At 38.1% G+C, this 261,355-nt stretch overlaps 11 protein-coding genes and 1 pseudogene across 20 annotated transcripts; 8 read left to right on the plus strand and 4 right to left on the minus strand.

Moving 5' to 3' along the window:
• The first annotated feature begins 2,795 nt into the window (after nt 1–2,795).
• On the plus strand, nt 2,796–6,467 carry LOC127639829 (uncharacterized). The gene is made up of 4 exons (XM_052122087.1): nt 2,796–2,985; nt 3,205–3,268; nt 3,349–3,525; nt 5,738–6,467. Exons 1-4 carry the CDS (start codon nt 2,933–2,935, stop codon nt 5,882–5,884), a joined length of 441 nt encoding a protein of 146 aa, XP_051978047.1. The 5' UTR covers nt 2,796–2,932; the 3' UTR covers nt 5,885–6,467.
• Nucleotides 6,468–7,545: 1,078 nt separating this feature from the next.
• On the plus strand, nt 7,546–15,090 carry LOC127639779 (ubiquitin carboxyl-terminal hydrolase isozyme L5). Its single transcript, XM_052121991.1, has 11 exons — nt 7,546–7,729; nt 10,749–10,812; nt 10,905–11,010; nt 11,111–11,236; nt 11,346–11,407; nt 11,514–11,644; nt 11,879–11,942; nt 12,042–12,144; nt 12,229–12,342; nt 13,869–13,967; nt 14,327–15,090. The coding sequence occupies exons 1-11, from the start codon at nt 7,654–7,656 to the stop codon at nt 14,369–14,371; spliced, it is 990 nt and encodes a 329-aa protein (XP_051977951.1). The 5' UTR covers nt 7,546–7,653; the 3' UTR covers nt 14,372–15,090.
• A 6,865-nt stretch (nt 15,091–21,955) lies between these two features.
• LOC127639681 (regulator of G-protein signaling 2-like) lies at nt 21,956–38,310 on the minus strand. 3 transcript variants are annotated; one of them, XM_052121829.1, is made up of 5 exons: nt 23,223–23,347; nt 23,054–23,134; nt 22,889–22,950; nt 22,601–22,767; nt 21,956–22,491 (listed from the first exon to the last, which is right to left on the minus strand). In XM_052121829.1, exons 1-5 carry the CDS (start codon nt 23,306–23,308, stop codon nt 22,312–22,314), a joined length of 576 nt encoding a protein of 191 aa, XP_051977789.1. In that variant the 5' UTR covers nt 23,309–23,347; the 3' UTR covers nt 21,956–22,311. The 3 variants fall into 3 exon arrangements, with proteins under 3 accessions (XP_051977789.1, XP_051977788.1, XP_051977787.1); XM_052121828.1 differs by lacking the exons at nt 22,601–22,767; nt 22,889–22,950; nt 23,054–23,134; nt 23,223–23,347 and adding exons at nt 37,505–37,671; nt 37,794–37,855; nt 37,959–38,039; nt 38,128–38,310 and having other exon boundaries at nt 21,957–22,491; XM_052121827.1 differs by lacking the exons at nt 21,956–22,491; nt 22,601–22,767; nt 22,889–22,950; nt 23,054–23,134; nt 23,223–23,347 and adding exons at nt 36,847–37,395; nt 37,505–37,671; nt 37,794–37,855; nt 37,959–38,039; nt 38,128–38,306.
• On the minus strand, nt 28,996–30,796 carry LOC127639680 (regulator of G-protein signaling 2-like; annotated as a pseudogene).
• An 8,727-nt stretch (nt 38,311–47,037) lies between the features above and the next one.
• Nucleotides 47,038–49,175, minus strand: LOC127639754 (regulator of G-protein signaling 21-like). Of its 4 annotated transcripts, none has more exons than XM_052121961.1 (5): nt 48,994–49,175; nt 48,777–48,836; nt 48,573–48,637; nt 48,245–48,411; nt 47,038–48,161 (listed from the first exon to the last, which is right to left on the minus strand). In XM_052121961.1, exons 1-5 carry the CDS (start codon nt 49,065–49,067, stop codon nt 47,973–47,975), a joined length of 555 nt encoding a protein of 184 aa, XP_051977921.1. In that variant the 5' UTR covers nt 49,068–49,175; the 3' UTR covers nt 47,038–47,972. The 4 variants fall into 4 exon arrangements, with proteins under 4 accessions (XP_051977921.1, XP_051977922.1, XP_051977925.1 ...); XM_052121962.1 differs by having other exon boundaries at nt 48,573–48,634; nt 48,994–49,163; XM_052121965.1 differs by having other exon boundaries at nt 48,573–48,634; nt 48,928–49,135.
• Nucleotides 49,176–65,784: 16,609 nt separating this feature from the next.
• On the minus strand, nt 65,785–67,004 carry uts2d (urotensin 2 domain containing). The gene is made up of 5 exons (XM_052121447.1): nt 66,905–67,004; nt 66,624–66,725; nt 66,443–66,480; nt 66,056–66,149; nt 65,785–65,810 (listed from the first exon to the last, which is right to left on the minus strand). Exons 1-5 carry the CDS (start codon nt 67,002–67,004, stop codon nt 65,785–65,787), a joined length of 360 nt encoding a protein of 119 aa, XP_051977407.1.
• A 6,185-nt stretch (nt 67,005–73,189) lies between these two features.
• On the plus strand, nt 73,190–102,024 carry LOC127639708 (coiled-coil domain-containing protein 50-like). Its single transcript, XM_052121878.1, has 12 exons — nt 73,190–73,407; nt 79,557–79,619; nt 83,638–83,767; nt 87,706–87,796; nt 88,076–88,175; nt 92,490–93,290; nt 94,026–94,150; nt 94,233–94,277; nt 94,383–94,487; nt 94,938–95,032; nt 95,136–95,242; nt 98,338–102,024. Exons 1-12 carry the CDS (start codon nt 73,359–73,361, stop codon nt 98,355–98,357), a joined length of 1,731 nt encoding a protein of 576 aa, XP_051977838.1. The 5' UTR covers nt 73,190–73,358; the 3' UTR covers nt 98,358–102,024.
• Nucleotides 102,025–114,141: 12,117 nt separating this feature from the next.
• Nucleotides 114,142–182,196, plus strand: LOC127639316 (prolyl 3-hydroxylase 2-like). Its single transcript, XM_052121243.1, has 15 exons — nt 114,142–114,905; nt 157,773–157,925; nt 158,396–158,585; nt 163,997–164,128; nt 165,052–165,179; nt 167,127–167,216; nt 167,898–167,938; nt 168,033–168,124; nt 169,364–169,491; nt 171,514–171,609; nt 174,092–174,242; nt 175,080–175,197; nt 178,168–178,243; nt 178,315–178,455; nt 180,708–182,196. Exons 1-15 carry the CDS (start codon nt 114,495–114,497, stop codon nt 180,798–180,800), a joined length of 2,040 nt encoding a protein of 679 aa, XP_051977203.1. The 5' UTR covers nt 114,142–114,494; the 3' UTR covers nt 180,801–182,196.
• Nucleotides 182,197–184,177: 1,981 nt separating this feature from the next.
• Nucleotides 184,178–189,362, plus strand: LOC127639958 (uncharacterized). 3 transcript variants are annotated; one of them, XM_052122312.1, is made up of 5 exons: nt 184,178–184,323; nt 184,402–184,507; nt 185,470–185,808; nt 186,851–186,952; nt 187,789–189,362. In XM_052122312.1, exons 2-5 carry the CDS (start codon nt 184,465–184,467, stop codon nt 188,076–188,078), a joined length of 774 nt encoding a protein of 257 aa, XP_051978272.1. In that variant the 5' UTR covers nt 184,178–184,323; nt 184,402–184,464; the 3' UTR covers nt 188,079–189,362. The 3 variants fall into 3 exon arrangements, with proteins under 3 accessions (XP_051978272.1, XP_051978273.1, XP_051978271.1); XM_052122313.1 differs by having other exon boundaries at nt 184,286–184,507; nt 187,789–187,914; nt 189,003–189,362; XM_052122311.1 differs by having other exon boundaries at nt 184,286–184,507.
• A 2,173-nt stretch (nt 189,363–191,535) lies between these two features.
• LOC127639819 (WD repeat-containing protein 47-like) lies at nt 191,536–208,638 on the plus strand. The gene is made up of 14 exons (XM_052122070.1): nt 191,536–191,843; nt 192,611–192,783; nt 193,093–193,176; nt 193,303–193,387; nt 195,858–196,645; nt 198,093–198,201; nt 198,795–198,964; nt 199,326–199,559; nt 199,677–199,844; nt 201,980–202,149; nt 202,277–202,447; nt 202,577–202,708; nt 207,335–207,553; nt 207,709–208,638. The coding sequence occupies exons 2-14, from the start codon at nt 192,626–192,628 to the stop codon at nt 207,849–207,851; spliced, it is 2,631 nt and encodes an 876-aa protein (XP_051978030.1). The 5' UTR covers nt 191,536–191,843; nt 192,611–192,625; the 3' UTR covers nt 207,852–208,638.
• Nucleotides 208,639–212,432: 3,794 nt separating this feature from the next.
• On the plus strand, nt 212,433–223,778 carry LOC127639317 (chloride channel CLIC-like protein 1). Of its 3 annotated transcripts, XM_052121246.1 has the most exons (9): nt 212,533–212,667; nt 217,298–218,171; nt 220,492–220,599; nt 220,981–221,203; nt 221,504–221,634; nt 221,739–221,838; nt 222,500–222,597; nt 222,684–222,830; nt 222,917–223,778. In XM_052121246.1, exons 2-9 carry the CDS (start codon nt 218,166–218,168, stop codon nt 222,998–223,000), a joined length of 897 nt encoding a protein of 298 aa, XP_051977206.1. In that variant the 5' UTR covers nt 212,533–212,667; nt 217,298–218,165; the 3' UTR covers nt 223,001–223,778. The 3 variants fall into 3 exon arrangements, with proteins under 3 accessions (XP_051977204.1, XP_051977205.1, XP_051977206.1); XM_052121244.1 differs by lacking the exon at nt 217,298–218,171 and having other exon boundaries at nt 212,433–212,667; XM_052121245.1 differs by lacking the exons at nt 217,298–218,171; nt 220,492–220,599 and having other exon boundaries at nt 212,433–212,667; nt 222,917–223,776.
• A 24,273-nt stretch (nt 223,779–248,051) lies between these two features.
• LOC127639790 (lysophosphatidic acid receptor 3-like) lies at nt 248,052–257,530 on the plus strand. Its single transcript, XM_052122017.1, has 3 exons — nt 248,052–248,405; nt 249,492–250,248; nt 255,342–257,530. Exons 2-3 carry the CDS (start codon nt 249,507–249,509, stop codon nt 255,671–255,673), a joined length of 1,074 nt encoding a protein of 357 aa, XP_051977977.1. The 5' UTR covers nt 248,052–248,405; nt 249,492–249,506; the 3' UTR covers nt 255,674–257,530.
• The last annotated feature ends 3,825 nt before the right edge of the window (nt 257,531–261,355 follow it).

Raw genomic sequence — 261,355 nt, forward strand, 5'->3', positions numbered from 1 at the left:
TTTGTGAGAATCACATCCTCTCAGTAATATATTGCTATTATGCTAACCCTTCTCTAGGGTAAAACACAAGTTAAAGCTCACCTGAATGTGCAGGTTGCAATGACGACTTTCAAGACAGGCTTAATGTGATAAAATGCAGAAACCATCTCTAACAAATGCCACAGCTCATTGCCAAGACAAGCCAATTGCACTTTCTTTCAAAGGAGACGTTAGATGGCTTTGACAAGAGGGAGGGATCATGGGCAGTTCAGTGGGATGACACTCAAGCACCAAGTTCTCCAAACATTTAAGATCACACGGCAGATTTCGGACAAGTGTGCGCACTAAGGCGATAAATAAAAAGACATGAGCCTTTACTTCGGCAGGACCGGTTTTAATAAGGCAGTGAGTGTAATCAGTGGCTTCACTAGTGCCTGCCTCCATATAGCCAGGCATGATTGTCTGCCAGGGACGTGATTTATGAGGGCAGCCTCAGTAGTGGCTTCTTGCTTGATTATATGGCTGCCTGCAAATGCATGCAGCAAACAGATATTAAATCAGCAGGGCATATTCCGATGACACTGCACTGAAGAGAGCGTAGGCGAGGGGCGTCTGCTGCTCGGTGTGAAATACTGCATGGGGGTGGGAAATTACTTTTCAGTGGTTTAAAGGAGTTCCCCAACATATGACTGTCATTACTTGTCATAAGAAGGGCTTTACCATTATTATGATATGAGGGTAACGCAGGAACCCTTGATGAATACTAGAAAGGAAACTGGACCTCTGTGTGGCCCAGAAGAGTGTAATTAGTGGGGGGCAGTGTCGTGCTGATTTCTGACTCATTAACATGGTTATGTTTAGGGGTAGGTGTAGGGGTGGCTATTAGCAATAGGGGTGGGAATAGGTAGGGCCACATTAATGCACGGGCTTACCTGGGCTTAAGCCCCAGGGCCCGCAGCAGTAGGAAGGCCCCAAATTTGGGAGGGCATGTATATAAATGCATTCTGCTGGAGACACTGATGAAACATCAACACAGAGAGGGCATGTAATGGCTAAACCCATCCATGTAGCGCATGATCATCGAGTGAAATAGTTCCACTGAATCCCCCCCCCCTCCACTGACAAGGGCCCAGTGAAACAATAAGGCCTGGGGCCAGTACCACCATAATGGGACCCTGGGATTAGGTGTGTGCTTTAGGGACCAATTAGCAGAGAGTAAAAATCTGTCTGGGAGTCAGATTTCTGTGTCTGGGTGGGGGGCCATGATAGTCCCCCCTTAGTTTTGTGATTCTACATTTTAGAGTTTATTGAGGATAAAAATAGCTAGTAAAGAATGATCATGCTCTAACAGCAAAACCCTACCACTGTGAATAACTATGAAGAAAAATGAATGAGAATAAAAGTAAAGTTTAAAAAATTGATGGCCACAAACAAAACTTTTTTTCAGCGCTCCTTTCAGTACAGTGCTCAGTAACAGAGAGTGAAAGGTTGAAGACCCGCTGCTCGTTTCTCTTTAACAATATTAATGAGGATGGGGTTCAGATCATTAAACTTTAAAATATTTAACCAATAAATAATTCAAAGTTTCTTTTGTTCGCACCCTGCTGAAAGAGAAAGAAAGCCACAGTGTAGAGCTACAAAACAATTTTTCAGTTTTTTCTTAAAAAATGTATTGTTAAGAAATTAACATTTGGCCAAATTACTGATGTTGTATTGACAAATGTGACATGAACAGCCTTAATTATTTTGGTTAATTCATAGGCTTAGCCTTGTTCTCGTAAATAGTAAGATGGCACATTTAGTGAAAAACAGAGCTTAGATGGAAGCATTAAATCACTTGCCATAAAAAGAAGGGGAAACAATATCAGGGTTAACTTAGTTTCACAAGAGAACATTTTGTGTTTTGGTTGTTTAATGCATTTTACAGAATTACACAGTGCCACCCTATGGATGAAATTCGACAATGGCCTGTAATTACCTTATTCACAGTAGCGCCATCTTTGATTTTTAACAGGTGTTGTTTTTGATGTTGTTGTTGTTATTTATCATTATAGTTTTTGTAAAAACGTTATTATTTATTAGTTATTTTTTTTAATTTAATTATCGTTTTAAAAATAGAATCTCATTGTAGGCCTAAATTAAAGAAAGTGCAGTAGTACTGTCAGCACAATTAAATTTATGCCAGTTTGCTCAGGTAAATTTAATTTTTACTTATAATATTTTTGTTCTTTATTTATAGTACTTTTAATAGTATTTATCTATTTGATATGATTGTTATTTTTATTGTTCTGTAAATACAATTTTAATTAGAATGCGGGCGGGGCTCGTGTTTCCGATAAAGTGTCTAATTGGCAAGTTATGAGGTGTTTACATACTTTATACCTTATCTTAAATCTTCTTCGTTCATTTTCAGTACATTTGCTGAGCAGTTCAAAGTCGTTATGTGTATATTACGGTCTGGACTGCTATGGAACTAACGCGTAACCAGCTTTATCACGTAGTGTCTGTTACTTTTTTCAGCGCTGTTCAGAATGGACCAATCACAATGGTTTGAGAGAGAGAGAGAGAGAGAGAGAGAGAGAGAGAGAGAGAGAGGTTGCTGAGGTGATTTTTTGCCAATAAGGCAAAAAAACGTCTTGAGATTTGGAAAGGACTTTCTGAGCAGACAATGTATTTTAAAGAAAACATTTATTGTTTAGATTAGCACATTGGTCACGTAATATACAAGAAAAGGTGGGAGCAAATGAAGGCGATCCGAGACGGGTGGAGCCTGTGGACTGACGTCACATCAATGCGGTTCCGGTTGAGAGGTAAGCGTGTGTTTTGGACTTAGGAACAAATAGAGGACATAAATCTTTTGTGTAGAGTCGTCATGTATTCTACATATGTGTTTAACTGTCTTTTCGCCATGTTTTTTTTTTTATATTTTATTTATTAAACAGTGCACTCCACAATGTTTGCGAGGGGCATTCTGTCCAAATCCAAACAAGCTTATCAAATACTAAGGTCAACATGAGTATGATTTAATTTATATTATTTTATTTAGAATAACTGTGCTTAAGTATTGGCATGTTGTACTTAAAGTAAACCAGGGCGAAATAAGGACATTCAGTACTGTTCTGAGCTATCTGTTATGTAATTAGTTCATGGAACTGCTGCTAAAATACTTGTTTTGTTTTGTGGTTCTCTTAGTTTGACTAAATTCATGTCATGTATTTTATCTAGGATGGGGAACTTCACATCCTCTGCTCCTGGGTTGTCAAGCCCAGCATGCACTCAGTTTGTCCAGGTAAACTTTACCATGTATTGCTTCATTTAATGTCATACATCAGATTATTACATGTTTACATTTTTATGTCTTCAATATAGGATATTGTGTCCAAGAATTGCGTTGTGATATTTTCCAAACCCACGTGTCCTTACTGTAAGATGGCTAAGAATGTATTTAATGAGATAGGAGCATCATATAAAGTAATTGAACTGGATGAGCACAATGATGGGCGACGACTCCAGGAGACCTTAGCGCAATTGACAGGTGCCAGAACAGTAAGTAATATAATTTGCTTATGTTTATTAAATGGATAGTTCTGGTCTTGAATGCTAATTAGTCATTACACCATTCCAGCTGTGGTAAAATGCACACCATAGAGTGCAACTGTGCTTGTCTTGGTTCTGGATGTATTATTTCCTTTAGTTTCTTCCATGAATATTTTGTAAACATTTTTATAAATGAGTTGCAAGCCATGAACCAAAAAAAAAAAAAAACGGCTCCAAGGTGAATCGTGCTATTACACACTTTGATTTGAAGCAAAAAAAGTATTTGAAAATTGGACAAAGGTATAAGACTGCGTACTAAACATATTTAATGAGGGAATGACCTACAATGCCATGAATCATTGTGAATCAGGTAATCAATAAAAAAATTATGGATTTAAAGTTGTTGATTATAATTACAAAATATTTCAATTCTATTGCAAACTATGCATATATACACAAATCTGTAAGTAGTTTGAGACTGTAGGGAGAACGAATTGATTGTGCCAATGAATTGATTGCGCCATTCGCCGTGTGTCATGGATGTGGGCAGTTGCTGAAGAGCTCTTCTGGCGCACACTGATTGATGCAATTCTCTGATTGGTGGAGCATTTATTTTCAGGTTCATGGGTAGTGTTCTTCACCAGGATTTATGCTGTTGAACACAATTTATTTTAAAAAACATGGACGGATGGCTTCAACAGATGCATAAGCCATTGATTACAACCTCTGAGCACACAGATGGTCTGTCTTTAAAGGGTAACTAAACCCTAAACCAACTTTTTTTAGTTAATGATCTGTAAGCATGGGGCTTTATTAGTACTGGTCATTGATTCAAGTAATTTTTTTGACATTTTTGTATAAAGTGTTTTAATTCTACAATATATGGTGTAAAAAAGTCTGAGTGCTGCCCTCTTCAGGTTGAACGGTGGCTACTGCAGTTGAATTTTCCTATTGGCTGTTGCGGTACTTCGTGACGTAAGCGGTGACAGCTGACGTAAGCAGGTTCCAGCTCACCACGCCAGATTCATGTACATGTCGTCTTGCGACCGTGTGAGGAATAATAATAACATAGCGTCTGACAGCAGCTGTCAATTAATCCGTCACTACGAGTCTCAGGTGCCCCCGGCTCAGCCCCGCACTCGGTTCGTTCCCTCTATCCCCGCCGGGGTCTGCCCACTTTTCCTGCATTTTCAAATATTTCTAGTGGGTGGAGTCAGACTCTGAGCAGGTGTTTAGTTACCCTTTAAAGGTTTATAGGTTATGGGTAAAAATGTATTCGACTATGGGAAAAATAAAGAAGATTTTTATTTCCTCAACCTGATTTTTGCACTTGATGTTGAAAGCTATGATGCAACTGGCTGTGCTTTAGTGTGAACTCATTATGTTGGTTTGACAGCAAACATACTGTTATTCTAAAAACATTTAAAAGGTTTTTCCAAAATCCCTAAACCGAAACCAAAATTTCTCACACTAACTCCTTTCAAGCAACATCCACCAAATTTGGTACAGACATTCAGACTGTTCTGACTTTTCTAACTGATCTAATTTACGGTTTACGCACAGCAGCCAATCAAAAATCTGAAATTTCCTACAGACTTTAACGGAATGTTTAATAAGGCCAACAGAATGCGCGTTAATTCACAAAAAGGCCTTTAGCGTGCTTTCACACTTTGTTCAAGTGCTTGTGAAGAATGTTAGCATTTGTCAGCAGTGAGTCAGCAGATGCGTTGCAAGAGATGTTGTGAATTATGAGAGAAAGACATTAATTATTTGTCATAAATAGTACCGCAATTTGTTATGATTGTGTTCATATTAGCGGCGAACCATACAGGAGTTCCCTTGAACGTACCCCAGACCACCTTTTCAAACGGACTCGGGCGCAGATCACAGGTGCGCACCAGAGTTCGGAAACAGCATTCATATCATCCAAACAAACTGAATTTTGAATTAATTCAAACCCTTGTTCGCACCAACAGTTCTACTGTGAAAGCACCCTAAATCTGTTGCTCTCTCTGATTTATGAGACTATCTATGTGACCATCTGTACGAATATCTATTTAGCTAGCTAGCTACAGTAGCTATTTGTTTGTCTTACTGTAATGTATAAAAACATCACACTTAAAACGTATAAAACTAGTTTAAACTTCCAGACAAGTCTTTCAGGCCAACATCAAAGTTCGTTTGACAAACTTTACCCATGTTGTTCTTTTTACTCTTTCAGGTGCCAAGAGTCTTTATCAATGGGCAGTGCATTGGAGGGGGTTCAGACACAAAAAATCTTCACCAGCAAGGGAAACTTCTGCCTCTCATTGAACAGTGTAGTCCATGCTGTTTGAGTAATAGCCCTGAGAGCTCAGGGAATGCTTAATTTCAATCTAATCAGTGATAATGTATTTGTTTGTACTCTTTGGCCACCCTGAAACAGTGCAAATCCATGTAAAGGACTGTAGAAAATAGCCCACCTGATCTGCCTAAAGGCTTGTGTATAGTTTGTTTTTCTGCATTTTGTATCAGATCATTGCTGTTCAAAGTACTCTTGACCATGAGCAAATACAAAGTTCGACACATGCACACTATGTCTGCTTTGTGATGATATTTTAGAATGGTCAGAGGTAGGCGCATAAGCCGATGATGTACACGGATGAGGACAGTCTGTGCTGTGGACAGAATTTGTGTCATACATACTATACGTGTTTTGATCAGCAACGTGGACAACCGAAGTATGCTTTGGCCTTAAATCACTGAAATTAGTTCATGGTTGTTGTTTTTATTGTTGTTATAATTTCACCAAACTCGTGTTAGCTAAAATACACATGACATATGCTGTACATTTTCTTTTTGTAAAATATGAGTCCATAAGATACTACATTATGTGTTTTAGTTCAATTATGATTGAGTTACATTGCACTACATCTTTGTTTCTTTATGTACAGAAACATTTTAAAGTATTAAAGTCTTTAAAAAAATGTGTTGCAATTCTTGTTTTTCATAAGACACGCAACCACTGGACTAAAATCATTATTTTTATGTCTTTCCAATCAACACCTTTAAGATGCACTCTGTAAATCTTTTTTTTATCTTGGACTTACAGTGACACCTAGAGGTGTGGATGCAGCATCATTACAAATCAATAGTTTTCAGTTACAGATGCCATTGAAGAAATTCACTCTTCACAGTAAGTCATGAGTACAGTAATTTAATCCATGAGAGAGAGTGTCCAACAACAGGGCAGCAACTGATTAAGTGAGTAGTATTCGACTGGTCATGTGATCCATACATGGCAGCCCTGTGAGGTGACCCTCACCATGTAGAATAAAATAGCTTTTATAAGGTCACTGGTTTGACTGAAGTCTTCATCTCTAGTGGGTGTTCATGATTTTATACGTAGGTTTCAAAATTATAATTCATTTCCTTGGGATAACAACTTTTTTTAACGAGGAAACAAATACTGACTGCACCTTTAAATGTATTTATTCAGTAACTTTTGTCTTTGTGTTATCTTGGATTTACACTGAAACAAAGTGTGCCATTGTAAAAATGTTCACAGTCAGCCATGAATACTCTAATCAATGAGTGTCAAATAACAGGATGGTTACTGTAATTAAGCGAGTAATATTCAGCTGGTCTTGTGATTCTAACATGGCAGCCCCCATGTCCAGACTCTCTCCATGTAGAATAAAACAGATTTTATAAGGTTTACAAGGTGAGTGTTAATGATTTTATACATAATTGCAAAATTACAATTCATGTCTTTAGGAGTTAAATGAGGCAAAAATTACTGAGTGCACCTTTAAATATCATGGTCTCGTGCACAGATCCCAGCCTTTATTAGTTAAGCTCAAGATGACACAATATAATTTATTAAAACGTACTTACATTGTTTGTCTGATAGAATGTTTACATTAAATCACCTTTTTATAATGGAAAAGACATCGAACGACCCAAAAACAACAACACTCCATGGCACATGGAGGCAGAAGCGCGCTTCGCGTTTTGAACGCGTCACATGAAGCAGAATGACGCGTGTAGAAAGGAATGATGGGAAAAGTACTGTATGTGTGAATCTATCAGTCTCATCAGCCTCGCTTTATCACTACACAAGCACAATTACAGTTTACAATTAAATATAAATTAGAAATGGCGGGAAGCGCTGGAGAATGGTGTCTTATGGAAAGTGACCCGGGAGTTTTTACAGAGCTGATCAAAGGATTTGGTAAGCAGTCTGTGATTCATTACATTAGTAACGGAGCTAGTAGTGCTCCAGTTCAGTTATATGGTCGCCAAGATGATGACTTATTTGTTAGTGGTTATATATGATGTGTTGTAGTTTACAGGTCGCAGGTACCTAATATCAGATCCATTGAATGAGCTCAATGCAAGAGTCAGCTTTGAAAAACGCTTGCTAATTCATGCAGAGTGTCATCTGCCTCTCATATCTGCAATTCTTAGCATGTGTCTTGTATCTCAGTAACAGTGTCTGAAAATCGAGTCTGCAGCCCCTACGTAGACAGCATTGCCCATCACGTACGTTTGATTCTGCATGTTTGGGCATGTTCGAACATTCGATTACAAACGTTTAGCGTGCGTTCAGACCAGAGGAGGCGACAACGTCAAAATTAGCTCTGGCTGCCCTGCCAACAACGCTATCGAAGATTCGCAGACGCTCTGACGTAGTTGAAATAGGCGGCAACGTTTGTTCGGAATGCTTGATTATTTCCTATTTCAACTACGTCAGAGCATCCATGGCAGGCCAGCCAGAGCAAATTTTGACGCTCTTGCCTCCTCTGGTCTGAACGCACGGCCTGACACCCACAACCAGGGGCGAAAATTTCATCAAAATGTTGGGGGGGCAATTTTTTTTGTTGTTGCCCCGTTTGCATTTCTTAAACAATTATTTTAAGAATATATCATTATATTATTTACAATACACATATTTTAATGATATTTTGGGGGACGGGGACAACCCTCTGACAACCCTCTGACAACCCTTTTTTTTCTTCTGTTTCAAAAGTGGCTTTTTCTTTGCAATTCTTCCCATAAGGTCTTCTCTTTTCTGTTGAACATGAAACTGGTGTTGAGCGGGTAGAATTCAATGAAGCTGTCAGCTGAGGACATGTGAGGTGTCTATTTCTCAAACTAGAGACTCTGATGTGCTTATCCTCTTGTTTAGTTGTACATCTGGCCTTCCACATCTCTCTCTGTCCTTGTTAGAGCCTGTAGTGTACACCTTTGTATGAAATCTTAAATTTGTTCTGGCAATATCAAGCATTGTATAGCCTTCATTCCTCAAAACAATGATTGACTGATGAGTTTCTAGAGAAAGCGGTTTCTTTTTTGCCATTTTTATTTTTTACCTAAAGACATGACAGTCTATTGCATATTGTGGCAACTCCAAAACAAACACAAAGACAATGTTAAGCTTCATCTAACAAACCAAATAGCTTTCAACTGTGTTTGATATAATGGCAAGTAATTTTCTAGAACCAAATTAGCAATTTAGCATTTTTTTGCTTCAATAAAATATATATATATATATATATATATATATATATATATATATATATATTATTGAAGCAAAAAGTAATCTAACACCTATATCACCCATGTGAAAAATGAACTACCACCTTAAACTTAATAGCTGGTTGTGCCACCTTTAACAACAACAACTGCAAGCAAACGCTTCCGATAACTGGAGATCAGTTTTTTACAATGCTGTGGTGGAATTTGATCCACTCTTCTTTGCAGAACTGCTTTAGTTCAGCCACATTTGAGTGTTTTCAAGCAAGAACAGCTTTTTAAGGTCCTGCCACAGCATCTCAATCAGGTTCAAGTAAGGACTTTGACTAGGCCAAAACTTACATTTTGCTTCTTTTTAGCCATTCAGAGGTGGATTTACGATGCTTTGGATCATTGTCTTGCTGCACAATTCAGTTGCTCTTGAGCTTCAACTCACAGACTGATGACCGAACATTGTCCTTTAGGATTTTTTGGTAGAAAGCAGAATTAATGTTTCCCTCAATTATTGTATGTCACCCTGAAGCAGCAAAGCATCCCCACACCATCACACTACCACCAACATGCTTGACTTTATGTATGATGTTCTTTTTGTGGAATTTGTGTTTGCATAGTGAGGATGTCTTCAAAAATAATGCCAATGGCAATTTACGTCATACAAAACTCATGGTTTTTACTGGTTGCCAGTTTGTCACAATGACCTCTTGATATTGGCAATAGAGCTATTAATAACTGTTTTCAATAAAAATAAATGTTAGCAATTTACAATTAATGTAATTTTAATGTAACTTTGGTAGCACTTAATAAAAATGTTTAATTTCTTTAACATTAGTTAATACATTAGGTATAATGAACAAACAATGAACTATATATTTTTACAGCATTATTTATCATAATTGTGCATTAATGTGCATTAACTAATACAACTTTTGATTTTAAAAATGTATTGGTATATGTTGTAACTAACGTTAAGTTAATTACAGTAATGTTGTTAAATAATGTTAACAAATGGAACCTTTTTGTAAAGTGTTACTGTAATTTTACTGTATTAAACATATAACTGCCACATATAACTTGCAAAAGTGTGGCAAAGGGCACTTTAAGAAAAACATTTTTATTGGCATTGGCTGATCTTAGTGTTGAAAAATCGATCGGTATCGGCCTCAAATTTCCTGATTTCCCAAATTTTCCCAGCACCACTAGATTCAACATGTTTGGGCATCAAGCATGTGTTCTGAACATTTAAGTCAGGATTTTGGGCATATAGGCAGGTTAAACATGCAAATCAGGTTTTTCAATACAAGACTCTTAGGCACGTTCTGGGCATTTGATTCTGGATTTTAAGAATCATAGGCAGACTAGACATGTTCCGGCATTTGATTCTGGATTTTGGACATGTTGGCGTGTTCTGAACATTTGATTAAGCGTAGTCTAAGCATCCAAGACCCATTCCAAATGTCCGATTCAACATGTTTGGGCATCAAAGATGCATTTTGAACATTTCGATTCATCTTTTTTGGGCACCATAGACACTTTCTGAAAATTCGATTCAGCATGTTTTGGCATCATAGGTTTCTTTCGAATGTTTGACTCCACATGTTTAGGCACGTTCAAAATATTTGCTAAGCTTTTAGACACTGACCGTATTTTCTTCCTGTAGAGACTAGACTATGTGTTTCTGATACACCTTATGACACAGATTTCTTTGTTGTCAATAGGGTGTAAAGGCGCACAGGTTGAGGAGATATGGAGCATGGAACCAGAGAACTTTGAAAATCTCAAGTAAGGAACATCCAAGTATCTTGTATTATATACAGAGTTTCCAGTGTGTTGCATCTTGAACTGCAAATGAATATGCATGCAATTCATTTCAGGCCTGTTCATGGTCTGATTTTCCTCTTCAAGTGGCAACCTGGCGAGGAGCCAGCAGGGTCAATAGTTCAAGACTCAAGGCTGGATCAGATTTTCTTTGCCAAGCAGGTGCAGCATATTTTATTTATGTATTTTTGTGTCAACACATTACTTGTTACCAACTAAAAAAGGTACTACGCCATTCATTTTTGTATTCTTAATGTTTCAGGTTATCAATAATGCCTGTGCGACCCAAGCAATCGTCAGCGTGTTGTTAAACTGCACACATTCTGATATGCATCTTGGGGAAACGCTGACAGAATTTAAAGAGTTTTCACACAGTTTCGATGCTGCAGTAAGTTGGCATGTATTTTGATCAAGTTTTGATTACTTCACTGACTTTTGTGGCAATGGAAAGCCTGGCCATCATATCTCTATTTCAATATTTTTTTACTTCCCCCAAGATGAAGGGTCTTGCTCTCAGTAACTCTGAAGTGATTCGACAAGTTCACAACAGCTTTGCCAGGTTGTACATTTGAATTTGAATTTTTTATTATTACTTTATCCTTTGCCAAATGTTGCATCATATGTCTATTACAAATAATGTATTTTTCCCCCCATTTTCTCTATAGACAGCAGATGTTTGAGTTTGACGCCAAGTCATCGTCTAAAGAAGAAGATGCTTTTCACTTTGTGAGCTATGTTCCTGTTGATGGCAGACTGTATGAGTTGGATGGGCTTCGTGAAGGACCTATTGATCTAGGTTAATAGAAAAAATCTTGAATTATGTTCAGATTCGAAATTCATACAACTTCCAAAATTCTTTGTTGGTCATTATAATTCAATATAGGTTTTAATTAGCATTATAATTTTCAAAATGAAAACATTAATCTCAGGTAATCAGTTTGAACATGCACAGATGTTTAATTTGTTTAATCAAATTCTTTGGTGTTGGTGTCTTTTTTTTTCATGATTTAGTATTTTGCCACTTTCTTAGGTGCATGTAACCAAGATGATTGGATCAGTGTTGTACAGCCAGTCATTGAGAAAAGGATACAGAAGTAAGTGTCAATAACCTATACAATAAACTTGAAACTGTCTTGATAGTGATTGGTTGTTTTTCTAATTGCATTTTTTTTATCCATGTATACTTCTATCAGATACAGTGAGGGAGAGATTCGTTTCAACTTGATGGCTATTGTATCGGACCGCAAGATCATTTATGAAAATAAGATTGTTGAACTTCAGGCCCAGCTCACAGAAGTAATCAGTTCTGAATGTGAAATGGTAGTAATCTTGACAAATGCATTGAGAAAGACTGAGAAAAACAGTTCTGTTGTTTCACAGGAAGAGCCAATGGACACAGACCAGAGTGGAAATCATCTTAGCTCCATCCAATCAGAAATCGCCAAGTATCAGCTCCTTATTGAAGAAGAGAACCAAAAGCTTAAAAGATACAAAGTACGTCAAAGTGTCTTCCAACCTTTATTCTAAAAGACCATTTATACAACATGTCGCTGTGCTTATTTTAGTATATTTAGTATATGTGTATTTCTGTATAGCCTAAAAGCAGAAGAAACTCAAATTTAGAGGCTTTCTGTTAATATGGTATTTAAAATAAATAAGATGTCCGAATGGTGCAATGCCCCTTTAAGAACTTACAAGAATGTGGATATAAAATCAAGAGATCGACCGATATGATACTGATTATTTTTTGTGTTTATGTGTCTAACCAATTTAATTGAACCATTATTTCTTGTTTTATTTCTGCTTTTAGGCACATTAACAAATTAATTAAAATTGCGTACTGTTTACAAATAATTAATTTGACTGGGTTTAGTTGCAACATACACTTGTTCAAAGCCCCTCACTTAATATTTAAAATGTTACGTTTTTTAAATCCAACTTTATCGGTTAACCCAAAATTAAAGAACCGATAACCAATTACCAGTAAGTAGAAAAGTGGAAATATCGGTCTTACCGATTATCGGTCTATCGCTTATAAAATGGAAGAATGTTTATTTTTTTTTTTTATTGAAAACATCAAAAGATCAGATAGAAGTCTACTAAAAGTTTATTGGACTAGTGTGACAAAGAGGAGGGCATGGTCGGACCCTGATGGAGCATGGACGGCGCTGAATCAGCTGATTAGCGGGAGAGTGAGATAAGGGGCAGCCAGAAATATGGTTAGAGAGAGACGCACGCGGCCGCGTTGCATTTGTGTCTGCGTCCTTATTTTTTTGTTGTTTTAAGTTCATTTATATTATTAAAGTTTATATTTACTGTTCAACCGGTTGCTTGTCCTTCCCTGTTACATCTAGTTTTCGTTGCAATATACACTTGTTCGAAGCCCCTCACTTAATTCATATTTAAAACGTAAAGTCTTTGTGTCCAACTTTATCGGTAAACTCGATATTAACTCTTTCCCCGCCAGCGTTTTTAAAAAAAAGTTGCCAGCCACCGCCAGGGTTTTTGACGATTTTCGCTAAAATTTAATGGCTCGCAGAATATTTTCTTCAATGAATATATGAAGATGCTATATATCAAAATAAAGATCTGGGCCTCTGCTTTTAGGCAAAAAAAGGATTTTATTTTATCTTCATTTGTTCTTTTTTTATTGCGACTTGAACAGAGGTAGGTTTTGTCAAAAAACAACATTTCAGACAAAAAGCTGAGAAAAAGGCATGTTTATGTCTGATATTTTGAGCTTCTCAATACTCCACTTCTTCATGTTTGAGACGATCGCAGTCTGTTTCTTTGATCAAAGAGTTGCGTACTCTTTCAAAACATGCGCAGGGGTCTTCCTTACCGTATAACACCTAAAACACGGAAAAGTCCGTGTTTGGCGGGGAAAGGGTTAAAGAACCGGTACCTGTTTAAGTGGAATAGTGTAAATATCGGTGAAAATATCGGTCCAACCGATTATTGATTCCATATCTCTTATGATATGAAATAAAGTGGGTTTTGTTTTTTGCTGCAATTTTTAGATTGAAAACATCAGAAGGAAGCACAACTACTTGCCCTTTATTATGGAGTTACTGAAGACATTGGCTGAATATCAGCAGCTGATACCTTTGGTTGAAAAGGTAAGCTAGATTATTGCTAAAAGTTAAAAAATAAAAACACTTGCTTTGGAACATAGATGTGATTTGTGAGTGCCGGTATGTGTCAGCTTTAAAAGAAGAATTATTGTAATAGTGTGTTGTGATATAGTGAATCTCTACATACCAATAGAGGGCAGTGTTGGTTTAATTAACAGTGGAATTTAACTTATATTGTTTGCCACCTAAATTTGTTTGTTAAACCTTGCAGAATTCATTGGTATGAAAGTACATGGCTGCCGCTTTCAAACACCATACAAATAATACAACACGAGTTGTTTAAAGTGCAAAAATTGGCCTTAAGAGGGTGAATATTAAATTATTTTATTTTTCTGTCTCCTTAGGCAAAGGAAAAACAAAGTGCTAAAAAAGTACAAGAAGCGAAGTAACAACATTGTTTTGACCCTGTTTAATTTTTGCCACGGAATCACTTGATGTGCACTTGTCATCCTGTATCTCATAGAAGGAGCATCTGGAAGTGAAGCCAAGCTCTATGCTTGCTGTCATTTCATTCACGTCTGTGTATGCATGCAAAGAGATGTTTAAATAATGTCTTATTTTCATATAAATTTCATTTGTATACAGTACTAGTGTGGTTTCATGTTTTTCTTATGAGCACACAGTAGCAGGACAAATGATTAGTAAATGCAAATATAAATTAAAAGCACTGGTCTGTTATTATTTATTTTTAATTTAAGGCTCTAATCTTTTATCAAGGTTCATATGGTCATGGAAAACCTGTTAAGGTCTAGGCCTGAAAAAGTCATGGAAATTAATAAAAACTAATTTGTTTTGGTCATTTTTGAGCAGGAACACCACACGTGTGACTTTGTGCCATTGTTTTTACAAAATAAAAAAATTTAAAAACAAACTTCTTAGTTAAACATTAAATCACACAAGTGCAATAAATAGTACAGAATGTTTTCATATTTTATTTAATATTGCCCAAATTGTCCACAAATAATACTTTTTTCACTCAAAACAGAAGTACATAAGCTCAGGTCAGTGAGGCCTACAATCAGTAAGTTACAAAAAGAAATGCAAAACCTGTGCAAATTGAAAGAAAGCAAGTTGGCAAAAAGATCTAATCCAATATCCGGTGATAATATAGCATGAGCGATTTATAAGCAATTTTTATAGGTCGGCCATTTTTGACCGGGAACACCTCAATTGTGAATTTGTGCAATATTGTACAAAATAAATTATTTCAAAACAAACTTCCTTGTTAAACATTTAACAATTGTACAGAATGATTTAATATTTTATTCAGTATTGCCATAATTATACACAAATATATATATATATATATATATATATTATTATTATTTTCTTTACTCAAAAATGGAGGTGCAACACAGCACATGGGTTAAATCAGGAGGATGACGCAGGCCCACATGAGTAGACAAGCTGCGGTCAGGCTTGTTGTGAGGACCTTTGCATCCAGTGTCAAAAATGAATCTTTTATTTACATGTGAAGTTGCACACAAAAAAACTAATCTGTATTCGATGGGGAGGCATATGTGTTTATATATATATATATATATAGCCGTGGCTTAAAAGTATTGACAGTGACATACATTTTGTGTTTCACAAAGTTTTCTGCTTCGGTTGTGTTGCTGATTCACATGGTTCCTAGATTATTGTGCAGAGTGATCAGATGCATTTTAAATAATTTCAAAAAGCTTCATTGGCTTTTTTAACACAAAATTTCAAATGTCACTTTTTTTGCCCTGGCACAAAATGACCAGCTAACATAATTTCACTAATCATATAAGCAGCACCTGGGAAGTGGAAATGAGTACTAGTCAGGTGAAATCGCTCTATCATTCTGATTGGATTATAAGAGCAGACTGTTTGCTATAAAAGGAGGGAAGAAGTGCTTCCAATCATTGTGTTCTTGTTAGCAATGGTTACCTCTAAAGAAAGACGTGCAGCCATCATCGATTTGCATCAAAATTGCCTCACATGCAAGGAAATTGCTGCAAAGAATATTGTACCTGAAAGAACCATTTACCGGATCATCAAGAACTTCAAGGAGAAAAGTTCAACTGCACTGAAGAAGGCTTCAGGACGTCCCAGAGTGTCCAGCAAGCGCCAGGACTGCCTCCTCCTGAGGAGTCGGCTACGGAATCGTGTCACCCCCAGTGCAGCGCTTGCTCAATATTGGCAGCAAGTCGGTGTGAGTGTATCTGCAATCACAGTGAGGCGAAGAATTTTGGACAATGGCCTGATGTCAAGAAGGGCAGCAAAGAAGCCACTTCTCTCCATGAAAAACATCAAGGACAGACTGAAATTCTGCAGGAAGTACAAGGATTGGACCGCATAAGACTGGTAGTTATTTTCTCTGATGAAGCCCCCTTCCGACTGTTTGGGACATCTGGAAAATCAATAGTCTGGAGAAGAAAAGGTGAACGCTACCATGAGTTCTGTGTCGTGTCAACAGTGAAGCATCCTGAGGCCATCCATGTGTGGGGATGCTTTTCATCCAAGGGAGTGGGCTCTCTTACAATTCTGCCCAAAAACACTGCCAAGAATAAAGAAAGGTATCAAAACGTCCTGCAAGAACAACTTCTCCCAATGATCCAGGAGCGTTTTGGTGATGATCCATGAATTTTCCAGCATGATGGAGCACCATGTCACAAGGCAAGAGTGATAATGAAGTGGCTCGGTGATCATTACAGTGAAATTTTGGATCTGTGGCCAGGCAAATCCCCAGATCTTAATTACATAGAGAACATGTGGTCAATCCTCAAAAGGCAAGTGGACAAGCAGAAGCCCACAAATTGTGATCAACAATGAGCACTAATAAGGCAAGAATCGATTGCCATCAGTCAGGATTTGGCCCAGAATCTGATATCCAGCATGCCAGAGCAAATGTCAACACTGTAAATATTGACTCTGCATAAATTGAAAGGTTCTGCCAATAAATGCCTTTGAAACTTGTGAAAGACTTATAATTGTTGTCCAGTATACCATAGAAACCTGTGAAAAAATAATTTACAAATACTGAAGCAGCAAACTTTGGAAAACACAAAATTTATGTCACACACACACACACACACACTGGCAGACACAAGTTTGGAATAATGTACAGGTTTTGCTGTTTAAGAAGGAAATTGGTACTTTAATTTACCAAAGTGGCATTCAACTGATCACAAAGTATAGTCAGGACATTACTGATGTAAAAGACAGCAACATCACTATTTGAAAAATCTTTTTTGATCCAATCTAGACAGACCCCATTTCCAGCAGCCATCAGTCCAACACCTTATCCTTGAGTAATCATGCTAAATTGCTAATTTGGTACTTGAAAATCACTTGCCATTATATCAAACACAGCTGAAAGCTATTTGGTTCATTAAATGAAGCTTAACATTGTCTTTGTATTTGTTTGCGAGTTGTCACATTATGCAATAGACTGGCATGTCTTAAGGTCAATATTAGGTCAAAAATGGCAAAAAAGAAACAGCTTTCTCTAGAAACTCATCAGTCAATCATTGTTTTGAGGAATGAAGGCTATACAATGCTTGAAATTGCTGAAGAATTCTTACAAAGGTGTACACTAAAGTCTTCAAAGACAAAGGACAACTGGCTCTAACAAGGACAGAAAGAGATGTGGAAGGCCAGATGTACAACTAAACAAGTGGATAAGTACATCAGAGTCTCTAGTTTGAGAAATAGACGTCTCACATGTCCTCAGCTGACAGCTTCATTGAATTCTACCCGCTCAACACCAGTTTCATGTACAACAGTAAAGAGAAGACTCAGGGGTGCAGGCCTTATAGGAAGAACTGCAAAGAAAAGCCACTTTTGAAACAGAAAAACAAAAATAAAATGTTAAAGTGGGCAAAGAAACACAGACATTGGACAACAGTCATTGGAAAAGAGTGTTATGGATCTTAACACCATTGCGCTTTTGTGGGATCAGCTAGACTGTAAGGCGTGTGAGAAGTGCCCAACATCTATGGCAAGTGCTACAGGAAGTGTGGGGTGAAATGTCACCTGAGCATCTGGACAAACTGACAGCTGGAATGCTAAGGATCAGCAAAGCTGTCATTGCTGCACGTGGAGGATGTTTTTGATGAAAACTCTGAAGTGGTTCAAATTGTAACAGTAATTTTTCACATTATTAATTTCCTGACTATATTTTGTGATCAGTTGAATGCCACTTTGGTAAATTAAAGTATCAATTTCCTTCCAAAACAGCAAAATCTGTACATTATTCCAAACTTTTGTCTTCCAGTGTGTGTGTATGTATGTATGTATGTGTAATATAGTATATATTATACTGTATAATTAGATGTATGTAAATACATTTATAGAAATATGCATATAGAAATATATACAGTATATACATATATAAAATAATTATATATATATTTACACCAATCAGCCAAACATTACAACTGCCTACCTAATATCGTGTAGGCCCCCCTCCTGCCGCCAAAACAGCTCTGACCCATCCTATTGAGGCATGGACTCCACAAGACCTCTGAAGGTGTCCTGTGATATCTGGCACCAAAATGGTAGCAGCAGATCCTTTAAGACCTATAAGTTGTGAGGTGGGGCCTCCATGGATTTGACTTCTTGGTACATCACATCCCATAGATGCTCAATCGGATTGAAATCACCTTGAACTCTTTGTCGTGTTCCTCAAATCATTCCTGACATTTTTTTGCAGTGTGGCAAGGCACTATTCTGCTGAAAGAGGCCACTGCCATCAGAGAATACCGTTGTCATGAAGGGGTGTACATGGTCTGCAACAGTCTTGAGGTAAGTGGTATGAGTCAGCGTAACATCCACATGAATGCTGTGACCCAAGGTTTCCCAGTAGAACATTGCTCAGAGCATCACACTGCCTTTGTCGACCTGCCATCTTCCCATAGTGCATCCTGCTGCCATCTCTCCCCATGTAAACGATGCACACGCACCCAGAAACATAATTCATCAGACCAGGCCACCATCTTCCATTGCTCCAAGGTCCAGTTCTGACACTCACTTACTCATTGTAGGCGCTTCTGGCGGTGGACAGGGGTCAGCATGGGCACTCTGAGTAGTCTACGGCTAAGCAACCCCATACGCAGCAAGCTGCGATGCACTGTGTTTTCTGACACCTTTCTAAAATGGTCAGCATTATGTTTTCAGCAATTTGTTTACAGTAGCTGTTCTTTGGGATTGGACCAGACAGGCTAGCTTTCGCTCCCCACGTGTCACCGGTTCACCGGTTGTTCTTCCTTGGACCACTTTTGGTAGGTACTAACCACTGCATACCAGGAACACACCACAAGACCTGCCATTTTGGATATCCTCTGATCCAGTCGTCCTGCCATCACAATTTGTCTCTTGTCAAAGTCCCTCAGATTCTTAAGCTTGCCCCCAATGACCCCAAAAATAATTCCACTCACTATATTATTTCCTTGCAGGCACTCGCACCATTCGATACTAGAGATGGTCAGACAGACCCGCCCCTCAGACCAACACACACATGGTGCAGGAACCACACAAGCTGAATGGGCTGCATATCATTGAACACTGTCATGCAACTCCAGCTCAACTCACTACAAAGGAAAAAAACTATGAAATTCCAGGCTGCACAACACCAATAGCCCCCACTGGGGAATGCCAGGAGTAACTGAGGGGTACCAGCCACCAGCAACACACCCATGTGACTACTTTGGGTGTGGTTATGTTGCCTTTGCATCAACCTAATTAGCAGAGGCACAGGAGATGGCAATGAGTGGAGTTGCACACCTCTTAATAAAGAGCTGTAGCGTCCTGCTACATATATACAGTACATATAAAGTCAGTAAAAACTACATTGTACATATCTCACAATTGAAAGAAAAAAGGTCACAATTGTGAGATAAAAATTACTTCTTTATTATTACGTGGCAGGATCCAGCTTCCATATCTAACAAAGTGTCCACTGACACGAAACACCATCCAAACAAATATTTAAGCACAAACATTTATTTTGTATGTGCAGACTTTCTCATCCTTAGTATTAAGTCTTCATCATCCAAGCCTTTCCATGGTATAATGGAAACTGTTATAGAGAGAGCTGAAATGGTGTGTTAATGGTGCACTGCCTGCATTAAATCAGACACATAAATCAAGCAGCCATTTGGCAACGGTGTTCTATTATTCATCTGTACATGTAGTGTTGTGACAGTCGTTTACACTGTGACGTATGACTTGCGTTACTATTTTTACCAGGGTGTTTATTCACTTTAATGCAGTTTTTTCCTTTAGAAATACATTATCAGAATAATGCTTTTAGTGAAAATTTACATTGTTACATTGAATTTCATAGTATTTGGCATGCTGTTGAGCTGTTGTGCAAATGATGTACCTGATGTTATCCAGCATGATTTGATAATGTTCCATTGTGTGCTTTAATGGAAGCAAGCAAACCTTTCGAACAAAGGTCAATATCGTATATTTGTGTATTTTGGTGAACAAGAAGTAGTGCTGAGTCATTTCGTATTTATTTTACGGCATAATGTTTCTTTACTTGTATGTTGTCTAAATCCTAAAACTTGGGTATTGAATCCCATATTTTCAAACTTTTAACCGCACCACAGATGAATGGGAATCAAAAATGAATCATGGGAACTGCCTTGAGGAAAGCCAGCATGGTTGTGAAAAGCTGCTCTGGCTCACTGTGCAGTCTGCTTGATTAGATCGGAGTGTTTGGTGTCTGTTCAGTGTTGGACTGCAGTGAGATCATCTCCAGGAACAGAAGGACGCACAGCAAAACATTCTAAGCTACGTCAACTGTGTGCTCATGTGTGCTTGGAACAAACCTCAAAAACAGGCTCAAAATCAAACACATTAAGTTCAGATTGTTCAACCTTCTACATAACATTTGCATTAAAGGTTTGTCGTTTTTAATGCAGAAGTACATCTCTGGTATCTTTCAGGTCATACCAATTTATGCATTTTTTATGTATTTTATAAATAAATATTTGAAGTAAAAAATAATCTCTAATATTCTGGGTCGGACTGGGTCAAATTTGCATAAAAACAACAAACCTTTAATGCAAATGTTATGTATGGCTACTCCACTGTTTCAGATTATGCCAAGGCAAATGTTGCTTTGCACTTTACCAAACTGTGTTTTGAATATTGTTTACTTAGTATTTAAAGTTCACGCTCCTCATTAAAGAAATGTTTCAAATTCAGTACAAGTTAAGGTCAAGTTACAGCATTTGTCTCATAAAACTTTACACATAAAAGGTTAGTAGCTGATTTTATCAAACTTAAATCATGTTAACAAATAAAACGTTTACGCCTTGTGGCTATACTTTTGAAACAGTGTGTTTTTAAATGTATATGGTCCCATTCACTTCCATTGTACTTAAGTGCTTTACTGTTACTGCCATTTTTGTAACAAACAAGGGGCGAGTCGAAATGCTTTTTGTTTGTTAATCAGCATTATGCCACAAATGCTGTTGATTAAGAGTTTACTGAACCCGGAATATTCATTACATTTCAATTGAATACTTCACATTAACTCTGAATTCATAATGTGTACAGTATTTAACAATTACTGAATTTAGTTTGATGGAAATTTGTCACAATTGAAATACGTAAATCCAAAGAGAAGACTGAGATCTTTTCATGAGCGTAACTTATAAACTTGTTATTGGACAAACATTTTCTGTGAAGTGGTTAGGCTAAAATTATCTAATCACTTACTGTTGTTCTTAAGTTTACATAACCTTTTTCAGAATATCTAGGAATATGAAAAATACAGTGTATCCAAGTGTATAAACATTTAAACAGGATAATTGGAGTAATTTTATTATTTTGTTTAATGGAATGTGTCAGGTATCTGTGCAGTACTAAAAATTAAATGAAATTTCTTTATGACACGAGAGCAAGGATTCTATTCAGAAAGTTATCTTCAATTATGTATTGCTTGCGTCATTTGATTGTCAGTCCCAAAAAATAACAAAAAAGTAATGGAATACATTTTTTTATTAAAAAGTTCTTTTAGAAATGCTTTTTCATAGAAAAGCAAAATGCAAAATGTTGTGTACTTGTTGAGCCAGTCAAAAGTTGATAGTATACAACTACCATATGCAACTTCAGAACCATCATACTGTTTTGAAAATTCATGTGACCATTCAATGATATAAATAAAAAGTTTGTTGACACCTTAATAACAACTTAAAAATCAGTGCAAAATATGCAATATATTATAAATACATTGAAATGACCACTCTGTAAAACTGCAACCACCTCTCCTGAATATTTACATGCATACTATTCTAAACCGAATTGACCGATTCATAAGTTCCATGAATACTATATAAAGATAATATCATCTCTCTCCTTCAACAAATTTACATAGTTCATGGTAGAGGTCAGACTCCAGGAACCGACGGTACGAGTTGTGCTCCATCAGGTAGTAAACTCTATTTTGGGCTGCTTTTAAACTGGACCGTGATGGGAAAAGAAGGCATTGGAGGACAGACTCCTTTGTGTGAAAGTCCAAGTTAATCTAAATGGAAATATTGAAAGAAATTAGAATAAGTGACACGCCTTAATGAAAACCCATGCAGTGAAGGAATGATGTAACATATTCCAAAGCATGTTGTAGACAAGCTCACCTCCTTCGGAGAATCTTCCCTGACAAATTCTTCGTATAGTTGTTTCGCCCGGGATCTGCGTTTCGCTCTTGACTTGATCTTTCGAAACTCTTCGCAGGCCACCCAAAACTCGACATTCTCCTCACAGTATTCAGACTTCATAAAGACTCGAAAAACAGTAATTCCACCTGAAACAAGAGGGAATATGAAAACGTGGATTAGGTCAGTTGGCCTGAATTTATGGAGGCATGAAATAATGTATTCGTAAATGTTCTCACATTCATAAGTGGTAAAAACCACAGTGCTTACATTTACTGCTCAGCAAATTGTCCAGAGACTCCGCCCATTTACTCAACTCTTCAGAAGCTGGCCTGTGTGAATATACAGATTAAGTTATATAACAGATTACACACATAAACCTGTATATGGATGTAAAGTGTATATATTATATACAGTATATAATCAATTACTGACCTGTCAGATTTTCTCTGCATCATGGAATATTCTCTCAAATGAAAGGTCTTGAAAAGCGGTCTTGATCTCCAATTTGTCTTTCTGTCAAACATAATCAGCAAACATTAGCAACCACATGCACATTACTTAACATAAAACCAAATGCAAGGTAGCAAAATAAACATCTCACTTTATTTTATCGTTCCTCACGATCACATCAGGATTCCTCGAATTGATCAAAGGCTCCTCGCTTGAATCTGAAGTGGCACCTCTCATTTTAGCTAATCTGTGCAGCACTATCAAGTCAAAATGTTCTGTCTTTCAGTGTGCTGATTTTATACCTCAGATTCCAAAGGCAGGGCCTGTCAGCGAGTAAAGCATCTGATTGGCTGCTTGGATGTTTGAACTCCAATGCACTTGATCAAGTCTTGTTGGCAGTAACACTGGATATCTTGTTGTAATTTTGTTGAACTCATGATTTGGAGTGTGTTATAGTTAGGGGTTATGGTCATGAAACTAGATTACATCTGGGTCTTTTCCTCAGTATATACACTACCAGTCTGATGGGATGTCACATGATCTAATGGTTTATGCTTAAAAGCTTAATTAGTTTTGTAGAAAAATATAAATTCTGTCTGTGTATGAATTTCCTTACTAACTTATGCTTTATTAGCAACACTTTTTGTTATTTTATAGTTTGGATGAATTGATTATTATTCAAAAATTTGCAACTTAGCATTAACAAAGACTGTGTTGGTGAGTACAAACATTTTTGACTGGTATTTAAAGTAATTGCATTTTGTTTCTATAGTTTATTGGTTACAGAAGCTTAAATCTTTCAGAGATTAACAAAACTGTGTCATCTCTGTTGCATAGGAGGATATAAGCGCAATATCCGTTTCAGACAAAAGTACTAAACAAACTGGAATGTTCCCAACCGACATTCCAGTTGCTTCTATTTGTAGAAGGCAGGGGAATATTTTATTTATAGAAACATGTTTCTAAAGATAGTCTGGTTTGTCTTATCCCTCTGTTGTAATTACCTTGGATCCAAGCCACAGAAAAGGCTTGTGAAAGTGACCTTTACTTTTGAACAACAATTATTGGGCTAAATTCACAAGCACTGGTTCTATGGGTTGTCAATTGCTGCATTCATTTTAGATTTAAAAGATGATACACAAGAATGTCAATGCAATGAACATGCAGTCTGAGACAGTGCATTTATTGTCAATAACTTTTTTAAGTAATTTCCTGAAGAAAAGCAGCAATGACCCATCTTTTATATCAAGGAACTGCCCAATCTAACACTCAAGTGTTAGAATCAAGCACCTCATCAATAAACATAGTGTTGTGATTGAAGAATAGCCACGTGTGACAACTGTGTGAAAGATAAGTAGTGTAGAATCCATATCTTTTAACTACTTAATTACAGTATAACAACATTAATACTTTTTAACAATTGTTTGCGTTCTCCTTTGAGAGCAGTTCTGACACATTAGCACGATGTTTGTACCTAACTACAGTCGTCCCCTGACCTCCATTAGCACAGAGGTGGTCAGTTGGAGAAGATTGTTGGTCAGTGGAGAAGTACATCAATCAGTTCTTCTATTTAGCATCTCACTGGGTGGTATAGAGGTAACTAATTTGCCTCTCGTGCTAGAGATTCTGGGTTCTAATACACCCATATGGAACTTTATATTTGAATAAAACAAAGATTGCATCCGCACATTAGTGGACGTATATCTTGAGTGGGGGACACATTTCTTTGCATTTTTCTTTCGCTTCCCCAATCACATCACTGTGGCACATATGTTGCTATCCTCTTATTACTTTGATTAACGCATATGATGTTTTTAAAATTAAAAGCAGTTGATATGCATGCCGTGATTTTACCTGGATTGTTTTGAGGAATGAAGGTTATATATACAATGCTTGAAATTGCTGAAGAATTCTTACAAAGGTTTAGACAACAGTCTTCAAAAGACAAAGGACAACTGGCTCTAACAAGGACAGAAAGAGATGTGGAAGGCCAGATGTACAACTAAACAAGAGGATAAGTACATCAGACTCTAGTTTGAGAAATAGACGCCTCACATGTCCTCAGCTGACAGCTTCATTGAATTCTACCCGCTCAACACCAGTTTCATGTACAACAGTAAAGAGAAGACTCAGGGGTGCAGGTCTTATGGGAAGAACTGCAAAGAAAAGCCACTTTTGTAACAGAAAAACAAAAATTAAATGTTAAAGTGGGCAAAGAAACACAGACATTGGACAACAGTCATTGGAAAAGAGTGTTATGGATCTTAACACCATTGCGCTTTTGTGGGATCAGCTAGACTGTAAGGCGTGTGAGAAGTGCCCAACATCTATGGCAAGTGCTACAGGAAGTGTGGGGTGAAATGTCACCTGAGCATCTGGACAAACTGACAGCTGGAATGCTAAGGATCAGCAAAGCTGTCATTGCTGCACGTGGAGGATGTTTTTGATGAAAACTCTGAAGTGGTTCAAATTGTAACAGTAATTTTTCACATTATTAATTTCCTGACTATATTTTGTGATCAGTTGAATGCCACTTTGGTAAATTAAAGTATCAATTTCCTTCCAAAACAGCAAAATCTGTACATTATTCCAAACTTTTGTCTTCCAGTGTGTGTGTATGTATGTATGTGTAATATAGTATATATTATACTGTATAATTAGATGTATGTAAATACATTTATAGAAATATGCATATAGAAATATATACAGTATATACATATATAAAATAATTATATATATATTTACACCAATCAGCCAAACATTACAACTGCCTACCTAATATCGTGTAGGCCCCCTCCTGCCGCCAAAACAGCTCTGACCCATCCTATTGAGGCATGGACTCCACAAGACCTCTGAAGGTGTCCTGTGATATCTGGCACCAAAATGGTAGCAGCAGATCCTTTAAGACCTATAAGTTGTGAGGTGGGGCCTCCATGGATTTGACTTCTTGGTACATCACATCCCATAGATGCTCAATCGGATTGAAATCACCTTGAACTCTTTGTCGTGTTCCTCAAATCATTCCTGACATTTTTTTGCAGTGTGGCAAGGCGCACTATTCTGCTGAAAGAGGCCACTGCCATCAGAGAATACCGTTGCCATGAAGGGGTGTACATGGTCTGCAACAGTCTTGAGGTAAGTGGTATGAGTCAGCGTAACATCCACATGAATGCTGTGACCCAAGGTTTCCCAGTAGAACATTGCTCAGAGCATCACACTGCCTTTGTCGACCTGCCATCTTCCCATAGTGCATCCTGCTGCCATCTCTCCCCATGTAAACGATGCACACGCACCCAGAAACATAATTCATCAGACCAGGCCACCATCTTCCATTGCTCCAAGGTCCAGTTCTGACACTCACTTACTCATTGTAGGCGCTTCTGGCGGTGGACAGGGGTCAGCATGGGCACTCTGAGTAGTCTACGGCTAAGCAACCCCATACGCAGCAAGCTGCGATGCACTGTGTTTTCTGACACCTTTCTAAAATGGTCAGCATTATGTTTTCAGCAATTTGTTTACAGTAGCTGTTCTTTGGGATTGGACCAGACAGGCTAGCTTTCGCTCCCCACGTGTCACCGGTTCACCGGTTGTTCTTCCTTGGACCACTTTTGGTAGGTACTAACCACTGCATACCAGGAACACACCACAAGACCTGCCATTTTGGATATCCTCTGATCCAGTCGTCCTGCCATCACAATTTGTCTCTTGTCAAAGTCGCTCAGATTCTTAAGCTTGCCCCCAATGACCCCAAAAATAATTCCACTCACTATATTATTTCCTTGCAGGCACTCGCACCATTCGATACTAGAGATGGTCAGACAGACCCGCCCTCAGACCAACACACACATGGTGCAGGAACCACACAAGCTGAATGGGCTGCATATCATTGAACACTGTCATGCAACTCCAGCTCAACTCACTACAAAGGAAAAAAACTATGAAATTCCAGGCTGCACAACACCAATAGCCCCCACTGGGGAATGCCAGGAGTAACTGAGGGGTACCAGCCACCAGCAACACACCCATGTGACTACTTTGGGTGTGGTTATGTTGCCTTTGCATCAACCTAATTAGCAGAGGCACAGGAGATGGCAATGAGTGGAGTTGCACACCTCTTAATAAAGAGCTGTGCGTCCTGCTACATATATACAGTACATATAAAGTCAGTAAAAACTACATTGTACATATCTCACAATTGAAAGAAAAAAGGTCACAATTGTGAGATAAAAATTACTTCTTTATTATTACGTGGCAGGATCCAGCTTCCATATCTAACAAAGTGTCCACTGACACGAAACACCATCCAAACAAATATTTAAGCACAAACATTTATTTTGTATGTGCAGACTTTCTCATCCTTAGTATTAAGTCTTCATCATCCAAGCCTTTCCATGGTATAATGGAAACTGTTATAGAGAGAGCTGAAATGGTGTGTTAATGGTGCACTGCCTGCATTAAATCAGACACATAAATCAAGCAGCCATTTGGCAACGGTGTTCTATTATTCATCTGTACATGTAGTGTTGTGACAGTCGTTTACACTGTGACGTATGACTTGCGTTACTATTTTTACCAGGGTGTTTATTCACTTTAATGCAGTTTTTCCTTTAGAAATACATTATCAGAATAATGCTTTTAGTGAAAATTTACATTGTTACATTGAATTTCATAGTATTTGGCATGCTGTTGAGCTGTTGTGCAAATGATGTACCTGATGTTATCCAGCATGATTTGATAATGTTCCATTGTGTGCTTTAATGGAAGCAAGCAAACCTTTCGAACAAAGGTCAATATCGTATATTTGTGTATTTTGGTGAACAAGAAGTAGTGCTGAGTCATTTCGTATTTATTTTACGGCATAATGTTTCTTTACTTATATGTTGTCTAAATCCTAAAACTTGGGTATTGAATCCCATATTTTCAAACTTTTAACCGCACCACAGATGAATGGGAATCAAAAATGAATCATGGGAACTGCCTTGAGGAAAGCCAGCATGGTTGTGAAAAGCTGCTCTGGCTCACTGTGCAGTCTGCTTGATTAGATCGGAGTGTTTGGTGTCTGTTCAGTGTTGGACTGCAGTGAGATCATCTCCAGGAACAGAAGGACGCACAGCAAAACATTCTAAGCTACGTCAACTGTGTGCTCATGTGTGCTTGGAACAAACCTCAAAAACAGGCTCAAAATCAAACACATTAAGTTCAGATTGTTCAACCTTCTACATAACATTTGCATTAAAGGTTTGTCGTTTTTAATGCAGAAGTACATCTCTGGTATCTTTCAGGTCATACCAATTTATGCATTTTTTATGTATTTTATAAATAAATATTTGAAGTAAAAAATAATCTCTAATATTCTGGGTCGGACTGGGTCAAATTTGCATAAAAACAACAAACCTTTAATGCAAATGTTATGTATGGCTACTCCACTGTTTCAGATTATGCCAAGGCAAATGTTGCTTTGCACTTTACCAAACTGTGTTTTGAATATTGTTTACTTCGTATTTAAAGTTCACGCTCCTCATTAAAGAAATGTTTCAAATTCAGTACAAGTTAAGGTCAAGTTACAGCATTTGTCTCATAAAACTTTACACATAAAAGGTTAGTAAGCGATTTTATCAAACTTAAATCATGTTAACAAATAAAACGTTTACGCCTTGTGGCTATACTTTTGAAACAGTGTGTTTTTAAATGTATATGGTCCCATTCACTTCCATTGTACTTAAGTGCTTTACTGTTACTGCCATTTTTGTAACAAACAAGGGCTGAGTCGAAATGCTTTTGTTTGTTAATCAGCATTATGCCACAAATGCTGTTGATTAAGAGTTTATTGAACCCGAATATTCATTACATTTCAATTGAATACTTCACATTAACTCTGAATTCATAATGTGTACAGTATTTAACAATTACTGAATTTAGTTTGATGGAAATTTGTCACAATTGAAATACGTAAATCCAAAGAGAAGACTGAGATCTTTTCATGAGCGTAACTTATAAACTTGTTATTGGACAAACATTTTCTGTGAAGTGGTTAGGCTAAAATTATCTAATCACTTACTGTTGTTCTTAAGTTTATATAACCTTTTTCAGAATATCTAGGAATATGAAAAATACAGTGTATCCAAGTGTATAAACATTTAAACAGGATAATTGGAGTAATTTTATTATTTTGTTTAATGGAATGTGTCAGGTATCTGTGCAGTACTAAAAATTAAATGAAATTTCTTTATGACACGAGAGCAAGGATTCTATTCAGAAAGTTATCTTCAATTATGTATTGCTTGCGTCATTTGATTGTCAGTCCCAAAAAATAACAAAAAAAGTAATGGAATACATTTTTTTATTAAAAAGTTCTTTTAGAAATGCTTTTTCATAGAAAAGCAAAATGCAAAATGTTGTGTACTTGTTGAGCCAGTCGAAAGTTGATAGTATACAACTACCATATGCAACTTCAGAACCATCATACTGTTTTGAAAATTCATGTGACCATTCAATGATATAAATAAAAAGTTTGTTGACACCTTAATAACAACTTAAAAATCAGTGCAAAATATGCAATATATTATAAATACATTGAAATGACCACTCTGTAAAACTGCAACCACCTCTCCTGAATATTTACATGCATACTATTCTAAACCGAATTGACCGATTCATAAGTTCCATGAATACTATATAAAGATAATATCATCTCTCTCCTTCAACAAATTTACATAGTTCATGGTAGAGGTCAGACTCCAGGAACCGACGGTACGAGTTGTGCTCCATCAGGTAGTAAACTCTATTTTGGGCTGCTTTTAAACTGGACCGTGATGGGAAAAGAAGGCATTGGAGGACAGACTCCTTTGTGTGAAAGTCCAAGTTAATCTAAATGGAAATATTGAAAGAAATTAGAATAAGTGACACGCCTTAATGAAAACCCATGCAGTGAAGGAATGATGTAACATATTCCAGAGCATGTTGTAGACAAGCTCACCTCCTTCGGAGAATCTTCCCTGACAAATTCTTCAGTATAGTTGTTTCGCCGGGATCTGCGTTTCAGCTCTTGACTTGATCTTTCGAAACTCTTCGCAGGCCACCCAAAACTCGACATACTCCTCACAGTATTCAGACTTCATAAAGACTCGAAAAACAGTAATTCCACCTGAAACAAGAGGGAATATGAAAACGTGGATTAGGTCAGTTGGCCTGAATTTATGGAGGCATGAAATAATGTATTCGTAAATGTTCTCACATTCATAAGTGGTAAAAACCACAGTGCTTACATTTACTGCTCAGCAAATTGTCCAGAGACTCCGCCCATTTACTCAACTCTTCAGAAGCTGGCCTGTGTGAATATACAGATTAAGTTATATAACAGATTACACACATAAACCTGTATATGGATGTAAAGTGTATATATTATATACAGTATATAATCAATTACTGACCTGTCAGATTTTCTCTGCATCATGGAATATTCTCTCAAATGAAAGGTCTTGAAAAGCGGTCTTGATCTCCAATTTGTCTTTCTGTCAAACATAATCAGCAAACATTAGCAACCACATGCACATTACTTAACATAAAACCAAATGCAAGGTAGCAAAATAAACATCTCACTTTATTTTATCGTTCCTCACGATCACATCAGGATTCCTCGAATTGATCAAAGGCTCCTCGCTTGAATCTGAAGTGGCACCTCTCATTTTAGCTAATCTGTGCAGCACTATCAAGTCAAAATGTTCTGTCTTTCAGTGTGCTGATTTTATACCTCAGATTCCAAAGGCAGGGCCTGTCAGCGAGTAAAGCATCTGATTGGCTGCTTGGATGTTTGAACTCCAATGCACTTGATCAAGTCTTGTTGGCAGTAACACTGGATATCTTGTTGTAATTTTGTTGAACTCATGATTTGGAGTGTGTTATAGTTAGGGGTTATGGTCATGAAACTAGATTACATCTGGGTCTTTTCCTCAGTATATACACTACCAGTCTGATGGGATGTCACATGATCTAATGGTTTATGCTTAAAAGCTTAATTAGTTTTGTAGAAAAATATAAATTCTGTCTGTGTATGAATTTCCTTACTAACTTATGCTTTATTAGCAACACTTTTTTGTTATTTTATAGTTTGGATGAATTGATTATTATTCAAAAATTTGCAACTTAGCATTAACAAAGACTGTGTTGGTGAGTACAAACATTTTTGACTGGTATTTAAAGTAATTGCATTTTGTTTCTATAGTTTATTGGTTACAGAAGCTTAAATCTTTCAGAGATTAACAAAACTGTGTCATCTCTGTTGCATAGGAGGATATAAGCGCAATATCCGTTTCAGACAAAAAGTACTAAACAAACTGGAATGTTCCCAACCGACATTCCAGTTGCTTCTATTTGTAGAAGGCAGGGGAATATTTTATTTATAGAAACATGTTTCTAAAGATAGTCTGGTTTGTCTTATCCCTCTGTTGTAATTACCTTGGATCCAAGCCACAGAAAAGGCTTGTGAAAGTGACCTTTACTTTTGAACAACAATTATTGGGCTAAATTCACAAGCACTGGTTCTATGGGTTGTCAATTGCTGCATTCATTTTAGATTTAAAAGATGATACACAAGAATGTCAATGCAATGAACATGCAGTCTGAGACAGTGCATTTATTGTCAATAACTTTTTAAGTAATTTCCTGAAGAAAAGCAGCAATGACCCATCTTTTATATCAAGGAACTGCCCAATCTAACACTCAAGTGTTAGAATCAAGCACCTCATCAATAAACATAGTGTTGTGATTGAAGAATAGCCACGTGTGACAACTGTGTGAAAGATAAGTAGTGTAGAATCCATATCTTTTAACTACTTAATTACAGTATAACAACATTAATACTTTTTAACAATTGTTTGCGTTCTCCTTTGAGAGCAGTTCTGACACATTAGCACGATGTTTGTACCTAACTACAGTCGTCCCCTGACCTCCATTAGCACAGAGGTGGTCAGTTGGAGAAGATTGTTGGTCAGTGGAGAAGTACATCAATCAGTTCTTCTATTTAGCATCTCACTGGGTGGTATAGAGGTAACTAATTTGCCTCTCGTGCTAGAGATTCTGGGTTCTAATACACCCATATGGAACTTTATATTTGAATAAAACAAAGATTGCATCCGCACATTAGTGGACGTATATCTTGAGTGGGGGACACATTTCTTTGCATTTTTCTTTCGCTTCCCCAATCACATCACTGTGGCACATATGTTGCCATCCTCTTATTACTTTGATTAACGCATATGATGTTTTTAAAATTAAAAGCAGTTGATATGCATGCCGTGATTTTACCTGGATTGTTTTGAGGAATGAAGGTTATATATACAATGCTTGAAATTGCTGAAGAATTCTTACAAAGGTTTAGACAACAGTCTTCAAAAGACAAAGGACAACTGGCTCTAACAAGGACAGAAAGAGATGTGGAAGGCCAGATGTACAACTAAACAAGAGGATAAGTACATCAGACTCTAGTTTGAGAAATAGACGCCTCACATGTCCTCAGCTGACAGCTTCATTGAATTCTACCCGCTCAACACCAGTTTCATGTACAACAGTAAAGAGAAGACTCAGGGGTGCAGGTCTTATGGGAAGAACTGCAAAGAAAAGCCACTTTTGTAACAGAAAAACAAAAATTAAATGTTAAAGTGGGCAAAGAAACACAGACATTGGACAACAGTCATTGGAAAAGAGTGTTATGGATCTTAACACCATTGAGCTTTTGTGGGATCAGCTAGACTGTAAGGTGTGTGAGAAGTGCCCAACATCTATGGCAAGTGCTACAGGAAGTGTGGGGTGAAATGTCACCTGAGCATCTGGACAAACTGACAGCTGGAATGCTAAGGATCAGCAAAGCTGTCATTGCTGCACGTGGAGGATGTTTTTGATGAAAACTCTGAAGTGGTTCAAATTGTAACAGTAATTTTTCACATTATTAATTTCCTGACTATATTTTGTGATCAGTTGAATGCCACTTTGGTAAATTAAAGTATCAATTTCCTTCCAAAACAGCAAAATCTGTACATTATTCCAAACTTTTGTCTTCCAGTGTGTGTGTATGTATGTATGTGTAATATAGTATATATTATACTGTATAATTAGATGTATGTAAATACATTTATAGAAATATGCATATAGAAATATATACAGTATATACATATATAAAATAATTATATATATATTTACACCAATCAGCCAAACATTACAACTGCCTACCTAATATCGTGTAGGCCCCCTCCTGCCGCCAAAACAGCTCTGACCCATCCTATTGAGGCATGGACTCCACAAGACCTCTGAAGGTGTCCTGTGATATCTGGCACCAAAATGGTAGCAGCAGATCCTTTAAGACCTATAAGTTGTGAGGTGGGGCCTCCATGGATTTGACTTCTTGGTACATCACATCCCATAGATGCTCAATCGGATTGAAATCACCTTGAACTCTTTGTCGTGTTCCTCAAATCATTCCTGACATTTTTTTGCAGTGTGGCAAGGCGCACTATTCTGCTGAAAGAGGCCACTGCCATCAGAGAATACCGTTGCCATGAAGGGGTGTACATGGTCTGCAACAGTCTTGAGGTAAGTGGTATGAGTCAGCGTAACATCCACATGAATGCTGTGACCCAAGGTTTCCCAGTAGAACATTGCTCAGAGCATCACACTGCCTTTGTCGACCTGCCATCTTCCCATAGTGCATCCTGCTGCCATCTCTCCCCCATGTAAACGATGCACACGCACCCAGAAACATAATTCATCAGACCAGGCCACCATCTTCCATTGCTCCAAGGTCCAGTTCTGACACTCACTTACTCATTGTAGGCGCTTCTGGCGGTGGACAGGGGTCAGCATGGGCACTCTGAGTAGTCTACGGCTAAGCAACCCCATACGCAGCAAGCTGCGATGCACTGTGTTTTCTGACACCTTTCTAAAATGGTCAGCATTATGTTTTCAGCAATTTGTTTACAGTAGCTGTTCTTTGGGATTGGACCAGACAGGCTAGCTTTCGCTCCCCACGTGTCACCGGTTCACCGGTTGTTCTTCCTTGGACCACTTTTGGTAGGTACTAACCACTGCATACCAGGAACACACCACAAGACCTGCCATTTTGGATATCCTCTGATCCAGTCGTCCTGCCATCACAATTTGTCTCTTGTCAAAGTCGCTCAGATTCTTAAGCTTGCCCCCAATGACCCCAAAAATAATTCCACTCACTATATTATTTCCTTGCAGGCACTCGCACCATTCGATACTAGAGATGGTCAGACAGACCCGCCCCTCAGACCAACACACACATGGTGCAGGAACCACACAAGCGAATGGGCTGCATATCATTGAACACTGTCATGCAACTCCAGCTCAACTCACTACAAAGGAAAAAAACTATGAAATTCCAGGCTGCACAACACCAATAGCCCCCACTGGGGGAATGCCAGGAGTAACTGAGGGGTACCAGCCACCAGCAACACACCCATGTGACTACTTTGGGTGTGGTTATGTTGCCTTTGCATCAACCTAATTAGCAGAGGCACAGGAGATGGCAATGAGTGGAGTTGCACACCTCTTAATAAAGAGCTGTGCGTCCTGCTACATATATACAGTACATATAAAGTCAGTAAAAACTACATTGTACATATCTCACAATTGAAAGAAAAAAGGTCACAATTGTGAGATAAAAAATTACTTCTTTATTATTACGTGGCAGGATCCAGCTTCCATATCTAACAAAGTGTCCACTGACACGAAACACCATCCAAACAAATATTTAAGCACAAACATTTATTTTGTATGTGCAGACTTTCTCATCCTTAGTATTAAGTCTTCATCATCCAAGCCTTTCCATGGTATAATGGAAACTGTTATAGAGAGAGCTGAAATGGTGTGTTAATGGTGCACTGCCTGCATTAAATCAGACACATAAATCAAGCAGCCATTTGGCAACGGTGTTCTATTATTCATCTGTACATGTAGTGTTGTGACAGTCGTTTACACTGTGACGTATGACTTGCGTTACTATTTTTACCAGGGTGTTTATTCACTTTAATGCAGTTTTTCCTTTAGAAATACATTATCAGAATAATGCTTTTAGTGAAAATTTACATTGTTACATTGAATTTCATAGTATTTGGCATGCTGTTGAGCTGTTGTGCAAATGATGTACCTGATGTTATCCAGCATGATTTGATAATGTTCCATTGTGTGCTTTAATGGAAGCAAGCAAACCTTTCGAACAAAGGTCAATATCAGTATATTTGTGTATTTTGGTGAACAAGAAGTAGTGCTGAGTCATTTCAGTATTTATTTTACGGCATAATGTTTCTTTACTTATATGTTGTCTAAATCCTAAAACTTGGGTATTGAATCCCATATTTTCAAACTTTTAACCGCACCACAGATGAATGGGAATCAAAAATGAATCATGGGAACTGCCTTGAGGAAAGCCAGCATGGTTGTGAAAAGCTGCTCTGGCTCACTGTGCAGTCTGCTTGATTAGATCGGAGTGTTTGGTGTCTGTTCAGTGTTGGACTGCAGTGAGATCATCTCCAGGAACAGAAGGACGCACAGCAAAACATTCTAAGCTACGTCAACTGTGTGCTCATGTGTGCTTGGAACAAACCTCAAAAACAGGCTCAAAATCAAACACATTAAGTTCAGATTGTTCAACCTTCTACATAACATTTGCATTAAAGGTTTGTCGTTTTTAATGCAGAAGTACATCTCTGGTATCTTTCAGGTCATACCAATTTATGCATTTTTTATGTATTTTATAAATAAATATTTGAAGTAAAAAATAATCTCTAATATTCTGGGTCGGACTGGGTCAAATTTGCATAAAAACGACAAACCTTTAATGCAAATGTTATGTATGGCTACTCCACTGTTTCAGATTATGCCAAGGCAAATGTTGCTTTGCACTTTACCAAACTGTGTTTTGAATATTGTTTACTTCGTATTTAAAGTTCACGCTCCTCATTAAAGAAATGTTTCAAATTCAGTACAAGTTAAGGTCAAGTTACAGCATTTGTCTCATAAAACTTTACACATAAAAGGTTAGTAAGCGATTTTATCAAACTTAAATCATGTTAACAAATAAAACGTTTACGCCTTGTGGCTATACTTTTGAAACAGTGTGTTTTTAAATGTATATGGTCCCATTCACTTCCATTGTACTTAAGTGCTTTACTGTTACTGCCATTTTTGTAACAAACAAGGGGCGAGTCGAAATGCTTTTTTTTTGTTAATCAGCATTATGCCACAAATGCTGTTGATTAAGAGTTTATTGAACCCGGAATATTCATTACATTTCAATTGAATACTTCACATTAACTCTGAATTCATAATGTGTACAGTATTTAACAATTACTGAATTTAGTTTGATGGAAATTTGTCACAATTGAAATACGTAAATCCAAAGAGAAGACTGAGATCTTTTCATGAGCGTAACTTATAAACTTGTTATTGGACAAACATTTTCTGTGAAGTGGTTAGGCTAAAATTATCTAATCACTTACTGTTGTTCTTAAGTTTATATAACCTTTTTCAGAATATCTAGGAATATGAAAAATACAGTGTATCCAAGTGTATAAACATTTAAACAGGATAATTGGAGTAATTTTATTATTTTGTTTAATGGAATGTGTCAGGTATCTGTGCAGTACTAAAAATTAAATGAAATTTCTTTATGACACGAGAGCAAGGATTCTATTCAGAAAGTTATCTTCAATTATGTATTGCTTAGCGCCATTTGATTGTCAGTCCCAAAAAATAACAAAAAAAGTAATGGAATACATTTTTTTATTAAAAAGTTCTTTTAGAAATGCTTTTTCATAGAAAAGCAAAATGCAAAATGTTGTGTACTTGTTGAGCCAGTCGAAAGTTGATAGTATACAACTACCATATGCAACTTCAGAACCATCATACTGTTTTGAAAATTCATGTGACCATTCAATGATATAAATAAAAAGTTTGTTGACACCTTAATAACAACTTAAAAATCAGTGCAAAATATGCAATATATTATAAATACATTGAAATGACCACTCTGTAAAACTGCAACCACCTCTCCTGAATATTTACATGCATACTATTCTAAACCGAATTGACCGATTCATAAGTTCCATGAATACTATATAAAGATAATATCATCTCTCTCCTTCAACAAATTTACATAGTTCATGGTAGAGGTCAGACTCCAGGAACCGACGGTACGAGTTGTGCTCCATCAGGTAGTAAACTCTATTTTGGGCTGCTTTTAAACTGGACCGTGATGGGAAAAGAAGGCATTGGAGGACAGACTCCTTTGTGTGAAAGTCCAAGTTAATCTAAATGGAAATATTGAAAGAAATTAGAATAAGTGACACGCCTTAATGAAAACCCATGCAGTGAAGGAATGATGTAACATATTCCAGAGCATGTTGTAGACAAGCTCACCTCCTTCGGAGAATCTTCCCTGACAAATTCTTCGTATAGTTGTTTCGCCCGGGATCTGCGTTTCGCTCTTGACTTGATCTTTCGAAACTCTTCGCAGGCCACCCAAAACTCGACATACTCCTCACAGTATTCAGACTTCATAAAGACTCGAAAAACAGTAATTCCACCTGAAACAAGAGGGAATATGAAAACGTGGATTAGGTCAGTTGGCCTGAATTTATGGAGGCATGAAATAATGTATTCAGTAAATGTTCTCACATTCATAAGTGGTAAAAACCACAGTGCTTACATTTACTGCTCAGCAAATTGTCCAGAGACTCCGCCCATTTACTCAACTCTTCAGAAGCTGGCCTGTGTGAATATACAGATTAAGTTATATAACAGATTACACACATAAACCTGTATATGGATGTAAAGTGTATATATTATATACAGTATATAATCAATTACTGACCTGTCAGATTTTCTCTGCATCATGGAATATTCTCTCAAATGAAAGGTCTTGAAAAGCGGTCTTGATCTCCAATTTGTCTTTCTGTCAAACATAATCAGCAAACATTAGCAACCACATGCACATTACTTAACATAAAACCAAATGCAAGGTGGCAAAATAAACATCTCACTTTATTTTATCGTTCCTCACGATCACATCAGGATTCCTCGAATTGATCAAAGGCTCCTCGCTTGAATCTGAAGTGGCACCTCTCATTTTAGCCAATCTGTGCAGCACTATCAAGTCAAAATGTTCTGTCTTTCAGTGTGCTGATTTTATACCTCAGATTCCAAAGGCAGGGCCTGTCAGCGAGTAAAGCATCTGATTGGCTGCTTGGATGTTTGAACTCCAATGCACTTGATCAAGTCTTGTTGGCAGTAACACTGGATATCTTGTTGTAATTTTGTTGAACTCATGATTTGGAGTGTGTTATAGTTAGGGGTTATGGTCATGAAACTAGATTACATCTGGGTCTTTTCCTCAGTATATACACTACCAGTCTGATGGGATGTCACATGATCTAATGGTTTATGCTTAAAAGCTTAATTAGTTTTGTAGAAAAATATAAATTCCGTTTGTGTATGAATTTCCTTACTAACTTATGCTTTATTAGCAACACTTTTTTGTTATTTTATAGTTTGGATGAATTGATTATTATTCTAAAATTTGCAACTTAGCATTAACAAAGACTGTGTTGGTGAGTACAAACATTTTTGACTGGTATTTAAAGTAATTGCATTGTTTCTATAGTTTATTGGTTACAGAAGCTTAAATCTTTCAGAGATTAACAAAACTGTGTCATCTCTGTTGCATAGGAGGATATAAGCGCAATATCCGTTTCAGACAAAAAGTACTAAACAAACTGGAATGTTCCCAACCGACATTCCAGTTGCTTCTATTTGTAGAAGGCAGGGGAATATTTTATTTATAGAAACATGTTTCTAAAGATAGTCTGGTTTGTCTTATCCCTCTGTTGTAATTACCTTGGATCCAAGCCACAGAAAAGGCTTGTGAAAGTGACCTTTACTTTTGAACAACAATTATTGGGCTAAATTCACAAGCACTGGTTCTATGGGTTGTCAATTGCTGCATTCATTTTAGATTTAAAAGATGATACACAAGAATGCATTCTAGTTTTATGTCAATGCAATGAACATGCAGTCTGAGACAGTGCATTTATTGTCAATAACTTTTTTAAGTAATTTCCTGAAGAAAAGCAGCAATGACCCATCTTTTATATCAAGGAACTGCCCAATCTAACACTCAAGTGTTAGAATCAAGCACCTCATCAATAAACATAGTGTTGTGATTGAAGAATAGCCACGTGTGACAACTGTGTGAAAGATAAGTAGTGTAGAATCCATATCTTTTAACTACTTAATTACAGTATAACAACATTAATACTTTTTAACAATTGTTTGCGTTCTCCTTTGAGAGCAGTTCTGACACATTAGCACGATGTTTGTACCTAACTACAGTCGTCCCCTGACCTCCATTAGCACAGAGGTGGTCAGTTGGAGAAGATTGTTGGTCAGTGGAGAAGTACATCAATCAGTTCTTCTATTTAGCATCTCACTGGGTGGTATAGAGGTAACTAATTTGCCTCTCGTGCTAGAGATTCTGGGTTCTAATACACCCATATGGAACTTTATATTTGAATAAAACAAAGATTGCATCCGCACATTAGTGGACGTATATCTTGAGTGGGGGACACATTTCTTTGCATTTTTCTTTCGCTTCCCCAATCACATCACTGTGGCACATATGTTGCCATCCTCTTATTACTTTGATTAACGCATATGATGTTTTTAAAATTAAAAGCAGTTGATGTGCATGCCGTGATTTTACCTGGATCAAACCTTTCACTCAACTCTCTGATATTCATCGAGATCAAATCACTGTGAGGAAATCAATTTTGTTATTATATAGTTTTAAAGAAAAATATTAAGAGTGGAGACAGGTAACAGGTTGGGGAAAACTGGGTCAAAAGGCGGATTTGAAGCCTGGTCGTCCATATGGAAAAAGCACATCTTTTCCATTCTTACAGACTGATCCATTGCAGCATCTCATTAAGATGCAGTTTGTCTTTAATGTCTTTGTATACACCAGACGAGTACAAGTCACTGCACTGCGTAGCAGGTAGGAGGGCAGGCAGGAGAATTTATGTCAAAAAATTACTTCACTATTAATCTGTTTCTCACCCAAACCTATCATATCACTTCTGAACACATGGATTTAACCACTAGAGTCATATGGATTACTTTTATGCTCCCTTTATGTCACAATTCACTTGCATTGTATGGACCTACAGAGCTGAAATATTCTTCAAAATATCTTAATGTGGGTTCTGCAGAAGAAAGAAAGTCATACACATCTGGGATGGCATGAGGGTGAGTAAATGATGAGAGAATTTTCATCATCACTTTAAAGAGACTTTTTTATATGAAATGTTTCATAACTTGCTGCTGTTTATTACTATATTTCAAAATAGTTTGGCAGATATCTCGGCCTGGATGAAGGAACACCATCTGCAACTTAAACCAGTAAAGACTGAGCTTCTCATCTTTCCAGCCAACCTTGCTGTTGAACACAACATCACTGTTCAGCTGGGTTCAACAACAGTAACGCCTTCCAAAATGGTCAGAAATCTAGGGGTAACCATCAACAACCAACTCAATTTCACAGACCACATCTCATAGACAGCACGATCATGTAGATTTACACTAGATAAGACCCTTCCTCTCTGAACATGCCACACAACTTCCTGTTCATTCACTTATCATAACTAGACTGTACTAATGTAACACTCTAATTGCAGGCCTCCCTGCATGCCCAATTAGACCCCTGCAAATGATCCAGAATGCAGCAGCACATCTGGTCTTTAATGAACTAAAGAGAGTGCATGTTACACCACTCCTTGTCTCTCTCCACTGGCTGCCGGTTGATGCATGTGTCAAATTCAAGGCTCTGATGCTGGCATACAGAACAGTCACTGGGTCTGCTCCAGCATACCTAAAATCATTTCTGCAGAGCTATGCTCCCACTAGAAGCCTGCAGTTAGTCTAAGGTATGGTGCCTTATTGTATCAACACAAAGAATCGCCAAAACACTTTCCAAGACGTTCGGTTTCATCATACCACTTTGGTGGAATGACCTTCCCAACTCCATCCGTGAAGCTGACTCAATCTCTATCTTTAAAAATGGCTAAAAACACATCTTTTCCATGAGCACTTAACCAGTCACTAAAAGAAAAAAAACATTCTTGTTGCACTTTAATCAGTCTTGATTACTACTACTCTGATGCTCATTTACAATGTATTCCTCTTTTTTAAATCGCTTTGAATAAAAGCATCTGCCAAATGAATAAATGTAAATTTAAATAGTGTGTTCTAGTTTTATTATTGTGGTTTATTACTTCAAAACACTGCCCCAGTGGCCAAAGTTGTAAGTGTTATTAAGAGTAAGGCCTATTTTCTGAGTGAAACTTCCACTGAGGGGCGTCAAAAGCGAGTTCTGAAGTGATTTATTTTCAGCTGTACAGGCTGTAATACAGTGAAGAGGAATGCTTATTTTAAACTGGTCTCCCCAACCCAAACCCTAAACCTAACCATCAGTGGAGTAAAAATGTAATGTTAGAGGGGAAAATACAACCTCAAAATCTCACTTATCACTGATTATGCGAGCACAATTACATCATGAACCGAGGGCTTCTATGCTGCTGACGCAACATGCTTCCGGTCGCACCACAGAGGACTGTAAACACTCTGGAGCAGATACAAAAAATGTCTGATAGAAGATGGTGCTTGTCAGTGGATCGGCATAATGTGGCCGATTCTAGGATACTGGAAATTTCTGAAAGAACATTCCGAGTTCCCGTGTGATTCCACATTTTGAAACACAACCGATTTTTCTAAATCACCAAACTTAATTCACTGGTTTAATGCATTACTTTTCTGTAAACACTCAGTATTATGCTGCATTTTGCATTACCCTTAAGATCCTATTGACTTGGACATGAAATACAGGTTTTCACGTATTGGTGCTGAGAGCAACATCTCTGAATAGTACAAATAGTGCAGTCATTCCTGTCACCGGTGTGGCATGGGAAATATGCATGTTTCCATTCATTTAGCCAATGATATGCAAAAATGTATTTGTGTATGTGATTAAGATGTCAAGGCAATGTTTTTAGAACAGTAGCACTAAAGAAGATATGGAAATCACCTTGATTTGAATAGACACAGTACCATTGAAAAATTGACTTCTTAAGTTTGAGAAAGATTCCATGTATCTACGATGCAAATAGGTTAAACATGTATAACCAGGGTCAGAAATTAACCAGGGCTCAAGGCAAACTGCCATTGCTATTTAAAATATGGAAGTGGAAAAAAAAACATGGTGAATTCTATCTTTCTTATCTGTTAGCTAACATTTGACCTTTTGTGACAACATGTTCCATAAGCAATGCATGTTGTCACTATATGTGTCCATTTTCCCAATGGGAACCCATTATGGCCTCTTCAGCAAAATCTAAACTGTAAAACAATAATCAAATGCAAAACAATTCATAAATCAATTAAGTGATTCAATGCAAGTTTTAGACAAATGTAAGAGAGATTACCAATTTCCACAGAAATTACATTCATACATACATTCACATGACACTTCCTGTCTGTTTTTACATGAATAATCCATCTTTTGCAACACATTGAGCTTTTTGACCACTTCCTATGAGTTATGTCATCATATGTTTTTCCATTTTGATGAATATCAACTGCTTAGGCAGATATTTTCCCTCAACTAATCAGTAGATGAGTATTTTTGTGAAATACGAGACCTACTAAAAGGACTTTCTGCAAGTCTGCTCCATATAAAGACAATTTTTACGAGCATATACACATCATCCACTTTTGCAGATGTTAGTGGGAATAGTAATAATGACCCTGTGTTTATTAAAAGACTTATCGTGTGTTATGATGTTCAGACTGTAAATAACAGTGAGCATCTTGAGTGTTTCTCTGTGCAATCGTTGCCAAGTTTCCATTTAAACAGACGATGCACCAAAAGCATTACGCGCTTGGTATTTCCCAGCAATGAAACATGTGCTGTACTCATTGGGGACTCCAAAAGTACCTTATATAAACAAGAACAATGTCTTTACCTCCTCTGGGTGAGGGTGCACCATATTTTTTTTTAACATAAACTGGCCCATTTTTGGTGAAAAGATGTGCATGTTTTGGTGAACTTAAAATAACCTTTATGTATTTTTTGCTTCTTATGAGTTAAAAGGAGTAAAAGTCAATTTGAATATTCAAGCCTCTGATGCATGATGTAACGCTGAGTAGATGAAGGAGACGAGGGGCAAGGCTCTAAATGCAGTACGTATTTATATAAAGTAAAACAGACTGAACAGGAACAAACCAAACATCCACGATGGGAAAAATAAACATAAAAGCACAAAGACGTCAAGAGACCACGAACGGGGAGAACAGGTGGAAAGGTGAAGAACAAACATCCATAAACATCAACAACGATTGACAATGACTGAACAAAGAACCAGGGTTTAAATACAGCAAGGAACAAACAAGAAAATGAGGGACACCTGGAAGAAACAATCAAGGGAACACCAATCATAATAACAAACTACAAAGGACTACAAAAACCAAACAGGAAACAGGAACCAGGAAACAGGGGCTAAACTAAACTTCAACATAAGAGCACAACAACAAAAGACACCAATGAACATGACAGAAACCAAACAGGAAACAGGAACCAGGAACCAGGGACTAAACTGAACTTCAACATAAAAACACAAAGACAAAAGACACCAATGAACATGACACATGAACTATTTATAAATGTAATTCTGAGCAAGACTATAATAATTTCTTATAGTTTATTTTTTGTAGGGCGGCCAACATTTTGGAATAATATACAGATTTAGCTGTTTCTGAAGGAAAATTATACTTATTATTTACCAAAGTGGATCATAAGGTATAGTCAGGACATTACTGATGTAAAAAACAGCATCATCACTATTTGAAAAAACTAATTTTTTATCAAATCTAGACAGACCCCATTTCCAGCAGCCATCACTCCAACACGTTTTCCTTGAGTAATCATGCTAAATTGCTAATTTAGTACTAGAAAATAACTTGCCATTATATTAAACACAGCTGAAAGCTATTTGGTTTGTTAAATTAAGCTTAACATTGGTTTTGCGTTTGGGTTGCCGCAATATGCAATAAATGTCTTAAGATCAATATTAGGTCAAAATGGGCAAATACATCAACAAAAGAGGATAAGTACATCAGAGTCTCTAGTTTGAGAAATAGACGCCTCACGTGTCCTCAGCTGACAGCTTCATTGAATTCTACCCGCTCAACACCAGTTTCATGTTCAACAGTAAAGAGAAGACTCAGGGGTGCAGGCCTTATGGGAAGAACTGCAAAGAAAACTTTTGAAACACAAAAACAAAAAGAAAAGGTTAGAGTGGGCAAAGAAACACAGACATCGGACAACAGGAATTTGGAAAAGAGTGTGTGGCAGGGCGGAGGGCGGGCCGGGTCGAGATCCTACACACCCGGTCCCGTATTAGGCTAATTATGCCTCCGTGAGGTTTAAAGGTTGACTGCAGAGGGCCGTGCGGGAGAGAGAGATTGTTAGCGGACATGTCCGTCATGTGTGTGTTTATGTCTTCTTTTAAGTTTATCATTAAAACTATTATTGATATCGTCAAGCCGGTTCTCGCCTCCTCCTTTCCGTTGAATACCTTTACACTGGTGCCGAAACCCGAGAAGGAGGAGGGATACGCCGTAGTAGAGTTCTCGCCACTACCGTCCACCCCAACGGAGCAGCCGCGGCCATCTGCCAGGGGCGCAGGAGTCGCCAACCGGCTGCTGAAACGCGGTGGGGTTTAAGACCGCCGACCGCGAGCAGGGAGGGGCTCACTGGCGACCGCCTGGAGCGAGAACTGCTGCCAGGGTCGGGGGAGACCCCTTCTGTTCCCCGAGAACACGGCGGGGTGTTCCGTCCACCAGGGGCTGGAAGACTACCTCTGATCCGCCCGGAGAGGCGCGGCTGTCGTCCGATATAGGGTGGAGGAGTGGCCGAGGAACGAGCTGCGGCGTATCGGAGAACTGGCAAGTAAGAGTTTTTTTTTCATCTCTCTCTCCTCTCTCTCTCTCACTGTTGCTCTGCGTTGGCCTTTTCCCTTTTTTAAACTTTACAGTTGTTTGGGGGGGTACTACACTGTTACAGGAAGTACCCCCCATTTTAATTATTTCTGTTTCCCTCCCCTTGTCCCCTCCCTCGTCCAGGTAGATGGGGATGACCTGCCGGCAGACAGCGCAGAAGGCGCGCCCTCTCCCAGGGAAACAGGGGGGGTGTACGTCAGGCCGGGGTCCCCAGCCTGAGAGAACGAGAGAGGAATGTGGCAGGGCAGAGGGCGGGGCCGGGTCGTGATCCTACACACCCGGTCCCTTATTAGGCTAATTATGCCTACGTGAGGTTTAAAGGCTGACTGCAGAGGGCCGTGCGGGGAGAGAGATCGTTAGCGGACATGTCCGTCATGTGTGTGTTTATGTCTTCTTTTAAGTTTATCATTAAAACTATTATTTATATCGGCAAGCCGGTTCTCGCCTCCTTTCCGTTGAATACCTTTACAGAGTGTTACGGATCTTAACACCATTGAGCTTTTGTGGGATCAGCTAGACTGTAAGGTGCGTGAGAAGTGCCCATCATGACCGTCACATCGATGGCAAGTGCTACAGGAAGTGTGGGGTGAAATGTCAACGGAGTATCTGGACAAACTGACAGCTGGAATAACAAGGATCTGCAAAGCTGTCATTGCTGCACATGGAGGATTTTTTGATGGGAACTCTTTGAAGTAGTTTAATAAAGTTTCAAATTGTAATAGCAATTTTTCATGTTATTAATGCCCCAACTATACTTTGTGATCAGTTGAATTCCACTTTGGTGATTCCACTTTTCCATAAGAGCAAAATCTGTACATTATTTCAAACATTTGGCTGCCAGTGTGTATGTATTTTGAGAGCTTTTTACGTCTATAGCAATAGAAGATTAGTGTAAATATTACAGATTTACATTCAAATTCAGCTCAATTAAATTAATCATTAGGCTTCTTTTTGAAACTGTGAAACGAAAGGTTAAGGACCTGGAAATCTAACTCAAATGTTCCAACTTCAGTCCCTAATAAGTTGTTGGTTATCAGATCATAGTTCTGCTTTGTTACACATGTGCCCTTGACCAAGTTTCTCCAGTAAGAAAGTCTCTGTCTACTAAATGGATTTCAGACGAAGGAAGGGTTGCATCATAAACCCGGTAAGCAACATTAGATGTGCAATAGCAGAAATGTGCAAATTGCAAGATCTCATGACTTTTTATTAGCCGCTGCAATACACACTTCTCTGTCTTTTATGAAGTCTTTTTAGTCTTAATTCCATGTTTGGTGGGAACTGAAACTCAGCTGTTCCTGTTTCAAAGGTAATTGTTTCACAGAACAGTCATGAGACTTGTTGGCAAAAGTGTATGAAAAGTACTACTTTACTGTAGTAGTTATGATAATTATTTGATAATTAGTGAAAATTCACAGTAGAAGTAATAACATTTTCATTTCCTGTATTGCACATACAGGAAAGTTCAACAGGACTGGTTGACACTGTCCGAATGATTTTTAATTACATTTTTTATTTTTATTAATTTAATATTTTCAGTGTAATTTTTACCTTTTATAAGGGAATTTTTTTATCTAACCCCCCATCCTGTTTAACCCTTAGTGTGTTGTTCATATATGCTTCAATTGATTCAATTAATTAAAATGATGACTGCAGTGTATCAAATATTAGTTAACAGATAATAACTGAAATGTACAACAAGGCCATATTTTGGCCCCCGCGCTTTAAATATCTAGGCCATTTTGACCCTTAGTAATTATTTGACCCTGGTGGGAGATTAATATCAAGCACACATAACAAAATAAACCAAAGTGAAATATGAAATAGCAGGCAAAAAGTTCCAGTGTCCAATCTTTATTTTAAAGTCTTAATTTATTATAGTAAATGGACCAAAGTCAACATCCAACCAGTGGCTGTGGTTAATAAATAGTATTAGCTTTTAAATTAAACATTATGTCATTACAAGTAATGTAATGCCTACAGTTTTTATGTGTTTGTGGCACACATGCTACAATTATTTTTTCACCTTTACTTTTCAAGTAGGTCATTAGATCACACATTCATTTAATGTTATACATCTGTGAGGCAATAGGCAACAATGCTGAAATAGGGTATGTCCAAATCTTCTCGCTAGAATGTCCTAACCACCTCAACCAACAGGCTGTGGAGGTATTTGTTAACAAAGCCGAGGGCATGGGTAGCTCAGCAATAAAAGATGGTCTCAGATGCGGAGGCAACTGAGATTCGTCCTCCGCCACCCAGATTGAGGCAAGTCTACAACTTGAGGCAACTACACCACCATGAGGACTTAGAGCGCATTGGGAATTGAGCATTCCAAATTGGGAAGAAAAGGGGAGGGGGGAAAAGTAATTGGCTAAACAGTTTTTTAAAGATCTTCTGGAAGTGCCATGAAGAGACAATAGTGTTGTGCCCATGCTGTAGCTTCAGAAACCACCGGAAAGGCTTGAAGGAGCTGCATCCTTATCTAGACAGGAAGCACCCCCAGCTTGCACACTAATAATGTTTTTAGGGCTAACTGTAGAGTTAGTGCCGTGAGACTTCTATTTGTAATCCATTTTGATTTGGTATGCTCCAAAACTTGTTGTAGAATGAGAGTACAAAAGAGGAGGCTCTACCTTCTTGACTCCTTCTTGTTTCAGAGGTTCTTTGGAGGTTGATCCACCTTGGTGGGGGCACCAGCTTTGGGATTCTTGTCATCTCTCTTGCATAGAAGACCAGACCATTCCAGTTTTAGCATTGGTGTTATATATCCATACAGTCATCCTTGGGCAGTATCCGTTGCAAGGGATTCCAGGAGGGTCCTGTACATCTCAGATCGTAGAAATCTGGGGTAAGAATCACGTTCCATCAGTCCGTATACAATATTTTGAGCCTCATCAAAACACTGCACCGTCGGAGTCCGTACATTCCTCTTAATTTCCTCCCGCGTGTGATAGTCGATATTTATCTGCAATGCAAATGAGAGGCGTTTATACATCAACAGTACTCTGTCATGTTTTATCAATGGACTATTTTGATGTTGTCTTCTACCTCTTTTGGAGATTCAGCTTCAACAAATTGCTTGAAGATTTTCTTTGCCTTTGAGGACATCTTATGAGATGATGTTATCTTCTTGTAGTCCTCGCACGTCAGCCAGAATTCAATGTTCTCATCACTGAATTCTGATTTTAGAAAGGTGCGGAACGTGGCCAAGCCATCTGGGAATACAAGTGGACATTTAAATGTGCTTGGTGTCAAAATACATGGAGCAAATAGAAACCAGCACCTCTTTCATTTACTAATGTTTTAGTCTACTCTCTTCTTAGCAAACACTGTCAAAAAATAGCTCTTGGTGTGGTGTAAAAATAGACTTTCTTACATTTTGAGCCCAGGAGTCGCTCCAGAGACTGAGACCATTGGTGTGTCTCTTCTAAACATAGCCTGCTAAGACCAGACATGTTTGATTACTTGCAAAGATGCAAAGCTGTTTGAGATTCCAAGGAATTGTCCTTGTATGTTTGTCTTGAGGTGTAGTTAAGTCAATATTGAAACTTGAATGTATGCCAGACTTCTGCCTCCTTACCTTTCAGGAGCAGATGAGCTGGAGAACATGCACTTTAGTCGACACATGAGGTTCTTTCCTCTATGGAGAGAAAGTCAGCTTTGTTGTCTGCATTTCACACTTCACACATGCAAACGTATGCTAAAGCATGCTGGAATGTAATTGAACTCACAATCCAACCCTTGTTCTCACAAGCATCCCAGCCAGATCTGTAAAAATTCTCCAATATTGCACTTACAGCTCCGCATTTCTTCTGCAGTCATCTCTATCCATGTTGAAATGTGTTGTGATTGATGGGATAAGGCCAGGCATTGTAGAGTGAGGGATTATTGTCTTGGAATCCACAGCAGCTCTGTCCTGCTTGTGATCATTCTGCACTTGGTGCTCTACAGGTTTCCTCTCTGTGTATCCGGCTCTGCTTTTTATGCCCTGCGACGGTTGCTAAGGGTTTGTGTCACCAACAGGGACTCGGCGAACCACAGCAAAGAGGAAGCCCTGTCAAGCCTTCCCACACCCTCCTCCCCATCCATTCGCTGTAAGATAGGTACTGACATTGCTCATGTGTGCAAAGTGTGTCATGTTCATCCATGTTTTTAGACATGTAAATGTATGTGCACCCTCGGAAAGAACAGATAAGCAAATGATAACTTTGCATGTTTTGTTTTTTTGGTAATCTATGGACAACAATAGGGCCAAATTGTAATGGCCTGGTTCAGTACTCAAAATTAAAATAAGAGTCAAATGAGATGGTAATTGGCAGTTGTCATTCTTCAAAGTAAGGCAGTAGTTGACATATCCTACAATTTGACATGCAATACTCTATTGAAAATCATGCTGAAACAGTATATTGTTTTTGCATGCACTTTTTTGACTTTTAAAATTTCATTTGCCACACTGCAGAACCAGATAAATGTAAGCATTGAAGGCAAAAGGGTGATTTGAAAAACGTGGTGACCAGTCAAAGCACCTAAATATTAATTCCCTAATACATTTATGAACATTTTAATCTAAGATCTTCAAAGAGTATTTTACCAAACACACAAGAACAAAACAGGAGAAATATATAAGAACACACACTTTTTTCATCTTTTCTAAGCAATTACACAGACTCAGACCTGGAGCTTTCAAATTTCAAAAGGACGCAAAAGCACCATAAAGTAGTCTATACAACTTGTGCACTATATTATATATATAAGTCTTTTGAATTCATACAAGGGTTTCATGTGAGGAACAGACCGAATTATTCTCTATAAACCTTCCCTACCATTGAGCTGTTACCTCGAGAACTGCTCATTGAGTCAGTGAGTTGAAATAAAGAAGCAAATCGATTTGTGAACAAGAAGCTAATCAGTCAGACATTACTCAATCTTTTATGAACTCTCATGAATGTGCCATGGAAAGCTAAGGCATATGTTGAGATACCAGGGAATAACAACTTAAATTTCAGTCTGTCTACACAAAAGCTGCCTTATGGATTTAGAAAAATTTGAATTTAAGTCATATGGACAAATTTTGAAGATGCTTTTGTATACTTTTTAAAGGAATTTTCAAGTGAAGCTGACTCGACAGCATTTGTGGCATATCGTTGACCAGTCACTTGTTTATTTAAAAAAGAAACACGTCACAGCAAGACACTTACAATGGAAGTGAATGGGGCCAGTTCATAAACATTCAAATACTTACAGTTTCAAAAGTAAAGCCACATACATGTTAATGTGATTCCAGTGTGATATAATTGATTACTAGCCTTGTCTGTGTATAGTTCTTTAAAACATTAAAAGACTGTTTTCATGACAACGTAATGTCCTGTATGCCCATGTGAAGAGATTTTACCACACACAACATTTTATCACATGTTTACATATAATGTTCGTGTATTGTGGCTATATGTTTGAGTATTTTAATGTTTATGGACTGTCCTCATTCACTTCCATTGTAAGTGCCTTACTGTTACTGTGATTCTTGCTTCTTCTTATTATTTGTATTATTATTGAGGGTGAGAAAATAATTACAACATGTAAACTTTTAGGTGAACTATTCACTTTGCTGGTTCTGGTGACTCCTCAAGTTCATCCAAAAATGGAGAGGCAGTCAAGCGTTAATTCCTTGTGTTAGGGATAGCTAATGGACTTCACCATGCGTAGACATCTTCAAAGTCACCTGATCCGTTTCCTCTGTCTCACCGCTCTGCACATAAGTACTATAACACTGTCAGTTTCTTCATTGTGAGCAATTGTGCAATTTTGTGCCTTTGGCAATGTCAGCGGCTCAGAACATGACTCATTTCCTAATAGTTGTCATGACAACAGTGTTTTGAGAAAGGAAGACAGTATCAGATTGTATGAGCGATTGGTCAGTGTGTCATCTGCGAGGTTGAAACTTAGTACCTTACAGATCTGTGAAACTAGTCAATTATTGGTCCTTTTGTGCAAGTCCATGTCCTTATGTCAGTATGTTAAAGCACATGATTTTAATTCATCCACGACTCTGAGCAATGGCATGTTTGGTGAGAAAACTTTATGATGTGAGTTGCATTGACATAAGTGGAGAAAAAAAAAAAGTATGATTGAATTAATACAGAGTGTTCTATTGACTCCACTTAAATGCCATTTATTCCTCAGCAGTTTGTGTTCGAAGCATTAAATTAGTTGTATTAATTATATATAATGTATATATGCATAAATACTCTATGTACCTCTTGGAAAGAAAAATCACATATGCAAATTCCATTAAGACTCCAAACGGACCGAATGTATGTATTCTTTCCCATTCATAAAATCAAGCATAAATAACATTTTGTTTAAATGAAGAAAATGCTGAACATTTTAATCCTATGATTTTTTTTTTTATATTTCCAGTGGTCGTGCATTGCATTTAAAGCAACAATTGTACAATTACCTTCCCCAAGAAGGACATGCGCTGTGGGTGATTAACCATGCTTCAGGCTACTGCTAACACCCACTGTGTTGATGGAATTTTAGGTCAATCATTCAAGTTATTCTTAGCGGGTCTGAATTGCCTTTTTAAGCCTTGAATCTCAGGAAATATGTAATTGTCACAGTAGGGTCAAGAGGTGGAATGGATTATTATGGTGCTATATGGCAGCGTTGGTTGCTTAAGGCCCATCTCGGAATCAGTTAGCTCAGGTCAGACATGTGACCAAAACACAGTTCTTCACAGACTAAGGAAAACGTCTTCTCAGAGTTGGTTCTCTGCACATAATTAGTCACAGTCCATAGACTTACCCAGGGCCGGTTCTACACATTTGGAAACCCTAGGCAAAATGTATGTTGGAGGCCCCCCGCCATGCCCTCCTCCCCTCCACCTTTCAGAATTCACGAGTTCACACTTACATCAAATTAAATAGAGTAAAGATTATGCATATTTGGCATGCAGGGGAGGGCTCCAGGCTCTGAATTTTGGCCAGATTTACACAGTATTACATTGGATTGCATTGTATTTTGGATTGTGTTGTTTACATCCAATAAGAGATTATTAAAAATCAAAGTGAGGAGATGGGGGTGGTGGAGGGATGCTGATAAACTGTCAATGAACAGAGGTAAGTCTGCAGTATATATACCTCTTATCTCGTTGATTATCTGAATGTACTCCTCCCGAACTTTGTTAATAAAAAATAATTTAATAAAAAAGACTTGAAAACAAATATGATTCCTAACCATTTTATTTATACAAAACCTGTTATCAGTATTTTTACTTAAATGTGCATATTAATGTAACTTTTATTAAGGTAAACAAACAAAAAAATCATCTGAAAAGTCATCTTTTTTTTTTTTAAGCAGTCAGGAAGTTTTTTGCAGTAATTTGTTCAGTAATTTATTTATGGTAACACACTAACCCACTATTTGGGATAATGAACAGTTTTGTTTTTGATAGACTAAATATAGTCATATTAGGTATGTATTGTAGAGAAATACCTTATGATACACAAATCAGCTGCTAGTGGAAGTGAAAAGACAAGTTAATTTCGTCAACTGTAATTGTGTGCTTATTCATATGCTTAAGATTGCATACTTATTTTCAATAAATATTACAACAGTATTTATGATTGGGAAACGAAAAAATTGAAGTCTATTATGGTCTATATGCGTCTATTATGATAGACTAGAGCAGTTAATGTAGGCTAAATATCTGCGTTTTAGAAGATATACAGACTGTATTAAAACATAATAAACAATGCTTTAGTATAGTGCGTTTGCTCTTTGACTGACAAACTTTACTTTGTCTGTAGTATTTTGCGAGTCAGCTCCTGACTAGGGCTGGAAATCGATTCTAAAAGAATTGATTCCTTGCGTTAGGAATCAAGATTCTATTCCACAGGTTGTAATCGATTCCATCGAGGAGAATCGACTCCTTTGTAAGATTCAGTTCAACAGTTAATCATGAATTCGCCACTCTATCTCTCCAACTGGAAGTCCGATTCATTTCCGCGAATCAGACTCTTTCGGACAGTTCATTTAGAACGTATTTCTTTTTTCTAACAAAAGTCTGCATTACATACGCTCGGATTCAAAGTGTCAGAAGCGAATTCAGTCCATCAACGGCGCTCGCGCTCTTTTGAACTGGAAATAACCGTCAAATGATCTATCTCAAAATGACGCTGATCGTTAGAATCAGAATTACAATCACTCAAAAATAGATGATACCTGAATCACGAGCTGCGCTTTCTTTGCGTGCCTGCTTAGCCGCCCCTGAAGGATGAGTTCGTTTCGGCGCCATCAGATAAATTTGCCGAAAAGTTGGATTTTATTCATCTACAATCTCTTCATTCATAAATTCAGAGGTTGGGAGTGACTCGCATGTAAACGATGATATTAATTGGTTTAACTACAGGTGAATGACAATTGTTATATCCAATGGACAAACAGCATAGTATTTTGCTGCTCTTGATTGGTGGATAAGCATGTGTATGTTTTGGAGGCCCCGCCTCCAAGGCCGAGGCCCTAGGCAACAGCCTAGTTCGCCTATAGGTAGCGCCGGCCCTGGACTTACCTAAATATATAGCTCATCTGCTATTTATGTTTGTATGGCAAACAGTTCTATTCATTTCCATTTAATGGACATGATCACAGGGAAGTTGGCATGTTGTTTCCGAGATTTACATTACCTTAGGATCGGCCACATTGTACCGTCTCACCAACAAGTGGCATCTCCTATCAGACATTTTTGCATCGGCTCCAGCATGTTTGCATTCCCCTGTGGTGTAACCATTAGTGCATTGCATCAGCAGTGTGGGAGACCCGGGGTTGTTCCTGCAGTGAAGCTAGCAAGTAATCGTTTTTGCATAATCATGGACAAGCTCGATTCGGAGGTTGCATTTTGTCATCTAACATTACATTTTTACACCAATGATGGTTAGTTTTTGGTTTGATGTACTGTACCTAACCCTCCGGAGTTGACATCTTGCCGGTGGTGGCCCGAGCCATCTCATTTCCAATCACCCACCAAACGGCTATGTTTGTGCCTTTCATTTTCAAAAGTATTATAAAAAAAAAAAAATACATTTACTATGTATTAATATAGGACTTGTTTTTTGTTTTGTTTTTTTTGCTTTTTTATGGCTTTATGGCAGTTTTACGGCCAAGGTGTTGATATTATTGAAACAGATTTAAACATTTTTCTTATTGTTATATAAAGGTCACATTAAAACTGACTGACCAGGCCTTCATTTATTTGTTAGTGAACAAATAAAGAAAAAATAGGTGAGAGTGCAAAAAATTTTTTATCAAGACTTGTCCCCAGACCTTAAAGTGCCTAATGTTAAAGAAACATCCATATATGTACATAATATATTATATATTATTATCACAGTATGTAAAAGTAGGTACCTTTATACCTTTATGGCATAATTATATCCCAATATAGTTTAAAATGTATTCATTTAGTTCATTTATCTTGAGATTGCACAATGCAATTTATTAACAGATTATTTGTCTGATAATGTTTAATCTTGAAGAAATCTACTTTAAAAGTCATAAAAAGACTCCAAATCACAAATGGAAACCATGAGACATTTTTATCTCTTTCGTTCATCTTATCACTCAGAAACAATGAAGTTGACACTGCACACCACACACTTTCTGTTCTCCTCAGTCATTTCCTCTAAACCACGTGCATATGTCCACTCTATCCTGTAGGTCCTTGTTAATTTTTTTGTCTGTAAATTATGTGTTGATGGCAGGTCTTGATGGATTAACTGGCTGTGTTCCTCAGGTTCTGGTAGGCCTCAGACTTTGGTCTTCCTCCATCAGTCTTTAAATATGTGAAACAAGTGAGGTCAGGCTTCACCAGGGATCTTTTGGTCTTCTCTCGAGGGTGATAGTCAATGTTGACCTGTGAAAATTGAGCAGTTACATCTGTGGAAAAGCATTTGACATTTCAACTGCAACTGGTGTTTATTTGCTTAAACAAATACTTGGGGGGGGGAGTCTGGTTGCATAAACCCCTATTTGTTTGTATTTTAATAAACAGTAGCATTTCATTACAAAGCAACTAACATGTAAGGATTCTAAGTCACACCACCCCACCTATTAGCAATGGATGGAAGATATTGATGGAATGGTTTTCCCATGTGTTTTGAAAGACCCTATTCTGACTATTGAATGCTTAAATGAACAATTGTCCAGGTATAATTTATATGCTTACCTCTTTTTGAGCCACAGGATGGAGAAATTCTTCTTAGAATTCTGCTGCTTTGTTAGAGAGTTTGCAAAGTGAAGTCATCCACTTATATTCCCAACAGCCTTGCCAAAATTCAACATTCTCCGCACTAAACTCAGACTGGAGAAATGAACGAAAGGCAGCTAGGTAGTCTGTTCAGAGAAGAATGTTTAAAATCGTGAAATTTTTTTAACATGGAACACAGTCACAAAAACCCTACAAAACTGATTATTAATTGGGGGGTTGAACTGCTTTATTGTCCAGCAGTTCGGTGAGCTTTGGCCCAAGTGTCGAATGGTCTTGCAGTCTAAAAAAAATTACATGAGAATGCCTAAATCCTAGATCCGACTTTTCGAGAAAAGTAATTTAGGCATCATGGCAGGGGCATAGACTCCAGGGATGGGGGAGATTACTCTTGAAACTTTATTATTGTGTAAGGTGATAATACAACTTTGTCACATTCCACTGTGCTTTAAGTGAATAAACATGTTTCAAACTTTTAAACTTTGAACCAATCACATCCTGTTAATGTTGTAATAGAGTTTGCTCTTCATTGTTGGATCAACCACACCAGAAGACAAGCTACACCCTCTGAATGGATGAATTTGAGTTTCCAGAGTTACAGCAAATGTCTAGTTTGGGCCTGATGAGCCGTTTGATTACTCATGCGGGAGTTGCACTATTCTGATAATAATGCTTGGCATGTCACAATGTTTGCTTAACTATGCAAGTCATCTGAACAACAGAGTCATTCTTTTAACCATGCCTGTGCATTGGGTTGTTTGGTCTCATACTTAAAGGTGAAGTGTGTAATTCCAGCACCACTAGTGCCAGCAAAAAGTCACACTTTTGCAAAAAACAAAACAAAAAAACAACAACGTGGTATGGTTGACAGTGTGCATATTAGCTATTTTAAACACTTTAAAATGAGCGTTTATCTCTTTTATTATTATCATTTATGTGAGAGTCTGCATTATTTGTGTAAGTGTAAATTCAAAGAAGAATGCATGTTATACTTTAAACATGTCAGCAGTGTTGGGAGGGTTACTTCTGAAATGTATTCCACTACAGATTACAGAATACATGCTATAAAATGTAATTTGTAATGTATTCCATTAGATTACTCAAGGTCAGTAATGTATTCTAAATACTTTGGATTACTTCTTCAGCACTGGTAGATTTCTTTAATTGTTTTGACTATAAAAACTCAGTACAGCAGGACAAAATACACATGTTAAAAATACATTCTCTGAAAAACTAAATATCATATGCGGTGTTGTTTCTAAAACAAGATCAATCAAACTGATCTTGTTTTAAGGATTTTTAGATATTTTTACTGGAAAACAATAATTTTTTTTATCAAGAATATAATTTTTGCCCTTATATCAAAGGTCTTACTAGAAAAAAAGAAATTATGATCTAACGTGAATATTCTTGATAAATAAATATGATCGTGCTGGTAACATGTCCAGGTAAAATGGTTAGCAATAACATTTTAGCTTAGCATAAAGTTGACAATTTACACAAGGTATATTTCTATTTCTTCTGCTCCTATCTCACTTCAAACTCACTTCTCTGTCTGCTCGTATGAATGTAACACATCATAAGAAAGTGTTTCACCGCTGTTCAAATGCACTTTGTATCACATCATTTATATGCAGGTTTGGAGAGTAACAGAATACATGTAACAGGAATATGTATTCCACTACAGTTACGATTTAAATAATTGGTATTTAGAATACAGTTACATTCAAAAAGTATTTTGCTAACTTCAGAGATTACGTTGCATTTTATTGTCATTTGTTTAATTTAATATTTAGTCCTTTCAGATGGAAAACATTAATACATATAAATGATGTGATACAAAGTGCATTTGAACAGCGCTGAAACACTTTCTTATGATGTGTTACATTCATACGAGCAGACAGAGAAGTACATTTGAAGTGAGTTTGGAGCAGAAGAAATAGAAATAAACCTTGTGTAAATTGTCAGCTTTGTTATCCATTACTCCCCAACCCTGCATGTCAGCTTATGCATATTTTGTACCACAACTTCTGCTCTGTAAGCTGTTCATCCACCAGGTGGCATACACGACTGTGAATATTTTTGGTCTTACATTTACTCTTACAACCAAGGGTGTGTCAAGTTTTATGAAGATAAAGCATCGGATATTGCACCTAGGTCAACTCATGTGTTTAACGTGTTTAAAAGTACTTGAATGTGCAAACAAATGACTACATAAAACATTATGCGCATAGCTTACCCACTCAATCGTAACATGTAGCACTGGTACATAATCAGGGGCGAAAATTTCATCAAAATGTTGGGGGGACAATAAACGTAATTCTCAAGAGCAATTTTTGAAGGGGACACCAAGGTTTTTTTTTGTTGTTGCCCCGTTTGCATTTGTATTATTTTATTTCTTAAACAATTATTTTAAGAATATATCATTATATTATTTACAATACACATATTTTAATGATATTTTAGGGGGGGGACAACCCTCAGATAGGGGGGGTCCTGACCCCCGACCCCCGCCCGCAATTTCCGCCTACGTACATAATACATAAATCATGGAGCAAATAAATAAAAAATTCATGACTGTGGAGATACAGACATACAGCGTCCAACGGACGGACGGACGGACGGACGGACGGACGGACGGACGGACAGACAGACAGACAGACAGACAGACAGATAGATAGATAGATAGATAGATAGATAGATAGATAGATAGATAGATAGATAGATAGATAGATAGATAGATAGATCTGGCTTAAACTGGATGAATATAATTGTTTAAATATGTTATTGTTATAAAAATTAGCCTCGTCTGAAGGGTCGAGGAAGAGGTGTTGCTACAATTTACAGTGACGTATTTGGTGTTACTCAGAGGACAGGATATAAGTTTAAGATTTTTTTAAATAATAATGCTTAATGTGACACCATCAGATATAATACAAAATCTCTGTTGTCTTTTGCCCTGGCTACAGTATATAGATCAACATATAATATATTCTATCAGATCTTGTAGTTACTGTGGATAAAGCTTTAATTGTTGTTGACTTCAACATTCACATAGATAATGAAAATGACTCATTGGGATTAGCATTTAACGATATTCTCAACTCGAGTCAAACAAAATGTGACAGGACCAACTCATCGCCATGATCGTACGCTGGATTTAATTCTGCCATATGGAGTTGATGTTGATGATATAGAAATTCTGCAGCAGAGTGATGACATCTCTGATCATTACCTCGTCTCGTATGCTGCGATCAGCTAATGTTACTCAATTTACACCACGCTATCATTCAGGTAGAACTATTCTTTCGACCACTAAAGATAGCTTTACTAATAATCTTCCAGATCTATCTCATACACTCAGTAAACCCCAAAGCCCAGAAGAACTTGAAAATGAAATAACAGAAAATGTAAATACAGTCATCTCTAGCACTCTTGATAGTGTCGCCCCCCTTCTATTAAAGACAATTTAAGAAAAAAGCCTTGCACTTTGGTACAATGATCACACTCATGCTCTCAAGAGAGCAGCTCGGAAAATGGAGCATAAGTGGAAGAATACAAAATGAGAGGTATTTCGCGGTGCATGGAAGGATAGTGTCTGTAGATACAGACAGGCACTAAAAGCTGCCAGGTTAGCATATTTTAGTAAACTCTTAGAAAATAACCACAACAATCCTATGTGTTTATTCAGTACTGTGGCTAAATTGGTTAGGAATAAAGCCTCAACTGAACTAGATATTTCATCACAGCACAATATTAATGAATTCATGAATTTCTATACTGATAAAATGGAAATAATCAGAAATAAAATTGGAATTATGCAATCATCTGTCACAGTACCTCAGAAAATAGTGTCTCATAATTTTCCTCACATGCAACTTCAATCCTTTGCTGTCATAGGTCATGAAGAACTGTCAAAATTTATTGAAACATCAAAAGCCACATTATGTATGTTAGATACCAACCAAGCTCTTAAAAGTGGCATTCCCTGTAATCACAGAACCTCTTCATAATATTATGAACTCCTTGCTATCATTAGGACATGTCCCAAGAAACATTAAAATGGCAGTTATCAAACCGCTTATTAAGAAGCCACAACATGATCCTTCGGTAATTAGACCGATTTCAAATCTACCATTAATGTCGAAAATACTAGAAAATGCTGTGCTCTCCCAATTATGTTCATTTCTACAGAGAAATAGTATATATGTATATACGATTCTCCTATGTTCTCCTCTTTTGTAAGTCGCTTTGGATAAAAGCATCTGCCAAATGAATAAATGTAAATGTGGAGTGGTGTGGTGTAGTGGCTAAAGCACAGGGCTGTTAATCAGAAGGTCATTGGTTCTAACCCCATGGCCACCACCATTGTGCCCTTGAGCAAGGCACTTAACTCCAGATTGTTCCAGGGGGATTGTCCCTGTAATAATTGCACTGTAATTTGCTTTGGATAAAAGCATCTGCCAAATGCATAACTGTAAATATATGAACCATTTCAGTCAGGATTTAGGCCATATGACAGTACAGAGACTTCACTTATCAGAGTTGCATTTCTCTTCTAGTGCTTTTAGATCTTAGTGCTGCCTTCGACATGATTGATCACGGCATTCTCTTGAACAGGCTGGAGAATTATGTTGGCATCTGTGGACTTGCTTTAGCATGGTTTAGGTCCAGTGGCGGCTGCTGGTCTTTCAAAGAGGGGAAGCTCATTTTCGGCCTACATTATAAACTTATTTACCCTATTTTTTGCACTAAATCAATCTTAGGTGTTGATCTGCCCTGCTGTTTAATTCTAATTTTTTCCTCGTAAGGAAGACTTTCAAATGGTTTCGCCAAAATCAGGTCGACAATATTAGCACCGTCTGCCATCGTGCGCAGTTTCACCCGTACGACGTTAGCCTAGCCTACTGTATGAATGAATGAATGAACGAACGAACGAACGAATGCTCTAAAACAAAATATATTAAACTTGGTAAAACTGAAACAAGGAATGTGGTGTATAATTGTGTGAAATTTATTATGCAAATTGACTAGCAATTTCGCCAAACAAATATAAAGAAATAGGTTGCAGCAGTTTGTCTTTCGACTACACTTGAGAAATCCACGATGGGACTGAGTGCGAAATAGCTTCAGTGACTTCTTATAGTACAGATTCGCTGTCAATCAAAAGGAGATGCAGTCTTTCGACAGATCCTCCAATCATCACGCTGAAGCCCGAGTCCGGGCCAGCCCACTCCTCATTCACCCCCAGAGACGCTGAGCATCCGTGGGCAGGACATAATCGCAGCATTTATCCAATGACCGTCTATTTTCGGAGCACTGAAAAAACTGTTCATAGCAGCCCCATTGAAGTCAATGGACGCCGGCTTCAACAGGGAAATGCACTGACGCTAAGGGAATGTATGAGAAGTAAATCGAGTCAGCCGACCTGCTATATGTAATGTAGCTGATTCTGAACGAACTCGTCTTCGAGATGAACGTGTTCTAACGCATTTTTAGTCAATAAATTGTTTACACAATAGTACATATTTTACCATTATTTTTTTGACATTATAGGGGAAGCTGAGCTTCCCTTGCAGTCTTAAAGAAATCCCCACTGTTTAGGTCCTATTTAGCAGACTTCTACCACTTTGTAAATGTAAATGAGTAACTGTCAAACCAAACAAAAGTAAGGTATAGAGTGCCACAGGGATCAGTTTTAGGGCCTCTGCTTTTCTCCTTATATATGCTTCCCCTGTGAGGTATTATCCGGAATCGTGGAATAAGTTTCCACTGTTATATCGACTATACCCAACTTTATATTTCTTCAAAACCTGATGAAATTTCACAATTCTCCAAATTAGCAGAGTGTCAATGAAATTAAAGATTGTATGGCCAGAAATTTCATTCTACTCAATTCTGACAAGACAGAGGTTCTAGTTATTGGACCAAAAACCTTTAAAAATAAGCCACTAAAATATATTTTGACTCTCGATAGATGTACAGGTGTAGTACCACCTGTTTACTCCAGAGGGCAGTAATTGAAATTTCAATATACAATATTCAATATACAGTGAAGAAAACAACACTTCAGCAGACAGAAGAAAACAAACATGCATCACGTTCTTGCATTCAAACACTTGATGGAGTGAAAATTCGAACTAAGGGATCACAATATGTGTTCTAAGTATTAAACTATATTTAACTTGACACAGTGACCTATAAAATTTATGTTTATGACACAACACACCTGAGACGCTACACAAGCATGTCTGGCGCTTGTTGAAATTGACGGTTCTTAAACAAGCCCTCATAATAAATTGATTGAACAAACTGATTGACAAATTCACCTGTGAAATGGATTGCTGTGAACTGTATGTCAATGATTGACTAATATGGTAGTAAACAATACATTGTATTCTAAAGCCGCTTTTGTGTTATTGTCTTATCAATGATTAACTCTTCTGCTACAAGAATGTAATGCATTTTAATTATCTGAATATATATATACAGGTGAAACTCGAAAAATTAGAATATCGTGCAAAAGTTCATTAATTTCAGTAATTCAACTTAAAAGGTGAACATAATATATTATATAGACTCATTACAAGCAAAGTAAGATATTTCAAGCCTTTATTTGATATAATTTTGATGATTATGGCTTACAGCTTATGAAAACCCCAAATTCAGAATCTCAGAAAATTAGAATATTACATGAAATCAATAAAAAAAAGGATTTTAAATACAGAAATTTCGGCCCACTGAAAAGTATAATCATGCATATGTACTCAGTACTTGGTTTGGGCCCTTTTGCATTAATTACTGCCTCAATGCGGTGTGGCATGGATGCTATCAGCCTGTGGCACTGCTGAGGTGTTATGGAAGACCAAGATGCTTCAATAGCGGCCTTCAGCTCTTCTGCATTGTTTGGTCTCATGTCTCTCATCTTTCTCTTGGCAATGCCCCATAGATTCTCTATGGGGTTCAGGTCAGGCGAGTTTGCTGGCCAATCAAGCACAGTAATACCATGGTCATTGAACCAGGTTTTGGTACTTTTGGCAGTGTGGGCAGGTGCCAAGTCCTGCTGGAAAATGAAGTCAGCATCTCCATAAAGCTTGTCTGCTGAAGGAAGCATGAAGTGCTCTAAAATGTCCCGGTAGACGGCTGCGTTGACTCTGGACTTAATAAAGCACAGTGGACCAACACCAGCCGATGACATGGCTCCCCAAACCAACACAGACTGTGGAAACTTCACACTGGACTTCAAGCATCTTGGATTGTGTGCCTCTCCATTCTTCCTCCAGACTCTGGGACCTTGGTTTCCAAATGAGATGCAAAATTTGCTCTCATCAGAAAAGAGGACTTTGGACCACTGAGCAATAGACCAGTTCTTTTTTCTTTAGCCCAGGTAAGACGTTTGACATTTGAAGCCCATGTCCAGGACCCGTCTGTGTGTGGTGGCTCTTGATGCAGTAACTCCAGCCTCAGTCCACTCCTTGTGAAGCTCCCCCACACATTTGAATGGCCTTTTCCTGACAATCCTCTCCAGGCTACGGTCATCCCTGCTGCTTGTGCACCTTTTTCTTCCACACTTTTCCCTTCCACTTAACTTTCTATTAATGTGCTTTGATACAGCACTTTGAGAACATCCAACTTCTTTTGCAATTACCTTTTGAGGCTTTCCCTCCTTGTGGAGGGTGTCAATGATGGTTTTCTGCACAACTGTCAGGTCAGCAGTCTTCCCCATGATTGTGAATTCAACTGAACCAGACTGAGAGACCATTTAAAGGCTCAGGAACCCTTTGCAGGTGTTTAGCTGATTAGAGTGTGACACTTTGAGCCTACAATACTGAACCTTTTCACAATATTCTAATTTTCTGAGATTCTGAATTTGGGGTTTTCATAAGCTGTAAGCCATAATCATCAAAATTATATCAAATCAAGGCTTGAAATATCTTACTTTGCTTGTAATGAGTCTATATAATATATTAGTTTCACCTTTTAAGTTGAATTACTGAAATTAATGAACTTTTGCACGATATTCTAATTTTCCGAGTTTCACCTGTATATATATTCAGATAATTAAAATGCTCCCCCGCCCCTGGAGCGAGAGGACTGCTGCCAGGGGCGGGGGAGACCCCTTCTGTTCCCCGAGAACGCGGCGGGGTGTTCCGTCCATCAGGGGCTGGAGGACCGCCTCGGATCCGCCCGGAGAGGAGCGGCTGTTGTCCGATAGAGGGTGGAGGAGTGGCCGAGGAACAAGCTGCGGCGTATCAGAGAACTGGCAGCAAGATTTAAAAAATGTATCTGTTGGTATTTGATAGAGTTTGTGATGCTATGTATCTGAAAGAGATGTCCAGGACCTCTGGCAGAAAAAACAGCATACCAAAATTAAAGATCAAGCACCACATTTAACTGTGGGTACTTCTTCATCTCTGTGTGTGCCAAACCTATCTCTGGTGTTTGCTGCCAAAAAGCTATTTTTTGTTTCAGCTGACCATAGAAACAGGTTGCATTTGATGTTCCAGTAGTGTCTGTCAACCTGAAGACGCTTGAGTTTGTTGTTGGTTGAGAGCAGAGTTTTTTTTTGTTTCTTTTTTTCTAGGTGATTGTGGAGCAGAGGGGGGCGGGGCCGGGCTGGAATGTCGCACGCCCGGTCCCCAATCGGCCTGATGGTGCGCGCGAGGGATTAAGGCGGCCGGTGACGACGGTTCGAGAGAGAGAATTACGGGCATGTCCCGTCATATGTGTGTGTGTGTGTGTGTGTGTGTGTGTGTGTGTGTGTGTGTGTGTGTGTGTGTGTGTGTGTGCGTGCACACACACACACACACACACACCAAATGGTGAGTTTAATTAAACATTATTTATATAGACTGGATCCTTATACAGTGATATTTCTATATCTGATATTTTATTTTTTTATACTTTCTGACCCCAAGACACAACTTATTTCTGCAATTCTCCAGCTGTGATCCTTGGAGATTCTTTGGCCACTTGAACAATCCTCCTCACCTTGCGTGGAGACAATATAGAAATAGATTTTGGCCTGTGTGTTCCCTCATATTTATACCCCTATGAAACAAAATCTTATTGTTATGACTGAACAATTTAATGTTCCTAGTCACCCAGGTGCATTAAAAATGTAAAATATGAATGAGAATATATTTCAGATATATTTTCATCCTAAGAATTTCTAGGGGTGCCAATAATTTTGGCCAATGTGTTTTGGAGAAAAATCTTTATTTAATAATTAGATATTTCCCCTCTTTCAATTGTTTTACTTCAATTAAAGGTTCGATTTTTTTTAATGGAAGATCAAAAGGATAAACAATGCAGATTTTTTTCACAGCCTTCTTTGCTCATATTTACAATGGATGCCAATATTTTTGGCCACCACTGTAAATCTATAAGGAAAGTATTTTTTGAATGATGTTCAGAAGTTTGGAATGTATAACTACATTTTACCACTAGAGGGAGACAAGAGCGATTGAAAAGCCCATTTTAATTATTCAGGTTGTAGCATATTATACGATGTTTAGGAACTGATTCTATTAATATTATTCACACGTACGTAATTGTGAATTCAAGATATACAATTAATTGTAATCAATATTTTGCACAATGTGATGTAAAAAGTAAAACCAAAAATCTTAATTTGATGTTTTATTGATGTGACATTCAAATAAAATTTCTTTTATTTTTTCAAACAGTACAGAGGCCATGTGTATATTATGACTTATCATAATTATCATGAAACATTATTAATACATATAATTCCATTTGGAATACTTTTCTGCTCTTTTTATGTCTTATCTTAAAGGGACAGTTCACCCAAAAATAAAACGTTCTCTCATCATTTACCCGCCCTCATGCCATCCCAGATGTGTATGACTTTATTTCTTCTGCAGAACAGAAGCGAAAATTCTTCTTCAGAATATTTCAGCTCTGTAGGCTCATACATTGAAATTGAATGGTGGCCAGAAATTTGAAACTCCAAAAAGTACATAAAGGCAGCATAAAATAACCCATCTGATTCCAGTGGTTATATCCATGTCTTCAGAAGAGCTATGGTAAGTGTGGGTGTGAAACAGATCAACATTTAAATCTATGTTTTACAATAAATCTCCACTTTCACTTTCACATTCTTCTTTTGTTTTTGGTTATTTTTATTCATTTGTGCATATTGTTTGTGTTTAGCAGAAGAAAGAAAGTCATACACATCTGGGATGGCATGAGGGTGAGTAAATGATGAGAAAAAAAAAATCATTTTTGGGTGAACCAACCCTTTAAAGCAGGCAGTAGATGAATTTGCAGATTTCCTCGGTTCTGGTCCTTCAAGTTAAGATATTCACACACAGTATTTCCAGAAACAGGCTAAAATGAAACCAGAAAACAATGAGTATGAATACAATGGGTGAAATCCAACCACCAAAGAAAATGTAATTAATTACATACTTTTGATTTGGATTCTGCTATATATGAGCAAATCATTTCACTTCTATAAAAATATTGAATAGAACAGATTTTTTGCTAAAGTTATACAGTTATAAAAAAAAATAACTAAAATTAAATAAAGTATATAAAGTAATTAAATTAAATAAAAATAAAGTTACACTCACCATCATCTCTTTTGTTGGGCATAGATCTCTCTTTTTCTATTGCATTAGACACCAGCTTCTTTTCTAGATTTAACTCCTCTTTTAGGACTGCAAGCTGAAACAGGGATATTTAAGGTAAGACTTGATCTGGGATGAATGACCCACACTTACAAAAATGTATTATGTTTATTCTACTTTATAACATTTGCCTAACCATTCGAAATGTCACTGCATACATGAGGAATTCAAAATATCCTAAAAACTTTAGTGAATGTTTTAGTTGACACTTTTAAAATGGTAAATAATTGCCACTATTACTGTATAACACTAGTTTTCATAATAATTAGGTTTTTATATTTAGTGACAATAAACTTTTTTTCTCCTATGCATAACCAAGAATGCAAATACCTTTTGCAGCTCTGTGATTTTGCTGGCCAACTCGAGTTCTGTGATTTATCAAGAACATGTATTGTAAGGGCAGGTTGTATTTTTATAAGATGCTTGTAATTTGAATTAGCTACACTGAAAAAACTCCTATGTGCAACACAAATAAAATTGATTTTAGTATGCATTTCATGTACAACTTTACCTACTACATCTTCTTGGGCTGGCATGATGTTTTTCCGTAGCAGAAATGCCACAATCTGGTTCTGGATATCTGAATCATCCTTTGAATGGAAAACTTGGTTGACTGTAAAAACGAAATATGCAATGCAACTCACAAGCAGGCCATTGAGGAAAGTTTCAAGACAATGAGATAGATTTAAATGAATTCTATTTTCAATAAATTATTTCAGTCAGTCATTTACAGTATATCAAAATAAGTCTACATCTACATGGTCTTTAGTTGCCGCTGGTAATATTACTCACCTGGACTTGCAAGGCTTCTTATCCGAATGCTGAGAGTACTAATCACTATTAAAAAAGCCAGAAGTTGTGGAAGAAAGCTTGCTGAGGTTAATCTTTCCATGGCACTGAGGAAATGCTTCTGGTACCTGTTCCTACCTGACCAAATGCTCTAATGTTAATGGTCCTTCAGACAAGACACTTTTAATCAGGTCTGTGAAGACGTGAGGAAAAAAAGGGACCATGACAGGTAGGACTGATGATCTAATGCAGCTTCAGGGCCAATGACAAAACATCAATCATGCTGATATAAAAGAGGTTTGAACAAGAGTAAATCACTATGCAACTGAGTATCATTAATCTATGAAGATGGCAAAGTGTAACTGGCATTCATTTAATTTAGCTAAAAGTCTTTGTAAGTCAGTTCCTCTGGTGTGGTGGTATAATAAAAGAAGGCTGTAATAAATAAAAAAATTCTGAATGATACTGATATATATAGATTTATAAAAAATGAAACTCAATTCAATCATTATAGTATCCTACAATAAATTCATATTCTGGTTTGAACGCAGTTAAACTCAGTTGACAGCATTTGAAGCATAATGTTGATTACCACAAAAATTAATTTCGACTCATCCCTCTTTTAAAAAAGCTAAAATCGAGGTTAGTGAGGCACTTACAATGAATTTTGGAGGGTTTAAACACAGAAATGTGATGCTTAAATTTTATAAAAGCACTTACATTAATTATTCTGTTAAAACGTATGTATTATTTGAGCTGTAAATTTGTTTAAATTGTCGTTTTTACAGTCGGATTAGGGTTTGCACCACCATCCGCAGTCGGCATTTATCCCTCTTGGAGGCTTAATTAGCCTGATAAGGGACCGGGTGTGTATAATCACAACCCGGCTCTGCGCTATGACCTGTCACACATGCATACTATTTACGCCTTGTGGCTAAACTTTTGAAATAGTTAGTATTTTTAAATTTACTGATTAGCCCCATTCACTTCCATTGTAAGTGCCTCACTGTAACCCAGATTTATGCTTTTTATTTTTAGAATAGGAGGGACAAGTGTGTGTGTGTGTGTTTAATTTAGATTTTTTTTTAAACAAAGTTATGCCACAAACACTGTCAACTGAGCTTATATTCTTTCTTATTTTTGTCTTATTATTGATTATTGATACAAGATGGCTCAGTGAATGGCAGCTCCAGTGTGGAGCTCTCCAATTCTTTTGTTGTTTTTGTTTGTTTGTCCTGTGTTTCGTATGTTTTTCCAATCAGTCTTACCGGGGACGAACTGCTGAAAATTTGGCAGCATATACCAGACAATCTTTTCCCGGTATTTGACTATTCTGACGTTTTGCTGGACATTTTAGTCGGAGGGCGCAACTGTGTTGTTAAACGCTCTATGAGACACAAGCAAGGGAGACGAGCAGGCACACTGGTCAAGCTGTCTCAGCACGGCTTTCAAACAGCAGTGCTGAGTATTTATCTACCAAATCTCCGCTCTCTTCCTAACAAAATGGACGAACTACATCTTCTCACCCGTACAAACAAGGATTTTTCAAACTCTGCTGCCTTGTGCTTCACAGAAACCTTGCTGAGTGAAGCCATTCCGGACAGGCTGTTACATCGGGCTAAACGTTGTTAACAGTGAAAACAAGTGGCGGTAGGACATGCATTTACATCAATGAAAGTTGGTGTACAGATGTAACAATGTTAAAGAAGATGTGCTGTCCTAATTTGGAAGCACTATGTATCAACTCTAAGCCTTTCTAATCGCCACGGGATTTTTTCTCATTTATTCTGCTGAGTGTTTACATTTATCCACAAGCGTGTGTAAGCAGTACAACAATACCCGGACTCACTTATTATTATTCTCTTCGATTTTAACAGACAACCTTACCCGTGACCTGGCAAAATACAGACAGCACATTGCATGCCCCACCAGAGACAGAAATATACTGGATCACTGCTACACAACATTAAAGGATGCATATCGCTCTGTTCATAGACCAGCTTTGGGACTCTCTGAAAATTGTCTGATTCATCTTCTTCTTACCTACAAGCAAAACTTAAATCAGCTAAATCTGTAGTAAAGACTGTAAAGGGAGGACCAATGAAGCAGAGCTAGAACTACAAGCCTGCTTTGACTGCACTGATTGGAGTGTATTTGACGCTGCAGACACCAATCTGGATGAGCTCACAGATACTGTTACATCATATATCGACCCTGCAACAGTGTGGAGAGGCCTGAAAGACATTACTAACTACAAGACACCATTCCCCAACACTGTAGGGAATCAATAACTGGCTGACAACCTGAATGTGCTTTACTGTTGATTTGAAAAGCCCAGTCTCACACCCCACACCCACTCTGACCTTTACTTCACACAAACACCAATATCTCCTGCAACCATCCTCCTCCCTCTCCTGGAACTCAAACTGCACTTAAGATCCGTGAAGAGGATTTGTGCCTGGTCTTCCACAAACAAAAGACTAGGAAAGAACAGGGCCCAGACAGTGTTTCACCCACTAGTTTGAAATCCTGTGCTGACAAGCTGGCCCCCATCTTCACACAGATCTTCAACATATCACTGGAGCAGTGTGAAGTTCCCAGCTGCTTCAAATGCTCCACCATCATCGCTGTCCCAAAGAAACCCAAAATCACAGGACTTAATTACCACAGACCTGTCACTCTGACACCTGTGGTCATGAAATAATTTGAGAGACTGGTGTTGGCCCACCTGAAGGACATCACTGAACCCTTTCTAGATCCCCTTCAATTTGCTTATCGAACAAACAGGTCTGTGGATGGTGCAGTCAACACAGGATTGCATCATATACTGCAACAACTGGATAGACCAGGATATAAGTTCAGACTTCAGTTCGGCTTTCAACATCATCATCCCAGCTATTCTCCAGACTAAATGTATCCAACTCTCTGTTCCCACCTCTATCTGTCAGTGGATCACCAGCTTTCTGACAGATAGGCAGCAGTTAGTGAGACAGGGGAAATTGACTTCCAGCGCCTGTACAATCAGCACTGGTGTCCCCCAGGGATGTTTGCTCTCCCCACTACTCTTCTCCCTGTATACCAATGACTGCACCATCAAGGACACCTCTGTCGAGCTCCTGAAGTTTGCAGACACCACTACAGTCATTGGCCTTATCCAAGATGATGACGAGTCTGCATACAGAAAGGAGGATGAACAGCTGTCTGTCTGGTGCAGTCAAATCTGACTTGAGTTGAACACGCTCAAACAGTGGAGATGATTGTGGACTTTAGGAGGAACGCCCCAGCATCGAACCCGCTATAAACAACACTGTGGCAGCAGTGGAGTCATTCAGGTTCCTGGGCTCTACCATCTCACAGGACCTGAAGTGGGAGACCCACATTGACTCTACTGTGAAAAGGCCCAGCAGAGGTTGCACTTCCTTTGCCAGTTGAGGAACTTCAACCTGCCACAGGCACTGCTAATACAGTTCTACTCAGCATTCATTGAGTCTGTCCTCTGAACCTCAATAACTGTCTGGTTTGGTTCAGCTACAAAATTGGATGTCAGAAGAATACAAGGACAGTTCGGACTGCTGAGTGGATTATTGGTTGACCCCTGCCCTCCCTTCAAGGACTGTACACTTCCAAAAGGGCTGGAAAAATCACTCTGGGCCCCACTCACCCAGCCCACTACCTTTTTGAACGGTTGTCTTCTGGCTGACGCTACAGAGCACTGAGCACCAGAACCGTCAGACACAGGAACAGTTTTTCCCTCAGGCTATCCATCTCATGAATAGTTAAAACTGACCCATAGAGCTATTATTACATACAGTACACAGCTTAGTCTATTTATATTTATCCAACATATCCTACCTCTTCTGCGTTTACATTCTCTTGCACTGTATATAACAGATTTGTATTTGTACATGGATTTGGACCATGTTATGGTGGTCTTATTGTGCATTTCTATATACTTATATTTTCTATTCACTTTTTGTTTTTAATTCTATTTTTTATTATCTCTTTGTTGTTGTTGTATTGTTTGTGCACTGGAAGCGTCTGTCAACAAGACTAATTCCTTGTATGTGTAAGCATACTTGGCAATAAAGCTCATTCTGATTATTTTATACAGATCACAATTATCTGATTACAGGATTTACCGGCATTACATTGTCATGACAATAAAGTTAATATGGGATACAATGTACACAGAAAGGGTTAGTAAGAGAATTTATAACACTAAAATCGTGTTAAGTGTGTAATGTTTACGTATTGTGTCTATACTTCTGAAACAGTGAATATTTTAACATTTATAGCATGGCCCCATACACTTCCATTGTAAGTGCCTTTTACTGTAAACCTAGGTTTTTTTTTTTGCTAGTTTGTTTGCTTTATAAATGAGGGTAATTAAGTCAAAGTAATTTTTGATTGGTAATCAACATTATGCCTCCAAGGCTACCAATTGAGCCTAACTTGTAATTAAACTGGAATATTCATTGTTAAAGCTCTTGACTTTTACTTGAATCCAGGGTCAAGATAAATACCGATCATAATTCAGTTTTAAAAACTGCTCAAAGTCTGGTTTTTTTAATATTTAGTTAGTTCTCGTCAGGGACGGACTGGGGCTAAAAAACAGCCCTGGACTTTCTCCCAAATAGGCCCATCATCCGGCCATTCGCCACTAGCCGCGCAACAGACACTAGTAAAACATGTAAAATATTCTGACTGACTGTTATTTAGACCGTTATTTACTTTATGGTTTCCATGGTGACGCGTCATTGCTTGTCACGTGGCACACCGCAGCCACAACAGCACTGAATGAATGATGATATGCTTTATGCCGTTTTTCCTTTTTTATTAAAAATATTCACACATTTGTTAGCATGTTAGCATGAAATATCTGATATTCAGATTGTCAAATAAATGCAAGTGGGTGAGTTTTGTTGTCTAAACACCTTTATAACGATCGCGTTAGTTGAGCTGTGAGCGATGGGCGCCGTCATAGTGCCACAGTTCAGAGAATCGGATCTGTTGGATTTAGGCTACAACACGTTAATTCATCCACTTCTCCCAAAATACATGAAAGTAAGTGACCGGTGAACTGGGAGAAGAATAGAGTAAACTTTAAAGTTACTTTCACAATGTGTATCTGATTGATATGAATAAAACGTGTCTAATTATTATGGAAAGGAATATTATTGCCGTTTCCATAGACATCAGTGTGTATTTTACAAACTCTATGTCTCTCTAAATGTATTGTATTGTTTGTTTAGTACCTACGTATGTGAAATGAAATTATATGTCTGAAACCTAAAACCTAAAAGAAACATTATGTGGTTGAAAACACTGAAAACTAAGTTGTGATATGACAGCGCTGAGCGCGTCCGTCTCTGGCTCAGCGCCAGCCAACGCGCGAAAGCACATTTAATATTAGCAGCTAATCACGGTGCACTGACCGTTCTAATCACACTGGTGTGTGTGTGTGTGTGTGTGTGTGTGTGTGTGTGTGATCGTACGTGCGAAGGGGTTAATTTCGTCCTGGCTGCAGCTCATGTACAAAACTGTACATTTTTCTAAACTGACCTGCTTCCATTACAAATCTGACTGCGGCCGGGGACGAATCACAAACTGGCTAGTAGGCCGACTCTTCTTCCTCAGTTTTTTTTTTTTTTTTTACACGTTGCATATAAGTGATCGTATTAGTGTCCTTACTGTTGGCTGTTCATATTGCTTTATTATACTTTTTTTTGTGCCGACGGACGGCCCTCGGTTGGACGGCCGTTCTGGACTTTTCCCGAACGCACAGATTGTCAGTCCGTCCCTGGTTCTCGTGGGCTGTGCCGGTTCAAGTAGGTGTGTCATGAACGTGTGCGTGCGTGCGCGTGCTTATCTGCGTGAAAGGATTTGAGCGCGCGCGTGCATAGCATGTCCCGCCCTGCCATCCGTAGCAACACATACACTTTATTTGTATTTTATTGTGGGGATTCTGCATAGACTTCCATACAGATAATTAATATCCCATAACTCTAACCATCACAGAAACTTTTTTGAAATTTTTAATAAAAAAATATAAAAAACATAATTTAGTATGTCTTTTTTTAAGTCATTTCCCTCTTTGGGACTGCTGGCTGGGCCCCAAAATGTAGGTGATCTCAGGGTTTACTATACTTATGGGGATCAAATCACACACACACACACACACACACACACACACACACACACACACACACACACACACACACACACACACACCGCTCAGCTTGATGACTGTGATCTCATAATATTCTGCTGTGGGTACAGAGGGAGGGACTCTGGCAGTAAACCTCGGCTGGCGACAGAAACCAATCAGAGCGACATCTTACTGAGGACATCGATCGGGATTTATTTATCCGACGGAAACCACCATCAGTCTGTCAAATAACAACCTTCAGAAACCCCCGAGAGAAACGTTAACGCTTTTTGAAATATCGCCGACGACATGGCTGATTTTAGTATCGACCAGAACAACCTGCCTGGCGTTAAAGAGGGTGAGTGAAGATGAGGAAGATGATGATGGTGGTGCTCGTGCTAAAGCATTGTGTGTGTCTGAGTTCAAACAGACGGTAGGATGGCTCGCGCTTGTCGCGCGTAGTGAGAAACGCACGAGACAAGCGCGAGATTGATTCCTGTCAGGTGACGGTTAAATACCATAATGTTATGAAGGTAAACAGGTAAATGTCGTCTGTCTAAAAACTGCTTTTCGTTCATAATGTGTACGGAAATCTTTACCAAAGATAGAAGTCAAACAGAGCAGTGTTGAGCAGCTTTACTGGCTCAACAGCTGTGAGAGACGTTACATATCTGATTAATAACTGACAGAAAAAGCGATCAAATTGTGGCCTGTGTTGTTTTTCTGATATAAAATACTATATATGTGGTATATTGTGTCTAATATGAGTATAACAGTTGCTGTAGTGTGTATGGCGGCTAGCAGCAGTGTGAATGCTGGCACGCGTGTTGTCAGATTGGAGTCGATTCAGCATGAAGAGCTTCTGCATACTGAAGATGACTGTGGTGCAACACAAGCTGTTGATGGCTCATCATATTATTAGGGGAAAAGCTAGTCTTTTTGGGCTAGTTTGATGCCCAAAGTGGATTAGTGCGAGATTTAAAGACTGTAATGACTGCTACAAATACCACGTGTGTGTGGTCATTTCATCTGTGGTTCGGATACAAGAATGTCCACTTAAGTGGTTTTCTTTTTTCGGTTGTTTTGTGTGAGTGGATTCAGCATTTTCTGTTTCGGTGCAGATCTCATCTTGTGGAAGGAATGTCGAGGATGTTGGCCTGAAAATAAGTGCGGGCTTGGAAATATGCTGTTGTTTAGACCTTTTGGGATGCATTCAGCGTTGTTTTTAATGTTTGCTTTGGAGATTTCAGCTTTTTCTTATGTAGTATGCAGGGCTATAGCAAGGAATTCTGGGCCAACTGAATGTGTATTGGTCTGGGCCCCTTTCACGTAAAAAAAAAAAAAATACAGTTTAAAAATTGTCATTGGCTCCCCTGAGCCTGTGGGCACCTTGAATCATCACCAACTTTCATGCCATTTGCTACGGCCCTTGTAGCCATGTGTGTTTGCCAGTCACTGCTCAGGTGGTTGGCTCGAATATAATCATTCTTCCTGATTAACATTTTTTTTATTGATTCACATATTAAACACTAAAAACAAAACATACACACAGAATCAACAATTAACCCCCACTATTACCCCAACAAATCCCGAACACCACGCTGTCCCACAACAACATCCCAGTGGTCATGCATGATTATAGACACACACAACAACAACAAAAACTTCCAGAAACACCAGATATCCGCCCCATTTCCCTACAAACAAGTTCAATTTCCCCAGTCATCTAGAAGCACCACTCCTGAAATGGGGGTGGTGCGCACTAGCCGACCTCCATCCCCTTAAAACTATCTGTCTGGCGATCATGACACTGATTAAAACCCACTCTTTATGTGGCTGTTCTGTACATCGATGACTACCCCATCACCCAAAATACAGAGTCTGGGGCAAAATGAAACCCAAGTGCCCAATACATCACACACAAAACTGAACCTTCAAACAAAACTCTTGGATCTTAACACCCTAAAAGACATGTGTTGTGTCTCCATCCTCTTGATTGTGTCTCCATCCTCTGATTGGCATCGCCAGCAGGTGGGTGTCTCTTTAAGACCAAGCCTATACAATCTAGAGAGGGTCCAGTAGAATCTATGTTAAATCTTGAATTGCATAAGGCACACCTTTGCAATCCTAGCCCATACTCCCTCCTCCAATACCAAGTTTGAGAATATAATCATTCTTAATGGTTAGACATTTTAATTGCTGCAGTTTGTATCGCTTTAGGCCGCATTTGTTGCATCCTAAAGTGCAGAATCAGTTCCTCACACATCTAGCAATCTGCATCCTTTTTAACGCATGGCGAAACACCAGTTTAGGTGGTAGACTCGCATTGTGAAGTGAAAATAGTTTTATTTTTTTTGTAGTAGTGATCAATCAATATCAGTTTTTATTTGTAATGGCTGATAATGATGACCAATCAGATGTACACACGATTCCTGAAATTAAATCAACACAATATTTGGGTGTTTCTTCAACATGGTACTTTTATGTCCAAGGGGTTGCGTTTATTTATTTTTATGAACAGATTTCAACACAATTTTTCATCAGATTTTTTTTTTGTCATATTGAAACTGAACTGGAAACTTCTCACCAGGCCTTCCTGTTTTTTTCTTTTTTTTTTTTTTGTTGTGGTAGTATTATGTATAGATTTACAGTTTTAGCCTCGATCTAGACCAGCGTTTCTCAACGGGGGCGGTACCGCCCCCTAGGGGGCGTTTGGACAGTGTTGGGGGGCGGTGTGAACGAGGCAGCAGAGAGGGGGGCGCTCAGGCACAAATGCTTCCTAAGTTACACATGCTTTTAATAGGCGGAGAATTTTCAGCGCAAAATAGAGGCGCGCTTTCACTGGCTTTTTCTGTACATAACGCGGAATACATAATTAGGCGCAGTTTACGCTTCCCCTCCCATCTATTTATGTGACACTCCCACTTTCCCCTTGTCCATCCCATGAATGCATATGCATGACACGAAAAGCGCATTTTGCCATTTTCAATTGCGACAGGCAATCTGCGCTTTCATCTCGGTGCGTCCCGTTCGTACATACCTCGCCATGGTTTTATGCGCACTTTGCGAAACAAATACGCCTGAAGTGGGCGCAAAAGCGTTAGTACATCTGGCCCTGAGAATTTTAATTGTAATGTGATGATCAGGTGCGGATATCTAATCGGAGAAAATCATTGGTGATGGTGAGTTTGTTTTTAACAGCTGATTCGGGTGACGTTAGAGCTGATCCGCGCGATCTCTACTCTGCAATGTGTAATTGGCCGATGGGAATAATAAAGTCATAATAATATAAATATTGATTTTATATTATTTGTCTTTTGCAGTTATTCACCTAGTATATTAATATTAACTTAAGTTCTCTCCCTCGTGTCCCGCAAAATCAGGTCTGCTGACCTGCAACAGAGCAATAGCCAGGTGGTCACCCTACGTTACTCACTGTTATTCATCACAACGTTTAAGCCTCTGACAGCTCATACAATGTTCATTTGAATGTAAAATAAAATTATGTCTGTGCAAATTAATGAATTCATATTTAAATGTTGCTAATAACCCACTCGGCTAGTTACCGGCAAATGATCTCCATAGCAACACCTAAAAACAAATGCCGCAGCTGTCAGAGTGGTAGAAATGACCGTTTGTAGGCTATTCAAATTTGAAGCCTAGTATATATTGCCTAATCGAGTGCTGTGAACGACCGCTGCTTTTTCATTGGCCATTTAGGTTAGTTACGTTATTGTTCACGTGATTGGTTCATCTTAAAAAAAAATTTGTGTGAGCCTGAATTTGTTTGAATTTCTAAATACATTTGAAATACCTTTCAAACAATCCATGTGTTTTTGCATTTTTTTTCCAAACACAATATTACTCAACTTGAGGCTTTTACATGTAGTTTATACAATAAGAAACTTCTGTTTCGGGGGGGCGTTAAGAGGATCATGAAGAGGTCAGGGGGGCGTTTGTTCAAAAAAGGTTGAGAACCACTGATCTAGACTGTAAATATTAAACTATTTAAGTCCATTCTGAAAACACAAATCATTACATTTTAAACTGATAATCTAAATAAAGAGTAAAAAATAAATAAATTTGCAAGACAAAAGAGTCCACCATTTTATTTAAAACACTAACATTTCCATCAGCGTCATTTCCACCACATAATCTTTTCAAACAGTACAGACATACTGTTCAACTTCATTAGTTGACAAATAAAAAAAAATATTGCGTGTGTGAAGAATGTTTTGGCGAGACTTCCGAAAAGGTCACAGTGTTAAAATTGCCCGAAGTTAAAGAAACCCCCATTTATGCAAAATTCTTTACAAATATTGGAACAAAACTAAATCTCAAATTGACCAAAAATGGTCAGATTAATTATCCTGGGCTGCGTTTCCCAAAAGCATCGTAGAGACTGTTGGCGCCATTGGTTTCTTCTTTGGCTTTTAATACTTTGGGAAATATAGCCCTGGCTGATATATTGGTCAGAAACGATCTTGTTTTATAACAGTGAGCCAGGTAATTTGCAGTCTAAACAAGAGGGTTCAATGGGGTCAGGATCTCCAGGTTCAGCAAACTGGCTACAAGAGTCCTGTAAAACAGATTAAGCCTATAAGCACGATGCTACTTTGTCAGCAGCAGAGACTTATTTTCAGACCTTCTTTGTTTTTCCTGTCTGTTCCCATTTTCAGATGTGATTGGCATATCACTGTCTCTGCAGCAAAATGTTGCTCATCCATTCTCTGAACAATATAGTATACTGTAATATGTTTTATTAAGAGCATTAAAATGTCAATGTTCTACACACATAATATTGACAGATTCTGTGGATGACTAGATTTCATTTGGATTTGTGAAACCCAACATAAATGGGATGAAATTAAGAATGATGCTCTTGTTCACGTTATGACCTTTAAGTAAAAAATCCAGCATTAATTATTTATTAGGCAATGTGCCAGTAATTGGATGCTACATATGTCAAGCATGAACTAAGTACACTGAGAAGGATAGCTTTTTATAAAAATTTTAATTTGGTCATGGTATTCAAGTTTTTGTATAGACCATAGACTTCTTCCCATAGTCACTTAATGGCTATTTTAATATAAAATCAAGATGTTGCTAAACCGCAGCAGATGGGAACAACTTTAATCACTGATCTGCAGTAGTTGCCTAATCTTATCCTCTTCTCATGTTTCACACAAGCTAAGTGTGTATACAGTCTGAGCCATTAAATAATGCTATGGTCTGATGTGGAAAACTGGCCAGGAATTAGGCAAATTATTATTCACTGTTGCACTTTAAAATTTGTTTACAGTTTCCCAGTTTATTCAGTGAGTCCTGATAATGCCATATTTGTGTATTGATTTTGATTATTGATATTCTCACAGACACAGTTGTGTCCCAATTAAACCTGACTAAAATCACACTTAATTAATTTACAATGTTATAATACAGCTGGAGTACAGTTAGCCTGTTTGTGCTGAGTCGAAACAAATTAACCGTGAAACTTGGTTCATGTCATTTGTTGCATTTATCATGCTTAATTCACAGAAACAGTGGTGCACTTTTCCTTTCAGACTCAAATGCAAAATTTGCTCTTATCTGATTCATGTTATCTCAACATATTTCAGGAGGTTATGAGAGTTTCTCGCAAATGAAGCACACCTGGATCTATTTTTCAACACTTCTCACTTAAGTATGGAACCATGCCTCAATGCTTGAGAGAAACTGCGAGGTGCAGAATTTGTCTGTGAAAACATTTAGAGAATGCAGATGATAGCACATATTAACATCGTGGATGTAGAAGGCACAGTTTCAGTTCCTTGAGTTATATTTATTTCTGGGCAGAAGTGAAAATTGCTTGTTGCTTTGCAATTTCTAGCTAACCCAGTCCAATTTAGAGATGACACCTGTTCTTATAAAACTGCAAACTCATTGGTCATTATTAGTATAGGTCGATCAACAGTGGATTTTGCAGATACCAATAACTAAGGCGGTGGGAAATGCTGATAACAGATTAATTGGCCGATATTGTTTTTAAATAGATTTATAAAATGTTTATTGTTCAACCAATATCCCAATAATAACCCCCCAAAAATGTGGTGCACAATGTGTTTTTTTTTGTTGTTGTTTTTTTTTAAGTATAAACAGGCCCAAAATCAAACCAATAATAAAAAAAAACTATCGGCAACTAGCAGCATAGAGATTTGCTGATAACCAATAGTTCCTAAAAGCAACTATCATCGCAGATTAATCGGTAAAAGGGATATGTCGGTCTACCTCTAATTGCTAGTACTAATATTTGAATTTTCTCTATGCAGTGCAATGTCTGTAGCTTAAACAAACATCCTCCTTTGGATGTATTTAGATGATATTTACAGTATACTGTACATGTCATTACAATATGTGAGAAAATGCTTTGTGCTGTGAACTGCAATGGCTTGCATGGGTCTGAAACTATGGCGTAGCTCTGTTTTAAACAGTAAATAATCTGGCTTGTATCTCTCTCACTGTCTGCAGTGTGCCGGGACTTTGCTGTGCTAGAAGACCATTGTCTGGCCCACAACCTTCAGGAACAGGAAAGTAAGTAATTTCATAGCCTGTGGGTTTTTCTTGCAAGTCTAAAAATGCATTTAACATGAATGTTTAAACAAGGGAGGAGGGTCCAAAATGAACTTGAACGAACCTAAACAAACACTTGCCTTTTTTACACCCATCAAATGAATTGAGAAAATGTGTATGTCATGATTTGATGCTTACATAACTTGCATCAACAAGTAGTTGTTGTAGTACATCTTACAATGTGGTTTAAACTAGGGTTTTTGGGTAAAAGGATAGATTTTTCCGAAGGATCGCAATCTTCTTAAATCTTTAAGAATTTAATTCTTCGAATTCTTAAATCCCAATATCGATGCAAGTATATCACCCGGGTCGCACGTGACCAAAATTTGCACTATGCGATTAAAAAGTTTTGTGATAAGCTGGGTCTTAAATTAACTTTAAATTCATCGATAGACTCAAAGCTGCGTGTCCACTGATGTTTGGTGAGCGAAGGTGGTTTCAGTGCTTTAATAACATCATTATGTTTGGGAATCGTTCACCCAAAAATGAATTCCAAAATTTACACCCCAGATGTGTATGACTATCTTTCTTCAGCTGAACACAAACTAAGATTTTTGGAGGAATATTTCAGCTCTGTAGGTCCATAAAATGCAAGTGAATGGCTCCAAAAAGTACATACAGCCATCATAAAAGTAATCCATATGACTACAGTGCTTTAATTAATGTGCAAAACACTAAGGAGTGCCTGTAAGGAGTAGATTGTTTTTACTGACGAGTGTAGAGTTCAAACTGCCTCTTCTCATGATGCAACCGTGAAAGCCATTTGAAAGTTTATTTCGGACACTAGCCACTGTTTGTTAAACAGGCTGTCAGATTTCACTCTCTAGTGATTGAGTTGTATGGTGGCAAAGAAGTTCCTCAGCAAGATTGTTTCACAGCATGTTGAGAGTAAATGTTTGTATTGGCTCGTTCCAGGAAATGTGTCCAAAGATGATATCCACGCAATCCATTTGTCATTGAATGACCAAAATGTCTCTTGTAATACCCTTTATGTTCTATACAGTCATTTGTAGATGAAAAATAGAAACATGAAATTAGAAAAACACATGCGGTAAAGAGACATCATATTCATATCAGTGTAAATAATTGCAAATTATACATGTAAACAATAAATATTTAGCAAAAAAAAAAATATATGCAGTTTCAAGATATCGATGGAATACATTTCGTACATTTTAAAAAAGCTAAGATGTGACCAAAATGATGAAAAACTATGTATAAAAGGTCCTCTGCATAATTAATCAAATTAGTTGATAGAGAATATATTTTATATGTAAGCAAAATGGACATTAGCTGAAATATACCTAAATTAATTCTAATTGAATTGGGAGCTTTGAATTGGGAAATCTGCATCAATACCCAAACCTAATTTAAACATGTAATATTGTGTTTCAAAATAAAGTTACCAGCCAACTGGTAAGTAATTAAGTTTTATTAACTTAAAAGCCAGTATTTACTATTGACTCCTGATGAATGTTGATTTTGGACTCTGCATGAAAGCTTACAACCTCTATAACCTGCTTATGCGGTTTGTTGATGCTTAAACAGTCATTCAAAGGAATTACAGTGTTTTCCATTTCTGTAGAAGAATGTGAATCATAAGTCATTGTTTCACTGGAAAGAACCAGTTTAGAAAGTCCCAAGTTCAGCTACAGTTAGACTGTGTGAGAGCAAATGAGGATATATACTCGCACCACAGGTCACAAATGATCATACTATATGAATTTTATTAGTGCTTGTATGTGGCATTGTGTCTGAAAATTGCACTCAGAGCTCCAGAAGATCTTTTCTTTCTCTTTGATGTCATGAGGAAGCAATGAAAGAACATAGACGTCATGTGGACGGCACTAAAAAAAGTATCTGATTTGACATCCTGCAGCTGCACATCACAGTCCTTGAAGTAGATGTGAGTGGCTGTACTATTGTGTGGAAACATAGCTCCCTTTTAAAGGGTCATGCATAGGCAAACAAATACAAATGTTTGGTCCGCAGGAAGGCCACGGTTTAGGTAGAATATTCTCCGCTTTTGTTTGATTAAACAAAGCATCTTCTTTGACCATTAAATCACCAGGCCTGACCTTTTGTCCAAGTCTTACAGAGTCCAAGAGGAACATCTTGTGTGTCACAAGTGCACATCAACATTCTATATACCCACTCGAAGATGGAGCTTTACCATCCCAGCTGAATTAATTTCAGTGAATGAAAGTCAAAGAGAAAGGCTTGCTCTCATTTTTTAATTTTTAAATTGCTCTTTGTTAATAATGGATTAAGCTAGTTTCAGTGGAATTAATCTTTCATGTAACTAACTACCTCTAAACCGATGAATTCCTGTTAAGATGTGTCCACCTGTCAGCTGGTATCTGAATGCACCTTCTATCTATATCCCATTGCCCAGCTCTCAATACAGGACATAGAGACATTTTAGTGTCCGGCTGTACACCACGGCTGTAATCATCCATAACTATCAGATACATTGTTTAATTTTATAGTTATTTTCATCTGGTCTTCTTTCTTAATACTAGATACCGCTTATGTAATGGTCAATGTCCACCATATCAATAAGAAGGATCCAGGTTTTTGGGAAAAGGATGCACTGCCTGGCCTAGAGTTGCGCAACTGTTTAAGATTTACTGCCCTTCATACACAGCACATTGACTTGGCCTTGAGATGACAGCGAGCTAGACATGACCCCTCAAATTGCCATTTCCGAACATCATCTTTCATTGGTCTTTGTTTTGATATGTCATCATTTGTGAAATCAGTTTATGGGCTATTACATGAACATGATCACAAAGAGTAAGTGACCGCTTTTAAATTGTAGGTTCACACTTTTAGTTCTTTTCTCACCAGTTCTGAATTTTTGGCATGGAAAACATGCACAATACAGCACAAAATACCTTTCATTTTCTCCATACAGGAGTGGATATTTATCAGCGTTCACAGACAGACCTACTGTAAGCTCTTAGGTTATTAGTCTATGGTATATGCTTCTGTTGAAGCACTCAGTATTATTTCAAGTTAATATATATAAATAATGTCTTTATGGTGAAGAACTACACTAACCATGAGTCTGAAGTGAAACGATCCACCAATCAGAACTTCAAAAGAGGTCTGCAGCAACAGCCCACTCCTATGACAGACTGTCAATCAAGTCACTCTCAAACTGCTTTGAGAATAGTTGAATATTTAGCAATAAAATGTAATTACTGCGATGGACTGGCGACCTGTCCAGGGTGTCCCCCGCCTTTCGCCCAATGTTAGCTGGGATAGGCTCCAGCCCCCCGCGACCCTGTACACAGGATCGATTGGATGGGTTGACGATGGATGGATGGAAAATGTAATTATATACTGTTTACTTATAATAATCAGCAGCTCTAAATAAATTGTACATTTTTGCATTATTTTTATTTGGATTATGACATTCGCAGTGCTTGACGGGATTGTAGATTATTCCCACATGAATGATGTTTAGTACACTATTTTTAGTGTCTTTTTGTGCAATTTTCAAATTAATTTAAGCTTTAAATCAAAGTTTGTTGTGTGTTGTGATACAGAGCTGGATGGTTTGGTTCATGGCTTAGAAATATTTATGAAGACTTTTATGATATCCCTATGGAAAAAATATTAATGGGAAAAAAAACACATTTGGAACCTAGACATTTGGAAATAGTGGACAGGTGCACTTGCGCTCTATGCAATTTTAAAACATGCAATTCATCTCAAGGAAGGCCTTAACATAAACTCAATTCTAGGTGGTTTTTTATTGTTTGGTGGACCATTTGAACAAGTAGTCAAACTTTGACTGCTGCGTGGGAGTATTCGTGAAAGCAGTTTAAAAACATTGTTTTTGCAATTCTGTTTGGTGGCAATAGGGGTGCTGAATTTACACACTTCAGCTGTGAGTGTAGTGAGGCTTCTCTAGTGACCTAGTGTACACCTATATCACCGGTCTCTCTACTTTCACTCTTCACTTTTCCAGTTGAGAGCCACCTGGCATCCAATGTCAACAAGAGCCGTCTGGTTCAGCAGGACCTGCAGGTGGCCAAACGCCTGCAAGAGGAGGAAGACCTACGGGCAAAAGCCGTGAGCAAGAGACAACACCGACACTTGTGAGTAATCTGAAAACACGAACACATGCCATTTTTCACAAAACTGCCAATTGAGACCATTAAGACACTGGACATATAGAGGTTAAATGCATCAAGCACTTTAGCCATGTATTTTGGAACCCAAAGTTTAAAACCAGCCAACATGGGACATATCTGCCCCCCTCATAATGTATTTATTGTGTGTGTGTGTGCACGCCAAACTGTACCATCCCAATTTGTGAGAAAACACCAACTGAAATGGAGAGAAAGGTCATTCTTCTCTCAGATCTTTCCAAAAACTCAGTAGTAGAGGTTGCTCCATGTCAGGCGGTCAGATGACTGATAGCATGGGTACCGGATGGAAAATCTTGCTTGTTTATCTCTCTGTTGAGATAAGAACTGTAAGTAGGAGTAGATGATGTCATCTAACATCAGATGAGTGTGTAAATGAGTTGTCAGCTTTTGATAACTGATTTTGTAGCAGTCAGATGTTAACATTCTATAGGGTCTGTACAAATACAGATTGTACATAATAAGGGAGTTTGGCTAGGTTTTTGCAATGCTTTGCAGCTGTGTTTGAACACAAGGCTTTGTGTCGTCTCATAATGTGCTGACTTTGTAAAATGTTTTGACCACTACTCATCTCGCATGCAGATAAAGTGTTCCTTCCTGCTGGGTGATGTCTCAAGGCCTCTGTGCTGGCAGAGCGAGCGAGCGAGTGGGTGATGTGCCTGAGGGGAGAGTTACTCCAAAGGTTAAAAAACTGCACTCTTGACAATTGCGTATATATTCAGTTGTATATGTACTTTAATAGCAATATAGTTGCAGGTTTGCAGACCCAGTGGATTGCTACCAGATACCAGGTTGTTTTTTGGTATGCATATAGGCCAATATAGTATATATTGCTGAATAGTATGACTTTCCAGGCAGAAACATTTAGTTTTTTGTGCTTCTGTAAGGGTTAGGGTTAGGTATGGATGCTGAATTAACCTTAGGCCTCACAGAATTGTCAGTGCTGTCTTCAGTTTTACCTAGGATTGAAAGGTCCATGTTGCTTCCTGAATACAGTCTTTAGTGAATGCAATTGTACATGAGATCAATGTTAGTCTGTTAAAATTGGGACAAGATCCCGTTCGACACTGGGCTGATCTAGCCACAGCCAGCAATAAATACCAGACACATTTACCGTGTTGGGGAAATTAAGATTTGCTTTTCTAGATTCTAATGGGATTCCTTTTCTAATTACTCTGTCTGAACAGTTATCACAGTACTTGAGAATTCATTATTACACGTCTTTACCTGACAGCCAACACAAGGGTAGACCCAAATTGTCCTTTGCCAGAATTCATTTGATCTTAAATAAATAACTCGCAGTTCATAATGTGTAAACGAAAGTCACTTTCTGACATCGTCCATGGCACCTTTGCTAGTGATTGGAATTGTAAGGAACTGAACCAATTCCTCTTAATGATTCCAATACTTCAGTGGTTCCAATAATGATTATTTTAGTACTTTTGAGGAAGACATATTTGGAAATGTAATTATTATTGGATTTACTGCCCTCATCACCCTGTTAGTAAATGATGAGGTCATATCATATTTTAACAACGGATTCTTGTAAAAGGTGTGTTTAGACAGACTTTTTAATTCAGATAACAATAATCCATTCATTTAAATCTCAAAAGCCTTAGGTGCACTTATTTAGAGCCAGGCATGATGAAATGAATGATTTACGGTTCAGCAAGTTTTGTAACATTAAAAAGAATCTGCTGATAAGACTCATTCACTTGATGTAGTGACTGTATGTTTTGAGCAATAGATTCAAAATATCAGTGTCGTAAGAGTAATTTGTTCTGAAATTGGACTGCACTGATTGTGCCGTATGTTTCGCGCTGCCTCTTCAAAAGAACCGGCTCATTACAGGTCATTCATTCAGGAATCAGACCTAGGGACGCACCGATCCGATATCTGGATCGGTATCGGCTCCGATACAGATGTTTTTAAACCGATCTGGTATCGGTCCATCGAGCCCGATCCAAATCCGATACTGTGTGTTAGTCATGTTTGTTACTGTCAAGAACCTTTAAACGAACCATTAAAGCAGTTAATATGACTCGTTTTATTCAACGCCACTTGAAGACTTGTGATAGCTCTGTGAATCACAAAAAGCTGTGTTTTATAAGTACTTATATAAAATACACACGTAGCTCCAGCAAGTTATTGAATGGTGCTACTCTGTTTACACACACGCATGCCTATTTTTAGCCTTCACGTGGTGCGCAATATTTGAGCGATACTCGCGAACAACATCTCCGATGTAGATGCTCAATAGATCTGTTGACTTATATGCATTTATATGCATTTTTACCATACTTTTAATAAGAAGCTAATTAAACCACTGTGAACTTTCCTAAAATCAGACACATACAGGACTTCCTGGAGAGTTCAGAATGTCAAAATAAAAGCGTGAGGGGTTTAAAATGAAAGGTGTCATGGGGGCAGAGATTTGAACTCAGTAGCAGGGTTTACTGAACAGATGATTGAAACAGTGTAAATCCAGTTGAGCAGAGTGGCAAACAGCAGGTGACTAATATCCAGACAGGGTATAGACATGATGAACGGATAACTCACAAAAGTCTTATGATACTTGCAGGCAATAATGAAGACACAAGTATGTTTGGCATAGTATAAAGGTCTGGAGACTCAGAGATACTATTGATGAGACAGATATATGCTGTCCTTGATTAGCCACTACTGACATGCAGGTGCGTGTAATCAGAACTCAGGGGAGAGAGAGAGCACTGTGATGGCAGTGTGGAAGAAAGAGAGGGAGAGACTGGTGGATCCGTGACCAGAGGAGCACGATTGAGATATTTTATCATATATTACGATTATAATATATTATTATTATTATTATTATTATTATTGTTATTATTATTATTATCATTTGTTTACAAATACAAGCTGAACAAATTAAGCGAAAACAAATTTGTATGACTTATACTGGATTTACCGTTAATTTTGCTACTACATTATCCAGTATACTAGTTAACAATAAAGTTTTTCTTTACAAGCTATACATTTATATTGAAATAATGTGTAGTTAGAGGTTTGTGTTTCTTTTACATATTAAAGAGTATTCCCAATTAGTTCCACAAAATAATGTGAAGATATTCTGAACTGATTATGCAAAAAAAAAACAACACTGGTATCTGAACAGGATTAATGTCAGCCGATTCTGAGATATCGGAATCGGATCAGAAGTGAATAAATGGTATCGGTGCATCCCTACGACTACACTGGTATGTATGGCTGTATGTTTCGCACTGTCGATTCAAAATACCGTCTTGTAAGAGTAATTTGTTCGGGAATCAGACTACACTGGTTGCGCTGTATGTTTCGCACTGGTGATTTAGCAGCAGCAGTGTTGTGTTGCCGCAGAATTGTAGTGCAGGAAACACTATCAGAGTATTTTAGTATTCCGCATCGGCGGAATTCTCGCACTTGAGAATCGCTAACAGACCAAAAGTCATAACGATCATTCATTTTCAGTATTTAAAACAAATGAACCAATTCTGAATTGGAAACTGTTCTCATTTCCACCTCTTTATTTTGCTATTAGTTACTGGCTCAAATGCTCTGACTAATTGCTCGCACCATAGAAAGTATTATAAAATGCAAGTGTATTCATCTGCTCCGTTAAAGTCCTTTTTGACTTTGGTGGCTCAACAGATAACGTGAGTTTGGAGAGAGGCTACGTGTTGTTTTGAAGAGTTTAACTGCAATTTCATTACTGGATTAAGTAATCTGACTACAGTAAGTAACACATTACATGTTACACCCAACACTTCAGGTTTGACTTCCAAGAGCGTGTTCATCTCAGGCACTGCAAATGAAACGCATGATGGCTAACGTGAAAACTCAGGTGTGTTATGTTTTCTTGTTCTCTGTCCTGTTAGTGAACGCATCGACAATGAAATTGCTCAGGAAATTCAAGAACAACTGGTCCGGCAGGCTGAACAACTGAGGCAACAGGAGGAGAAAGATGAGGTGATAGCTGGGCTGCTTCCCAAGGACACATATTCACACTCTCCATTTATGTTGATCAGCTGAAAGACACTGATTTAGCAACACCCACTTAAATGTTGCTACATCATTGTTAATGTATTAGCTACACTATCACATTCTTTGTGTGTGTTGGTCATTACTTTGGTATTAACTTAACCACACACACACATTTTTCTTGTTACATCATTGGTATTGTCATTGAAACTCCCTCATGAGTTTCAGGGAGTATGTTTGTGTATAATTATGCATGTGTTCGACTAGGCCATCGCCAGAAAGTTGCAGGAACGAGAGATGAAAGAGGAGAGAAGACGACAAAAGCAGCTGGATGCAAACTTGGAAGAGGAGTATTATGAAGACAAAGGTGTGTAGATCGCCACCTGGTGGAAGGTGGGAAGTGAAGGGTGTTCTGTACTGATCATCAGAGAAGATTGTCATGTTGTTGATAAGATTTGGTACAAGAGAATTATGTGGGTTTGGATTAGCATTTATGATTGACCCCTGAAGCTTGTTATTTGCCACTGCTGTATATTGCTATTTTGACTTGCAGTATGAGTTGAATGTGAAGGAATATATAATGACTGTGTACCATGGAATAATCTAAAGAAAATAAATAGACATCATGCCTTCTGGCCGTTCCCCCAGCCAATGGTCCACCCCGCCTCCTGGGAACCTGGGGAGAGATGAGGGGAGGGAGAGGGAAAGGGCTAATGGGAGGGAGGTAGAGTGATAGAGGAGAGAAAGATAAACTTGCTCCCCGGTCCCCGGACATGCCGTCGCCTGGTCCTCAGCCACTCCTCCGCCCTCTGGTGGATGACAGCCGCTCCTCCCCGGGTGGACGGCAGCGAGTCTTCCAACCCCTAGCAGACGGAAAGGTTCCTCCACTTCCTGGTGGATTGCAGCAGCTCCTCCTCTAGCGGATGGCAGCAGCGAGAACTCCATGACAGCGCATCCCTCCTTCCCGGGTTTCGGTACCAATGTAATGGGTAAAGTTCGGCAAGGAGGAGGCGGAAACCGGTAGAACAGTCAACATAATCTTTAATGACAAAAAAGAACTTAAAGAAACAAACAAACACACACACAGCGGCCACATGTCTATCTCTCTCTCTCTCTATCTCTCGAACTGGTGTGTCCGGCTCCCCTTTATCTCTCTCTCCCACTGATTGGGTGACTTTGTGCCGGCCATGCCCCCTCCCTGCCCGGCCACGCCCACCTCCTCGTCACAACCATATTGTTGCCAGATTTTATTTCTGATTTGAAATATGTAATTAGATTGTAATCATGACCAAATGAATCTTAGGAACCAGTTCTTTCTATGACTCATTCTGAAAGACTCTTAAACTCAGGATACATGTTCAGGAGAGTTTTGTTATAATAAATGATATTTGATAAAAACATTTAACACAATTAAGTTGTTATAAAACAATACTATTGTTTAGATTCACAAACAAAAAGATATATTCATATTTACAAAAGGCTTGTATTGAATTGTATTTAATCAGAACAGCACATTAAAATATTACAAATAATAGTATCTTTTAGATTTACAAATAAAAAGATACATATTCACATAAGTGTTTTGTTGTATTTAATAGTATTTAAAGTAAAGAAACATTAAAATATCTGGCAAACAATATAGTATTGTTTCGATTCGGAAATATGCAAATTCACAGACTATTTAAAAAACATTTAAATATTACAGTAGAATTGTTTAGATTCTGAAACAAAAGAAAAACATTCACATAAGAGGTTTGTTGTATTAAATGTTTTAATTCAATCATTAAAACATTGTATAGATACAGAAACAAAAAGATATGTATTCATATTAGAGTTTTGTTGTATTAAATGGAATTTAATTAAAAAACATTCCATTGTAACGCACATTAGTATTGTTTTGTTTAGTATTTTTTTGAAACCAAAATGGTGGGCTCCACCACTCCAAAAACAAAATTTTGTAGAAAACATTGTGTACTAGACATTTCATTTTTTACATTACTACTACAATTTTGATGTCGTTACACATTAATTTCCTGTTTTTGGAGTTTAAGAGGCAGTTACAGGTTAGGAAGCTATTACAGTAACCCAAATTTTCTGAATGCTCTTCAAGCATCAAGAACTCAAGATACTGTCATCTGTTTGCTGTGAAGTTAAACAAACCACATATTAGTTTAAAACACTTGTGTGTTTAGTAAACACTAAGGGTGCTCTGGAAGTTTCTTTCGCCATTGACAGTTGTCTATATAGCACTAGCAGAATATGTTGCATTCATAATGTGTTAGCATTTAGCGACAAAGGCTACAAAGGTGGACTTGCAAGACATCCATGTTATGCACTGGATTCAAAGTCTGTTATCCCCGCCCTCATTGCATGGCTTCCCTTGTTTGCCAGTATTTGCATTTGAACTGTTTGCACTCACATGTTATGCAATTGTCCCTTCATGCAGTCAGTGTGATTCATTTAGGGATACTTGCTAGTTTGCTGATATCATACTGATAGGGTCTGTTTACCTCATTACAAGTTCAGTCAAAGTTGGCTCTTCACCTTTTGTCGTTGGGTGCTTAATGATGAGTGCTTTCTTTTTGTTCTGGACAGGACATTTTACATTTTTATTCGTACTGTTGAATTGCCATATTACACTGTTTGTTTAAAATCACTTATTGGTGCTAAGGCAAACCTCAGTATTACTGTTGTACTTTTGCAACAACTAAAAAAACAAATGGCTATTACATGGTGCACAACTTGTCTCACAGCATTGGTGGTACAGATATGGATGATGCATTTCAATCTTGTTGATATTCTCTATGGCTCTGTTGTGTCTGCATGAGAGCTGTACTATGATAAGCAAAGATTATCACACGCCAACAGTGCACAACATAAAATATTCACATCTTAGAGAGCGCTTATAGCCTTATCTTTAGCAGGCATGTCTAATCTCTCTCTTTCTCTTCCACAAATTGTTGCAGCATAGCTAAGCACCTTTCACACGCCAGGATGCATATAATTATGCAGCTTTTCCCGCAGTTGTGTGTAATTGTCCTTCCTTTAGGGTATCATTTTGTTGTAGGAAAGCTATAGAAAATGTTGAATATTTTTGCTGTTAACATTAGAGAACAGGGTGGCAGCATGGTGATGTTTTTTGAAATGAAACACTTCCCCAACATGCTTATTTAATAGTCAACATGAAACCAAAATTAACCTGATTTACTTTCTAATCGCAAATTTTTTGGTCTTACTGTGGTCGATTTACATATTGCACATTATTCCAAAATAAAGAAATGTGCCTGTGTAAGTAGTGATGCACCGATGTGGAATTTCTGGGTAGATCTTTTTGCTTTACAGAACATATTGGTGGCATTTCTGCTATTGGTGCGATTTTTAATAATATTTAGATTTTCCCAATTATCAGCCACTAATACATTGGCTGCCCATATATTGTGCACCCCTACTTGTAATCTTTCTACGAAGTGTAACTTGCTTGATCTATGTAATGATTGTTAACTTTACCTTCAGGCAGTAGTTCTCCACAGTCAACTGCAAACTAATGTTCCAGTATGGCTCTATTCTAGTATGGAACACCCACTTTTGATGATCCAATCAGTTCCTGATAGATAAAATCATGTCCTATTCCACAGTTATTTATTTGTTGAACATCACATTTCACCCTGAAGTATGCCACATTATGGAAATAAAATGGGTTACGAATGCCATTTCATTTTGACATTTCCGATAAGGACTTCTGTAGTGGACTCATCTGCAAGTGCCTCCATCCTTAACGGCATCGTTTGAAGGTGGTGGAAAAGGCAGATAACCAATTACTTGGCTAATAGTTTTTACATTTGATTTATATAAGGTTAAAAAAAATTTATTTCCTTACTATGATGGGAACATAGAGGCTACAATAGTCCAAAATGAACAAAATCCCAAATGCATATTTTTGTTCAACCAAAATCCCAGTAATTATACTGTATACATTACAGTTAGAAGGGCTTGTTTCTACATTATAGACTCCTACAGGGATGGCCACAGAGGAACACAGAGAAATAATAAAAATTAATTTAAAAAAGGGGCCTGGGTAGCTCAGCGAGTATTGACGCTGACTACCACCCCAGTTCGAATCCAGGGTGTGCTGAGTGACTCCAGCCAGGTCTCCTAAGATACCAAATTGGCCCGGTTGCTAGGGAGTGTAGACTCACATGAGGTAACCTCCTCGTGGTCGCGATTAGCGGTTCTCACTTTCAATGGGGCACATGGTGAGTTGTGCGTGTATCGCAGAGAGTAGCATGAGCCTCCACATGCTGTGAGTCTCTGCGGTGTCATGCACAGCGAGCCACGAGATAAAATGCACTGATTGACTGTCTCAGAAGTGGAGGCAAGTGAGACTCCGCCACCTGGATTGAGGTGAGTAACCACGCCACCACGAGGACCTACTAAGTAGTGGGAATTAAGCATTTCAAATGGGGAGAAAACGGCATAGATTTTTTCCAAAAAGCAACTATCAGCACTGATTAATTGGTAAACCGATTTATCTGTCTACCTCTACTTGGAACTTCTTCTCAAAATATCCTTGTTTGCCATTTTACTTCCTGCAGTGAACTTACCCCTTGTGTACTAACTCTTTTAGATTCTTTTCCCTCATGTTACACTTCACCAATTCTCCCTCACACTTGCTTTCAAACAGCCTTTCGACCTCCACTGGACTTGCGAGAGCAGCATCCCGGTTTCACTTCTCCAGTTTACAGAAAAGAAAGGTATCCCGACTACAGTCGTGGTCATTTCCCATACAACTCTCCTGACCCAGACAGAAAGAAATACGATACCCGTAGCCGATATCCAGAAAATGACCCAGTTGGGTCTGGACAATCAAGGAATCCAGAGAGATACCCAAAAGATAGAAACAGACCCCTAGATCTCAACTATACGGAACCTTGCAGAAGAAAGAAACAGGATAAATTGGATGAACCACGTTCTGCAAGAGGTGACATGGATCCTGCTGTGCACAGGAAAGAGAAGCCTCTCAGGGATTACTCTGCTGGTTGGGACAGAGTCTGGGACAAGGAGAGGAACAGGGATACAGAACTAGAAAGAGATGGGCAGAGAACCAAAGAGAGGCCAAGGGACAGAGCAAGAAGTCAAGATCGACTATTAAGCGGAGATGTCAACCGTGTCAACGAAAGGGACAGAAACGAAGACAGGGAGGTCGACAGAAATAACTATGAACAAGGTAGCAGAGACAGGCAAAGGGATAGAGGCAGAGATGGAAACCAGGAGAGACACAAAAGCAGGGACAGAAGCAGAGAGTGGGAGCTGGATGATTACGGACTTACCCCCAGTAGGGACCGTTCAGAAGACGGCCTGGAGTTGGAGGATCACAAGAACAGGCAGAGGCTTTTGTCAGGTCCTAAAGAGGTGTTTGAGGAGGCTAGTCTCAGAGGTCACTCTAATGAGGGTCGATCCCCTCGCCATTCCCCCAGAGACGGAGGTATGATCCAGGGTCTGTGTGTTTGAGTAAACCTGCTGGGACTTTTTCAGTGCCATCTGGTGGTGGGAATACTGTCAAGGCATACTCTGATATCTACTACTCCATTTTCCTTATCTACTGGTGATTTTGCTTCTGTTCTCTGTTGGGTTATGACTCCTTGAAATTATTCATGCTATTGATTCCTTTTGCAATTAATCTGTGCTGTGACAACAAACCTGTGTGGCAACTGCAATTGCAATTCCTACTGTATCCAGAATCTGGATTGTGTGATCATTTCTTTGTCTCTGTCAGGGTGAATCTCACAAAACTTGTGAAGTGTCCCAGTCATATGTTGCCCCAAAATCAAAAGAAACTGATTTGCATTAGTTCATTCCCTCAATAAGTACACTCGTGTATTTTGTCTTTTTTGTCCAATTTTCAAACACCTTTTTGCTTTAAATCGAAGTTTGTAATGGTGTGATTAACCTCGGAGCTGGTTGGTTTGGTGCATGATTTAGAAATCTTTCATTAAGAATTGTATTAAATCTCTATGGAAAAAAACAAATGAGAAAACGCATCTGGAACCAAGACTACTGCAAAAGTGCACGGGCACTGTTGTGCTCAAAGCATGTTTTCTACCCCAAATGGCATTACCTTTTTTCGCTTAATATTGGGGTAAAATGTGACCTGAGCTAGTTTATGTTTACCTGAGCTTTGCTTTTAATGTGGATTAATGCCCTGTGATGCCCCCTGCAGACAGGAAGGTTCGAGGAGAGTATGGCGTGAGGGAAGCAATGCATGGATTGGCTCACTTAGACCTACAAGAACTAGAGCTTAAAGACATGGAGGTGGCACGCAGGCTACAGGAAGAGGAAATCAAGGTAACTTGAGTAAAACACAATTATCTGAATTACTATAATTATTTGTGATAGTCATAGATTACTGGCTGCTCTTGTTTTACAGGCAAGCAAAATCGACAAACAAGCCGCCCAACTTGCACAAGATGAGGTATGAAATCTTTTAAGCAATGTCAAGAATGTTTTTACCTCCAGAATTTGATATCTTGTTGTGTGTTGAACATTGCCATGTTTAATGTTTTGTATATGATTTAAGGATTTAGCCAGGCGACTAATGGAGAAAGAGAAAAGAGAGTATAATAGATCAAGAGAGAAGGAGAAACAAGTGATTGAGAGAAGACGAGCCGAGGTGGAATATAAGGTTGTCAACGTTACTCTGTCTTTGAAACCAAATTGTTTCAGAACTGGATTCTGATTGGTCAGCACAGTGTTCCTGCTGTATTAAAATACACAATGTAATAACAGTTATTATATGAAACACCTGTTTATCTGCTACTGTGTGTAACTGCACATACCCTAAAAGAGGCCACTGTCAGTAGGTAGATTTACATATCAGTGACCATACATGGCACTTAAAAATTTGCTAATAATAGAACATTTTAAAGAAAATGTGTGTCCTTAATATTTTTATGATGATAGTAGTTGTATTATAAAAGCAATAAGGCACTCACGGTCCCAGGACCCTTTGCCTGTACCTGTTGTTACACCCTTTAGCCATTACTAGCATGGCAGTATAGCATGGCCTCAACGGAAGACTGCAGTGATTGCTCTTGCCAAATCTACTGTCTGAAATGCTCTGTTTATATCATAGCCAGTGCAAGAAGAAGTTGTACGACCACGAATGCGGGAAGAGGTGCGCAGCAGAGAGGACGAGTACCAGAGAGCACGTAACCACAAACCTGCAAGGTACCATTTTAAACAACAGCTCATTTTAACACTTTCTGTTCTCATTAGTCCCAGTGGACTCTTAATTGTTTCTCTTGGTTTGGTTGTGTCTGCTTTGTTCCAGGCCGCCTCCACCTACACAGCACTATGAGAACATAAACCCGAGCTATGCTTATGAGGACAGCCCTTATTCTCCTCGCCCTCCTTCAAGGCCAGACGCAGCATACAAAGGTTTGTTATGTACTATTGACTTCATTTAAAAGAGTAGTTCAACCAAACTTTTTTTATTTCCAAACCAGTATGACTTTCTTTTTTTATACATAATACAAAAGGAGATGTTTTAAAGAAGATTACCCCTCCGTCTTTTCAATATAATGGCAGTGGAAAGGGCATAATTTAAGTGTCATAAAATTAGAGCTCCTAGAGAAAAGCTTGTGCACAGTGGCTGGTGTATTCACGTGAGACCTTGCGTTCTTTTTAGTGCTAGTTCTTTCGTAAACAAGCTTCTTTAACCCTTCTAAGTCGACTGACGATCCAGAGCGTCAAAGTGCGCACCTCTGACATATCTATTAATAACTTCGGAATGGATCAAGGTATTAACTTACTTTTTTGTTGTTGTTTTTTATGAAAAAGCTGACATTCGTCTGCATAGACTGTGTTGACTTCCGCGAATGATAAGCCTTCCGTATTTTAGTGCAAATCTATAGCATTATTATTATAGATTTTACCGCAAAACAAAGACATTGTACTTTATTTTATCTAATGATATAAAACGCTGTTGGTGTGTGTAAACCAATCAAAGACCTGTGTGTGTGTGTGTGAACCAATCACAGAGCTGTGTGTGTGTGTGTGTGTGTGTGTGTACCAATCACAGACCAAAAGCAAAGAATGACATGGTCAGATGTCATTGGAGTAAAAGGGGGGAGGGGTGTGAAATTCCTTTCAGCCAAGTGTGGCAGAGAATGACTGATGAAAAGCACATCAATCAGTGGTGCAACAGTTCCATCTTGTGGTGTTTTTGGATATTACTCCATTTATACAGCTTCGTATTCCATTCACATGAACGTTTATTTCCCTATTATATTTTCTTATGTTTTTCAACCAAAAAAAAAAACTTATGGTGACTATAGTCACAGAAATGTAAATAGTTGTTTTGTTTCTTTATATTTTTTCACCCAATTTCTTTTGAAGTTGTTCTAAAGCCTTTGAGGAATAAATATTTGTTGTGAAATTCCTTATTCATTTATGTTTAATATTTTTTATATAATAAAAACAACAAAATTGAATATCCGCTTTTTGTATTTTTTGGTGATATATCACATCAGAACATGTAAAATTTCTCAAGAAGTGTATTTACAATGCATCCACATTGTAGATGAGAATCTATAGAATCCAGAAATATGACTCTTCACTCTGCTATGAAAATTGACCATTCCAGAAGCCAAAATATCAAAATAATGCCAGGCGGACTTAAGACCCCTTAGACCTTGGAGGGTTAAAAGTGCTTATTTTAGAATTGATTATCATAACTATATTAATACCCATTGTGATGTCTCATATTACATGAACCTTCTCGCAACAGGACTGTAGCGGATCATGAGAGATTGAACGGAAATAAATCGCACTTTGAATTTATGCTGCAGAGTCAACCCCATAAAATGTGTTCGTTCTAGGGATGGGCACAATGCAGCAATGATCTATCATGAAAATGATGATCGATGGTGATCATGCATGATGTGACTTTAAACTTAATTTGAAATTCAGTGACAATTTCCTGACAACTAAACACAAACTTGTCAAAGAGGAAGCTTATTTTAAAATTTTAGGTTGATTACGTTGTGATTTTGAGGGGTAAATTGAGTGTGTGGCGGTGGACTCAACGCGCTGAAGCAGCGCATATACAGCAGGCGAGAGTTTCAAACAGCTAGACGGAGCGCAGCTGAAGATAACAGAACACAGCGTCTTCAAAACTGAACTTCAACTTAACATGCATATTAAAACAATTATGATTATGACGACATCTGTTAATCCATCTGCGATTTGAAAATAGACGGTTCAGACAGTCACAAAAAAACCTGGTGCGCCATTACTACGGTAACCTGAAGGAAGAACAGACGTGGTGCACATTCTTTCATTGAGTTGGGCAGTGAATCTTCACATAATGATGAAATATGATGCATTCTATTTTGATTATGCAATCTTTTGTACATTTTGTAACAGATTATTTTATAACACAGCCAATAATAATGAATAGACGATGCACTGGAACAACAAGATGCAATGCAGCAGCCAAATATGTTTGTCAGACATATATAGTTATGTTCATGGCATTGCCCCTCGAGTAATCGACGAGTAATTAGTCTGAGTACTTGTAGACAAAATGACCAAAATGCCCATCCTTAGCCCACCCCTAGTAACAGTTAAAACATAAGTAGAACTTGGCTTAAATCAATGTGCTTGGTGGGCAGACATGTAAAACTTATATATTATTTAATTCTTATATTTATTAGGGGTGTGATGATTCGCCCTGACAATAAGTAAATAATATATATATATATATATATATATATATATATATATATATATAATAATATAAGCGTACAATATATAATATATAATAATTCTGATTATTCAAATATATTACTTTATTGTGGCAGATGATTGCAGCATTGATTAGACTATACAGAGTGGCTTTAGAATATGCTAGTTTTATTTACAAATCTTTTCCATACGTTTATTTCCAAAGGCCTATTATTGATTTACTCTGGACAGTTATCTATTTTCAATTGAGTTTGTCAATGTAGTATGTACACATGCATTGGATGCTCTTGAGAGATGCATCTCACTTTGGTTGTGTCATGTTTCAGCATCTCGCACCATAACCTGTATTAAGAAGCTGATTGAAACTTTGAAAAATGCGTCTCAAGATCACGCAGTAGCACATCATCTGTGAAATGCTCCGACTGTATTCATTTCGTGCTGCCTGCTTTCATTGATAAGGCACTGGGGTTTAGTGTAGGCTGCCCCCTGCCGACTGTGGAATGCAAAAACATCAAGGCATATTACAGAATTTATGGGCCATGGCTAATTGTAATTATTTGAACACTTAATTTTTTTAATATAATTAATCATACCCAGGTAACGCATTAAATCGATAGCCCTAATTAAAACATCTCCTTTTGTGTTCGGCATAAAAACAGTAAGTCTTACAGGTTTGGAACGACACATGGATAAGTAAATTATGACTATTTTTCTACTATTCCTTTAAGGGATTACCTTATTCGAGGTCCAAAATTTCATTTTGGTTTTCTCCATTTGTCTTCTAGGTGCCTACTACAGACAGTGACCATGAGCTTCTACTGTTGTCCAATCATGAGTTGCTCTTTTCTTCCTTTTACTTTCGAAGACGTCATTATGTATCGAAGATGATTGGAGTCTGTGCTAAATGTGAAAATGGATTGAAGTTGGATTCGAGTTCTGAGGCTACCTGCAAAAAGCTACTGACACTTTATTTTTTTTAGTTTATCGCTCATGTCGAGTTAGTTGAAGTTGTCACCATGTGTTGTGAAAGAGTGTCTTTTCCCCTGGAGCTATGAACTATTATGTGACAGGACGGTTCCTGTTGGCTTGATCTTATGTTCTTGTCTTATTGTGGATGACTGGACAGGAGGGACTCTACTGCACAGCTCTTTTTGGATTGCCCATTTTCTCTCTATCCCTCTTGGCAATGTATTGCCATACTAAGATGACCAACATTTGTTTCATGCAACTTATATGACATCTATACTTGAGTCTTGATTCCATGTTTTATTGATGACCAGGATGCAGCAGGATGTGCAAATTTCCAAGGATACTTCATGGTTTAATCCAAAATGGTGATGTATAACTAAGGAAAACACATGCTTGAATATATGAAGCACAAATATGTGCTATATATTTATTGATTTTGTTTTGAGATAATATATATATTTTATTTTTATTTTCTTTAAAAATGCATTGATGATTGTTTCAGCCTTTCACAGATTGATCCTAAGGGACTGTTTGTTTACACCAGAAGTGATCAAGTTCTCTGAGGCCTATTTTAAAAGGATAGTTCACCCCCACCCCTCTTTTTTTTTTTTTTTTTTTTTATTCAGTCAACTCAGACTCATGTTGTTCCAAATCACTTTGTTTCTACCTTGGAATAATGATAAAATGTTCATTTTTATTGAACTATCCTTTTAATTCAAAGTTTCCACCCTGCTCGAACAAACCTCATCTTGATTAGCTGGTTCAGGTATATTTAATTTGAATCAGAATTGAAGTCTCCAGACCAATCAAATATCAAGGTGAGGCTGTCAATGGTTTCTTTTTCAACTTTTGCCATCAATTCATCATTTAGCCTCCATATCATTTGTGAGAGACTCCTTATGGTCACTGTGGGAAAACATACAGCTAGGGGTTGAGAGGCTCTGCCTACGGGTGCCTTTGGGTAATTCGTACCCCATACTTACAGTGTCCATAGAGATTCCCTTGTCTTTGTAGGTTCTTCGGGACTTAAAAATATGCTCCTGTGTTCAAGTGCATGCTGGCTGAATATGAACAAAATGGGGTTGACTATTTGAATCTTGTATAAAAATGTCCACAAAACACAGCTCTACATCTCATTTTTTTATTTGAATATATTTTTATTTATAATAGAAAGAAAATACACAAGCTTAAGGCATGTAGTAGCATTGCTATTGGCACAGATGTAAACATTGTTTTCATGCTTGCATTATCATATGTGGTTCATATTAATATCTCAATGTTCTGATTTACAGTGCTTTGTTATTGTTGGTAAACGTCCATTAATCAGGAACAGACCATCTTGCAGCAAAGGCAAATAGATCTATGGAACCCCTAGAGCAGTGGTTCACAACATTTTCATAATGAACGCCCCCCTACTTCATTCCTTTACCTCAGCCGCCCCCAATCAATTGAAAGCGGAGACTTTTACAATTACTTGTGTTATTTGCTTAATTTGCTCGATGCAACTTCGATGCATTGCATAATTTAAAAGTTTTGTTAATAAATTCAGTAGGCTTTCACGATTTGAATGTGAGACCAAACCTTGCGTTTCTTGAATTCAAGTAGACGGAGGGCTATATCTGTGCCCTTTAAAATGAAACTTATAATAAAAGTGATATTTTTAAAATTTTTTACATTTGACTTTTTGAACATTTTAATTGATTAATTAATTAACAGTGGTATGTGTAACAAGACCATAGTAAACACATGGAAGCATGGATATTCTTCACTACCATGGTTATAAAACAAACTATAGCATTTGTGTAATTCTAGACAGTAGACCTAGTCTAAACGCATGTAAAAAACAAAAAAACTATAAATATAAGTTGATACTTCAGATGCGTCACTAGAGTTCAAAATCGGATGAACCGCGATACAAATGCATACCAACTCGTATAATTGAGAACCAACAGATAAACTCAAAGTCTAGATCTTTTAATGCGAAGTGGAACTTGATGATAGATTTGATTATTATGACTGATAAACGCCCCTATTTGAAGCCTAACACCCCCCTCTCTACTATTTTTCACTCAGCGCCCTCTGGCATCCTTTGAAAGACACCTGGGGGAGTGGAACCGCCCCTGTTGAGAACCCTTGCCCTAGAGGACAGAGAAGGGATTTAATTTCTGAAATAATTTTGTGCTCCCTTGCAGTAGTTTGTGTTTCGTAGCAGTAAGTTGTGAGTTTTCCTTGCAAATATGCTTGTTTTTCCCTTGTAATAAGTTGTTCCCACATAATGTTTTTCATTCCCTAGTAAGTTGTGCATTCCCTTGTAATAAATGTTGCGTTCCCTCGTAATAAGTTTTGCGTTCCCTTGCTGTAGTTTGTGTTCCCTTATAAGCAGGGCTGGACTGGAAAGAGAAATCGGCCCTGGATTTTACATAGAAACTGGCCTAAACGTTGCCCCCCAACGGTTGGGGGGCAACTGTTGGGTTGTTCGCTGTCCTTTTCTGCGTATCGTGGCACCATTTTGTGGCCCATTCTGCATAACGCGGCGGCTCATTTGAGTTATCGCGGCCCATTTGGACCCGGTTCTCTCGATGGTCAGTCCTCCCCCGATTGGCCCCAAAGTGCGTTGGCCTGTAGTAAATTCATAGTACTATCAACTATTGCAAGGAAACACAACTATTTCATTAAATACATTTCCCTCCCTGTCTTTTATTAAGGGGCTCCATGCAGATAAAAGCTGCAAACATGTGTAGCTTTCACAAAATGTATCTGCATATATTTCTGTCAGGGCATCTTTTTTTTTTTTTTTTTTTTTTTACAAACCTTTGCAAACATTCCATAACATTCTGCTGGATTATTAGTGCCTCTACAAGACCCGTGTTCGATCGCCAGTGCTGAAAGCTACCGTCTTGTGCTCTCGAGAATATACTAGTTTGTGTTGGTGCATTCCAGTAAAAGGCATGGCCTGAAATGTGTCCACGTAAAACATTTAGGGACAATCTATATCTGTTGCCATGCTGCTATGCTCAAACGAAAGCTGATTTAAGAACATTTTAATGTGGAATTGTATGTGTGTTTTCATGATGAAGTGCATGTATATCTTTTTTAGTGCTGTGTTAATCCAGCACATGTCATGGTGCATATTGCTCTGTAGTAATCGAACAGAATATTGTATGTGGAAATCTTGCTACAAATGGGCTGGATGGTCCTTCTGTGTCAAATGTGCCAACATTCAGGGATTAAAACAAGTATTATGACTGAGGCTTCAACAAACAAATGGGTTACCTTTTAGCACCTGGTATGCCATTCTGTATGTATGTATGCGTGTGTAACCGAGCGAACAAGACTTTGGCGTTTTTCACTCAACGTAAAGATGTGACATCCATGCCAGTTTGTTTTACAATCGACTGCTGCTGGAAACATTTTGTGACCAGCTACACATTTTTGTATCTTGCACATTCTTTCATAGCTTCCACTGGCCAACTGTAAATACCAAATAAATGACTTTTAAAAGATGTTTGTATCAGTAGACGGTATTTGTAATCTGACAAACCTGATTCAAATAAAAAGCAACCCCTGGTTATAACCTTACAGAAAGTCTTGTAAATGTCGGTTTAGTGATTGTGCAATTCATGTTTTAGATCGATTGGTTTTACTATTCCATAAACAACCAGACTTAAGACAACAGCAATTGAATGTCATGAAATTGAAGTCTGTTGTGGCTGTCCAGGACACAGAGAACTCAATTACAAGTGAATGAGGAAGTGTAGATGCAAAACAAACACCTATCCTGGGCAGGTTCACCTACATACCAGAGATTTTCTGGGATAGTTGCATGTTGAAACACTGCAGGTCCTCTTTGAGCCTCTCCAATAGTTATGCTTCTTTACATTTGCTGTTTGCTGCCATTCAGGGGCTGCCAAATGTGTTGCTTGCATAAATCCATATATACAGTAGTTATAGCCTTGTATAGACCACATGCTTCCAGTGCTCCCAGATATGCATGGCAAGATATTGCTGAATATCCGCAGCGCCCACTACCAGAAACAATGACTGAAATTGTTGTGTTTATCTCAGCCACAGCTCCCAGCAATGTGCGCTGCAGGTGGACCGGTTTTGCACCTGAAATCAAACAGTAGAACATTTGTGAAACTTTTGTTCAAACATGAACACTTTAATAGAACATACTAGATTTAACTGCAAATGATCTGTGACAGCATTGTCCCTTTTTCCCTAAGTTTAATAATAAATCATTGTTAATTATGTGATTCAAGAATTGTATGCTCCTCTAAATACAATCTTTAATAAAATACTTTTGTTGAAAGGTATTGCCGAAGTACACTAAGAAATTTGTCATTTAAGTTTTAATAGCATTTATATGAAGTTAGATTATAAATAGTTGAGAGGTTAGGGTCTTGGAAGCTTGCTAAAGTTTGTTAAATATAATAACCGTTTTGTGTTGTGAAGGTTAAACAAATCTAAACAAAACATTTGAACACACATATGTGCCCTTTACATGACAAACAAAAGACATGGCAAATGTTTAATAACTCTATCGTGGTCTTAATGTTATTAACCGATCACACAAGAAGCCTTCTTCAACACATGTGAATTCGTAATGTTGCTACCGTATATTTCAGTAACCTGACATCAACCCCAGAGTTACTGACTGATCTCCCACCAGACATTTGAGTGAATGTTACATTTATATAGCTCTTTTCTGACACTACACTCAAAGCACTTCACAGTGAACAGGGGACTCCTCAACCAATGGGGGAATTGGGCTAGGACACCAAGGTTACACACCTGCTCTTTTCAAGAACTGTCCTGGGATTTTTAATGGCTACAGAGAGTCAGGACTTCGGTTTAACATTTCATCCAAAAGACAGTGCCCTTTTTTTACAGTATAGTGTTCCCATCACTATACTGGGGTATCAGGACTCACACACGCTGCAGAGTGAGCATCCCCTGCTGGCCTCCCTAATACCTCTTCCAGCAGCAAACTTAGTTTTCTCTAAGAGGTCTCCTGTTCAGGTACTGACCAGGCTCAATCCTGCTTAGGCATTTTTGTTTCTGTTTAATTGTGTTCACCTTCTGCTGTGGCATGCCCGAAAGCACATTGCATCAGCAGCATCAGATACACAGGCTCACAACCTGTGCTGAAACAAAGAAGTAATCATGGTTGCGTAATCAGTGACTAGCACGATTCGGAGGCTCCATTTCACCCCGGAAACTGGAGCTCACATGTGCATATATGTTCAAAACTGCTTTCCGCTATGGCCACTAGGGGCAGTAGTTCGAATTTCGGTAATCGCAGACTGAGTTTTGTTCAAGAACTGTCGACCTACTGTTGCCGAATTCATGTTGAGATCAATGGCACAGAACAAATGCATTTGTTGAACTGTTTTGAATTTAACATGCAGTGTTAACGTGACGCTCTTAACACAAAGGGTGGGGGGAAAAATAAAACGCAACGCAATGGCTAGACGTCTGTCTAACGCATTTTAACATTTACCAACGATTAAAAAAATAGTACAGACGGAACGCAATTATACATTCTGTGTGGACGCCCTCTTAATGTGTGATTCTCACGAGACTTGTCAAGAATATATCCTGGATCTATTTTACTTAAAAATCAAAGGATAAATATATATATACATTATTGCGTGCCCGATTATTAGGCAAATTGTATTCCTCAGGATTAATTTTATTGTTGAACAAACACAATGCTCTCAGTCAAACCAAAATGTTACTGAACTTCAAACCTGAATGTTTAACATAGAAAAAGAGCTTTGTCTTTCTCAGGGGAATAGGCCAATATAAGTCTGCACAATTATTAGTCAACTAAATGATAAAAAGAATTTCACCCAACTCAATTGTTTATTCTCAATTTTTAGAGTGGGCGCAACAAATAAGTAACACAAAATGACAATTAAATAACATTTATGGCCTTTCAAAAATATTCAGTGACCAATATAGCCACCCTTCTTTTCAATAACAGCCATGGAGTCCATCAGTTTCTTGATCTGTTCAAAAAGAACTTTCGCTGAAGCAGCAACCACAGCCTCCCAAATGCTGTTCAAAGAGGTGTATTGTCTTCCCTCACTGTAAATCTCACGTTTGAGAAGGGCCCACAAGTTCTCAGTAGGATTTAAGTCAGGTGAGGAAGGGGCCAAGTCATTATTTGGGCATCTTTGAGGCCCTTGCTGGCTAGCCATACAGTGGAGATCTTGGATGCATGTGATGGAGCGTTGCCCTGCATAAAGATCATGGCCTTCTTGAATGCTGAGGAATTCTTCTTCTACCACTGCTTTAAGAAAGTACATTCCAGAAACTGGCTGTAGGTTTGAGAGTTGAGTTTCAGTCCATCTTCAACTCGAAAAGATCTAACTACCTCATCCTTAATGATAGCAACCCATACCAGTACCAGCACCTGACTCAAAGTGGTGCCATGTGTCCATTGGTGATCCAGGCAAGGGCCCATCTATCTGGTCCATCAAGAGTCACTCTCATTTCATCTGTCCATAAAACCATTGAAAAATCTGTTTTCATGTATTTCTTTGCCCATCTTGACACTTCAACTTTTTAATATATTCAGTGGTTGTCGTGTTTCAGCCCTCTTGACCATGTTTCTGAGCACTTGACACCTTGTACCTCTGGATCTCCAGGTAGGTTGCAGTTCTGGAATATGGTGGCATTGGAGGACAATGGGTTCCTGGTAGATTCACGTTTGATTCTTCTCAAGTCTTTTGCAGTTAATTTGTGCCTTTTCTTCTCCATGTGTTTTTTGTGGCCCAGTTGACTATTCGCAACAAAATGTTTGATTGTCCGGTGGTCACGCCTCAATAGTTTAGCTATTTCAAGAGTGTTGCATCTGTCTGAAATGCATTTTACAATATTTGACTTTTCAGTGTCATTTAAATCTCTTTTTTGGCCCATTTTACCTGAGGTAATGAAGCTGCCTAATAATTATGCACACCTTTATGCATATAGGTATGTAGATATAAGGTGTTACTCACGTTCATCACACAATAAGGATTTTTATTAGTATTATTTTTCTGCCCTAAAACTGATCATGCAGACCAAACCATAAGGCCTTGAGACTTGAAACTTCAGGTAAAGGTAGTACTTCTCCAGTCTACAAGGCACGAAGTCTCGCCATGATTGACCTCACGGTAGCACTACAGTGATCAAAACAAAGACAACTAAATTTCTGGAAATAACTCTTGAACTGTAAGTGCTAGAATGTTTTTTTTTTTCCTGTGATTCCTTGCATCCAGCAGAAGAGTTTTATTCCATGTCAAATTTTTGCTCCGCCTCTTTGTTTTCCCGCTCTTTTGGATTGTTTGAAAAGAAATTCAAAACGTCCTCATCCTAGGTTGTTCATCCAATCAGATCGAAACCAGTGCAGAAAGATTCAGCAGAGTCCCAATATGAGAAGTTGTTAAAGGATTTTTAAAATTTGTATTAATCGTTAAACAGTATGCCAAAATGTACGTAGTGGGTGGGGCCACTTTTACTTAAATGGTTATAACTATTGGCTGGAATGAGATATCACCAAATTTGGTACACTTATGTAAGAGGTCATTCTGAGGAGACACCAAAAAATTGTACACCTCTGCCTATTGGGGGCGCTATAATAAAAAAAATTATGGCAATAACTATGGAACCGTTGAGCCGATCGACTTGAAATTGTGCTTGCCGTGTCTGTATACAAGGTGCCATCAAGGTCTGTGATCACAGTCACATATCTTTAAAAACATGGCCGTCATCGACCAATCAGCTTTCAGCAGCTTTTATATAGGTTTAATAAGGCAGATTGGAATTTAACTTGGAAGGCCTATTTGCCTCTTGGCCCAAGATGTCTGTGCAAAATTGGAAAAAAATTGGCCACCGGAATGTGCTATCGTGTTTTACATGCGTTTAAATAATTGTATATACCGCTGTTCACAAAGAAACACATTATTCATACCATATTGTAGATCTCCTCATTCTAAACAACTTTAATTTAAGGACCATTGGTGTGAAACAAAACATTCAATAAATATTTGAGATTATTTTAAAAGAATACTTTTTCGAACTAGTGCTAGTCCGTTCGCCCGATCGGAACCAAACCAGTGCAGAAAGATTCTCTAGAGTCCCAAAATTAAAATTTCTCAAAGGAATTTAGAAATTTTGATGTACGGCAAAATGTAATGGGCGTTGCCATTTTTACAAAAATGTGTATAACTCTTCAATAGAAGCAGATACTGTCACCAAATGTGGTACACATACATATGGGGTCATTTTAAGGACACACAAAAACAATTGTGCATCTCCACCTCTTCGTGGCGCTATAAAAGTAAAAAACTAACTATGGAATGGCTGGGTGATTGACTTGAAATTTTGCATGCAGTGTCTGTGTCTAAGGTGCCATCAAGGTCTATAAGGACAGTCACATACGTAGAAAAACATCAAAAAAATCATCTTATTGCAGCTATTTGATCTGGTCCTTGTCCGTTCACCCCATCGGAACCAAACCAGTTCAGAAAGATTCTCTGGAGTCCCATTAATATAATTATCAAGAAAAGTTTTAACCTTCGATTTAATGTTGCAAAGCTACACCAAATCATAAACTGTGTGCATTGCCACTTTTACTTAAACAGTTATAACTCTTGAATGTAATGAGATATTTTCACAACATTTGAGACACTTATAGATGGGGTCATTCGGAGGACACGTGAAAACAATTGCATACCTATGTCTATTTGTGGTGCTATAACAGTCAGGAATACTATCGTGATACCTTACCTGATGTTTCTCAAAATTAAGGCACTTTAAAAATATTTTAGTTGTTTTCAGGCTTTTCATCTAGTTAATACTTAATATCTTTTGCATGTGAACTTAAAGAACCTTTAAGGCTTGAACTATTTTTATTATTTTTCTGTTGATTTGTAATTCAAATTGACCAGAACATTTTATTGACAGGTTTTGTACTAGCAAGAAAACCAAAACAGTCAGGCGTGAGATTAACAAATTTATAAGGGTTTTTATGTGAATAACAAACCAAAGCTGTATCATTTAAGGCACAACTGTGTTTCTCGATGCAATCTGTCCAGTGTAATATATAAAGTCAGTTACACAACACAAACAGCTCTCTACAGTTACACCTGGGCTGACTATACAGACAGTTACTTACCTGGGAGAAAGGCAGGATGACAACGGCAGAAGACCAAAGCAAAATGCAAACTTCATGTTGAAGCAGATTAATATTTGCAGACCCAGCCCTCAATATTGACCACTGCAGATACCAAATACAATTTGAAACTTTATCTCATCTCAATCTCATCAGTGTTTCCTCACAATTTCTCCACGTCTTTTAAATTGTCTGTAAAGTCGAAGCTTTTAGGTGTGTCGTTGAGCAGGTGTGAATGTGTAGCGCTATGGGGTTTTGCTTTAATTCTCGTCATTTACCCTTTCAGGCCGATGAGCCTGCGGCACATCTTCAGGAAAAACCGGTAGAGGTGGTCACATGAGGGTGTGTCGAGTTAGTGCAAATTAAACTCAAACAGGTTGGATATGCATGTAAAAACTTATTCCAGTGAATGAAACATATGGATTATTTTAAAATGAACCCACAATGAACCTCCTATGCACCCTCAGTTTTTATTTCTAACTCACAGTTTCCTGAAAGTTGCAAATGTACCTTTATTAACATGTAAAAATGTGGTAACAATCTATATTACAGTGTCCTAGTTAAACATATTACATGTTACATGTATTTGTTAATAATTAAACAGAATATTGTGTAATTGCAACAGCTTCCCAAATTAATCAAGTGCATGTAGTTCATTAGTATTTATTTCATTGTAATTATGAAATGACACTCTACTATGAGTACGTTTGTGAAAATCATTGTACACTCTAAAGGCCATTTGTTATAGTCATGCAAAGTGTTCACAGGATTTAATGTCTCGTTTGCTAGGGAGGCTGAATTAACTTTTGTTAACAGACTCCATACAATCCTGTCCTGACCTAGCAATGTTAAAGGCTTAATACCAAACTGAATTTTCTTTCTCATGGGCCATGTGCTTACTCTCCCATCTCCACAGTTGAATGGCATTGTGGGTAACATTCAAAGACACTCAAAACCACACGCATTCCCATAGTGGTGAGTAATAGAAGGTAGTTGGGCCTCGGGCTGACTTCCCCAAACAGGAATGACATCGGACAGGTTTAGAGAGCGGCCGTCCTTGGGCGCACGCAGGGAGTTTTGACATGAACATCTATCTGAGGTCTGGAGGTTCGGCCGGTAAAATTTTATAACAACTTTAGTGTAGCTTTCATTAATAAGAGACATTATTAGACCTACATTAGATGCTACATTAGACACCTATATTAGCATAGTTCAAACAAAAATGAAAATTCTCTCATCATTTACTCACCCTCTTGCCACCCCAGATGTGTATGACTTTATTTTTGCTGCTGAACATAAATTAAGATTTTTTTTAATAATATTTAAGCACTGTAGGTCTATGCAATAATAATAATAATAATAATAATAATAATACATTTTATTTGTAATGCACTTTACACATGAAGGAACATATCTCAAAGTGCTACAAGTGCACAGGTAAAAAACAATAAAATAGATTAAAACACTTAATAACAAAATTAAGAACAATTGGTGACAACTAGAACAGGGTGTGTTTAAGAAAAAGCAGTTAAAAATAAGTGGGTCTTTAATTTATTTTTAAAAACCTCTGTAGACTGTGGCGCCCTCAGGTGATTAGGGAGAGCATTCCACATGCGAGGCGCAACTACCTGGAAGGCCCTGTCTCCCATAGTACGGAGTTTGGATTTAGGAACCTGGAGTTTGTGGCTGTCAGAAGAGCGGAGATGTCGGGGTGGATTATGCAAAGTAATGAGTTCTTTGAGGCAATGCAAGTGAATGGTGATCAGACATTGAATTAAAGTAATCCACGTGACTCCAGTGGTTAAATCCATACCTTCAGAAGCAATATGATAGGTGTGGGTGAGAAAAAAGTCCTTTTTTAACTGCAAATCTATACTTTCACTTTCACATTCAGTCATCTAATGGTTGGGGCTGGTTAAAGGTGGAGATTGATAGTAAAAAGGACTTAAATATTGGTCTGTTTTTCACCCACACCTATCATATTGCTTCTGAAGGTATGGATTTAACCACTGGAGTCACGTGGATTACTACTTTAATGCCTCTATGTCGTTTTTAGAACGTCAAAGCTCTGATCACCATTCACTTGCATTGTGTGGACCAACACAGCAGTGAAATTCCCATAAAAATCTTTGTTTGTGTTCTGTAGAAGGAAGAAAGTCATACACATCTGGGAGTTTCATTTTTTGGTAAATTTTTAAATTGTAATTTTTTAATTATTAATTTCATCAAATCATTTGAAATTGAATGAATCTTTAAATAAAGTATTGTAGTATATACATTTTTGAATTTGCTTGAACTATTAATCTGGTAAGCAATTTACGTAGTGACTGTTCATTATTTATGAATGAAATTAGCAGAAGTATTGCCCAATGCAGATTGTACAGCATCTTGTTTTGATTCTAGGGCACTTTAAGTAGGTTTTTTTTTTCATGTTGTAATTTCAAGGTTTAGACCGAATCTTGACTGTACCCAAAAGTGAGCCAAAGTGTTGCTGTGAACTGGTATCACCTCAGTTTCAAATAAATACACAGATGTGTAGACACTGTTTGGTCCCTTAACTATTTTCTAGGACACAGTAAAGACAAGGAATTCTCCAGTCAGGCAGTATAATGGCACTATTTATCATTATTATGATATAATTATGTTGACTATCATTTGATGGTCCCATGACTTGTAAATGACCTTCTGCATGAAGCACAAATACATTCTCATTAACACCTAATAAACTGCTATGTGTTATACTGATACTACACCTCTGAACTGAAACTACAGCACATGTTATGTAGCACCTGCTTTGACACTGGAATACCTTTTCGAGTTAGAGCCTAAACATATATTGCTCTGGTGTTGTTGGGATGTTTAAGCTCAGCAGTGTTTTCCTCAAACAAAATTTACTTGTCGTGGAGTTTCCAAGTAGCTATGAATGGATGTCCGTCACTCCAATGTGATAAAATGGCCGTTCACCCTCAGTTTGAAAGTCTGAACACACAGACACATCACACACAGTTCAACAAGAAATCTCATTCTAAACGTATGGATGTATGGAAGCCATCTGCAGAATATCATTTTAATGGGGATAAGCCAAACACCAGCTATAAAATTCTGAAAGCATGGACGGTTACATTTAGAAAACGTACTTTCCTTCTTTCTTTCTTTCTTTCTCTATTTCGACATTTCAAACGTATAAACATTCAAACCAGTTCTGATCCAAGCCTACTAAAGCTTTGTTCCTTCACCTGATTTTTTCATCATTACTAATAACATAATAACATGTTAGTGTTTCGCTACCCTCCCATTTGTTTCCTGTAACAATCATAAACCACAAGAGGAGGAAATCTTCACACGATTATGAGTCTGAAGAGTTTGGACACATAACCACATAAAAATAATTGAATATCATCACATAACAAGAAATCAAAATAAGTGACATTAATTTAAAAGAAAGATAGCCTAAACTAAACATTTTTTTTTTAAGTTTTTTAAAGAGTTTAAAAGTATAAATCAATAGATATATTATTCAAAATGTAGACAAAAATAATTAGGACACTTTCTGGTGGTCAAATTTGGACAGTAAAGTGATGAACTGTGTTTGGACACCTGTGTGAACTTGATCTAATACAATGGCATTCAAACATTTTGAAGGGTTGCTTATGTGTCCAAACAATTTTGGGGCCATTGTACTGTATATGTGGCAAACTTATTCATTTGGATTTGTCTGGCCATTGCATGGTAAACAGATAATGTGGCTACAGAGTAAACAAGCATGTCTTTCAAGGCATCAGGTTTACCACCACACTGAGCACTGGGGCCCCCCAGGGCTGTGTGCTCAGTCCACTGCTGTTCACTCTGCTGACTCACGACTGTGCAGCAATGCACAGCTCGAAACACATCTTTAAGTTCGCCGATGACACGACCGTGGTGGGTCTCATCAGCAAGAACGACGAGTCAGCATACAGAGAGGAGGTGCAGCGGCTAACAGACTGGTGTAGAGCCAACAACCTGTCTCTGAATGTGGACAAAACAAAAGAGATGGTTGTTGACTTTCGGAGAGCACAGAGTGACCAATCCACTGAACATCGACGGCTCCTCTGTGGAGTTCGTGAAGAGCACCAAAGTCCTTTGTGTTCATCTGACGGAGAACCTCACCTGGTCTCTCAACATCAGCTCTATTGCCAAGAAAGCCCAGCTCAGCTAATCAGATGTGTTTTTTTTTTGCTGTGCAGACTATCAAAAACTCATCTGGATACAATCTGGATATGCAAAAAAATCTGATTTTTTGTGGCAGTCAGAACAAGGCCAAGTGTTCTGGAAAAGACTATGTTTAGCGACAAAAGTCTGTCAACAATTCATCAAAGTACACTACAGTTCTTTTTGGATGCATAACGATGAGTGGATAGTTATGCAATATTTTAAATTCTGTTATCATTTACTCAACCTCATGTCATTCCAAACCCCTATGCCTTTATTTCGTCTCTTTTTATCCAGTCACCATTCACTTTCATTGAATCCTTTTCAATACAATGAAAGAATTTTCACTTTTGAGTACACTATCCCTTTACAGCAAGACAGAAATTGAAAGCCCAAATGCTTTTTCGTTGCTAGATAGGTAGAATACACGTCTTTTATGTTGGCTCATGAAAGAGCTGTGTAGTGACATTAAAAGAAAGCAACAATTTTTCCCAGAACATAAATTTTTAAGGTTTACATTTTTTGGTTAGCCCAGAAAGTTTTCTTTATGGAAATAGAACATTCTTTTTAGGTTTGCAGAACGTTCCCTTAACGTTCTATTAACGTTACCCTAACGTTCTGTTAACATTCTCCTAACTTCAATTTTCATCATATTTATATATAAATATTCATGCATTCAAACATCATTAATCATAAATAAAATAAAAAATCAGTTTATATAAATAAATAATCAGCCCACAATCAATGTCTTTGTTGATCCATTTTTTAATTCAAACATTTAATTAATAAAACATGAAAATATTTTCATAGATAAAAATGTACAAGAACATTGTAGGCTATCATAAAAAAAAATTGTAAATGTAAAAACGGATACATTTTTGGTAAACTTCTCCACAACTCTCACATAAGGAAATTGAGGAATCATTGTCAGTCAGGGAGTTACTCCACCCTATTCACTCGCTGTTGATCTGAGCACTCTGAAGGGAGCATGCTATTACTGTATGAATGCACTCTTCGCTAGCAGTCTTGTGGAAAGGCCCTTCGTGAAAAAAAAAATATATAAAAATATATAGATATTCTTACTTTGATTGGGGACGACCTTTTGAGTTGCATCTTCCTCTCGCAGTGCCCTTAAAGTAAAAAAAAAAATCAATTTGGAAGACGCCCGAATAAAGCGCGTGCGACCCAAATGCGCGTGCATGTATTAGACGCATACAGTAATGTATCACAATATACTACATTTAAAAAAAATACAGTGCTGAAGAATATTCAGAAATAAATACTATACAAGTTTATTTTATAATCCTGACTCCCTGTTAACAATTTCCTAGCATGCATAGTGCATGCATAGTGCATTCCATATTTGTTCAATTCTCATTTTCCGTGATCTTACTTTTACTTTACGCTGTATTACACTAATGTCAGTCGTTGTTGTCTATCAATCACTCTGAATAATAATAATAATAATAATAATAATAATAATAAATGAAATATAAAACGTAAAACTAACCCTTAGAGAAGGTTCTGTATAATTTATATTTAGGATATCTCATAAACAAAAACACCTTGCAACGTTCTGGGAACGTTAGTTTATGGTTATAAATAAATAACCTAAAGAGAACGTTCTTAAAACGTTATTTTTCAGGGTACTTAAGCACATTTTACTCCACAATTCTCATTACCATATAACACAAGCAGATTTGACTAATTTACAGTTCAAATATGATGTTATAAATTTGTATTAAGATCATCGAAAATAAAAGCACTACCAAGTACCACGAATTCTACTATGATGTATTTATCCTGTCCTATTTAAATAATAATACAATTCCATGTTGAGATAATGAGAATATCACCATAATTTATTTCGAATTGCGGTAAAGACAATTTGGAAGGTAAAATGTGTATATACTTTTATAAAATTAATGGCATTCTTTTCCAATTTCTAACTAGTTTATTTTGATTTTGGAATAAAATGACATTTTCTTGTCAGATTTCAGCTGCAGGACCAGCTCCAAAATGTAGAGGGAGCTCCAAATCGCCAGCAAAGGTATTCAGACCCCTGACACCTCCGTTTGTGGAAGTATCGCCCACTTTTGGAACGGGCCCAGCCCCCTTCTGGAGTAACCCCCCAGCAGTATGAGCTCTTTCCTCTAGAGGGAGACATTGAAGCGGCGACAGGAGGCGCTCTCTCCCGGGCAGCTGTGAAACCGCACTGGAAGTTCTGGAAGTGTCTGCAATAGAGACACAACTCTTTGGATTGCATATTTACAACGCCTTAATAAAATGAAAATTAAATAAGATTAAATAAAAAGTTATTTCAGTTAAATAAATAGTCTGAAAGCTGGGGGTCGTCAACAATTGTAATTTCCTCTTGTGTGGGCTGCAGGGGAGGAGTCATCGCACAACGAAGGGGAGGAGAAGGGGCTTATTACCTAAATGTCCCGGTTATCTGTCATCCATAATGAGTGACAACAAAACTGACCTGAAGTTTAGCACGGTAGTCCAGCTGCCACTTTCATTGGTCTCTTCTTTCTTAAACATCCTACGCGATAATCACTGCGACTGTTTTATCCGTCATTGATCAAAGCGCATTATTTTGCGCACCAGCTGCATCAGAAGATGGATATGAACTCCAGAATCTTCAGCTTTATCACATGTATCCTCCAGACACTTCTGCTGTCATCGGCCACCCTCGTACCGTTTGACCTGCTCTATGATAACGGAGTGCAGGCTTTCTACAATGGAGACTATGACAAAGTGGTGCGGTACATGGAGAGCGCGCTGGGCAGTTTCTCTGAAGTGCGTCAGACCAGGGTCAGATGCAGGCTAAAGTGCCGTGATCAGCATCGCTTTGATGGCTTGCTAATTGAAGAGAAGTTCTTTGAAGTTATTCTGCATAGGGCGCATTGTGCGAATGAATGCATTGAGAGAAAGTTGGGAGCACAGTCCATGCACAAAGTCAGTGATGATGTCATTCAAGATTTCCATAGAAGAATTCCCTACAACTACCTGCAGCTTGCCTACAGAAAGGTGAGTCTAAGTTTTATAGACGCAACAGATCCAGGCTCTATTTAATAGCCTAGTGAGCTGCCAACCTAGACAGCATTTTTTGTGCATCTAACATCTGAATCATGTTTTGGCATCAAATGCACGAATTCGTATAGAATTATTATTATTATTATTTATTGATATATATATATATATTGCATTATATATGCGTTTGAATGTTTAAATATAATTTTTTGGGGCATCATGCGCATTCGAACAATCGTATCGAACATTTTTGGGCATTATGTGCATGTTCGAATATTCAAATCGAAAATTTTTGGACATCAGATGTGCATTCGAATTGAAAATGTTTGAGCACCATTTGAAAATTTAATCGTTCTAATTGAAAATTTTTTAGCATTATATACGTGTTCAAATATTCATATCGAACATTTTTGGCCATCAAAAACACTTGATGTGTTTGGACATCATATGCACATTGCTATGTTTGAGTCAAACAGTTTTGGGCATCTTGTGTGCATTCCAACTTTCCAGTAGAACATTTCTGGGCATTATATACATTCGAACTTTTGAATTCCAAAATTTTGGGGCCTCATATGCGCATTCGAATTGAACATGTTTGAGTAATATACAGTGGGTACGGAAAGTATTCAGACCCCCTTAAATTTTTCACTCTTTGTTATATTGCAGCCATTTGCTAAAATCATTTAAGTTCATTTTTTTTCCTCATTATTGTACACACAGCACCCCATATTGACAGACAAACACAATTGTTGACATTTTTGCACATTTATTAAAAAAGAAAAACTGAAATATCACATGGTCCTAAGTATTCAGACCCTTTGCTGTGACACTCATATATTTAACTCAGGTGCTGTCCATTTCTTCTGATCATCCTTGAGATGGTTCTACACCTTCAATTGAGTCCAGCTGTGTTTGATTATACTGATTGGACTTGATTAGGAAAGCCACACACCTGTCTATATAAGACCTTACAGCTCACAGTGCATGTCAGAGCAAATGAGAATCATGAGGTCAAAGGAACTGCCTGAAGAGCTCAGAGACAGACTTGTGGCAAGGCACAGATCTGGCCAAGGTTACAAAAAATTCTGCTGCCCTTAAGGTTCATAAGAGCACAGTGGCCTCCATAATCCTTAAATGGAAGACGTTTGGGACGACCAGAACCCTTCCTAGAGCTGGCCGTCCGCCAAACTGAGCTATCGGGGGAGAAGAGCCTTGGTGAGAGAGGTAAAGAAGAACCCAAAGATCACTGTGGCTGAGCTCCAGAGATGCAGTCGGGAGATGGGAGAAAGTTGTAGTAAGTCAACCATCACTGCAGCCATCCACCAGTCGGGGCTTTATGGCAGAGTGGCCCGACGGAAGCCTCTCCTCAGCGCAAGACACATGAAAGCCCGCATGGAGTTTGCTAAAAAACACCTCAAGGACTCCAAGATGAGACCAAGATAGAACTTTTTGGCCTTAATTCTAAGCGGTATGTGTGGAGAAAACCAGGCACTGCTCATCACCAGTCCAATACAGTCTCAACAGTGAAGCATGGTGGTGGCAGCATCATGCTGTGGGGGTGTTTTTCAGCTGCAGGGACAGGACGACTGGTTGCAATCGAGGGAAAGATGAATGCGGCCAAGTACAGGGATATCCTGGACGAAAACCTTCTCCAGAGTGCTCTGGACCTCAGACTGGGCCGAAGGTTCACCTTCCAACAAGACAATGACCCTAAGCACACCGCTAAAATAACGAAGGAGTGGCTTCACAACAACTCCGTGACTGTTCTTGAATGGCCCAGCCAGAGCCCTGACTTCAACCCAATTGAGCATCTCTGGAGAGACCTGAAAATGGCTGTCCACCAACGTTTACCATCCAACCCGACAGAACTGGAGAGGATCTGCAAGGAGGAATGGCAGAGGATACCCAAATCCAGATGTGAAAAACTTGTTGCATCTTTCCCAAAAAGACTCATGGCTGTATTAGATCAAAAGGGTGCTTCTACTAAATACTGAACAAAGGGTCTGAATACTTAGGACCATGTGATATTTCAGTTTTTCTTTTTTAATAAAATGTGCAAAAATGTCAACAATTCTGTGTTTTTCTGTCAATATGGGGTGCTGTGTGTACAATAATGAGGAAAAAAAATGAACTTAAATGATTTTAGCAAATGGCTGCAATATAACAAAGAGTGAAACATTTAAGGGGGTCTGAATACTTTCCGTACCCACTGTATGTATGTTTAAACATTCAAATCTAAGATTTTTGAGGTTTATATGTGTGTTCAATCATTCATATAAATTTTTTTTGGTCATCATATCAACGTTAGAACATTTGACAATTTTGAGCATCATATGCACGTTGCAATGTTTGAATCAAACAGTTCTAGTCATTATATTTGCATAAAAAAATTCAAAAAGAAAATTTTAATCTAACATTCTGGGCATCATATGCGCATTCTTTTTGGGCATCTTATATACACTCGAGCATTCGAATCAAAATGTTTGGGCATTATATGCATGTTCAAACACTCAAAATTGAAATTTTTGGGCATCATATGTACATTTAAACATTGAATAAATGTTTTTGGCCATCATATGAGCATTTTAACATTTTAATTCAACCTTTTTGGGCCCATATCAAGACATTTTTATTTGTATAGCGCTTTTTAAAACACACATAGTTTCAAAACAGCTTTACAGAAAATCATGCATTAACCGAAAATGAAATTGTAATATCTATAAAGTCTTAGATTAATTATTGTGTAGTTTGATTAAATATGATTGTAAATTGTGTATAAAAATAAATAAAAAATGTATTTAGATCCCCAGTGAGCAAACCGAAGGAGAGTGTGGCAAGGAACACAAAACTCCATAAGATGTTGGTTAATGGAGAAAAATAACCTTGGGAGAAAACAGACTCACTGTGGGGGCCAGTTCCCCTCTGACTAACATCATGAATATAATGCCAATATTACTTATGTATAGTTAAAGTCATGGTTTAAAATTATTAAACTAAGTAAGTGTTAAGGGTCAGTGTTTAAACAAAGATTTTGTTTGAACTGTAAGATTAATGACTAATGTCTTTGAAGTTCATCCTGGATTAACTGCAGAAGTTCACATAGATGCAATTGTCCTTGTTAGTTGGCAGATGAAGGGTTTGTTGGCAATTCATTGATAGTCTGTGTGTTCCATTTTGAGATTGTTATCCATCATTAGACAAAAGTGATGCAGGCTGAGATCAGTTAGGGGCTTCGCTGTTCAGCTCTATTCTTAGTCCAAGGTTCAGGCAATGGCATATGAAGTATCCCATGTCTTATGGTTGGAGTTGGCATCAGTTCATCCTCTGAAGTCCATCGAAATATACTGAAGTAGTGTCTTGCTGACACTGTCTGTGTTTAGTCATCATCACTCAGAGACACGTAGCAATGGAGTCCGACACCAAGCTGGAACGGAGCTGGATCTGTCCGGTTCTGTTAACCTGAGACATATAAAATAATATTAGCATAGATGCTATAACATTTTTTGCAGAGTTATAGATCATGATAAATGCTTCTGGTTCCATAGCAGACTTAACTGAAGCTGCTTAATTGTGAGTTGAAGAATAAATTAAGTGTATGCCTTGCTAAATAGATGAATCTTTAGTCTAGACTTAAACTCAGTGAGCGTGTCTAAGTTCCGAACACTGTTAGGGAGACTATTCCATAGTTTAGGAGTCAAATAGGAAAAGGATCAACCTCCTTTTGTGGATTTTAATATTCTAGGAATTATTAACTGGCCAGAATTTTGCGATCGTAATGAACGTGATGGAATACAGCATGGTAGAAGGTCTCTTAAGTACTGCGGAGCTTTGTATGTAGTTAATATAATTTTAAAATGAATACTAAATTTAACAGGTAGCCAATGTAATGATGATAAAATGGGGTTAATATGATCATATTTCTTGGTTTTAGTCAGCACTCTGTCTGCTGAATTTTGAACCAATTGAAGTTTGTTTATTGACCTTGCTGGACATCCTCCCATTAATGCAATACACTAATCTAGACATGAGGTCAGGAACACATGAATTAGTTTTTCGGCATCAGCAACTGAGAACATGTGTCATCACTTAGCAATATTTCTGAGGTGGAAGAATGCTGTTCTACTAACATTTGAAATTAAATTTTCAAAGGACAGATTGGTTTAAAATATAACACAAAAGTTCTTCACTTTAGAAGATGATGTAACAGTACATCCATCGAGAGTCAAATTATATTTTAGCTGCTTATTTTTTGAGGTTTTTGGTCCAGTAATCAGTACCTCTGTTTTGTCGGAATTGAGTAAAAGGCCATTTCTGGCCATCTGGCAAACTGGATGATATTGTAATATTATAAAAGTTAAACTTTGATGCTTAAATGCACTGAAAATTATGTTGGCTATATGAAATTCCACTTTTTATTACGTTTTTCACACCTGCATTCCAATCTTGATGTAATCCTTCCTCATGATCACGCAGTGTGTTTTCATCAGCTGAATGGGAGACTAAACACTATTAAAGTGTGACGAGACTTGCGCTGCGTGTCGCAGGCAGAAACTGAAACAGGAAGCACCCACCCTCAGAATGATCCAGTGCTGGTCGGACCAGTCAAACTCTATGCTACAAGACTGTTTTGATCACGCAGACTGGTAGATGTTCCAGTCCGCCTCTGATGATGACATCGAGGTTTACACTGATAGCGTAACTTGTTTCATCAGGAAGTGAGTAGAGGACATTGTTCAGACCAGAACAATATGGATCTACCCCAACCAGAAACCATGGGTTAACAGCAATGTTCACGCGGCACTTAATGCGCGGACCTCTGCTTTTAATTCCAGGAATGCGGAGGAGCATAAACAAGCCAGTTATGCCCTCCGTAAAACTTTCAGAGCAGCCAAACGCCAGTACAGGCACAAGATTGAAGGACAGTTCAACACCGGTATTCTATTTTGCGGTAGAGTCATTCACTATAGAAACCGCAATGTCTTCTGTCATTTTAAACAGTGTTTCCACTCCAATGTGAAAAGTCAGATAAGAGGTAAGTGCCTTCAGTTTGTGTAATTAATCAGTCTGTTGTGTCTCTCAGCTGTGATGAGCCGTAATGCTGAAGTTGTTAGTTTAAAGCCATTTAAAGCTATTTCGTAGCTTTAGTAGTGTAGTAGTAATACAAGCGATCACGGAGTGCTGTATGTAAACACTGGCTGATGCGGATTCACTTCACCTAACTGGCTCATATTACACATAAAAATGATCTTTTGCCACCACCTGCTGAGTAACATTTTACTCTTTAGCTCTTAACACTTATGCACTGCTCTTACACTTTAGTTTAGAACGGCACAAACACAAGTGGAGTGACACAAATAATCAAGCGTCTGAGTGCTGATGGAATGTCTCTCGTCCAATCAGATTCGAGGACCATAACTAACTGTTGTATATAAATAAAATAGCCTGCTCCTCTCTCGCTGTTGCTTGTGTGCTAGTGATTACATGATTACAGTGACATAATATAAGACATATTTAAAATGAAAAATAATGCAAAATAGAAACATTTTCAAAAGTGGACTCAAACTTCACAAACTCACATATTTCGCGTACATTTTTGCATATGTCAGCACTGCCATTGACCAGAAAAATAGAAATGGCACTTCATGTCAAAAAGGTTTCTAACCCCTGCTATAGACCATCAGGGGCGAGAGATCAGAGGCATTCTGATCAGCTCTCCTGGTCAGTGGATGCCAAAAAGACATGTCTATGTGTGTGTATTCATGGGATGATGTTTGTAAAAATATGTAACATTCCAAAACATTTTAACCACACACACCCCTCTTTCCCATCATGTCTCAAGGCATAATGAGGTTTTTAGGCCTCGATGAAGGGGCCACTGGCGCCAACTGTTACTCCATTGACAACTTTGTGTATTTGTGTCCCTAGTTCAATCAGCATTTATCTAAGCAAATATTTTGTTTTCCTCTTGAAGTCTGTTTGCTTTTCTGAAAGGAAAGGCACCAGCTTGTTTGGAGTTATGAATAGATGACTTTTGAGTCAGCAGTAGTGCCCCCTGCTGATGCATCATTGGTTAGTTCCTCTTGGCTCAGAAGGACCAATGAGAGAGTGATCAAAGTTCAGCAAGAGCGCCTGTTCTTACTTGCCCTATGGTCAGATCATGTCTCATGCAAACCGATGGGTAAGGTGGGACACTTTATGACTCAATAATGACTCTTAAGACATTTTAGATATTACAGTTTCATTTTCTGTTAATGCACGATTTTCTCTAAAGCTGCTTTGAAACGATTTGTGTTGTGAAAGGTGCTATACAAATAAAAATTACTCGATGACTTGACTTTTAAGTGTGAACTGGTATAAACTTCAGAATATTAAAAAGACAAAGATGAAATGGCCTTCGAATCCTGAATTACTTTCAGCACAAGTTTTTAGTCAACATGATCTCACAGGAAATGGATTTGCTACTTCCAAATGTTCCAGTACCCTGAAATCGACCCCATAATGTGAAATTGAAAATGGGTTCTGGTCCCATGGAAACCAGGAAGACTAACATTTACATTAACAATGGTGAACGCGATTCAGAGGTTGCAATATGTTTTAACTCCACTGACAGTTAAGTTATTGTTATACAGTATTAACTGTATTATAGTTAAGTTATTGTTACATGTTAACTGTATTATGTAGTTTACATGTAAAAATATAACTCGCTTTTGGCGCAACCAAGTGAACATTTCATCTCAACTGCACTTCCAGCTTCGGCCAATTGCGGGCAGAATTTCAAATTTCGGTAAGCATAGACCGATTTCAGCAGCAGAACTTTCAAACACCTGTCGCCGATTTCAAAGTGGGATGAGTCTATTTTGGTATTGAAAGGGGTATGTTGTTGTTTTTTATAGCAAGTTAATTTAATGTTCTAAAATTCAGAAATTTTTATGAAAAAGCATTTGCGAGTGGATCGCAAATATGCAGCAAAAAGCCCAAAGTTTGAGGATGAGGATAGCAGCTTTTATTTGAGTTGCCAGTGACACATTACAGTAATTTTACCAACATTAAGATGCCAAGAGGAGTAGCCAGGCAGATTGAATCACATGGAAAATCCTTTTAAATTGCACTGTGGCAGCATTGTAGAACAACCATTTCATTATGCCAAGTTACAAATTGTACAATCTGTGCTGTTCAAACAGCTATTGCCATTGTCATCAATCCACCACAGTTAAATATGCAGAAGACAAGGACATTTCTGGTTGTAGTTCCTAATTTTCACAAAACAGGAATTATGTGCAAGGACTGTTTGGAGTTTTCTTAAAATCAAAAGGTCTTCAATTTGTAAGCAACCTAATTTTTACGGATAGTGGGAATTTTATGGATTTTTGCAACGTTTTTATCAGTGGAGAGTCGAGTGAGGCCCAAAACATGCTCTTTGCAAGTTTGTGAAACCAAACACTTATGGCTATGCTTCTAGCAAGCTCAATTTCTTGCGTAGTTTGACATTTAAATATTACTCTGTCGCCCCCATGAGTGCTGAGGTTTGTTACAGCCACAGTGAAGTATTAGCGCACATTTAATATGTATAAAAGGACAGTAAATTAAAAAAATTAGCGATTGTGTTTGCATACTTGCAAAGTATATTTATGGCCTGAAAGGACTAATGGTTTTTAAATGGTTTAGATTTAAGCAATTGGTGCACCAGCATTGGTAGACGTGACTGTCAGGTTAACTGCCACTCAGGCAGTTCATGCCCATGAATATGCTCAGCCAGACTGGATGGCACATCCTCTGCCAAAAATTTTCTGGATGACTGGCTGCAAGCAGATAACAGCATAGCAGGAATATATCACAAGCTGCCTTATTTTGTTGCACAATAACTGTCCCTGTCTGGGATTAAGAAGAAGAAAACACTACCACTGAATTAAGTGTGCTGCCAAGAGCCTGTAAATTCTGTTAGGGAAAGCTGCCTTACAGATGCATATCTCAAGCGGGGATCATAGGGCCAGCAATTGTGCTCTAGACAGAAATTGGAGATAAACAATGAGTTTTTGGTTAGACAGTTATTCCTTGTAGATATATACAAGGACGGATTAAGAACTGAGAGGCCCATGGGCCGGTACACAATGGAGGCCCCCCATGACGTGTCACGTGACTACGTTCACTTTTATGCGCTACAGGGCTCTTGCCAGATTTGGTTGGAAGAAAAGTGTGGAGCAATGTCTTACATGGCCAGTTATATGTACATTTTAATTATGATCCGATCCAGAATCATTATTAATTGGGATGTGCATGGTATTCAAAAACCAAAATCACTATTCGGTTAATCTGCTGTGTTTAGAGGTCTTCAACCCGGTACTCGACAAACCTACAGATTGTGGGCCAGGTTCAGGTCCATTTTTTTCAAGTAAGACGTGCGAGTTACTGGCTGTTCACACGTGCATCGAGGCCATGTAAACAAGCACTGGACAGACATCAAGACACCTGCATTCTGTTTTACAATTCGTTGTACAGGACCATCAAATTTTTTTAGACACTGTTAAATTAAAAATAATTTCAATATTTATTAACTCATCTTGAGACACCTGTGTACTCTTTCACCATTAGTTGCACTGCATCAAGCTTTCTCAGCACTGGTGTCACAAATCAACATTCTGATGAAGTTCGGGCTGCAAAGAAGACTTAATGTGACTGTTACACATGATTCCAGATTGTTTTTCACCTGGCAAAGTTTCAGCGCTTGATAAACGGTGAGCAAATGTTTTTTTTCCCCCTTTTGCTCTGGTGTGCAGACAATAATTACACAAGTTAAATGCTGAATCATTTAAAAATCAAAGCATCCCGAAGAAGTCTTATAAATCGTAGCGTTCTTTGCCTCATGGAAAGTGAACCTGCCTGGGCAGAATTATGTGTTTTCCATTGATTAAGTATAGGCCTACTATGTTGCAGGCACTGACAGAGATTATTTGAAGATCTATGTATTGTGCTATTTAGGCTCATAGCTCACTGTGCAATTTATTCCTTGCTAATCTGAGATTGAGTTTGACGAATCCATGGCAATAAACATTCTTTATTCTTGAGTCCCGACTCCTACCAAATAACACAATTACCATTTGTGAACTCTCACAGTAAAACAAATATTTAAAAGTTTACCATCCACATATTTAGGACATTAAGGTACATATCTCTTTATCATTAAACATCAAATGCATGCAGGACTTAAACATTTTAAAGTCCTCTATGTTGAGCACATTCCTTCGCTTATATTAATTTATACCATCAGCTTTGTACACAGCCATGGTAAACTGCACCTTATCTTTGTGTTTGGAAGCGTTTTGTAAATCAGACACTTTTTCCAGTAGTCCTTCAAATAAATGTGCAGCACATGCGAGATGTAGATTCCCTGAGCGTGCACTCGAGTGTCTGTGCTTGCGCTGCTGTAGTCCAGCCGCATTCGGTCGAACAAATAGTATTTTACATAAGGCTGAAGTTTACGTGGTTCTCTTACGAGAGGTTCTCTCCTGCGGGCTCGACTCGAAGCGTTCAGGACCGAAGCCGCCGCGCCGCCTTCCGTTCAGCCGCACAGAAAAAAGCGCCACTCTCAAAGGCTGCCGGAAACAGCGGTAGAAGCGATTGCCTCGCCGGAGCCCATCCCTCGAGCATCGCCTTCACCCTCCCCGCCCACCCGGGACGCGCAGTTGCCGCCGGGCGGCTGCTCTGCTGCCATCTCGGACGAAGAAGCGGAGGATAAGGGCTGTTCCATCATGGCTTCGGACAGTGAGGGGTGGTCAGGCTCACACGCCTCCTCCTCGGCCCAGGAATCCAGCAGGACCTGTGCCGGAGTCGAAGGAGAACTAACACGCCTCCTCACACAGGCCGTCGACCGCCTCGGGCTCGAGTGGTCACCGCCCCTTGAGCAGGCACCCAACAGACTTGATGGCTGCTTTCTACAGAGCCGCCACCGCGCAGCACCCGCTACCCGGGCCGCTCCCTTCCTGCCGGAACTCCACGCCGAGCTTTCCAAATCATGGAACGCGCCTTTCTCTGCCAGGGTCCGATCCCACGTCTCCACCTCTCTCGCTTCGGTGGACGGCGCCACTGAGAAGGGCTACGCTTCCATCCCTCCGGTCGAGGATGCGGTAGCAGCACACCATTGCCCGCCCTCCGCGAGATGGCGGTCTAAACCAGTGTTCCCGTCTAAGGCCTGCAGAACAACTTCCGCCTGTGTTGGCCGCGCCTATTCCGCCGCCGGCCAATCTGCATCTGCTCTGCACTCTATGTCCGTCCTACAGATCCTCCAAGCGGACCTTCTGCGGGAGTGGGATGAGGAAAGCAGGCATCCAGAGGCGGTTGCAGACATACGGAGTGCTACGGACCTCGCCCTCCGCGCTACCAAAGCTGCAGCCCAAGCTATAGGGAAGTGCATGGCCGCGCTGACTGTGACCGAGAGACATCTGTGGCTAACGCTAGCCGACATGGGAGAAGCAGAGCGCTCTATGTTCCTCAACGCACCGCTCTCTCCATCCGGTCTCTTCAGCTCCGCAGTGAGTGGTATCATTGACCGGTTTTCAGAGGTCCAAAAAGCCACACAAGCCATGAATCTCTTTCTGCCTCGTCGCGCTAGCTCCTCTGCAGGCCGCCCACGTGAGCCTCCTGCACGAGGCTCTTCACAGCGCCCAGCTCAACAAAGCCAGACTTCTCAGCGTCGACAGGGCGGCCACCCTCGATCGCGCTCAGACAGCCGCCGCAGACCGCCGCCCCCCCGCGGGCCTCAGACTAGAATTGCGCTGAAACCTGAACAACCGAAGTCCTCCTAGCTTTGTTGACAAAAGGACGGATCAGTCCCTCTGCGGCCGGACCACCGTCAAAGCTTCGCCCCCTGTCAGTCCCCTTCCTTCAGGCTACTACAGTGATTCAGCAGCCAACAAGCCGGTGTTAACGCCCGCTTGCCTGCGCTCAAACGCCGTTTTCACGGCGACCCAAATAAATCTGGTAAAGAGCAAGCATGCCATATGTGTAGAAAATGTGCCCACAACCCAGTGCTCACCTCTACACACAAGCATTACACATCCCGTGTCCATACCAGAGAGCAAACATGTCTTATGTGTAGAAAATGTGCCCACAATCCAGTGTTCACCCCTACACACAAGCATTACACATCCCGTGGCCCTATCACGGCACACTCACATAAAGCGGTTACGAACCGCTCGAGTGTTAGGGTTAATAAACGCACCCACGAATCCGTGTGCGCGCCCATTCTCTGGCCGCTCTGTCACACGACCAGCCTTATGTGTAGAAAATGTGCCCACAATCCAGTGTTCACCTCTACACACAAGCATTACACGTTCCGTGTCCCCATCAGAGCACACTCAAAAGCGGTTACGAACCACTCGAGTGTTAGAGTCAATAAATGCGCTCACGAATACGTGCGCGCACCCATCCTCTGCCCGCTCTGTCACACGGCCAGCAAACACTTCTCTGTATTTAAGTCCCATGCCCGTGACTATGCTTGCGTATCACTTAACAGACGTGACTCTTTCCCCTGTGGCTTGGGCCACAGGCCGCCAGCCAATCAGAGTGACTCAGACCTGTATTTCAGCTCTGCAGCCCTGGACAGTGGCCGAGTGGTATCAGCGGGAAGTGATGATGGGAGCTGTATCTCGCCGAAAAGTCATCTCGACAGACACGTCCAACACGGGTTGGGGCTCTGCGAGGGCTCTCCGGTTTTTGGCCTATGGTCAGTTCAGGAAAAGCTCCTTCACATAAATTGTCTGGAAATGATAGCTGTCAAGTACGCGCTCATGCGCTTCCTCCCGATCATTCAGGGTCACCACGTCCTGGTCCGCTCGGACAACAGGTCTGTGGTATCCTATCTAAACCGTCAGGGCGGTGTCAGATCCAGGAACCTCTTCCATCTGACGAAACGCATACTGAGTTGGTCCCAGCGCCACCTGCGCTAGCTGAGGGCGACGCACGTGCCAGGCCACCTGAACGACGGCCCAGACAGACTGTCCAGAGACAATATTCCCCCAGGGGAATGGTCTCCGCACGCTCAAACAGTCCAGACGTTATGGCGCATATTCGGCAGAGCAGAGATAGACCTCTTTGCGTCAGAAGAGAACTCTCACTGCCCAATATTTTTCTCGAAAATCGAGGACGCGCTGGCCCAGGACTGGCCCAACCGCCCGCTTTACGCCTTCCCTCCCGTCTCGCTATTGCCACAGGTAATGCAGAGGATCAGGGAAATGTGTCACTCGGTGCTCCTCATAGCCCCGCGCTGGGAGAATCAAACATGGTTCCCGGAGCTTACGCAGCTGTCACTGACAGCGCCGTGGCCCATCCCAGTGAGAGCAGATCTCCTCTCGTAAGCTCGTGGAACGATCTGGCATCCCCACCCAGAGCGCTGGGCGCTACACGCGTCGGTGATCAACGACTACCCGTCGCTTTGCCAGAAGGAGTAATAAACACCATCATACACGCTAGAGCCCCCCTCCACGAGAAGACTCTATGCGTCAAAATGGTCTGTGTTTTCAAAATGGTGCACCGACAGAGACCTGGACCCACGGACATGTGGGGTGTCGCCGTTGCTCGTGTTTTTACAAGAGCTGCTGGATAAGGGCAGATCCCCATCCACGCTCAAAGTGTACGTGGCGGCCATCGCGGCGTTCGCTGAACCCCTGCACAGCCAGTCACAGGGTAAAAACGAGCTGGTCATCCGCTTCCTCAGGGGAGCTAGAAGGATGAACCCTCCGCGCCCCCCATCGGTTCCTATCTGGGACCTTTCTATAGTTCTCGAAGCTATGAAAGCCCCCCCTTTCGAACCGGACATTAAAGTCCAATCAAATGCTAAAAACTTCTCAGAACACCTAAGTAACCGCATAGCAACAAGCTAGAAACCACTTAGCAACGAGCTTGCAACTGCACAGAAACACACAAAAAACTACTTAGAACACCTTAGAAACCACATAGCAAGCAAGCTAAAAACTTCTCAGACTAAATCCTGATTTTTGTCAGTGGATGTGCTTTGATCGTAGTCGCTCATCTACTGTATTTGATATGATGTGACTTCATAAAGACATAGAAAGCCAGTGTTGGTCTGGCTTCAGGAGTCCAGGAGTGGGCCAGCGGGGTCACAGGAAAGACCCAGAGCTGTGGAACGAAGGGAAAAACTCTTGGGGGAATTCTGGCAAAGCCTGAGAAATATCCTGTTTGAGTGGAAAAAAGAATGCAGCAGCCAAGCAAACATCTGCTTGCTCAGACAAATGGCTGTCAGGAGTCTGGAACAGTGTTCCTCTATCAGTCTTGGCATCTGTTGCTCTTATTTTTAATACAATTATGACATCCTTCTATATTGTCAAAAAATGGTTCTGAGAATTGAACATAACTGAGAATTATATCAAAAGTTTTTGACGATATTCATACGGAGGACAAAAAAATCCCATAGTCTTACATTGAGGTAGCAAGCGCTCAAATTTCATACAGAAGACCAAAATATCTATACCAATAAGCCTTATGAGTAGGCATCTAGCTGTTTGCTGTTTCTTCCGTCATTTTCACTGTGGAATTCTTTATGAGTAAGGAATTTGAATGGATGTCAGAGGAAGAATTAAAAGGTCATGTACATATTTGTGGTTGTGCCACGCAGTCATAGCTGCATCTGATTTTTTACACTCATGTGGCAAATAGGGTGATGGGGCATTTGTTCTGCCAGACTATGACACTTCAGTCAAAGTTGTGACTCTCATTGCAGCATATTCTGGCCAAGAACTTCCCACTTACACAGGAATAGACCGTCTGAACATCGTGTAAAATTGACCAGCCACCGTGGGCTGTGGAAACGTGTCTAGTGTTGGGATAAAAGAGCAGTTTTAAAAAGATTTGTTGTTATTTCTTAGCATTGGAATGGAAAGGGACTTCATGGAAAAATAACTCAAAAGGGTCATTTCAGCATCTGTCAAACTTTACTGTGATATTATTTACTCTTATTTACAGCACACTAAATGTTTAAATCCTACTCTAAACATGAGCTTTCCCAGTGCACTTCTGCCTGTGGAGAGAAGTAAAAGAAACCCATCAAAATAATGTGTGTGTGTGTGGATGGTGTATGGGTGCGGGGTAGGAGCATGTTTGAATGATGAGTGGGTGTTAAAGAGCAAATACAGAAAGCGGTCAGTGTTTTGGGAATTTGGAAGCTATTTCCTGTTATTCTGCCTTTAATATATTAATTAATCAATCTTTATTAAAAAGGGGATAACTCATCCAGAAATTAATATTCTGTCATCGTTTACTAACCCCCATGTCAAACTCGTAAGACTTTCTTTTTTATGTGGAACACAAAAGGAGATTTAAAGCAGAATATTAGCCTCAGTCACCATTCACTGGCATTGTATTGAAAAGTAGGCATTTGGGACAGGGCCAAATTGCCTGCTCGACATTACACATTTATGTTAAACCACAGAAAGCCATCCTATAAACTATACTGTTGTTAAGATGTCATGGCACTCATGGCAAATGATGTATGCATTATTTCTACATGTAATTTTATTATGAGCAGTGAATCACCATAACTACAGGAGCCACAAACAATGCCCATGGCAATACATCAGTATTCACATTATACTCAAATTAAAGAACGTCATTTTCCATGTTCGATTATTTTCGCCATCCGATGGTAGTTGGGCCTTCAGATATTTATGGAAGGCACAAAGAACATCTGGGGGGCAGTGACTGGTTACTGTTCATTGAAATGTAAGAAAATCTGTAATGTTCACCATACTATTTATATGAAATTGCAGAAGATTAGAAGGTAAAATATGGTGTGTGTGTGTCCTTTGTGAGCATGTGTATTCTACAGTTAGATGTTATTTTCTTGAGATATCTTTCCATGCTCTCTTATCTCACTTCAACTCATCCCTGGCATAGAGCTACAGTACTTTTTTATTTCCTTGTCACTTTACTTTCACATGTTGTTGTAGAAGTAATTGGTAATTGGTGAGACTAGGTTGATTTTAGTTTACACAACCCTGCACTGACCCACAACAAACTCCACTGCTCGTTTGCATCTGTTTCTAATAGTGCTCCTCCTCAGTAAATCTGCTCATATTGGCATCAACAAGTACCTGAGTGACTGCGTTCCCAGCTCGCTTGTATGTTCTGTCGTACAGGGATGTTGGAGTGCTGGATGAGTGGAAGGAAGATTAGATATCAGGAGCGTTCGTAAATGTGCTGCAAGGAAAATCTATCAGTCATGTTGTTTTCATGGACACTGACATATTCCCATCCAATTCATGGCCTAGATTTATTTGGTTTAGCACACACTTTTATCCAAAGCAACTGTTGACTGTTAAGGTAATTTGCTTTATAAGTCTTAAAGGTACAGTAGCAAAAACAGCATGATTAATTTTAAGGCTTAGATAGATATTGTGGAAAATGGTCATGCAAAACCAAATTACAATTATTTTTGATGTAAAAAAATCTTGACGAATATTATAAGAAGACTTATGCTACTTGTTTTGAAGTTTGTAAGTTTGGGCTGGGCGATATGGCCAAAATTGTTATCACGATAATATTTTTCATATTGTTCGATATTTATCACGATATACATTTACACATTGCACTTTCTTTTTTTTATTTCAAAGTTGATGGAAGAAGAAGAAAATATAAATTCTAAACAATCAAAATAGTCTCTACCAATTTTACCGTCTTTTACCGTTTATCAATTGAAAATGATCTGTTTGTTCTGAATCATAGTGACAGCAGTCCAGTATTTGTTGGAATATTTTACATTCAAATTAAATATTTTTTATATTTCTTTAGATTCAGATACCCATGTATGGGGCATAGAAGCCCTTATGACTGTGGAATGATGCTGAATGTGGGTTCCTGGGTGTCCCGAGAGAAAATTGAGAAAAAACGTTTTTAAAATAATGTAAAAAACATTTGTATATTTTCATTAAAGTGAGAGACTAGTCTACCAACTAGTAATTTTAGTCTTTCCTTATCCATTCCAGGCATCGAATTAATTATCACAAAATTAGAACAGAAATCAATTTGTTTATTCGATTTATTTATTATTAAAGGCTGATTATAAAGATACATTTAGAAGGGAAAAATTGTATGGTCTAAAAGATGCTTTGAAACCACGTTAACTCATGTGGCGCTTCATGTCTACACACATGCAGGGAAAATAGGCAACGCGTGTGGAGCGGGACAAGGCAGACATTATGCATGTTTGGTGCAAGAGAACAATATTCAAGATTACAGCGCAGAAAGATCAGAGCTGTTGTCCACATCACTGTTGTTCTGTCGCGCTCTTCACTAGAGACGATGAGAGGGCGCAACCGTTGTCATAAAGTCTTGCGGTGCGGATGGAATCAATCCAGTGTCTGACATAACCTAATCGTTAGCAAGGCAGCTAGCATAAGCAAGTTCATCCAGTCTGACACTACGTTACCACTGGTGCGTTGTGAGCGATGCTGAGAGCGTTTTCAATTCATTCCTATGAAAGCCGAGTGTCATGCTTGCAAGGTGGATCGCAGAATTGGCAGCGGTGCGGAGCGCCTTTGAGCGGATTTCGTCCGACCCAGTGGAAATGCAGCATGAGAAAGCCGAACTGCTTGTGTTTTAGCAACACACAGTAAATAGCGAAAATTCCTCAAAAGCTTATCGTGGATTTTCTTTATCGTGATATATATTGATAACGTTTTATTGCCCAGCCGTACTGTAAGTACAAAAAAAGTTAGATTTACCTTCCCCATATTAACTTCCCAGAAGCTCTTTTTTGATTGCACTGCAGGGTAGCCTGATTTCAGTCAAACTGTTTTTCATATTATGTAAAATTATGACGTTTACATGCTGTCAATACATCAATATTGTACGTTTTGGTGTCTATGCGTAACGTAAGAGAATGTACGTTTGCTAGAACCACATTTTACATAAGAGTACATACGAGTTCTCATGAAATCAGGTTGGTTGAGTGCCACATCCAAATATATCGACTTGAATGAGACATCAAATCGTTCAGTTTGTTGTGGAGAGGTGTGCTATTAATTAGTTCAGTGACAATTTCCACGGATTACATCATACCCCAGTAGGTGGTGACAAATGAGCGTCTTTTATGGTGAAGTGAGTCCCTGAATTAATGCTTTACATTGATTAAGCTTAATAATCCGACAATGTGTGTGATTATTTATATGCGTTAAACAGTGTTCCTTTATGGTCATAAGCGGCTTAAGAATAAACCAATCGACATGGGTACATTTTTGCCCATTACCCCGATATTGCGTTGCATGTAAACACTTTTACTGCCATTCTTGCTGGCTTATCCAGTGTATGCAAGTGTTGAGCGCATGCGTTTGACATCAAAAAGAGAATATCCCCGTTAATTTAAAATATCATTTAAACACGCTTTCTTGCTTTTTTAAATAAGCTGATTTTTAGGCATTATTAGTGTGCCGGTGTGCAAGCAAACATCTCAACCGATTCATAAAAAACATTTAAGTCATTCACCAATGAAACAATGAAAATGAACAAGAAAGTTTTGTTTACCTTTTAACATTAATTTGTTTATGAGCAAAACACCACTAGTGCAAAACCAGTATGTATATGAGTTTGATGCATTGGCTTCTTTTTAAACTATTTTCACTGGCACAAAGAAATGCATGAAGCAACTGGACAGTTTTTGCCTAAAATGTATGTTATACAATATTATTGACTTTTTTGGTAAACTGATATAAAAAAGCAATATCAAATTCATAATCGTAATGTGGGCCTGTATGTGCAGAACACGTGAAAATCATCAGGGGGTTCGGTATCATTTAACAAATGAAAGTATACAGTCTTAAACTTGTGGTAGACCAATGTTAAACACAGACAGCGTGTAGTCTCATTATGTCTGCTGAGATGATGATGTCTGCTAATAGTTCAGATGATGCGGAGTCTACTGCAGGATGTGACTCATGTATATAATTGCTGGAAGCCACATTCTGGTCTGACGTTCAGTAGGGGAAGGAACAGGGCTTCCATTCATTAAAATCACAGATCCTGTGCCTTCAACCTCGAAGCTGTGGAAACTAAAGTCATTTTAATTAATTTAGTGTGGAAGCTCAAGTTTTGCTCTGTTGGTTCTAGCTCCATATTGCCATTTCTAACTGTGCTTAAAACTTGGATTCTTATGTAATTTGCTCACCAAGCCTTGATACAAGCCTTGAATAATTTCGAAATGTACTTTAATGTCATAATTTAAATCTTTCTGTCTGTTAATTCAAAAAATCTTGGGTACCCTTGTGTGTGGTCTTCAATGCAGCTTGACATAGAGAGACTTTATGAATGTTGAAGTTTGATGAGGGGCTTATTGGCAAGGGAGATCTTTGAGATGCAGGAGAAACCATGTAGCTTGTGTTCCATTCAAGCACATTTGATCTATTCAGTGTGTAAGTTCAAAACTGCAGACAGTTCTTCAGAACATCAACACTATAATCATTAATTTAAACCATTCAGCCATTCACCCCTAACCATTCGTTTTTGAAAGCACATTGCTGTACAGACAACTTTTGCTTGTTTTGACAAACTGAGGGATGAGTCAGAATGATTGTCTGTGGTAATCAACACTATGTCACAGATATTATTGATAGAGCTTAACTTGTTTTGAACCCAGGACATTCCTTTAAGCTAGAGCGATCCCTAACTCTCAGCATTTGTTCTCATTTATGTGTTCAGACAGAATTATAAACTAATCTTTAATTTCAAAGGAAAACACTGATATGTCTAGGGAAGGTAACCGTATTTTTAAATGCTGGAACCGAATGTTCATAACTTTCAGTTCCGTTCACGGTTCTCGAACTTTTATTCTTCCACCAATACCGATGCAACACCGTACTAATTTTAATTTTAATTCATTTAATTTTAATTAACAGGAAAAGATCATTCAAATTTTTTTGTTTACAGCATTTTATTGTAAAAAAAACTACTGTATTGTCTTTTAAAATATATTAAAAAAAAATTTATATATTAATTAATATAATTAATTTTTATATTTTAAATTAATTAATATTAATTTAAAATATATTAAAAAAAATTAATCTTTATTTTACAATTAATAGTCTTTAATCAATTAACATTTTTTTTTTTCTGTAGAATTTTTAGAGTCTTTTACCGTTAAAATTACAGACATTTTTTACAGTGTACCCAGTAAAACATACAGTGGTACCTCCCGAACAAATTACTCTTATCAGCAGCATCTTTTCAGTGTAAGTGAACATATGAATACATGGTCTATCCCTTTCAGATCTTTCCATAGATATACTTACAAATAGTTGTTAGGCCAACAGTGATACAAATAAAGAGGATAATGAGTGGTTGGGATCTCTTCACAAAGAAGGAATTTTTACAGGCAGCATCAAGAAAATTTGCACAGTTCTGCATTTGGAGCAGATATACATGTGTATAAAGTTTGCCCATTGATTGAGTTATTTGGAATTGTTCTATAGGAAAATGTTGAGATTGATTTTGAAAATGTATGTGCTTGTCATGTCTGTCCATGCATCAAGTCTGTTTTTCCATCTTTAGGGGTAGCTGAGCATGCTTCTAGCTAGGCAAGCTTGATTTAGTTTGTTGTTGCGTTAAAAAATGTCAGAGTGCAATACTTAACCCAACACTAGCACGTGTTGCATTCTCAACATTGCCACAAGGGGCACTATAATGGACATTAGTTTTAACTGTCTGCTTCAACGGCGAGGTTTCTTTTTAAAATGACTGTCAGCTGACTGTCAGGGTGGAGCAACAGTTTGAGTAGAATTTTGCCTAACAAGTATGTTAAAGTCAGTAAATTTATAGCAACTTACCTGAACAAAACACATCCAGTTTATTGGCGAAGAATTTTGAAGGTAACTTTATTGCCCCCTTGAGTACTGAGGTTTGTTACCGCCACAGTAGCACAACAAAGCACGTTAGGCATGCTCAACCAGACCGTGCGGTGACAATGCATTGGCCAAGCTGTAATAAGCACCAATAAATAGTCTTCATGATCTCATTGATAAATTTTTTCTTGAGAAGAACTTTTCTACGAATGTCCCTACTTCGTAACAGTGCTATAGAAAGCTTCATATCAAGTTTAGTGGTTATTCTGACACCATCCAAGAGCGAACGAGGTACAGAAACCGTGTATGTTGTTGTGTGTCCTGAGTGTGTTTTGAATTTTTGTTCTGTCTGAAACACACCAGTTCAACCAGGCTCTCATGGCTGTTGATTTCCAGTGTCTCAATGAGATTTGACATGTTTTAGAAGCCTATAATACCCTTCTGCAAAGCCCTGTGGATTGGGGACGGGCTGAAATTTCAGTCTTTGTTGGATCATAAACAGAGAGAAACCTTTTTCATCTTTCTCGAGTCAACATCACAACCACATGTCAGTATTTTCTAAGGCACACCTGTCAAAGATTAAAGTATAGAACGCTGTCTGTCCTTCAGTCATATTTAAAGTTTAAATCAAAGAGTCGTTCTTTTTCATTCAATGCATGTCAAAGAATACGGTAGCTGTCAAGACCCAAACGGCAAAATTCTCTCATTTGGACAGTAAAATGTGTTTTTAATTTGAAGAGCACAATAATCTTGGTGATCTCATATAACCACGGTTAGATCAAAAAAATCAAACAATTATTTAATAATCGCAACAAATTTCGGTTTGTTCTCTGAACAGACAATGAACTATTCTTTTCAGTCTCACCCAAGAACTGTCAGAGCAGAAAATGGAAATTTGCTTTCAAAACAATTACAGGTGCCCCTGCACAGAAGCCTGGTATTATGTCAGCCTGAAACTAAAGCTTACTTTGACTAGACTGTTTGGAGTGCCAGTGAAAGTCAAGCATTTAAAATAACGCATCAGCTGTCAACTGCACTGTAATTAAGTATGCCCTTCTCAAAATGGCCCCATTGTGAACATTGGCCATTACCTCACTAATGCTTTTATTTGCATGTTTCTCAAGCTTTTAACATGTGTTGCATCTCGTTTTCTCTGAGTTCCAATACAACAGGTTTATTATCTCATTCCTAAAGCTACCTGTCACCATTTCCCTATAATCATAGTTTTCCATTCAGCTGATTTTATGGTAATTAGTTTTGAACTTTTGGCAGCATGGAAACTGATGGACTAATGGGAGCAACAATCTGAGTTGCATCATAGGTACAAGAGAAAGGTTCATTTGAAAGTAATGCGATTTTGTGGAAGAAAAGTTATCGTCTAGAATAGAGCTTGCACAACGACTCATTTTTACTAACCTTCTTGACTTGTACATTTCGTAACTGGGATTTGCTCTCAATTTTGTCTCAATTTCCAATTAAATGTGTGCTGTGTGATTGCTTGACAACAGACATGCCATTATCCCAATACTCCCATTTGTGGTCTCCCATCAAGGTCTTCCCACACCTTGGCAGGCCTGCTCTCTGAATGCCTGTGCATCTGTCTTGATGCCCTCCCAAGAGGAGATTCAATGAAAAACTGCAGCAGTGATGTTTCCACTATTACTTACTTTGAGGTAATGGTTTGAATTTGTTTGAAAGGAAGGGGCTTTCCCTGGACAGCATCCCTTGAATGTGTCGTAATACAGTTGAGCAATTTATATGAACTGTATTTTAAAGCCACATCCAAAATCAGTCCCTCAGAACTGTACAAGCTACCTGATGAGGAACTTTGGTGCACTTCTTTTTCAGAATTTTGCAACCAGAAAATTAAGCCAAGATTCTGTTTGAATTTCATGGATTTTAGACGGCATTGCTTGGCTGTCTAGACAAGGGATTGTGACGCTACGACAGGTTTTACGAGGGTGATCTCATCATCCAGGAATAACTGAAATGTATCCCACCTTCAATGCTCTCCTCATATTGAAAAGGGATAGTTGACCCAAACATTCTACTAATCATACCAGTGATGACATTTTTTCATCTCCCTTGGCTTCCTCTAGAAGCTTAATTAACTTCACCGACCAAGCCCTTGGATGAGCTTTGACATGGTGCCAAGCAGTGGAACCAGCTGCATACAGTACTTCCATTCTGTGGATATATAAACAGTCTCTGTTTTATTTTTAATACAGAGGTTCAGTTTTCTATTTCCATACCCATTAATACAGTCCACGTTTAAAGATGTTCTTCATTGTACAGGAATAACTTTGACACACTTTGATGCGTCATCGTGCCTACAGTCATGTCTAAGTCTTTACTGCAGAGCCCATTGATGAAATGGTCCAAAGAGTCTCAGAGCCTTGTGCATTATTGCCATCTCAGACATTAGTATTGGATCATGATGTTACACTGAAACATCTCTCAGGTTTTTCCGCTTTCTATTATTACCTACAGAACAGGAAAAGCTCACGCACTTGGCTCCAGCTCCTTCTTGCGTTACAATTCCTACGGGCAACCTCCTATAAACAGATTTGAAAGAAGCCAAGGGGTCGTTTTCGTTATTACCACTGCATTTGAGTATGGACTATGCTCTTACTCAAAGCAGCACCTGCAGAAAACCTGACTTGTACTTTAGTCATTCCTTTCTGACTGCCCATAGGAAAGATATCTTTACTATGTCAATTTGTTCTCCTAGACAGCAGTGATATTAAAGGGAGAACAAATGCTGACTTGTCATACTGATCTCATGAGAAAAAGACCAGTAATTTCACGTGTGTCTCCTAGGGTTGAATGCCTAAATCCCAGAGGTCTGAGCCATGATATCCATCTTATTTTTACAGCTCTATACTCATATTTTATATTAGCATTTATATATTTTATTCTACTAATTAATTTTAGGAGATACATCTGAGACAAAGTTGGTACTTAAATGAAATATAAATGAGAACTCCATTAAGTCTCCTGAGCTATCCAAGAACAACCTCAGAGAAATACAAGTTTATTCTGGGTGACCAGAAATTAAATAGCCCAGTGCTTCTCAAACTATATCGTAACTTGTTGTTGAATTGGCTGGAAAATGGTGTAAACATGTGCTAGTCTGTTTCTACAACCACAGACACATGTTCTCTCCAATCGTGCAATGTCTGGCTTGCGTATGACCAAAGATCTGATCATAAGTCTCCCAGAGTTGTGTTTCCAGTTAAAGTAAGAGTAGCTGGAAAACATTTGTCTTGAATTGTCTGTCACTCTCACTTCAGTATAGACTCCATTCAGGTCTGGTAGAGTCGTTGCAGTTTCGCTGTTCTGGGAGACCAATCGATTTCTGGTGCTATGGGCACATGGGAGGGATAGCAGTTCTCCCCAGACTTTTTTTTTTTAACAAATGCCTTTGTTAGCAATTGGGACATATTTGCTTGACACACTCATGAATGTTCTAGAACAAAGTTTTTAAAATTCCACAGGATGCTGTTAGCAGTTTCTTGACACATTCTTTATGGGGTTCACCTTTGGTGTTAGAGCCAATACAGTGCTAAAAATGCTGCAAAACCTAGGGAGCTGCCTTTCTGTCTACTGCCTATATAGGCAGCTGCCTTCTTAGACAGCATCCTAACTCAAACTTAACCCCATAAGTGACTGTTTTGAAATGCTCTACTTAGGCTTGCATTTCACCCAAATAGCGTTCTTCACACCAAACGCTCAAGAGACTCACGATTGTTGTTGTTAGCATGTTTGCTAAGTTAACAATGCTATGCTAAGTATAAAAATACATAGCACACACAAATCATGGGCTAATTAGACCATTATTGTCTAGATTTAACTGTTTTAATCAATACAGAACATCTCAGTAGTGAATGAACTATTGATAATTACAATCTAAAACCATTGGATCACAATTCAATTGGTGACTTCTGCTATCTTATAAGATAGCATAATGTTCCTGATTATGTTTGAAACAGCTTTGTGTCAGGAGCACACTTGTGATGCCTTAAAATACTGTCTATGTAGGCAGCTTGCTAGGTTCTGAAACAAAACGTCAATTCCTTTTCTTTTTTCTCAATTATTTTACCGAAAACCTTTAACAATTTTCTTTTTCAAGCTCTAGTATTTCCTTCAGGAAGTGCAAATTTTGTTTTATTTGACCATTTTATTTCAGTAAATGAGGAGATTGTAGCATAAATAGAGAAATAAATAAATATTCTAGGAAGAATGCTTAGTTGTGACTTTTTGGAGGGCTGATTCTGACCATGAAAACAGCTCTTTCATTACCGTTTGCTACTGGTGTGGCAAATTATAAATAGACTTGGGCAACACTTGTTAATGTTTTCAGTAGGGCAAAATATATATTTGAACTTTTATTAGAACTATTTAGCATTTTATAGATTTAGTCAGGTGGAAAATCTTTAACTGAACACTTTAATAAAGACATTAAAACCATCAAGGGTGTAAGCCAATGCCTCAAGGTTGTTTTCTAAATGGGTATTACTCCTGTGGACATGGTTAGTGCCCCATTTTGAAACCAAAGAGCTATTTAGAGTTTGATTTACTCTGCTTTAAACCACTGTTGTAGTGTCCTGCACTCTGTCCATGCTTGAAAGTTAACCAACTTGTAATAAACCCACATCCCAGTTCTGAATTTTTATAATCAAGGCCTTTGTTCTGTGAAATTGTGTTTAGCCACTATATGATTCAATTTTTCCAAAGCCCTGGGACTACAGTCTCATTCAACAAGAAAAACAGGAATGCAGCTTTACATTTAACAGATGCGTAATTAACCCTCTCTTCACTCACAAATGTTATTCAACTTTATAACACCACTGTATAGCTAAGAAATGTGGCTGGTTGTTAATTTGGCTTTGCAAAGTCTTGCTGTAAACAATTTTACTCAGTCTTATTTTAAAAAAGGAGGACATCCCTGAAAACTCCCCTCATTGCTTGTTAAACTCTAAAAATGACAATTAAATATATGCAGAGCCATACAACTTGGTCCTAATAGTCTTTATGTACAAAGTTACAAATGATGTAATACTAAAATGCCCTTTAAAGGTACGTAAATATTTAAACCACAGAAATTCATAGTTATTTCTAATTTCTTACAGGAGGCTTCAATTTTGCTAAACAAATTTACCAATAAAGCAGAAATAACTATACAGGTCCTGTTTTAGATGTAGGCTAATTAAGGACATTATATTTTTAGCCTATTAGGCTCTTTTGGTTTTACTGACTCTGGGGAGATGTACAGAGAGATATATAAGATAAAAATATCAAAATATTTATATAACACCAGTTGGCTTTGTTCGAGGGTCAGTCTTCATGTTATTTATCCTGCCTTCCAGCTTAGAACATCAAATCCTTCAAGCAAACCTGTTGAGTCATTAGCTGTCCCAAATGACATACTATACATTGTGCACTTACACTATGCACTCGACCATCTAGTGTTGGAAACATATCAAATGGGTTTGCCATTTTTTTAGCCGAAGGACTTTTCAAGCGCAACTTCACTTTAGCAAGTTAGCCAACCTAAGTCCAACAATTATAACGGGAACAACAAATTATCAGTTGCTGGAAATTGTGTTCTGCATTGTTAGAACACCGGACACGTGTCTGTCTGAGATCATTTTGAGAAATTTTCATTGCAATTCCTTCCTAAGTATACATTGTTACTAAACATTGTACTCGCAAGGTACGAGAACAGAATGATAACCAAAGTTACAAAGTGCTTTCGAATTGTAGTTGTAGTTGACGCAAACCAGCATTTAGACTATTTTGGAGCTCTTTGAAGTTAATAGTATTATAATTCTCATTGGCAATCAGCCCCATCACAATACAGCTTCAGAAAAGTGCTGCCAGATGCTGGGATTCAGTCCAAATCTGTACTCATAAATACAATGTTTTTCTGTCAGAGAAGGGACATTGCATTCTCTCCATGGCAGACTCTCTTAAACCAGTGAGTAGGTTTGTGAATAGCATCACAAAGCTATTCATCACCACATTTTTATGCTGCAACCTTTAAATCCTAAAAGCATAGCAGAAAACATTTCCTTGCTGGAAAAAACGGCTAAAACCATCTGAAGTTGATGGTTTTTAGCTGACCAGCTGAAATACCAATTTGTAGCAACCTGACTGCACTGGATGATCTTGGACCAGCAAGAAACTAGATGCAATTTCAAAAAAGCTTATATAAGTGGCTGCTTCTCTTACACCGGTGACGATTCTTCTGGCAACCCTCCACGTTTATTATTTTACAATGCCTATAACTGTCAAAACTGTCCATTACTTGCTTTTTGCTGGTAGCCCAAAGGGGGATCTCAGAGCTCAAGCCCAGTCCTGTGCGCAAGCCCCACATCTATGGACAGCACACCAAATAAATGACCTTCATGCGCTCCAGGACTTTACAGTATGTACCAGCACTGTTGTAAAATGACAGTATTCCTTACTGTAATCCAACAGTAGTCCATTTAAATGAGTATTTACTTTTTGTAAATTTGAGCATTCACTATTCTATACATTCTTCTCTTATACAACGCTTTGCTGCAGTCTGTGTGGCCAGAGGTATTGTTGTTCCACTTGTTTTTGTAAGAGAAGTGTGTCAGATCCTGCCAGGCGTGACCTTTGATCCTTTTCAGCCATCAAAAATCACAGAGAATTCCTGACTACAACAGACTCATGGCACCGGCTCGGGCCGCCTGCCAGTAAGGTCATCACCTGGTGGGGTCAGAACCTCTGACCTGCTGACCCACACAGTGTAATGAGAGATGGTATGTCACGTTTCCACTGCACCCTGCCACACCCCATTATCATGTCCTTCCCCTCCCAGAAATATATGCGCGAAAACTTAATTTACGCTCTTTAATCTTACTCATTCCCCCATCTTTTGAGAAACAAACTCAAGTTGCAAATTACATCAGATCCCCTTTGGTGGAGGCTGCTTAATGGATTTTACTCCTGTTGTCATTGAGTCTGTGTACATAAACAATTTTGACACAGATTGAGTTTAATAATATGACATCATGTAACATCATGATGTCATAAAATCCTCAAACAATGTGCTGTTATGGGAAAGGTTCATAACAGTTTAAGCTAAACTTGATTGAACAAATTGAGGCGAATTCACTGAAACCTGCAAAAACTTGCGTCTTATTCATGCTTATCCTAAAAGTCAGAAACTGAAAACATTTTCATCATAAAAGATTTGTATTCAAATAATTGTTTTGTGTGAATACATTTTTTTATGTATATTTGAATAATTTAATAGGTCAATATTTCAATACAATCTGGGTCACTTTAATAATTTTTGCACAATAAATATTGCGATGATTTATGTTTATTTCAGTCTTTATTTAGATTACTAGAGTATTAAACATGTAGCTAATAATTGACATTTTTATATTAGATTTTTATAGTTTAATATTGAAAGTTTGGGTCTGGGACAAGGCTAAAACAATAAAACCTGTACATAAAAGGCATTTGAAGTATTATGAAAGTATTATGAAAGGTTTCTAAGACAGTTTTAAGAAGACTCTCATAAAGCAAAAAGAAAAGAGTTGATAGATAAGAGTAGTATGTGCTTTAAAAAGTATATTTTTATGCAGAATGTTGGTGGGAATTTTGAGCTGTGATATGGCTATGACAGGCCAAATAAAGATACAAAATGACCCTACATTTTTAAGTTTAAAATCTACAAACATGTCTTTATCAAGTCTATAAATTCTATAGTGCATGCATAATACATGGTTTTGCTGATGGTTTGGTTTGGCACAATAGAATATTGTATTTTTTTAAATCGTCAAAATTTCACCACCTTGGTGGAGAGGTCAACTTGGTTCATCCTGGAAGAACAGCAGAAACCCTGCTTCCACTTGGTATTAAGATGCGTTTTTGGTTGTCAGCTCTAAATACAGGTCTAAATGGAGTCTAAAACGTTTGTGATCTGGTCACAAAAATCACATAAGGAAGCAGTCAAAAATGCATGTATTTGAGGCATAAACACTAATCCATCCTCTATGCATACTGGACAGCACTGAAGCACCATACCTCACCTGTCAATCAACATGCTTACCTAAAACAAGTTTTTAAATGTTGCCGGTTATGAGCTGCTTTAGAATTTTGGAATCAGCAATTTGCCTTGTGATATTCAGTGTCTGGCTGCTAGTCGTAGTTGTAATTTATGTACTGTGGATTTGGAAATACTTCCCTTTGCCAAGCGTTATTAAATGAGCCTCTCACCAGTCATAAATCAGAGTGTTTGCACAGTGGGTGTGAAAGCAATCAAGAAATATGTTAGAGCTCTAACTATTGATGTACATGAGAAGGTACATCACAGAAAAACTCATAACATATTAAAAGAGAGAAAACAAGAAGTCCCTGCCAATGATTCTATGGAACATTTCAGGCCATGCAGTGTGTACCGTTTTTCCCCCTTTTTTTAGCTTTTGATGCTAGTTCACGGATGACGATTATGTTTGAGCATTTTTTGATGTATTAGCATCCTAGTACCAGCCTTGAATCTTTGATTAAGCAATTGTTTAGTTTTTTTGGTGGGGGGTGGATGATAGGGGGAACAACGTTGAGAGTATCGCAATCAGTGTTAGTGTCAGTGATTGGATTATGGTCTCTTTCTAGATGCTAGGAAGATGACATATTATGTGTTCAATTATCAACAGATAAGACATGCATTAGAAGTTATGCTATTTGTTCTGCAAGTATATGATCATCAAAGAGAGTATAATTTATCTTGTTTTACACATCTGTCTCTGCAAATATTTTTGAAACATGTTTTATAATCATATAATGTTGGAACTTACTCTATACTATAATGTTGAATTCTACAGTCTGCCATGGGTTAGCCAAACAGATTGTCCAGCCCCAAATGTATGCCATTGGTTGAGCCAATTGTGCTGTATTACTCTGGTCAGATCAGAATACATCAGGATTGGAGACATTATTTTAACATTAACCAAATGACATGCACCACCTTTAAAAGAGTAACTAGAACAAAAAGAAAACCTGTTTCGACATGTACCTCCCTAAAAGTACAGTGATAAAAACTAATGAGCTTAATAATGATCATACTTTTTCACACCCCCAAGAAAGCCATTTAGAAGCAGGGTGCCTGGAATGGGCCTCATAGAGAGATGATCTTGGCGACTGCTGGGCTGAAGGGGGCTTACACTTGGCTCACTTATCGTAATGGTCTGCCAGAAGTGTTGCTAGCCATGCTACTGTCAAAACGCAAACCGTCCTCACTGCCAAAGATTGCAGGCCCCACACCCTTTGGCCCCCTGGGTTAACTAACCTGCCTCATGCTGTGATTTGAAATGAGGACCCAAACGTGGCACACTTAGGATGCATAAACAGTTGACCTGTGTTAGGGCTGCCATAAACCAACAAACTAAGAGATCTTTCCAAAGCTCATATAGCGAAACCTGTTCCAAACTTCATATCTAAGCCTGTTAAAGATACATCTACAAGCCTATTGATTGCTGTTTTCAATTTTTAGGAATAAAGTTGTTTAATTAATTACTTCAATATAATATATAATAAAGTATTTTAATGTAAATAAACAACAGTTTAATACCTCATTGTTTTTAAAGATGTAAAACATTTTCTGGATTTCATTTTTCATTCAAGTCTTGGTTGCGTGAGAAGTTGGATCCAGACTTGACTCTACAAACATCAATCAGACTTTTTAAGCTTTCTGTCTGTCAGGATGTTTATGTTGCTTTGTTACAAATTCTCAAAGCAATCAAAATAAAGCTGACAGTGACGAGTGCCAAAAAAATCTCTGGGCTGCTATTATGTTTGGGAAAGTAACCTTACTAACCATAAGTATTCAAATTTGGCACATAACTTGTCCTGCACTGTTTGAGCCATGGGCATGAATGGTACCTCAATCATGTGGCTTGTTGAGGAAAGGTTTGCTATTACTTTATTAACTTAAACTTGGGCTTTATGATTTCGACTATGCTGAAAATGCAGACGATATCACCGAATTGAGTCATAATAATGAAATGAACAGTACAATGAGGAGTTACATATAATTAAATGAATTGTGATATAGCCAAGGGTGACTATTAAACTGCAAAAGAATGTGATTTAATTACATAAACATAGTCTGCATGCGCTTCTCACTTCTGAATGAAAGAATGACCAGTGACTGGGAAGGCTTGTATATGAAACCAGTTTGAGATGACTTTTGCTTTGAGACATGATGCATTATCATGGTGCAAGTAGCCATTAAAAGATGGGTAAATTGTGGCCATGCAGGGATGCACATTACTTAGACAGTACTCAAATAGGCTGTGGCATTCAAGCGATGATTGATTGGTATTAATGGACCCAAAGTGCACCAAGAAAACATTCCCCACACCATTGCATCACCACCAGCCTTGGAATGTTGACACAAGGCAGGTTGGGTCCATGGATTCATGCTTTTGGTGCCAAATGCGGACCCTACCATCTGTGTGCCTGAGCAGAAATCGTGATTCATCAGACCAGGCTACATTTTTCCAGTCTTCAACTGTCTTTCACTGTCAGTTTTGGTGAACCTTTGCCCACTGCAGGCTCAGCTTTCTGTTCTTGGCTGATAGAAGTGGAACCTGACATGGTCATCTGCTGCTGCAGCCCATCCGCTTCAAGGTTTGACATGTTTTGTATTCTGAGATGGTGTTCTGCTCACTACAATTGTACAGAGCAGTTATCTGGGTTACCGTAACCTATCTGTCAGCTCTAACCAGTTTGGTCATTCTCTGTTGACCTTTCTCATCCACAAGGCGTTTCCGTTTGCAGAATTGCTGCTTTCTGGATGTTTCTTTGTTTTTGGCACCATCAACAGTTACAGAAATCAGTTACAGAAATACTCAAACCAGCCCGTAACCAACCAAATCACTGAGATCAAATTTTTTCCCCATTCTGATGGTTGATGTGAACATTAACTGAAGCTCTTGACGTATCTGCATTATTTTATGCATTACACTGCTGACACATGATTGGCTGATTGGATAATCACATGAATAAGTAGGTATACAGATGTTCTTTAGAAAGTGCTAAGTGAGTATATATTACTGTAAGGAAATGTAAAATTCAGTGTAGCAGAAATAATACCACTACTTGTGAAAATAATTTAACAGTACATTGTTTATTATTATGTTTAAGAAGTAGTAGTTGAAGTATATTCATGCAATATCACACAAGCAAGAGTGTACTGAATCAAAAATAACTGCAATGATTTTAAAATGTTTTTTATACACTTTCATTTTATTAAAGTTTTATGAATTAATTTGATTACATTTTGATACTAATTTAATTCCACATAAATCATGAAATCCAGAAAATTAAGTGGAAAACATGGAATTTGGGAAAATATTTTACAGAATTTTAGACAAAAAATGTTGGACACAAACCATAAAACAGGCAAAAGAAATCCCTTAGACATATGTTGAAGGAAGGACATGAGCTATATCTAGCAGCCAGAATATAATTTGGAGTGGGCACTTTTTGCCAGTAAGGCCACATTCACACTAATATGTTATTTTATTTAAGACTCTATTTTCGGTTGTGAATAAAACCAAAAATAATAATAATTTCACATACGTGTCATACTTGTTATTTTTAACTTAGATTTAAATTTACGAGTAATTGATTTGTAATTTTTTTCAAAAATGACTCCAATACAAAAAGTACTTCAAAATTACACGAAAATGACCATTCCTAATAGCAACCACCCATAGCATTATAACATCGTGGCGACAAGTTTTGCATGGAGAGTACCACTAAAATTTTTCAAAAAGTGTCAAAGTTTTCATTATTTCTGACTTACCATGACTTGTAGGTTGTAATCTTGTTGGATATTTTGTAAGTAGGCATCTAGTTTAAACGTATTTTTAGTTACAAGCATTCAAATCTCTTATATCTTCTAACAGCAGCGACTATAGTTCATTATAAACTTGAGATCTGTTAACTTGGAGTTGACACATAAACAGGGTTGAGGAGTAATGGAATACGTGTAACGGTATTACGTATATAAAATAAAAATATAAGTAACTGTATTCCACTACAGTTACAGTTTAAATAATCGGCGTTTAGAATACAGTTACATTCAAAATAGTTTTGTTACTGAAGAGATTACTTTGCATTTTATTGTCATTTGTTTCATTTAATATTTAGTCCTTTCAGATGGAAAACATTAATACATATAAATGATGTGATCCAAAGTGCATTTGAACAGCGCTGAAACACTTTCTTATGACGTGTTACATTCATACGAGCAGACAGAGAAGTACGTTTGAAGTGAGTTTGGAGCAGAAGAAATAGAAATAAACCTTGTGTAAATTGTCAGCTTTACTTTAGGCTAAAATGTTATTTCTAGCCATTTTACCTGCACATGTTACCAGACATGACCATATTTTTTTATCAAGAAAATTCACGTTAGATCATCATTTCTTTTTTTTTCTAGTAAGACTTTGATATTAGGGCACAAATCATATTCTTGATAATAATGTTTGTATTGTTTTCCTGTAAAAATATCTAAAATTCCTTAAAACAAGTTCAATTTCATTGATCTTGTTTTAGAAACAACACTGCATATGATATTTCGGTTTTTCAGAGAATGTATTTTTAACATGTGTATTTTGTCTGACTGTACTGGAAGAGATTTTACTGTCAAAACAATTAAAGAAATCTACCAGTGCTGAAGAAGTAATCCAAAGTATTTAGAATCCGTTACTGACCTTGAGTAATCTAATGAAATACGATACAAATTACATTCCACTACATCTGTAGTGGAATACATTTCAAAAGTAACCCTCCCAACCAAGCACATAAATTTGATATCCTAGAAAATCAGATCTCCCTTACAGATCTAAACATCTTGTCAACAACACTGTGGACAAATCATTCACCTCTTGGCACTCAGAATCTCTGGGTTCATAGAATTCTTTGGGGTATCAGCTGTTCAGCAAAGTTCACACCTGAAAGAGCAAGCACAGTAGCCTTTACATTTCCTGCTCTCAGCACAGAACTACAAATGCAGATGGGCATCTGCAACATGACAAAATACATTGTAAAGATCTCCAGGGAGGAGTATGAGGGCATTGGTGCTTTGACCGGTTTCATGGGAGAATGAATAGCAGCATTGTGCAAGCACTGTAATGCCATTGCCTCCTGTATGCAAGTTATAAGGCTCTGTTGTGTATGAGAAAAGTCCAGGCCTGCTTTACAATTAACTCGTTAGAACAACACCCCAGCCGACTCTGTTTCCAATTCATGCATTTTACTGGCACAGTAGCAGAGCTGATACGCCTCACTTGAGCAAAGGCCATAATGGGCTCCATGACCTCTATAGAGGAATTCATCCATAAATATCCATCTGATTTCATCATGCTTTGTGATGTACAGTGGGGTCCAAAATACTGACAACATGAAATGACGACTTGACATCATTTCCACCACACCAAACAATTTTGCACCGGATAAACTTTTTTGTTTTCTTTTGTTTTTGTAAGTTAGTGTATTTGTTAACCAAGTCAAGAAAAGTGTCAGTGAAGAGCATGCTTGAGAAGAAACAAGAGTTAAGTGATGTTTAAATAAAACAAATAAAAATCAAGTTAAATATCAGAATATTTTTGTTCTGCATCATTTCTGTTTTTAGGATCCAAAATGTTTTAGCTGTGAAATAAGCATTAACAAGGAATCGACCTTTATTTCTCAAAAACATTACAAATGCCATTTCCATCACTATCATTTCATCACAGAGTTCTAGTTAACACAATACCAAATTTAAGATGTGCTGGTAATGACACTGAAAATTATACAAAGCTCCTGTAATGCAAGTACAATTTGGACAAATGAACTTTACTTAACTTAACTTTCTAGAAATTCACAGGGCTTTAAGTGCCTGAAGCTGAAGAAACACCTATATATTTAATAAAACCTTGCTTCTTGGAACATATTCGGCTTGTGAAAAACACATTTTACTGTAAAAGAGGATAAATTTGCATCAGCCTCTCATTTGAATTTGAATTCAATTTTGTCCAAATGTTCCCAGCTGTCCTGTGGGGGATCTGGTCATTATTGGGCCAGCATGACTCCATGGCTTTAGACGCACTGATCCGAGAGGCCTGCCCTCTCTCAGGCCAAGAGTCCTACAGGAATGTGAAGGATGTGGAGGGAGGGCTGATTCACCCCTCAGCTCCAGGACAAAACCTCCCACTGAGTGAAATGAAAGACAAGGTGCTGGAAAAGAAAGATAGAAACACAAATGAATCAAGATTTTAAACTGCACAGAATTGGCCCTTTATGAGTTTGGAAACTGCCGATTTTTTAAATCAAGGGAAAACTGGAGAGAAAAGGTGATTGTGAGAAAGCAGCATCTTTCTCAAGAGGGGACGTGTCAAGAGCTTTCCAGTCTTAGATGGCGCAATGCCTTTCCTTAACACAAAACCTCAGGCTGCGAATAAAATAATAATAAAATTTGATTCACGAATGTAGCAATACCTGATAGGACAGTTCAGTAACTTTCATCAGGAAACCACTACCTGATTGGTCAGAGAATGTTTAACCCAACCCAAAAGGTCTGATTTAAAAGTCTGCATCGAACCTACACCGTAGCCTGCCATGCACCTTTCCAAAAAGGTAACCACAAGTCATGTCTACACAGACCACAAAAGCTGTGATTGGTCAACTTTGTAACCAGAGACCAATCCCCCACAATGATAAAAGGATGTCTGAGTTTGTGCTTACCTCATATAACAACAAGTCTTCACCTGCAATCCTAAATTTTTGAAATCCGTTTTCAGGGCCCGACATGCCTCTTAGAGGAAAACAGGCCACAGTTATTAGCTGATAGCATCTGTGGTTGAACTATTCTTTTAATAAGGAAAATGAAGTCAATAACATCACCTGGTGGGTTGTGTAAAGGCTCCACACCTTCAGGTGAACTGAGTTCAAATCCAGATTGAGTCATTTCCTTTCTATTGTTTCCACCTCATGCCTATAAAATGGCAAAAAGGCCATAAGTTAAAAAAGAGAGGACATGAAGTGACAGGTGTTGAATCAGAAAGAGCATAATATGAAATTGTCTGAAGGTACTTTTCCAGATGTAACAGAGGTATCATTTGTCGAACAAAGGGTTGAACATTCGGTTGAACATTTCACCTTTAATTATGTACCAACAAATCGACTAAAACACTGAACAACTCATCTAACCAGAAACTGACCAAAGAGCCCATCTGAGAAGCAGACCTCATCGACGCAAGCTTCCATTCAGTGGTAGCTTTGGCCCAATGGTATACAGTAGTGGGATTATTGTAGGCCTGTTTTAACTTATTTTTCTAGCTATCCCATGTCTTCATGTGCTTACTTTAATGAAAGAGCCTACATTTTCCATGTGGCTTTAAAGACATTCCTCAGACATTACCTTATTAAACCAACATGTGTGCGGAGAGGGTGTGGCACAGGCAAAGAGAAAAGGGTTAGTGTGTTTACCCCATCAGCATCAACAGAGGTGTGAGGAAGCCATGCCCTAGATGGATGACATCTCCCACAAGCCCAGGATATTTTTATGAAGCATTTGCCCCATGTGTACTTTGTGCCCCACAGCTTTCTTGTTTGATTAAGGAGGAAATAGACAGGTCAACATGTATTCTCCTGAAGAAAGGGGATTTTTCTTTTCCACAGGCCCAGATACGGTACAACTAAACTCAGCAAAAAAAGAAACCTCCTCTCACTTTCAACTGCTTTTATTTTCAGCAAACTTAACACGTGTAAATATTTGTATGAACATAAAAAGATTCAACAAATAAGATATAAACTGAACAAGTTTCACAGACATGCAATAATGGAATAAGAGAAATGGAACAATGTATCCCTGGACAAAGGGGGGGCGGGGGCGGGGGGGGATCAAAAGTAACAGTCAGTATCTGGTGTGGCCACCAGCTGCATTAAGTACTGCAGTGCATCTCCTCCTCATGGAGTGCACCATATTTACCAGTTCTTGCTGTGATATGTTACCCCATTCTTCCGCCAAGGCACTTGCAAGTTCCCGGACATTTCTGGGGGGAATGGCCCTAACCCTCACCCTCCAATCCAACAGGTCCCTGATTTGCTCAATGGGATTGAGATCCGGGCTCTTCGCTGACCATGGAAGAACAGTAGTACATTTACATTTACATTTATCATTTGGCAGACGCTTTTATACAAAGCGACTTACAGTAATAATTGTACTGCATCCTGGAGTTAAGTGCCTTGCTCAAGGACACAATGGTGGTGGCTGTGGGGATTGAACCAACAACCTTCTGCTTAACAGTTATGTGCTTTAGCCCACTACACCACCACCACTCCATAGTAGCAGTATGGCTGGTGGCATTGTCATGCTTGAGGGTTATGTCAGGATGAGCCTGCAGGATGGCTACCACATGAGGGAGGAGGATGTCTTTCCTGTAACACACAGCCTTGAGATTGCATGCAATGACAACAAGCTCAGTCTGATGATGTTGTGACACACTGCCCCAGACCGTGACGGACCCTCCACCTCCAAATCCCTCCCGCTATAGAGTACAGGCCTCTGTGTAACGCTCATTCCTTTAAAAATAAACGCGATTCCGGTGAGACAAAACCGTGACTCGTCAGTGAAGATCACTTTTTGCCAGTCCTGTCTAGTCCAGCGAAGGTGGGTTTGTGCCGGTGATGTCTGGTAAGGACCTGCCTTACAACAGGCCTACGAGCCTTCATTCCAGCCTTTCTCAGCCTATTGCAGACAGTCTGAGCACTGATGGAGGGATTGTGCGTGCCTGTTGTAACTCGGACAGTTGTTGTTGCCACCCTGTACCTGTCCCGCTGGTGTGATATTCGGATGTTCAGATCATGTGCAGGTGTTGTTACGAGGACATAGAGTGTATTGGGAATTGGGCATTCCAAATTGGGGAGAAAAAGGGGAGAAAAAAATTATAAATACAATGTCCCCCAAAATTGAATCACATTTATAATTTGTAAGATATTATTTATGCCTTATGTAATCCCATATATTCACTTTACAGATATACTTTCATAAATACATCATATTAACCTCAGCCGTCCTGCCATTTACACATGTGCTTTTAAGCCAAGAGTTCTGTGGAGGAGATGATGGTATTTTGGTCACCCATTTAGTCATGCTGTCATGCAACTTTTGCCCATGTGTGGTGTTTTCACAAGAAGGATCAAAGATTATTCACTGATTTAAATATTTGATTATTGTCTGAGAGAACAGACTTGCTACTAAATTGGTTTTGACTGTGTAATATACAGTAGGTAGATTTGAGGCATAATCTGTCAGTTAAAAATGTGTATATAACATGAAATAATTAAATGTATACTTACATTTTGGATATTGTGCAGCTCGTGATTTCCAGACACGTGTATAACTGGGTTTTAACAAAATGTATTACATCCCATTCGGCGTTTCATCTCTAAAGGTGAATTAATGAGAGAAAATGTATTTGTTTTTTTTACAGTAGGAATAAAACTAGCGCTCTGTCCCTTCAGGAGAGCACATGCACGTTAAACAAGTGTGCATGCAACTGTGTCTTGTTGCGTCCAGTATATAATGCATTTGTGCGTCTTTGTGAGATAAATATACTGGCACCTCGGTTAAAAGACTTAGTTTGCTCTGTGTAATTTTTGGGCTCTCTCACTTGTTGTTTGCTGGCACTAATGCTATAAATGCAGCACTGGCCCTGGCACATCGGGCAGTCCTTATTTTGGAGCCCTGCACTCTGTCCAATTTCACTATGAGATCAGTCTGTATGGAGAGTGAAGAGAGGCATTGTAACTATTTCTCTTCATTTGAAAGTATTTTTTCCTAAAACAGAAGCCTCCAGAGTGAACAGAATCTGTATATTATTAACTTAATCACAAGAAACTACTGCAGTTTCCTATACTTTTCTTGATGATTTTTTCATGTCTGAAAAATCACGTTGAATCTTAAATCCTTTAAGACACATTGTTTGTGCATTTTCCACTGTTTCCTTTGCAGTTTACAAGTGGAGAATGTTTTGTTTAAAATAGCTTTACTTATTTCAAACAAATGTTTAGACTGGGATGCCAATTTGTAAAACTGGATTGGCTCGATATAAATCCCACTGTTCCCTGTTCAGATTATGTTTACTAAACTATAAAATGATGGAAATTTTGAATGATGATTCGTTCATGCCTTCGTTCATTTATCTTTAATAAAAAAGCAACACAGTTCTGACTAGTTTCATACTCCATTGACTAAATCGACCCCTCTTGTAAACACACTAGTAATTACATTTGATACATCCCACCAAAGGGAGTTTTAGTGCATTTGAATAAATTCCTGTGGCTTCACTATTGCGTAGTGCTGATTGAAACCAGGAAAAAGTCTGTTTTCAGATTGCTGTCCATATCACTGTTGTGCTCAACACAGAGTTTATCAGTTAAAGATTCAAGAGTGAATATTTAATATTTATTGTTAACTTACCATATGTTTAAATGTAAAAATATTACTCATGATTTTGTTTAAACCTTGCCAGACAAGCTCAGAGCCGTAGCTAGTAGGGTGAAAGATGGTAACGATTCTAGGAGCCCAAAGGTCCAGGGGCCCCCTAAACAAATTCAAAACTGTATTATTTTAATAGGTAAGGGGCCCAGAGCAATATATATTTACGGGGCCCTTAATTCCTTTCTACGGCCCTGGACAAGCTAAAACTTATTTATTGAATACCAAACAAAACTATTTGGTTACCTACATATGTACACAAGCTGTCAGCTTTATTTGTTTGGTCCATAACACATTACTACCAGTATTTATAAAGGATGTCCTATGATTAAATTTACACTTATAAATAAATTCTTCTATTTAGTTTTGTACCCTTGGTTAGAGTTCAGTAAATGTTATATATGTTCTCCCACAAAATCCATTTGAATTTAGTAGACTGCACTGTGCTTAATTGAAGCTATGTGTGCAGTTGCATACTACCATACTACTCTTAATATTTCTGACAAATAAATTGAAAGTAATATCATCTGCCATCTTTTCCTTGACTAAATAAGTGATCAAACTTCCAAACGTTTTGTGCAAAAAAACCTGAGTTGTTTTTGCACAAAACCTGTTTTGTTTGCGAGATGAAAACAATGCATGTAATAAGGTCATGTGGCATCTGTGTAGCATTTTGAAAAGTTTATCAATTCATACAGAAATGCTGTTTTAGGCATTATTGAGTGTATTCTGCACATTATGCAGTAAGTAGTATGCTTGTATTCATTACGAACATAGCAAGCATCTCGTTTTGCCTCACTACCTCTCTTTTCAAGTTCAAATTCAAAAGAGTATTTACTTGATACTGTACCTATCTAACAGCCTGTCAGCATGCCATTTCTCAGAACATAAAGGGATCTACAGTCTCATCGACATGCAGTTGACATTCTTTGCCTACTTCATATGAAATAAACATGTGTAAATGGGATTTGTGGCTTTGGTTCAACTGTAACCCACATCAAGGGATGTTTTCTTTTTTACAGCCAGTGAGTATATGGAGAGTAAAGTGTGTTTTGGCTGGAGAAGCAGGGAGAAAAACTGTGCATATGTGTACATTAAAGAGCAGTTACAAGGGCCACAGGTGCTCTCTCTGGAACATATTTACCCAGAAAGGCAGAAGTATTAGTTGAATCTGGTGTTGTAATTATGAACAAACTGCTGGTTCATTTAACTTGATTTAAATTTGTCATTAGTTTGTGATTTGCAGGGGTTTTTGTGAATCCTTTGATATAAACTGGGAAAACTGTTAATATTAAACATATTAAAATGTTTAATTAACTGGTTGATGAGAATGTCTGGTAAAGCAAACTCTGTTGATTTGTGTGTAAGTGTGTGTGAAATGAATGTGTCAGCTTTTCAAACATCTGTTGAAGTTGCACTGACACCTTGCAAATAAATGAAGCATCACAAAGAAAACAGCCATGTGCTTCATGCTGTTTTCCACCAGCATTTCGGCGCTGTCAAACATTACAAAGATTTTTATCACCACCATTGTGCAAGGAAGCGGTTTTACATTAAAACTTCAAAAGCTTGTAAGTAACAAATATTTGAATGGTTTAGTTTGGATTGTTGTGTTTTTGTAAATAAATTAAGGAACAGCTGTGTTCTGCAAGATGTATGAATGTGAACAGACAATGGGCCAAGCCGTGTTAATTGTGTAGTTTATAGGATTTGTAAGGGATTGATGAGTTTTTGATAAGCTTTGTAGAGCATATGTGCTAAACACGCCAGGTGACTGGACATCTCAGTCAGAAATTGTCCAGAAAGTGCAGAGTCCTAAATTTGGCTAATTCGTATGTGCGACTGCACTCGTTTGAATTCCTACAACTTTCACTACAGCCAACGACATCGCTGGACATCGTTTCAGTCTAATATGCGACAATTACTTTCTTCTGTCACACACAACAGCTTCCTGTCATTTCTACACACACTACTGATTCGATAAGGGGTTTGGATATGGTCGTAATATTAATAAGTATGTCCTTAATGCCTCGTGCGCGGAACTCACGCTTACTTCCACATTTTTGCAGTTGATGAAGTTGTACGAGTTTATGTGAACAACATCGTGCAAGACCATACAAAATAGCCAACTCGTAAATTATGTATGACTTTTCATGACATCGGGTTGGCCTCGGTTCCTGTAATCTTACCTGATTTATAAGAAAAGTGGAGAGGTCAGCTTTTGGATGGGATACACAAATACCCTGTGTACAGGGCTCAGATGTAGAGATTGTTTCTTTCGACAAAACTTCATCTATGTTAGCCAGCTAAGTAATTTTCTTATTTAAAAAAAACAGACAACATAATAAACCTGTGCTTACGTGAGATTTTAAATCATTGAATTATTCATTATTCATATGCTTATCACATCTAAACGTAAACAGGCATGCTTGAAATTGGATTAACCGGAAGGATCACTGGTAAAGGTGTTCACATGCAACGCAAAATAGGTGTAATGGCGAAAAATCTTCGTATGCAGATTGTTTTTTGCTTATGATCTTACCAAATAAAATAACACCATTTAAGAATTTTACATGACCTTACAAGTTGTAATTGGTGTAAGATCATGCATTTAAAACACTTGTGTTCACTACATCACCGGAATTCAGTTTTTTTTAAAGTTTGCAAGGCATAATAACATGTTAAAGATTTGGCAAGGCAACACGACCCAATGGGTTAACGCTCCATCAACTGGCCCGAAACACTCACAAACTGACCCTGGGCCAGCGTGCCATCCTTATAGTTCAGCCCTGCTCTATCCAGTCAGGGTCTTTGCAATCCATTTGCAGTCAGGGCACGAGGCAGTGCGAATGTGATTGGATTAGGGGGAGGAAGAAAGAACACAGGAATGCAGTCGACGCCAGCTTGCTCTTTGGCCTTTCAGAGGTAACCAAGCATATCCTCCTAAGCCTTTAGCCTCCCTGTCTCATTCCCTACCAAATCATCATTAATGTTGTCATCGTTGTGCAATGCATAAGTCATTTAGTTTACAACCCAAAAAAGTTTTCTCAGTACAATATATTGTTCTAAGAAGTATTAAAGACAATTAATTCAAGATCTGCAAAAAAAGATTTTAGGTCTGCAATTCATAAAGGGCGAAAAATAACAGCCGATGGCTTCCGTGAACTTGTTTTGATGTCTTTCTCCGCAGAATATGCTGGATTCATTGTATTTACAATTCAAACAGTCCTCAGTTTATTTGTACAAATTTTAAAAACCCTTCCAGAGGCCAAAAGTTAAATCAAGAAACACTTGTAATCATTTTGATATGTTAAAATGTTTTAATGGGAAGCACATTTATCTTTGTTAATTAGTTGAGAATATCGACTTTGTGAGATGCATCTTGCTACTTCCAATGACTCATCACTTAGAACTTCTGTTCATCTTGAAGTTATTCCCAATTAGCTTGTGATGTCATACTTCAAGCCAGTTTTCAGATACGCTCCCTGAGCTGCCAAGTGCTGTCCATCAAATGAAAATTAGAGAGACAAAGGACATACTGAACCTCTAATACTGCACCATTGTCAAACGCATAATTTGTTTTCTTTTTTTAATCTTTTGCTGGTGTATTTTGTCATGACCTACACACTGAAATATTATGGTGTCACACCAGTTTTAATCTAGTCAATGAAATGACATTAATTATTATATCATAAACGTAATATTATGAATTGCATCAGCACAGAATCTAATACACAGGTGAATGTTACATGCTGTAGACAGAATCTGCAGTTGATTTGACATTAATTCACTAGTAACTAATTGTAAAAAGTAGCAATTACTTCCATATACTCATTTTATGCTATGATTTCAACAGCTGTAGTTTTCATATGGTATTTAAGGTTGTTGGTTGTCTAGATTAACATAAGTTAACACAATAGTCAACATGAACTTACAAGGAACAATACCATCATTGTTTATTAATCTTAGTTAATGTAAATGTTTACAAATTCTAATAAATTTTGTATATTAAACATTGTAGAAGTTAACATTAGATAATGCAGTCTGAACTAACATGAACTAATAATGACTAGTACAGTAGTATATTTAATAATTAGTCTTCACCAAGATTAATAAATGCTGTAAAAACATATTGTTCATTGCTAGTTCATGATACCTTATGCATTTATTAATGAACATCAATAGAACCTTTTAGAAATATTTTAGAAGTATATGTTTAATTCATGTTAAATGAATAAATGTTTAAAAAAAATGCAAAATTATTTTTACATTTTGTCTACCGTAATTTGACACAGGTTTTCATCACACATCCGTTGAGTGAAATCATATGCTATTTTGGTCAGAGTAAAATGGAATAAAATGAATGAATATGATATAATGACATATTTATTACATTTAAAGTACATTTTCATTAAAAACTGTAAACATTAACACTGCATAATACATAAAGTGTTAAAGTCATCTTTTTTTAATGTTTCTTTTCTGTCTCCAAAACAGCTTGGGCAACTAGACAAAGCTGCGTCTGCTGCTCATACGTATTTTCAAGCCAACCCTGAGCATGTGGAGATGGGCGAGGACTTGGAGGAGAACAAAGCCCTGCAGGGCGTAAAAGAGGAGCACTTTGTTGACCGGGAAGCCCGACCACATCAGGTAAGTAACTGTCGACCACAGCACTGCTTGAAATTCACTAAGAATGAATTGTGCCCACTGAGTTGTTTACAGTATTTATTCAAATAAATGCTGAACGCCTTTTGTACGATGTAACTCTCCATCTTGCAGGCCGGTTCTGATTATTAGATTATGAAGTAAGCAGCATACTAACATGATCTCTCATACTATACTGTTACTCTACAGCTTGTTCCACCGCTCTGATCCAGGCACCTGAACCAGTTTTTATAATGGCTAAAGTGTGCTTGACTACACTGTGCATCTGTATATGTCCAGTTAATGCTTTTCTTCATAATTTTATGATTTACTGCTGCCATGATAGCTAGAAAATTTACACAAAACTCCCTTCTGTTTTCCGCTGTTGTTTTAGGAATATAAACATAACAGCTCTGTTCGCCATTGAGCGTTCATTTCAACATTATCTTTAAATGGATTCATCTTTGTGTTTACAGAGAGCCTTCTTTGCTGGAGTGAAGCTCTATGACAAAAGCAACTATGGAGAGGCCGTGACTTTCTTTGAGGAGGCTCTCACTGAGTACTACCAGGCTGATGTGGAGTGCCGGGCCCTGTGTGAAGGGCCACAGCACTTTGAGAAGCAGGATCATGTCTTGTACAAATACAGCCTCTATGAGCTGATCTCAGGTACAGATGCATTTGTACATGCACTTCCACTTAATACGGTAGAGCTATTATGTACATTCCTAAGAAGGGTCCGTGAATTTTAAGGTACCGATTGGCTCCTGGGGACATTCTATTGTGATTTATAGTGGTTCTCTTGTTTTTAGAGCTATTTGTTTTTCCAGGAATAAAGATCTTCCCCTTCTCTGTACTCAGTATAAGATTTGTGGTCCTTGAAGAATAGTCCTTGAGAAGTTATTTTTCTAAACTCCTAAGTACAATGTTATTGTTGTGTCTAACAGGCAGTATGTGATAGTACAACAACAAATGCAATGCTTTGTACATGAAACGTATAACTTGAAAAGCTATTTTGGTTCAAATCAAAAACCAGGTCCAAGAGACACTATTTAATTATTTATAAATACAGAAGCAGCTCATTTTGTCTCCAGACTGTGACACTACACAGAGAGATTAGGCTTATGTCTGGTTAACATGCAAAACATTTAGCTGTGTTTTGTCTGCTTTACATTCCTGCACAAAACCAGACTATTGTTTAGCAAGTCATCAGGCTGATCTCAGTCTATCTAGCCTTAATTAAAAAAGATAAAAAGTTTTAAACTACTTATTTATTTAAACTACTTATATATTCAACCACAATAACGCCTTCTAAAACAGTCAGAAATCTAGGGGTAACCATCGATAACCAACTCAATTTCACAGACCACATCTCAAAGGCAGCATGATCATGTTGATTTAAACTACAATATCAGGAAAATAAGACCCTTCCTCTCTGAACATGCCACACAACTTCTTGTTCAGTCACTTGTCATAACTAGACTGGACTGCTGTAACGCTCTAATTGCAGGCCTCCCTGCATGTGCTATTAGGCCCCTGAAAATGATCCGGAATGAAGCGGCACATACTTAAAATCAACAACATCAAATCAGTAGTTTCACATTCGCAATGCTTCATGGGATTGTAGTTCATGCCTTCATGAAAGAGGTTAAGAACACAGTCTTGTACCTTGTCAGATGCTCAAATGTTTTGCTTCAAAACAAAGTTTGTAACATTACGAATTACTGAGGGCTTGCTGGTTTGGTTCATGGATTACATCTCTTTAATAAAGGATTTTATGAAATACCCCATGGGAAAAATGAATGAGGAAAAATACTTTTGGAACCAAGTCAGCTGAAAAATAGCCCTTTTCCACTGACATGGTTTTTCCAATGCAGAAAAGGCAGTTCCGGGGTGGGAAAGTTGGTTATGTATTGGCCCCAAAAGCTTGCTGGTCTCCGCACAGGAACCAAATACGTCGAAGTGCAGGATAATGTGTCATCACCAGGTAAAATATTCATGTACAAAAACAGTTTGGATAGCTACCGCCTGCAGCAAGGATTACTTATTTAATCTATGTCAACAATAAAAAAAATATGTCAGACATGAAAAGCGTTCAGAAAACGCTGATGAAACGAGCACTCTACTTGCAACATGGTCTTTTACGTATATCCATAATAAACAAGAGAGATCGCGAAGGAAAAATGTCTATGAGGAGATACGGCAAGAAATTAAGCATGCCAGCTTTAATCGGACAACTGACCAAATCATTAACAAATTGACCAAATAAAATTAAAAAAATAAACTTAAAAGACATACAGTGACCAAAAGAAGGACATAAACAAAAGCAGCAGTGGACGGAGCAACGATGTGCTCAGACACCAACCAGCAAGCCAACTTGCTCAGTCACACTTGAGACAAACACCGAATGTATTCTGTAGCTGATCTCTGTAAATTTAGAAATTTGCCAACGTTGTTAGTTTTCCTCACCCTCTTCTCATCTGATTTTGTGCATTTTGTTCAGTAAGGGGATTTTTGGCCAGCTATTCTGTTAGATCGCTGCTCTCTGTTAAGCAAACCGATGGAGATTTTCTATAAACTTAATATTATATGCTATGGCAAAAATCCAAATATGACCTTCTGCTACACCAATGTTAATCACGATTCCTCTATTACAGTTTATAGTACTTAACAAGATAAGCCACTTTAAAAATTTCATACAAAATAATGCAATTACGTCACCCGTCGTCTTGAGTTTAGATGTTGTCTCTGACAGACTTGTTGAGAAATGTCCTTTAATTTAAATTAACTGAATTAAAAATAAAATTAAATTGGGCCCACATCTCTCACACATTGAGCCATATTTCACCATCACTTATGTCATAATGTCCACCCAACACCTGGCTTGCAGATCATTGAGCTGTGTGGTTTTTAATGATGAATGATTGCTTGGAAGTTGATTAACGAAGGCTGTTAAAACTGTTTGAATGCCATCTATGGCCCAAATGTTTGAAATGTAACATCGACATGGAAGTGTTGATGTTTATGGCCAATCGTGAGAGGACTTGTTTTCTGTGAGACTTGACGGTGTTTTTGAAGTGAGCTTTAGGGGGTATTGTGCTTGATGACATGTCTCAAAAGGAATTCCTAGAAAGTGTTCCAAATGATTTCACTGACATTTTCTGTTTGCTCAGTGAGCTATTGTGTGAATGATGGTGTGCATACACATGCATGGATTTGAGTGTGTGTTTTGTTAGAATATTTGAAACATTGTTTTGCGCTTGTAATATTTTCATTAATGTGAGATTGTTGGTTTTTATTGTTTGTCCTCTTATTCATGTAATTCAGTGTTCTTTCATGCTGGTCACAAACATATGTCTTTGTTTTTCTGTATGTAATTCCTGCGACACTTGCGCCCCTCATCTGTAGTTGTTCAAACAATCAGATGATCCTGCCCCCAACTCATGCCATTGGTTGAGTAACGTTGTTTGGGCGTGTCTAAGCGGGTTGCTCATAACAATTAGTAATTTATATATATATATATATATATATATATATATATATATATATATATATATATATATATATATATATATTTATCTATAGTTCAAAATAGACAGTGTTTACAGTTTTTGAGAAAATTAACCTATGAATGGCTTACTTATAGTTGTCTCTGTGAGATAGAAGAAAGTATTTTAACACTAAAAAAGTTTTAACAGTACTGTGCAAAAGTCTTAAGCACATTAGATGTTTCACAAAAATATTTGTCTTAAATATTTTATATCTTCTGCTTTTAGTGTGTCGATGGGAAATATACATTTATGAGAAATAAATTCCAGACATTCCCTTTGCCTTATAGATTTTAATAGAAGTAGAACAAGATGATGGTATGGCCCCCACAGAGCCCGGTTCTCAACATCATTGAGTCAGCCTGGGATTACATGAAGAGACAGAAGCAATTGATTTAGCCTAAATAGATAGAAGAACTGTGGCAAGTTCTCCAAGAAGCTTGGAACATCCCATCTGCTAACAACCATGCGCAAGTGCACCATTGAGGATTAGAGCTGTTTTAAAGGCACACCAAATATTCATTTTTTTTTTTTTTTTTTTTTATGAAGTTAATTGATAAATAAAAAGTATTCTTGGAATTATTTTTGAAAACATCCTCACCAGATAACATAGCATGTCTAAAACTTTGCACAGTATAAAGGTTAAAATATAAAAATAATAATGTGGCAGGGCCGGGTCATGATGCTACACACTCAGCCCCTGATCAAGCTAATCAAGCCTCCGAGAGGGATAAAGGCCGACCGGAGACGGCAGAGAGCGATTTATGGGCAGCTGCCCGACACCTGTAAATGGTCTGCACTTATACAGTATAGCGCCTTTTTAACCTTAACAGTAATCAAAGCGCTTTACCCTGTGACTCGTTCACCCATTCACGCACACATTCACACACCAATGACAACAGAGCTCCCATGCAAGGTGCTAGCCTGCCATTGGGAGCAACTTGGGGTTCAGTGTCTTGCCCAAGGACACTTCGGCATGTGGAGTCATGTGGGCAGGAAATCGAACCACCAATCCTGCGATTGGTGGCCAACCCGCTCTACTACCTGAGCCACAACCAAGTGTGTGTGTGTGTGTGTCTTTTTGGTTCAGTTTATTATTAAACTATTATTTATATTGTCAAGCCGGTTCTCGCCTCCTCCATTCCATTAATCTCTTATACGAATACTAATATACTAACTAACTTGCACAGCATGATTCTCTTCAACAGGTTGCTTTGCCATGACAGTAGCAGACTTGAAAGAGACAACCGACAGTTGAAGACCAGTTTAGTGTAATGCGCTGAGAATTATGCCTTTATGTCATCTTGAGAATGTGTTTGCTGGAAAGCTTCCTTCTAATAACAGCACGCAAAAGGTTTTGTGTAACACTATGTTTATTTGTAAAGTTTTCATCAATTTAAGCAATTATTTTAGAAAATTGTAAATTTTCCAGTGAAACGCAGGACAGCAATAGGGCCGGGCTTCAATGGTTTCTAGATTATCATTCTTCACAAAAGAAGTCAACATTTATTTAAATACCTTTTTAAATATGTGAATAAACAAACTCAGAAATTCTACTATCATCCTCTCATCTTATAATATGCCATTCACAGCTCTTTTTTATATTTGTTAATCTAGTCTAACTTTCATGTGGGAGGAATCTGCCCGCTACCCATCTACTCCATCATGAAAGGTCAACATGCCCTTTAAAGTGGGTGAGCTCTGCCCTGCCTCTTCTCAGCTCTCTAATTTAGTATTAACCCTTGGGCTTTGCCACATAAAATACACCAGCACCACCTGGTTTGAGAAGACCATCTTTGATTTGAGCCAAATTAGAAGACCTCGCTTTCATACTGGCTGTCTGGGAGAAGAGATTAAACATGTTTTGTCTTTCATCACGAGCAGTTGGTTTGCATTGATGCTCAACTGTAATTACAGTGTGCATGATGTTATTAAACCATCAGATCACAAATAATTAAATATATATATTTTTTATATAAAACAGATTTGCATTATCATTAATTCAATTAATTATTAATTAAATAAAAACATTCCTGCACACTAATCAATTATTTATAACAAATATATATAATTAAATTATAATAATAAGTTAAAAAACGGTATTTCTTAATGTTATATCATTGATAATATTACAAAATATAGAATATTAATAATACATTTAATTGTTTATATTGATACAATAAACATACAATATAACAAGAAATTGTTATAATTACATTCTAATAATTAATTTATAAGTAAAGAGCCTATATTATGTTACATATTTCACAATATTAAAAAGATTAGATTAATTATTACATATATTTGTAATAAATATTAACACAAAATATTATTATTCATATTAATTCAATTTATTATTATTAATTACAATAAACAATCTATTTAGCATATATAATTAAATTATATTCAATTATATTCAGTTGTATGATTTGCTTGAAAGACATTCCGCTTCATGAAACATCTTGTTCTTTGCTTTCAATGCCCTCAAGAATGAGATGTTTTGTCTAATTCATATTGAACTGTGTTTTTCAGATCATTACACACAGGTTCTTCACTGCAAACATGAGTGTGTCAGAGACTTGGCCACCCGCCCCGGACGCCTGTCGCCCATGGAAAACTACTTGCCCTTGCATTACGACTACTTGCAGTTTTCCTATTTCCAAGGTAAACCTCCATACATCTCTTGTGCAAGAAAGTGTTCATGTCAAACCTGACTTGAATATTTCCAAAAATTCTTGAACTTATCACCACAACTATTAGTTCCTCTGGGTCTCTGCATCTGACTCAAAGAATTCTGATCTAGGACTTGACCTTCTTGGCTCGTGCTTTTGGCTACAACACTACAACCTGTTTCCATCTGTCGAATTGTTCAATATGATCAAATAGTTGGTATTAGCAAACTAATGTCAACAGGAATTGTAATTGAATGAAAGTGCTTTGTTTTAACCTTAAAGTGACTTGAGTACAAATGAAATCACTTGCCCTGAAGGATTGGGAGCGGCTCAGAAATCTTTAACCTTTGAACAAATGGTAAAGTATCCATCTCCCTTCTTGGAAATGCCAAAGCTGGACTTCACCTTCACCGAAGGTTATTAGAGTTAAAAATGTTTAATTGAATTTTTATTTATATTTGATTTGCAGTTTGTCCATTCAATTTAATTTAGTTTTCAGTGATCTTTAGTTGTTTTGTAGTTTTAGCTACTGTATATTTGTATTAACTCAGCATCCACCTCACTCAACAGAGTGCTCAGGAAAAGAGCTCTGAAAACAAACATTTTAGTTTTACTGCACATAACTGCGTACTGTTAATCAAACAGGAAGTTATTCTAATATCAAGGTATGAGTGTATGTGTGTGCGTTGTCTCTTTTGGTCTCTGTTAAATATCTTTGAGCTCTGTATTTCCACTAGCTCGCTCCTGTGGTGTTTGTTCCACTGTGGTCACTGGTCTGGAATGTGTGTGTTTCTGAGATTAAAATATGATTCTAAAAAATCAGACAGCCCATTGGATGAATAATCTTTAAGCCAATAAACAGAGACCCAGAGGTTTAACTAACAATTAATAATGGTACTTTTTTTCTTTGTTCAGTGGGCAAGATTGAGGAGGCTTTGCCATGTGCTCTGACATACCTGTTATTCCATGAAGGGGAGGAGTTCATGACTGAGAATGTGGAGTATTACAGGGAGGTACTGGGAAATTACAGCCAGCCTCGTAAGGTAAGACGCAGGACAACTGCTGGACTACTACAGATCTTTATAGTCCAGATCTATTACGAAATCATTCAAGTAGAGTTGGTCACCCTATAAAGAGCTTGGCAGGAGGCCATGTATGCATGGATACATTGGAACAATCATTGTGTTTATTGGGTTTGGTATTCAAGATGTACAGTGGTGGCTGGAAAGACTGGAAACTATTAGCTCTGTAAAGGCACGCGAGTTTGTTGGGTCAGGAGCCAGAGGGCGTGGATATGTCACTCAATGCAAGATCCTTTGTTCTTAGCTCATAACAACCGAGTTGATTTTTTTCGCCCCATTTCAGAGTGTTTCCATCTCTCTGGCTTGCTGCCATGTCTGATTGTCTGATTTCTAGTTCCTCAGGGACCTTGTTACAGTGCTGACAGTGCTGCCTTCCTTTCCTAGAACAGGCAGCCAGGTAGAAAAATGTCATCAAAACACCACGAGCTCCCTGAAATAATTTGTGAGCTGATTGCATTACCGTCGGGAATGAGAACATGAAGCCGCAAATGCTACCGAACAATTCGTTTTAATAACACTCAAATTCATATATTTTCCTCTTTCAACTTTTCCTCCCAAGAGTACCACAATTGCCATTAATGTGGTCTCAACCACACTTAGAAGTAGCAGACTTTGCTCCACTTGTAACAAACTGCTTTGAATTAGTACAAGGGACAGCCAATAAAAAGTGGCGACCAAAGAATGCCAAGATATCGCACAGGTTGCAGAACATTCTTGTTTTGTTTCAGACCATGACTAGCGAATAAAACCATCCCTCATGTCACTTTTTATTCATTGTGCCACAGACAAGACATTTTTAGATTTTGTGCACGTTTTATTCTGAAATATGTCAGAGCACAATTCATAATGTAACTGCAAGTAACTGTTGCATTCTCAGTGTTGCTGAATGATCCTAAGAGAAATTGCGGAATAGGTTGCGGAATAGCATTGATTTATTTTAGACTATGTCTAGCTACTACGCAAACCATCCCTCTGTTCTCTTTTTATTTGTTGGACCACAGACAAGATGTTTATTAGATACACAAAACATGGCCAGAACATACTCTAAGCAAGTACGTGAACATAACACTGAGCTTCGTTGCGTTCAACAATTTATATCGCAAAGCAAGTATGTGTTGCATTCTCAGTGTTGCCACAAGGGGCACTGTTGCATACATTAGCATAATATGTCATCTTATACAGTCAGTTTTCGCTTTCATGACAGAGCAAGAGTTTTAAATGAATCTTGCAAAGCGAGTCAGAGCCTGAATAATAACCCATACAGTTTAGCAGTTCAGGCATTTTGAAGGTAACTTTATTGCCCCCTTAAGTATTGTAGTTTGTTACCTCCATATCATCGCAAGAGCACACATAAGGACTGTGCACTCACAATGCATTGGCCAAGTATTTGTTTCGGTAGTTTGGGTGGTAATATACTGTATGTCAGTAAATTAATGTAAGGTTGATTTTGTGCACCATGCTTTGCAAAATTTGTTGTACCACAATTCTATATGCGTTATAGTTGCATTATCAGTGTTGCCACAAGGGGCACTATTGCTCACATTAGCATAAAATGTCATCTTTCAGGTAAAATTTTCACTTTCAGGTCAAAACTATCATAATGGAGCAAGAGTTTGAAGAAGTCATCCAAAGCGAGTTTGTTAAAGTTGATATTTATACTGTAGCTTATCTATTTGAATAATAAATATTTCAGACATTTGAAGGTAAATCTATCTTTCCCTTAAGCTGTGTATTACCGCCTCAGCAAGGCAAGAGCGTAAAAGTATGTTAATTTGGACTTCGCACTTGCAATGCGTTGGCCAAGCATTCTCATCTGCATTCGCGGACTTGCATAAAGTAGGTTTCTGGCCTTAGGGACCACAATTTCTCTGACTGGCTGAGACTCACTCTGGACTCTTGTGTCTACAGGAAGCTGAACAGTACTTGAGACGGCATAGGCATGAAATAGACCTTCTCCTTGTCGGCAGCAAAAACCTTGGAGTGCCCTACATTGAGGGGGTAAGTTAACCAAATGAGCCAGCTGTTCAGAATTGGGGCTTTAAAGGGAAAGTTCACCCTGAAGAAAATGAAAATCCTGTCATCATTTACACATCCTCATGTTCCAAACCTGTACCACTTTCTTTCTTGTATGGACCAGTTTTTCATCATATAGGACCAATATATCATCATAAAAGCATTCAAAAATATTGTGAAATAGTCCAGATGTAGTATACATAGGGAACTGGCCATAACATTGATCGATGATCAAGGTTTCAGTCTGCACTCAAACCAGAAGACAGAGAGGACAGGTGCTCCTATAAAATGTCAAATTAAAAACAAACAACCTACATCGCCCCCTTGTGGTGGGATCTTCAAAAAAGCCTAAAATATTCAACATTATAAATATGCTATTCTTCTGCTTCCTGTAACCCTGCAGCTCCTATTTTTTTAGTTTACATTTCTTTGCAAGTGGCCATAATAAGAGCTTCCTTCATGTTTGATTCTGAAGAGGACAGTCTGTGACATTTAGATCTCCTTTTGGCCTAACGTCTTTTTGAATGCATATGAAGGAAAGTGAATGGAATGCAGCCCCTCAACAGTTAGCTCAGTGTTGGTCACCAGTTAACATAATGGCACAACTTTTTATAATTAGAGACATTTATCTTTGTATTTAATGTTTGTGGTTGTCTTACTCTTCAGAATTATTGGAGCAGTTCAGGCGGTAGAGAAGATGCTAACAGGTGTGCAGTGTTTCTTGTTCAGTAGTTATCATTTTATGTGGTTCGTGAGTTCTCTGTGTTGTTCAGCACTCGTGTCATGAATTTTTGTCTTTAGCATTCCTTCTGGAACAGATGGCTGGATGGACTATGTGCCGATTTCTGAAAAGAAAAACATCACTTTGGCCGTGGTACAAGAGCTTCGCGAAGGTAATGTCCTGTTTAACTTTTTTAAACACACTGGACCTCCAATGTACAAATAAGGCTGTCCAAGATGATACAGTAAATATTTAAAATCTTAAAGAAAAATAGACTTAAAAATTTAATTTGGTGTAACCATAAAGTAAAAGGGATAAAAACTCTGTCCTTGCACATCTACTTTGAGTGTACACAACTTAAAAATAATAATAATAATTAAGTCTGACCTGAACAAAATATACCTTATCAAAATATCGTCATGGTTACTGTGTAACCTCCATTCCCCGATGGAAGGAACGAGACGTTGTGTCAAATGAAGTGATGAAGGGGTCTTCCTAGGATGCCAAACGTACCTCTGAACCTGAGAAAAGGCCAATGTCAAGTTGGCAGACAGAATTTGCATGCCCCGCCCTGGACATACAGGTATAAAGGGAAGCGGGGCAGCGAGTGCCAGTCAGGATTTTGCTCTGAGAAGCCCAAAATAAGTACAGCTGTACTGAAAAGGACGTTCAACGTTTGCTGTGTATTGCTCTTTTATGAGTAGGAACTCAAACTCTTTTAGAGGAAATAAACTCTTTTTAGGAGGAGAAACACTCTTTCAGGCAATGAAATCCCTGTCGAAGCGCCCATGGACTGCACAGCGTGCAGAGAGAGAAAAAACCAGCTGGAAACGCGCCGTACAGCAGTGCTTATCGCCAGTAGAGGTGAGTGAAACTGTGGTGAACTCAGCTTGCTGTTGCACAACCGTTCGGCTCCGAAGAAAAATTATGACTGGCACTCGCTGCCCTGTTTCCCTTTATACCCGTATGTCCGGGGCGGGGCATGCAAATTCTGTCTGCCAACTTGACATTGGCCTTTTCTCAGATTCAGAGGTACGTGTGGTGTCCCAGGAAGACCCCTTGTGTCACTTCATTAGACACAACGTCGAGTGAGTGACAGAAGGGGAACTCATATTTGTATATCTGATATTAAAAACGTAATGACTACATGGGTCCTCTTTGTTTTTTTTTTGTTTTTTTGTTTTGTTTTTTTTGTCACATGGCAACAAAATGGCACATGTTTGTTACATCACACTGACTTTGATTTGGTGGACTTTTGATTTTGGTTTTATCAAATATTAATAAAGGATTTAAACAAAATAGCCGAACAATGTTCAACGCCACGTCATTGACCCATACACCTTTTTGTTCCTTTCTAAAAATTCACTTGGCAAGTAAATGTATTCAAGTGTGTGTGTTTATGTGTGTGTAGGAGGTCCATTGTTGTATGAGAATGTAAGACTTGTTCAGAACTCTGCGGCTCTTAATGGAACTCAAAGAGTGCTTTTCGATGATGTCATCACCGAGGATGAGTGTGCTGAGCTCAAACATCTGGCACATGTGAGTGTACTTCCACTGTTTGTTTCGCAGCTAACAAATTTATGTTCCTAAAACATTTTCCAAACATTACATTGTGGTTGCGACAATGTGAAAATGTTAATTTGAGTATAACTTTAGCATAGGTAATGTTAGCATAACATTCCTGAAAACATAATACAGTAAAAAAAAAGGATGTACGTGGTGAGTGGTAAGTGAGGTGAGTGGTGGAAAGAGTACTGATTTTTTGACTTAAGTAAAAGTACTAATATTGAATAATTCACTTGAGTACTAGTAGAAGTGCCAAGAAATATTGTGACTCAAGAAAGAGTAAATAAGTAGTTTGCCTTTTGTAATTACATTACAATTTATTTATGAAAATGATGATACTATACTAAAATGATAAATAGTATTTACACTTCCATTTTTAGAACACAAAGGCTTTATTTTTCTTGAAAGAAATGTATGCGTCCTTTCACCAAGGATGCTTTCAATTATCATAAATACTGCCAAAATCATTAATTGGCAATAGTATTACGGTTTGAAATAATTGTTTTAAGTAGTATTTATTCCGTTTTCTTCTTTACCCATAATGGAAAACATATACTGTGTGACTTATTCCTTACAAAAGCATTCTAAAGTGCTAATCTGTTACTCAAGAAAATGAAAATGGTGAAATGGTGTGCTACTATCCAGAAATCACAATACAGGTTTTTATTTTCTCCATTTACTGAGTTTTTGAGTTCTTATAAGTTGCTTTACACTTGCAAGTTAAATTTTGGTTTTAAAAATAGGCTAAAAGAAACACATTTCTCCTGAAATTATATTTTCTTCTAAAATCTATTGTTTTAGAGAGATGAAGGCTATTCCATGCATTACTTTTTTGAACAAAGAATCTGTTACAAGGATAGAGAGAGAGGTGGATGGCCCAGATGCACTACAAAAAGTAAACACAAGTAAACACAGTCTCTAGTTTGAGAAACAGACACCTAACAGGTCCTAAACTAGCAGCTTCTAAATGCCTGCAATGACCTGCATTGCTGCAAGAGGATTCTTGGACAAACAGTATATTTTAAGAATACATTTATTTAAATAAAAATAGCCATTTGTAACTTTCTAGATGAATTTAAATCATCTCTAAACTACATAATGTGACATAAACACATTCCTATTTCAGGTTTATTCTCATTCACGTATGTACAAGTATTTTGGCTATAAAGTTAACATACTGTACAAAACAAATATAATGCAATATCATAAGAGGAGGAAATGTATCCCCAGTGATATTGCAGCAATTATCCAGATATGAAATGAGATTATTAAGCAAACATTTATCAACTTCTACATGCCAACCTATTTTTTGCCCCGATAGTTTGAATTTCGGGGATATTTTTGTAAACTTTGGTTGCGTTTTTGCTCCGAACCCGGTTTATTTCTGACACTATTGGCATTGTATCTATCTAAGGTATATAGATATTTTGTTTTTGACATAAAGTAGCAAGTAAATGTTTGACACAGTAAAACATCACCTACCTTAAAAACAAGTGAAGTTTGATCAGTTTATATGTGTTCAGATGATTCCCTTGTACCTGAATGAATGGCTCCTTTCCAGAATAAAATGAAATCATACTATTACAGTTCTTGTATAGTGACAGGGCAAAAAAGTATTGGAGAAGCTAGAGAAACATTTACTCAAGTACTCTTTTTTTGTTACTTTCAACCTCTGCACGCAATGTTGTACTAAGAATGTTTTTTTCTAACTGTATGAACTTTTATCAAATACTAATAATGTCATCGAATACTAATAATGTCATACGCATTTTTGAAGAATGTTTGCCCCTATATCTTACATAATTGTATCCAAAGTTGTAAAACATTCCAGATAGGTGGGTTGTGTGTGTTACGCCATTGTCAGAGTGCGAATCTAGCATGTACCTTAGCATGTGCTTTTACTGTACCTCTGTATTGTTGTATTTAATGTAATATTTACAACTAAATACTGTAATTGACAGGTTTATGGTATATTAATTGTTTCTTTATTGGCAGAGTGTCGCTGCAGCTGGTGATGGCTACAAGGGAAAAATGTCCCCTCACACACCCAATGAGAAATTTGAAGGGGCAACAGTATTGAAAACACTGAAGGTAAAATAACTTCCTTAGTTTTAACATTGGCTCATACTTATATTTTGTACAGTAAGCTGTTCCGATACCAAGTGAGCTGCCTTGCTGTGTACTCCCAATAAGCAGCTGCCTTGTAAGGCCACGCCGCACTTATTCATTGTCGGTTGAAAACAAAATTTTCCATTTCCTAAGGTCGTTGCTTACCAAAGTACAGTATGTGGTAATAGCAAGCATTACCGAAAAGCTTAGTTTTCGGTGAAGGAGAGAACTATTTTAGTGTAAACGTGGCTTACTACGTTGTCAGTTGACAATTTGTTTTCAGTTTTCTAACTTATTTTTCATAGTATGAAGTACTAGAGAGAGTTTTTTAAAGTCTTCTGTTTTCGGTGGAGGAAATTGCCGTTCCAGTGTGGATGAGAAGTGTAAACATAGCAACATCGGTGTGTTTTCAACCAAAACTCTATTAGTTTGAACATTGCTAAGCATGGGTGGGTCTAAGGGGATTCCCCCTAGATTTTCCTTGTGGGGCACTGAAACATTTGATGCTCCCAGGACCAAGGTTAAAACATGATCAAAGGGGACCAACCCAAGCAAAATTATGATACTAGAGGTGTGCCCCAAACCGTAAACTTCTGCACTATTCTACGGTATTTTGTAGTGTGAGTAGTGCGAGCAGTATGTTAACACCGAAAATGCAACAAAAAGAAGTGTAGGAGTGTGGAATGTTGGACACTTAATGCACTCAGCGCGCACAGCTTGCGGTATTTTGTGGAAAGGGCAGATTTACCTGGCTGTGTTGCTGTTCTGAAAAAGCAATTGTGAATAATGGAGAATATGGTTAATTGGGAAACTCAGTGAAGAGTGCACCTTACAAATGTAAGTTGAAAGTTAGAGTCGGGAGGCCTGGAAGGTGGCCACAGAGTGGGGACTGGGTCAGGAGGCCTGGGAGGCGGCCACAGAGCGGAGACCGGGTTATGAGGCCTGGGAGGTGGCCACAGAGCTAGGACTGGGTCAAGGGGCGGAGCCGCTGGAGGAGAAGTCTCTGGAGGAACGGGTGGAGCTGCTGGAGGAGCGGCCGGAGAGACTCTGATGGCAGAGCCAGGGAAGGCGGAGCTGGGGGAGGCTCAAGGGGCGAAGCCAAGGAAGGCGGAGCCGTGGGAGGCTCGATGAGAGCTGGCAGCGGCTGGGGGACGACCTCCATGGTCGTATGAACTGGCAGCGACTGGGGAACGACCTCCATGGTCGTGAGCACTGGCAGCGACTGGGGAACCACCTCCATGGTCGTGAGCACTGGCAGCGACTGGGAAACCACCTCCATGGTCGTATGAACTGGCAGCGACTGGGGAATGACCTCCGTGGTCTTGAGCACTGGCAGCAACTGGGTAGAAGGTGTCCTTTTCCTTCTTTATTTCCAGACCGCTAGGAGCGTAAGGCTAAAGGCGTTAAGGCTAAAGGCGTGGGTGCTAGCTTGTTGGCCATGGCAGGTGTGGGCGCTGGCCCGTGGGCTGTGGCAGGCTTGGAGCAAGGAGCCGTGGCAGGCTTGGAGTAAGGAGCCGTGGAAGGCTTTCAGCAAGGAGCCGTGGATGCAGGTTTTGGCCCGGGGTTCCCGCCATATCCACTGTGAAAGGGGAACTGCAAAGTTCCAGAGCCTTCTCAACATATTCACAGAGTGTCCAGTGAGGATCAGCTTGAGGCATTAGTTCCTATAGTGCACTATTCAGAGCGGTTCGGAAGAAACCACCAGAGAGCGGTCTGGATAGTGTACTAAATTAGCTAGTTCTAAGAACTCACGGACGTGATCCTCAACTGGACGGTCCCCTTGCTTGAGAAGCAGAATTCTGACAGCCGCTAGATCCATGTTGGTCAGGTCTTCTTTTCACAAGTATATATATATATATATATATATATATATATATATATATATATATATATATATATTATATATATTATATATATACATACATACAAGTGCTAATGAGGGAATGGAAAACAGGTGAGAATGATGGGGAACAGATGGCAGTTCATTATGGGAAATTTAGTCCGGGAAAACACTTCCAAATGGAGTCCTAGGAAACATTAGGGAGACAGACAGTGTGAATATGCTTGTTGTTTGAAATGTTGAACTGCGGTTGGCTAATGTGCTAAAGCTAGCAGCAACTTGTTGCATGCGTTCAAAACATCATTTTATCAGATGTAAAACAGTGAATGCTTCCGTGTAGTGGTGTGTTCCATTTGAGACAATACTACACTATAAACACTCATACACTACATGGCTGGATACAAATTCAAATCTGATTCCAATAGAGTTTGACATTAGCATGTTGCTAAGCAAACAACGTGATCTTACCTTTTGGAACAGCTTTCCTTCTGTCATGCTTTTTACGTAGGCATGTTACGGAACAGAGTTAAAATCATCTTACAAATGTTGTTTTTATTAATCTCCTCTTTTGATTTTACAAAAAAAGTCACAATTAATTTATTTTTCTCTATTTTCCCATTGCAGTATGGATATGAGGGACGTGTACCTTTAAGAAGTGCCCGCCTCTTTTATGATTTAAGCGAGAAGGCCAGGCGGATAACTGAGTCATACTTCATGTTGAATTCCACTCTGCATTTCTCATACACACACCTTGTGTGTAGGACAGCCATATCTGGTATGGCACCTCAGCTCTCTCAGTTTCTACATCAGGATAAACCACATTTTGAGCACTTTGGTTAGAGTATCCCACGCATTCCACTATCGTCAATTATTCTGGTACTAGAACACGAAAGTTTGACATGTGACAAGATTTATTGTGACAGTCTTAAAGTATTACTAATGCTGGTAAATATGGTCTACAACCTTTTTGCAAACTGTTACAGATTAGGAGTTGTGAACAAATTATTAGCAATACTTTTAAACTAACCTAACCCAAAACTTAAAATGTTATATACAGTATGCAACATTTAATGTTAAAAATGTATCAGTAGATGTAGAAATTAATATCAATAATTAAAAAAACTGGAAATATCAAGAGAAGTAAAGTCTTGGAAATTAAGAAATTCCTGAAAGTATTGGCAATTTTTTATTGCGAATTTACATTTTTCTTTTTATGCTCTGCTCTGAAATATTTCATTTTGAAGAGTAAAACGTGCTAGCAGGCAACACTGATGCCCAATATTTTAGTGAATCAGTTTTTGGAGTTGGTTCTTTATAAGTGAATCAGTTCGCAAATTGGTCTCACTGATTCATTAGTGAAACCGTCTTAATATGAATGATATTTAATTATCCTTAACCAGTAATCACTAACGACTGACACGTCATGGATATTAATTGGTTAGAAGTGTGGGAACCCTGATGTTAACTATTGCATTAACTAATGTTAATGTAAACAACCTTATTGTGAAGTGTTACAGTGTTAAAACACTTAAATATTGGCTGTGAAATTTGTTTTTTTGCAAGTATCAGTGATAAGCATATTTGATTTTATTATATTTTCTTCTGATTAAAGGTCAACAGGACCACAGAAATGACCTCAGTCACCCAATACATGCTGATAACTGTCTACTAGATCCAGAAGCGAATGAATGCTGGAAAGAGTCGCCCGCATATACCTACCGAGACTACAGGTGAGACCTTTTGTATGATGATAAGAAGCATTAGCTCTAACTAGAGTGTATTTAAAGGAATAGTGCACCCAACAATTACAATTCTCTTATCATTACTCAGCCTTATGCCATTCCAGATGTGTATGACTTTCTTTCATTTACTGAACTCGATTTTTTTTTTTTTAGAAGAATATCTCAGCTCTGCAGGTCTTCACAATGCAAGTGAATGTGTGCCAACATTTTGAAGCTCCAAAAATGACATAAATCAGCATAAAAGTAATTCATAAGACGCCCGTGGTTAAAACAATGTCTTCAGAAGCAATATGAAAGGTGTGGGTGAGAAACAAATCATTTTCACGTTCTTCTTCTTGTGTTTTTGGTGATTCACATTCTTAATGCTTATCGCCATCTACTGGGCAGGGAGAAAAATTTCTTGCAAAAAAGGATTTAATATTGATCTGTTTCTCACCCACATCTGTCATATCAATTCTGAAGATCAGGGGCATGTCTAGGGGGAGGCTGGGGGAGGCAGTGCCTCCCCTAGGATAAGCTCTGCCTCCCCTGAGAATTTGAGAAATAATCTGTCCATCTGATGATAAATTACAATTTAAAAGTGGATTGTTTTGTGCATATTTTTCCATCGCTAGCAGATGAGTGAGGTCTGACACAACAAAAATCCAGTTTGGCGCTGTTTCACACTGCGCGCGAGCTCGGCGTACGCGCTCAGAAAAAGTGCATTATGTCAGAACAGAACGGCAATGAAATGTTTACCTGGCAGAGCTTTAAAGCACGAGCAAACAATGAACTTTTGTGATTGCGAATAAGTGCAGTGTCCTGTGAGTGTAACTCTACCGCTGCATTAACATATGATGTGAATGTACGTCAAGTTTTCAGGGACTGATCGAGGCGCCAGAACTGCAGCTGATAGAATGTGCGGTGATGAGAAAGCAGTGTGCAGTGCACTGTATGCGGTGCACGAGCAGCGCGAGATGCTTTCACATATGCTGCGTTACTTTGTAGGCTAACTGATCCGCGGCTGTACTGTACCAGAAACACATAGGCATACTCACTATTTTTTTTATTTCAAATCCAGAAGTTATAAACAACTTTTATGTAAAAAAAAAAAAAGTTTTGTCTGCATTGTGATTCTCTTTGTACACATATACACTCTTTAATAGACGTATTCACTTTAAAACCCAATTTAATCAACGCATTCAATGCATTACTTCTATACAGATGTATATATTATTTTGCTCGAGCAATTAAGTGGAAAAATATTTAACCATGTATTTATATTAAAATCGCAAACATTTTAAATTAAAACTTAAAATTGACAAAAACAGCAGACTCATACCTTTTCTTTTGCATTTAAATTTTAATACAATAAATCTTGCATTTCACAAAGAACTTGTTTTTCCACCTCCACGAATGAGACTAGAGTCGTTCATTATCCCGCCTTGTTGAGGTAAATTTTAGTTTTCCTTGCTTTACCCCGGTCTTAAAGTAAAAATGAGACTGTGAAAAATAGTAGTATTTAATTAAATACATTTATCTAAGTCTATTTTGAATATAGGTCTCAAAACTCCTCCAGTAGCCCCTTAAATAAAAAACGAACAGTCCTAACTAGAACGTTCATTAAAAAAAATGCCGCATTCTCACCCCTCTCCGAAGATCAATGCTGCATTCAAGGAAGAGAGATTTGGTCATTTTGGCACACGAAAAGAAAATCACAAAAGGTCTGGACATGAATCAGTTTGTTTCTGACTTTTCCAAGACTAGCCGCAGACTGGTCCTGTAGATAGGATACACTGGATGTACTACAATAGTTCACAAAAAGGGTAAAATAAAAATAAAATAAATAAATAAATAAATAAAAAAAAGTTATGTTGCCTCTGCTAATCATATCATAATTTCAATTCTAATAGTTTCACAAAAATAGCTTTTATTTCAACTCTCTAGGTCTCCTGACCCCCTGTAGCCTAATATGTTATGTTTTCTTTTATATAGGCCTACTGTTTACATTTACATTTATTCATTTAGCAGACACTTTTATCCAAAGCCACTTACAACCAGAGAATAACATTAAAATAATGTTCCCATACCATTCAAATGAGCATATCAAAATGTTTTACCTGGGTCCGCAGTCACAAAGAATCTTATAAGAGGCTACAAGTAGCTTCATAACTTTAGACTCCTAATGTGTTTTACTAAGAGTAATTCACGAAGCATTTTAGCCCTAAAAGTAGCACCTAAGTCTGGAACAGCTTAGAAGAAGAAACAAATTAATTTACCTCTTGTCTATACAAACGTGACTTCAGATTCATTTAAAAAACTCTCTCGTCTCGGTTGCCTACTCGTGTAGCACGTCTTCTCACAAGCAAACACCTGTCACTCATCACCAGGCAATCACCGTGATCTGATATATGAATCTGTCAATAATAATAATAATAAATAATAATAATATCATCATCATATTATTAATGTTGACCTGGTTTAACTAACTTTTATGTGACAGCCCTATAGTCTAATAGGGGCCCTGTGCCTATCTCTGGGTTCCTGGCTTAGAAAAAGATATGCACTAAAACAGATTGTGTGTAGTATAGCTTAATTTTGCGCCGATTTTTTTCAATTGTTTATGTTGCCCCCCCAAACAAGCCAAATGCCCCCCCAAACATGATATCCTGGTAACCCCTCTGCTGAAGAGATGGATTAAAACACTGGAGTCGTATGGATTATTTTATGCTGCCTTTATGTGCTTTTTGGAGAGTCAACATTTTGGCACCCATTCACTTGCATTGTGAGGACCTACAGAGCTGAAATTGTTCTTCTAAAAATCATAATTTGAGTTCTGCAGAAGAAAGAAAGTCATACACATATGGGATGGCATGAAGGTGAGTAAATTATGAGAGAATCTTAATTTTTGGGTTAACTATCCCTTTAAAAGTTTGCTAACGATAATTATTTTCCTTCTGTCTTTTTTTGGTCATTCAGTGCCTTGCTGTATCTGAACGGAGATTTTAATGGTGGAGAATTCATTTTTACAGAAATGGATGGCAAGACTGTCACTGTAAGAAAGTTGCATTATTCAACATTTGCACACCGGTCATATCAGATTCAAAACAGTGTTTCCTGTTGTAGGCCTCAGTGAAGCCCAGGTGCGGCCGGATGGTTGGTTTCTCATCTGGTGGAGAGAACCCACATGGTGTGCGTGCGGTCACTAGAGGGCAGCGATGCGCTGTTGCACTTTGGTTCACTTTAGACCCCCTCTACAGAGAACTGGTGAGAAAATGTCAACGTTTTCGTTTAAGATCCATTTTGGCAGCAGTTTGTCTTAAAAATGACATGTCTGTTATCATTTCAAATGAGTATGACTTGCTCTCTTCTGTGGAATCCAAAAGGTGATGTGAGACAGAGTGGTAGTCTCAGATACCTTTTATTTTCACTGCATCTTTTTCCATATTATGAAAGTGAATGGTGATTGAGACTACCATTCTGCCAAACATCTCCCTCTATTTTGGAATGTTTTGTTCCTTCGGTTTTGTATTTCATTTGTCGGAACACAGAACAGCTATGTAATTGGAATGTTTCGCAATTTAAAGAAGAATTTTCACATTCCATCCGTTGTTGTTCTCACAACAAAGCAAAATGATGCCCAGTGAATTTACATTCACTTTTATACCTTGGCCTTTCACTCCATTTCTGTACGTTTAAATGAAGATCCTGCACACTATAAAACTTAGGTGAAAGGTGAAGTGTGTAATTTTGTCAATGTTGAAATATTTTCTCCTACCCCAGTTTAAAATGCAAAAACAACAGGTAAGCTATTATTAAGGTGATTTCCACACAAAAGTGTGTATCTTTGGTGCTATCAAAACATTGCTACGATTGAGCACCTACCAAACCTACATGAGTTTGGGTTAGGACTATGATTTTCGACCAATAACAGGCTGGGACAGTGTTTGGATAGTTTGTTGAAAGTTCAGTTTGGTGAGGCTAGTGGATCGGAAATGCCCAGTGTTGTGGAGTAACTAACTACAATTAGTGACACTACTAACTTGACTACATTTTGACAGTAGCTCAGCTATTTTCACAATTGTGACACTTTTCAAGTAACAAGCTGCATTTTCAACATGTAGCATCATAAAGTGCTACATACTGTATGTCACATTGTATTGCAGTAATGGAGCCAATGGATTAATCAAACACACCTACCTAAACTGTCCTTTTTTCTTATTTGTAGCACAGGGAAAACCAAATTATTTAAGTGAGAAAATTAAGGTAAATCTTGATAAGATTCTAAAACATTCAAAGTTGACTTAATATTTGTAAGTGTTACATATGATCATTTATGTGGTGTAAGTGTGTAGAAAATGTAAAAATGAATTCCAAATAATTTGTAGGGATTTTCTTTAGAATAAACTGTCACAGTTTGTCTCCACCGTGTTCAAGGACTCTTATTTTGAAGTCTTCTCCTGCACTATGTTTCCCAGAATCCACTGCCCTAATCACTTCATCATCATTTTCCCCACCTGTATGCCATTCCTTCATTAGTTTCCATGTCTATATAAACCCACTAGTTTTGTTCATCGATTTGTCAGTCCTTGAAGTGTTGTGCTATGTTTAGAGTTAGTGTTTGTTTGGTCCACTCCATAGAGTACTATTGTTGAGCCTTTTGTTTGTTCTACTCCAGTTTATGTAATTAAAGGATTTAAAGATTCTCCTCTCTTCCACTCCAAGACACCAATTGCTACATAAACAAATATTCTGGGATTTGGTCAAAAGAAGGTCTTCAAAGTTTCTTCTTCCCAGCATTGAGTATGTGAAAGTGTGTGATTGTGTATTTATTCCCTCAAGGCTTGCCGTTGAACACGTATGTCCATATGCAGCTTTTAGCGTGTGAGAAATTAAGTTAAATAAAAACAAACTGTTGACTGTGACTGCTTTCTGATATAAGTTTAGGCAAAAGAAGTAGGAAAAACGCTTTGAGACAGAATCACTTAGGATTTCAATCAGTGTTTGTGATGATATGCAGCTATGAAAACATTCAGAACAGTTCGATGTCTTCTCAGTTCTTCAGTAAAAGAAGCTCACTGGTCACTTGACGAGAACACAAGACCCTTCCGTGGCAACAGAACAATTTTTTCAAGCAAGCCTGATGTGCTTTTTAGTTTTTGAAGCCATTAACTCAGCAGTAAGTCCCAACAGTCAAGTAACAACCTTCCACTGACAGAGGCTAATACATGCGCCGTCTGTCAACTATTGGCCGGTTAATGAAGCACACACCTGAAAATCACTGGAAAAAACAGCAAGTGCGGTAGCAGCTTAACCGGTTAAAATAACTAATTCACTTATACTTGGCGTGGAGAATTCGTATTTATTTTATTGAGTTTGTTTGTTGGGACGGTTCTTGTAAATGGACTTATTCACATAAATGTCTCACTGTTTCACACTTAATTGCCTATAAATAACCAAGATATGTAGAGTACATGGCATGACTGAACTGTTTCAAACTCTTTTAAATGAATCAACAGGAGAGGCTTCAAGCTGATGAGGTGGTTCAAGCTTTGGATAACCAGCACATGTGGGATCAAGGTCTCCATATAAACCCAAAAGACGAGTTATAGTCCAGCAGCCAATGGGAAGACAGCACAGGGTTCATTTCAATGCCTATTTATTTAATGATAAGAATTATTTAATTTTTTTACGGTTTGATGTACAGGTTTTTTTATTTGGTTTTTGACTGTCTGTGAGACTATTATTATGATTATTTGTGCATAGTAAGACCTCAGTTCACAATTTGGCTCACGTTTTTGCTTGTTTGCAATAGCATCTCCTTTTTATACCTGAAAGTCAACATAAAATCAGAATTCACAGTGTTTACTTTCTTAATACACATTTCTGGTCTTTTTGTGCAGGATTCATTAATGCACGTTATTCCAAACATTGTTCGTTTTTAGTAATCTTTCATCAAACTGTAATAAGTTGCTCCACCGCTGTAATTACATTCGTTTTCGTTCTGATGTCATTGAAGATGTAAAATACTGTTATAGCTGATAGACAAATAGTTATTTAAGCATTGTTTAAGGCTTCTGTAGGCAATGCAGTCTTTTTTAAATCATATACTGTAGTTAACAAAGTAATTTAATGCTGTTATGGAATGGCCACTTTTCACAATCCAATCAATTTACAATGAATAAAATCAAGTCTCTAAATTTTTTCCACATTCAATATCCTCTTCACTAAGAAATACATCAAATTATGGAAGTGAAATGGGTTGTGACTGCATTTCATGTTGACTTCAAAAGAAGCAGGGAACATTGTTTTTATTGCTAATAAAGGACAATATGGTTTGGCGGTTTCAAATTTGGCTGAAACCAGTTTGGTACCAGTTAAGAGTGAATTGACACTGTACATCTATATTCTTAGCTGTTTTAGAATGATTTAATATTTAAGTTTGTTTAACATAGTTCAAGTTATCCATTGAAACAGACTATGAAAAATGAAGGTTTGCACAATTGTATGCTTAATGGACATTCTTCACTGCTATTAATATATGATTTATCCACCACAATGCTTTCAGATTACTCAATTTATCTCGTGTTTCAAAACCATGGCATTAGATAACTGTTTACAAATGAGCTGACTCCGAGCTGTGGTTAGGTTTGATTATAGACAGCTACAGTTAAATAGCAAGTGTCAGCAGCATTTGATATTGGGAACCTTTTTTAATAAAAGATTCTATTTGTTCCTGTTTGAAGGAATTTGAACTTAAATGTGGCAAATTAATGTCCTTTCCTTTCAAATTCATTGACTCGTGTTACATTGAGATGTTTGTAAGAAAATACATTGATACTATCTTACAGTTGATTTCAATCTAGACTGAGCTCTTGTTGAATTTTGAATAAGGAAGATGGCCACTTTTTGTCACTGATATTTAATTACATGAGTATTTAAGTGTGCTTTAATGTAATGTAAAATGTTGTTTCCTATACGGATTTTAAATTAAAGACTGAAATATATCCACTCCATCTGTGTCCTTCGTTTTTGTAGCCAGAAATAATTAAATATATATATGCAGTACACTCCACTACACAATATTCTTTTGTGAGAGTTAGTTGTCAAACTTGCGTGAATATTTCTGAGGGTTGCTTAAGTTTTTCAAGTACTCTTCTGCAAACCCACATACCTTAAAGTTTTGACTACAAAAAGCTATTTAACATTGAATGTATTATTTGACCTATGCAACCTCTGCTGGGCCTTTTTCACAGTAGAGTCAATGTGGATCTCCCACTTCAGGTCCTGTGAGACGGTAGAGCCCAGGAACCTGAATGACTCCACAGCTGCCACAGTGTTGTTTATAGCGGGTTCGATGCTGGGGCGTTGCTCCTAAAGTCCACTCTCATCTCCACTGTTTGAGCGTGTTCAACTCCAGGTTTTTATGACTGCACCAGACAGACAGCTGTTCATCCTCCTTTCTGTATGCAGACTCGTCATCATCTTGGTTGAGGCCAATGACTGTAGTGGTGTTTGCAAACTTCAGGAGCTCGACAGAGGTGTCCTTGATGGTGCAGTCATTGGTATAAAAGGAGAAGAGTAGTGGGGAGAGCACACATCCCTGGGGGACACCAGTGCTGATTGTACAGGCGCTGGAAGTCAATTTCCCCTGTCTCACTAACTGCTGCCTATCTGTCAGAAAACTGGTGATTCACTGACAGATAGAGGTGGGAACAGAGAGTTGGATTACTTTAGTCTGGAGAATAGCTGGGATGATGGTGTTGAAAGCCGAACTGAAGTACCAAAAAGGATCCTTTCATATGTCCCTGGTCTGTCCAAATGTTGCAGGATATGATGCAGACCCATGTTAACTGCATCATCCACAGACCTGTTTATTTGACACATATATATTTCTGGTATATCTATATCTATATATACAAATCTGAATGGTATAAAACCAGACAAATTGCAAGTTTCTTAACTTCATGACATAGTATTAAATTAAGTGAGTCAATTTAACAAATATTTTAGTAAATTCAGAATCTTTTACTTACAAATATGTAATACATAGTACTTGTTAAGTAACTTAAGTAAAAAAAGTTAAACAAACATATAATTAGAACACACATTTTTTTATTTTCCTTACAAACCATGTTTAAACATGTACCACATGACATTTGTAAGCCTCCCACTGGGAAACTTCATGCATGCTTTGAAGTCTATGAAATAACATCACTTTGCATTACTGGAGATGAAAACAAAACACGATGACGGTGGTAATCAACACATAAAATATGCACAAATTGCTGTAAAATGATGACCTACATCAAGCCTTTGAATAGCACTCTATTCACTCAACCTATTGCTGCAATACAGCTGATAACTGCAAGATCTAATCAAGTCACTTAACATAAAACAGTGTCGAAAATAAACATTATCCCATGCAAACAACATGCATGATGCTGGATTTGTAAAAAAATGCCAGTATTGTATTTGGTGTTTCAGTCTGAAGTTCAGGTTGACATTTAAACAGTGGTTTATGCTTGCCTTAGAGGTTTAATACTGAAACCACATCCAATCTGTGTCACTTTGCTCAGCAGGTTGTGTGTTCACTCACATATGGGATCTCAAATCATAACTGTATCGATCCAATGTAAACCTGTCAAACTGCAAGTATGTCTGGTGTGTGCAGAGTTTTTTGCAGTTTAGCTAATACTCATTTCATGTTTGTGTGGCTGACCTGCTTTCGTAGTTCTTCTAAACTCTGGCATGCTGCTTCAAAGTGACTCTCACACTTTTTCATCCATTTAGAAACTGGTAAGTGTATCATTTTAATGTTTGGAAAACGCTTTATTTTGCCAGGACAGCATATATTCCTGATCTTATATGTTCTATGATGCATTCTAAATTCAGAAGAAAAAAAATTCTTTAAGGCGTTAGTTTGAACACTGTCTTGTGAACACATAACTGTTTTTAGAAGCGAGTTCTGTTTTCTATGTGCCTCAAGGTCTGACAGGCCCAGTAGAATTACTGAGACTTATTTATACGAGTGACCACACAGGAACATGTCTAGATATCTCTGCCATGTTTCAAGTGCTTTTATCACCACAAACGAATGAGGAAGCGTCACACATTCGCATGTAAAGGCTCAAGGTGCTGTTGTGTTCCTTTGTTCATTTTAGTTCAGATTGATGAAGTTGGATCTGGCTTATGAGCTTTCTTCTTGTTTAGACAGTTTTTCTATTTACTGCGAAGGGTTTTGAGAACCGAGCACACTCTGTGCCAAATTGAGGCATGGATCGACTATACAGCGAAATCTTTTTTCTGTTAATCACAGGTAAGTGGGATAGCCCTCATACTATTTTGAAAGTTTGATCAACGTTATTTGGAAATAATTTACATTACTTAAACAGTGTTTGGGAAAGGCATGTTGTGATTTTTTACATACCTACTTGGATGGTAAAGACTAGGTACCTACCTGTTTCAGTTGTTCATTTAAAAAAGCTTTGGACCCACTTTATATTAGGTGGCCTGAACTACTATGTACTTAACCATTTGATATAATGTACTAATTATGTACATACATGTTGTTGCATTGTAATTACATTTAAATTACTTGCATTTAATCACATTTGTAGTTAATTGGTTAACTTTACCCCTAACCCAACCCTTACCCAAAATCTAACGCTAACCACTAACACCTAATCCTAGCCCTACCCTTACTCCAAACCTACCTCAACCAGTAGCAGCAAATGTGGGAACTTTGCAGAACAACATGAAGCTACACAGTAAATACAAAGTCTTGTATGTATTTAATGTTACTAAATAGTAGTTAAGGCCACCTAATATAATGTGTGACCAAAGCTTTTTAAATGATTTTTGATTTGATAAAGTAAAAATTCTTGTATCATTAATTTGAGATATATTATGTAAATGTACTGTTTTGATTAAAACTACTGTAAGTAGTTAATGTTGATAATGGCAAAAACTATAGTTAACAATTGTACTAAAGAGGTACTTCTACAAAAATTACAAATTACTGCTTAGGTAAATGCAAAGTAACTTCAGTTTTGAGTTTTACATTTCAAATGCTCTTTTATTAGTTCTTTTGTTATTATCTAGCCTCTAATGTCTAATAATAACTAATATCAAAAAATCTTTCTATCAAAATGTTTCATAATCGTTCATTATACGGCTTGTGTAATATCTCTGTGACTGTTTTACATATTTCTTTTATGAAATATAATTTGCCCAAACTTTTTGTCCAATCTTTATCTCTCTTTTCTTTTTATATCTTAGGAGTTTTCATTAGGAGTACTTTTCAAAAAGAAAAACTACATGTACATCTGAAACCAAAGAACATTAAAGTCCGTGAAGGGGCCTCGGTCACAATCAAATGCACTTTTCCGTCAAGTGACATGAAAGTGAGCTGGCACTATAGCCAAACATCAAATTCCATATGTGACTTAAACAACAAACTTCAAGGACAACATATTAATTCAGTAATAAATAGAACTTGGTCAACTCTACACATTAATAACATCAGGTCCAATGAAAGCGGATGGTACTCCTGCAACGTTATTAGAGACATTCCTTATCTTGAAGAGGTTTGCAGTAATGGGACTCACGTTATTGTTGGTAAGCATTTAAGGCATGAAGAATAGTGTTTATGATACAGATGAACACAACACAAATCGAACCAGTGAAGGCACTGTAAATTATAATTGATAACAACAAATGAAAAACTATTAAAGCAGGATGACATTGAGCCTCATTTGTAACAAATAGCTTGTTCTAGAAATCATAAAAAGTTTCTACTAGTCAAGATAAAAACCTGTTTGGACAATGAGACACACTCATACAGGTTCAATACAAGTTAAGCTCAATCAATAGCTTTTTTGGCATAATGTTGATTACCACAAAAAAATATTGACTTGTCCCTCCTTTAAAAAAAGATAAAGAAGCAAAATCGAGGTTGCAGTGAGGCACTTTCAATGGAAGTGAATGGGGCCAATTTTTGGAGGGTTTAAAGGCAAAAGTGTGAAGCTTATGATTTTCTTAAAGAATTTACATTAGTTTTTCCGTTAAAACTTACGTATTATTATTTTAAATTGGCATTTTTGCAGTAATTTTAGGGTTTTAGGGTTTACAAGGTTACGTAATGGCAATGAAGTTGTAAAATTGGAAATAACTTTACACAGAAAAGGTTGGTATGTGATTATATCATGCTAAATTCATGTTGAGATACATTTTGTTTATGTCTTGTGGCTATACATTTGAAACAGTCGGTATTTCAATGTTTACTGATTGGCCCCATTCACTTCCATTGTAAGAGCCTCATCTGGAAAAATCTGGAATGCATTTCAGGAATTGAAGCCGTAATTTATTTTTGTGGTAAAAAAAAACAAGATTATGCCACAAACGCTGTCGATTGAGCTCAACTTGTATTGAACCCAGAATATTCCTTGAAATAGCTTGTTTGATTTTAGCAAATACAGGCAGAATTGACTGATATCTAAATATACAGTTTTGGACAAAATGGCTAATTTATTTTTGTTTATCTTTCAGCATCTTTAGCCAGAGAAATTGTGACCACAAATTTTTCATAATCTTTGAATTCATTTTTTAAATAACATCGTCACATTTTATCAATTTTCTGTATGGTTTGGTTCTTCCACAGATGTCAACATCCCCAGCACCCACGACAACCAGGATAAGACTCGGAATACTAGGAATTTCAATCAAAATACCACAAATTTACCAACTACTTACTCGTCTAGTGGTAAACCGTTATCTATTTAAAATTCAAGGGTTTTTGTGTTTGTTTTTAACTTAAGTCAATTCAGCTTTAAATCTTCTATAAACTGCTTTCTTACATTCTTCAACAGCCTCCATAAGTTGCTGCAAATCAAAAACAATTATCCATAACTCATTACACTAAGCATTTAGTCCTCACTTTAAAATCCAATATGTAGGATACAAATCATGTTTACTTTTCCATAATTTTCCTGCATGATCTCAGTTACCTATGGACAGAGAGTAGTTACAGTATATAATGGTTGAATGACTTGTGCTCTGTGTAAACTGGCTCAGGTTCCAATTTCAGTAAACCATTGTTCTTTATGACAAAATACGGCAGCTACAAAAATGAAAGACAGGCACTTAAATTACATTTGTACAGCATTGTTTTTGTTGTTGTTGTTGTTGCTGAGTTTTATCATTTAAATCGAGGCCAAGAATACCTGAAACTCAACAGCTGGTCAAGCAGATTTTTACAGTATAGATTTATGATGTGGACGGCTGAAAATTGTTTTATGCTGTAACTCGGGTGGTATCCTTGTTTGCATCCTTTTTTTAGCCTTAAGGAGACAAAAAAGGTACTTTTTTTTTTTATAAATGTACCTTTAAAATTGCACAATAGTTCCTTACGGTACAATTATGTACCCAAAACAAGTTTTAAATTTAACAAGAGGTTCAAAAAGGTCCCCTTGTCCTTAGTGACGGCCGTTGTACCGGCTTGAACGATACCTTTTATACCACCATAACCATAAAAGGAGCCATAAATCTGAAGAAATTAACAAATAAAGCATTGTTCTTGCATCCTTTTTTGTGTTACAGCTACAACCTCCACATCTATTTCTTTCAACCTGGGTATATGGTGGATATGGTTGGCACTGGCAGTCGGATGTGTAGTTTTAGTTGTGTCAGTTGTTGTCATATGGATTTTGGCTTGCAGAACTAAAGGTATGTCTAAAAGTTACTCTAATGTAAATGTTACCTTTATCATAATCCACTGTATGTTTAACAAACTGACACATAACAGATCACAATTTGCAGTCATGTTGAATGGGGCCAATCCGATAGCATTGAAATACACACTTTTTCAAAACTCTAGGCACAATTTGTAAACATTATACATGTAAACATGATTTTAGTGTGATAAAATCAGGGATTTACTGGAGTTCGGTCGTTTAAAAGATTACAGAGTTTCTGTCATTTTGTCGTCATGACAAAATGTAATATTGGATAAACGTTACACATATAAGGTTAGTAAGCGGTCCCCATTCACTTCAATAGTAGGTGACTTGCTGTAACCATGGTGTTTGCTTTTTTTTATTTTTTTATATATATATATATATATATATATATATATAAACAAGGGATGAGTAAAATTATAATTTTTTGTATTTTTTTGTGGGAATAAGCATTATGCCACAATTGCTGTTGACTGAGATTAACTTGTATTGAACCCAGTACATTCTTATAAAGTTGCTTGGTGTCAAGCCCTGGTTAAAATCACTGTGAAGCACAGCATGTTGTGGCTTATTGCTTTAATAGTAAGAAATGCATGTTCATTTTTTACTTTTCACTCAAACTGTATTAAAAATGTGAATAATATTAAAAAAAATTATATTAAGTTATATTATAACAATCCAAAAAGAAGCATTCCCAATATTTGCATCAGACCTTTGGACCTCAATCTAAATCACATGTTTGAATTTCACACAGACTGATTATCTTCAACTGTGAAAGCCCAATAAGAAATGACAATGCCTTATTAAGTATAGTCTTATGTTAAGGTCAGACATTTATTTCCAGGGCCTCAGAGATGAGTGTGGGTGGTGTGTGGTTCAGAACTCTGAGAACTAGTTCTAGTTGATGACGATTAAACTGCCTCTCAGTGCTTGTGGTTAGACATGAGTGAGTGAGGTGCAGCGTGAGCATGCACAGCATAACCATTTCCCTCTAACGACCCTCAGTGTGGCCTGCTCTTTGCATTGTTAACCATTTGATGTAACTCAACAATGATCTGCAATTCTGTTTATTTCTAGAGACCATTTATGAGAACACCAAACCCCAGAAACCGGGCTGCTGGACATGTCCTTGGAATCGGACAGAGAGTTTTGAAATGCCTGCCTCCAAAAAAACAGAAACCATTAAACCACTGAGGAAATATGATAGTATTTCAACAAACAGAAACCACAGGCCATAGGTATTCCATAGGGAAGTATTGTCCTCTAAACCTTCTATACCAACATGCACTCAATATCTTGTACATTTTCTTAAACTCAAACTGTATAAATAAACTGTATTTAATGATGTAATGCAGTATTTCTCATAAGATGAGAAGCTGTAAATAGCTGAATAGTCCTTGCATAGTCTGTAGGATGTTTAGCATTTTTAAAGAATAAAGAGAGATCATAATTTTGTTGTAGTTTTTTTATACAGTTCAGCACCACCAACCCACCCACACAAATATTAAAGTGCATATTCTGGTCAATCTTTTCAATACAATGGCAGAGGATAGTGCCTCACTTTAAAGCTGTTAAAAAGGACCCAAAAAAATCATAAAAATAGTCAATGCGACTCATTTGTCATGTTCCAAGTCTTCCAAGACATTCAATGGTTTTTAGTGGGAAATAACCCCAAATTGTTGTCATTTTATAGTGAAAAACTTAACGTCCATTGCACTTTCACCAGCCTGGTCTTATGAACATTACGTGGCCTTGGAAACATTTTAGCTAAATGAAATTATGTGCTTCATTACACATTTTGCTGCAGTTTACCAATGAAATGTCCAGCGGGGGGCACCAAAAGCGAGTGAAATGGTTTTAAGTTGAATATTAGATGGAGGTAAAGTACCACACTAACCTAAAATGTTTACCTAAACTTAACCAATAGTGATCTAAAATCAAATTACAAAATCATAAAGCACACTTTCTGAAGCAACCTCATCATCTTGTGTCACCTCTATGACACTTTCTTGTCACATGTCAACATGTGTGTTTGGTTGGTCGCCAACCACGTTCTGCCGAGTCTAAAGTCCAACAGTCTATGAGGTGAGCTACAGCGGAACATATTCACATTTAAATAAGTGTGTAAATGTAGGTGAGTCTGCAATACAAACATTAAAATGTGTTGTTTTTCAAATGATACGTTACAGTAAAAGTATTTTGATATCATGACACAGCAGTGTGTGAATAAAAGAGCAAAAAACACGAGTTTTAAAGTCCATTGTAGCCGTGATTTGTGTGAAAGTGAATAAAACACACAGTTGTTGTAGCGCCTCTAGTGGTCATTTAACAAGGAAACTGCGAATTGTAAAATGTGGCACTTAAAAGATTTAGTACAAATTAAGTTACAGTAACGTTAATTTTATGAGACAATGAATTACATTTCATGTTTATAATGACATTTCTGTTAATGATACTGTTAAAAAGCGTACAGTGGCTGATTGAAGCCTTTTTTTAAATCACAAAATTCAGTTATGTATGTCTTGTAGATTTGTGTACATTTCTGTTATAACATAACATTTTTATCAGAGCAGTAATACATACACCTCTTACAGATTCTGGAAAGTGTAGAGCAGAACCGATACATGGTTATATGCATAGCTGTTACTTTTATAAATAAACCCAAAGTTTTTTCCTGTTGTTGTATGACTTTCAGTGGTATCATACTGAAAGATTCTGTGGTAAATTAAAAATAAAAATAGAGTTGCACAGTTGCCCATTCTATGACTGATCAAGTATAAATAACACATTTATCAGCTACTTTATCAGGTCATATATGAGGCTAATCAACAAATTGGACATGTAAGATTATAAAACAAAACTGCTTTAGCACTTGATTAATTAAAGGAATTATGCAGATGAGGCAAATGCACACACAAAATTTGTGCTGAACACTATTTGCAATATGTCAGTCCTTTTTTACTCAAAATCTACACTTTAACTTTCACTTACATTTGTGAAAGTGAAACTAAACAGGCAGCACATGTGACTTTCAGATGTAAAAGTTAAAGTGAAGATTTAGAGTGAAAAAAAAAAGATTTATGTGGTTTGGGTGAGAAGAAAATCAAAATATTTAACACAGCTCAGTAGGAGGCGATATGCATGAGAATGTGAATCGCCAAAAAGAAAAGAAAAAGAGCGTGAAAGTGAGAGTGGGGATTGATATTAAACAAGGACTTCAATATTGATCTGTTTCTCTCCAGAAAGACTGGCCTCACACGTTTAACACAATTACATTTCACAGCTCCATCTAGTGGCGACACACTCCATTACCGGTTGATTCCAGTTATATAGTTCATGATGGCACTTAGAAAAGGATCATTAAAATCAGTTTTACACCCTAGAAATAATTTTCAGATGCATTTTCTTTACCTTACCCAAGATATATTTTTTCATGCCATTTTACCAATCATATCAACATCAAATGCAAAAGCAGCAGTAGATAATAAAGATGTCTGAGCATTATGTTAGACAGTATTACAGTATGTTACACTATATATGTTTACTCTTATGTAACTGTTTTTTCAAGGTTTGTTTGTTTGGTGTTTTTCTTTTCATGTTCAGTGCAAAAGTTTACATAATATCATAATAACAAGTAATAGTATATACATAGGCCTATATATATTGCTATCAAATCTGTAATCCCGCTTAATCCTAACCCTTTCCTGATTAACCATAAATGAGTCAGTCAACAACTCGGAAAATTTGGAATCACACACCCCTAACTGCTGCTGTTGCTGATGGTGGCGAGTGGCACAGACGTAAGGTGGGTGGGGATAAACCAAACGCACGCTCGGGCGACAGAACGCTGAGCTCGCGCTAATCCGCGTTTCTGGGCACGCGCTGGAGAACATCAAATAAACAAAAGCGTGATTGTAGGTAAGGTTTTTCAACATCCAGCACGTATCTACTGACGGAGTTATGCATGGACGCGTTGAGTTAAAAGAAAACCGGAATAAATCTTTACTGCTTTGCATATGGGGGCCAGTCTGGGCATACCTACTATAAAATGTCAGCGAAATGACAGACTTCACATTGCATGCTAGTAAATGGGCCAGTAAAAGAAATGGCCAGATCGCTATTAGCAGCCGTATAGCTACCTAATTTTGTCTCTTTTGTATTAGTGCAACCGCTAGCAAGGTTATCTTGGTTTACAGTCCTGCATGGCACAAGTTGTCGCAGTACTTGCATGCAACTACTGTATTTGCATGCATCATAATAAATCAGGATTCGTTTCTTACAGGGCACATAATGCATGCAAATGATGATTTACCTAAGCAATTGAGATCAGTGGCATCGATTGGTGGTGGTTCACAATATTGGATGCACTTGCATTGTTGTTGATACTAGATATATTTAACATTGCAAGTCTGGAAATATAAGGGAATCTTAAAATGGAAATCAATAAATATTTCAATGCATATGTCAGATGTATTTCATAAACTGTATATATATAATGGTAAATATATATATATATATATATATATATATATATATATATATATATATTTCAAATTCTATGACAATCCTGACATACCTGTAAATCTAAGGCTAATTTACAAGTTATGAAGCACAGTTTTCTACAAGCTCCTCTCCTCGATCATTGTCCTTGTTCATAGGTGACCATCTCTCTCTTGTCTGTTTAGAAATCTGACACCACCATGACTGCAGAGGAGATTATAAACATTAAAGAAGCTGAGATCATCAAGCTGATCTTGGACTTTCTCGACTCCAGAAAGCTTCACATTAGCATGCTTGCTCTAGAAAAGGAGAGCGGTGTCATCAATGGTCTTTACTCAGATGATATGCTTTTTCTGAGGTGGGTAATATGCTGCTGCGATCAGCGGTGTCTTTTAAAACCTAAACAACTAGTTAGAGGAACAGTTCGACCCAAATAAAAATGTAATCTCCATTAACTCCCCCCTCATGTCGCTCCAGATCTGTATTTTCTTTCTTCCTTTGAACCCAAATTAATATTTTTCTAAGCATTTATTTTCAACATAACAAAAAATAATCTGAATTGGGGCTGTCGAGCTCCAAAAGTGACTAAAAAGCACTATAAAAGTACCATAAAAAGTCATTTTGGGAGTAGTTTTGCTCACTTTTGGTCCTTTGAGTTCTTTCATAGGCAACTTACATTAGATGGGCAATGGGAGGATGTTTTGCAGTTCATCCAGCCATTGGAGTGCCTGGATAAATTTGACAGAAAGAGGTGAATGATGTCAGTTTTGCTTGTTTGCTGTTGCGTAATGGCTGTGATTGTTCTGTACCTTTGCCAGAACATCTCTTAGCATGTTTTTCTTTTCTCATAGTCATTTGTGTGTTTTGCTTCTTTCAGGTTTCGATATATAATCCTAAAACAAAGATTTCTGGAAGCTCTCTGTGTAAACAATGCCATGTCTGCATCAGATGACCATGAGAATGTGAGTGTTTTCTTGTGTGTGTACAAAATAAGATAGACTTGAATATTGCTTTAAAGGTGATGTTTGTCATTTTTTCTATTAAAATATGTAACCTCAGCTTAATATACAGAGTCCACTATAAGGAAGCCATTCATAGGTACATTTTCTTAGAAAACACTGTCAATAGTCATCAAACTATTTTTCTGTTTTGTTGAAAGATCCAGACCAACCTGACATGGCAACATTGGCTCAACCAATGGTGTGAGTTTAGAGTGGGACTATCTGTTTAGCCAATCAATGGAAAACTGGGGAAATGTTTGGGAAACTTGTTTGAAAACAATTTTTGCAATTCCGTTTGGTGCCACTAGTGGTGCAGGAATTACTCAATTCACCTTTAATGTAATATGAAACTGGCGTATCAGATACAGTTGTCTGTAATAAAATAAACAATGTCCTAATATTAGATTCAGTACGTTTACATGCACTTAATTAGTTCAATTTCAGTCGGTCTAAAGCAATAATTCTATTGTCATGTAAACGCTTTTGTCCGACTGTCGGTTTATTGCATTTATAGCCAACATTTAGGAATGGATCATTTTGACAAGCTGTGCTATTTGAGTTGTAATATGATAAACATGTATCATCTAAAATTGCCACAGAGACCTGCTAGAGAATGCCACTCCCTAACTTTGAATGAAGTAAATGCAGACCATATTTTATAACGCACCCTCTTTCGGTTTAGTACTCCTGCAAGGTCATATCATGATTTAAGTCTTAATTCAATCAGTCATGCAGCCTTAATAGATATCATATGTATGTCTCAGAGGTTAATGTCTGCAAGTTTCAAAGAGTTTGGAGTATTTAAAAAGAGTATTTTTTCCTTTTCCATGCCCATTTTTAGACATCTGGGGCCGGTTGCATAAACATAGCCATTAACTTAAGACTGAATCTAACAATTAGTTTGACTAGCTAAAGACGCCATAGAAAGCATGTTGCATAAAACAAGCTCACAGTTGTCTTTAGTAAGACGGTCTAATTTGCATTGCAATGTGGGAAAAATAAGACACTGAACAGTTTAAAAACAAATGGCCGACAGTGGACACTCAATACATTTTTTATTCGCTGAGAATATTTCCTTTTTAGAGGACTACAGTGCTTCAAAATGTATTTTAATGAACACATTTAGTGATTTAACCCAAATAATTAAAAACACAACATTTTGTTACCATTTTTGAAGTCAAAGTCTTCAACCAAGTCTCAACTCAAGCCCCTTTCAGCCCCCACTGGCTCAGCTGACAGTTATTTTCAATGGCAAAATGGAATGTAAACAAAAGTTAGCCTGAGGTGTGCTGTCTTACATTTTGGTCTTTAATTAGACTGATCTAAGTTTTTATGCAACTGACTGAAAAAATTAAGACCAACATTTTAGACGACTAACTAGTAAGACTAGTCTAAAACAGTTTTATGCAACCGGCCCCAGGACTCTATCTGCAGGGGCTTATGATTATACATACAAATCGTTTGATATTGGTTACTGGTAATGAGTAGCCTACTTTCTATTAGAGGTGTGGCAGAACGACCCGCCCCTCCCTCTTGTCATTGTCGCCCCACCTCTAAGGGCTATCCTTCAGCCAGGCTCATAAAGGGAGTGGGCAGGAAAGAGGAAAGGTGCAAAATAATGAGCCTCGTTTGGGCAGAGGATGTTGAGGCACACCTGATATGAGTGGAGCCTTATCACCGCTGCCATTAAAATGCAGAGTGCACCTCTCCTCATGGAGCTGGCTTCTATCTCCTCGTGTGCACACATTGGCATCTTTGCAGGTCCAGGAATGGAGTGGAGAGGGTCTGGCATGAGTTAAATGTGTTGCCGGACTCACTATGTGAAGGAAATTTTATGCTGGGGATTGGAGCACGCATGCCGTCTTCAGTACGTTGGACAGAGTGCACCTGAAATGTTTTGCTGTCAGTCAGGGCAGGGAATCAGAAGTTACCGTGAGGGCAGTGGGGGTTGGGGACACAAGGCAAATTGAAGGGGATTAGATTAGATTAGATTAGATTAGGCCCCCTTAGACCCGGCCATGCTGCTCTAGCTCGATTATAACTATGCATGTAAACGTACAGACTGTAGTTGTAGGCAGCACTCACAGAATCTACCACTATAGATTTTCGCAAAAAGCTCCAAAGGTTTCTGCAGAATTCAAAGTTTGACACATCCTTGTTTGATTGTTTATTCAATATTTGTGATTATTATGCTATAATCTCTCTACTTTCTGCTCTCAGTAATACTAGTAGTACTCTCTGCTCTTTTTATACATTTAACCAAGTTTAAATCTATTCCACAGATTGTAGCAAAACAACAGCACTGTAAATGCAATAAAAAGTCAGCAGATTCTGTTTTGGCTTGTGTCCTGATCTTGAATCAGAATGTGCCTGAAATAAACTCTGTTTTACAGCCATTCCAGATCCTTTCCTCTGTTCTTCCCTTCTTTAGCTGGAGCTATCCATGCAAGAAGCGGTCAAGTCCCTCCATGCACTGGAAGAATTCTGCCCAACCAAAGAAGACTACAGCAAACTTTGCTTGCTTCTGACCCTCCCCCGCCTCACCAACCATACTGAATTCAAAGACTGGAACCCCAGTACTGCCCGCGTACACTGCTTTGAGGAGGCCTGCTCCATGGTGTCTGAATTTATCCCTGCAGACCGTAAACTAAGCGAAGCAGGTTTCAAAGCCAGCGGGGACCGACTCTTTCAGCTCCTCATTAAGGGAATACTGTACGAGTGCTGCGTCGAGTTTTGCCAGAGCAAGGCGACTGGAGAGGAGATCAATGAAGAGGAAGTTCTTCTAGCTGTGGATGTTCTTTGTGGTAATGGTTGTGAGGAACTGGACTTGAGTTTGCTCTCATGGCTTCAGAACCTCTCATCATCCGTCTTTGCCTGCGCATTTGAGCAGAAGACCTTGAGCATCCACGTGGACCGCCTCATCAAACCCACCCGGACCGGTCACGCAGACCTTCTCACCCCTCTCCTTACCAAACTTTCACCTTGCCCAGCTTCGCCCCTGCGCCAGCCCCAATCGGCAGATACGTACATGTCACGGTCTCTCAATCCTGCCCTGGATGGATTGTCGCATGGCCTGGCAGGAAGAGAAAAGAAAATCTTGGAAGCTGATGGAAAAACAACAGCCATGTCGCAGTCTTTTGCTAACTTTGGGTATCCTTCTGGGTCAAATTCAAGCCGAAATGCACTGGAGGGCAGCGTCCTTATTGAATCTCCAGACAGGTGATCTTGCTTTCTCAGTACTTGACTAATTTAGGTTTGTACATTTTCCATTTGTTTTATAGAGCGGAACAGTCAGATTGCGGAAGTAAAAATCCAATAAAAATGTTCCGTAAGGGAATTGATTATTAGCAATAACTTACAAATAGACAGACCTACCATGAGCTCTGACGTTTTTAATCGATGATGTATCCCTGATAGCATACGTACATTACCCAGGCATCTATTTTATGTGTGTTTACATCTGGAAGGTGTATTTTTTTAGGTTGCTTGCTCATCTGCAATTTGTCTTTTAATTCACTTCATCTATTTCCTCATGGAAGTCAACGAGATGTTCAGCAGATATCTTTGAGACATTTATGATTTAAAATTTTTAAGATGTTTTTCAGATGTTAATTAGAATGCGATGCTTTCCAGATAAAATGCTCTTAAACAGACATCTCAGAAACAGACATGTGCTGTCTGGGATGCTTCTGTTGAAGCCAACAGTCAAAGATATTCCAACTTTTTTATTTTCAATAAAAATTTCTGGTGAAGAACTACACTACCCATGATCCTGATGGAAAAAAATCCACCAATCAGAGCATCACAGAAAGCAAACTGCGGCAAAAGAGCTTTGCAGCAACAGTCCACTCCCATGATGCAATCTAGTCAGTCTTCCTACCTATACACTCATTATATATTTATGTATATTTGGTTATTTTACAGTATACTTTAAATATGTTTATTCTATACTTATTATCCAACATTTTAAATGAATGGTTTTATATATTTTATTTATTATTTAATTTGATAACATAATTTGCACTGCTTCATGGAAATGTAGTTGCAGTAGCACCTTTTTCTTTTGTCTGATTTTCAAATCTGCTTCAAATCTGAGGTTGTTGGTTTCGTTCATGGCTTTCAACTTTTTATAAAACTCCTATTGAAAAAAAATTGATGGGGAAAAAACCCTTCCAGAACCAAGATGGCTAAAACTGGGCGGGCACTGTTGTGCTGTATTGATAGCTTGCATTAACTAACTATTATTGAAAGCTCACTTGCATTAACTAAAGGTGAAGCAGAAATTTCTGTGCATCTAGCAGCACCAAATAAAATTAATTATTTACCACAAAAAAAAACAGGTAGTCCCACCGAGAATGTTGTCTCTGTCCCAGGCATTAACATATGGACAAGCTTAACATTCATAATCCTGTTACACTCACTGACCCAGTCAGTAAACCCTGACTGCTCTACTAGTGAAGTACAAAACAAACATTCTTGTAAAAAGACAGGGACTTGCAGAAAACTTACAGTACGAATATAATTTTTCTTTTGTCACATTCTAGATGTTACAGTCTTAACCAAAAGATAGCAGTATTCGATTAAGTTTTTGTTTATTTCACATCAAGGAACTTTGTTACTACTAGTGTAGTCTTTTGTGTTGACTGATGTCATGCTGTTCATCCAGAGCACAAGCACAGGTAGAGAAGATAAACTGCTCGGGAACCAACTCTCTTCATCCTCCACTGACCCCTGGGAAGGATGGTGGCAACGTGGCTGCAGGTGAAAAGTCTGAGGTAAGATCCGTTTCCTCAGTGTTTTAGTAGAGTGATACAAAAATGTATCCACAAATCACTATATTTCAGCAAGGACAAATATTACACGCATTAAAAAGAACACAAATTTTGTCTAATCATTTTTGTTCCTTAATGTATTAAATACATATCAACACTCAACAGTAAGATTTTATTTTCTGCTAGCCCTGCCAATAGTTCACTGGCCACACCACAGAAAACATCAGTTTTATTTATTGCAATTTTTACGTCAGAAATATATTTAGGTTTTTCATTAGATTTTAAGTTTACTTTACAAAAAACACTGAAGTAATTTCAATGAAACCTCAGGTATGTAAGGCAGCTAGATAACTTTAAATCAACATGATTCACAAAAACAATGATGATCCAGATGATGCTGTTGTGTTGTGTAAAACTTGCTTGCAATAAAGATTAGGGCTGAGCTCTTGATATAGATTTGTGCATATTAAAAACATGTTTAATTGTGTTTTGTCAATGAATTGCCAATTCCAGGAATTAAACAGGTCTATTTCCAGGCCTAAACCAGCGGCCTTTAGTTTACATGCACGGATCTTTAGCCTAATGTACCATTGCAGGAGCAGATTCAGGAGTTCCAGCGTCAGCGTTTGCGGGTGCAGCAGCATCTCGAGCAGAAGCAGCAGCAGAGGGAGCTGTATCATCAAATGCTGCTGGAAGGTGGAGTTCATCCTCCAAACCAGCCATCAGACGCCGCACAACACAACCTCACACAGAAGTTTCTGAACAGGTCAGACCCTCTGATGTGTCCCATAGGTATTAAATGTGTTGGAACTGCAATGTAGTTGATGACGTGGCTTCTACTAGCTAAGATTCTGTGATTGCTAGTAAGTGCTTCTTGGACTGAAACGTCTACTTGTATAATCTTGCTTACAACAGACTTTGTCATTTGTTTCACTTGTTTGTAATGCACATTAACGGTGTTATGCATCATTTTGCATCATTGCTGTGCCATTACTTTGTTTCAATACAATAGAATTGTACAAATATCTGCATGATATTTGCCATTTGCTACCCTGCTCTTCAGATATCAGCATTAGCTATTGGAAACCCCATGTTTCTCAGCCCCTAATGTTTTTATATTTTTGTAGGTCTATTCAGAAACTGGAGGAACTGAATGTGGCGGTGGGCATGGAAGACCTTGGAGAAGACGTTCAGGCTTTGGTCCAGCAGTGTAATGGAATGACAGCCCCCGCGGCTGGTAAACAGACACCTGATGCCGGGTTAGGCCAGAACAAGGCTTCGGTGGTCAGCAGCACCCCTCAAAAGGGAGGAGGCCGAGGCATTCCTTCACTGGACGAGTCCCCTGTGCTGGTCAACCAGAGGTGAGGGATGTTTCTTTAAAATCGACTACAATAGTAGCAAGCTTGAGTTTAACTTTAGTTGACACTGATGTATCTTCCAAGTCTTTCAGGGTGTTTAATGCTGATATATCATGATAGTGTGTTTCAGGACGAGAAACTAAAATCCCCATTCATCGCAGTACAGACGCTGGAGGACACACAGGCTTTGCGAGCAGTTGCCTTCCACCCTTCTGGAGCCTTCTACGCGGTGGGATCAAACTCCAAAACACTGCGTGTCTGCACCTACCCACAATCCCTCAAAGCTAGGCATGGAATCAGTATTTAAGATGCTTTCACTGTCTAAAACAAAATGTCATTTTAATATAGATGCCAATTATGATATTGCAAGCAGTTTATATAAACTTCTGCATACAAAAAAGTAAAAATAGACAATATATTGTTTTTTTTAAAAAAAAAAATAGTCCTTTAGAAATAGTCAGTATTTCATCAGAATCAGAATTACGTAATATTCATTAATTTTAGTCAGTGTTACAAAAATGACATAAGTTTAGTCAATGAATATAATATCTTTTATAATTTCTTTTGATGATGATGTGCAAAATGGACAAAAATGTGTCAAACTTTAACAGACCAAACTTTAATCAAATATTCAAATATTTAGAAAAAAATATATAAAAATGTTCTAATGTAAACATGTATCAAACATACAGTATAAATGTACATAGGCCTACTGTCCTTGCTGTGAAAAACCTTAGCTCCTGAAATAATAATGAAGAGACGGAAGTATTAGCTACTTTTTTGAAGTTGTAGCCTACTGTACTCTTTTCCATGAAAGGATATTACATTGCATGTGGCATGTTTCTTATGGAAACAGTGTATTCACAATGCAAGTTATGCAACGCAAATTAGGATTATTCTTACTAGTGCATCATTTAATTCAAGTTCACATGTTAATTCATTAAAGCGGTTAATTTTGCCGGTGTTCTACAACCCCAATTCCAAAAAGCTGTGTTTTTCAAAAACTTTTTTAAATGTGACTCATCTGACCTAAAAACATGGTTCCAATGTACTACTTTCCTTGTTGGCAGCGCTTCTAGACAGTGTTGATGTATGGCTTCTGTTTTGCACAGTAAAGTCTTAACTTGATGTTGACTAACATCTGATCGCCAAGGGTCGCGACAGCTCGTGTCGCTGGAAGTCGCCAGCTCTCATTGAAAATTAATGGGATGATGTCGCTGTCTCGCGCGTGTGTAGCTGGCAGTGTGTATGCAGCTTTAGCCTCACATCACGAGATTCATCCGCCAGAGCAGGAGTGTCAAAACATTATGGACGTAATGTATTCTTCCGAAAATTGCTTGCAATTTTAAATTTCAACCACCGATGTCGCTAGAGAGCACAAAGTTATATAGTGCAGCTTTAAATATAGAGCTTGTAACGGAAAAGTCATTTCAAAATAAAAGTCTCAAAAATACGTACGTGTATTTCTGGCTTGTTTATAGTTAAAAGTCCCATATTATGCTATATATATATTATTTGTGGTTATAATTGGGATTTTTTTACATTTTGGATTCTTGTTGCCTCTCCGTCTGTGACCATGATAGTTAGGAAAGATTAAGGGCTTTTTTGTATTATTCTATAAATCAGTTTTAAAGAATTATCGGCCGATTAATCGGTTATCTACCTTAGTTATCGTTATCAGAATCAGCTAAATCTGCCAATGGTTGACCTCTACAAAAATGTGTCCCTGACACTTTGGTGACCAGGGGCCAAAAATTATTACTGACCAGAAATCTGTAAATTTATAAGCAACTGCAATATAATGTATAGGTCAAACTGTAAGAACGATAGTCGGACCCTGGTGTTGTGAGCTATTCAAATTAAAGACAGACAAACCATATGTTAAAGAATGCATCTGTCATGATTTGTGCTTCTAACAGTTTACATCAGTGGAAAATTTATCTTAAGAAGTTTATCAAGGATGACTAATCTTTTTTACCTCCAGAACTCCACGTGGGGTCACATGTGGAATTTCGACTTAAACAAAAATATGAGGAATAAAATCACAATTCATCTCAATTGACACAGTGAACTGTGCTATTTTGTCACTAATATGCAGGGAAACAACAGCTAAATACCAAAAATATATTTTTAAATAAATAATTTAGTTTTATGACCAGTAAAATCTCTTTATGGCCAGTAAACTTTCTCAATTCTATTATTTCAAATGGCAAAATTAATTGTGTAATTGTGGATCCTTATTGTGATGGTATGCCAGGGTGCCAAAATACTGACTTTTGTCCTTTACCATGGTATTTACATGGTACTCCAAGTTACTTCAAATAATACCTTGGCACATGTTCAAAAACATGGTAATACTTTGTAGTACCCAATTTAAGTGTGCAGAGAGTTGGTCATCAACAAGCTCTTTTCTTCCTATATAGTGCTCAAAGTCCAGCAAGGCAGCCTGACATCTGCTTTAAACGTATTAAGCACCATAAGGGCTCCATCTACTGTGTTGCCTGGAGTCCCTGTGGGCAGCTGCTTGCCACGGGCTCCAATGACAAGTATGTCAAAGTTCTTCCTTTCAACGCAGACACCTGCAATGCCACAGGTAATGTGAAAATATGTATGATAATGTATGTATCTTGTGTAGTGTGAATATAATCATAAAGTGAAGTAAATTAAATCTTAATTATGAATAAGATATGTAATGTTTAGCGTGTACATTTTGACCGCAGGGCCAGATCTAGAGTTCAGCATGCATGATGGCACTATCAGAGACCTGGCGTTTATGGAGGGCCCAGAGAGTGGAGGCGCCATTCTCATTAGTGCCGGGGCTGGAGACTGCAACATCTACACGACCGACTGCCAGAGAGGACAAGGCCTTCATGCTCTCAGCGGACATACAGGTGGACACAATCTTGACAACTAATCTTTCATCTGTCCCATTAGAAATGGTTGACAATGACTTATTGTTTTCTCATATGTGTGCATATATGAATATGTTCTTACATGCTGACCTGTGTGTCTGTTTACAGGACACATACTCTCTCTGTACACCTGGGATGGGTGGATGATAGCATCTGGTTCTCAGGATAAAACAGTAAGGTTCTGGGATCTACGTGTGCCCAGCTGTGTGAAAGTGGTGGGGACAGCTCTGCATGGAACAGGTCTGTCCTTTCAGTCTGCTCCTTCTCGTATTAAGAAGTAAATAAAGTCCAAAATTTGAAAGTGGATAATTATTTGCAGCAATTTCACCTGAATCCATAAAACTACATACTTGATCATATGTATGTACATGTCTCTTTTGTTGGTTCAACATGAAATGAGATTTGCATCGCAATTAATTTACAGAAATATAAAGGCTGTCAATTGATTTTAAATTTGTAATCTAATTAATTACGTGATGTGCTGATTAACTAATCTAAATAATTGCATATATATAAATATTTGCTAAGAAAGGCCCCCAGATCATAAATAATGATAATGTAATAATTGTATGTAAATCATTTTAAATACTATTTATAATAAATCTGATCATTTAGATTTAACTGAAGGAACATTCAGGGTTCATTAGGCTCAATCGACAGCATCTTATAAAGATGCCTTTCCGTTTGTGTATAATTCCTGTTTGCGGTTGTTACCTCTCTGCTTCCGACGGCCAAGATCGCTGCCTCATGTGCCCGTCTCGCACTGCCAGTCCACGTAACACCGTTCAGCTTGTCATGGCTTTTGTATAGGGACCCCTAGTGTCACTACATCGACACAACATTGAGTGAGTGACATATAGGGAATCTCTAGGTTACTTTCGTAACCTCCATTCCCTGATGGGGAGAACAAGACGTTGTGTCCCTCCTGCCACAACACTGAACTACCCGCTGAAATGGCCGGGACCTTGTCTCGGCTCCTCAGCACAAAACCAGAGTGTGTGGTTGCGAGCCAGCTCCTTTTATACCCGTATGTCCGGGGGAGTAGCATGCAAATTCCACTCAACCAATTCCCATTGGCCTATTCTCAAAGATCAGAGGTGTTTGAGGCTCCCAAGAGTGACCCCTAGTGTCACTACATCGACACAAATCTCGTTCCCTCCATTAGGGAATGGAAGTTACTAAAGTAACAAAGACGTTTTCTTTCAAAAAAGCAAATAACGATGTTACAGTGAGGCACTTACATTGGAAGTGTACATTTTTGGTGGATTTTAAAGGCAGAAATGTGAAGCTAATCATTTTATAAAAGCACAAATTAATTCTTCTGTTAAAACGCATGTATTGTTTGAGCTGTAAAGTTGTTTAAATCATAATTTTTACAGTCATTTCAAGGTTTGTTGAGAATATTTAGTCATGGCAACAGTTTTAAAATTGTTTGTAACTTTACACCAAAAAGGTTTGCAAGTAATTTTATCACACTAAAAATAATGTTGACATGCATATTGTTTGCATCTTGTGTCTATACTTTTGAAAAAGTGAGTATTGTAATGTTTATGGATTGGCTTCATTCACTTCCAGTGTTGCTTATTTTTTTATGAAAAGGCAAGTCAAAATAGATTGTTTTGGTAATCAGTATTATGCCACAAATGCTGTTGATTGAGCATAACTTGTATTAAACAAGAATATTCCTTTCAAAAACATTACATTATTGTGGCATTATTGTGTAAAGCATTGATTAGACAATACAAAAAGTGGTTTTAGAAGTCAAGTGGTTTTTATTGTCGTTCAACCATATATAGTTAGTACTGTACACAGCGAAACAAGACAGTGTTCCTCCAGGACCATGGTGCTACATAAAACAACATAGGACAAACACAGAACCACATGAGACTACACAGACTAAATAATATTTCTACATAAAGTGCACGTGCAAACGTGTGCAAAACGTATGGGACAGTGCAATAAATTACTAAAAGGAACAGGACAATAGGCACAGTGAGAGACAGTGCAGCGCTGACCAGTACACATTTGTAATCTGAGTAGGGCAAAAAGATGACACTTTCTAAAAATGCCAAATGTAAACATAACATACTACGAGATAGTGTTCTATGGACATAGCAGTTATTGAGGTAGTAGCCAGGTGTGTGCGTGTGTCTGTGTCCAGTCCCTGAGTATTGAGGAATCTGATGGCTTGGGGGAAGAAGCTGTTACACAATCTGACCGTGATGGCCCGAATGCTTCGGTACCTCTTGCCAGACGGCAGGAGGGTGAAGAGTTTGTGTGAGGGGTGTGTGGGGTCATCCACAATGCTGGTTGCTTTGCAGATGCATCGTTTTGTGTAAATGTCTTTGATGGAGAGAAGAGAGACCCTGATGATCTTCTCAGCTGTCCTCACTATCCTCTGCAGGGCTTTGCAGTCCGAAACGGTGCAAGTCCCAAACCAGGCAGTGATGCAGCTGCTCAGGATGCTCTCAATAGTCCCTTTATAGAATGTAGTGAGGATGGGGGAGGGAGTTGTGCTATTCTCAGCCTTCAAAGAAAGTAGAGACGCTGCTGGGCTTTCTTGGTAATAGAGCTGGTGTTGAGGGACCAGGTGAGGTTCTCCGTCAGATGAACACAAAGGACTTTGGTGCTCTTGATGATCTCCACAGAGGAGCCGTCGATGTTCAGCGGAGATTGGTCACTCTTTGCTCTCCGAAAGTCAACAACCATCTCTTTTGTTTTGTCCACATTCAGAGACAGGTTGTTGGATCTACACCAGTCTGTTAGCCGCTGCACCTCCTCTCTGTATGCTGACTCGTCGTTCTTGCTGATGAGACCCACCACGGTCGTGTCATCGGCGAACTTCATGATGTGATTCGAGCTGTGCATTGCTGCACAGTCGTGAGTCAGCAGAGTGAACCGCAGTGGACTGAGCACACACCCCTGGGGGGCCCCAGTGCTCAGTGTGGTGGTGGTGGAGATACTGTTCCCGATCCGGACAGACTGAGGTCTCCCAGTCAGGAAGTCCAGGATCCAGTTGCAGAGGGAGTTGTCCAGGCCCAACAGGTTCAGCTTTCCAATCAGGTGCTGAGGAATGATTGTGTTGAATGCTGAGCTGAAGTCTATGAACAGCATTCGAACATATGAGTCCTTTTATCTAGGTGGGTGAGGGCCAGATGGAGGGTGGTAGCGATGGTGTCGTCTGTTGAACGGTTGAACTGAAGGCAATTGCCTGTTCAGCTGGAGTTGTGCTGTCTGCCTCCTGCTGACAGAGGCTTGTAAAAATATGAAGGTTAATATTTCTTATAATGGTCCTTTACATTTTTTAAAGCATTATTTTTTATATAGTTAGTCATTGTTAGTGAAACATTATATTCAACCTGGAAATCATGTAGTGTCCTTTCTATAAACACAGAAATAAGTGTAAGAAAGCAATTAGTAAGTTGATTTCACCATAAAGTGTAAACTGTGGCTCGATAGCACTTTCCAAAATTGTTTGAGTGGACCATTCAGCTTGATACATTGGTCAGCCAATACTGTGAGTTTGGGGTAGGACTATCTGTTTTTTCATTTTTGGAAAAGTTGTGAAATGGATTTTTGTTTAACTTGTTTTGTATTTGCTAAGGCCTCACATGTACCTCTACTGTACAGGTTTATCTCAAATATTAGAATATCATGGATGAGTCCTCTTTTCAGATGAAAGTAAATTTTGCATTTAATTTGGAAATCAAGGTCCCAGAGTCTGGAGGAAGAGTGGAAAGGCACAGAATCCAAGTTGCTTGAAGTCCATTGTGAAGTTTCCAAAGTCAGTGATGATTTGGGTTGCCATGTCATCTGCTAGTGCTGGTCCACTGTGTTTTCTCAAGTCGAGAGTCAATTCAGCCGTCTACCAGGAGATTTTAGAGCACTTCATGCTTCCATCTGCTTACAAGCTTATGGGGATGCTGATTTATTTTTCCAGTAGGACTTGGCACCTGCCCACAGTGCCAAAACTACTAGTAACTGGTTTGCTGACCATGGTATTACTGTGCTTGATTGCCCAGCCAACTCACCTGATCTGAACCCAATAGAGAATCTATGGGATATTGTCAAGAGTAAAATGAGAGACACCAGACCCAACAATAGACGAGCTGAAGGCCACTAACAAAGCAACCTGGGCTTCCATAACACCTCAGCAGTGCCACAGGCTGATTGCCTCCTTGCCACACCGCATTGATGCAGTCATTCGTGCAGAGCCCCGACCAAGTATTAAGTGCATAAATGAACATACTTTTCAAAAGGTAGACATTTCTGTATTATGAATACTTTATTCAAATATTTTGAGATACTGGATTTTTTTATTTCCATGAGCTGTAAGCCGTAATCATCAAGATTACAGCAAAAAAAAAAGGCTCAAAATATTTCACTTTATGTGTAATGAATCTAGAATATATGAAAGATCCACTTTTTGAAATAAATTATGGAAAAAACATTTGGTTATTTCCACGATATTCAAATTTTTTTAGATGCACCTGTACAGTATAGCAGTTAACCCCATTATACTTGTGCAATCCAACCCAAAAATTTGGAAATTATCCATTACAAATCCAATTATAGTTCTTAAGATTCAATTCTATGGTTATTGTACATAATGTACATGTGTGTGTGTGTGTATATATATATATATATATATATATCGGCTACTCGGCTCTTTAGATATTGGCATTGGCTATTGAAAAATCCATCTTTATTAATAAAGTAAATTGGGTCCATTTTCATTTTGTCTTTAGGGTTCTGCGTGAACGTTCAGAGGTCACCAAGTTATCTCATCTTGATAAGATTTCTATGCACAGAAGTATGCATCTAATAAATGTACATGTTTATGTGCTTTGAATTTTCTGATCACAGGAAGTGCAGTGGCCTCGGTGGCAGTGGATCCCAGCGGGCGGCTCATGGCCACCGGATTGGAGGACTGTCGCTGCATGCTTTATGACATCAGAGGTGGTCGAACCGTCCAGGCGTACAGCCCACACACCAGTGACGTTCGCTCTGTCCGCTTTTCTCCTGGTGCGCACTATCTGCTCACTGGTTCCTATGACAACAAAGTCATGATCACTGATCTTCAAGGTAAGTGGCGACAGTGAGAACATTCTGTCTTGTTTCAAAATGATGTTGTTGTCTAGGGAGGGAGCTTTATGTACTGTGTCTGCATGATAATGGCCCCTTTAAATGGTTAATCCATTTCGACAAATGTGTATTCTTTTCTCAACACGTTTTTCCAGGGGATCTCACCAAAACTCTGCCAGTTACTGTAGTTGCTGAACATGGTGATAAAGTTATCCAGTGCCGGTGGCACACCAGAGACCTCTCCTTTCTGTCCTCCTCAGCTGATAAGACGGTCACATTATGGGCGTACCAGCCTTAACCTACACCAGTCTGCAGACAAAAGAAAAGAAATAGCACAGAACAGCTGATTCTTCGGGACTCAAAAAGACACATTTAATACTGAAGAAAAAAAATGATTGGATGATTCTCAATTCTTAAACCTAGTCACGAGTCAACAAGAAAATGCATGTCCACTGAAGAAGCAGCTTTGTTGTTATATAAAAATCTCAGAAAAATGCCAAAATAGCTGACTTTCACATAATCATGTAGCGTTGATTCTGTGTTTTGCTGTTATAAATTCTTGATGAATGACAAATGTGAGCTAAATTGTGCCTTGGAGTTATTTTCTTTGTAGTTACACTTATTAAATTGAATGTCTTGTAAATATGAGCTTGATGAGCTGATCAAGGCACAGTTACAGATGTGTAGCACATTGCACTATGGACATTATTGTTCAGTTGATTTTGTCACATCATTATATCATAGCACTTGCGGATGTCTTCATGCAGCATGAATATTCATCTCATTATTTAAGTATATGTAAATAAACCAACACTGTAAATATTGAGGAATAATGTTTTGTTAAAGTCATCCTCATTAGGGTGTTTCATACATTTTTTTAGGAATTATTTTATTTTAGATCGTCATTTTTCTTGTGCATATTTTTATGCATAATATGCATCACTTTTGCACAAATCAGCACCTTTCCTGTTGAGTCAGATTAAAAATGATAGTACTCGCTCAATCATCTGTTGTACAAAGTATGTTTATTGCCGTTTCATGTGAACATGGAAATAAACATTTGTGAGGTATTATGCTTAATGAACAATTGCAAAAATAAAAAGAATTATAGAATTCAAACAGAAAAGCATGAAATCCTTTATTTATTAGTTTTTATGCATATCTTAAGTGAAAACAATGTTTAGGTGAAGGCTTAAGATGTTTAGCTTTTACTGGCATTCCTATGTAACGTTTTGGATATAAGATATAAAGTTTATAAACAGTCAAAATTTAAAATGAGCATAAAATATTCTCTGTGAATAAACTAAAATATATTCTTGTTCTTTATACATTACCAAGGTTTTGACACACTTGACACAAAGTGTGACCTCAGATCAAAAGGTCACACTTTGTGTCAAGTGTGTCAAAACCTTGACACAAAGTGTGACCTTTTGATCTGAGGGCTTATGCAGTACACTTGAAAATAATTTTGAAGACAAAAATAAGATGTGAAGTGCTTTAGAGCATTTTTGCATGGTAAGATCTGTGGAAGGAGAAATAGCCCCTATCCTAAATAACTGCACTGCCTGGCCAAAACAAAAGAAAGTTGCTGTTTGGATATAAGGCAGTATTATGGGGTTGCTTCAATTGATCAGGTCTAGGTTCAGCAACTTTATGCAGCAATAAAAGGAAGTCAGCTGACTACCTGAATGTATTGAATGACCAGGCTATCCCGTCAATGGAATTTTTCAGAAATGAAAAATTCCTCCATTGTTGCCTAGATTCATTGGGCTCAAATTGTGAACGAGTGGTTCAGGGAGCATGAGGAAGCATTTTCATACATGAATTGACCACCACAGAGTCCTGACCTTAACCCCATTAAAAGTCTTTGGGAAGTGTTGGAGAAGACTTTATGGAGTGGTTTCAATCTCCCGTCGTCAATAAAAGATCTCGGCCAAAAATGTACGTAACTCTGGACGGAAAAATTGTTTGTGACATTGCATAAGGTTGACGAATGTGCACTGTAATCAAAGCTAAATGCGGTCCAATGAAATTGAGTGTGCAATATTTTTTTAGGATTCACATTCATTGTCAGTTTAAATAAATAATAAAATCACTAGTTAAAAAAAAACAAATCTTCCGAAAATACATAATATTTATGTGAGGATCAGTCCTCTCAATTCAATAAGAGAACACAAGAGAACAATTCAAACCAACACACAAGTTGATTACATTAACAACTGACAAAAGCTGAATAGAACACAAAGCTATACACACACACACACACACACACACACACACAAAAACCAAGGATAACAATGTAGCAAGACAACCAAGGACACAACTGAATTAATTAACAAACATAATAAGACAATGAAACCAGATAAAAAAAAAGGAGGAACATGGCACATGATGAAACAGGAAGATCAGATGATTAAATTGGAACCAGGATGATAACAACAGATTTCAAAATAAGAGACATGACCAAAATAACAAGAACTGACTGAACAGTACATGATGTGTTACATAGTCAACCCCCCCCACCTAATTGTGGCTCCTGATGCCCAAAAACAGATCAAGGCAAGACTCTTAGAAAGGGACTGAATGTCTTGCTGAATTCTCAGCAGCCAGGAGATCACAGGCATGAATAGAAGGCAAATTAACAGGAAGTGTTCCACAAGGAGGGTTATTGAAATGAGGTTGAGTTTGTTGCATAAAACATCTAGACCAGGGCTTAGGTCTAGGTGAAGGCTGGGAACCAGGAGTACAGCGTAAACCCAAATGTCTTTGTGGTTGACGAGGGCTATGCACTGTAAAAGGTTGAAACAGTGTAACTGATGAATGAGTCAATGGATTAGGCTGGTCAAGGACAGGTGGCGAATCAAAGCAAGACATATGCTGAGGAACAGACAAAGGGTCCATATCAGTAGCAGATGCAGGTTTTTCCAGGGCAGGACCAGGCATGGAATGCTTAGAAGGCAGAGCCGCTGGGGCAAGGTCAAGGTGGCTGTGGACTCAGATGGGCTCTTGGACTCACAGAATACAAACTCCATAGACCCGGAGAGGGCCAATGGAAACTCAACAGATGAAGGTTCAGGGAGCTCGGGAGCAGGAGCAGGGCCCGGTGAGAGAAACTTGGGCTGTGGAGCAGAGCCTGGCGAGACAGCATGGCAGGTCACTGGCTCTGCACTGGCCAAGATTATTTATTTCTGCTTTTATTTCTTTCATCACATTCTCAGTGGGTCAGACGTTTGCATACACTTTGCAAACAGTATTTGGTAGCATTGCCTTTATTTGCTTAGCTTAGGTCAAACGTTTTGGGTAGCCTTCCTCCTGATGTTTTGGCCCATTCCTCCAGACAGAACTAGTGTAACTGAGTCAGGTTTGTAGGCCTTCTTGCTCGCACATGCTGCCCCCATATTGAGGTCAGGGCTTTGTGATGAACACACCAATACCTTGAATTTATTGTGCGTAAGCCATTTTGCCACAACTTTGGAGGTGTGCTTGGGGTCATTGTCCATTTGGAAGACCCATTTGCGACCAAGCTTAAACTTCCTGGCTGATGTCTTGAGATGTTGCTTCAATACATCCACATCATTTTCCTCCCTCATCACGTCATCTATTTTGTGTAGTGCACCTGTCCCTCCTGCAGCAAAGAACCCCCACAACATGATACTGCCACCCCCATGCTTCACAGTTGGAATGGTTTTCTTCGGCTTGCAAGTGGTGTTCTTTGACCCTTTATCCTCCAAACATAACAATGGTCATTATGGTCAAACAGACCAGATGGAATTTCTCTAAAATGTAAGATCTTTGTACCCATGTGCACTTGCAAACTGTAGTCTGTCTTTTTTTCTGTCGTTATAGGACTCGTTTCACTGTGGATATAGAGACTTGTCTACATGTTTCCTCCAGCATCTTCACAAGGTCCATTGCTGTTGTTCTGGGATTGATTTTCACTTTTCACACTAAACCACGTTCATCTCTTGGAGACAGAATGCATCTCCTTCCTGAGTGGTATGATGGCTGCGTGGTCCCATGGTGCTTATACTTGTGTACTCTTGTTTGTACAGATGAACGTGGTACCTCCAGGCATGTTGAAATTGCTCCCAAGGATAAATCAGATTTGTGGAGGTCCACAAATGTTTTTTCTGAGGTCCTGGCTGATTTCTTTTGATTTTCCCATGATGTCAAGCAAAGAGGCACTGAGTTTGAAGGTAGGCCTTCAAATATATTTACAGGTACACCTCCAATTCAGTACACCTATAAGAAGCAAATTGACAAATTGCCTAAGTTTTGACATCATTTTATGGAATTTTACAAGCTGTTAAAAGCACAGTTAACTTAGTGCATGTAAACTTCTGACCCACTGGAATTGTGATATAGTCAATTAAAAGTGAAACAATCTGTCTGTAAACAATTGTTGGAAAAATTACTTGTGTCATGACTATAATTTGCTATTATTAAATCCGTGGAGTGGTTAAAAAAAATCAGTTTTAATGACCTAAGTATATGTACATTTCTGACTTCAACTGTACATGCTGGAGCGGGCTTCTTCCTCTTTCTCCTTTTACCAAGCTTCACTGCTGGTGAAGGCAACTGAGAAGAGAGGCAAACACTAGAAATAGTTAGTTGGATGGGACTCTTCAGGTAATGATAGATCTGCAATGGGTTCAGGTGAAACACAGGTTGCTGAAGGTCCTCCTAGAGTTCCTCTTATCTTTAAAGTAAGGCATTCTTTAAAAAGTATACAAAATATTCTTACAAATATCTTATGACAGCTATTTTTTTTAACGTGTAGAAGCATGTTTGGTAGAATAGACGTGGAAAACCTGCTAGTTTGGTTTAGTCATCAGTGTGTACCAGGATGCAGAAATTTACATAACCTGTTTTACAGCTCTGTGCCTGAGTCTTCATGCAACTTTACCTGTTGCGAGTGTTTCTGTATTGATCTTTAACTTTTTACTTGTATTTTATTTATTTAAATCAAACCATTAGGAGTGATCATGAGGGTGTCAAGCTGTTCGTTGTTTGGATTTTGGAGTTTCTTTGTTTTTAGTGGTCTGTCAGTTATTACCTTTGCATATATCGATCATAACAATGAAGTATGGACTGATACGTTTGACCCCATAAAGGTGAGAGTTTTTTTTTATTAGCATGCAATAGTTATCACGTTTCTACATATCTTCAATTTATTACAATGTAAACACAAATTAAATGCCTCTTACCTCCTAACTATTTACAGTATTTACATATGAACAAAAAAGCATTCAAGGTATAGCTGTCTAATCAACAGCTAATACTAATCAGCCGAGCAGGTAACAAAGCAAGTGTAACAGTATATCAAATTACTCTAAACTTTCTTTACAATAATAATGAATTTCTGAATACCAATGGGCCTACGCAACTAGATTCGGCTAGGGAGGTGAAATGTTCATAATCCATGACATTTACATCATAAAGTGACAAATTTGACCTTACTTATACATTGACTGTGTACTTGTTACATTGCTTATCATATTATATAACATATCCGGTTAAGTTCTTAAAGTGTTTAAAATATTTAAATCACTTTAAATACAAAGGTATTTCCAATTTCTTTCCTTTTGAATTTATATTATACCAAAATTACTTTGAATGCATCAAAAATATAAGAACATAAAACATCAATTTTACAAATATGGAAATAATATTCCTTCTGGAATTTTCTAACTAAATCAACTTTCATCAGGTTCAAATCAATTGTCTGCATTCAGCCACCAATTAAGAGATGAAAACATTTAAGCATTTGATATGCTTTTATCCAAAGCGACATACAGTGCACGTATTACAGGGACAACTCCCCCGGAGCAACCTGGAGTTAAGTGCCTTGCTCAAGGACACAATGGTGGAGGCTGTGGATATAGAACCAGCAACCTTCTGATTACCAGTTATGTGCTCTATGTGCACATAATTGTGATGTAAGTGCACATGTATTTAAAGGAACAGTACACAATATACCTAAATGAAACCAATTCTGTAATGACCTCTTTTAAATAATAAAATACACAAACTGTATTCCTATTACCCATCTAATTCTCTTATCAGGGTTACACAAGCTACTACATGTTCAACAGCCATTTCAACAATTGATACAGCACAACAGATTTAGGATCAGCTCTTATGAGAAAGGTCTCTTTTTTTGCAGGGATGGATCTAGATATTTTTTTAAGGGGTGACATGCTGATTATGAGGTGTGGCAACAATAAAGCAAGCACCCATGCGTAGTTCTAATGGAAGAAGTTACCAAGCGTCATTGTAACAAGTACTAGGTCATTAATCGGAGGCACTATCAAATCACAAATGTCCGTGAATTTGTGATTCAACTGCATTTCCACAGAAACCACATAGTGACCATTTTGATACTGATTTGCCAACATAAAAAATCATCATAATATTTTTGCATAATAAAAAATAAGTAACAAAATGTCCAGAGCACCAAGACATTGTCTATTAAACACGTCAACAAATTCTAAATGTTCCTTAGCTCGACATTTAGAACCGGCAATCTGGACTAAACTTCACTATCTTTGTTAAGTGTAGCCATGGATGGAAAATGCATGCATATCCCATATTATTCTGCTAATAAAGTCCTGTTAGCCTATCACCTTTTTAACAGCTGGAATAATCCATTTAATTAACACAAAGTTAGGTCTAAATAAAAATAAAGTGTACAGAAAATTATACTGTGGGGGGCAGTGTTGCAAATCTCATGAATATTAATTATGCTATGCACAATAAAAGATTATTTTAAATGACCTATTTTGATCAACCGATTCAAGCACCCAAATAAATATTTCAAATAATATGGTAATTTAATTTCTACATCTGCAGCTATCAGTCTTGGAATTTTGCTAGTCAGTAGATGAATATATTGATCATCAATGTAATCAAGAACATGACTGACTGATCTGATTGAAAACAAGATTGCATCAGTGGATGGGTGTTACACTTTAAAAATAAAATGCAATAAAAGATGTGGGGAGATGTGAGTAAGGGAAACACAGACACATTTATTGACAGTTCTGTATATGAAAGAACAGCGAACTCCGAAATACAGACAGAGACAACCACAAACTCTCTGCTCCAGCAGAAGGAACCCAGAATGCACCTGAGCCCGCGTGAACGAGATAGCACAGTTCACAAACAACCATCTTTCACATTGCACAGCACAGTTCACAAACAACCATCTTGCACATTGCACAACCCAGCCCAGAAACACTCAGTTTATAGGGAGGAAACACACTGCGCACCGGTGCGCCCCATCAACAATTAGCTCACCTGGTTACCCCACACCTGAGAGCGATTAAAGGTGGGGTATGTGATTTTCTTTTTTGACCATTTTTTCAAAATAACTTGAAATCCTATTCCTAACCCACTTACTGGCTGTAAATTAGAAGCACTGAAATGAAAATTAAGCAATTTAATCATCTGTGGAACGGGCAGGACTCGAAAAACTCCAGCCGATCATTTTCAAGACCATCTAGAATCATTGGACAGAAAATGTGTCAATCAAACGGTCGTACCATGCCCCCCTCCCCCCACCACCCTGGCGCGCGTGTCCCGTTCGTCATCAGCTGCTTTCAGATGGAGCGGCATTTACTACACAGAGCTGTAGTTCATCACTGACAAGCTGGGCAATTTACCCTTCATTATCACGGCCCAGCTTGTTAGTGAACTACGGCTCTGTGTAGTATACGCCGCTCCATCTGACAGCAGCTGATGGCGATTTACTAATCAATGAATGCACTTTATGTTACGTGCTTTACTGACGAGATGCGCATAACAATCTCATCTGATAACGTTATATCGGTCAGCCCTATATTTAGCCATAAACTTCGGTGACAACCAGGACGTCCAATATATTTTTATATATTTTATATTTATACAATATATATTTACATTTCAAAAACATCAATTTTCTAACAATACTAATGATTTATGTGACTGTTGAATGTTAATAATATCTGGTGCAACATAACGCTGAATGTTGTGCCATGTTGACGGTCTTAGCAGGTAAATGGTGACGTCATGCAGAAACTCCAACCTATGCTAGCCTGGCTCGCTCTCGCGCATCTGAGTTTTCGCTCGTGCATGATTGCGCGTCCATGTTTTTCGAATGGGTGGAGTCAGGGCCAGCGTTGGAGGAGAGAAGGTAGGACCTTATGAGTTGTGTATTTTCAAAATCTGCCGGCCGTTTTGCAAATCACATACCCCACCTTTAAGAGAGACAAACACAGAAAAACAAAAAAGAGAAAAACACACACACAAACACACTACATACAAAGAATATGGCGTGAGCTGCAGGAAAAACTGCTGACACTAAACGACACTGATAATAACCACAACAAACACTTATCATAATATAAAAAAAATATAATAATTCCATCGTCGGATTGCCAGTCATAGATGAAATAGAAACTCCTAGTTAAGAACTGGAGATGTTTTATCTGGATTATACACATACCTGAACAGTGGCGGCTCCTGAAAACATTCTCTGTGGGGGGGGGGCAATTTTTCTGTTAATGATTAAGGTGTCCCATTCAATGGGTACAGATTTCCCCTGTAGCTACATACTTTAAGTTACAGGTGGAAAGCTATGTAAGAAATTAGCATCCAGGAGCCTTCATAAGCAAAAATAACATGGCTCCGCAATTAATTATTCCACTTATTCATTACTTACATTAATCCAATGTTGTGTGATGTAAAATAGCTAAACAGGACACATTTTAAAAAAGATATGTCCAGCAACAACATAAAGAAGGGGTAAGCATATAAGTATATACCGGAAGTATTTATTGACTGATCTCAAAAGTATTGGCTTACAAAAGCAAAATAAGTTATCACAGTACAAAATAATCAAGGGTGTTCTTTCACATTCCTCAACACTGCATAAACAATCTGCATTTCCATAAACAAATTAAATATCAGCTGAAAATACAAGTAGACAAATTGTTGAGAGAAGTGGATCTTTAGAACAAAATTTTCTGGAATGTAGGATATCACCAATGTGCTACTTAATAAAAGCAAAGTAACGTTGTCCCAATTAAGTTAATGAACAAGTGAGGCTTGACCTGGTGTGGTCTGTGCATCTTGGCTTTACACATTGAACACCAAACCAGAATGATGAGGTGCTGCCAAGATTAACTAAAGAATTCTGATATACACATTAATTACTTACTTCAAAAAGGCTTCATGGTTGAATTGGAAATATGTGCACCAGAGCATAATTCACAGCAAGCGAGCAGGAGCTTTTGATAGAGGCTACTGAAAACATTGATGCAAGTTATTGGTAATAAGCCATTTGTATAGATTTCCATATTCTGCCCTCTTGTATAGATTTGTGAAAATGAACATGAACAGTGATAGATATTTTGCCTGAAAACAGCATTTGAAAATAATTTCTAGAAAGGTAAACACAGCTATTTGTATGGCTTTGTAAATATGAACAACCATATTCTGGCCAATTGTATAGATTTGTAAAAATGAACATGAACAGATTTTTTTTTAAACTTTTTTTTGGAAAATAACTATTTAAAACAACATCAACCATGAACTGATTTGGTGTGTGTGTGTGTGTGTGTGTGTGTGTGTGTGTGTGTGTGTGTGTGTTAAAGAGACAGACAGGGAGAGAGGGAGAGAGAGAGAGAGAGAGAGAGAGACAGACAGAGAGACAGAGGCCACATTACTTGTACTGAAACTGTGCTCTTCTCTCTTTCAATGCAGCAAAGCGGTCAATGACTTTCTCGTTGAAATCAGGCATGTTGAGGACTAGTTCCCTGCATTCAGACGTTCCTGGCCCATTGAATTTCACAGGAATGTCTTAACTCATGTCAAAGTTGAGAAACATCTCTCAGCTTCTGCTGTTGTCATGGGAGTAGTTATGAGGATGTTCAACAGAGTCACAGTCTCAGAGAATATCTCCTGGAGGTTGTAGCTCATGAGAACCTGGTACAGTGCCAGTGCACCACAGCAGCCCTTGAATTCAGGATTCTCAAAGATCAGAGAGAGTTCTGTCTTGAGCTTTGCCTTGTTCAGCATGGTGTATGCATTCACAGTGGCATTCAGAGCCTCATCAGGAAATGAATGGCAGTACCTTTCAAACATATCTGCTTGCAGTAAGGTAGCACTCACAAGGTGGCCAGTGAAAGAGAACCTTGCTTTGGTGTGATCCAGGATGGTGTCGCAGACCTCTTCAGTCTCCTCTTCTCTAAAAGAGAACTATCGAATGATATTGTTTAATCTTACCTTATGGCCTGCACACTGCTTGTGAAGCTGTCGAGGGCCCGTTTGATGAAGACAGCATCGATGTCCTTCTTCTGGAGCTTCTGGTACAGAGTATCGACGTGGAGCATGATTTTGTGAAAAAGCCACAGGAAAAAAATTCAATCTTCATCATGTAGCATCCTCACATAGCCAGATGCCTCTCTCATGGTGGGCTGGTCAAAATGAACCCAATGAACCCGTCCTGATGGCTTCAAAACATTGTATGAGGTCGTCTCGATTCTCGTAGTCAGTGTTCACGACTCTACTGTTGAATTTCCACCGTGTGGATGAAGTTCTGGGCAGTCTTCGTGCAACAGTCTGGTCAAGAATGCTGGTCCGTTTGGGTGACCGGGAAAAAAAAGTTGCAGTCCCGCTCAGATCGGAAAAGAAAATATTCACTTTTTTGATGCGAGAAGCAGCTTGCTGCATGATCAAATTCAGCTGATGCACATAGCGATGCACATAATGGGCATTCTTGAAATGCTCACGCACATTTTGCTGCACACTAGCCCTCTCTCCCCTCATCACACTGGCTCCATCTTAAGCTTGCGCAATAAGTTTAACTTTCTCGTCGTCCGCAAAAGCCCATTCAGTCTCTCCAAAAGCACACTGGCAATTGAGATTGAGGTTGATTCCGAGATGGGAAGAAACTCAAAAAAGCGTTCCTGCACTTTATGGTTGCTATCGATGTACCTCAGCACAAGCACCAGCTGTGTCTGTGTAGAAACGTCCGTGGTCTCGTCAGCTTGGATGGCTACGAAGTTCACGACTTCACCTCCCCCACAATATGTTCCCTCACGACCGCTAGCATACACTCTAGTAGCTCGTTTCGAATTGTCTTTGATGTGCCCTTGAAAACTTTAGCATTTTTAAGATGATCATCAAACACCTCATCTAACTGTGTCACAAAGTTGACCAGTCCAAGAAAAATACCAGGGTTGGTGGAGCCTTCGGTTTCATCTTTGCCTTGCAAAGCTAACTGAAACACTCGGCAAATGTGGCGGTTCTTGCTAACCTCATCGTTGTGGCGATGGACAGCTAGCCTGTATCCCTCATCCAGTTGAGTGGCAATATTCACTCTCCCGAAAGCAGACAATCTCAAACAGCTATTTAGGGGGCCATTTTATAGGGGCCATTTTAAGCACTACTTTAGCCTGATTGGACATTTAGTGGCAGATCAGACGTCTAGATTAGAACACTGATAATGACTGTTGCCGTTATAGAATTGGTTAGAAAAAAAATCCCTCCCTTTTCCCATTTTGCAGTGCGTTGCCCATATCGCCCTAATGAACACTCTGCCCCTGTACCTGACGAAAGCTATTTCAAAAAGTGGTGAGGACACGTCTCACCCATCTCAACCCATCACTGACAGCGATGTATCTAATAATCATTCAGTGAATATTTGGAAACAACTGTAAAATTTATCTTTTACCTTTTTTATTTAATTTATTTGTCCATGAGTTCATTGTTGTTGAGGAAATAAGCTCATCAACCCACAAGAGCCACTGTTCATGTGCTGCAATATTAAGTATGCGATTGGTCGATGCTGTGATTGGCTGCCGCTATAATCAATAAAAGGGTCTGTAGTCATTTGTGCGTTCGGCAGTTTGACATGAATAAACCCATATAATATGTAAAAATAATTTATAATATACTTACATTTATATTTAATACATTTGGATACGTATGCTGGGGTTGCAATGCTTTTTCTTACGGTGGAATTTTCCACCCCATGACAGTATGGTAGATCCGCCCCTGCTTTTTTGAAAGTAGCAGGAATCTTTCCAAGGCCACACCAATCACAGGCAGGAAGTAATTTCACCGTCATGCAATCCCTCCTGCGAAAGCGGTGGAGACCAGTAGGAAGACAGAGGCTGCGTTCCCTGCTACATAATATGCCAAATACAGTGTGCCAATGGAGTGTGGTGCCTGAAACTTCAGTATTCACAAAACAGTATGTGAGAAATACTCAAATGATCTACTATGAAAAGCGGTACATACAGTATACGTCCGAAAGCTTATAAAGAAGCTACTTTGCTACCTCACTGCCCAGTCAGTCAATGCCAGTCAGTAGATTCTCGACCGTACTTCATCTGTGGAACTGGGCATCGTGTCGTGACATGCAACCACAACAACAACAAAAAAGATGAAAATTATTTATTACAGTTTTGTTAAACAAGCACAATTTAATCACATTGAACAGCTTTCTTGGTACAAATATCACTTACAGTTGAAAAAAACCTGTCCAACTTGCTGTTCTCCGCTGTTTTTAAAAATTCTGCATTTTGAATGTGACCTCATCCTGGTTTTTCTTGATGACTCTTTTATGAATACTGAGAATTCGGACACTCTACCCCATGAGCATACTGCTTTTCTTATAATGTAGTATGGAAGTATGCATAATTGGGCGAGGCCAATAACTTCACAGGCAGTGTTTTTTTTTTTATGGTACCTCCTAAGGACACTGGTTTCAGACAACCATAATGAGACAACTTAATGTCCTGTCTAATGAACTAGCACAAATGCGAGACTGCTTTAGAGATAACCAAGCAAATATTTTGAAACTATAAAGATTAATGCTTATTTTCTTTATGGAAATGGAGTTGTGGAATGCATGACTAAACAAATATTTCTTAATGCTACCTCTGTTTTAGGGTGAACATAAAAAGAGGGGGACTACCACCTGCCAACAGCCAGCATGTCTTCCAGTATTCAAGCGTTTCCTTTCCAAGCTTCTTAAAGAAACTGAAAAACTTGCCCATGTACATATTTATAATTTCTAGTGGGATTTGAGTTGGCATTGTGGAGGACTAGAACAAAAAACAAGGAAAATGGTTTATTAATTAAAAAATAAAGACATTAAAAACATAACTTTATATATTGATCTAATAAAAAACAATGTTGTACATTTTTAAGTTGCATTTAAAAATTTAGTAATTTATTATTTAATTGTTACTTACAGGCTAAGTACATTTTCAACATTAATTATATAAAAAAATGTCAATTTAGTGGCTAATTTGTTACATATTTTATATTTTCAAATTAATGAACTGAAAATTGATTCCTTCATTTTTAATGACACTCCTTGTTCTCCAAAGAATTGCACTTCAGGTTTCACAATTTATTTATTTTTTTATCTTCAGCTTGATGATGCAAACATAGTCATGCATTATGACACTGAGGTGAAGCTGTCCAAGCAATCAGTGGCAGAGATCCAGAAGCTTTTAAATGATGAAAACAGCTGGACCACTGGAGGCATGGATGAGGCTCTCAGTCAAATTCTGGTCAACTTCAAACTCCATGACCATGAAGCTTGGAAGTGGCGATTTGAAGATACCTTTCATGTAGACATTTACACTGTCATGGAGTTAAGTTATTACAAAAGTATGCTTGTTAAATGAAAAAGTTAGTTCACAGATCAAAATCAAAGAAATATTTCTTGCTCAGTTCTATGTCGATGCTTCAACATTTGTGCCTAGATTTCTTGAATTGATGTGAAGGGGTCATAGCAACCCAAACAAGCATTTTTAAAATATAAAAATGTTATATTATAGTACTTGTAATAGTACTTGATCCACTGGTTTGAAGAAGGCCTATAATATTTATATGATATTTTACTGTATATGCATGCATTTTGATAATACCTCTCCATATTTATTGTTCTACAGATTCTTATGTGTGTTCTGATTATCTGCCTTATAATGTTGGTTGTGTGGCCCTGGTTTTTCCAGTTCAAGAAATGGTTTACTGTCTGCTTTTTTATTAGCATTATCTGGAACTGGTTCTATCTTTATATGGTAATTTTTTTAATACTCTGTACTAGAGGTTCATATGTAGAAAGTACTGTATGTATACATCATTTTTTTAATATTGTTATTTATTTATTTAAATTTCTCACTAGCTTGCTTTTTCTGAGCACCAGAAAAATGTTGTGCAGATGGAGAGCTTCAATGAGAAATGTAGTGGGATGAAACAAATGGACTGGAAGGACAGTTTGTCAGGTGAGGTTAATACACCTCAGACAGCACAGTCAGTTTTAAATATTTTAATCTGGAAAGCAACCTATTCATATTAACATCTGCTAAACATCTTAAAAAGATCAGATTTACAAACTATCTAATCAAAAATGTCCTAAGACATCTGATAAATATCTAATTGACATCAGAGATGAAATGTCTTAATGACGTATTACAGATGAGCAAACAACCTAAAAAATATATCTTCCGAGTGATGTACGTGTGCCATCAGGGACTGCAACCCGTACAGTAATGCACTTACAATGGAAGCGACTGGGGCCATTAACATTAATATACACACCGGTTTAAAACTATAGCCACAAGATATACACAGAAGAAGTATAGACTTGTTAACATGATTTTAGTGTGATAAAATTGCTTACTTAGCTTATTTGTGTAAAGTTTCATCCAATATTACAAATTTGTTGTCATGATGACGCCACGTCAATGAACTCTGTAAGCCATTCAATCACAGTAATATCATGTAGAACAAACATTTTATCACACTTTAATCATGTAATTTATGTCAAGCCTCTATAGAGAAAATCAATGTGAAAAAAATATCCGAAACGAAGGCCGCTGTCAAAATCGTCAATCACTGTTGCTTTCCATAGCCGTTATGCTCAATTTTTCAATGCTTATTTAGAGTGGTATAGAAGTACATGGACTCTTCAAGACGACCCTTGCAAAAAGTACTATGAGGTCCTGGTGGTGGATCCCATTCTACTTGTACCACCGACAAAGGTGTGTACAGTATCTCTTATTTTAACATTAACTTTTTGACGAGAGATGTAATTAAATACATGCATGTGCTTTTTACATTTTTGTAGGCTATCACAGTCACCATAACCAGCTTCGTGACAGATCCCCTGAAGCAAATTGGGCAGGGCATCAATGAGTTCATAAGAGCGTCGTTGAAGGATCTGCCAATCACTCTCCAGATCCCTGTGCTTTTTATTATTGCACTAGCAATTGTGGTGAGAGCTGTGAAAAGCAAAGTTATTATAGTTGTATTTTTTAAATATTGAAAACAGTAATACAACCACACCATTTCCGTCCACAGGTTTTATTGTATGGAAGTACCCGAGCAACTATGCAGCATGCCTTACCTGGCCCCAGATTCAGGGACGTAGCTAACAAAGGTTGATTCTATAGGGTCCCACATTCACAGGGTCCCCAAACTTTTGACATAATGATCTTTTTTCTTTTTTTCTTTGGAGAGATGTGCAATGAAGGCTACAGTCACAATATCAGAAATTCAAATGCATGTGTATTATGTGTATTGTGAAGTATATTAGATCTGTACAAGTGTCCAATTGTGCAAAAAGAGAGATTTTTTACATTTCCACTTATAACATAAAGACTTCAATAATCAATAATTAAACAATAAGTAAAAAAATAGGCAACTCATGAAGCACATGCCTACCCATACGCAGAAATGTTCACATATAAGAAATTAAACAATACTGTGGCAGGGCGGAGGGCGGCGCCGGGTAGTGATTATACACACCCGGTCCCTTATCAGGCTAATTAAGCCTCCGAGAGGGATAAAGGCCGATGGCAGACGGTGGTGCGACGAGAGAGAGATGACATGTCCGTCATGTGTGTGTTTTGTCTTTTGTTTCAGTTTACCAATTAAACTTTTATTTATATTATCAAGCCGGTTCTCGCCTCCTCCTTTCCATCGAACTACGTTACAAATACAAACCAAAACAAATCCTAAAATAAAGGTTCAAATTGGAACCCTCTTTTAAGGTTCATTCAAGAACCATCAAGAATCCTATTTGAACCTTTTCTAGACAGCCTGCACAGGTCCGTTCTCTTCTTATACATTTTTCATATCAATTTATTAATACATAACACAGTATAATCAAATCATAACATTTTGTTAAAAATAAAAATTGAAAGAGTCTGTACAGAAAATCACAGTCCTTCAAACACAACAAGAGACACTTTAAAAACAGAAATATTTTCACCTTCTGCAAGAAATAAATGATATATTTATAACATATTTCATTCAACAAAATATAACTGAATATTCAGCCAATACAATGTCTAAAACAATGTAACACTTAAAACAAGACAAGAAAATGTGCAAAACAGGACAAAAGTTTAAGAGTGATTTATAATGAGTCTCTTTTCCACAAAGATAACACCAATTACATCATTTTTTATTTATACATAATTCCTTCAAAACATCCATCCATCCATCTTCTATAGACGCTTGTCCTATGTAGGGCCACGGTAGTGCTGGAGCCTATCCCAGCTGTCTCGGCTGAAGGCAGGGAAATACCCTGGACAGGTGGCCAGTCTATCACAGGGCAACACACACAGACAGTCATACTCACACTCTCACCTACAGGCAATTTAGTGTCTCCTATTCACTTGACCTACCTTGGCTTTGGACTGTGGGGGAATCCTTCAAAAGAGAATAGCAATTGTATTACAGTTGATGGTATTTTGGGTTCATAATATTACACATAATATATGCATTTTCGTGGTGGCCAGGGTCAGCGAGTATTGACACTGACTACCACCCCTGGAGTCACGCGTTTAAATCCAGGGTGTGCTGAGTGATTTTAGCCAGGTCTCCTAAGCAACCAAATTGGCCCAGTTGGTAGGGAGGGTAGAGTCACATGGGGTACCCTCCTTGTGGTCACGTTTAAGTAGTTCTCACTCTCAATGGGGTGAGTTGTGCGTGGATTGCGGAGAGTAGCATGAACCTCCACATGCTGTGAGTCTCTGCGGTGTCATGCACAATGAGCGACGTGATAAGATGTTTGTATTGACTGTCTCAGAAGCGGAGGCAACTGAGACTTTTCCTCCGCAACATGAATAGAGGTGAGTAACTGCCAGTGGCGGGCCATGCATTTTCAGTCTAGGCCTTCAGTGTGATTCATGCCATTAAGGAAACAGTTTCACAATGAATAAGACACCCTGTACCTTTGGGGATCATACATTATTTTGCAGATAACTAATAATATCAATTGACATTTTAAAAACAAACTAATCATAAACTATGATTTGCTAATATGAAATCTGTGAAGTGGTTAAAAATTAGTTTTAATGACAGCAACCTAAGTGCATGTAAACTTCTGACTTCAACTGTACACATCAAACCTAGCAAAACAAGTCTTGATGTGCCATATTTTATAAAGGGGAAGATTTTCAATGTTCAATGACAAATTTGTTCACTTTGTCTCACAAAGCCATCGTTTGGCTTCGAATTAATATAAAATGTGCGTCATATGGACTACTTTCAGCAGTTTTTTACCAACCAACTTTATATACTCTATACATTTTATTTTGGCTCGAAATGATGACGTCCTGTACGGGACAATTATTGTCCTGTATTGTATTGTCTCAAGGGGGACCCTGGGAATGAGGGACCCATCTGCAATAAAATCTACCTCTCAAGGATCGGATTTTACAGTCAGCATGCTTGTAAAAGAGGAAAAAAATAAAGAAAATCAACAAGAACTAAACCTTTCCCATACATTTTTGGCTCAAAGCCAAGCAATAATTAATTTCATTGTGATAAAAGTAGCTTGTGGTCCTTTTATTCATGAAGCATTCAACAAATAAAGTACCTAATATGGCATATCTCACTACTGTATCATTAAATAGCTTGCTAACACCTTTAAATACATAATGTATTTGTTGGTCCTGATAATAGAGGTCAACCTATATTTGATTTTGCTGATAGTGATAACTAATATGGTGGAAAAAGCTAATAGCCAATTAATTTATTTGATATTTTCTTTCTAAAAAATATTCTTAGTCTCACTGTGACGGGCAATTACATAGAGGCAACAAGAGTCCAAACTGATTGAAATCCCAGATGCCTTTTGTATGGCGCTAAAATCCCAATAATAACCAGAACAAAAATTACGATTTGGTGCATAACATGGACTTTTAACCAGTGTTGGGTAACGTTACTTTTAAAAGTAACTCATTCGTATGAGCTACTCCTTAACTTAATTGATTAAAAATTTATTTTTATGGAAAGTAAAGCATTACTTTTGTGTTTTTTCTCACAAGCCACTTTCTCTTCTATGCTATCCTATGCATTACATACAAATGCATTTGTATGCATTGCACACAAGAGAAATTACAGTTCATGCTAGCTACTGTACAACACTCATGTCAAAACAACATAGTAAACAAACAGATATTTAGAAAGTAGGCCATCACGTCATATATATAATAATGAATCAGTAACATGAATATGTATTATTTGTTTTTCCATCAACATTGCAGCCAATATGAATAATGAAGAATAACTACTGTCTTAACTAAAGCAGCAAAGTCCAACACTAGAACCTGCATCATATATGTCATTATATGCGGTGCCCATTGACAATGCCAGTCAACTTGTGATGTTCTTCAGAATTCAGGATAAAATTCAGTGGGAATGCCTGTATAACATGATCAAGGAATAAGTCTGATGAATAAATGTATATTTTCCACCTAAGTCATCTCAGTGCATGCTGTTTTTAATTGATCCATGGTGAGTACAGACACAAAAACTTCAAAGGCACATTTTGATACTACTTGAATGGAATCGTTTTTAATGCAACCAAAATGTAAAAAACGGTCCGTTTCTTGAATCAAACTACTTGTTTTTTATAAAACAAAAATGTAGAATCTTTTTAGGAACTAAGTCATTTTCTCTGCCACTGATCCAGAGATCTTTTCTCATCCCATTCTCCCAGTTACAGGGAGATTTAACATGGATCAGTTCGGCTGCACAACGAATATTTCACCCTGTGTATCATGTCGTGGCCAGAGGAAGACTCTATAGGACTAGTGATAGCTGTGCAGTATGTGTAAACCTCACTCCCCTGGCCACAAGAGGCGTGCTTGGTTCTGTAGCCTTTAGCCTACTCGTTAGTGGGCCCACCTCCCGTGCCAGCATACAGTACATCGGTTTGAATCCCGCTCTGTGCGTGTCAAGCAGGACCGTTTACAGTGGTGCTGTGACCAGAATGGGAGTGAGATTTAGGGGGGTGAGTGTAATGGGAGCCAGCTGGTACGTGATAGTTGTATGGTATGTGTAAACCTCACTCCCCTGGCCTCAAGAGGCATGCTAGGGGCTGTAGCCTTTAGCCTCCTCGTTAGCGCGCCTGCTTCCCATGTCGGCTGAAGCTAGTTTGAATCCTGCTCGGAGTGGGTCGAGCAGGGCCCGTTACACATGCATATTAATTAACCTCTAGCAATGGTTAATGGTTAAGATAATAGGTTACTTATTTTAGTAATTAAGGAGTACCAACAATTATATGTCAAAGAAGAATTATATCTTACCATTATTGTGAGGTGAAAATTACTCATGGAGACTGAGTTGCACTGGCAGAGTGAATCCTCATGAGTATCCACACTGCCAGTGTCACCAGTCTCCGTCTGTATGTACCTTCAGAAAACAGCAGGCGTGTTAAGAATTTTCTGACGTAAATAAATGTATGGATTATAAAGAGTATGAAAACTGGGACAGATAATGGACAATGTTGCATTCTCACCGCAAAACAAAATCTGGTTTTATATTTCTAGTATTCTAGTTTTGATAAAACACCTGTCATGTCATGTCTCGTCTCGTCTCGTCTCGTCTCGTCTCGTCTCGTCATGGTATGTCTTGTTTCTGTTCTTTCCTTTACTCTGTCGCCCTCTGCTGGCCTTTATAGGTTACTTTTCCTTTCCTTCCTCTCCTCCTCCAGCTGTTCCTCATCTCCCCTTAATTCCTCGTTAATTCTCTTCCCACCTGTTCCCATTCCCCGCTGATTAGGTCTCTACTTCTCTCCCTGCTCTTGCTGCTTTCGTTGTCTGAGTCTCACTAGAGTTTCACTCGCAAGAAGCAAACCACTGTCTCGTTTGTCACTGTCCTGTCCTGTCCAGTCCTGTCCAGTCCTGTCCAGTCCAGTCCAGTCCAGTCCAGTCCAGTCCTGTCCAGTCCTGTTGGCATCAGCCTTACCACACTACCTGTTCACTAACTGTCTCGATATTTGCATTCTGTCCAGTTCGTCCTATGCAGCGACTTGGTCTGGTTACTACAGTCTCGCCTCGACCCTTGTCTACCCTTGGAGAACATGCAGCCTGTCACCGCTTCACTGCTACCCCCGACTGCTGCCTAAGGACTCTCACTGAAAGTTATCAGAAGAAGTTTCCGTTATTTATCGCCCTCTCTGCGGGTAGTTTGTGTTTGCCTTTTACCTCTCAAGGAGAGGATTTGTGTTCTTCATCATTGCTGCATTGAACTGTCATTAAAGACTCTATTTTTGTTATATCGCTTTTGGGTCCTCACTTACCTGCACAACAACACCAGGGGTAAAACGTTTTTCATAACATGACAAGGTTAATTAAGGTAAACATGTTAAGTAGTGTTACTTAATTCACAAATTACAAAATTCATGATATTTGTAAGAAAAAGAAAAGAAAGGTTGTACATATACACTGGATTCTTAAGAGTAAAGAAGGTAAATCTGAAAGGGTTTGGGACATATTTTGACTTTGAATAGAATTCTGAGATGATATTCTTCTCACCACAATGGTACAGAGCAGTTATCTGAGTTACAGTAGACTTTGCCAGTTCAAACTAGTCTGGCAATTCTCTGTTGACCTCTCTCGTCAACAAGACATTTGTAACAATGCAAGTTAATGGTCAACAAAAATGTAAAGCTCCCACAAGCAAAAAGTCAGCATAGAAGTAATCCATACGACTCCAGTGGTTAAATCCATATCTTCAGAAGTGATATGATAGGTGTGGGACATAAACAGAACAAAATGTAAGTACTTTTTTTTTTTTTACTATAAATCTCCACCTTTGACCTGCCTCAATCAGTATGTTGTGATATGTATGAGAATTTTGTATTGGCAAAAACTAAAAAAGAATGGAGATTTTCAGTACAAAAGGACTTAAAAATGTATCTATTTCTCACCCACACTTATCATATTGCTTCTAAAGACATGGATTTAACCACTTGAGTCTTATTGATTACTTTTATGATGCTTTTATTTGCTTCAAAGTTAAAGCTTCAAACTTTTGGCCACCATTGACTTGCATTATCTGGACCTACAGAGTTGAAATATTTGTCTAAAAATCTTTGTGTTCTGCTGAAGAAAGGAAGTCTAACACAACTGGGATTGCATGAGGGTGAGAAAATGATGAGAGAACTATTCTTTAAACACAATTATATGCTAATTATTTTTAAATATATATATTATGAATGCAGGTTTTACACATACATTGTTGATCATTGAGCACCTGTTGCTTCTCCTTCCACAGAGACTGACTATCTATGATGTGTGAAGTATCTTCTTGGGCACTTCAACATTAATGGTCTACGTGGGGGTCATCTGATATCTTGGATACTCCCAAAAATACAATGTAAGTAAAAAAAATAATTTTTGACTACACGATGTATTTTATGCACAACTGTCATTAAGGTGGATTTTTTTTTATTATTGTATGAATGAGCTGGTTGGTGCAAAAGCATCTGCAAAGAATATGCATGTAAATTGCATAGGATAGTCTTGCCAGCTCTCGCCTCCAGCGCTTTTATGACAAGGTTAAGTGTGTGAGTGTGTTTTATTGATAAGATGTTATTTAAATGTGTTTATTGTATTACATTCTGTTGCTGTGCAGGAATGATCTTCCTGGGCTACACCTTCTTTGGATGGATCGTTCTGGTACCCTACCATGAGAAGATACCAACAGAAAGTGAAAAAAATCTCATCAAACTGACAAACAAACAAATTTATTGGAAAAGGTTTATTTTTATTTGTTTGGGAATGGAACCTTTTGTAGAGGATTTTCAAAGTAAGATTACTTGTAGTTTCTCATCCTAACCAGTAGATAGCAGTATTTTGACATATACCCAAAGTACTTTTCAAGAAAAGGCCAGTGTTTTGCTGGAGCAGTTGTTGTAACACAGCTTAACAAAGCTACTGCTTGAGGGACTCACATATTTGATTTGTATTTACAGTTAAATACCGGTATTTCATACTATTCCCATACACCCTTCCTAAACATGTTCTCTCCTCCACATTTACTGTCTTGTTTTCCCTGTGGGTCTGTTTGAAGGTTTGAGTCATGTGGCAGAATGCCTCTTCTCACTAGTCAATTGGGATGACATACTCTCAACATTTGCAGAGTTTGAGCAAACTTCAGCAGAGCATACCTCTCTACTCGTTCATCTCTCTCTTCATCTACATGGTGCTCAGTCTCTTCATCGCCCTCATCACAAATGCTTATGAGACCATCTAGGTCTCATCTACCTGTCCAAAAGCTTAGGCAGATACTGTGAGTTTCGTCAAAAGTTTCTTTTGTTTTATAAGAGCCGTGGCTTAGTGTTTAGACATTGAGTTGTTCACATGGGCGAACATTTCCCAATCCATTCCAACCTCTTCTTCCCATCATTGTCTGTCTCTTCTGACTCACCCTGTCAATAAAGGTTGCCAAGACGATAATAACAATACAAAGAAAAGGTTTACTTTTTTTGCATGATTTCTAGTTTCTACGCAATATAGTATTTATACTGTGCACAGTATGCACATTTTTCTGTATGCATGGAATACCTTCTACATTTCCTATAATGTGAAGTATACAACAGTACACACTGCATCGGATACTATATTCTACAATACAATACACTTGAGTTCCGTTGATTGGCCTTCCATTTCCAGTGTGATAAAATACATCATCTTCTAGCAATTTTTTGTGACAGTAATGGCTCAATTGTGAGTGTTTCCACCTTGTGGACCCGCTAATTAGTGCAAATAAATCCAGACGCATGCCTTGCGTTCAGGAGCCACACGCTTTATGCTCGAGCACCAGTGTTCACGTCTCACCTATTCATACTTTGGGCTTTATATTTATATAATTATATATTTTTATTAGAATTACGAGTTTTCCACTGGTAAATACGACTTTGATCATGTGCTGCTAACTTGTAACAACAATGTAAGATACTACTGTATGAAATGTTGTGTAAGGTGAACTGGCGGTTCACAGTATATACTGCGTATTAAGCAGTAAGCTTTTATTCCATTCCAAATTTAGCCATTGAGATGAAGGGGGATCTTTTTGTTCTCTTAATTACTGAATTGATACCTAATCCTCTGGTACTGTGCTACATACAGCAGAATGCAATGAATAAAGCCATGCAGTATTTGCTCACAGTGCTTTATATCAAATTCTCTATTTTGGCCAGGGTTACCAAAAGACTGACTTCCCCATGACTGAGCTCCAGCAGTTCCTGATGGAGCCAAAGGAGGGTTACCCCCTTCAGGTGCAGGAGGTGGGCGGCATGGAGAGTGGCATAACCAAGATAATGTACCCCTCTGTATTGCTGTGTTGATGCAAAAGGTATATAATCGCAGACGTGAGCTGCAGTGCTCCAGTGTTTCCTCCACAGCTGAGGTTAGCCCACTGTGGCATGAGAAATGGAGTTAGTGGTGGGAGAAAAGATGGACACACCCAGCAAAGGGCTGATTACAGAGAAATGAACTCTGAGTGGAGAAAGACAAGAAGGCTTCCCCTTGCTTTACAGGAACTTAAGCGATAAACAAGCAAGACTTTAGATGATAAAAAAAAGATGTGCCCCCTTGTTGCCCATTATGTTCAATGCCTCAGCAATAAAGAGATGCTCTATCTACTTTAATGTCAACATCTTTTTCCAGTAAATTTCTTCACATTGGAGTTCAGGGTTGCAATGTATTTCTTACCAAGTATAAAAACTTTTTTCATGATCTTCCATGGACTTTTTACTAAATTCATCATACAATACAGTAACGAAGGGATAACGGTGCATATTATGGCCACGTATACCTCATTAGTATTAGCGCCATGAATGCAGAATGTAAACACATTAAACATAATCTATTACTTTAAATCATTGTTGAGTGGTTAAAATAGCTTCTTTTACTGATTTCACGTGTATTCTGCTCATTAAGCTAGACAGGTGGCAAGACAAACGTTGATGTTTGCTTGACAAAGCCTTGTCTGAATGTTAAAAAAAATACATATAGGTCTTCAAATAAACTGCAAAATAGACAGATAAACCTTCAGAAAGATAGATGGATTTATTTTGTATTGTAATGTAAAGATATAACATGGCAGGTGTGTTACTTAGTTTATGTTTTAGTTGGAGTTTGAATTGTCTTGACCTGTTTGAAAAATCTGTCAATGTTAGTCTGTGGGATTTATCAGATATTTGATCGTCCACTGAACGAAAACCATATTTCTGATACATTTGAAAAGATAAACAAGTCTGAACAGTCTGAAGGTCTGTGCCTAATTTGGTGGGCATAGCTTGAAGGCTCTAGGAGGAGTTACAGTTCATCATTTTGGTCTTGGTTTAGGGATTTTAGAAAAACCCTAAACCAGCTCTGTCAAATAAAAATATGTTGCTGTTGTAAAGCCAACATATGAGGCATGTCTGTTGACAAGACGTCTTGTAATTAAATTGGTCTTTAAATGTCAGCACCAGCGGTGTAGGAGGTGTCCAAATGTTTTCAAACAGTACACTGTTGCTCGACTATTTTGGCTTTCTTTCAAGTTCTGTGTAAAGAACGAAGAAGAACTTCGCCAGAGCCTTAATTTATAGAGTTTCACAGTTCCTTCCTTTTTATAATTTTCATGAATTGCAAGACCACAGTCCGATATTTTAAACAAAAGAAGAAAAAGGGAAATAAACAAATGGGAAGGTAAAAAACCCTCTTGGGATGCCTGCTTCAAGTCCCCCAATATCCTGTTTTCATTTCTTTCTACTAGACAAAATCTAGTCATAACGGTGTTATGTCGTATTGTGAAGCCTCCATGGTCACGTACACTGCAAATAAACTTGTTGTCAGTTCACCTTTTAGTGCTTAATCCTGTTCTGTACACACAGAGTTCAGTAAAATACAGGAGTGACAACCGCATTCTACAAACTAATTAACCCCTGAAAAATTCAGGTAATGACATACCTGACATACCGCACTTTAGAAAATTAAATGCAGTGTTTATGGAACCGAACTGAACAACTAGTTGTTAATGACGTGATTAATGGCACGTGTGAGATGTGTCCAACTTATTTTGGTTTAAATCACATTCATTCATATATTACAGTCTGTCTCTCTCTTCTGTAGTTTCTCTCATCATCCCTGTGGTCTCGGGGTATCCTGTAAATTACAGTCCAGCGCTTACGCGCTGTTTAACAACAGCCGCTTAGATGTGCGTGACCAAAACACGATGATTCTGTCGACAGCAGTTAACTAAACATTGTCAGATGATAATAGATCTCTTGTGGATAATCTCTTTGCTCAAAAACAGCTAACAAAAAACGGGTTAAACTGGTGGCATTCATGTTTTACAGGTGCGAGAAGCTGTAGCATTGCTATGGCTACACATGTCAATCATCACAATTGCGGGAGTCAGTCCTGTATTCCGTACACACGTGGAACAATGATTTAGGGGATTCACTCCCGCATTTGAATGCGGTTCTCACTCCTGAGACTTTGTAGTCTGTATTGGGTTACATCCAGCTGGGCAGATGTGAAACTAAACTCCACAAGGAGCACTTACTTGTTTGCTTGCTTTGTGACTGTAATCCTCAATAGGAGTATCATATTCAAGGGGAAAACCATCTATTATTTGATGCTCTGTATAAATATCATGTTTATAGCCACTCACTCACTTAGTGATGTTCTTACACTACAGTAAGTGGATTTCATCATGGACATTATATCGGGATTGAATTGGGTTTTGCTTGAGCATTTGGCAGTCGCACCCTTCTCTTAATGTACCAAAATATTATGTGGATATCTTTGTCATCATGAGTTTGAGCTGAAAGTAAAACTGATTTTTCTCAGTTGGCTAACCACTGAGTGGGTGCCTTCCCTTTGCTTGAGGTATTCAGACCGAAATTGATGTGCCATCTTTTATCACCAATATGATAAATGCATGTTTGAAATGTGACATATTCCATTAAAATGTATTTTAGACCCTTATTTCGACGATTTATTTTCTTTTAGATGAATTGATTTGACTGGGATTATGTTTTAATGATTTGTCTATCATTATTTATGTATGTCATTATTCAACTTAATTGTGAAAATACATAATTACATGGAAAATTTGGTTTAGTAGATGACAAAAAAAAATTAAGAATGAAATCACATTTTATAAAAATCAGATGACAGCTTGGACAAGTTACCTTCTTGACTTAGGTTGGGGTGATCTTATAAAACCGACTTAACTTACACCGATCAGCCACAACATTAAAACCACCTGCCTATTATTGTGTAGGTTCCCATCATGCCGCCAAAACATCTCAGAATAGCATTCAGAGATGATATTCTTCTCACCACAATTGTACAGAGCGGTTATCTGAGTTACTGTAGACTTTTTCTGGCCATTCTCTGTTGACCTCTCTTATCAACAAGACGTTTCTGTCCACAGAACTGCCGCTCACTGGGTGTTTTTGTTTTTTGGCACCATTCATAGTAAATTCTAGGCACTGTTGTGCATGAAAATCCCTGGAGATCAGCAGTTACAGAAATACTCAATCCAGCCCGTCTGGCACCAACAATCATTCCACGGTCCAAACCACTGAGATCACATTTTTTTCCCATTCTGATGGTTGATGTGAACATTAACTGAAGCTCCTGACCCATATCTGCATGATTTGAGTATTTCACACTAAAGTTGCATCACATTAAATAGTAACCTACAAGTTATAGCAGTACATCTAAACCTCCAGAAGAATATAACTATTTGCTCTACAGTATACTGTCCACTGGATATGACTTTTAAGCATCAAGATCTAGACAACATTGTGGAACAGCTTCCTCCCCCCTTCATACTCATGGGGGATTTTACAGCCACAAAACTTTTTAGGGTTGTAATCAGTGTAACACAAAAGGCAAAAGAATTGAGGACTTTATCAACAGCCCTATGCCTTTTAAATGATGTGTCTCAAATTTATTTCCACCCTTGACATGGTACCTATTCTGCAGCTGACCTAACTATTAGCCAGTCTAACTAAGTTACTACTAGACCTTTCTTGGAAAGTGTGGAAGTGACCATTTTCCACTAATATTGACCTTCAATGGAAGAAGAGATCAAATGTACAGAGATGCAACTTAAAAAAAAAAATAACTGACTTCTGATTTCTAAACTTTATTTTAAGGTTCTATGCAGTTTCTGAAAGTGATATGTATCCAATACAATTTTTACCAGAATTTTAATTTCCATAGCTAAAGATACCATCCCACAAACACTAGAAAATACAAAATGCAAACGGCTGCCATGGTTTAATGACAACTGCAAAAGGCTATAAAAGAGCGAAAGAAAGCTGAAAGAAGATTCTACAGAAGTTCGTCAACCGAAAACCTAATTGAAGTAAAACAAAAATAGAGATAAAGCACATAGAGTAATAAACGAGGCAAAGATTGTTGTTGACTTATTGTTTGCTTGCTTTGTGACTGTAATCCTCAATAGGAGTATCATATTCAAGGGGAAAACCATCTATTATTTGATGCTCTGTATAAATATCATGTTTATAGCCACTCACTCACTTAGTGATGTTCTTACACTACAGTAAGTGGATTTCATCATGGACATTATATCGGGATTGAATTGGGTTTTGCTTGAGCATTTGGCAGTCGCACCCTTCTCTTAATGTACCAAAATATTATGTGGATATCTTTGTCATCATGAGTTTGAGCTGAAAGTAAAACTGATTTTTCTCAGTTGGCTAACCACTGAGTGGGTGCCTTCCCTTTGCTTGAGGTATTCAGACCGAAATTGATGTGCCATCTTTTATCACCAATATGATAAATGCATGTTTGAAATGTGACATATTCCATTAAAATGTATTTTAGACCCTTATTTCGACGATTTCTTTTCTTTTAGATGAATTGATTTGACTGAGATTATGTTTTAATGATTTGTCTATCATTATTTATGTATGTCATTATTCAACTTAATTGTGAAAATACATAATTACATGGAAAATTTGGTTTAGTAGATCACAAAAAATCAGATGACAGCTTGGACAAGTTATCTTCTTGACTTAGGTTGGGAGTGATCTTATAAAACCGACTTAACTTACACCGATCAGCCACAACATTAAAACCACCTGCCTATTATTGTGTAGGTCCCCCTCATGCCGCCAAAACATCTCAGAATAGCATTCAGAGATGATATTCTTCTCACCACAATTGTACAGCGCTGTTATCTGAGTTACCCTAGACTTTGTCTGGCCATTCTCTGTTGACCTCTCTCATCAACAAGACGTTTCTGCCTACAGAACTGCCGCTCACTGGGTGTTTTTGTTTTTTGGCACAATTTGTTGTAAATTCTAGACACTGTGGTGCATGAAAATCCCTGGAGATCAGCAGTTACAGAAATACTCAAACCAGCCAAACCACTGAGATCAAATTTTATCCCATTCTGATGGTTGATGTGAACATTAACTGAAGCTCCTGACCCATATCTGCATGATTTTAATATTTCACACTAAAGTTGCATCACATTAAATAGTAACCTACAAGTAATAGCAGTACATCTAAACCTCCAGAAGAATATAACTATTTGCTCTACAGTATACTGTCCACTGGATATGACTTTTAAGCATCAAGATCTAGACAACATTGTGGAACAGCTTCCTCCCCCCTTCATACTCATGGGGGATTTTACAGCCACAAAACTTTGTGATAAAGCACATAGAGTAATAAACGAGGTAAAGAAACAAAGTTGGAGACAATTTGTATCTAGTTTAACTTCAAAAACTCCAGCAAAAAAGGTCTGGAATCTCATTCGAAGAATAAAGGGTCGGAACAGTGGACCTCAAATTCAACATATTAAATGCCAAGGCTCAGTGTTAACAACAAATCAAGAAATTGCAAATATTCTAGCAGAAACATTTGAAAAGAACTCATCTATTGAGAATTGTCTTCCTGCTTTTCAAACATATCAAGCTCTGGAAGAAAAATCTAATAATATAGAACCTTATAATTTAATTTTTCACAATGGAAGAGCTGTTGCAGACCATAAACAGATCACATGATACTGCCAATGGACCGGACAATATCCACTATCCATTTTTTAAGAATATACCTCCTACTATCCTGTCCAGTTTTTAGTAATTTAGACATTTTAAAGTCAGGGTAGGTAATACCCTCTCTGACTCGCACAAACCAAAGTTAGGAGTTCCTCAAATAATTATTTTATCAGTGAGCCTTTTTATCATAAATATAAACAGCAATGAAAATATTATTGGATCGAATGTTCCCTGCAGCCTTTATGTAGATGAACTGTATTGAAAGAAAAATCCAGCTAACAGTTAATAGAGTCCAGGCTTGGTCAGTGTCTAATGGATTCAAGTTTTCAAAGACCAAAACAATTGGCAAAATATTTTTTGCCAATTATGCTCTCTTCATCATGACCCAGAGTTATTTATGGATAGAGATTGCATCAAAGCTGTCAAGGAGACCAAATTCCTTGGAATAACCTGGAATTGTATTTTAACCCTCATATAAATATTTTAAAGGATAAATGTTTTAAAGCCATGGATATTTTAAAGGTTTTAGCAAAGACGAAGTGGGGAGCTCAGTTGTTAAACCTTTACAGAACGCTGATAAGATCACGTTTGGACTATGGAAGCATAGTGTATGGCTCGGCCAGGAAATTATATATCCAGTTTTTGGACAAAGTTCACCATCATCGCATGCGTTTAGCACTGGGGGCCTTCAGAACATCTCCAATTCAAAGTCTGTATGTAGAGGCTAATGCACTTTCTCTGGAGAACAGATGCCTCAAATCAGTCCTACAATACACAACAAAGTTGAAGACCAACAAAACAATCCAGCCTATCTTGCAATCTTTTCACCCAGATATTCATGTCTGTATGAGAGTAAACCAAGGTATATTCAACCTCCTGGATTACAGATTAAACCTCATCTAGACAACCTAAAAGCTGATTTAAGTCTACTAGAACAGACACACTATTGCAAAATTCCTTCCTGGAACCTCAAAAACCCCAAAATAATCCTGAATATAACAAGAAACAAAAAATGCCAAACCCATCCAAATTAATATCTGCAACAACTCCTATTTATCAGAGAGATTTTTCCATCACACACTCCTACATATATACAGATGGATCAAAGTCTGGAGATCATGTGTCGGATACTTTTGCGATCAATCACCAAAAAAGTGGGATAAGGATCACCAGTAAAAGCTCAGTTTTTACAGCAGACATTAATAATAATCGATTCAAAATCATGTCTTCAAGCTCTCGCATCACCCAAAAATGACCATCCAGCTCTTAAACAGATCTTAAAAAATGCTCCATACCCAGAGTGGGGAGGGTTACTTTTGAAATGTATTCCACTACAGATTACAGAATACATGCTTTAAAATGTAATTTGTAACGTATTCGGTTAGATTACTCAAGGTCAGTAACGTATTCTAAATACTTTGGATTACTTCTTCAGCACTGGAAGATTTTTTCACTTCACTTGTTACTACTAGTCTGTGTGCAGGTGCAGGAGGATGATGACCGATCTGCTCTCCCTGACCTTTATTATACTTTTATGTTTTGTGATGCAAATGGTTTGAGAGCGTGCAGCCTGTGTATCTGCCATTACATTTGTGGAATACAGACTTTTGCTGTTTAGCTCCGTGATTTGTCGGACCATTTATCTCCGGGGAAAAGCGTTATGGTGCCTGGTAACATGTGCATGTAAAATGGCTAGCAATAGCATTTTAGCTTAGCATAAAGATGACAATTTACACAAGGTTTATTACTATTTCTTCTGCTCCAAACATAATTCAAACGTACTTCTCTGTCTGCTTGTGTGAATGTAACACATCATAAGAAAGTGTTTCACAAATGCACTTTGGATCACATCATTTCCATCTGAAAGGACTAAATATTAAATGAAACAAATGACAATAAAACGCAAAGTAATCTCTTCAGTTATCAAAATACTTTTTGAACGTTACTGTATTCTAATTGAAAATTATTTAAATTGTAACTGTAGTGGAATACAGTTGCTTATATTTTCTATTTTAAAAATGTAATCCCATTACATGTATATCGTTACTCACCAACACTGTCCATACCAACTCCAGACCTCAAACCAACCATAATCTCCTACATCATCAACAAATGACACACTGAATGGGATCAATGCACAAAAAACAACTACATGAAATCAACCCTGTAGTGGGACATATACAGATATTTTACTGGAGCAATTGCTGGGACCATATAAAAGGAAATTATTTTAAACAGCAGACACTCTTAAAGAGATTTTTAACAAAATCAACCCTGAATCAGTTAAATTTTATGAAAAATACATTTTAAAAAACATATATAGGTTTTTAATATAGTACCCAGAAATGTATTTCAACTAGTTTTTCGTCATGAAAATAGCCTTGGAAGCTGGCATGGCGTTAAATGACAAATGTACTCACTTACACTTACCCTTAACCCAAATCTCAACCCTAAACTAAAAACGTCATCTTGGAGGGAATTACAACTTCCAAATTGCAGTTGTCATTGCTTAGGTGAACAAAATTACTCCCTGGTTTCCATGGGGGACCAAAACTTGTGTCTCTGAGTTTACTGATGCAACACACTATCAGTCACTCCACAAAAAAGGATAAACACAGTTGAATTGATTCAAAAACGGCTAACGTGAGATTACGCTTGTCAATAACTCACCTGAAATGGGGTTGGAAATGGCAGAGCTTGTATATCTTCGGTTGCCCACTGAATCTAAGCAAGGTTGAGCCTTGTCAGTACCTGGAAGGGAGACCTCCTTGGGGAAACTAAGGTTGCTGCTGGAAGAAGTGTTAGAGAGGCCAGCAGGGGGTGCTCACCCTGCAGTCCGTGGGAGTCCAAACGCCCAAGTGTAGTGACGGGAACACTATACTGTAAAAAGGCACTATTCTTCGGATGAGACGTTAAACTGGGGTCCTGACTCTCTTTGGGCAGTAAAAATCCCAGGGCACTTCTTGTAAAGAGTAGGGGTGTAACCCCGGTGTCCTGGCCAAATACCCCCCTCCTAATAATACCCATCCATTAATTGGCTCTATAACTCTACTCTCTCCTCTCCACCAATAGCTGGTGTGTGGTGAGTGTACTGGTGTACTATGGCTGCTGTCGCATCATCCAGGTGGATGCTGCTCACTGATGGTGGTTGAGGAGAGTCCCCTGTTCACTGTGTAAAGCACTTTGAGTGTAGTGTCAGGAAAGCGCTATATAAGTGTAACATTAATTCATTCAAAGTGCACTACAATGCAATTAGGGCCAAAAAAAGAGAAGTGTTTTTGTGTTAAATTTCAAGTACATGAAATGTAATGCACCTTAATGTGCAATCTGTAAAAATATCCCTGTTAAATGTTGTAAACTGGAGAAAATATATTTTATTATTATATTTATTTGTCAGTTATCAGGGATTGTCTCTCTTGAGAACTGTCAATCACACCACAAAAAAGATAAACGCAGTTGAATTGATGCAAAAATGTCTAATGGCAGATTGTAAATAACTCACCTGAAATGCGGACGATTTCAGGGTACATAAATATTTGGTAGCAACATGTCGACTTTTCTTGTGATCATGATGGTAAAATCCATTATTATGAACCAAATATCTTTCAGCTGTGTTTGATATAATGGCAAGTGATTTTCAAGTACCAAATTAGAAATTTTGCATGGTTACTCAAGGATAAGGTGTTGGAGTGATGGCTGCTGGAAATGGGGCCTGTCTAGATTTTATAAAAAATTACTTTTTTCAAATAGTGAGGGTGCTGTTTTTTACATCAGTAATGTCCTGACTATACTTTGTGATTGATCGGTTGAATGCCACTTTGGTGAATTAAAGTACCAATTTCCTTCTGAAACAGCAAAATCTGTACATTATTCCAAACTTTTGGCTGCCAGTGTAAATCAATATTAGTTTGGAGAAGGTCTTTTTAGAAAGTCAGGTCACTTGGCGGCCATCTTTGGAATGTTTCCGGGCAGCCATTTTCTATGTAAACAAGCAGCATACAAGTACAGATCTTATCTACTTGAATGTGGAAAGACCAAATTCTCCAAAACAGCTGGTCAGGATTATGATCAAATAACATATTTCAACCAGCAGTAAAATCCGACAGCAGTGGTTTCATAAATTGTGCTTCTTTACCTCAGATCACGCTAAAAAACTAAATTTTACTGGCTTGTATAGCTAATGCGCATGCCCATTCTTGAGTTAATTGGCAGGCGATGTCTGTATCTAATATGTGTTTGGCTTTTTTACCTTTTAGGGCGGGACTTCCTTAGCAAATCCGTTGAGCATTGGACATTCAAATTTCTCCCATTCATATTAACAGAAGTGGCCCGTCTCTGCTAAATAGTCTCTGATATTTACAGTACTCTCTTAGTTTCAAGCAGTTCATGGAGCTCTACACTGCCCATGGCTTTCATTATTATCTCCGTTTGTGTACGTACAGTAAGTGAAACATCCTAAAATCCCATCTTATCTGTTTACTAACCATGTGAATTTCAAAATCCCAGCACAAAGTTTTCAGATCTTAAGTTAGATAGGAAGTTTTGGTAAAATGGCCCTTGGGATCTCCAATTTTATGATTTTAGATTAAGTTGGAGAGGCAGGAGTTTTTCATACAGGGGGTCCTCCACATACAATTGAATGTAAACAGCAACTCGCAGTGTAATTTACATAATTTGTGCTTTATCTCTTTGCAGAGTTCCCAAAGATGACACTGTTATTCTAATCGGCTGACAACTGCTACCAATTACACATTCAGTGTAAAATCTACTGCAAACCGTAATGCAAAATCATTGCAGTTTGACCAAAGGAGAGATTGTGGGACTTTGAACATGTTTACTGCTGCATGTACTTGGTTCACCTTCAATACAGAAATATGAGCATAATGAACATGCCAAAAGAATATGCTCAATATCATCTGAGTGTGAAATGGCAGAGCTTGTATGTCTGGCAAAGTGCACTACAATTGTCACGATTCCCCATTGTCTGCTCTGTGTTTGTCTCCTGTTCTGAACTACACTTCCCATAATCCCCTGCCCTCATCACTGCCAGTGTCATTGTTCTCACCTGAGTTTAATTTAATCATCATCACTGTGTATTTAAGCCCTGTTGTTTGTTAATTCGTTGTTGGTCGTTGTATGTGTGTTCCTGCCGTGCCCTCCGTGGTTGTTTCTAGTGTTTAAATTTTTGTTATCCCCTCGTGGATGTTTTGTTTGTTCCCTGTGTTTTGTTTTATTCTGTGTTTTCTTGTTTATTAAATAAAGAGCTGCACTTATATCCTCACTCCTCGTCTACCCTCGTCTGAATCCTAACAGAACGACCGACCACATAATGGATCTAGCAGCTCGATTAACGGCGTACTTCGCAGAACTACGCCAGGCGGATTTGACAATCCGGGAGTACTCCCATTGCTTCTCCACTGCAGCCATCCAATCTCGATGACAATACCCTGAAGGATATGTATCGAATCGGACTACCAACACACCTGTGGAAGGAGTTGCCTAACACCGGAGACTTTACATGGAAGGAGTATGTGGGGCTCATCTTGGAGAGATTCGCCGCAGGGGAACCACCTCTCTCAGTCCCGGGTTCGGCTTCTGAGCCAACGCCCACGACTGCCACGGCCAACGAGTTAGAAATCTTGTCCGTCCCAGAGCCGGCGTTGCCAGCCTCGTCCATCCCAGAACCAGCGTGCTCAGCCTCGTCCGCCCGGAGTAGGAGGAGAAGAGGAAAGGCTTCTGCTCTCCAGTCTCCACCTTCCATGGCTCCATCCACAGAACCTTCCATGGCTCTGCCTTCCACGTTCAGCGAACCAGAGCTCACGCATGCCACGGTCAACGAATCAGCGCCTGTAGCCTCTACCGTCAGTGAGCCAGCGCCTGTAACCTCGACCATCCCAGAGCCAGCACCTAAAGCCTCGACAGTTCCCATGACTTCCCATCCTGCTGGCCGAGGGAGAAAGAGAAGGAAGAGGGCACCTTCTCCGCAGTCTCTGCTAGTACTTGCGACCACTGAGGTCACTCTCGAGCCTTCCAGGGCTCTGCCTCTCGAGCCTCCCAGGGCTCCACCTCTCAAGCCTCCCAGGGCTCCACCTCTCAGAGCCTCCCAGGGCTCCACCTCCAGAGCCTCCCACGGTTCTGCCTCCAGAGCCTTCCACGGCTCCGCCTACCACAGCTCCGCCTCCAGAGCCTTCCACGGCTCCGCCTACCACAGCTCCACCTCCAGAGCCTTCCACGGCTCTGCCCCCAGAGTTCTACATAGCTCCGCCTCCAGAGCCTTCCACGGCTCCGTCTTCAGAACCTTCCACCTCTCCGCCTCCCATGGCTCTGCCTCCTGAGGCTTCCATGGCTCTGCCTTCCAAGGCTCCGCCTCCAGAACCTCCCACGGCTCCGCCTCCAGAGCCTTCTACAGCTCCGCCTCCTGAGCCTTCCACGGCTCCGCCTTCCATGGCTCCGCCTCCTGAGCCTTCCACGGCTCCGCCTCCTGAGCCTTCTATGACTCCGCCTTCCACGGCTCTGCCCCCAGAGTTCTCCATGACTCTGCCTACCACGGCCCTGTCTCCGGAACCTTCTACGGCTCTGCCTCCTGAGCCTTCCATGGCTCTGCCACCTGAGTCCTCCTCGGCTCCGCCCTCCATGGCTCCGCCACCTGAATCTTCCATGGCTCCGCCTTCTACAGCTCCGCCCTCTGAGTTCTCCATGGCTGTGGCCCTGTGGCCACCTCCCGGGCCTCCTGACCCAGTCCCTGTCCTGTGGCCAACTCCCAGGCCTCCTAACTCAGTCCCTGTCCTGTGGCCGCATCACAGGCCTCCTGACCCAGTCCCTGTCCTGTGGCCGCCTCCCAGGCCTCCTGACCCAGTCCCTGTCCTGTGGCCGCCTCCCAGGCCTCCTGACCCAGTCCCTGTCCTGTGGCCACCTCCCAGGCCTCCTGACCCAGTCCCTGTCCTGTGGCCACCTCCCAGGCCTCCTGACCCAGTCCCCGTCTTGTGGCCCCCTTGGACTGCCTGTTTACCCTGTGTGCCCCCCTTGGACTGTCTGTCTGCCCCTTGTGCCCCCCTTGGACTGTCTGTCTGCCCCTTGTGCCCCCTTGGACTGTCTGTCTGCCCCTTGTGCCCCCCTTGGACTGTCTGTCTGCCCCTTGTGCCCCCCTTGGACTGTCTGTTTGCCCCTTGTGCCCTCCTTGGTCTGCCCCCCCCTTCACTCCTTGGACAATTTTGTTTTTGTGGGTTTTTTCATTTTTTTTTAGGAGTGTCTGGAATCCGCTCCTTTGAGGGGGGTTATGTCACGATTCCCCGTTGTCTGGTCTGTGTTTCTCCCCTGTCTCCTGTTCTGAACTATACTTCCTGCCGTGCCCTCCGTGGTTGTTTCTAGTGTTTACATTTTTGTTATCCCCTCGTGGATGTTTTGTTTGTTTCCTGTGTTTTGTTTTATTCTGTGTTTTCATGTTTATTTAATAAAGAGCTGCACATAGATCCTCACTCATCTGAATCCTAACAACAATGCAATTAGGGCCAAAAAAGAGAAGTGTTTGTGTGTTAGATTTCAAGCACATGAAATTTTAATGCACCTTAATGTGCAATCTGTCAAATTATCCCTGTTAAATGTTGTAAACTGGAGGAAATATATATTATTATTAGATTTATTTATTTGTCAGTCATCAGGGAATGTTTTACATTAGAGAAGGGGTGGTCATTTTTTTGTGCGCTCATTATGCCTATTCAATAATCATGAAACGGCAAACAAGTTCATATGTGACTTTTTTGTAAGCAATAGCTCATTGGAAAAAGCCCTTGGGTGAGTGAATGAACAATAAAAAAAATAATATTTGTATTTGGAAATAAAAGTCCCCTTATTTATTTTTTTTTTTTTAAATAGGACGTTACTTGTTTGTTAAGGTTGCATTTGTAATAAAATTAATAATATTAGATATCACATTACCAGTGAGTACTGAATCAGTGAATATCTAATGGCTTGTTGAGGTGCTATCTAGAAACCTGGTAGTATTTTTTGCTTTATTAAAAACAGTCAGGTTTGCAGAAGGTACTTTCTTAACCATTTAAAAAAAAAAATTCCTAATTCAGAAGAAGTTGGTTTATGACCATGGTTTCACTTCTTCTTTCTATAAGAAGTGAAATAGCATCCAGGCACAAGTAGTTTAAGTTACCTTGTTCATTAAATCATTAATTTGTTGTACTTGACATCTTTTATGAGGGAATGAACAATTTTTTTGGCAGATTAAAAAGGCACATTTGATTTTCTTTTTTCTTTGAAATTAAAATTCTCTTATCATTTACTCACCCTCATGTCATCTGAGATGTGACTTTTTTTCTTCAGTAGAACACAAATGAGGATTTGTGGAAGAATATTTCAGATCTGTAGGTCCATAGAATGTAAGTAAATGATAGCCAGAACTCTGAAGGTCCAAATATCACAAAGACAGCATAAAAGTCATCCATATGACTCCAGTGTTTTAATCAATGTCTTTTGAAGCCATCCAAGAAAGTAAGTCAAACACACCTGGGATAGCATGAGGGTGAGTAAATGATGAGATAATTTTCATTTTTGGGTGAAATATCCCTTTAACGCCTGTTTGTCACTATACACTGCAACATTTTCCTGATCATTGCGTGCAGTGTCTAAAGTATGATTTTGAGGTAATTTTATCTATTTATTAACTACTAAATTAACAGGAAATGCCACACACCCTTTTCTGAAGTGGTTATTTTGAATATGCATTTTCATAATTTGTTACTCAAAAAAAGCATCTTGCTGTCTCAAAAGTATATGCCTAAGTTGAGATATTTTGCCCTATAACTATTGTCCCTATATTTACACAAATATATTGTGGTGTATAAGGTCCCTTTCAAAAAGTTTTATCAAATGTATTTCTTATTATTATTTATTTTCACATAAATTGTGTTGCTCCATCAGTACTCAATATAAAAATTAAAAATAAAAAATGCAATCTTGATACACTTGTGACCATTTTTCTTAAGGTGTGCCTTTAGCCCTGTTGTTCCCTCTTATACACTCACTGAACACTTTATTAGGTGCACCTGTACACCTACTTATTCATGCAATTATATAATCAGCCAGTTGTGTGGAAGCAGTGCAATGCATAAAATCATGCAGATATGGGTCAGGAGATTCAGTTAATGTTCACATCATCCATCAGAATGGGGAAAGAAAATTCTTTCAGTGATTTAGACCATGGCATGATTGTTGGTGTCAGATGGGCTGATTTGAGTATTTCTGTAACTGCTGATCTTCTGGGATTTTCACACACAACAGTCTCTAGAATTTCATCTGAATCATTGGTGCCAAAACAAAAAACATCCAGTGAGCGGCAGTCAATGGTGGAAAAAGTACTGATTTTTTTTACTTCTGTAAGTGCTACTGAAGAAATAATTAACTTGAGTACAAGTAGAAGTACTGTGAAATATTATGACTCAACTAAGAGTGAATTCTATTCACTCCTAAAATCTATTGTTTTAGAGAGATGAAGGCTATTCCATGCATTACTGTTTTGAAAAAAGAATCTCTTACCAGGATAGAGAGGGAAGTGGATGGCCCAGATGAACAACAAAAAGTCACAGTCTCTAGTTTGAGAAACAGACTCCTAACAGTTCCTAAACTGCCAAAGACCTGCATTGCTGCAAGAGGATTCTTGGACAAACAGAACATTTTAAGAATACATTTATTTAAATGGAAATAGCCATTTGTAACATTTTAACATTAACGTCTCTAAAATACATATTGTCCATTTGTGGACAATATGTACACATTCCTATTTCAGGTTTATTCTCATTCCTCAGTGATATTGCTGCAATTATCCAGATATGAAATGAGATTATTAAGCAAACACTTATCAACTTCTACATGCCAACTGAACAAAATAAGACAAAAATAAACATTTCACACAATTAGTTAGTGAGAGATATGATTTATTCAAACACTAAAAGTGGTTGTTCTGTATACTGCACATTAAATGTGTAATAATAAAGTCGTAATTAACATTATGGTTACTTAATATATTGAGATATTATTATTAAGTACAGTGTTGCATTTGGTTACATGCCTTCTTTATATAACATCCATCCCTTTTGCACTTTCGGCTTCTAGTGTGTGAGGATTTATAGACAGATAAACAGCAGCACAGGGCAAGGAAGTATAGCAAAGCACTGTGAGCGAGAGTGTTACACACTTTCCATCCATCCATCCATCCATCTTCAACCGCTTATCCGAAGTCAGGTCGCGGGGGCAGCTGCTCCAGCAGGGGGCCCCAAACTTCCCTATCCCGAGCCACATTAACCAGCTCTGACTGGGGGACCCCTGAGGCGTTCCCGACTATAGCCCTACAGGCTTCCGTCATGCCGTGCACAGCGCATTTTAGTTTATAAACAGATTTAGTGCTTATAACTTTCTTCTTCCCAGAAATTCAGAAATATTATGTATTTTTTGTACTTTGTAACTGTGGTGAAAAATAACTATAGTGAAGTTCACTACTTAATCTTTAATCAACTCAAGTAGAAGTACTAATATTTATTTATACTTAAAAATGTAAATAAACAATTTACTCAAGTACTGTGTACGAGAGTAGTTGTAATTCATTACTTTCCACCTCTGGCGGCAGTTCTGCGGACGGAAATGCCTTATTGATAAGTGATAACCGGAGAATGGCCTGACTGATACGAGCTGACAGAAAGGCTACGGTAACTCAGATAACCCCTCTGTACAATTGTATTTAGCAGTAGTGCATCTCAGAATGCACAACGTGTCCAACCTTAAGGCAGATGGGCTGTTGAAGACCACATTGTGCACTTTAATTCTGTAGCACCACAGTGTTCCTAATAAAGTGCTCAGTGAGTGTATATTCCTTAGCAGTTGAATTGAAATATGCATGCTCAAATATGTGAACTAACAGATTATAAATGTCTTAATATATGTCCATATCAGATTTCAGTATGATAACATTCAGAAGTAACATTTTCTTTTTTACCAATTATACTTTTTTATATATTTGAGTAGATTAGTAGCCTATATTGTTTGGAGCAGGAACTGGTTTCCCCCTCCTGATTACTTGTTTTGGCCCACCTTTACTTTACACACCTGAGTTATTGCGTAATGTTACGCAATAAAACCACACTTGATAACACTCCAGACTTTAATATCAGCGCGTCATTTATTTTCATACCAATGTCACGTGTAACTAGGCTTCTTGTTTTATCCATCGGCTCGCGGTTAAGACAAATTCACAATTCTCCGTTATTTCTGAATACCATAACACTTTAACGTTTTCTTTTCTTTATTAGCACAACTGAAACCAGAAGTATAGTTGCGGCCAGTGCGCGCTATCCACGCCCTGAGCTGCAGTCTATTCCTCCCTCTCTCCTCCTTAACTCACGGTCAAACTTCAGCAGACTCTTGGATACTTCGCCAAGAGTCGCGTTGGGATCGAGTGAAACTGCGGGATTCGAATGGAGAGCGGACTGAGAAACTGACGAGTCATTGTCGCTGGTAAGAGTGCTTTAAAAATCTCTGCACATTTCCTATAAGCTAAGCTCTTATATGTAGTGTTAACACTTTGTGAAAAGGCTCTTTGTGTTAACACTTGTAAATCCATTAGGTATCATGAGCCAACAATGTTTTACAGCATTTATGAATCTTGCTTAATATTAGTTCATTTGAAATACGTTTGTTCATTGTTTAGTTTACTCATTCAACTTGTAATGTACAATTAAATGTATGAGTATATGTAGAAACTAACTTTAACCAAGATTAATAAATGCTGTTAAAGTAGGGTGCATTGTTAATGTAACTTCCATACCGGATACATTGGAATATCTGTAAAATGTATGTTTGTATATGGTTTTCACTGATATACATATTTGTTCATATCTATAACATATATTTTCTCAAATACTAGTTGAATATTAATATGTACATATATGCTCAAATATATGAACTATAAATGTATTTATGTTCATATAATGCTATATATCTGATTTATGCATTGCATTAACTAATGGTAACAAACAACGCCAGTCCTAGCCTTTTGGGGACCCCAAGCAAAAATGTGTGTGGGGGCCCTCATCGGTATATAATAATTACTTTGACAGTGTGGGGGCCCCCTGGTGGATCAGGGGCCCTAAGCAACTTGCTTAGTTTGCCTAGGGAGGACCGGCGCTGGTAACGAATACAACTTTATTGTAAAGTTTCACTCATTTGGTCATGTATTAAGTATAGATCAGAGTCAAAGTTTGAAATCCCCCTTCATTTTATTGGCTTTGGCAGTGTCTCTGTTTTTGAAATTAAAGCTATTTGTTTTGTATGTACCATAAAAATAGCTTTGAATACTGTGTTTTGTTCCAATAATAGCTCTTAATCATTTCAATCTGAACAACTCATATCAAGTCATAAACACATCTTATATCAGAAGGCTCAAAGTCCAACTTCATGTATTCAATTCTTCAGTCTTTTACATTATATAGCAGGCTACCCTATTCTATATTAAGTATGGTATATCTTTTGAATGACTGAAATCTTTAAAGGTTCGTTTTGTTCCAAACAATACCCTTATTTTTGTCTCCTTTCCACCGACAGTGGGTTTGTCTAAAGATGGCCAGGTACAACATTTGCTACCATGACCAGCCTATGGGCTTTTTCTACAACAACAGCAACATAACTTCGGACGAATGGGACCAAACACAGCTCATCCTGGTTCAGTGTGTTGGATTCATCTGCTGTTGCTTCATCTTAGTGGCCAACGCTATGGTAATCACCGCAGTTATCACCAACAGGAGATTTCACTACCCTTTCTACTATCTCCTCTCCAACCTAGCTGCCTCAGACTTTCTCGCCGGGATCGCTTATGTGTATCTCATGTTCAACACGGGGAAAATATCCCGTGAACTGACCGTGCAAGGCTACTTCTTCCGGCAGGGTTTGCTGGATGCAAGTCTCTCTGCATCGCTGACCAACCTCTTGGTGATTGCGCTTGAGCGCTACATCTCAGTCATGAACTGGAAAGTTCACAGTAACCTCACCAAACGCAGGGTGACCCTACTGATTGCCCTAGTTTGGGGATTCTCTATATTTATGGGAACGGTGCCTAGTTTGGGCTGGAATTGTATTTGTAGTCTGGACCTATGCTCCAAGCTAGCACCAATCTTTAGCCGGAGCTATCTGATCTTCTGGTCTGTGTCCAACTTAGTGCTTTTTCTCATTATGGTGTCCATATACTTAAGAATATACATCTATGTGATGAGGAAAATGGCTACCATGAAGGCGCACACCTCTGGATCTATGCATCGCAAAAGGACACCGATCAAGCTGATCAAAACTGTGATGACCGTACTGGGTAAGTTCTAATGAGGTTTACTTGGTAATAGGGCTGCACAATAAATCGAACAAAATAATTGGAATTACAATTACGGCTGCCGCAATTAACTAATTGTGAAAAGTGTTATGGAAATGTTATTAACTGAAACCAATTATCATAGAAACTGAAAAATAATTGTATATGTTAGATGAATATCCAAGACAATAACTAGCACTTTGTTATAACAGAATTGGATTAGTGTCTTATTATGGGGCTTAACCACTTACAAAGTATATTTCTTACTACAAGCAGCATGACAAAACATGGGAAAAGCCTTGATTTCACAAAAACAGCATGTTGAACCCCCACACACATTCCAGACTCTGAAATGTATCAGTCAGGATGAGGTGTTAACCACTGAGGAAAACGTGACTCCTCAGTCACTCAAAGTTCAATAGCAATTACTGGGTATGTTCCTTTATAGTTTTCCCACATGCCACCAGAACTCTGATGAGCTGTCCAAAGTCCACACCTTATTCTTTTAAACATGATAAAGACTCCCAGACTGCTGAATATGTTCATTTAATCTTAACTCACAAAGATCTCACATTTCTTGCAAACTTGCCACCCACCCATAAAAAAGTTTGATGCAAGACAGAGTGGGTAAAAAATATCTCTTCGACTTTGGTCCAGACATGGCAAATATTTAGATTGAAGTAGTACACTCTTTTCCTGTTAAGTAAGGACAGAAAGAAAACATTTACTGTAGTTGTGTGATACACATCTAGTCTTCGTGAAAGTTAGGATTGAGCACGAGATGTTAAAGTGCCTTTGAGCATTCTTTACTACACATTGATTACGTTTTGTATCTGCTGTGAAATCTTTTAATTAAGGAATGCTTTTTTTCATCATATCACTCACCAGACAAGATAACCCATCTGAGTTGAATGGGGTTTTCTGAAGTGTTAATCCACAACGAGACACAATGTACGAAACCCCTCCCATTCTTGTATTAGCTGATGTTATCAAAATATGAAAGGGTGGTTTTCGGCTACTTTTTGTATTGCTCTGTCTTTAAGTAGAAATCTAAAGCAGTGATTCCCAACCGACGGTGCACATACCATGGGGCAACTTTGGAAGATTTAGATTTAGCTTTGTTTAACATAAAATAAATGACAACTTGTATTAGGGCTGCCAGTTGATTCAAACATTTTATAACATTGTTTTTAGTCTAAAATCATAATGATAATGTGAAAATATATACTTTATAATGTGTTAAAAGGAGCACATTACTGATCTGATGCTGATAAAGAGGTTCCTGACTATGAAAGCCAGATCCTGCCACGGAATAAAAATAAAACTGGTAATTCTGACTTGTATCTCACAATTGTGAAATAAAGTAGAAATTGAGAGATATCCAGTGCGTACTATAAACTCTCAGTTGCAAGGTATAAAGTCTGTAAAACTTTGCAAATGCAACCTTATTTCATACAATTTCAAGTTTATTTTTTGCAGTTGCGACTTTATTTTGTGCAATCACAACTTAAATTTTGTACTTTATTTATTGCAATTGCAGGCTATGCGCTATGGCGTAAAGTGCTTATTCTAATTGAAAGGGCGTGGGTGTATGCGCACAAACTGTGGGTGTTTTGTATGTGAATGAAGTGGCGCAAACCGCAATTAGCTGTTTTCCTGAGAAATAGGTAATTGCGCTAAGACGTTTGAAAACCACGTCTTAACTCAGCACGCAAAGTTTAAGCTCAGTTCCTGCATTTGCAGTTTGGAGATTCCACCAGCAGACGGTAATAAAGTTCATGTCCAAACTCCGTTAATGTAGTGAAACATCAAATTAGTTCCTGACAATCACTGCCATAGATATTTTATAAAGATCTATGTTAAACTATCTATAGGTCATTTAAATGTACAGTTGTATTTATAGTCTAATTTGTAATTTTCCACCTGTTGTCATAAAGTGATTGTTGTGAAACGTGCCAGGCATTCAACAAGGACACAGTTAATGCACTACGTCATTTTCAATTCTTCTAATTACGAGGAATAGTTGCATTTGCACGAATTAAGCACACAATTACGACTTTCTCTCACAATTTTGAGTTAATGTCACACAATTGTGACTTTATATCATGCAGTAGCCACTTCAGATCATGCAATTGCAAGATATAAAGTCAGAATTGTGCGATTTGTTTCATTGCATGGCAGGACCAAGGCACCATATCTGAGCCTTACTGATTGGGCTGTGTGGAGACAATGGATACAGTCCACAATCACAGTTTGGAAATCATTTTAAATGGATATCATGTTGTTCCAAACTCATATGACTTTCTTTCTTCAGTGGAACTCAAAAGCAGAAGTCAAGCAGAGATTCCAGTAGTGGGGAGGAAAAGCTGGTTTTAGACTAGTTTTGAGGAGTTACTATCTCTTAAGGGTTGCAGATTGGGCCAAAGTGGAGAAGTTATCTCTTCCCAGCAGGCTTTCTCACTGGCTGTATAATTATCTTGCACAAGGTCACTTTTTACACTGCCTGGCATCTGAATCAAACCGTCTTGATGTGTGTCCTTTCTTTAAACCAATTGCTTACTTGTGGAATTTCTTTGTTTTTAGATGATTGTTTTTGATGATACAGAGAATGTCTGGAGATTATATAATTAAGATACGTAGTGCTGTAGTCATCGTGAGGTGGAGTTTACAGCCAAATACTCATCAGTTGTGTTTTTAATGAACTGCAGATAAAAGCAGGTGCCTTGGTTTCAGCAGCATGCAACATGGTTTCTTTGTCTTGTGGCATGTCTGGAGGTAAAGGTTCAACGTGATCTCATGAGAACTCGTATGTACTATTACGGAAAGTTTGGTTTTAGCAAACATAAATTCTTTTATGTTTGTATAGACACCAAAACGCACAATATTGACAGCATACAACATTACAAATGTTTACGTGTAATGTTTGAATTGATTAATAGTGAATAATTCATAAAATTAAATAATTTTAACCAAGTTTAAAATGTTAAAATGAATAAAAACTCTGTAATCATTTAATCATTTATTAAACATTTAATTTTATTTTTGTTTGCCATGGGACACAAAAGGAGTTTTCAGAATATGCCAAAAAACTAAATAAACCACAAAAACCTCCATAAACCTATAATCAAATGAATCCATAAATGATGGTTAGGTTTTGGAGTAGATGTGGGAGTAGTGGCTATAAAATATATATAAATGAATATAGTGTAACAAATGATTGCTACTGTACATTAATCAACTTGTTTTTATATTGTTGAAATGCGGTTATGTTTTGAGGTTGGGGTAGAGTTAATTGATTTGACATATCTATAACAGTAAACATTTACAAATACATTTATAATCGATTCGTGTACTCAAATATATTTTTAATGGATTATTTAAATGGTACAAATATTAACGATATTGAGATCATGAAAGGTTTCATTAATCTTTTGTGCATCTGCTCTGTTTAAAAAGTTTTGAATGAGGAAAGCCTGCCAGTAAAGCAATATTTAACCTCTATACTGTACATGTACATGTATCACAAATTTACCATGGTGTCACTATAGTAAAACTAACCATGCTTTTGCTTACCATAGTTTTGGTTTTCATGGTTTTACTACAAATATGATTAAATTATGGTTACTGTATTAAAACTATGGTTAATTGTAGTAATGGAAGGATAAGCTATTGCGTGGCAACCCAAAATTATTGTGAGGGAACTCAAAACTTATTGTGAGCTAAAACAAACTATTGCGAGGGAACTGAAAACTTTTTGTGAGAGAACAATATGTACACAGTAAGTACATTTTATAAAATGTTTGGAATTTTAATGTAAGCACTTAGTAGTTAAAGACACCTAATATAATGTGTGATGCATTTTTATCTTTTTATACATTGAGTAGTGTCATCCCAAGTCAAAGAAATGAAACCATTATTAGGTCTTTCATTTTAAAACATTTAAAGGCCTCTTTTAAATAGTTGTGGCCATTTTGAAATCCTTGGCCCTGCGGTACACGTTCTTTTCCCTACTGTTGTTCATTATGCTTAGGAAAACATGCCATGTAATAAATGCATATATGCTAAAAGGCACGTAGAACATTGTTTCACATCTGCAACAAGTATGGCATACCCTCCTCTTCCAGATGTGTTTAGATTTGATTAGAGGGTGCAAGTGTTCACTTAAATGGGGAAAATTCCAGAAACCATAGAGGAACCCCTATTTGATGAGGTTTGTCATAGCATCTTACCAAATAAGCACAGTTATCACACTTTCAAATTACAGGAGGAGGGTTTTGGTAGAAGAAGCTCCACAACAATTTTACCATCTGAAAGCAACCATGGCCACCATTGATTGATATGGTCAACAGAAGCATGTGTCACTGCATGCTCAACACCTGAAAAGAAAACTTTGTGTCCTGGCTTGTTTTGTTGTGCAGACAGGATTTCACGTTAACTTAAAAGAATTACGTGGAAATGCAACTACTGGCAGCTTTGTTGCTGTGAGATGCTTTATCTTGGCTTGAAAAAAAAAGGTTTTTGAACATGTTGGGGCAGGATCGCATTCTTTAAAAGTGGTTAAATCAAACAACATGAAAAATCACTGGTTGCATAGAGCAGGGTAACAGGCTATGAGTTAAAGGTCGGGCTTAGGGGTGCGGCAAAGCCATATTATAGCCATCAATTGTGGCCCCCTTGAAGGATTTGAACACTTTAGTCACACTTTAAAATGAAGAAAAAAAATCTGTGTCATTGCATTTGACAACAATTATGCCAGTGTGATGCTAGAGCTTCTCTTAGAATTAGCTAACTTAGTCATTTTTGCAATTACCTTTAACCAACTGGTCTCAAGCTCATTTTTACTGGATGTTTAAAGTCCCCTCAAGTGCACACAGGTATGCTAAAGCAGAGTAACAGGCTTTTTCAACACATAATTTTCCCCCTAAGGCTCATACATGCAGTTTATTTAGTTAGTATAGAGTTAGTATACATTTGTTCTTTTCATTTCTCTAGAGCTGTAATTCACAGCCTTTCGTGACATACTGTATTGCTTTGAAAACTTGAGACCATTAAAGCCCAGATGTTCTAAAAACAGTTCCATGTATTTGTCTCTTTAGGGGCTTTTGTGATCTGTTGGACCCCTGGTCTCGTGGTTCTGCTCCTGGATGGACTAAACTGTGAGCGGTGCAACGTCCTGATGTTCAAACGTTGGCTGCTCCTTCTCGCCGTCCTCAACTCCGTCATGAACCCCATCATATACTCTTACAGAGACGATGAGATGTGGACCACTATCAAGAACCTCATGCGTTGTGTTTGCAGTGGAACCAGACGACAGAGGTCGTCCAAGGCCAACATTCAACGCGGCTCAGTTCGGGAGACCAGCAGCAGCCTCAAAGAAAATACAACAGAGGATAATAAGGTCTCCACGCAGGAGATGCTGAAGTCTTGAAGCTTCAAAGACATTATTTTGACTCTATGAAGACCATGAGGCCATTTTCATTAACACAACGTGGGATTTCTCTGAAATCTCTCCAGTCCACTCCCAGAGATAATAATGTAATTTTTATGCAGGTTACACTTTTAGAATTTACTTGTATCCCAGCTTTATATTCAGTCACCGATAAGTCCTGAAAGTATGAACACACCATCAGAACATTGCTCTGTACACAGCATCCCGATCGGCCAGACATGGCAACATTGGCTCAACCAATGGCTTGAGTTTGGGGCAGAACTGTCTGTGTTGGCCGACCAATAGCAGACTAGAGGAGGGTTCAGGAAATCTGCTTGATAGCAGACATTCACGTTTGGTGATGCTAGTTCAACAGAAATTACACTTCAGCTTTAAGTTGGAGTGATTGCCACTTTTATTGGTACAGTAGGACAGACAGTGGAGTGGTGTAAGTAAATTACTTCTCAAGTAAATTAAAGCTAATACAGTGCGAATGGGAAATTACACAAGCCAGATTTCAAATGGGATTACCCACAAATAACATGTCAGAGCATGCATATTACACTCCAGCCCATTTTCCTGACAGCAGCGCACTTCTAAAATTGTATTTTACCTCAATAATTCAGCTTTTAACAATAGATACTACCAGTGCATAAGAAGTAATCCAAAGTATTTAGAATACATTACTGACCTTGAGTAATATAATGAAATACATTACAAATTACATTTTACAGCATGTATTCTGTAATCTGTAGTGGAATACATTTCAAATGTATCACGATACCATTTTAATCGTTTTTGAGCCGCCCGCTGGACATTTCACTAGGAAACTGCAGCGAACCATGTAATGAAGCACATCATTTCATTTCATTTAGCTAATACAGTGTGAATGGGAAATTACACAAGCCAGATACCAACTGGGATTACCCACAAATAACATGTCAGAGCATGCATATTACACACCAGACCATGTCCCTGACAGCAGCGCACTTCTACAATTTTATTTTACCTAAATAATTCAGCTTTTGACAATAGATACTGTAAATTTGCTATGAGATTTGTTTTCAGAATGATCAACACAGATTGTATCAGTATACTCTGTGTTGTTGATTTACCTTTTACTGTAAATATACTGTACTGTATTTGCAAGTCTTAAAAGAAGTCTTGAAATCTTTGGAAATCACATCATGTATTTAGTATGTTCATCATGCTTATGTTGTAAATATTAATGTAAAACATTGTTGTAGCATGCTGTCAACAACATACATCATTTAAGTGAGTTTTTCAGAACTGAAGAAATAAATAACAAAACTTCTCAGAATGCATATGCATTTCAAACATCTTTATTTGTAAGAATAATTCATTTTTTTTAGATAAATTCTTTGTATTCAGTAAGACAAAATGAGGATTATATGGTCTTATTATGAATAAAATGGATTATGTATAGTCAGGGTTGGGGAGTAAAGGTACATGTAACGGGATTACATATTTAAAATAAAAATATAAGTAACTGTATTCCACTACAGTTACAATTTAAATAATTGGTCATTAGAATACAGTTACATTCAAAAAGTATTTTGATTACTGAAGAGATTACTTTGCATTTTATTGTCATTTGTTACATTTAATATTTAGTCCTTTCAGATGGAAAACATTAATACATATAAATGATGTGATCCAAAGTGCATTTGAACAGCGCTGAATCACTTTCTTATGATGTGTTACATTCATACGAGCAGACAGAGAAGTACGTTTGAAGTAAGTTTGGCGCAGAAGAAATAGAAATAAACCTTGTGTAAATTGTCAGCTTTACTTTAAGCTAAAATTTGAATTCTAGCCATTTTACCTGCACATGTTACCAGCATGATCATATTTATTTATCAAGAAAATTCACATTGGATCATAATTTATTTTCCTCTTATAAGACCTTAGATATTAGGGCAAAAACTGTATTCTTGAAAATTATTTATTTAATTTTTTCCTGTAAAAATATCTAAAAATCCTTAAAAGAAGATAAATTAGATTAATATTGTTTTAGAAACAACACTGCATAAAATATTTTGATTTTCAGAGAATGTATTTTTAACATTTTGTCTTACTGTACTGCGTTTTTATAGTCAAAACAAGTGAAAAATCTACCAGTGCTGAAGAAGTAATCCAAAGTATTTAGAATACATTACTGACCTTGAGTAATCTAATGAAATACATTACAAAATTACATTTTACAGCATGTATGCTGTAATCTGTAGTGGAATACATTTAAAATGTATTACGATACCATTGTAATTGTTTTTGGCGCCCCCCTGCTGGACATTTCACTGGGAAACTGCAGCGTAATGAAGCACATCATTACATTTAGTAAAAGAAAAGTTGCCATAGTCACGTAAATTCATTTTCTATGTGTTGGACCCAAGAGTCACTTAGTGACCATTCACACCGAATTAATGCTTTTTTTCTTCCATCTGCTCTGTTTTTCTACATAAACGTACCAGATGGACACCTTTGTAAGTTGCGTTTAGCATTTTTTGCCATGTCAAGTTAAAGGACTTAAACTTTTAAAATTTTGTCTCAAGACACATGCGTTCTGTTCTATGCTTTGGGGTACGTGGCTTTTTAGCACCTCAAGCAGGAACACCACATGTTTTAAGAAGACATGCCAATTTAAAAAGAACTTCAACATTTAAAAAAGTATCCCGAGACACCTGCATTGTGCAGCTCTTTTTTAGTGCTTTGCGCAGGTGTGCCACGTTTTTGAGGCTCCATGTCAATAAAAAGACATCAACTTTTAAAAGCATGGCTCGAGACACCTGCGTTCTGTTTTTTGTTGCACTCGTCTAGCTTTTTTTAGCCCCTCGTGCAGGGACACCATACCATTTTAGACGCTTCAAATCGCAATTTGAGAATCCTGCATTCTGTTCTATTCGTTGCGCTGCGAGATTTGCACAGGAAGGAGGGCCACGTTTTAGACGCTGTGTTAATTTATAAAAACAAATTATTTAAAGCGTGTCTGAACACACCTGCATTCTGTTCTCTTTGTTGCATAGCAAGTGCCTTGTGTAGGAGTGCCACATCTTTTTAAACGTCAGGCCAGTGTCCATGTCTTTATACGCCTGCATTCTGTTCTATTCATTGTGCTGATTCTTGCTTTTTTTTAGCGGCTTGCGCTGGAGCGCCACATTTGTTTCGATGCCATCACAATTTAAAAAGAACTTAAACTTTTAAAAGTTGTTTACGAAACATCTGCATTCTGTTAATTTAACTGTATATATAAGTTGATTGTATTCTTGGACTAAAATACAAACATAATTAAAACTACATTATGCCACTTTTCGTCTGTACAATTAATTATAGACAGAAAAAAATGAAATTAGTAAATGCCCCTTAAGTGTTAACCTGATTAACATTTGTTGGGCCCTTGTGGGACCTGCATATTGTACAGGTTATCATTATATCTAAAGAATTTCTCCCTATATGCATTGAACTCATAGGCTGAAAAACAAACCAGTATGTCACATGTACAACTGGTTTGTTCTCTTCACGTCTTCGAATGGCCGGATACATCCCCAACCCATCTCACCTGAGATCCACAGGCATGCTTTTGGAGTTGCGACACAGGTTAATTCCAAGTGTGCCTGCAGCAATATGATGAAACAACTACAGGCTTAGTTCTGATGATTTGTCCTGGGAAACCAGCATTTCCTGTTAACTCTGGCAAAAGTGTTACATACAAGATGCCTCTAAATTATGTGTAGGTTAATTGATCCTCTTGTAAAGCGTTTTATTGCCATTGAAATGCCACGTATTTTTGCAGAAACAGGATGATTGATACATCTGTTGTGGACACTATTTCACAGATAAATGTTCACTGCAGAGGGAGAACAGGCTCCAGGCAAACATTGGGATCATATCACTTCACCACAGTAAACATAAAATGTACACATTGCCCATGCAAGTGCTTTTTGTTTGAGTAGCTTGTACTGATCTAGTGTGATTGATATGTCATGAGTTTCTAGAGGTTTTCAATGGGGATCAGGTCTGGAGCTGGCCATAACAGGGTCTTGATCCGGTGGTCATCCATCCACACTTTTGAATGACCGGTTACACCCCCACCCCATCTCACATGAGTTTCACAGGCATGCTTTTGGAGTTGCGACACAGGTTAATTCCAAGTGTGCCTGCAGCAATATGATGAAACAACTACAGGCTAAGTTCTGATGATTTATCTTAGGAAACCAGCATTTCCTGTTAACTCTGGCAAAAGTGTTACATACAAGATGCCTCTAAATTATGTGTAGGTTAATTGATCCTCTTGTAAAGCGTTTTATTGCCATTGAAATGCCACGTATTTTTGCAGAAACAGGATGATTGATACATCTGTTGTGGACACTATTTCACAGATAAATGTTCACTGCAGAGGGAGAACAGGCTCCAGGCAAACATTGGAATCATATCACTTCACCACAGTAAACATAAAATGTACACCTTGCCCATGCAAGTGCTTTTTGTTTGAGTAGCTTGTACTGATCTAGTGTGATTGATATGTCATGAGTTTCTAGAAGTTTTCAATGGGGATCAGGTCTGGAGCTGGCCATGACAGGGTCTTGATCCGGTGGTCATCCATCAACTCCTCGATTGACCTCTCTGTGTGGTAGGGAGCATTGTCCTGCTGGAAAATCCAATCCTCAGAGTTAGGAAACATTGTCAGAGCGGAAGGAAGAACGTTTTCTTCCAGGAAAACCTTGTATGTGGCTTGATTCATGCATCCTTCACAAATATGAATCTGCCTGCTTCCAGCCTGGCTGAAGCATCCCCAGATCATTCCACCTGGTCATCTAATGGTTAGACTGAGTCCTGTAGAGGCCTTCAAGCCACAGTGTCACGCACCCTCTGTGAAATTTGGTGGAGGATCAGTGATGATCTGGGGGATGCTTTAGAAAGGCTGGAATTGGACAAATATGCCTCCTGAATAACCTTAAATTATTTGATAGTTGTGGTATTGTTCTTGGATCATTTCTCCTAGTTTGTTTGAGCTTGTTTTGTTTTGTTTCATTAAACTCCCAGCATTTGGGTTCTATTATCTCCTCTGGTCCACTTCTTTCATAAATTATTTTCCATTTCTCATTCAGTAATATTTGTAAACACTAAAAATATGACAATTTTAGTCCTGTTTTAAAGCTGAAGGTGGCTAATATTTGTATTAAAATAGCAGAGCTAGCCTATAATGTTAAACTCTTTATACGTATATGTGTATACTGTATAAAGGGAAATTATGGTTACGGATGAGCCTGTAATTTTCACTTAATCTGAAACTTTATTGTTGCTCAACTGTAAACTCTCACTCCTCTTATAATCTCAAAAATGCTCTGTAAATCCTTAACAGTTTACCAGTTATGTGCTTAGACCACTACACCACCGCCATATTTTGTGCTTCATAATATGCATCACATTCTCAGTTAGAGACAGGTCAGGACTGCAGGCAGGTCAATCTAGCACCTGCACTCTGTTTATGTAGCCATGCACATGTAATCCATGCAGTATGTGGTTTGCCAATTTCCTGCTGGAAAACCACTTCAAAGAGCACATGATCTCCGATTCCCTCAAACATCACTGAAACATACAAAAACCATCATTGGTCTGTAATGGTCATGTATGTAAAATCATGATGTGGGCTCTAGAATCCTT

Source organism: Xyrauchen texanus, chromosome 48, assembly GCF_025860055.1.
Source record: "Xyrauchen texanus isolate HMW12.3.18 chromosome 48, RBS_HiC_50CHRs, whole genome shotgun sequence".
Lineage (NCBI taxonomy): Eukaryota > Metazoa > Chordata > Actinopteri > Cypriniformes > Catostomidae > Xyrauchen > Xyrauchen texanus.

Excerpts from the sequence above, each read along its gene's own strand:
- LOC127639829 (XM_052122087.1), top strand. The coding sequence starts at position 2,933 with ATGTTTGCGAGGGGCATTCTGTCCAAATCCAAACAAGCTTATCAAATA. Across the intron at positions 3,269-3,348 it reads CATGCACTCAGTTTGTCCAG|GATATTGTGTCCAAGAATTG; the intron begins GTAAACTTTACC and ends TCTTCAATATAG. Across the intron at positions 3,526-5,737 it reads AATTGACAGGTGCCAGAACA|GTGCCAAGAGTCTTTATCAA; the intron begins GTAAGTAATATA and ends TTACTCTTTCAG.
- LOC127639779 (XM_052121991.1), top strand. The coding sequence starts at position 7,654 with ATGGCGGGAAGCGCTGGAGAATGGTGTCTTATGGAAAGTGACCCGGGA. Across the intron at positions 10,813-10,904 it reads GAGAACTTTGAAAATCTCAA|GCCTGTTCATGGTCTGATTT; the intron begins GTAAGGAACATC and ends AATTCATTTCAG. Across the intron at positions 11,943-12,041 it reads ATTGAGAAAAGGATACAGAA|ATACAGTGAGGGAGAGATTC; the intron begins GTAAGTGTCAAT and ends TACTTCTATCAG.
- LOC127639681 (XM_052121829.1), bottom strand. The coding sequence starts at position 23,308 with ATGAGAGGTGCCACTTCAGATTCAAGCGAGGAGCCTTTGATCAATTCG. Across the intron at positions 22,951-23,053 it reads ATGCAGAGAAAATCTGACAG|GCCAGCTTCTGAAGAGTTGA; the intron begins GTCAGTAATTGA and ends ATATTCACACAG. Across the intron at positions 22,492-22,600 it reads GGGAAGATTCTCCGAAGGAG|ATTAACTTGGACTTTCACAC; the intron begins GTGAGCTTGTCT and ends ATTTCCATTTAG.
- LOC127639754 (XM_052121961.1), bottom strand. The coding sequence starts at position 49,067 with ATGCCTGGCCTTATCCCATCAATCACAACACATTTCAACATGGATAGA. Across the intron at positions 48,837-48,993 it reads TGCAGAAGAAATGCGGAGCT|AGGAAAGAACCTCATGTGTC; the intron begins GTAAGTGCAATA and ends TTCTCTCCATAG. Across the intron at positions 48,162-48,244 it reads AAGCTGAATCTCCAAAAGAG|ATAAATATCGACTATCACAC; the intron begins GTAGAAGACAAC and ends TTTGCATTGCAG.
- uts2d (XM_052121447.1), bottom strand. The coding sequence starts at position 67,004 with ATGGAAAGATTAACCTCAGCAAGCTTTCTTCCACAACTTCTGGCTTTT. Across the intron at positions 66,726-66,904 it reads AAGAAGCCTTGCAAGTCCAG|TCAACCAAGTTTTCCATTCA; the intron begins GTGAGTAATATT and ends TCGTTTTTACAG. Across the intron at positions 66,150-66,442 it reads AAATCACAGAGCTGCAAAAG|CTTGCAGTCCTAAAAGAGGA; the intron begins GTATTTGCATTC and ends TCCCTGTTTCAG.
- LOC127639708 (XM_052121878.1), top strand. The coding sequence starts at position 73,359 with ATGGCTGATTTTAGTATCGACCAGAACAACCTGCCTGGCGTTAAAGAG. Across the intron at positions 94,278-94,382 it reads CCCAACTTGCACAAGATGAG|GATTTAGCCAGGCGACTAAT; the intron begins GTATGAAATCTT and ends ATATGATTTAAG. Across the intron at positions 94,488-94,937 it reads GAGCCGAGGTGGAATATAAG|CCAGTGCAAGAAGAAGTTGT; the intron begins GTTGTCAACGTT and ends TTTATATCATAG.
- LOC127639316 (XM_052121243.1), top strand. The coding sequence starts at position 114,495 with ATGGATATGAACTCCAGAATCTTCAGCTTTATCACATGTATCCTCCAG. Across the intron at positions 164,129-165,051 it reads GCAGTTTTCCTATTTCCAAG|TGGGCAAGATTGAGGAGGCT; the intron begins GTAAACCTCCAT and ends TTCTTTGTTCAG. Across the intron at positions 171,610-174,091 it reads CAGTATTGAAAACACTGAAG|TATGGATATGAGGGACGTGT; the intron begins GTAAAATAACTT and ends TTCCCATTGCAG.
- LOC127639958 (XM_052122312.1), top strand. The coding sequence starts at position 184,465 with ATGGATCGACTATACAGCGAAATCTTTTTTCTGTTAATCACAG. Across the intron at positions 184,508-185,469 it reads CTTTTTTCTGTTAATCACAG|GAGTTTTCATTAGGAGTACT; the intron begins GTAAGTGGGATA and ends TTTATATCTTAG. Across the intron at positions 186,953-187,788 it reads AACTACTTACTCGTCTAGTG|CTACAACCTCCACATCTATT; the intron begins GTAAACCGTTAT and ends TTTGTGTTACAG.
- LOC127639819 (XM_052122070.1), top strand. The coding sequence starts at position 192,626 with ATGACTGCAGAGGAGATTATAAACATTAAAGAAGCTGAGATCATCAAG. Across the intron at positions 199,845-201,979 it reads CCACAATCCCTCAAAGCTAG|TGCTCAAAGTCCAGCAAGGC; the intron begins GCATGGAATCAG and ends CTTCCTATATAG. Across the intron at positions 202,448-202,576 it reads TGCTCTCAGCGGACATACAG|GACACATACTCTCTCTGTAC; the intron begins GTGGACACAATC and ends GTCTGTTTACAG.
- LOC127639317 (XM_052121244.1), top strand. The coding sequence starts at position 212,539 with ATGAGGGTGTCAAGCTGTTCGTTGTTTGGATTTTGGAGTTTCTTTGTT. Across the intron at positions 212,668-220,491 it reads ATACGTTTGACCCCATAAAG|GGTGAACATAAAAAGAGGGG; the intron begins GTGAGAGTTTTT and ends CCTCTGTTTTAG. Across the intron at positions 221,635-221,738 it reads ACTGGTTCTATCTTTATATG|CTTGCTTTTTCTGAGCACCA; the intron begins GTAATTTTTTTA and ends ATTTCTCACTAG.
- LOC127639790 (XM_052122017.1), top strand. The coding sequence starts at position 249,507 with ATGGCCAGGTACAACATTTGCTACCATGACCAGCCTATGGGCTTTTTC. Across the intron at positions 250,249-255,341 it reads AACTGTGATGACCGTACTGG|GGGCTTTTGTGATCTGTTGG; the intron begins GTAAGTTCTAAT and ends TTGTCTCTTTAG.